Source organism: Coregonus lavaretus, assembly GCF_964263955.1.
Source record: "Coregonus lavaretus genome assembly, chromosome: 25".
NCBI classification, from domain to species: Eukaryota; Metazoa; Chordata; class Actinopteri; order Salmoniformes; family Salmonidae; genus Coregonus; species Coregonus lavaretus.
The window spans coordinates 39,233,981-39,440,778 of NC_140012.1; the positions used below are offsets into that span (position 1 = coordinate 39,233,981).

General features: G+C 45.2%; 4 protein-coding genes and 1 long non-coding RNA gene across 12 annotated transcripts; 2 read left to right on the top strand and 3 right to left on the bottom strand.

Moving 5' to 3' along the window:
- Positions 1-3,429: 3,429 nt before the first annotated feature.
- LOC311101225 (suppressor of cytokine signaling 3-like) lies at positions 3,430-11,136 on the bottom strand. Of its 7 annotated transcripts, none has more exons than XR_014609899.1 (4): positions 9,500-11,136; positions 8,661-9,202; positions 7,135-8,406; positions 5,069-7,102 (listed from the first exon to the last, which is right to left on the bottom strand). XR_014609899.1 is itself a non-coding variant. In XM_084142338.1 (3 exons), exons 2-3 carry the CDS (start codon positions 8,787-8,789, stop codon positions 7,798-7,800), a joined length of 738 nt encoding a protein of 245 aa, XP_083998464.1. In that variant the 5' UTR covers positions 8,790-9,202; positions 10,771-11,131; the 3' UTR covers positions 5,069-7,797. The 7 variants fall into 7 exon arrangements, 3 of the variants coding, with proteins under 3 accessions (XP_083998462.1, XP_083998464.1, XP_083998463.1); XR_014609900.1 differs by having other exon boundaries at positions 10,771-11,131; XR_014609901.1 differs by having other exon boundaries at positions 8,661-9,676; positions 10,771-11,131.
- Positions 11,137-17,647: 6,511 nt separating this feature from the next.
- On the top strand, positions 17,648-41,031 carry LOC311100863 (CDP-diacylglycerol--glycerol-3-phosphate 3-phosphatidyltransferase, mitochondrial-like). The gene is made up of 10 exons (XM_084141860.1): positions 17,648-17,827; positions 28,308-28,518; positions 28,733-28,907; positions 28,993-29,182; positions 29,322-29,500; positions 33,227-33,444; positions 33,581-33,872; positions 35,044-35,192; positions 35,735-35,873; positions 39,447-41,031. The coding sequence occupies exons 1-9, from the start codon at positions 17,709-17,711 to the stop codon at positions 35,852-35,854; spliced, it is 1,653 nt and encodes a 550-aa protein (XP_083997986.1). The 5' UTR covers positions 17,648-17,708; the 3' UTR covers positions 35,855-35,873; positions 39,447-41,031.
- On the bottom strand, positions 35,850-177,596 carry LOC311100909 (dynein axonemal heavy chain 17-like; the record flags this gene model as incomplete). The annotated part of the gene is made up of 75 exons (XM_084141893.1): positions 35,850-39,679; positions 41,107-41,332; positions 51,145-51,288; positions 57,227-57,409; positions 57,495-57,677; positions 57,777-57,956; positions 58,365-58,556; positions 59,215-59,442; positions 66,273-66,400; positions 66,511-66,659; positions 66,754-66,947; positions 70,697-70,819; positions 71,062-71,232; positions 71,357-71,497; positions 71,590-71,754; positions 85,754-85,958; positions 86,331-86,453; positions 86,590-86,825; positions 93,078-93,270; positions 93,538-93,653; positions 103,062-103,269; positions 103,426-103,643; positions 104,964-105,224; positions 109,875-110,108; positions 110,244-110,405; positions 119,607-119,873; positions 120,040-120,231; positions 120,409-120,573; positions 120,722-120,883; positions 121,129-121,220; positions 121,429-121,576; positions 121,895-121,997; positions 125,730-126,103; positions 127,345-127,518; positions 127,921-128,203; positions 130,189-130,337; positions 130,526-130,653; positions 133,093-133,225; positions 133,433-133,570; positions 134,064-134,291; positions 134,454-134,592; positions 134,770-134,927; positions 135,061-135,165; positions 135,279-135,435; positions 138,537-138,697; positions 160,565-160,804; positions 161,738-161,863; positions 161,984-162,136; positions 162,235-162,361; positions 162,478-162,794; positions 163,033-163,155; positions 163,290-163,412; positions 163,658-163,906; positions 164,154-164,306; positions 164,395-164,481; positions 166,209-166,325; positions 166,521-166,743; positions 166,922-167,091; positions 167,427-167,681; positions 167,821-168,006; positions 168,101-168,244; positions 168,904-169,041; positions 169,136-169,239; positions 169,321-169,429; positions 169,566-169,712; positions 169,939-170,134; positions 170,348-170,616; positions 170,709-170,825; positions 170,945-171,112; positions 171,281-171,367; positions 171,490-171,642; positions 171,863-171,988; positions 172,068-172,153; positions 172,252-172,351; positions 177,432-177,596. The coding sequence occupies 75 exons, from the start codon at positions 177,594-177,596 to the stop codon at positions 39,432-39,434; spliced, it is 12,825 nt and encodes a 4,274-aa protein (XP_083998019.1). The 3' UTR covers positions 35,850-39,431.
- LOC311100865 lies at positions 106,269-107,990 on the top strand. The gene is made up of 3 exons (XR_014609861.1): positions 106,269-106,599; positions 107,368-107,429; positions 107,627-107,990. It is a non-coding gene; the product is annotated as an uncharacterized lncRNA (long non-coding RNA).
- Positions 177,597-178,981: 1,385 nt separating the features above from the next.
- On the bottom strand, positions 178,982-204,099 carry LOC311100691 (cytohesin-1-like). 2 transcript variants are annotated; one of them, XM_084141646.1, is made up of 13 exons: positions 203,940-204,099; positions 197,706-197,788; positions 193,813-193,877; positions 188,873-188,939; positions 188,657-188,775; positions 188,143-188,223; positions 184,908-185,020; positions 184,672-184,820; positions 182,951-183,062; positions 181,324-181,400; positions 181,133-181,204; positions 180,714-180,868; positions 178,982-180,415 (listed from the first exon to the last, which is right to left on the bottom strand). In XM_084141646.1, the coding sequence occupies exons 1-13, from the start codon at positions 203,953-203,955 to the stop codon at positions 180,337-180,339; spliced, it is 1,188 nt and encodes a 395-aa protein (XP_083997772.1). In that variant the 5' UTR covers positions 203,956-204,099; the 3' UTR covers positions 178,982-180,336. The 2 variants fall into 2 exon arrangements, with proteins under 2 accessions (XP_083997772.1, XP_083997773.1); XM_084141647.1 differs by lacking the exon at positions 203,940-204,099 and adding an exon at positions 203,596-203,908.
- Positions 204,100-206,798: the final 2,699 nt, after the last annotated feature.

Sequence of the window (206,798 nt, forward strand, 5' to 3'; positions counted from 1 at the left end):
TCTCTCTCACGCACACTACAGTTCAGTACAGTACACTGCACATTACCATCCCCGTAGGCCCTCAGTCCGGATGTGTAAAAGCTCACTGCATTCCTTTCCTGTTAGGTACACCCCAGAGCAAGCCTATAGCTTATCGCTGTGTGTGTGTGTTTAGTGGGATGGGCCTGAAACAACTGAATGCATCTGGGAACCCCTCTTTGTTTTTTTGACCTGCCTGTGTTTTGTTGCTTTTGTAGGTGTGTGTCATCTTTCTCTCTCTCTCTCTCTCTCTCTCTCTCTCTCTCTCTCTCTCTCTCTCGCTCTCTTTCGTTCTCTCTTTCTCTCTCTTTCTCCCTCTCTCCCTCTCTCTCTTTCATTCTCTCTCTCTCTCTCTCTGAATATGTCCCTAATGGATATGGAATGTACTTTCAATGCACTTGCACAAGACAATTCAAACAGAGTGTATTTACTGATAGACTGGACCCCACTGACTAGGGACTATGTTATACATATGAGTTATGTTATTCTAAATATCTCCTTGGCAACAATACATTTAGTTATATCTCATTTTTGACATTAGGGCCCAGAGTTTTTCCTAGTCATGTTGTCATGAAAAACATAATGCATTGTCTGCAAGGCTGTTGCTGTCATGTTGTGCTCTGGGTATTGTTATCATGCAGGGCTCTGGGAATTGCCTAACACAGTGCAGTCTTTGTATTTTGTTTGAACCAGGAAGTGGAGAGTCTTCCTGATGGGAGCCAGATAGTAAACATTACTGTAACAGTTTATGGCCCTATTCCCGTCAATGTTGCTGGCCCTGTCAATCAATTATGTAATCAGAGGTTTATGGAGAAGGGGAGGCACTAGCGGTAAAGCTGTGTGTGAAGGTTTGTGTGTGTGTGTGTGTGTGTGTGTGTGTGTGTGTGTGTGTGTGTGTGTGTGTGTGTGTGTGTGCGTGTGTGTGCGTGCGTGCGTGCGCACATCTAAACTGGTTATGTGAATTTGTAAAGTTGTATGAGAGCTCTATAGCAGCTGTACCTTTGAGTTGAAAATCTAGAGGTAGAAACCACAAGTTTAGATATGAAACTGTGTACAAATGCCATATCTTAATTTCATCATCCTGTTGTTGCAGTACTTTTCTTGCATAGCAGGAAAATGCAAACTTGTAGTGTATTCAAGGTTTGAAAAGGCTTCTAAAGCTTGCAATTTCCACTTTACAATTTCAGACTTGATTTTCCCTAACGAAAAATGTATCTATTTCACTTGCTTTGGCAATATAAACATGTTTCCCATGCCAATAAAGCCCTTTGAATTGGGAGAGATAGAGAGAGTTATTCAGTCTATTAAGAAATTCTCCACCCAGACCCTCACATACAGTGGGGAAAAAAAGTATTTAGTCAGCCACCAATTGTGCAAGTTCTCCCACTTAAAAAGATGAGAGAGGCCTGTAATTTTCATCATAGGTACACGTCAACTATGACAGACAAAATGAGGAAAAAAAATCCAGAAAATCACATTGTAGGATTTTTAATGAATTTATTTGCAAATTATGGTGGAAAATAAGTATTTGGTCAATAACAAAAGTTTCTCAATACTTTGTTATATACCCTTTGTTGGCAATGACACAGGTCAAACGTTTTCTGTAAGTCTTCACAAGGTTTTCACACACTGTTGCTGGTATTTTGGCCCATTCCTCCATGCAGATCTCCTCTATAGCAGTGATGTTTTGGGGCTGTCGCTGGGCAACACGGACTTTCAACTCCCTCCAAAGATTTTCTATGGGGTTGAGATCTGGAGACTGGCTAGGCCACTCCAGGACCTTGAAATGCTTCTTACGAAGCCACTCCTTCGTTGCCCGGGCGGTGTGTTTGGGATCATTGTCATGCTGAAAGACCCAGCCACGTTTCATCTTCAATGCCCTTGCTGATGGAAGGAGGTTTTCACTCAAAATCTCACGATACATGGCCCCATTCATTCTTTCCTTTACACGGATCAGTCGTCCTGGTCCCTTTGCAGAAAAACAGCCCCAAAGCATGATGTTTCCACCCCCATGCTTCACAGTAGGTATGGTGTTCTTTGGATGCAACTCAGCATTCTTTGTCCTCCAAACACGACGAGTTGAGTTTTTACCAAAAAGTTATATTTTGGTTTCATCTGACCATATGACATTCTCCCAATCCTCTTCTGGATCATCCAAATGCACTCTAGCAAACTTAAGATGGGCCTGGACATGTACTGGCTTAAGCAGGGGGACACGTCTCGCACTGCAGGATTTGAGTCCCTGGTGGCGTAGTGTGTTACTGATGGTAGGCTTTGTTACTTTGGTCCCAGCTCTCTGCAGGTCATTCACTAGGTCCCCCCATGTGGTTCTGGGATTTTTGCTCACCGTTCTTGTGATCATTTTGACCCCATGGGGTGAGATCTTGCGTGGAGCCCCAGATCGAGGGAGATTATCAGTGGTCTTGTATGTCATTTCCAAATAATTGCTCCCACAGTTGATTTCTTCAAACCAAGCTGCTTACCTATTGCAGATTCAGTCTTCCCAGCCTGGTGCAGGTCTACAATTTTGTTTCTGGTGTCCTTTGACAGCTCTTTGGTCTTGGCAATAGTGGAGTTTGGAGTGTGACTGTTTGAGGTTGTGGACAGGTGTCTTTTATACTGATAACAAGTTCATACAGGTAACGAGTGGAGGACAGCGGAGCCTCTTAAAGAAGAAGTTACAGGTCTGTGAGAGCCAGAAATCTTGTTTGTTTGTAGGTGACCAAATACTTATTTTCCACCATAATTTGCAAATAAATTCATTAAAAATCGTACAATGTGATTTTCTGGATTTTTTTTCCTCAATTTGTCTGTCATAGTTGACGTGTACCTATGATGAAAATTACAGGCCTCTCTCATCTTTTTAAGTGGGAGAACTTGCACAATTGGTGGCTGACTAAATACTTTTTTTCCCCACTGTACACCTTCTACCCACTGTTAACCACAGACCATCATAAATCTCTCCCAAATGGAACCTTTCACCTCTCTGACCTCACATACACTGATTCTCTCTGACCCCCCTCACCTCTTTCTCTCTCTCTCTCTCTCTCTCTCTCACACACACACACACACACACTACAGTTCAGTACACTGCACATGACCAGATAAATGTTTCACGTGTACCCAATACAGCAAATTTGCAAGTGTTAAAATATCGGTGTTGAGGTAAAAAGTGTTGTGAGTGTTATATCTGAGAGTTGATTCTAGTGGGGTTAACACCAGGGGGTTAACACCAGTGGGATTTAAATTGACACCACGTGTGTTAATTGAATTGCACACATAGAACCAGACAGACAGACAGAACAATAGACAGACAGACAGACAGACAGACAGACAGACAGACAGACAGACAGACAGACAGACAGACAGACAGACGTGTACCTACATAAATGAAGGTACAAAGAGAATCGGTTCAATTTGGTAAAAATAGTGCTTTTTAATATAAAGTATTGAAATATCTTAGAAATATAAATATGTGCAAAGTTCCTTTATTCATTTCTTTTGTAATGCTTTTAGTTTTTTTTAGTTCCAGATAGTTGAGCTTGCACTGTCTGCCAGTCTAGTGGCGAGGTTATGAGCAGTCTTTATAAAAGACGAGTACTTCACATGTAGCTGGGCTGTGGAGACACATGTAAACATTATGTTGATAGTAAATGTTAAAAATGACAAATGTTGATCTTCTACTAACTAGACTTCTATCAGGAAGACATGGATTCAGCTTAACACTACATCATCATCAAAATCATTATTATCACGTCTTCGTCAACATCATCATCTTCTTCATCACTATCATCAATATCATCATAATCTTCATCAACAAAATGAAGGGTTTGTCATCGTCTCTGTGGTCTGAAAACAATCTCTAACCTCTCCCCCCTCATCCAGCCTCACCCCTACTTGTCTTCCTCACTCTTCCTCCCCCTCGACGTCTGACTGACTACAGACTATGTTCTGCTTCAGTTGTTGTTGTTTCTGGCTGTGTCTCAAATGGCGCCCTATTTCCTATAGTGAACTACTTTTGACCAGAGTCCACAGGGTCCCAAAGTAATGCACTATAAAGGGAATAGGTTGCTATTTGGGATACACCCGTTGTTGTTTCTGCCTGCCTGCCTGCCCCCTGGGACTATAATAAGATCCACTGTTAGCTTTGGTTGTCTGCCAGGGCTTTTGTCTGATTAACAACGGTCTGCTCAGACTCACTGTCACAACTCCTGTTCTCAGAGAGAGATGTGGGGACAGAGAGAGAGATGTGGGGACAGAGAGAGAGAGAGAGATGTGGGGACAGAGAGAGAGAGAGATGTGGGGACAGAGATGTGGGGACAGAGAGAGAGAGATGTGGGGACAGAGAGAGAGAGAGAGATGTGGGGACAGAGAGAGAGAGAGAGAGAGAGAGAGAGAGAGAGAGAGAGAGACAGAGAGAGAGAGAGATGTGGGGGGGACAGAGAGAGAGAGAGAGGTGGGGGACACACAGAGAGAGAGAGAGAGAGAGATGTGGGGGACACAGAGAGAGAGAGAGAGAGAGAGATGTGGGTGACACACAGAGATAGAGAGATGTGGGGACAGAGAGAGAGATGTGGGGACAGAGAGATGGGGGACAGAGAGAGAGAGAGATGTGGGGACAGAGAGAGAGATGTGGGGGGGGGACAGAGAGAGATGTGGGGGGACAGAGAGAGAGAGAGATGTGGGGGGGACAGAGAGAGAGATGTGGGGGGAACAGAGAGAGAGAGATGTGGGGGGACAGAGAGAGAGAGATGTGGGGGGACAGAGAGAGAGAGAGATGTGGGGGGACAGAGAGAGAGAGAGATGTGGGGGGTACAGAGAGAGAGAGAGATGTGGGGGGACAGAGAGAGAGATGTTGGGGGACAGAGAGAGAGAGATGTGGGGGGGGACAGACAGAGAGAGAGAGAGAGAGAGAGAGAGAGATGTGGGGGGAGACAGAGAGAGAGAGAGATGTGGGGGGGGCAGAGAGAGATGTGGGGGGGACAGAGAGAAAGAGAGAGATGTGGGGTGGGGGACAGAGCGAGAGAGATGTGGGGGGGGGACAGAGAGAGAGAGAGAGATGTGGGGGGGGGGGACAGAGAAAGAGAGAGCGAGAGAGAGAGCGAGAGAGAGCGAGAGAGAGAGACAGGGTCACCTCCATCACATCCTGACAGAAGAGCTACCAAAGCTGCGGTATAGCTGTATGTACAGTTGACATACACACATACATAAAGTTTACATACACCTTCGCTAAATACATTTAAACTCAGTTTTTCACAATTCCTGACATTTAATCCTAGTAAAAATTCCCTGTTTTAGGTCAGTTAGGATCACCACTTTATCTTAAGAATGTGAAATGTTAGAATAATACTAGAGAGAATGATTAATTTAAGATTTTATTACTTTCATCACATTCCCAGTGGGTCAGAAGTTTACATACACTCAATTAGTATTTGGTAGCATTGCCTTTCAATTGTTTAACTTGGGTCAAATGTTTCGGGTAGCCTTCCACAAGCTTCCCACAATAAGTTGGGTGAATTTTGGCCCATTCCTCCTGACAGAGCTGGTGTAACTGCGTGAGGTTTGTAGGCCTCCTTGCTCGCACACGCTTTTTCAGTTCTGCCCACAAATGTTCTATAGGATTGAGGTCAGGGCTTTGTGATGGCCACTCCAATACCTTGACTTTGTTGTCCTTAAGCCATTTTGCCACAACTTTGGAAGTATGCTTGGGGTCATTGTCCATTTGGAAGACCCATTTGCGACCAAGCTTTAACTTCCTGACTGAAGTCTTGAGATGTTGCTTCAATATATCCACATCATTTTCCTTCCTCGTGATGCCATCTATTTTGTGAAGTGCACCAGTACCTCCTGCAGCAAAGCACCCCCACAGCATGATGCTGCCACCCCCATGCTTCACGGTTGGGATGGTGTTCTTCGGCTTGCAAGCGTCCCCCCTTTTCCTCCAAACATAATGATGGTCATTATGGCCAAACAGTTCTATTTTTGTTTCATCAGACCAGAGGACATTTCTCCAAAAAGTACGATCTTTGTCCCCATGTGCAGTTGCAAACCGTAGTCTGGCTTTTTTATGGCTGTTTTGGAGCAGTGGCTTCTTCCTTGCTGAGCGGTCTTTCAGGTTATGTCGATATAGGACTCGTTTTACTGTGGATATAGATACTTTTGTACCGGTTTCCTCCAGCATCTTCACAAGGTCCTTTGCTGTTGTTCTGGGATTGATTTGCACTTTTCGCACCAAAGTACGTTAATCTCTAGGAGACAGAACGCGTCTCCTTCCTGAGCGGTATGACGGCTGCGTGGTCCCATGGTGTTTATACTTGCAAACTATTGTTTGTACAGATGAACGTGGTACCTTTAGGCATTTGGAAATTGCTCCCAAGGATGAACCAGACTTGTGGAGGTCTACCATTTTTTTCCTGAGGTCTTGGCTGATTTATTTTGATTTTCCCATGATGTCAAGCAAATAGGCACTGAGTTTGAAGGTAGGCCTTGAAATTAATCCACAGGTGCACCTCCAATTGACTAAAATAGCCTATCTAAAGCTTCTAAAGTCATGACATAATTTTCTGGAATTTTACAAGCTGTTTAAAGGCACAGTCAACTTAGTGTATGTAAACTTCTGACCCACTGGAATTGTGATACAGTGAATTCTAAGTGAAATAATCAGTCTGTAAACAATTGTTGGAAAAATTACTTGTGTCATGCACAAAGTAGATGTCCTTACCGACTTGCCAAAACTATAGTTTGTTAACAAGAAATGTGTGGAGTGGTTGAAATACGAGTTTTAATGACTCCAACCTAAGTGTATGTAAACTTCAGACTTTTTTTTTTTTTTTGCAGACGACTTACATGAGTAATTAGGGTTAAGTGCCTTGCTTAAGGGCACATCGACAGATTTTTCACCTAGTCGGCTCGGGGATTAGAACCAGCGACCTTTCGGCTACTGTATGAGTGTAAGTCGCTTTGGATAAAAGCGTCTGCTAAATGGCATATTATATTATTATATTATACTGGCACAACACTCTTACCCACTAAGCTACCTGCCGCCACTTCAACTGTATGCCTGTGTGTGTATGTGTGTTTCTGTCTATGTGTGTGAGGCTAGTGGCTGTCTTCAGCCTATGTGTGTGTGTGTGTGTCTTTGTGTATGAGTCTAGTGGCTGTTGTCAGCCATGATCCCTCACACCTTCCTATGAGGCTATGCTAGTTGGCATGCAGCTGTGGAAATGTGTACGACACCATGCACACAAACACATTCACTCTGCTATGGGCCCCTCGTTTGACATTCACTGCCATTCTCCCCTCTCTCTCTCTCTCCCCCTCCCTCTCTCAGTCCAGTGAGCCCATTTTACATGTCAGACAGGAGAAAGAGGAGGAGAGGAAAGCTTCTGCTGATCAATAGAGAGAGCTGTTCCTCAGCCACAGCAGCACAGCAAACCCACAGGCAACCTTCTGACAACACTCCTAAAGCCACTGCTAAAGTGTGTGTGTGTGCACGTTCACTGTCTGCATTATCAACCTTTCATTTTAATATTTTTGACTACCCAATCACAGCTTCTGCTGGGAGAACGACTCACTGTCTGACAGGGCAACAACCTTTGACCCCCAGCGTTTTCCTGACTCCCATTGACAGTCTCTCCAGGAGAGGAGTATCCATGGTTACCTATATGAGGCTCCACTTGATAGGAAAACAGTGGCATCGATCTAGGATCAGCTTACCCTCTCCAAATCCTATCCTCAACTGTTAAGACGGGGAAACCCCCAAACTGAACTGTGTGTGTGTTAGATGGGAGCATCGTACTCCGCCAAGAAGTCTCTGAGTGTGTGAGGGAGCTGGTGTGTGTTGGGGGGGTCCGGGCCCCCCGGGTGTCCGTTCAGGGTCCTTCTACACAGGTGCTGGAGGGAGGACAGGGAGGAGGGGAGGGGTCGACTCAACTCCAACGGAACCTTCTCTCCCCCTGAGTGGATCAGATACAAACTCCCCGTCCCCACAGTCTCCCCCGCAGCCGCAGCCATGCCTCCCCCCGTCCTTACCCCTGCCACGGCCTCCCCCTCTCCTCCTCCTCCTGCTTCTCCTCCTCCTCCTCCACCACCTCCCTCCTTCCCCATGTAGTGTCCAATCAGTTTGAGCACACAGTCGAAACGTGGGGGCGTGTGCGTGCAGCAGGGGTCGGGCTGCAGGTAAAAGCTTCCCCCCTGGCTGTGGATCCGGAGGTTCTTGGTCCCGCGGGACGTCTGGACCGACAGTGTGAAGAAGTAGTGGTGGTCAGAGGAGTCTCGGACCAGGAAGGTCCCGGGGGGCTGGGAGCGGAGCAGAGCACTGGCCTCACGACCACCCACCGCACCCCAGTAGAACCCACTCTCCTGTAACTTACGCACCGCACACAGCACCTGGAACAGGGGGAAGAATAGGTTTTAATATAACAATTTATAACAATTGTTTTATCAATGCTAAGTAGGTACATTAACTATACACACAGCACCTGGCAGAGGAACCATAATATATGATGCTGTAATGATAACAACTAAACACACCACCTGAGACTGGGAGAGGAATATTGATGATGGTTAGCATTTAGTAAGAGGCTAGCTAGTTTGCCTATAGTACACGATGAGCTGTCACATGATGACATTATTGAACTGGCCTGTTGGTAGTGTCCGCGCGAGCTGAAGGGTTTGTAGCGTAGGGAGGGCACGTCTGACTCCTGACCTCTGGCCTCTGGGTGGGTAACGCTGCTCATGGCTGGGGGGTCGTGCCTGCTATGGGTTACCATGGCGCCCTGACCCCCCCGCTCGGCTCGCTGACCGAGGGGTGGGGGGTCCAGAGCAGGGAGGGGGGAGGGAGAGGATGGGGGAGGAGAGGGAAGAAGGGGTGAGGAGGGAGAAGGGGAGGGTGTGAGTTGTGATGGAGGTGGGGAGGAGGGGAGAGGACGTGAGGGGGGAGGGGAGGAGGAAGGGAGGGGACGTGAGGGGGGAAGGGAGGAGGATGGGTGAGGACGTGAGGGGAGGAGAAGGGGAGAGGACGTGAGGAAGGAGGGGAGGAGGAGGGGTGAGGACGTGAGGGGGGGAGGAGGGGAGAGGACGTGAGGGGGGAGGGGAGGAGGAGGGGAGCGGACGTGTTTCCCAGAGTGAACACACTGAGGAGCAGTCCAGCGAGGACCTCAGAGAGACCACCCACTGCAGACAGCTGCAGAGAGAGAGAGTGAGAGAGAGAGTTATTTTGTCTATTGAAAACACTTCTAAAGGTATGAAGTATACTTCACTGTGTTCATTCACAACAAACCGTGTTTATATATACAGTGCATTCGGAAAGTATTCAGACCTCTTCACTTTTCCACATTTTGTTACATTACAGCCTTATTCTAAAATGGATTAAATAATTAAAAATCCTCATCAATCTACACACAATACCCCATAATCACAAAGCAAAAACAGGTTTTTAGAATTTTTTGGATAAATGATTACAAATAAAATACAGAAATACCTTATTTACAGAAATACTCCTCAGTACCCCCCACCCCCCCTCAGAGATCCTGCAGGTGAAGAAGCCTGATGTGGAGGTCCTGGGCTGGCGTGGTTAAACGTGGTCTGGGGTTGTCAGACTGGTTCGACATACTGCCAAATTCTCTAAAAGGACCTTGGCAATTCTCTGACAACAGCTCTGGTGGACATTTCTGCAGTCAGCATTACAATTGCACGCTCCCTCAAAACTTGAAACATCTGTGGTATTGTCTTGTGTGACAAAACTGCACATTTTAAAGTGGCCTTTTATTGTCCCAGCACAAGATGCACCAGTGTAACGATCATGCTGTTTAATCAGCTTCTTGATATGCCACACCTGTCAGGTGGATGGATTATCTTGGCAAAGGAGAAATGCTCACTAACAGGGACTTAAACAAATTTGTGTGTATGGAACATTTCTGGGATTTTATATTTCAGCTCATGAAACATGGGCCCAACACTTTACATGTTGCATTTATATTTTTGTTCAGTGTAGATACATTATAGGCTGTAATAAACAGGTCAAACTCTCTTCTTCTTCTGTCTCTCTCTCTCTCTCCCGTATACAGTCAGATGATTCAATTGCCTTCGATCGCGCGCACCCCCCGGGGGGATTCTCAGTAAACCGGGTTATTATGAATGAGTCCAGGTTCATTCTGAATAAATAACCTCATTCCCATGCAGCCTGCTCGAGCCAGCAGAGCGGCTATGGTTCTCCGGTTTCACGGTAAATAGGCTACCCCGGGTGGGTCTGGTCTGACCGTCTCACTGTGCTGCTGATCGTTGCATTTGGAGCGAGACGGAACGTGCCCGGCACCATAATGGATGGATCTTTATTCTCCAGGACCGGCTCTTGTTGTTACTCGAAGCGGCGCCATAACTGCCCGCTCTGCATCTGCTAAACACGGTCTCCGTCTGAGCCGAGCTTAAGCCCCTTCCAGGCACAGAATAGAAACATGACTTACAACGAAAACGCAGAAATAGACAATGCTATCTGAAATAAGGAGAATGAGTAGTCTATATAGCCTAGTGTGTGTCCCAAATATAGTACTGTTCTGCATTGCGCCATTAAAGCCTGCTGTTCGTGCTGGCTCCCTGGGATGTTTTAGAGAGGCAATTGCTCTAGCCCAAAAAGCTCCCCAATCGCCATTATGATAACGTTTTGCCCAATTGCATAATGCACACATGCAGTAGGCTATTTTACGCACCATGGAGTAACGGTCAAAGCCCTGGGTATGGAGCCTGTTTATTTACCTTGGAGATGGTTCCTGACTCGGGCTCCAGCGTTCCTCTCCGGGGGGAGAAAATATCCAAAGTCCCCGAATGTCTCCGTGTTAAATAATTTATTAACTTGGTCATTAACCCCGGCCTCTTCTAACCGACGGAGGAACGTGTCGGTAGGCTATTGTCTGTTAAGACCTCGGCGTCCTCTTCACCCCCCTTCTCTCTATCTCTCTTTCTTTATTCTCTCTCAATTCAATTCAAAGGGCTTTATTGGCATGGGAAACATGTTTACATTACCAAAGCAAGTGAAATAGATCATAAACACAAGGCAAATAAACAATACTCTCTCTCTCTCTCTCCATTCTCTATCCAGTAAACGGAGGTAGTTGTGTTACAGCGACCAACGACTAGTCTATAGAGCTGATATTCGTAAGGCTCCACCTCCCCAGCTCCGAAGTTCTTCCAGTAAATACACACACACACACACACACACACACACACACACACACACACACACACACACACACACACACACACACACACATAATAATCAGTGTGTTACCTTCTTTTACAGGGCGATTCCCGGATTGGCTGGTGAGTCCTCCCTTTCCCCACTCCGACAAGATGAAACAGATGAAGACGTTTATTTACCCTTGAGGAAAACCATAATTCCTGACTGACAACTAACCTACATTGTACTCATTTAGCAGAAACACTTATCCAGAGCAAGTAGGGTTAAGTGCCTTGCTCAAGGGCACATTTACATAGTTTTGCCTAGATGGCTTGAGGATACGAACCAGCAACCTTTCAGTTACCGGCCCAAAACTCTCAACCACTAGCCTGCTGCTGACTGCACTGATAAACTTACTTGCCAACAGTAGGCCTAGGCCATAATTTAGATAAGGAACCCAACTTAGGGTAGCGTCCCAGCTAGCACATAACGTTCTGAGAACCTTAGAGCTTGGTGAGAGCGTGGTTGACTTATGGTTATTTTGCATACAACCTTCCCACAAGACTCTGGGAATGGTACAGGATAGTTGCTCGGCTTTGAACATTCTCAGGACATTTAAGGAACTTAACAAAAAAACTTTAATTTCTTGGTATTTCATTACTTTAACAGAACATTTCCTAAAAGTTCAAACATGGTTACAGGGCAGCAGTTAGCCTAGCGTTTAAGAGCGTTGGGCCAGTAACCGAAAGGTTGCTGGTTTGAATCCCCGAGCCGACTAGGTGAAAAATCTGTAATTGTGCCCTTGAGCAAAGCACTTAACCCTAATTGTTCCTGTAAGTCGCTCTGTATAAGAGCGTCTGCTAAAATTTTATGTAAATGTTAGTAATGTTCTAGGAACGTTCTCCAACTGGTTTTACATTGGGAATGTTCTCAAATAGTTCAAAGAACATTAAGAAGCAACATTCTGCTGTGGGAATTTCAGTACTTCAGCATAACGTTTCCTACAGGTTTCCTCATGGTTCTATTTAAATGTTCTCAAATTGTTCCTAGAACATTAAGAAAACTTTCCATAAAAACACAAGACAATCTTAGTAACGTTCAGAGAACATTTTAAGAATGTTATTTAAAAACATATATTCTGTTCTCAGAAAGTGAAGAAAATGTTCCATAAAAACACAAGACAACCTTAGTAACGTTCAGATAACATTTTAGAATGTTATTTAAAAACATACATTCTGTTATCAGAAAGTGAAGAAAATGTTTAATAAAAAACAAGAAAACTTTAGTAACATTCAGAGAACGTTCTAATAATGTTATTTAAAAACATACATTCCATTATCAGCATCAAAAAAACTCTCTCTATCCTATATCTTGTTAAGAGTGTTCAGGTGTGTTGGTTAAGAGAACATTAAGAAGCAACATTGTTCTGTGGGAATTTCAGTACTTCAGCATAACGTTTCCTACAGGTTTCCTCATTCCTCATTTGCCCACTAATTGGCCACACCTGATTTTAATGAGTACGTGTTTCTTTTGAAATGGGGTCTGTTTGAATAGACTAAAATGAACAGCTTTGTATGTGAAAAAAACATGGCATGCTACCTCAATCCTGGTGGCACAGTGGACTAATTCCATGGATAGAGAACAGAAGATTATAGCTTCAAATCTCACTAATGCTATGTCACAATAAATGTGTTTGCATGATTAATGCCTAAGGAAATTATTTTCCATGTGTCCTATCTGTGCTTGGAGTTTAAATAGTTAACCCAAAATATGTTAGCAGTGCTATTACACTGAAAAAATATATAAATGCAACATGTGAAGTGTTGGTCCCATGTTTCATGAGCTGAAATAAAATAACCCAGAAATGTTCCATACGCACAAAAAACGTATTTCTCTCAAATTTTTAGGCACACATTTGTTTACATCGCTGTTAGTGAACATTTCCTTTGCCAAGATAATCCATCCACCTGACAGGTGTGGCATATCAAGAAGCTGATTAAACAGCATGATCATTACACAGGTGCACCTTGTGCTGGGGACAATAAAAGGCCACTAAAATGTGCAGTTTTGTCACACAATACAATGCCACAGATGTCTCAAGTTTTGAGGGAGCGCGCAATTGTAATGCTGACTGCAGGAATGTCCACCAGAGCTGTTGCCAGAGAATGTAATGTTAATTTCTCTACCAATGTCGTTTTAAAGAATTTGGCAGTACATCCAACTGGCCTCAACCGCAGACCACGTGTAACCACGCCAGCCCAGGACCTCCACATCCGGCTTCTTTAACTGCAGGATCGTCTGAGACCAGCCACCTGGACAGCTGATGAAACTGTGGGTTTGCACAACCGTAGAATGGTGGTGTTGGGGTTATGGTATGGGCAGGCATAAGCTACGGACAATGAACACAATTTTATTTTATCGATGTTAATTTGAATGCACAGAGATACCGTGACGAGATCCTGAGGCCCATTGTCATACCATTCATCGGCCGCAATCACCTCATGTTTCAGCATGATACTGCACGGCACCATGTCACAAGGATCTGTACACAATTCCTGGAAGCTGAAAATGTCCCAGTTCTTCCATGGCCTGCATACTCATCAGAAATGTCTGGGATGCTCTGGATCGATGACTACGACAGCGTGTTCCAGTTCCCGCCAATATCCAGCAACTTTGCACAGTCATTGAAGAAGAGTGGGACAACATTCCACGGGCCACAATCAACAGCCTGATCAACTCTATGTGAAGGAGATATGTTGCCCTGCATGAGGAAAATGGTGGCCACACCAGATACTGACTGGTTTTCTGATCCAAGGTATCTGTGACCAAGAGATGCATATCTGTATACCCAGTCATGTGAAATCCATAGATTAGGGTCTAATGAATTTATTTCAATTGATTTATATGAACTCTAACTCAATAAAATCTTAGAAATTGTTGCATGTTGCGTTTATATAGTTAAATAAAGTCCACCTGTGTGCAATCTAAGTGTCACATGATCTGTCACATGATCTCAGTATATATACACCTGTTCTGAAAGGCCCCAGAGTCTGCAACACCACTAAGCAAGGGGCACCACCAAGCAAGCGGCACCATGAAGACCAAGGAGCTCTCCAAACAGGTCAGGGACAAAGTTGTGGAGAAGTACAGATCAGGGTTGGGTTATAAAAAAAATCAGAAACTTTGAATATCCCACGGAGCACCATTAAATCCATTATAAAGAAATGGAAAGAATATGGCACCATAACAAACCTGCCAAGAGAGGGCCAGCCACCAAAACTCACGGACCAGGCAAGGAGGGCATTAATCAGAGAGGCAACAAAGAGACCAAAGATAACCCTGAAGGAGCTACAAAGCTCCACAGCGGAGATTGGAGTATCTGTCCATAGGACCACTTTAAGCCGTACACTCCACAGAGCTGGGCTTTACGGAAGAGTGGCCAGAAAAAAAGCCATTGCTTAAAGAAATAAATAAGCAAACATGTTTGGTGTTCACCAAAAGGCATGTGGGAGACTCCCCAAACATATGGAAGAAGGTACTATGGTCAGATGAGACTAAAATTGAGCTTTTTGGCCATCAAGGAAAATGCTATGTCTGGCGCAAACCCAACACCTCTAATCACCGCAGAACACCATCCCCACAGTGAAGCATGGTGGTAGCAGCATCATGCTGTGGGGATGTTTTTCATTGGCAGGGACTGGGAAACTGGTCAGAATTGAAGGAATGATGGATGGCGCTAAATACAGGGAAATTCTTGAGGGAAACCTGTTTCAGTCTTCCAGAGATTTGAGACTGGGACGGAGGTTCACCTTCCAGCAGGACAATGACCCTAAGCATACTGATAAAGCAACACTCAATTGGTTTAAGGGGAAACATTTAAATGAGAAGTGTTGGGTTTGCGCCAGACATAGCGTTTTCCTTGATGGCCAAAAAGCTCAATTTGAGTCTCATCTGACCAGAGTACCTTCTTCCATATGTTTTGGGAGTCTCCCACATGCCTTTTGGCGAACACCAAACGTGTTTGCTTAGTTTTTTCTTTAAGCAATGGCTTTTTTCTGGCCACTCTTCCGTAAAGCCCAACTCTGTGGAGTGTACGGCTTAAAGTGGTCCTATGGACAGATACTCCAATCTCCGTTGTGGAGCTTTGCAGCTCCTTCAGGGTTATCTTTGGTCTCTTTGTTGCCTCTCTGATTAATGCCCTCCTTGCCTGGTCCGTGAGTTTTGGTGGGCGGCCCTCTCTTGGCAGGTTTGTTGTGGTGCCATATTATTTCAATTTTTTAAATAATGGATTTAATGGTGCTCCGTGGGATGTTCAAAGTTTCGGATACATTTTTTTAACCCAACCCTGATTTGTACTTCTCCACAACTTTGTCTCTGACCTGTTTGGAGAGCTCCTTGGTTTTCATGGTGCCCCTTGCTTGGTGGTGCCTTTCAGAACAGGACTCTGGGGCCTTTCAGAACAGATGTATATATACTGATATCATGTGACAGATCATGTGACACTTAGATTGCACACATGTGGACTTTATTTAACTAATTATGTGACTTCTGAAGGTAATTGGTTGCACCAGATCTTATTTAGGGGCTTCATAGCAAAGGGGGTGAATACATATGCATGCACCACTTTTCCGTTGTTAATTTTGTAGATTTTTTTTAAACAAGTTATTTTTTTCATTTCCCTTCACCAATTTGGACTATTTTGTGTATGTCCATTACATGAAATCCAAATAAAAATCAATTTAAATTACAGGTTGTAATGCAACAAAATAGGAAAAACACCAAGGGGAATTAATACTTTTGCAAGGCACTGTAGCCAGGCACGCTCCAACACTCAGACCCAATTTACAAACTAAGCATGTGTTTAGTGAGTCCACTAGATCAGAGGCAGTGACCATTTTCCTGTCCTGCTAATCATTCAAAATGTAACGAGTACTTTTGGGTGTCAGAAAAAATGTATGGAGTAAAAAGTATATCATTTTCTTTAGGAACGTAGTGAAGTAAAAGTTGTCAAAAATATAAATAGTAGAGTAAAGTACAGATAACCAAAAAACGACTTAAGTAGTACTTTCAAGTATTTTTACTTAAGTACTTTACACCACTGGTTACAGGTTTGTGGCATTGATGAATAATTAATTTAATGTTTACTTAAATTCAGATGTTTACATGTTCTGTATAAAAGGGAGTACAGTACCTAGTCAGTTGCACAACTGAATGCATTCAACCGAAATGTGTCTTACACATTTAACCCAATCCATCTGAATCAGAAATGTGCGGGGGGCTGCCTTAATCGAGGTCCACGTCATCGCCACCCGGGGATCAATTGTTTTTGGGGGTAAACTGCCTTGTTCAAGAGCAGTACGGCAGACTATTCCACCTTGGGGATTCGAACCAGCAACCTTTCATTTACTGGCCCAATGCTGTTAACCGCTACTACACTGAACAAAAATATAAACGCAACATGCAACAATTTCAAAGATTCTACTGAGTTACAGTTCATATAAGGAAATAAGTCAATTGAAATAATTCATTAGGTCCTAATCTATGGATTTCACATGACTGGGAAGACAGATATGAATCTGTTGGTCACAGATACCTTTAAAAAATAAGTAGGGGCGTGGATCAGAAAACCAGTCAGTATCTGGTGTGACACCATTTGCCTCATGCAGCACGACACATCTCCTTCACATAGAGGTGATCAGGCTGTTGATTGTGGCCTGTGGAATGTTGTCCCACTCCTCTTCAATGGCTGTGCAAAGTTGCTGGATATTGGTTGGAACTGGAACATGCTGTCGTAAACGTCGATCCAGAGCATCCCAAACATGTTCAATGGGTGACATGTCTGGTGAGTATGCAGGCCATGGAAGAACTGGGACATTTTCAGCTTCCAGGAACTGTTTACAGATCCTTGCGACATGGGGCCGTGCATTATCATGGTGAAACATGAGGTGAAGGCGGTGGATGAATGGCATGGCATCTCTGTGCATTCCAATTGCCATTGATAAAATATAATTGTGTTTGTTGTCTGTAGCTTATGCCTGCCTGCATGCCCATACCATAACCCCACCGCCCCCATGGGGCACTCTGTTCACAACATTGACATCAGCAAACCGCTCGCCCACACGATACAGTCTGTGAAGAGTCCATTTGTAGTATTGCATGATGTCTACTTTGATGCTAATTAGCTTTTTCGAATCTGAGAGTAAATAGAGCCGAATATATTGATAAAAGTCACCTTGTTCTAGAGAGATTTACACGGTTATTAAAAAACGTCACGCCAGTCTAAGCCTACACGAAACACAGCCCTTATTTGAAGTGTTTCTAAAATCCACAATGCATCAAATGAATGGTGAAAAAACGATTGGAACCAATTCTGGGTTTGATCGCTAGGTTTGATGGGTATTATGACTCAAACTGTTGTACTCTGTATGTTGAACATTGTGTGCAGAACATGATGTGCAGTGCGCATGCCCTCGAAGGCAGTGTGTTGATAAAGTTGGGGTTGATAGAAACGGCTGTAATGATGGCGGCTCCCATGTCGTGGAGGAAGCTGGTGTACTGTGTGTACACACCGGCCCTGGCCGGGGTTTTCACCCGAATATCAGACCGATTCTTCCGTACACGGGATCGAAGGCGAGGGTAAGATACGACTGTTGTGGAACTTAAGTGGAGAAGAAAAAGAGAGACAACATTGTTTTTCTTCGTCAGACATAATGACAGCGTTCACATGCCAACCTCTAGCTGGGTATTTCAACTCCACGATGAGGGAAAACTCGGTTAGCCAACCTCTTCTCGTGGCAGTGATGTGTGCGTGCAGCCAGTCTTTACGTACACAATGTTTCCGTGTTCTTTCATAATGTAGGAAAAGGCTATGTTGTCATTTTGATAGCGTGCGTCAGATATTATAGCAACACGTTTTCTGTTGTAATCTGATTGTTGCTTACGAATAGTTTCATAATGTCATTTGATAACATTATGGTCATGGCGAAGGTTACATAATAAACATCAGCGTGCAAGTTAAGTTCAGCCAGCACATGTAAGCGATGTAAAACAAACATCCCCCCTTCCATTTTCTTCCGGTTGCTTAGGCCTACTTTTATCTGTGAATTTCAATTGTCCCCCCATGTGTTGTCAAGTCTCTGTGTAGAGCAGTGCTTCTCAATTATTTTCTGTTACGCCCCCCCTAGGAAGAAGTAAACATTTCGCGCCCCCCAACTCTCCGCCACGACTGTAAATAGTATAATTTGTCTATAAAATTGTTATATGTACACCTCTGCATAACATTGTATCCTTATTAACATTAAAGAAAATAAAAAAGAAAGAAATATAGATCAACTTACAACAAAGAATAACTTTATTAACATTGTAACAGAAAATACTTAAAGTGCATCAATTTGCCTGAAATAAAAAAAAAATGCAACCCTTATTTAAACTGTAAACATTTTTTGACCATTTGATACTGAAAAATAAAATAAAATATAATCAATAAATAACAATACATTCAAATTGATCAGCAACATTAACTCAGGAGCACAATATATGAAACACTTTGACCTATAAAACAAAAATGAATAAAACAATTTGAGCTGATTATTTTTTTTATTTTTATAAAAATGAGGAAGTCAGGATTAATGGCTACAATGAGCACGTTTTGCAGTGCACAGCTTTTCGAAGCAGGGTTTGAAGCATGATACTGCAACTCTCAGCTCCTGCTCAATGTTTAGCTGGGACCTGTACTTGGTCTTCAGTGCAGCAACAGCAGAGAAGCCAGTCTCACAAAGAGAGGCAGTATCCACTCTTAGCCCTCTGCCCTAAGAGTGGATACTGCCTCTCTACACTCAGCCAGAATTCACTCAGTGTCTGTGATGTGAACCTCAGTCTCAATGTGGAGTCAGACGTGATATCAATGAACTGGTCCTCCTCTGCAGAGCTGAAACCAGTTGGAGCTGGTGCATTGAAATGATCTCTCACCCAGTCATATTGGGAACTGTTTTCAGGGAAGTACTTTTTAAAGAATCCCATCAGTGATGAAATATGCTCCTTAATATATGGAATCACTGAGGTGGCATCATAGTCAGTAGTGTCAACAAATTCATGCAGGTTCTCGAATGAATCAGTATTTCCTTCATCAAGTCGCCTGCCCCACATTGCAAGCTTTCGAGTGAAAGAGCTGATCTTGTCTGTGACCTGAGGGAGGTGTTTATCTTTCCCTTGAAGCTGTAGATTTAGTTCATTTAGCTTTCCAAATATGTCACTCAGGTAGGCCAGCTTTGCCAGGAAGTTCTCATCACTACATTTTTCTGCGAGGTCATACTTGTGCTCCTGCTCCGAAAACATTCTTATCTGCTCTCTGAGCTCAAAAACTCGGGACAAGACGTTTCCTCATGACAGCCACCTTGCTTCACTGTGAAACAGCACAGCTTGATGTTCAGCTCCCATCTCCTCACAGATAGCAGAGAAGACTCTTGTTTTTAGTGGTCTGGTCTTTATGAAATTGACTACACCTACAATGTCAGTCATAACCTCACTTAATTCAGAGGAAAGGTGCCTTGATGCCAGTGCTTCTCTGTGTATAACACAGTGTGTCCACTCAGCATTAGGTGAGGCCTTCTTGATGAGTGCCCAAAGTCCTTTTCTCATCCCTGCCATGGTCTGTGCACCATCACTGCAAACACCAATGCAGTTCTCCCACTTTAGCCCATTCTCAGTCAGGAAGTAGTCCAGCATTTTGAATAGCTCTTCAGCTGTGGCTCTGTCTCTGACATATTTACAAAAAAGTAGATCCTCACACAGGGAGTTTGTCATGTCAAAACGTACATAAACGATAAACAGTCTTTGTTGCTGTCAGTTGCTTCATCGAACTGTAAGGCAAAAAGTTTGTCTTTGAGTTTACCAGCTGTTCTTTAAGATCGTTATCAATGTCATCTATACGTCTGGCGACAGTGTCATTGGACAGAGGGATAGTTTTTATTTTTGCAGCACTTGCGTCATCCAGCATGACAGAGACCATGTCTAATACTGCAGGCAGTATCAACTCCTCTGCTATGGAGTGGGGTTTTCTGCACTGAGCAATTTGGTACGCCACCATATATGACGCTGTTTACTGAAGTAGCATTCACAAAGCGGGACGATTGTTGGCAATATTCGGCACGTTTTCGCTGAAAAAACTCAAGAGGCTTAGCAGCGTGATTGGGGTGTAATGTCTTTAAGTGACGCCTTAATTTATTTGGCTTCATGCTGTCCGCTGCCAACATTTTTAGACACAGTAAACATACCGGTCTTTCCTCGTTTCCCACCGTAGTCACAGTGAAGCCAAGCGCTACATACGCTTCGTCATATTTCCTCGTCTTAGTTTTCGGGAGACTTTGTCTCATTATCTCCGTCTTTCTTTTCATCCCTGTTAGATATGTTTCCATGGTGTCTCTTAAGGGTTTGTTATCTGCACTTCATATCTCCTGCTCTGTGCTGTGTGCTCTTGTTCGGTGCAAAAAAAAACTACTCCCTGCGGCAAAAAAAAGCATGTTCCCCGGGGTCACACGCGCCCCCCCTGGCATCGCTCCGAGCCCCCCCAGGGGGGCGCGCCCCACTATTTGAGAAGGACTGGTGTAGAGTAACAGTAACTCAGACATTTTCAGAATGAGGAAATCTCTCCCTGGTCTTTTTGTGGTTTCCTGAAAACCTGAAGTTGCAACAACTGCCAGATGTCTGTCTGTCTGTCAGACAGTCTGTCCACACCTGCATAGAGTCACATGCCTCAGTTTCACATCTTTAGTATCTACCATAGAGCGACACACACACACTGAGCTCGGCGACTGACTCTGGCCTAGGCTTAGCTGTGAGTGCCAAGGTCAGTTCGGCGACTGACTCTGGCCTAGGCTTAGCTGTGAGTGCCAAGGTCAGTTCGGCGACTGACTCTGGCCTAGGCTTAGCTGTGAGTGCCAAGGTCAGTTCGGCGACTGACTCTGGCCTAGGCTTAGCTGTGAGTGCCAAGGTCAGTTCGGCGACTGACTCTGGCCTAGGCTTAGCTGTGAGTGCCAAGGTCAGTTCGGCGACTGACTCTGGCCTAGGCTTAGCTGTGAGTGCCAAGGTCAGTTCTGGAGGTAGCTTTGGGAAAACAATGTAGTCTGTGTTTTGGTTGGACTCCATGAGTTGTGTACCGTTCTGGTGGTCCAACCAATACAGACTACCGACTACTAGTCTGGAGGTTGTCATCCAGAAGGGAGAGATCAACCCCGGACAGTCCAGGCTACTCCTCATCCAGACTAGAGCTGGGTCTCAAATGGCCCCAGTAGTACTCTATAAAGGGAATATGGGGCCATTTGGGACACAACTTTAAGCTTTATCTTCATTCCCATGAGCTGAGGAGGCTATCATCACCTAGAGTAGCTAGGTGATGGGACTAATGGCCGTAGAGACGGAACAGTTTTATCTCAAACATTATCTGTAGATGTAGCTAACTAGCCAGATAGATACACTACATGACCAAAGGTATGTGGACACCTGCTCGTCGAACATCTCATTCCAAAATCATGGGCATTAATATGGAGTTGGTCCACCCTTTGCTGCTATAACAACCTCCACTCTTCTGGGAAGGCTTTCCACTAGATGTTGAAACATTGCTGCGGGGACATTCTTCCATTCAGCCACAAGCAAGAGTGAGGTCTGGCACTGATGTTGGGCGATTAGGCCTGGCTCGCAGTCGGCGTTCCAATTAATCCCAAAGGTGTTCGATGGGGTTGAGGTCAGGGCTCTGTGCAGGCCAGTCAAGTTCTTCCATACCAATCTCGACAAACCATTTCTGTATAGACCTTGTTTTGCGCACGGGGGCATTGTCATGCTGAAACAGGAAAGGGCCTTCCCCAAACTGTTGCCGCAGAGTTGGAAGCACAGAATCATCTAGAATGTCATTGTATGCTGTAGCATTAAGATTTCCCTTCACTGGAACTAAGGGGCCTAGCCCAAACCATGAAAAACAGCCCCAGATCATTATTCCTGCTCCACCAAACTTTACAGTTGGCACTATGCATTGGGGCAGGTAGCGTTCTCCTGGCACCGCCAAACCAAGATTTGTCCGTCGGACTGCCAGATGGTGAAGCGTGATTTGTCACTCCAGAGAACGTGTTTCCACTGCTCCAGAGTCCAATGGCGGCAAGCTTTACACCACTCCAGCCGACTCTTGTTATTGCACATTGTGATCTTAGACTTATGTGCGGCTGCTCGGCCATGGAAACCCATTTCATGAAGCTCCTGACGAACAGTTATTGTGCTGACGTTGCTTCCAGAGGCAGTTTGGAACACTGTAATGAGTGTTGCAACTGAGGACAGACAATTGTTTCCACTTCACAATAACAGCACGTACAGTTGACTGGGGCAGCTCTAGCAGGGCAGAAGTTTGACGAAATGACTTGTTGGAAAGGTGGCATTCTATGATGGTGCCACGTTGAAAGTCACTGAGCACTTCAGTAAGGCCATTCTACTGCCAATGTTTGTCTATGGAGATTGCGTGGCTGTGTGCTCGATTTTATACACCTGTCAGCAACGGGTGTGGCTGAAACAGCCCGAATCTGCTAATTTGAAGGGGTGTCCACATACTTTTGTATATATAGTGTATGTCTTCCCTTCAATTTTCTTCCGGTTGCTTTAGGCCTACTTTTATCTGTGAATTTCCATTTTCCTCCCCTTGTGTTGTCTCTGTGTTGAGTAACAGTAACTCAGAAATTCTCAGAATGAGGACATCTTTTTGTGGTTTCCTGAAAACCTGAAGTTGCAACAACTGCCAGATGTCTGTCTGTCCACACCTGCATATAGTCACGTGCCTCAGTTTCACATCATCTTTAGTAGCTACCGTAGAGCGACTATGAGCTTACAACTTCGAGCTTTATCTTCATCCGAATGTCCTGAGGAGGCTATCATCATCACCTAGACTAGCTAGGTTACATGATCGGACTCATGGCAGTAGAGACAGAACACAGTTTTATCTCAATGGTCATGGCACCTAGAGAGGTTTGGCTACACAGTGTCAGTTCTCCATTTACTTACCTGAGAGACAGAGGAAGGGGAAAGGGTACAGAGGGAGACGCTTGTCTGTATTCAGGGTAATATTCATTATGGCACACCGTACCAAAATGTTTTGAAGTTGAAAATGAGCCTTTTTTATTGGACAAGTTCAGGTAGTCCCTCCCTGTTTGTCTGCTTTCTTCCGTTTGGTGCCTGATAAATACGATGACCCAGATGGGAAATGAAAGACAATGGCCTCCTGACGGTGAGGTAAAGGAGAGTGGGAAGAGAGGAGGATTGTGTTGCCGTAGACTTGGTTGTAATAAGAAACTGTGTGTAAATGGAAGGCACATTATCTAAATTCACCCTCGGGGACTCATACACAAGGCAGCCACATGTTCTCACAAATGAAATAGCTTGCCTTTACTAAGCTGTCACCGGTACATATTGACTATGTGTCCCAATACCTAGACTTGTGTTCTAAGTAGTAGGCATTTTTGGTACACTACCGGTCAAATGTTTTAGAACACCTACTCCTTCAAGGGTTTTTCTTTATTTTGACTATTTTCTACATTGTAGAATAATAGTGAAGACATCAAAACTATGAAATAACAGATATGGAATCATGTACTAACCAAAAAAAGGGTTAAACAAATCAAAATATATTTTATATGAGATTCTTCAAATAGCCACCCTTTGCCTTGATGACAGCTTTGCACACTCTTGGCATTCTCTCAACCAGCTTCATGAGGTAGTCACCTGGAATGCATTTCAGTTAACAGGTGTGCCTTCTTAAAAGTTAATTTGTGGAATTTCTTTCCTTAAAGCGTTTGAGCCAATCTGTTGTGTTGTGACCACAAATTACTTGTTTGCTAAGTTCGCCATATTGTACATTGCTCTCCGTTACTCTTTTGTATCGGCATTAGCACAGTATACATGATCCCAATTCTAGCTCCAAGACGGCGGCAATTTGAAAAAACAAAAATGTAGATTGTGCTGATTTACTGGCACATTGAACCATGTTGCGCGCTGTAGTTTAAGAACCCTGTGGATAGCGCTAAAAACAATGACGTCATATCGGAATTCCTCCATCTTTATGCACCTTTAACTTCAACACTTATTTTTCTTAAAACTGCATTGTTGGTTAAGGGCTTGTAAGCAAGCATTTCACCTGTTGTATTCGACGCAAATACAATTTGATCTGATTAGATGACGCATTCTCAGGATGGATTATATTTGTTGTTTACTGCATTCGTTTTTACTAAACAGCATGTTCTAAATAATATGTAGTACGATTAGTACACAGTATGTAGTTTTAGTAAGTAGTAGACAGATTTCAGACACGGACAGAATCTCAGCTCTCTAAGATATAACATTTTACATTTACATTTACATTTTAGTCATTTAGCAGACGCTCTTATCCAGAGCGACTTACAGTTAGTGAGTGCATACATTTTTTTCTCATACATGTCCCCCCATGGGAATCGTTTGCCGTTGCAAACGCCATGCTCTACCAACTGAGCTACATCCCTGCCGGCCATTCCCTCCCCTACCCTGGACGACGCTGGGCCAATTGTGCGCCGCCCCATGGGTCTCCCGGTCGCGGCCGGCTACGACAGAGCCTGGATTCGAACCAGGATCTCTAGTGGCACAGCTAGCACTGCGATGCAGTGCCTTAGACCACTGCGTCACTCGGGATAACCTTATGATATTCTCACAGTTCAATGAAAAGTGCATCTAGTGTATTATTTTAAAAGACCCTGTAATTCCAGTGTACTGACACCCATCCAACCTTTGCCCGGCAGGAAAACAGGTGTCTAGTGTGCCGCTAGGCTGTTGGCCCACCATAATAAAGATGTTCTACTCTATAAGGAAATCCCTGTAGGCTTATACACTACGTCATTGGTTCAAAGCAGCAGTGGAGCCACAGCGCTCTCTCTGTGAATCTGCTGTCTGATGTTTATGTTGAATGTATTGTCTCCCGTGGTTTTGTGGGTGGAGCCCACATGGTAATTCCCTGCCGTTGTTCCTGACTCTCAACTCTCTGTGTGCATCCCAAATTACACCCTATTCCCTAAATAGTTTAAAGTTTTATTAGTCGTATGTACAGGATACACATGGTATACACCGTCCAACGAAATGCGTACTTGCAGGTACCTTCTTGACAATGCAACAACAATAATAAATAATAAAAGATCAGAATACGAACAGTAAATGGCTCAGTAGAATAGAATAAAGATTTGAGCATAAGTATAATACAGGAAGGCAAAATGTATCGCCCAATATTTAGACGTTTTGGGGAAGGGGGGGGATTGGGGGGCAAGTGTTTAAATTTTGCAGTATATACAGTGAGGGGAAAAAGTATTTGATCCCCTGCTGATTTTGTATGTTTGCCCACTGACAAAGAAATGATCAGTCTATAATTTTAATGGTAGGTTTATTTGAACAGTGAGAGACAGAATAACAACAAAAAAATCCAGAAAAACGCATGTCAGAAATGTTATAAAATGATTTGCATTTTAATGAGGGAAATAAGTATTTGACCCCCTCTCAATCAGAAAGATTTCTGGCTCCCAGGTGTCTTTTATACAGGTAACGAGCTGAGATTAGGAGCACACACTTAAAGGAAGTGCTCCTAATCTCAGCTTGTTACCTGTATAAAAGACACCTGTCCACAGAAGCAATCAATCAGATTCCAAACTCTCCACCATGGCCAAGACCAAAGAGCTCTCCAAGGATGTCAGGGACAAGATTGTAGACCTACACAAGGCTGGAATGGGCTACAAGACCATCGCCAAGCAGCTTGGTGAGAAGGTGACAACAGTTGGTGCGATTATTCGCAAATGGAAGAAACACAAAAGAACTGTCAATCTCCCTCAGCCTGGGGCTCCATCCAAGATCTCACCTCGTGGAGTTGCAATGATCATGAGAACGGTGAGGAATCAGCCCAGAACTACACGGGAGGATCTTGTCAATGATCTCAAGGCAGCTGGGACCATAGTCACCAAGCATACAATTGGTAACACACTACGCAGTGAAGGACTGAAATTCTGCAGCGCCCGCAAGGTCCCCCTGCTCAAGAAAGCACATATACAGGCCCGTCTGAAGTTTGCCAATGAACATCTGAATGATTCAGAGGAGAACTGGGTGAAAGTGTTGTGGTCAGATGAGACCAAAATGGAGCTCTTTGGCATCAACTCAACTCACTGTGTTTGGAGGAGGAGGAATGCTGCCTATGACCCCAAGATCACCATCCCCACCGTCAAACATGGAGGTGGAAACATTATGCTTTGGGGGTGTTTTTCTGCTAAGGGGACAGGACAACTGCACCGCATCAAAGGGACGATGGACAGGGCCATGTACCGTCAAATCTTGGGTGAGAACCTCCTTCCCTAAGCCAGGGCATTGAAAATGGGTCGTTGATGGGTATTCAAGCATAACAATGACCCAAAACACACGACCAAGGCAACAAAGGAGTGGCTCAAGAAGAAGCACATTAAGGTCCTGGAGTGGCCTAGCCAGTCTCCAGACCTTAATCCCATAGTAAATCTGTGGAGGGAGCTGAAGGTTTGAGTTGCCAAACGTCAGCCTCGAAACCTTAATGACTTGGAGAAGATCTGCAAAGAGGAGTGGAACAAAATCCCTCCTGAGATGTGTGCAAACCTGGTGGCCAACTACAAGAAATGTCTGACCTCTGTGATTGCCAGCAAGGGTTTTGCCACCAAGTACTAAGTCATGTTTTGCAGAGGGGTCAAATACTTATTTCCCTCATTATAGCATTTCTGACATGCGTTTTTCTGGATTTTTTTGTAGTTATTCTGTCTCTCACTGTTCAAATAAACCTACCATTAAAATTATAGACTGATAATTTCTTTGTCAGTGGGCAAACGTACAAGATCAGCAGGGGATCAAATACTTTTTTCCCTCACTGTAGCAAAAATAATAAGAGTCTGGTAGCAGTAGTTGTGATTTGTGTAGCGTGTGTGTGTGGATGAGTGTATATCTGAGTGAGTGCATGTGTGCTAAGGTGTGGAGAGTCGGTGCAGGATTTGGCAGCACATCCAACCGGCCTCACAATCGCAGAGCACTTGTAACCACGCCAGCCTAGGACCTCCATATCCGGCTTCTTCCCCTGCGGGATCGTCTGAGACCAGCCACCCGGACAGCTGATGAAACTGTGGGTTTGCACAACCAAAGAATTCCTGTACAAACTGTTAGAAACCGTCTCAGGGAACCTCATCTGCTTGGTCTTGAGCTGACTGCAGCTCACCTTCTGTGGCCACTGGCACACTGGAGAAGTGTGCTCTTCACGGATGAATCCCATTTTCAACTGGCAGACAACGTGTATGGCTCGAGCAGTTTGATGTCACCGTTGTGAACAGAGTGCTCCATGGTGGTGGTGGGGTTATGGTATGGGCAGGCATAAGCTACGGACAACGAACACAATTGCATTTTATCAATGGCCATTTGAATGCACAGAGATGCCGTGACGAGATCCTGAGGCCCATTGTCGTGCCATTCATCCGTCGACATGTTTCTGCATGATAATGCACGGCCCCATGTCGCAAGGATCTGTACACAGTTCCCGGAAGCTGAAAATGTCCCAGTTCTTCCATGGTCTGCATACTCACCAGACATGTCACCCGTTGAGCAGGTTTGGGATGCTCTGGATCTACATGTACGACAGAGTGTTCCAGTTTCCGCCAATATCCAGAAACTTTGCACAGCAATTGAACAGGAGTGGGACAACATTCCACGGGCCACAATCAACAGCCTGATCAACTCTATGTGAAAGAGATGTGTCGCGCTGCATGAGGCAAATGGTGGTCACACCAGATACTGACTGGTTTTCTGATCCACGCCCCAACTTTTTTTTTTTTAAGGTATCTGTTACCAACAGATTATTCCCAGTCATGTGAAATCCATAGATTAGGGCATAATGAATTTATTTCAATTGACTGATTTCCTTATGTGAACTGTAACTAACAGAAATTGTTGCAAGTTGCGTAATGTTTTTTGTTTAGTGTAGGTTGTTTATCTATAGGAGACAATCCCCACTCTGTTTCTATGAAAGTAATTCCTGTCCATTCTCCCTTTCTCTTCCTCTCCACCCCCCCCCAAGGTCGTCTGTGTTGCTCCTAGCCCCTCTCCTAGCGGAGGCAGATCCCTCTCCCCTTCCTCTTTTCAGATCCCCCGGGTCGACTGGAGCTCAGGGCGCTGATGGCCTCCATGCTCGCTTCCTTTGGATGGCAGAACATGTGCCCGCCTTCAGGGTGCCTGGCACACACATCCACATCCTCACCTCCCCTGACCAGTTTTACCAGGCGATGAAGGTAAGATGTGTGTGAGAGAGGTTGTGGAGCTTTCTCTAAATCATGTGATGTACTAAAGATGGTGTACTAAACATTCCCCAATAACAAAAAATGATGAAAGTAAATAATACATATTTTTTTTGGGGGGGGGGGGAGTTAAAGCCCCTGAAGAAGTCCCCTTGTTTGTTTCCTGTAATACCTGATTAAACTGTAATTTCTTGTGATCTGTGTTCAGGCTCGAATAAAGACGGCTAAAAGGCGAGTGGTGATGGCCTCGCTGTATCTGGGTACAGGACCCCTGGAACAGGACCTGGTGGACTGTATGCAGGAAGCTCTGGAGCGTTCACAGGAGGGTGACAACTCCGACCTGCAGGTCTCCATTCTATTAGACTACACACGCGGCTCAAGAGGTAGGAGGGGTTGTTTGTATGTGAGAGAGGGAAAATGCCATGTAATTCTTACCAATCTACGTGTGTCTGTGACCTGTGTGTCTAGGTGAGACTAACTCTAGGACCATGTTGCTGCCGTTGCTGCAGCAGTACAGCAGTCGGATGCGTGTGTCTCTGTACCATTCCCCTGACCTGAGAGGGCTGCTCCGGCTCCTGGTCCCACAGCGCTTCAACGAGACCATTGGGGTACAGCACATCAAAGCCTACCTGTTTGACGATGACCTCATCATCAGCGGGTACACGAACACGAACTCGCTCACACACACACCATTGTTGTAGTTGTTGGTGTTTTTCTCATACAGTAGCTGTTGTTGCTTGGTATCCCTCTTTCAACCTTTTACCTCTCTCTCTTCTATCTCTCCCCTCCCTCCGTAGGGCCAACCTGAGTGACTCGTACTTCACCAACAGACAGGACCGCTACGTGCTCCTGGAGAACTGTTGGGAGGTGGCCGACTTCTTCTCTGATCTGGTGGGCGCCGTGGGAGACGTGTCGTTACAGCTACAGCCTGACAACTCTGTCAGCATGATGGAAAACATGGTGCACCCCTACAGAGGTAGAAAACACGCGGAAAACACACCAATACATACAGTGCATTCTGAAAGTATTCAGACCCCTTCACTTTTTCCACGTTTTGTTACATTACAGTTGTCATGACATGACTTTCATTAATCTGATGACTTATTTATCGAATCAACTATGTTTAATTGTTACCCGATTTTAAATTAATCATGTAACAATTAACTCATTAGGATTTGGGGCACCACGGAATAAGTTGTTTAAAGAGTTACCATCTCCCGAATTAAACTCTAAAGGCTCTAAATCATAACCTCTTATCATATCATCATTCTGAACAGTCATAACCACCTTGGATCTGCAAAAACCCCAGCCTTACTCATTATTCAGTACTACACCAATTGGTTTAATTATTGATTTACTAGCTAACTAAATAATAACACAGAATAAACATACACACTTCATACATGAGAAAAAGTCCCTAGCGGACTAACAACAACATGACTGCTTGTTTACCAAAAGAGGGAGGGGTAGAGAGAGAGAAAGAGACACTTACCGTTGATACATTTGGAAACTACCTTCACAGTAATCATAATACTTTGCACATGAACCACTACCGCCCATTTGGAGTAAGAAATCATGAATGTATTTACGTGTTAATGCCTTCATTCGCCATTTATCTCTGTCAACACCAAGCCTTCTTGGAAAGGGTTTGGCTGTGTCTCCTCGCGTGTAAGGCTATGATTGTCCACAATTTTTGCTAATTTATTACAAATAAAAAACAGATATCACATTTACATAAGGATTCAGACCCTTTACTCAGTACTTTGTTGAAACACCTTTGGCAGCGATTACAGCCTCGAGTCTTCTTGGGTATGACGCTACAAGCTTGGCACACCTGTATTTGGGGAGTTTCTCCCATTCTTCTCTGCAGATCCTCTTAAGTTCTGTCAGGTTGTATGGGGAGCGTCACTGCACAGCTGTTTTCAGGTCTCTCCAGAGGTGTTAGATCGGGTTCAAGTCCGGGCTCAGAGACTTGTCCCGAAGCCACTCCTGCGTTGTCTTGGCTGTGTGCTTAAGGTCGTTGTCCTGTTGGAAGGTGAACCTTCACCCAGGTCTGAGGTCCTGAGCGCTCTGGAGCAGGTTTTCATCAAGGATCTCTCTGTACTTTGCTCCGCTCATCTTTCCCTCGATCCTGACTAGTCTCCCAGTCCCTGCCGCTGGAAAACATCCCCACAGCATGATGCTGCCAACACTATGCTTCACCGTAGGGATGGTATTGGCAAGGTGATGAGCGGTGCCTGGTTTCCTCCACACGTGACGCTTGGCATTCAGGCCAAAGAGTTCAATCTTGGTTTCATCAGACCAGAGATTCTTGTTTCTCATGGTTTGAGAGTCCATTAGGTGCCTTTTGGCAAACTCCAAGCGGGCTGTCATGTGCCTTTTACTGAGGAGTGGCTTCTGTCTGGCCACTCTACCATAAAGGCCTGATTGGTGGAGTTCTGCTGAGATGGTTGTCCTTCTGGAAGGTTCTCCCATCTCCACAAAATAACTCTGGCGCTCTGTCAGAGTGACCATCGGGTTCTTGGTCACCTCCCTGACCAAGGCAAGGCTGTTCTCCCTCGATTGCTCAGTTTGGCCAGGCGGCCAGCTCTAGGAAGAGTCTTGGTGGTTCTAAACTTCTTCCATTTAAAAATGGAGGCCACTGTGTTCTTGGGGACCTTCAATGCTGAAGACATTTTTTGGTACCCTTCCCCAGATCTGTGCCTCGACACAATCCTGTCTCGGAGCTCTACGGACAATTCCTTTGACCTCATGGGTTGGTTTTTGCTTTGACATGCACTGTCAACTGTGGGACCTTATATAGACAGATGGGTGCCTTTCCAAATCATGTCCAATATATTGAATTTACCACAGGTGGACACCAATCAAGTTGTAGAAACATCTCAAGGATGATCAATGGAAACAGGATGCACCTGAGCTAAGGTATTTCTGTTTTTTATTTTTAGTACATTTGCAAAAATGTCTAAAAACCTGTTTTCGCTTTGTCATTATGGGGTATTGTGTGTAGATGGCTGAGAATTGATTTTTATTTAATCCATTTTAGAATAAGGCTGTAATGTAACAAAATGTGGAAAAAGTGAAGGGGTCTGAATATTTTCAGAATGTACTGTACATAACAGAGGTAACACACACACACACACAGTCCCTAGGTGCTTAACTCCTTGCTCAGCTTGGCTTGCAAGTTCTCATAATGTAGTGTAATGCGTTGTTCTTGGAAAGGTCCATGGAATCAGATTAGTTGAAAATGTAGCTTGTTCCAGCTCAGACACACAGTGAAATCAGAGATCTGGCATGTGTGTGAATGAAAGAGAGAGAGAGTCGGGAGAGACGGAGAGGTAGACGGACAGAGAAAAATAGTGTGAGAGAGTGTGTAACCAGAGAACGTTCAGTCAGGATGTTGGGTCGGGTGCTAAATGACATAATGTCTGCAGAACCGGACCACAGTAGTCACGGAAACTAGAAATAGAGCAGTGATGTCACGGAGTTGCTGGTAAACAACAGAGTGGGAACACGCACACACTAATCATTAGTGAATGAAGGTCCCCTGCTGAAAGAGAGCGCAAACATTACAGTAAAAGAACGTCTTTAGAATGAACTCATGCTGAGCCTGCAGGTATCCATCTCTCACTCCTCTTTTCCTCTCTCTCTCTCTCTCTCTCCTCCCTCTCTCTCTCTCTCTCTCCTCCCTCTCTGTCTCTCTCTCTCCTCCCTCTCTGTCTCTCTCTCTCTCTCCCTCTCTCTCCTCCCTCTCTTTCTCTCTCTCTCCTCCCTCTCTGTCTCTCTCACTCCTCTTTTCCTCTCTCTCTCTCTCTCTCTCTCTCTCCTCCCTCTCTCTCTCTCTCCTCCCTCTCTTTCTCTCTCTCTCTCTCTCCTCCCTCTCTGTCTCTCTCACTCCTATTTTCCTCTCTCTCTCTCTCTCCTCCCTCTCTCTCTCTCCTCCCTCTGTCTCTCTCTCTCCTCCCTCTCTGTCTCTCTCTCTCTCCCTCTCTCTCCTCCCTCTCTTTCTCTCTCTCTCTCCTCCCTCTCTGTCTCTCTCACTCCTCTTTTCCTCTCTCTCTCTCTCTCTCTCCTCCCTCTCTCTCTCTCTCTCTCTCCCTCTCCTCCCTCCCTCTCTCTCTCTCTCTGAGTCACGTCGGTGTGTGGCGCCAGCCGCCAGGCGTAGTCCAGATATTGACCCATAGCCGTAATGCCCAGAACTAAATGACCTATGCCCAGAACTAAATGACCTGCTGTACTTTACACACTCACCTGCTCTACTGTACACATACTGTGTGTGTGTGTGAGAGGGAGAGAGAGAGTTTGTGTATGGTTAAAGCTAGAATCGTTAATTGCAAAAATAACAAAGCGGGCACCCCGCCTCTGTTTCATTAAAAAGCTGAGGGATGGGCTTGGAGAAATGTAACCACTCAAATTCACAGACAGAGCTATGGATGCAAGGACTGACCATCCATGATATCAAAATGTATAGTTTTAACCGTGTTTTGAGGCTATACATTGTTTGTTTACATTGTTTACAAACATGGGAGTAAAATAAGCTTATATTTAAGGTTCTGATGGGGTATGGCAGTTGAACTAAGCTCATGAGGCATTTATAAGTTATATTCTTCAAGAATTCTAGAAATGGATGTAGCAACTAAGGATTCTAGCTTTAACCAGGTCGGTCTGTTTTCTCTCTTACATCCCTACATTCTTTTGTCACTAGGTAACAGGGATGATTTCTCGGCGTCGGCCCGGCAACACATCATGGAGGTGGTGAACACGGCTCGAATGCGCCAAGACATCGCCAAATCCGAACATTTGAAGCGGGAGAGCAAGGGAGAAGAAGGGGGAGGGGAGGAGGGAGGGAAGGAGGACACTTGGGTTTTTCCTCTGGTTCAGATGAAACCTCTGGGAATACAGGTGGATGAGCAGATCACACAGGTGGGTACACACACACCAGGACACCACTACACGTGATGCTATCTTGTAAACTTTTATTTGATATTTTTGTGTGTTACTTAAAAATGTGGTGTTTTAGTGAGAGGGCACTACATCTGAACATCTTATTTCCTTGCAGCGTTTGCTGACAGATGCGGGTCCCGGTGCGACTGTGTTTCTGACGTCGGGGTATTTCAACCTGACAAGGGCCTACATGTCGCTGGTTCTGGGGGTGGGCGCCGACTACCGGATTCTCACCGCCTCCCCGGAGGTCAATGGGTTTTTCGGCGCCAAGGGTATTGCCGGGGCGATCCCAGCGGCCTACATCCACATTGCCAGACAGTTCTACAGCAATGTGTGTCAGCTGGGACAGCAGGAGAGAGTTCACCTCCACGAGTACCATAGAGCACACTGGACCTTCCACGCCAAGGGTGGGACACACACACACACACACACACACACACAGAGTACACAAAGTACACACAGAGTGAACACACACACACAATATAATCCTTGGCCTGAGAGCCTAGATTGGTTCTGAATGGTTCTACTCCATTGTGATTAGTTCTGTTTGGCTGTGAGTTCTGACTGGTAGTGAAGTGACGTTCCACGGTCAGACAGTGAGCTGCTGGGAAGCATAGTGTGCATCCTAAACGGCACCCTATTACCTATATCGTGCACTACATTTTTAACAGAGCCCTATCAGCCCAGGTCAAAAGTAGTACACTATGTAGGGATTGGGGAATAGGGTGCCATTTGGAACTCACACATGGTGTCAATTCCACCCTGACAGACAGTGGTACTGTTCTGTGGCTCTGCTGTTCTGTCCCTGTGGTAACCCAGACATGTTGCATGAGAGACAACGTCTTGTCAAGTCATTCACTCTTAGCCCCGAGCCAAGGAAACACACACACACACACACACACACACAGTCACTCCTGGGTTTGGATAGACTTTGGGGGTTTCTGTGTGTGTGCTTCAGTGTTTCCTTTATAGTTGTGGGCATGGCCAACGAGAACTAGAATCCCCATTGAAACATGAAACAATGCTCTAAGGAATTATATCTGAACTATTGCCAACCTGCACTTTCCTTTTGCTGATACATCATTTATAGAATCAAATGGCAATGTGTCCGAAAGAATATTCTAAAGAACTGAAATGTTAGTGATGCATTAGTAGCTAGGTAAATTCTTGTTTTTTCTTCAAAAGACAGATTGAGCCACTGAGAGAGAGAGAGAAGCAGAGAGAGGGAAATGAACACACACAGTGAAGCAGCGTCAGTGGAATGTAATTTCACACGATCGTAGAGGAGTCCCATTTATTAGATAAAGCAGGGCGGGCCGGCCGTTTCCCGTAAGCACAGCACACACTGCAGGAGAGAGAACAGTAGGGGAGAAATTACACACACACACAGCACCCAGCTGGGAGAGAATCAATGACCATTAGAGTAGAGTTGACCCTGACCCCCAGCTGCAGAACAAATCACTGATGTTGGGAAACTGCTCTCCCTTTTTCTCTCTCTCCTCCCTCTTTCCTTCCTCCACCAATCCCCCTCTCCCCACCTTTTCCCTCATCCCTCTCTCTCTCTCTCTCTCTCTGCAGGGCTGTGGTACTACCTGCGGGGGCAGGTGCGGCCGTGCCTGACTCTGATTGGCTCTCCTAACTTTGGCTACCGCTCGGTGCACCGAGACCTGGAGGCCCAGATCGCCATAGTAACAGAGAACCAGGAATTACAGGCCCACTTGCAGGAAGTAGGTCATTCAAACCAACACAACTTTATTTAAACAGACTTGATGGCTACTATGGCTCTGCTTTATACAGCTCTCAACCAAAAGGCCTGTCCACAAAATTCAACTAATCTGATAGTTCCTGCGATCATGAGCTATGTGAAGCTGGAAGTAATATGCAAAGCAGACAGAGCGAGCAAGCAGGGAACCTGGGAAATGTGTACTCACATTCACTCACTCTCTCTCTCACACATACACTCACTCACACACTTTTACTCTCACCTACACTCACTCTCACACACTCACTCTGTCACTCTCACACTCACTCTTTCACTCTCACACACACACTCACTCTCACACACTCTCACTCACGCACTCTCACACACACACACTCACTCTCTCACACACAAACTCACTCTCACTCACTCTCTCTCTCTCACACACACACACACACACACACACACACACACACTCACTCTCTCATACACTCTCTCACACACACAAACTCATTCACTCTCTCTCACTCACACAATTACACCCTCTTTCTCTCGCTCTCTCTGTAACAGGAGCAGGAGATGTTGTACCAGAGGTCTACAGAGGTGTCCAGCTCTACGTTCCAGCAGCCAGATCGCCATGTCAAGCTATGGGTGAAACTGGTCACTCCCCTCATCAAGAACTTCTTCTGAGAGAAACAGCCAAACAAAGGTAACACGCACACACACGCCACTCCCTCTGAACGATTGTCTCCTAGTCTCACACAGAAGTAGATGCTTTTTATAGAACGGCAGAACGTGGTTTCTCCAAAATGTCCCTAGCCACTGCTATGTGTACCAGCCCTCAACCCAAATCCCAAACCCAACCTAGCCCACATCAACCTCAGAAGCTGAACCCAGCTCCCCCTGCTTGAATCCTACTCCCCCTCCCCCTCCCACACCTTTATCCACTTTATTCCCCCCTCCTCCTCAATGTCCCGTTTCTCTGAGAGAAACTGTCTGACCCATCTGGCCTTTGACCCCTCAGCTGAGTGCGTCAACATTCTGCAGTCAGCATCTGGACCCATTCAGCTGTGTGTGTGTGTGTGAGAGAGAGGAATGTGACGGCCTGTTCCCCTCTCCTCCCTCTAGTTAAATCCCTCTCATCATGTCATTGTGGTGATGATTTGACAGATAGTTAAGAGTAGGCAGTGGGGTCAGAGGCGGCTTAGACGGGGGAGGGTGGCTTATTGTGTGTGTTCTAACAGGGATGTAGACTTGCCTAACAGGACGTTTTTTTATTTTTTTATGTTGACTGTTAATGGGAGTTGTCTCGTCACCACAATATGTCACTCAGTGAGACAAATTGCCATTTAAGTGTCAGTGTGATGGATGGGGCCACGCATTCCTCCTCGTACTCTTAAAACTGGCACCACAAGCATCCAAATACATGAACAAAGATGCTATCTATAGTTTGTTTTTGTTACTGTGTAGTTGTGTACCATCAGTTCTGGTAAATGAATTAATTTCGAAATGGAAATTAAAACACACACTTACAGTGCGCACACACACACTCTCACTGAGCATGTGAGGTGGGATCACAAAAGGTAATTGACCGTTGAATGACCTGGTCCGGGAAACAGGGTTATCTATAGATGGACATCCGTCCTCCCTCCCGCCTCTCAGAAACAGCCATGGTATCCACTGGTGTAACGCAGATTCTCTGGACCCCCCCACAAGGTCACTGACTATGGTGATGAAATTGCGACATGTCTATGCGGCTGAATGCCTATCGAGTCAATTCTAGGTTTTCTGGGGTGCCAGGGTGGCAATAATGTCATTACTTATTCAGTCATTAAAGTTGGAAATTCAAACATTGCAGATTGTAAAATTATAAATGTTCATTGCAACAGCATACCATTCAGCTACCAATAGATTTTTGTCCTGTATAGGCTATCTGAATCTGCATGACATGAACCATCCTCGCGCTCTCTCCCAGCTTGGATAGAAAGTTGTATGTAAAACCAGTCTATTAATGCCAAATAATAGTCAGTCCACCTTCAAACACTAGCTTACTAGGGATTGGACTATTTGCACTGATTGGTGGAGTGGTGCAGAGAGAGTTGTCCTTCTGGAAGGTTCTCCCATCTCCACAGAGGAACTCTAGAGCTCTGTCAGAGTGACCATTGGGTTCTTGGTCACCTCCTTGACCAAGCCCCTTCTCCCCCGATTGCTCAGTTTGGCCGAGCGGCCAGCTCTAGGAAAAGTCTGGTTCCAAACTTCTTCCATTTAAGAATGATGGAGGCCACTGTGTTCTTGGGGACCTTCAATGCTGCAGAAATGTTTTGGTACCCTTCCCCAGATCTGTGCCTCGACACAATCCTGTCTTGGAGCTCTACGTTAAATTCCTTTGACCTCATTGGTTGGTTTTTGCTCTGACATGCACTGTCAACAGTGGGACCTAATATAGACAGGTGTGTGCCTTTCCAAATCATGTCCAATCAATTGAATTTACCACAGGTGGACTCCAATCAAGTTGTGTCCTGAAGTCCTCCTTTTCTGTGTGCACATTTATTCACCATGGCCTGTAGGTTCAGGTTGCGGGCAGACTGTTTTCTATACTGAGTATTGATAACCCAGACAGTCTTTCCTGAGACATTGTGCATTATACAGTATGTCCATTGCGCCGTGTACGATTTAAACTTAGTCTTGAATGATGCATGCCAAGATATTCCAGAGATAAGGGACTGTTGATATTGTAACCATACAACTCAAACACCGGTTTGCCAGTATGAACGAAATCGCAAACCGCCCTCAAAAACTGTTGTCTGCTAAAGATCATGTTTGCATCTGCCAATTTATTGGCTGTCCAGTATCCAGACGACCTGTCCGCAGAGCTTCCTATACAGTTAATCTCTTTCCATAACGTGTTGAGGCCGGCAATTATGGAGAATGTGAGGCGCAATTAAAGATGTTACAGAACTGCTGTATTTGAAGCACAACTCCCTTCTGTCTAGTTTCCCTGATGTTGCTATGGCAATCAAGCTGTTTTTACCATCCCTGTAACTGTCTTTTCTGCAGAGAGATCATTTTCTAAACTAAAACTCATAAAGAACTACCTAAGAAACATTAGGCTCTCTGTATTTTGAACACCTGAGTGAGCTCCACTCATTGCACTGGCTGCGGGGGAGTCCGGTACGCCAGCGCTAGTATCAACACCCTCCCAACTCCATGTGGTCTCACAGGTACACACCCTCCAGCTGCACAGTTTCCCAGAATAAATGTGAAACGTGGTTATAGAAGTCGGTTGAAGTAAGTCCTTAGCTGTTATCTGGTGATCTGTCAAAAAAATAAAAATAAAGCTTAGTTCTAACAATAGCTGAGTACACACCCTCCAGCTGCACAGTTTCCCAGAATAAAAGTGAAACGTGGTTATAGAAGTCTGTGGTTGAAGTAAGTACTTAGCTGTTATCTGGCAAAAAAAGAAAGATGGATGTTCTTATCTACAGATGGATGTTCTTATCTACAGATGGATGTTCTTATCTACAGATGGATGTTCTTATCTACAGTACGCCTATTGTTACACTGTACTGACAACAGGCTGGAAGCGCTCCAATACACACCTTACTTTCCCATTCAAAAGGTTATCACTGCGGTTTGTCTGCATGCTTGTATTGTACTGTTCTTTACCTCTGTGTCCTAACCATGCTTGTACAGGCTGCCCCCTAGTGGGCCTTCCTAGGAACACTGGGACGGTGAGAAAGCTGTACTGTGATACAGTGGAGTTGTTTCATTATGAAATGGAACACTAGTCACTTTAATAATGTTTACATATCTTGCACTACTCGTCTCATATGTATATACTGCATTCTATTCTATAATATTATACTGTATCTTAGTCCATGCCGCTCTGTCATTGCTTGTCCATATATGTATATATTCTTAAATTCCATTCCTTACTAGATTTGTGTGTATTGGGTATATGTTGTGAAATTGTTAGATATTACTTGTTAGATATTACTGCACTGTCGGAGCTAGAAGCACAAGCATTTCGCTACACCCTCAATAACATCTGCTAAACACGTGTATGTGACAAATACAATTTTATTTGGGATTTGATTTTGATGCCATTTCCAAGCTCAACACATCTTTCTCCCACCTCACTGATGGCTGTGTTCAGCATCACATTCCTCCAATAGACATGGATGACAGAAATCTGTCATTGTCTTTTTATTATTTAAAAAGGTATTTTGGATGACATTTCTCAGTGTTATTGTGTTTCTCTCGCTTCTTACACGCTGAGCAGGAGGCAGACCGCAGCCAGTACCCACTTGGCAGGCTTCTCCTTGGTCTTGAGGTTGAAGGTCCAGATGAAGGTGGGACCCCTCATGCGGGTCTTGTAGACGGGACACTCGTACATGTTCTTGGTCTCCTGCCGGTCCACTGGTACCGCCTTGATGAAGATCACCGGCATGTTGGGGGTCAGCTCCTTCAGACGAGCGTCCGCTATCACCCCCGTCTGGGTGTCCCAGCGCGCCCCTGCACATACACAACCAGACACATACATACCTACCGTATTGAACTCTAAACATAGAAACATCTGTCATCACTCCAACCCCCATCTCCACATTGAGACTGTATGGTTGTGTATATCTACTGTACAAACGGACCACTTAGTTACCAATGCCTGAGAAATAGCACTGTTTTTGTCACGGAAACTAGTAAGGTGTTTTCCATGAACTACAAACATTAATATGCTGAGTACATGTTGCCAGCAGGAGGAACGTTAGCCAGGATGTTGTGTACATTCCACAACCTCCCCATTAGTTTTGTATTGACAGAGTAGAATCTGGTACATGATGAGAGTAAAGTGTGTGTGTGTGTGTGTGAAGGTAAATAGACAGGCATGCGAACAGGTGTGGGTCTGAAGGTGAATAGACAGGCATGTGAACAGGTGTGGGTCTGAAGGTGAATAGACAGGTCTGTGAACAGGTGTGGGTCTGAAGGTGAATAGACAGGTGTGTGAACAGGTGTGGGTCTGAAGGTGAATAGACAGGTGTGTGAACAGGTGTGGGTCTGAAGGTGAATAGACAGGTGTGGGTCTGAAGGTGAATAGACAGGCATGTGAACAGGTGTGGGTCTGAAGTTGAATAGACAGATGTGTGAACAGGTGTGGGTCTGAAGGTGAATAGACAGGTGTCTGAAGGTGAATAGACAGGTGTGGGTCTGAAGGTGAATAGACAGGTGTCTGAAGGTGAATAGACAGGTGTGGGTCTGAAGGTGAATAGACAGATGTGTGAACAGGTGTGGGTCTGAAGGTGAATAGACAGGTGTCTGAAGGTGAATAGACAGGTGTGGGTCTGAAGGTGAATACACAAACTGTGCGTGTGTGTGAAGGTGACAAGACAGACCGCTGTGTGTGGAGTGTTGAGATCCCTGGAGGAGCCTTAAGGACGGTTGAGAGGAGAACTGATCTAGCAGTGTTTACTACGGTACTCTAAACCAGTGGTTCCCAAACTGTGGGGCGTGCCCCCTAGGGATGTTCCCCAATGCTGGAAGGAGGCCTGAGAGAAAGTTTGGGAAACCCTGCGCTAACCAGCTCATACAGTGAGTCATTCCAGGATCTGAACTGGGCACTCTGTGTGAATGGATGACTATCTTTGTAACCTAAGAGAATTTGATGAGTTTTTTAAAATGATATTAAAGTTTTGACTGCACCTGATGTGTGTTATTGGCGGACTTATTCATCTCCAGAAGATGGTGGCTGATGTTTCATGATGCCATTGCTAATGGCAAAAATTGGCGTAAATGTGTTCTACAGTGTATCACTTTGGAGAAATCCAAAGTAGCCATTTGCCTGACTGAATAAACGTATCTATTTTCTAATCGTGGTCTGGCTTTTTTGTGTTTTACTATATAGGGAATAGGATGCCATTTTAGAATGCAACCGAGATGATAACCCGTACCCTCCATGTAGAGTCCGTAGATGTAGGCCCCCTCCCTGGGTGGACTGGTCATGTCCTCGCGGTTCTTCTTGGTCACCTCTACAGACAGACACATCCTGTCCAGAGGCCACTCGTTCTTCCTGGCCATGGACTGCATGATAGCTGTCAGGAACGACTGGGGGTTGAAGAACCCTGCCAGCCACACCGTGGTGGGGAGAGCGAAGTCTGCCGTCCATGACTCCAACTCCTACACACACAGACAAAAGCGATCAACAGAGTATGTATGGACAGAATATTCAATACGATCGCGTGTTATCGATAATGCGTCTTTGAAATGCAATGTTCCCGCGTTCGCGGAGATCTCATTCTCGGTAAACGCTGCATATGTTGGCTCGATTGGAAATTACCTGGCTTTAAAGGGGGACTGAACTTCCTGATTTTAGCCTTGACTCAATTCTCCTCATTAGGAAATGCGACTGAGAACAAGATTTGGGTTCTGCCTGGAGACAATTGAGACATGGATTATGTATGTGTGCCATTCAGAGGGTGAATGGCCAAGACAAAAAATGTAAGTGCCTTTGAATGGGGTATGGTAGTAGGTGCCAGGCACACCAGTTTTTGTCAAGAACCGCAACGCTACTGGGTTTTTCATTTCTCAACTCAATATTAGGAAGTTGTTCCTAATGTTTTGTACACTCAGTTTATTTAGATGGCTTTCTTTCATTGATCCCTATATTCTGAACCCGTTCTCTCTATGTATTCTAGTGAGTCTGTCGACAAAATTTGAATTAAAGGTACACCATATTTAAATGTATGACTTAAGATAAAGGTACTGAAAACCCTATTGAATAAAGACTCCACAAGGTAATCTGTTGGCCAGCAAGTGGGAGGGTTTTCGGTGGTTTAATTAAATGTATTCAGCACACTGTTAGATTAATTTATATTTTAAGAATAATGACTAAAGGATTTCACCCCAAATACAGTATAAATGTGTGAACGGTGTTAGAGTTATAATGTAGTGGCAACCCACTAACAGAGGGGGGCGGGACTAAACATTCCAGGGTGAAGGGGACTGAGAAAACGGGTTAAAAAAAGCCCCCTACCCACTAACAGAGGGGGGCGGAGCAAAGTGCCTTTGTGTGTCAAGGGGTATAAAACAGGAGTGTATGGGTTTTGGCGCCAGAGCTCTCCATGAATAAAAATACAGATCATTCTTGCTGGTGGTGGACCTTGAATCATTTATGATTAAAACCAGAGCCTTACAACCTCTGGTAATGATTCAAGCTTAGGTTGAATTAGAGATAGAAATTCTTGTGACAAGTGGTCCTTCGAGCGGAGCTTAAATACGTCTTTGTCGTTCTAAGGACACCGAAACCGTGCACGGGCGGGTGATTGCATCCGTGGAGAATAGTCCTGGCCTTCGACGTTAAGGTTATAAACAGGCCGGTGATTACTCTTATGAACGATAAAGACGTTAACGAGTTTGAAAAAGCATTTACATCCAAAATGCAAGGAAAAGGTCAGTAATTTTTATTCATAGATTTTGGTGTAATTATTTGAACTTGTATAAGAATAGTAATTCTTGTGAAGGGCAGAGAATAGTTACCAAAATCTCAAAGGAAATAATTATTATTATAATGGAAGGAAGGGGGGTCCGTAATTGACCCTAGGTAAATAGCTATTACCAAAATAATATAGTTAATATTGAGATTGTACGAGATAGTCTTTACAATATAAACAGGAAGGGGGATAATTTTCGTAGTGTGCGATAGATACATTAAACAGGTCAAAAGTCGCGTAAACGACTGGGGATTTGCTCTAACTCTGTCTATTTCATGAAACTGGAGCAGTTACGACCTCTAGGTTACGGATAGTGTTAGAAATAAATATTTAAATGTTGTATACGTGTGAGACTTAATGATCCATCGAAATACGTGATAATTGTTTCAAGGAGGGACTGAATTAGATTGCGTGAGAAAAAATGGTTATCTGACCCCTTTCATAAAACCGGAGTTTTAAAAAACCCTCTGGGTTACGGGTTAGATAATTTAAATGGTTAATTACAAAAGCAGATCATAACATTGGCTCAAGAGACTCATTTAATAATAACTCCTAGGAAAATAATTCTGGATTGAATTATTACTAAACGGGGGGATTTCTTATTTTTCCACCATGGGAAATAAATATTCTAAAGAGGTCAGAGAATTAACGGGGGACGAAAGATATATGTTAGGAAGAGATCGAAGAAATATGTTTTATGGATCCATTTGGGAGAAGAGGTATGGATTTATTGGGCATCTCGATGTGGAAAAGTTAAAGTTATGATTAAGCAGATGCATGTAAACTGTGGAACGGATTTGAAAAAACAGCGAGGGGAGGGGCTAGAGACAGCGAGGGTATTTTGGAAGCGCGAAGGAGAGAGGAAGTGCTTTAACTGTAACAAAGAGGAATATTTGGCAAGGGAGTGTAAGGCCCCGTGTAAATACTGTAACAGAACAGGTCATAACCATCGTGACTGCAGGGGTAGAGGAAAGGGCAGTGTCGGAGATAGGACAGTCTATTTTTTGGTTCCACGGGTAAAATGTTTGAAGAAATGATTCGTGTCGATTAAGAATTGGCTAAAAACACCACGAAGCGATTATTTGAGAGGTTCCTATAAATTTCCAACGATATATACGTATTAACTTTCTCACCCAAACGTAGACGTACGTCATGAGTGAGAAAGTAGAGAATATTTACATTTGCATTTTTGGTCATTTGGCAGACGCTCTGGTCCGGAGCGACTTGCAGGAGCAGTGGGGGTTGGGTGCCTTGCTCGGGGGCACATCGGCAGATTTTTCGCCTGGTCGGCTCGGGGATTGGAGCCGGCGACCTCTCGGTTTCTGACACGGTGCTCTTGGTTACTGGGCTACCAGCTGGCCGAGATGAGTTTAAGGTTGTGCCGTTGTTTGATTAGGTGATAAGGTTATGTGATAAGGTTTAATGGGTGATCGGACCATAACTAAAGTGGTTATAGAAGTAATGTATAAATAGTAGAGAGCCAATAGAGGGTTCCATTGAACTATTATGTTTTGTTGGGCATTTTAATGGCGATAGAGCTGTGAAAATTGAGTTGAGGACAAAGGAGAATAATTTATGGCTCTGGTCACCATCAGGAAGTGCTTTGATGAATTCAAATGGTTATTACTTTATTGTATACAGTGGGGAAAAAAAAGTATTTAGTCAGCCACCAATTGTGCAAGTTCTCCCACTTAAAAAGATGAGAGAGGCCTGTAATTTTCATCATAGGTACACGTCAACTATGACAGACAAATTGAGAAAAAAGATTCCAGAAAATCGCATTGTAGGATTTTTAATGAATTTATTTGCAAATTATGGTGGAAAATAAGTATTTGGTCACCAACAAACAAGCAAGATTTCTGGCTCTCACAGACCTGTAACTTCTTCTTTAAGAGGCTCCTCTGTCCTCCACTCGTTACCTGTATGAACTTGTTATCAGTATAAAAGACACCTGTCCACAACCTCAAACAGTCACACTCCAAACTCCACTATGGCCAAGACCAAAGAGCTGTCAAAGGACACCAGAAACAAAATTGTAGACCTGCACCAGGCTGGGAAGACTGAATCTGCAATAGGTAAGCAGCTTGGTTTGAAGAAATCAACTGTGGGAGCAATTATTAGGAAATGGAAGACATACAAGACCACTGATAATCTCCCTCGATCTGGGGCTCCACGCAAGATCTCACCCCGTGGGGTCAAAATGATCACAAGAACGGTGAGATCCCAGAACCACACGGGGGGACCTAGTGAATGACCTGCAGAGAGCTGGGACCAAAGTAACAAAGCCTACCATCAGTAACACACTACACCGCCAGGGACTCAAATCCTGCAGTGCCAGACGTGTCCCCCTGCTTAAGCCAGTACATGTCCAGGCCCGTCTGAAGTTTGCTAGAGTGCATTTGGATGATCCAGAAGAGGATTGGGAGAATGTCATATGGTCAGATTAAACCAAAATATAACTTTTTGGTAAAAACTCAACTCGTCGTGTTTGGAGGACAAAGAATGCTGAGTTGCATCCAAAGAACACCATACCTACTGTGAAGCATGGGGGTGGAAACATCATGCTTTGAGGCTGTTTTTCTGCAAAGGGACCAGGACGACTGATCCGTGTAAAGGAAAGAATGAATGGGGCCATGTATCGTGAGATTTTGAGTGAAAACCTCCTTCCATCAGCAAGGGCATTGAAGATGAAACGTGGCTGGGTCTTTCAGCATGACAATGATCCCAAAAACACCGCCCGGGCAACGAAGGAGTGGCTTCGTAAGAAGCATTTCAAGGTCCTGGAGTGGCCTAGCCAGTCTCCAGATCTCAACCCCATAGAAAATCTTTGGAGGGAGTTGAAAGTCTGTGTTGCCCAGCGACAGCCCCAAAACATCACTGCTCTAGAGGAGATCTGCATGGAGGAATGGGCCAAAATACCAGCAACAGTGTGTGAAAACCTTGTGAAGACTTACAGAAAACGTTTGACCTGTGTCATTGCCAACAAAGGGTATATAACAAAGTATTGAGAAACTTTTGTTATTGACCAAATACTTATTTTCCACCATAATTTGCAAATAAATTCATAAAAAATCCTACAATGTGAATTTTGAAAATTACAGGCCTCTCTCATCTTTTTAAGTGGGAGAACTTGCACAATTGGTGGCTGACTAAATACTTTTTTTCCCCACTGTAGGTTGAGTAACACCAGTGGTGGATGAAAATAAATGGTGGATTCAAAAAATAAAAATGTGTTTCGTTACGTGAACAATGGGATATTGTTTTTACTATTAGGATGATGGATTGAAAAAACATTGGTTATAAGTATGAAGTTAAAGGGGAAAATAACTGAGTTGTGTAATAATTTGAGGGAACATTAACATCGACATGCAGACTTCTCCAAAGTACATGAATGTAAACAGGAAGACAGCGAGACCATCAGCCAATACTTAGAGAGACTGAGAAATGTATTTAACGCAAATAGTGGCATACCTGAGCCTCCCCAGGGGCAGGGAAATGATACTCCGTACCATCAGCAGCTAAAAATAGCATTCCTTAGTGGAATGAGACCAGAAATAAGCAGGAATATTAAGAGGACATTAGTGGGATGGGGAACTACTTCGTTGGCCGAGGTCAAGAGATATGCAATCCATCATGAGCAGAATAGTAGACAGGATATAGTAAGAAAAGAACAGAAGGGAGCAGAGTATTTAATGGCCACTCTAGGGGAAATAGCTGGTAGAGGTAGAACTCCAGAATAGAAGGGGAGAGAGATTTTCCTAGGGGGTGGATCAAATAATTGATAATGGATCATTTGAGATGAGATCACATGTAGCAGATTTAGGGTAATCAATTAAATAATCATTGTATACTCGAGGAATTTTGAGTGGTTTTATGGATTAGTTATGAGGAATTAGATTGATACAAACATTATTGATGGGTTAGGACTGGGGATATCTGTATCATGTGTTGTGTGTACTACCATCTTTAGATTACTGATGGTAATTGAAGGTTAACAAAATGTATAACCAGGAGAAAGAGATTAGCTTATCTCATTGGAATATTGCTCAGGGCGAGGGGGAGCAGTAGTGAAGTTAGGCAGTATTTAGGTCATAAAAGTGAGCTACCAAATTAAGTTGAGCCTGGCTATCTTTGATTGTTGTTTTTCAATTGGGTTTTTCAAATAAAAAAACAACACACCCAGCATGATGTTTATAAAGGGTTGTTATGTTGAATTTAGGGGATTTTCAACAGTTCATAGGTGGTGTTTGCTATGCTGTGGGATGGAATGGTTTGTTGGGTGAAATTTGAAACTAAATTGATGCAATGAGCTGCAGTAATCAGAGGAAGGTACAATCTAAGGCGAAACAGCTATTGCATAGATCATTGATTTAGCAATAAGATCAGGAAGATAGGGACTAGATGGAGAAAAACAAAAATAGATGAAGAATGATGAGATTTTTGGTGATGATGGACTGCTGTAAAGCTTGGGTACTCCATTATGTACTGCATACTGGTAAATTAAGTGATCTTATCTATGGGAAGGCAATGGCAGCCCATGGTAAAATCATTTGGAACTCTGAGGAGGAAGAACAGTTTATGTTGTTGCTCTCTTCCCAAACAGTCTTAGCTTTTCATACATATATCAGGGATGTTACCCAAATGGTAGAGAGTAAAGAGGGATATGACATTGGTCGTGATTTAAAGATGATGATGTTTTTTTTTTTTGGTGGGCTATTAGATATAACTGGGTTAATCACGAACATAGAGGTTTTTATTCTTTGTTGCTAGGCAGAAGACTTAGGTGACCTAGGGTCGAAGTGCTTGCTCTTACTTCAATCCATGGCTGTCTTTTGTCTCTCTTCAAACATTGTGAAGGGAGCAGCACCAGGATTAAGCAGAGTTCAGGCTAAAACCTGTCTCTCCTTTGCTATCTTCTTGATTGATTACAGCAGGGGGGGGGTTGTGTTAGGTTTGAAATATTTAAATATGGACTTGTCATGTCCAACAATCAGTCTTCAGGTCAAGCCCGGGAGAGCCGGGGTAGAACAGAGTTTGAACTAAACATACGTGTTTTTACAAAATAAGAGATTGATTGATTGGATTACTAATTGATTCTGAACTGAATGAAAGTCGAATTTAGCCACCATAAAAGACAAAGGAAGTGGGAGGAGCAATACAAAAATAAAAGGCATGGCAATTGGTTGATAAATTACCTAAGTGATTGTTTAGGTAGGTGGTAATATTGACACATGAGCAGAACTATGTGTCAAGAGGGGGGAAGAGGCTAATGGTAGGATTAAATAATATACGAAGGAGAGTACAAAATACTTTTAAAAGAAAGAAAGAAAACATTTTTTTAGATACAGTCTAGAAAGAGAATGCAGTCAGAAATTGTTAGATTAATCTGAACATGTGTGAAGATAGTTTATTAACCACACCCGTATGTCAGAGGTTTTGTGCCCCACCGGTGAACTAAAGGAGAAGGTGACCCACTCTATCTAACCAGGTGACTGGTGAGCATCCAGTCCCTAAAGAAGAAAAACTGGAAGCAGGCCTGTTGGGAAGGGCCCTATCAGGTTATATTGGTCACTGCCTTGGCCATTATAATAGCAGAGAGAGTAACCTGGGTCCATGTTACCCACTGCAAGAGGGTAAGACCACATACAAGCACCACTGAAACACACACAGAGTTGGAGAGAAGAACTGAACCAATAAGGTCTGGGGATCACCTCTGTTAACGAAGATCTCCTACCCCGACCTATCATCACTGTAGTGTGTTCTTAGGGTGTGAGTATGGGGTGGTACCAAGCAGAAGGACTAAAGGCAGGAGAGGGTTGGCGGTTTTTGGGAATATGGGTGACCCTGAGCTGCATCATAGTCTCGGTAATAGTCTTGGTATGTCAAGATCCACCACCACCTCGCACCAATTACGCTATGGCCTTACCATTATTAAGAAATAAAAAGGAAGCAACCCGACATACTGACCGTCAAGGGCGAGTGATCTACAAAATAGGAGTCAGAGAAGGGTGGGGAGTAAGATTCAAAATTAGGATTAGGGATCTTATCAGGGCAAATAAGCAAGCAACGTGGGATTATAAGATCCCGTTGTATTTATGTTCAGCTCCCTCGGTGTATTGTTCCTGGGCTCAGGTATTTAGACATACTGGGGGGGGGGGGCTGGACGTCCAGATGGAGGATAAGAAGGTATAACGACATCCCCACGGAGATGGTAATAACAATAGTAAAGGTCACTAAAGAGGACATGAAAATAATTTACTGGGCTTGCGCGGACGAATACGGACGGGATACTTGTCTAAGATTACATTTGATGGAGTCAAAAGATATGGAGGGCACAGGTACTGTCATTAATCCATTTATAGCAATAGACCGAGTAGATCAGTCAAGGGATGACGGAGTCAATTCGACTAACCCGTCCACTATGAAAGATTTTCTCCTCCAAGAATGGAACCAAGGGGAAGTGGAGGGGGTCCCTGATGAGAATCTCTGGTTAAAGTGGATGAAGTACACCGCTAGGGCCTTGGGGGAGACCAATTGTTATGCATGCTCCATTGGGCGACCGACAATGTTGACCGCCCCCAATGCCAAAGGCAATGTTTCCCTGTGTATTAGACCTGGGGTCCAATCAAAAAGAGCCCAATTGCACAGGGATTGGGCTGGCAAAGTTGACTTACTCGGCCAGCCCACCTAGATTCATTTTAACTCCTGGCGAATACCAGTGTTGCAGACATAGAAATGGCACCCGTAACTTGGGTGATTTTGATGGCTGTAAGGAGAAAATTAATGTGACTGATTTAGATAAGGAAGGGAGGGGAAAAGTATGAACCTTACCATCCCTCTGACTGATGTGTGGTGGGCATGTACTAACAAAGGGAGCATTCGACAGACATTACCAGAAGGATGGGTGGGTACTTGTGCACCAGTATTGTTGGTCCAAACCTGTAAGAATTTCATCAAAGACCAGTGACAGGAAGAATAATCAGGAGGAGGAGAAATATAGGTCAGGAAGGAAATAGCCCAATTTGGATAGATGGTATAGGCATCCCTAGGGGTGTTCCAGACGAATACAAAGCTATGAATCAAATATGGGAGGGTTTTACCACAACATTTTTCTGGTGGGTGACAATAAACAAGAATGTGGATTGGATAAATTATATCTATTACAACCAACAACGATTTATTAACCAGACTAGAGATGCAGTAAAGGGGATCTTCGAGCAATTATCCGCAATCCCGCTCATAACTTAGTAGAGGTTGGTTCTAGATCAGGCAGAAAGGGCCGGTGTCTATAGAATGATAAGCCATTGTTGCACATTTATCCCTAACAACACCACACTGGATGGGACAGTCACCAGAGCTCTTACATAATTAACTGCACTAAGTGAAGAATGAACTGAGAACTCAGAAGTTAGTACATCGTGGATAGGGTGGTTTGATGAAATGTTTGGTAAATGGAAAACCATAGCAGCCACCATCTTAGGAGCGGTCAGTGTTTGTATGGGTATTCTTGTATTATGTGGTTGTTGTCTTGTTCCCTGTGTCCGAGGATTGGTGAGTCAGGCGTTGGTGAAATGCAGTATCTAAACAATGATGAGAGATGGGACTGACTCCGGACTCTGACCAGGGGAATGTGAAAAACGATCCTCCAGGCTTGGTGGATGACGAGGATTTGGACCCTGAAAGACTGCAATTGGATGAAATGTTTATTAGTTCTGACGTGATCTCTGAGATTAATCATGCTTGTAAAATACATTTATCCTGAATGTGAAAACATTTAGTCAAAGGGGTGGATTGTTAGATTAATTTGTATTTTAAGAATAATGACTAAAGGATTTCACCCCAAATACAGTATAAATGTGTGAACGGTGTTAGAGTTATAATGTAGTGGCAACCCACTAACAGAGGGGGGCGGGACTAAACATTCCAGGGTGAAGGGGACTGAGAAAACGGGTTAAAAAAAGCCCCCTACCCACTAACAGAGGGGGGCGGAGCAAAGTGCCTTTGTGTGTCAAGGGGTATAAAACAGGAGTGTATGGGTTTTGGTGCCAGAGCTCTCCATGAATAAAAATACAGATAATTCTTGCTGGTTGTGGACCTTGAATCATTTATGATTAAAACCAGAGCCTTGCAACCTCTGGTAATGATTCAAGCTTAGGTTGAATTAGAGATAGAAATTCTCGTGACACACGCGCAAGGGAACCGTGCCTGCAAAGCCTGTTACGCACCTGCTTAAGGTAAGTCTGAATACCGACTACTGAGAAGTGCGTAGGAAAGGCGTACATTTCCTAAGTCTGAATCGGGCCCTTGCTCTTTAAATTTCAAGTGTGCTACAATGCGCTCTAATTGAATCCCGGCCAAAGTTGTGAATAATACAACATGGGATGAAAATGTAGACAATGACACACACAGATCCTATATAAATGGACATCCCTATCCACAGACATACTGATGGACTCACGGACATGTCTCCCGATCAGAGAGTGTATTATGGTGTTGTACCTTGATCCTGAGCAGCAGGTCTGCATACCAGCCCCCCAGGCCCTGCAGGGAGGGGTAGGCCAGCTTGGTCCAGGACTCTGGCACCGTGTCCAGGAACAGAGCGTTACCCAGCTCCTCCATATCAGTTGTGATTGTCAACTCACCCTACAGAGACAGACAAAGACAGAATTTCACACCCAATGTTCCCTCTAAGCTACGTGCAGTAGTCCCGAGACTGCTGAGCAGCTCCCCTGGACTGCCTTGTAGAAATATCAGCCCACAGAGAGAAGCAGGAGATTGAACGTCACTCAACTTTCTAGAGCAGTGGTCACCAACCGGTCGATTGGTCTCCTAGGCATTCCTAGTTGATCGCCAAACATTTCTGTAAAGAAAGCCTTGTTCCTATTATTATTTTTTTATATGTCTCGGGCTGTTGGCGGTAGGTACCTCATTTAGCTGCCCTGCATGCCGTGTAGGCAAACTGTTGCCATTATGAACCATTTCATGTGTCTGAAGGTACTGTGAGATTTACAAACATTTAAAACCATGACTAGAGAGAGACTATCAACGAATACAGCAAAAAGCTGTTTTTATGAGTTCATGTTTAAGTTCTTACTCAGCACTGTCAACACTTTGTATTCAACACTTTTATAAGCCATAAAATGTGCGTTCTTCCTATTTCCACTCAGCGCTACAACAAGCACTGTAGCAGTAATGAATGAGTAGGAAAGTGTATCTATAGGCTTGCATTGTTGTTATTAGCGGTTTGGGTCTTTTTTAATATTGAGGAATATTTAACTTTCTCTGTTCATAGGAGTAACAACATCAATTTGTGCATGAGGCAGAAATAATGCTGTGCGACTCGAGTTTCGCCATCAGCTGGAAGACGGTGTCCCTTTTTGGTCAGTGTCAGTGGAGGAAAGGGTGAGCGGAGGGATGTTGAGAGGCGGACCATCAGTCTGCTGCTCTCTCCCTCTGCTGAGACTGACCATCAGATGCAGGCACCATCAGCCCAATAAAATAAAAAGCAAATTATTTAAATGTATGCTCACTCAGCTGTGCTTAGCTGTGCTTCACAAGTAATACAACAACGGCTCTATTACCAGTGTGATCATATAGCCTACCTCAAATTTTGAAATATATATATTTTTAAATGGCCCGAACAACAATGCATTGGCAGGGCAATTCAAGCAAAGCCAATATGCAGTGATCATGTATTGGGCCTATTGCTTACTGCACAAACCTCATTGCTACAGTACTGTTTTTAACTGGTTACTGTTGCATAGGTTTATGTTTTTTTAAGTCATGTTAAAAAAAAATCTGAGCAGAAGATCTTACCTTGCATTTTGACTCAGAAAGTGATCTTGACTCAGTAAAGGTTGGTGACCACTGTTCTAGAGTTTTCCCTGTTAACACTATCAACGTTTCCCTTCACTGTGGCAATTGTGATCAAATCAACGCAATATTAGCCACTATCAATGCAACATACCGAAACAAAACGAACAATGCAAGAGATTTTGTAGGCAGAACGCATCAGTGTAGAATTCTATTGCATTGACACACTACTTAGCCCCTACTCTACACAGACCAGTGCACCATAACCAATCAGAGCTGCAGTAGGCCTATATGCAAATAAACCATTGCCATATATGGATCTGTGGAAAACAGAAAGGAAAACGCCACACACTGCTGCTCACGCTCCCAGGTGATATGTATTTATAACAACGTTTCCACCCTTAGGTCTTCATCAGGCATCCTAAGGGTGGAAACGTTGTTATAAATACATGAGCAGCAGTGTGCGGCGTTTTCCTTTCTGTTTTCCATCAGTTTGTCTACAACTCCAGAACCTGGGAAAGCACCTGGATGTGCCTATGTTCTTCAGCTTTTGTACACACAGTACCAGTCAAAAGTTTGGACACACCTACTCATTCAAGGGTTTTTCTTTATTTTTACTATTTTTTACATTGTAGAATTATAGTGAAGACATCAAAACTATGAAATAACACATATGGAATCATGTAGGAACCAAAGAAGTGTTAAAAAAATCCAAATATATTTTATATTTGAGATTCTTCAAATAGCCACCCTTTGCCTTAATGACAGCTTTGCACACTCTTGGCATTCTCTCAACCAGCTTCACCTGAAATGCTTTTCCAACAGTCTTGAAGGAGTTCCCACATATGCTGAGCACTTGTTGGCTGCTTTTCCTTTACTCTGCCTTCCGACTCATCCCAAACCATCTCAATTGGGTTGAAGTCTGGTCCCCTGTAACTCAGTTGGTAGAGCATGGTGCTTGCAACGCAAGGGTTGTGGGTTCGTTTCCCACGGGGGGCCAGTATGAAAAATGTATGCACTCACTAACTGTAAGTCGCTATGGATAAGAGCGTCTGCTAAATGACTAAAATGTCAAATGTAAAAAAAAGTTGGGGGATTGTGGAGGCCAGGTCATTTGATGCAGCACTCCATCACTCTCCTTCTTGGTAAAATAGCCCTTACACAGCCTGGAGGTGTGTTGGGTCATTGTCCTGTTGAAAAACAAATGATAGTCCCGCTAAGCCCAAACTAGATGGGATGGCGTATCGCTGCAGAATGCTGTGGTAGCCATGCTGGTTAAGTGTGCCTTGAATTCTAAATAAAATCACAGACAGTGTCACCAGCAAAGCACCCCCACATCATAACACCTCCTCCATGCTTTACGGTGAGAACTACACATGCGGAGATAATCCGTTCACCCACACCGCGTCTCACAAAGACACGGCGGTTTTAACCAAAAATCTCAAATTTCCACTCCAGACCAAAGGACAAATTTCCACCAGTCTAATGTCCATTGCTCGTGTTTCTTGGCCCAAGCAGGTCTCTTCTTTTTGGTGTCCTTTAGAAGTGGATTCTTTGCAGCAATTCGACCATGAAGATGTTGAGATGTGTCTGTTACTTTAACTCTTTGAAGCATTTATTTGGGCTGCAATTTCTGAGGCTGGTAACTCTAATGAACTTATCCTCTGCAGCAGAGGTAACTCTGGGTCTTCCATTCCTGTGGTGGTCCTCATGAGAGCCAGTTTCATCATAGCGCTTTATGGTTTTTGCGACTGCACTTGAAGAAACTTTCAAAGTTCTTGTAATGTTCCATATTGACTGACCATCCCATGTCTTAAAGTAATGATGGACTGTCGTTTCTCTTTGCTTATTTGAGCTGTTCTTGCCATAATATGGACTTGGTCGTTTACCAAATAGGACTAACTTCTGTATACCCCCCCTACCTTGTAACAACACAACTGATTGGCTCAAACACATTAAGAAGGAAAGAAATTCCACAAATTAACTTTTAAGAAGGCACACCTGTTAATTGAAATGCATTCCAGGTGACTACCTCATGAAGCTGATTGAGAGAATGCCAAGAGTGTTCAAAGCTGTCATCAAGGCAAAGGGTGGCTATTTGAAGAATCTCAAATATAAAATATATTTTGATTTGTTTAACACTTTTTTGGTTACTACATGATTCCATATGTGTTATTTCATAGTTTTGATGTCTTCACTATTATTCTACAATGTAATTGAATGAGTAGGTGTGTCCAAACTTTTGACTGGTATTGTATATGGATCTGTGCCATTTACTTTGAACTGAACTTTATTTACAGCATAAGTGGTCGTAAGTAGATGCCCTTGTTTTGAGATCAAAGCGAGAGCTTCATGTAGCCACGTGCACATTTTGTTCATATCCTTTGCTAGTTAGTGAGTTATAGGCCCAGTAATACAGTGGGGGAAAAAAGTATTTAGTCAGCCACCAATTGTGCAAGTTCTCCCACTTAAAAAGATGAGAGAGGCCTGTAATTTTCATCATAGGTACACGTCAACTATGACAGACAAAATGAGAAAAAAAAATCCAGAAAATCACATTGTAGGATTTTTTATGAATTTATTTGCAAATTATGGTGGAAAATAAGTATTTGGTCAATAACAAAAGTTTCTCAATACTTTGTTATATACCCTTTGTTGGCAATGACACAGGTCAAACGTTTTCTGTAAGTCTTCACAAGGTTTTCACACACTGTTGCTGGTATTTTGGCCCATTCCTCCATGCAGATCTCCTCTAGAGCAGTGATGTTTTGGGGCTGTCGCTGGGCAACACGGACTTTCAACTCCCTCCAAAGATTTTCTATGGGGTTGAGATCTGGAGACTGGCTAGGCCACTCCAGGACCTTGAAATGCTTCTTACGAAGCCACTCCTTCGTTGCCCGAGCGGTGTGTTTGGGATCATTGTCATGCTGAAAGACCCAGCCACGTTTCATCTTCAATGCCCTTGCTGATGGAAGGAGGTTTTCACTCAAAATCTCACGATACATGGCCCCATTCATTCTTTCCTTTACACGGATCAGTCGTCCTGGTCCCTTTGCAGAAAAACAGCCCCAAAGCATGATGTTTCCACCCCCATGCTTCACAGTAGGTATGGTGTTCTTTGGATGCAACTCAGCATTCTTTGTCCTCCAAACACGACAAGTTGAGTTTTTACCAAAAAGTTCTATTTTGGTTTCATCTGACCATATGACATTCTCCCAATCCTCTTCTGGATCATCCAAATGCACTCTAGCAAACTTCAGACGGGCCTGGACATGTACTGGCTTAAGCAGGGGGACACATCTGGCACTGCAGGATTTGAGTCCCTGGCGGCGTAGTGTGTTACTGATGGTAGGCTTTGTTACTTTGGTCCCAGCTCTCTGCAGGTCATTCACTAGGTCCCCCCGTGTGGTTCTGGGATTTTTGCTCACCGTTCTTGTGATCATTTTGACCCCACGGGGTGAGATCTTGCGTGGAGCCCCAGATCGAGGGAGATTATCAGTGGTCTTGTATGTCTTCCATTTCCTAATAATTGCTCCCACAGTTGATTTCTTCAAACCAAGCTGCTTACCTATTGCAGATTCAGTCTTCCCAGCCTGGTGCAGGTCTACAATTTTGTTTCTGGTGTCCTTTGACAGCTCTTTGGTCTTGGCCATAGTGGAGTTTGGAGTGTGACTGTTTGAGGTTGTGGACAGGTGTCTTTTATACTGATAACAAGTTCAAACAGTTGCCATTAATACAGGTAACGAGTGGAGGACAGAGGAGCCTCTTAAAGAAGAAGTTACAGGTCTGTGAGAGCCAGAAATCTTGCTTGTTTGTAGGTGACCAAATACTTATTTTCCACCATAATTTGCAAATAAATTCATAAAAAATCCTACAATGTCATTTGCTGGATTTTTTTTCCTCAATTTGTCTGTCATAGTTGACGTGTACCTATGATGAAAATTACAGGCCTCTCTCATCTTTTTAAGTGGGAGAACTTGCACAATTGGTGGCTGACTAAATACTTTTTTCCCCCACTGTAGATCATTTGAAGTCAGCAATAGGGGAGTGATTGCTTCCTACAAGAGCACAAAATGTGTATATTTCTAGACACTTTTGAAAAGCGAGTCAGGTAAAGAGCTTTTTTGTTGTTGTAAAGAGTGTTGTATTTTGAGACAGGCTTGAATAAGCTAAGTAGCCAAAAGGCAGAGGGTAGCATAATTTGTCTGATTCTCTGTCATAATGGTATGAGAATAATAATGCTATAATAAAGTTATTTCTTGCATCAAACAACACAACAGCATTTTCAGTCACCACCTTGTCTGAAGGACAAGTGGATAAACAGGTTAATGTCAAGCCCTGCATGTTTTTTTCAAAAGTCTCATGGAATGTAGGCCTACATTGAACACCACACATTGGCTGCTACTGTAGGCTGAATGCTATTTCCATGTTAAAATGTTATGGGATGCATTTTCTCCATTGTTTTTGATGGTAGGCCACTTTGGTAGGCCTACATTATGATCAAATAGCCACAGTAGTCTACATGGCCACTGTTAAAACTGTAACTTAAAGCAGGTACAGCCTCAGTGTTCACAGTAAACGTGCGCTGGAAGTTACACAGAATTTTCACAATGTTCAAGTTTGCGCTCAGCAGACCTGAAATTTGCTCAGTGCTGGAAAAAATTAGCTGGAACAGTGGTCACACCATTCGCTGTGTACTCTTTTCAGAATGACTACAGACAACCACTGTGATGTCATGTCACACACATACACACTGTCTCTCTCGTACCTTGAGTCCAAGGTTGAGCTCTTTGAGAGAGCGCGTGATCTCCTTGGTGAGGAAGTTCATCCTCTCACACTCCTGGAAGGCCACGATGATGTAGGGAGTTCTCTCCTCCACCTTGGCCATGATCTCTATCATGTTGAAACCATCCGGCAGCTTCTCCAGGATCTCATCCAGGATGCCCTTCACCTATAGGGGAAAACACACACACAGGTCAGGACTCTAGTGGGGGCTCATTAAAGGCTCTGAGGTGTAGTGATAGTGGCTTTCATACCTTCTCCTCTCTGGACACCCCTCCTCCCCCGGCTGCGTCTGACTCTTTGGGCTGCATCTCCAGCACAGTGCGGAACAGCTTCTCTGAGGTGATGGTGAGGAAGCCGATCTCAGCATTGGGGTGGAGGCCGTACAGGTAGGGGCTCTCTGGAGGCAGCACCTCATCTATGTACATGTGGTAGCCCTGGACACACACACTGAGGGTTACTGAGGTAACAATATTTGTAGTTTTCAAGGGTGATGTCTTGTGTTGTGAAAGAGTGTGTGTGTGTGTGTTCCAAACCTTGTAGTCAGAATTGGGTGGTACAGGGAAGCTGGGTGCAAGGTACAGCTCTCCCTCCAGCATCTCAGGTCTGACGTACTCCTCCAGATAGGTACGACACAACTTCCTGTCCCAGTCGTCTGTGATGTGGCCGCCGTACATGATCTCCCCAAACAGATAGCGCAAGTCGTCCCACGGCACCTGGAGAGAGGGGGTGGGGAGAGAGAATGGAGGGAGAGAGAAATGGAGAAAGACGAAGGGGGAGAGAGAGAGTGGGGTCAGACACACACTACACACGTCACCACCAATGTGCCGTTCTACCTGCTACACAGAAACAAACCAAAATCAACTTATTTCTCATTATTTCAATTCACAAGATAGAATGAACGCGCACGTCAGCCATCGAGCATTGAACCTCAGCGATTCTTGAGCTTGGACGCTGACATTGGACACGATGCAACGCGAACAGTACAGCAGCTTTCATTGATTTCAAAGGAAGCAGTCCCTCAATGGCTGATGGCAATACCGGACGCTCGATGGCTGTAGTGTAGCAGGGCCATAAAGCTCTAGGCTGATTGAGAGATGGTGAGGTCAGTCACACACACTCACCTTGGAGTTGGCCTCCAGGTAGTTGTAGAGCACGTTGACGGAGATGGTGAGGTCTCCGTTGTTGAAGGGGTAAGATCTGTTCCAGCCCTGAGCTCCAAACTTCCTCCTCTCAGCCACCACGGCGTGGAAGTAGCATAACGCAAACAGGATCACCTTGAACTCTGACTCTTTAGAGCACATCTCCAGAGTGTCCTAACACACACACACACACACACACACACACACACACACACACACACACACACACACACACACACACACACACACACACACACACACACACACACACACACACAGAGAGATAGGGAAGAGATTACATTAAACTCAAATTCAATGTTTAAGTGTGGGCATGTACTGTACACTGAGTACACCAAACATTAAGAACACCTTCCTAATATTGAGTTGCACCCCCCTAGGGATGCTGGCCCATGTTGACTCCAATGCTTCCCACAGTTGTGTCAAGTTGGCTGGATGTCCTTTGGGTGGTGGACCATTCTTGATACACACAAGAAACTGGTGAAAAACCCAGCAGCGTTGCAGTTCTTGACACAAACTGGTGCGCCTGGCACCTACTACCATACCCCATTCAAAGGCACTAAAATATTTTGTCTTGGCCATTCACCCTCTGAATGGCACACATACACAATCCATGTCTCAATTGTCTCCAGGCTTAAAAATCCTTCTTTAACCTGTCTCTTCTCCTTCATCTACACTGATATATGTGGATTTAACAGGTTACATCAATAAGGGATCATAGATTTCACCAGGTCAGTCTCATGGAAAGAGCAGTTCTTAATGTTTTGTAAAGTCAGTGTTTGTGTGTGTGTGTGAGCGTACGTGTGTGTGTTACCTGGTTGAAGAGATACAGGGCCTTGTGCAGGTTAGCTTGCATGCCGGTGGGTGGTTCGTTGGTGATCTTAATGCCGTTCTCCAGCAGGCCCTGGGGGATGTAGTGCGACTCTGGCGTGGGCGAAGGCTCAGCTGACATGTACACGCGATAGTCGTCATGGCTACCCATGCTGTAGCGCTCCACTAGTTTATCCAGGCTGCCCAGCCACTTGGCCACCAGGTGGATGTTCTACAAAGAAGAGTATTTATTATTTAATACATGGCGAGTAGTCTATATACACTGAACAAAAATATAAACGCAATTTCAAAGATTTTACTGAGTTACAGTTCATATAAGGAAATCAGTCAATTCAAATAAATTCATTAGAACCTAATCTATGGATTTCACATGACTGGGAATAGAGTGTTGCACATTTTAGAGTGGCCTTTTATTGTCCCCAGACCATGTAATGATCATGCTGTTTAATCAGCTTCTTGATATACCACACCTGTCAGGTGGATGGATTATCTTGGCAAAGGAGAAATGCTCACTAACAGGGATGTAAACTAATTTGTGGGCAAAATTTGAGAGAAATACACTTTTTGTGCGTATGGACAATTTCAGGTATCTTTTATTTCATTTCATGAAACATTGGACCAACACTATATATGTTGCATTTATATTTTTGTTCATTGTAGTTAGTCTATAACTAGTCTATATAAGGTTACAATTGACGTTTAATAACAACCAGAGCCATATAAAGCATTAGGCAAAAATAGAATTCATGTTGGAACAAAATATTCTGTGACAATGGCTGCGTCCCAACTCTATCAAATCTGCACTGCGGAGAACGCAGACAAAATCACGGAATCCAGACATTAAAATGGAATTCAACAATATTCAAAAATGTATTGAACAGTAGAAAATCAACTAAATGTATTGAACTGATTAGAAAATGTATGAATTTGTCCAGATTATCATAAGAGATGAACAAAATGCATTAGTGATTCCTATTTTCCTTAAACTTTCTGAAGAGGCAATGCCACTCTGTCTGTGTGTGCCAGTTTGCCTACTTTATGTAGCCGTTAGCCAGCAGATACGACCCGCTTGCTTACAGCTGCACTAAGATCGGACAGGCTTTCTGTCTAGATTAAGACACCGCGGAGCAGGCACAAGATATGGCTCGGAAAACGTACCTCAATCCAGGGGTGAGAAATGCGTTGTATTTCAAATTGTCCAATTATCCCAACTGTTCCACCGAGAAGATTGAATGACTGCTAGTTTTAAAGTAAACTGAGGTGTCTTAATCTACACAGGAAGCCTGCCAACCCTAGTGCAGCTGTAAGCAAGCGGGTCAGATCTGCTGGCTAGTAGCCCTTAGCGATGATGCCAATGATAACTATCAACAATTAAATGTTAACTACAAAGTAGCCTATGTGTACCTGACAGAATGATATCATGATTATTTGCATTAATCCAGTGGTGATGTCACGGTTTCGGCCGAGGCTGCTCCTCCTCCTTGTTCGGGCAGGTTTCGGCGGTCGTCGTCCCCGGAGTACTAGCTGCCACCGATCTATGTTTCATGTTCGTTTGGTTTTGTCTGGATGTTGTACACCTGTGTCTAGTTAGTCCTCATTAGTGTCCTATTTAGTTCTCGTTGTGTGTGTATGGTGTTGTGTGTGATTGCTCCTCTGTTTGGTGTTCGGAGCTACGTATTCTTCCCTCCGTGTTTGGAGAGGTTTTCGCACATGTTTGTGCGCCCTTTTGTTTGACGCCTGTGTGCGCCGTTATTTCGCCTCCGGGCTTAGTGTTCTCGTGTACTACGTGAATAACTCACTAAAGTCTTTTGACTTAGCTTCTGCGTCCTGCGCTTGATTCCTGCACCACACCCACCTTCAGCACCCCATGACAGAATCACACACCACTTGAATGGAATCAGCAGGAGCAACCGTCACGCCTGAGTCGCTGGAGGAGCATGTCCGCGGCCAGGATGACCAGATACGACAACTGGGGACCGCTCTTCAGGACGTCATCAACACCCTGCACCGATGGGAGTCCAGAGGGGTACCCACACCTCCACCTACCCTGCCACCCCCATCGGCCGGTCCACCAGTCCCAGGTCCGGAACCCAGTGGGATTCGGCTCTCGCTCCCGAGGGCGTATGACGGAACAGCTGCCGGGTGTCAGGGGTTCCTCCTGCAGGTGGAGCTCTACCTGGCCACTGTACACCCGGTGCCCTCGGGACACGAGAGCGTTTCCGCCCTCATCTCCTGTCTCACGGGCAAGGCGTTGGAATGGGCCAACGCCGAGTGGAGGAGGATGGACGCCACCACCATCTCCTACGCTGAGTTCTCCCGTCGCTTCAAGGCCGTGTTCGACCATCCACCTGAGGGCAAAGCGGCGGGGGAGCGTCTAGTCCACCTGAGACAGGGGAGGAGGAGCGCACAGGAGTTCGCGCTGGAGTTCCGGACTCTAGCGGCAGACGCAGGGTGGAATGAACGGGCCCTCATCGACCATTTTCGATGTAGCCTACGGGAGGACGTTCAACGTGAGTTGGCCTGCAGGGACACCAATTTCACCTTCGACCAGTTGGTCGATATGTCCATCCGTCTGGACACCCTGCTGGCCACCCGTGGACGTCCCGAGTGGGGTCCGTCCATTCCACCCTCCGGCACCTCCGAGCCGAGCCCTATGGAGCTCGGGGGTGCTGGCGCTAGAGGAAGGAGGAGGAGGAGCCCGAGGGGGCCTGTCCCCTGCACCAAGTGCGGTCGTGGAGGGCACACTGCGGCCAGGTGCTGGGGAGGGTTCCCCGAGGGAGGAGACAACAGGCCACGCACTGGGGAGGCTTCCCAGGTGAGTAGACGCCCCACTTACCCAGAGCTCTCTGTTGCGCACTTTTGTATACCTGTTTGTTTTCCACAGGTTGCACCTCATTCCCAGCATAAGGCGCTAGTAGATTCAGGCGCAGCTGGGAATTTTGTTGATCGGAAGTTTTGTTTAGATTTAGGGATCCCTCTCCTACCTGTTGACAAGCCTTTTCCCGTTCATGCTTTAGATAGCCGCCCGTTGGGGTCGGGGTTGATTAGTCACAGCGCCACTTAGGATGTGTGCGCAGGGGGGTCATGAGGAGACTATACAGTTGTATCTGATCGACTCTCCTGCGTACCCGGTGGTGCTGGGAATTCCCTGGTTAAGCACCCATAACCCTGCTATTTCGTGGCAACAGAGGGCTCTCGATGGGTGGTCTGCTCAGTGTGAGGGGCGATGTCTGGGTGTTTCCGTAGGGGCGACTTCGGTGGAAAGTCCAAACCAAGTGCCCGCACTGCACATTCCGCCTGAATATGGGGATTTAGCTCTCGTGTTTAGTAAAGCTAGGGCGACGCAGTTGCCTCCTCATAGACAGGGGGATTGTGCGATTGATCTCCAGGCAGGAGCAGCGCTCCCACGGAGCCACGTGTATCCTTTGTCTCAAGAGGAGAGAAAAGCTATGGAAACTTACATAGACTAATCTTTGAGACAAGGATACATACGGCCCTCCACTTCTCCCACCTCCTCAAGCTTCTTTTTTGTGAAGAAAAAAGATGGAGGGTTGCGCCCGTGCATCGATTACCGTGGTCTCAATCAGATTACTGTGAAATACAGTTATCCACTCCCTCTGATTGCGACCATGACGGCGTCATTGCATGGAGCGCGGTTTTTCACAAAACTGGATCTCAGGAGCGCGTATAACTTGGTGCGCATTAGGGAGGGCGACGAATGGAAAACAGCGTTTAGTACCACGTCAGGTCATTTCGAGTATCTCGTCATGCCATATGGGTTGATGAATGCTCCATCAGTCTTCCAATCCTTCGTAGATGACATTTTCCGGGATATGCAGGGGCAAGGGGTGGTCGTGTACATTGATGACATTCTAGTGTACTCGTCTACCCGAGCCGAGCATATAGCCCTGGTGCGTCGTGTATTGAGGAGGCTGTTGGAGCACAACCTATATGTCAAGGCAGAGAAATGTCTGTTTTTCCAGGAGTCGGTCTCCTTTTTGGGTTATCGGTTGTCCGCGTCAGGGGTGAGAATGGAGGTGGATCGTGTGTCAGCTGTGCGTAATTGGCAAACCCCAACCACTGTCAAAGAGGTGCAGCAGTTCTTGGGCTTTGCGAATTACTACCGGAGGTTTATCCGGGGTTTTGGACAGGTGGCAGCTCCCATCACGTCCCTTCTGAAAGGGGGTCCGGTGCGCCTGCAGTGGTCAGCTGATGCGGACAGGGCCTTTAAGAGACTGAAGGACCTGTTTACGTCGGCTCCGGTGCTGGCGCATCCGGACCCTGCATTACCCTTTCAGGTAGAGGTGGACGCGTCTGAAGCCGGTATAGGGGCCGTGCTCTCTCAACGGTCCGGCACGCCACCTAAACTCCGCCCCTGTGCTTTTTACTCAAAAAAGCTCAGCCCGGCGGAGCGAAATTATGACGTCGGGGACAGGGAGCTGTTAGCTGTAGTTCAGGCCCTTAAGGTGTGGAGGCATTGGCTTGAGGGGGCTCAACACCCTTTCCTCATTTTGACTGACCATCGGAACCTGGAGTACATCCGGGCAGCGAGGAGACTGAACCCTCGCCAGGCTCGATGGAGTATGTTTCTCGCCAGGTTCGTATTTAAAATCACGTACATCCCTGGGTCCCAGAATGGTAAGGCAGATGCGCTGTCCCGGCGGTATGACACGGAGGAGAGGTCCGTTGAGCCTACTCCCATACTACCGGAGTCTTGTCTTGTGGCACCGGTGGTGTGGGAGGTCGATGCCGAAATCGAGCGGGCGTTGCGTACCGACCCCAGCCCTCCACAGTGTCCTGAGGGTCGGAAGTACGTTCCGCTCGAGATTCGGGATCGACTCATTTACTGGGCTCACACGTCACCCTCCTCTGGACATCCGGGTATTGGCCGGACAGTGCATTGTCTTAGCACTAAATACTGGTGGCCCACGTTAGCCAGGGATGTGAGGGTTTATGTCTCCTCCTGCTCGGTGTGCGCCCAGTGTAAGGCGCCCAGACACCTGCCCAGGGGTAAGTTACAACCCCTGCCCGTTCCACAACGACCATGGTCCCACCTCTCAGTGGATTTTGTGACAGACCTTCCCCTCTCTCAGGGGAATACCACCATCCTGGTCGTTGTGGACCGGTTCTCTAAGGCCTGTTGTCTTCTCCCTATGTCGGGTCTTCCTACTGCCCTACAAACCGCAGAGGCCCTATTTACCCACGTCTTCCGGCATTACGGGGTACCCGAGGATATAGTGTCTGATCGAGGCCCCCAGTTTACCTCCCGAGTATGGAGAGCGTTCATGGAACGTTTGGGGGTCTTGGTGAGCCTTACCTCAGGGTACCACCCGGAGAGTAACGGGCAGGTAGAACGAGTCAACCAGGATGTGGGGAGGTTTCTGAGGTCGTATTGCCAGGACCGGCCTGAGGAGTGGGCTCGGTACATTCCCTGGGCCGAGATGGCCCAGAACTCTCTCCGCCACTCCTCTACCAACCTAACCCCCTTCCAATGTGTGTTAGGTTACCAGCCGGTTCTGGCACCTTGGCAGCAGAGCCAGATCGAGGCCCCTGCGGTGGATGATTGGATGAGGCGCTCGGAGGAGACGTGGAACGCTGCACACGTCCATCTGCAGCGGGCCATCCGTCGTCACAAGGCGAGCGCCGATCTCCACTGCAGTGAGGGGCCGGTGTACGCACCCGGAGATCGAGTCTGGCTCTCTACCAGAAACCTACCCCTCCGCCTGCCCTGCCGGAAGCTGGGTCGGTGCTTTGTGGGGCCTTTTAAAGTCCTGAGAAGATTGAACGAGGTGTGTTATAGGTTACATCTGCCTGTTGAATATAAGAATATTAACCCCTCGTTCCATGTGTCTCTTCTCAGGCCGGTGGTAGCTGGTCCACTCCAGGAAGGTGAGATAGGAGAGACTCCTCCGCCCCCACTGGACATCGAGGGGGCTCCGGCGTACACCGTTCGGTCCATCTTGGACTCAAGACGCCGGATGGGGGGTCTCCAGTATCTCGTGGAGTGGGAGGGGTACGGCCCGGAGGAGCGGTGCTGGGTGCCGCGGAGGGACATCCTAGACCCATCTCTCCTGTCGGAGTTCCACCGGGACCATCCCGCGCGCCCTGCTCCGCGCCCTCCTGGTCGTCCCCGAGGCCGGGGTCGGCACACGGCTGGGGCCGCGCGTCAAGGGGGGGGGGGTACTGTCACGGTTTCGGCCGAGGCTGCTCCTCCTCCTTGTTCGGGCAGGTTTCGGCGGTCGTCGTCCCCGGAGTACTAGCTGCCACCGATCTATGTTTCATGTTCGTTTGGTTTTGTCTGGATGTTGTACACCTGTGTCTAGTTAGTCCTCATTAGTGTCCTATTTAGTTCTCGTTGTGTGTGTATGGTGTTGTGTGTGATTGCTCCTCTGTTTGGTGTTCGGAGCTACGTATTCTTCCCTCCGTGTTTGGAGAGGTTTTCGCACATGTTTGTGCGCCCTTTTGTTTGACGCCTGTGTGCGCCGTTATTTCGCCTCCGGGCTTAGTGTTCTCAAGTACTACGTGAATAACTCACTAAAGTCTTTTGGACTTAGCTTCTGCGTCCTGCGCTTGATTCCTGCACCACACCCACCCTCAGCACCCCATGACAGGTGATTTGATTAGCAAACTCTGCAATCAAATGTGCACTACAGAAACACCACTAACCAAACAAGTATCTTGCTGGTGCACACTTGAATTAAAGGGTATCTACACCCAAAAATGAAAATTTCTTAGATTTTTCCCAAACGTCAAAAGAGGTCTCCTGATGTGGTTTAAGTATCGTTGTGGACGTAAAATGGTGATTCTGAGAGTGAAAACCTGAAGAAACTGACAAATCAGAAACCTGGAAAAACTAAATGGAGAAAACTGAATTTGGGAAAGATATATATGGAATTAGGCAAAAAATTAAACCGATTTTTATAAGACCCTAGTCTTCCCTATATAGTGGAATAGGGTGCCATTTGAGACGAAGCCAATAACGTGCATGCTGTTCAAACTCCAGCCTGTGAGTAAAGAGTAAGTGGTGCCCATACAGTGTACCTGCAGTATAACCCAGTGTCCTTCTCTAGCTGCCACGTTCAGAGCAGCCTCGGCCACCACCTCCTGGCCCTGACCCAGAGACACGTTGTGGAACTTCCCGTTGTCAAAGGTGAAGCCCATCTTCTTACCTGGACCAAATGACAGGATGGCAGGTTAGACATGAAACAGATAGGGTTCAAGGTACTATAGCAAGAATGTGTGTATTCGTGTGTGTGTGTTCGTGTGTGCGTGTACAGACCTAGGGCTTCCACATCTTTGAGGGGGTCGACTCCCGGGGAGAGGATGAAGAACATGGGAGTAGACGAGCTGCTCTCCTCAAATGACACGGCGAATTCCACGCTCCTCCCCTCCACGTACTTTGTACCCATCTTCTCCTCCACAAAGGTACTACAACACACAGAACAAACACTCAACATTACCGGAACAAACACCTAACTGCTTCCTTTACATGGGTATATGTGTGTGCATACGTGTCTCGTACCTGACTGCGTAGGACATGCGGTCCGGTCTCATACACCTCATCATGCACAGTTTTTGGAGGCCCGTCTTGTTCTTCCACTCTTGAGGAAACTTTTCCTTCTCCGGAGCCTCCGACTCCACAAACTTCTTCCAGCGCTTCGCAGATCCCTCCATGTCCCGGTCCAGGTTCTTAAACTCATCAAACTCCGACAGGGCCTGACACACACACACACACACACACACACACACACACACACACCTATATTACTCAGCTATGCAGGTCGATAGTGTGTGTGTGTCGGTACGCTCTCAGAAATAAAGGTTTAGATTTGTTCTTAAAGGTGTACAAACGCTTGTCACTGTAGTGGTACGTAAGTTATACCTTTAGTTATAGGTACATAATTGTACCCTTGCAGTTTGTACCTTAATAGAGCCAATAGTGTACCTTATGGGACAAGATAGTACCGGTACAAAAGCATACCTTTAGAAAAGGCACAATTTTGCCTTTTTCGGGTACCACCACATTGACAAGGTCGTTCGTTCCTTTTAAGTGGCAAAAATATACCTCTAAAAAGGTTTTGGGGTGTTGTTTTAACACTGTAGAGTGTAAAGCCTTTTTGCATATATCCCAGGGTCTTTGGAGTAATTTAGTGTTACCAGTACCACCCATGACTGTGTTTGCTAGTGACAGAGACATGGTTGTGGCTTTCAATGGCTTTCAGTTCTGTAGCCTTCACCAAGTGAGTGCCTAAGTGAATATTTTATCATTGAAATTAAAGTCTTTATGACAACACATTACATACAGGTAACTGCCAAAATAATGAAAACACTTGAGTAAATGAGGGACACAAAGTATATTGAAAGCAGGTGCTTCACACAGGTGTGGTTCCTGAGTTAATTAAGCAATTAGCATCCCAACATCCCAAATGAAAAAATACTACAGTTTACTATAGAATTCTATAGTAAACTGTAGTATACTGTAGAATACTCTAGTAAATACTACAGTATTATCCACAAAAACACTAGTCTGCAAAACATGACACTTTTTTAACTATAGTAAATGCTACAGTATTTAATTAGCATATACCCTGTCCATTCCCCTCCCCCATATCACAATTTGTGCCACCTGTAAGTGAGAAACCTAAATGCCAAGTATAAACCATATATTGTGTTCCCTAAAGGTTATAGAAAAGAGCAGAAGCTCTGAACTATCTGTTCAGACCCCAGACCTACCTACAGGCTATGGAAAATATGCTATTTTTGTATTTCTCCAGTAGGTTTCCTGAAGGAGAAAGCCCACTTCTATGTCAAAGATAATAAAACAAAAACACTATAATAAATACTACGGTAATGTCTGCAAAAACACTACAGTATACTACAATCCGCATAAACACTACATTAATTACTATAGTATATACTACAGTTATCTTACTACAGTATTTATACTATAATTAACTGCAAATACTATAGTATACTACAGTAAATACTACAGTATTCAAAAACTATACAGTGAATACTGCAGTAAATTCCACAAAAACACTACAGTGAATACTATAGCATTAATACCATAGTATACTATATATTTTTTCATTTGGGATGCTTAGGGTCATGTACATAAATGCTAGGCAGGCCATTATTTTGGCTACCATGGCTATGCCCCCATAGGATGACAATGTCCCCATCCACAGGGCACGAGTAGTCACTGACAGGTTGATTGCGCCATGCTTGATTGTTCATCTTGATAATAACAGATACATCAAGTATATGGTTTGGTTACGTGTATTAATCTTCACGCAGCCAGAGACAGTAGCAGCAGCATCACCCTTGCAAAAAAAACTGCAACAGATTGGCTAGTGAAACGCACACTCTGCACTCTGATTGGACCACAAACTGTCAGTCAACACAGGTCGGGTGAGCTAGCGAACAGATTGTTGATTTAAAGTACAGCTATAGGTTCCGGTGCAGCGCAAACGGCAAATTGTAGTGAGAGAGGATTACCATAATAAATAAATATGCAGCTCCAAAAATTGTTTGGTGATCAAGAATATTAACTGTTTACTTTGCAAGCTCACCAGCAATGGGGCAACAATTACTAGCATAGGTCTACTGGTATTTTGGTATGTAACAATTGCTTGATATTGATAATTTAGTTATGAAGCTTGTATTTGGAATTTGTTGTTAAAAATCTAATATTACTGTGGCAAAGATGCACCATAGGCACTGCTCTTCACTTGCAGTCTCCAAACTCCTGCCAGTGGAGAGTGCTTTTTTTCTCTTGTTGAAATAAAATATTAGCTGTTGCTTTCACACGTTTAAATGCATAAGCCCTATGTGGTAAATCTATATTCCATCTAATACTACAATAATTGCTAGCGTTTCATAATTCCATTAATGTTTATTGCAACACGTAGACATTTCTGTTTCATGTTTGATAGGCCTACGATACATTTTCATTTTATAGCCAACCATTTCTTACCCTGCTCTGAGTGGGCGCGATGTTTATTGTGCACATGAACATTCGCAAGACACATGAGGTAGACGTTATGTTTATTTAATTCAATGTAAGTTTCCTTTGTTCATATTTCCCGGGTTATGTCGGAGTTGCGTGTGTCTGTGTCCTATGTCTCTGTCATTTTTGTTGTTCGTAATAGGAGCACACATGCCTTAGTGCCCATAGAAATAGGCTACGTGGCCTGCGTCCATGCTTTGGAGTCAGAGGGTTGAATAAGATAAAATTATTGTTTAATGTATGCTTGGTGTTGGAATATCATTAATAATCATTAAGTCTGATTAAGACCAATGTACCAATGTAACAATGGATGTGGAAATTGCCTTTTACATTGTAGAACCAGTTTATTGGTTGTGGCCCCGTGTAGCTCAGTTGGTAGAGCATGGCATTTGCAACACCAGGGTTGTGGGTTCAATTCCCACGGGGGGCCAGTATGAAAATGTATGCACTCGCTAACTGTAAGTCGCTCTGAATAAGAGCACCTGCTACATGACTAAAATGTTGTAATTGTATGGTCCTGACGACCAATTGCTTATTATGTAGGCCTACCTGTTTGAGTTCCTGTTAGACAGATTGGATTTGGTTTCTCAGATAGGACAGGTTAAGCCTGATACAGAGGCTATTGCCTGTGTATATTTGGTAAAGCTACTTGTATATTTTGTATGATATGGCGCTTTCACCATTGGATCACTAAGACCTGTAAATAAATCTGCACGTCAACCTGCCTTGCCTTCTGCTGATTTCATGCCCTTCTGACTGCTACATGGTCCATATTTTAATAAACATATGTTGTAGACAAAATAATGAAAAGGGCTGTCCTGTAGCCTCGAGAAATAGACAATGATTTGTAGTTGAACAAGTCGTTGCATCTATCGATTTTATTTTACTTGACTTGAGACTTGACTTAAACTTGTGACTCAACTTGACTTGCTCTTAGAATGCACGACTTTGACTCGAGTCTTGACCCATTCTACTTGGGACTCAACTTGAGACTAGGACCTTGTGACTTGAGACTTGCTTGTGATTAGAATAATACTGACTTGATCCCACCTCTGGTAATAAGTCCAACTTCTAACAGTTTGGATTAGTTTAGAAAAATGTATGCTATTTATCTTTGTGTAGCATAAGATCAATCAATGTGCATGCAAAAACACACATATTGAAACAAACAATTCTAAAAATCAACTTTCATGCTGGGAAATATGATAATGACGGGCAAGGCTTTTGAGAGTGTGTGATGATTGTACCTTTATATTCAAAATATTGGGTACAAAAATGTACCATTTAACTAGATTATCCGCACATGTACCTAAAAGGTACCGCACAGTACCATGTGAGATTATATGTGTACTTCTGAAGGGAAATTTTATTAAACCACTGGTTACAATACTGTACCCTAACCGTACCCTTTCTTCTGAGAGTGTAGAGTGTGTGTGTGTGTTTGGGCTGTGCCCACCTTGATGCCGCCCCAGCCCTGGTTGGCAAGGAAGTCGACAGGAGAGCCCAGGCCAGCTTTGTATGGGAACCTCAGGAGGAAGTCCAGCTCCGTAGGATTGATCTCCTTCTTCATCAGCAAGATCTACTCACACACACACACATATAGATATGAACAGTATTCTCATCCACCAAGCAGAAATGTTCTATGTAAGTATATGGGCCTATGTGTGTCACCAAATGTCACTTTGATTCTGTAAGTTCCTATTCTGTTAAAAGTCATATTCTGTGTGCGTCCCAAACGGTACCTATTCCCTATTTAGTGCTTTACTTTTGACCAGGGCTCATAGGCCTATTCAGTACAGCCTATCTGCTGTGTTTTCTGACCTGGAATGCGACCTGAGCGATGAAGGTAAGCTTGTCCCTCTCAAACAGGCTACGGTTGGTGTACATGAACACAGAGTAGGTGATCTGGTCAATCAGGTTGTTCACTCTCTGTTTCACCTCGTCCGCCGGCTCTGTAAGCATGATGGCCACCTCAAAGACAACACTGAAGGCCTACACACACAGACAGACACACACACCAAACCAAGTTTTCATTAAAGATTATTGAAGTTCTGAGGTTGATAATAAAGTCATGAGTATTGAGAGTGTGTGATTCTAGAGTCCTGTGGAGTGTCACTTTGAGGGAGAACTGGTAGATGGGGTTGATTTTGTTCAGGTCGTTGAGGATAAAGTAGAGCAGAGCAGCTCGTATCGACGCAGGTCTGTAGTTCTCTCTGGCCTCGTTGATCTTAACCTCTGTTATCTTCGCTTCGCGCACCTGAGGGCCACAAACCCAAACACTCTCCGCTCACCTTCACACCATAATAGACCATAATTTGAGAAAGTGTGTTTGTGTGTGTGTGCGTCTACCTTCTCCTCGATCTCGGTGGCGGTTGCCTTGGTGATCTCCAGGTTCTCTACGAGGGCGGTGTCTCCCAGGAAGTTGCCGGAGGCGGCCGAGAGTCGAGCCAGCAGAGAGTCCTCCAGCTGCTTCAGCACAATCTTAAAGTTGTTTTGCTGCTTGGTCAGCTCAGCCTATATACACAGCGCAGAGCAACAGGGGGACGGGTTAGTCAAACCATCCGGAGTAGAGTAAAGGTGCCCCTAGATGCTGATCTTGGGTCCGTTTTGCATTTTCTCCACTAATGGTTAAAAGGTGGGGAATGTAGAAGCTGATCCTAGATCAGGTGGTGTGGCTCCCAACACTTCACCCCGGAGCCACACCACCTACCACTCACCTACCACTTGAAGACTGAGGAACTGACTTTATTTTGTCACAAACCGGATATATTATATTGGATATAAATGTTCATTGCTTGATTTGGCTTGCCCTCTCTCTACACACACAAAAATGGTTCTACAGTGCCAAATAAGGGTTATTTGGCTTGTAACCATAGCAGATCCCTTTTGGGGTGGTGTAAGAACCCTTTATTGAAGGCACTATAAAGAACCTTTATGGTGCTATAAAGAACCCTTTCCTAAGCTACAAAGAATCATTAAAAAAAGGTTATATACAGCACCAAAGCATTCACCTATGGTTATACCCCTTGTTAATGGTTCTTTATAGAACCTTTATGGAAAATTGTTCTATAAAGAACCTTTCTCAATCTCAAGGTTCTACAAATAACCTTTTGAAGAACCATACAGTGTTTTTTTAAATTTTGGATAGCCATAGCCAGCTAGCTAACATAGCATCCCTCTCTGTTTGAGCCGGGTGTTTGAGTAGGTTAAACTAGCTAGCTGCATTCGCTAGCTAAGTGAAAGTGAAAAAAATACGACATATTTCTCTCTCTCTCTCGATTCTCCTTAATTTTTAAAGAAATTAATTTGTTCAACTATTGCCTTTCTCTCTCTTTGAGTCAACTACTCACCACATTTTATGCACTGCAGTGCTAGCTATCTGTAGCTTATGCGTTCAGTACTAGATTCATTCTCTGCTCCTTTGATTGGGTGGACAACATGTCAGTTCATGCTGCAAGAGCTCTGATAGGTTGGAGAAAGTCCTCCAGAAATTTTCATAATTAATGTGTAAGTTTATGGAAGGGAGTGAGAACCATGAGCCTCCTAGGTTTTGTATTGAAGTCAATGTACCCAGAGGAGGCCGGAAACTAGCTGTCCTCCAGCTACACCATGCAGTTGAGGCTACTGTAGACCTGCATGGCAAAACAGTGTGTTTTAATAAATTATTTGGTGACGTGAATATATTTAGCATAGTTTTATCTAAAAAAAAATAACTTTTTTAACGTTTCACTATTTTTATTTTTATGACATTCACTGAGGAGTATGGTCCTCCCCTTCCGCCTCTGAGGAGCTTCCACTCAGGCCTTCATATTTAGATTTCCCTATGCACCACTAGTTTGTCCCTTTAGTTAGAATGGCTGACAGCTCATCAGTCAATCACCCCAGAGACATTCTATTTAGCCTGCTCGTTGTATGTCCTGCCTCCAGTCAGTTGCAGCATGTTTAAAGGGGAATGGAAACACTTTAGGAAGTAAATCTAAGCAAAGAGATGTATTCAATCCACTAATACTACATGTGCATTTAACATAAAAACATCTCTATATTTAGTATTTTGATCATCGACAAGGTTTATTTGAGCTATGGTCAGCGCCATTTTAAATTGCCATAGTAACGACTGACGCCAGTGCGTCACTGGCAGGAATCAGCAAATTGTCTGTGGTATTGAGTTTTCGCGTGGAGAGTGCATCGAAGAGAGTGAGGTTAGGTGCGGACAACAAGATGGCAACAACAAGTAGTAATTCAAACATTAACTGTATAGAGCCAGGCTGTATGAATTGGGTCTAAAAATCCCTCTGTAAGCTACCAAAGGCTGCCCAAGGACCCACAGCTTTTGAAGAAGTGGCTCCATGTCCTGAAGAGGAAGGATGTGCCAGCTCGAGCTAGCAGGATCTGCAGACAGCACGATGAAGGGCACTTTTGATGCGGCAACCGGGAGTTTCCGAATGGAAAGGAGTCATAGGCCTACGTTGAAGCCCTCTGCCCTCTTCCATTTTAAATTCCGAGGGTTATGGTTTAGGGGTTACCGACCGACCATCATCAACATTGCTGACTTCGGAGTCAAGCAAAAGCGAGTGAACGGAGGAGGCGACGCGAGTCAATGCAATGGAGCCAGAGGTAACGTTAACCGGTCATGACTTGTTGACTAGGCTAGCGTTAGACACTGGACAACTTTGTTGCAACTCTAGTTGAAGGTAACCAGTGTTTTGTGTAACACACCCCCCAACAAATAATGTTAGCAAGCAACTCAACTGCAACTAAAATTGCAACACAGTTTCTCTGTGTACCCCTGTTATTAGGTAGTTACTGTAGCTAGCTTCCACCTCAGATAGTCAAGTACTGTAATACATTTTGTTGACAGATTTGTTTTTGGAATGTTTTGTTAGCTCCACCTCATTTAGCTAGACTGAAGTTGACATAGCTAATGTTTGCTGATAAATAAATGTCCCTGTATTTGCTTTGTTTGTGGTGTGTGATTTGTGTGTGTGTGTGTTGACAAAGCATACAAGACAGGTAGCTTGTTAATGCCAACTGATATATTTGGGTTCAGTTGTCTTAACAAAACGTTTGTTTGTTTTCAGGATGACATCTTCATCCCTGAAAAGGTTTTCATCCTGGAGGAGACTGTGCAGGAGGCAGAGGAGGTACATACAAATCCATGTTATTTCTAAGGCTATTGTTTATTTCAAGACACAATCTGTCGTCCCTGAGGCCATTTTGGATATAAAATGGACAATATACACTATATGTAGTGATTCTTGAATATAACTATAGTTTAATAGATGCCTTAATTGTTTTCTACCAACAGGAAAGAACGGTTAGTACAGCATGCCAAACTGACCCCTGGGTGCCAGAGTGTTCCTGTGCTGCGGTGGAGAAGAGGTCCACCAGGACCATCACTAAAGAGCTCGGGGCCCAGCTAGATTGCGCTCACGACCATCAGTATACAACCGAATCCTGCCCCTATACGCCACAGATGGAGCTGATGGAGAGTGAGATCAGTGAAGACCATAACTCGCTGTATGAACCTGAGAGCTCAGAATCACAATCATCACAGTGCGAGCCAAGATATACTATCGATCACTTTCGGGGAGCGTGCTGGTGTTCCGAAAATGTAGAAGGAGCAGGCCATTCAACTGCAAATTCAAAGATACACCCATCCATAAAGTGGAATTGTTTTTCCACTGATTTTTTTTACCCGTTTCAACGGATGTTCTACCTTGTCCCGGTCCTGCTGTTTCGACTCTCTCTCAACCTATGAATGCTCAGCTATGAAAAGCCAACTGACATTTGCTCCTGAGGTGTTGAACTGTTGCACCCTCTATAACCACTGTGGTTATTATTTTGATGTAAAAAGGGCTTTTGTAAAATAAATTTGATTTATTGTTTGCTGTGCTGGATGCTGTGTATTCACTAACTGTCTGAGTGATGGGACATTTTTATAGTATCTGTAACACATTTTGGTGTGTATTTAATCTGCATCTTAACTTCTTAAAGTGGCATTCAGCAGTAGAAACAATAACAAAGTGTCTCCCTGCTCCTCTTTTGGTAAAAAGCTGAGGGATGGGGCTGGATAAATTAATAGACAGAGCTATTGATGCAAGGACTGACCATCCATGATATCAAAATTGGAATCCTGTTTCTATGATCTGTTTCCACTACCCATGTACCCAGTTCTCTTTGGATAAAGGCGTTTACTAAATGGCATATATTATTTAAGTCTACTTTGACTCTGCCAACTAGCTGCCCAGTGTAGTTACCATTCCTTTCCAATAGATGGCAGCCAAAGCTAGTTGAAGTCACTACTCTAGTGACGGGGCCACGGGATTAGTGCGCGTTGAAAGTAGTTTTAAATACAAAGCAAGTTTATCTGGTTATGCTTGAACCTGTTGTTATAGTGGACAAGCTAACTAATACTATTTTTACATAAGGTGCAGGCATTAGGTCTAGATTTACTAAATGAACTGGTTTTATTCAAACTCAAACCCTATGTAAATGCCTTTGCTTATGAATATGCGCGCTTTATGGAAGAAACGGCACACGCAGGGATGAGACGCCGTACACCTCGTCCAATTCTCCCTTGTGCCCATAGGGTGAACTGGCGATAAACTGACAGCCTGTATGCTCTGCAAACCAAATCATAAGAAAAGTTAGTCCATTATTGGTTAGAATGACATTTCATGAATCATAATGCTGTCTGCGATTCGAACTCTGGTCGTCTGATCAAAAGGTTAATGTGTTCCCATCGCGCCAAACAGCACTGGTGATAAACATCGTTATAGGATACTGCTTATATATATTTCGCACCTACCCACTACTGATATTAACCTTAATCAATTTATAATCAAGCAAAATTTCAGCAATTATTTAACTGGCAAATCGGCTGCTGACTGGTCGAGTAACCTCTTCTGCCAGGAAGTCCTTCATAAGGATTAGTGACACGTCCAATAAATACATCGCCATCCAGACAGACTGACAGGAACCTCTGACTGGATGTAATACAGCCACCATCCGCTGGGATTTTGTGCTGTATCGCCACCATCTCTCTACAACACACACACTCATATAATAATAATGATAATATGCCATTTAGCAGACGCTTTTATCCAAAGCGACTTACAGTCATGCGTGCATACATTTTTGTGTATGGGTGGTCCCGGGGATCGAACCCACTACCTTGGCGTTGCAAGCGCCGTGCTCTACCAGCTGAGCTACAGAGGACAACAATTTTGGAACTCCCAAAAATGGCTGAATTTACCGAGTAGCTCAGTCTGAGAATTAGTTTATTACAGAGAATGAATTAATGTTAGTTAGGGAGCCAATACTCTCTAGCCATTATCTGGCAGCATCCGCACTCACACCAGTTTGTGTTTGGCAACGCCAACCCTCTAGCTGAGGTGTTTCAGGCGGCATGTCTGTGTTGTTACTGCAACGAGAACTAACTCTTTGATCTGGGGCAACGATCGGTTCAAACATGAACGGCTTCAGTAGGTTTATTGGCTCCCTAACTAACATTAATTCATTCTCTGTAATAAACTAATTCTCAGACTGAGCTACTCGGTAAATTCAGCCATTTTTGGGAGTTCCAAAATTGTCTCTCCTTCCAGTGACGCAACAATGCCAATATGGTGATTTACAGTTACAGTTAGCTGGCGTTCTAAATCCTAGTGTTTCCATTCTCCTTTAACTGTATTTGTGTGTGCACCTAAAAGTGAGTAGTAATACTGTATGTTATGTTTGCCATATGCTGTTGGGGGGATAAAGTAATTTGGGGGGTTATATTGAGTTGTAAGTTGCTTATGCTTATTACTAGCTAGCCTGGCTAACTATTTTCTATGCGTCATGCCCACGGTGCATTGCAGTTATGTGTCTTTACTTTAGGTAGGCCTATAAGAATATTTGTTATTATTGCATTTATTCTATGCAGAGTTCATTACATTGTCCAGCCTGCTTGCAACTGCGGCAGTTTATTATAGATAGCAGGTTTAAGTTCTGTTAGTGAGCGCTCTCGCTCTGTCCACTATTTTCTTGGTCACATTGTGAGAGAAAAATTACGTATTTACCTGATTTGTTTGATTTTAATAGTTAAATTATATACTTAACAAATAGTAAGACATTTCTGTTCTACTAATGCTGTGTTTTTGAAAGGGACGGTCTCCACTCTAACTCCCTGCAGCTAATCTGGGCGTATGGTCACTAGAGATAGCTTGAGCTGACAATTGATTTACAGCCTGCATTCCACAGATAATATGTGGTGTGTGTGACCCGAGATAGAGATAGCCTGGAGGAGTAGAACAAACATTTCATTGTTTGTTCTCATCCTTGCATCTGGGAAACTAAGCCAGGAGGAGTAAAATAACACTCCGTGTAGATAACCACCAGATGAACCCAAGGTGCCATATATACATTCATGCTAAACACACATCACAACTGCCGTCTACCAGACTCTTATTATGACTGCTAAATACTGCACAAGCACTTGCCCAACCCCCCCCCCCCCCCCCCCCTTCCCCAAAACACGTGTACATATTGGTCTATAAATGGTACACTTCAACTGTGAGAGACGGAATCTAAAACAAAAATCCAGAAAATCACATTCTATGATTTTTAAGTAATTCATTTGTATTTTATTGCATGACAGTAGTATTTGATACATCAGAAAGGCAGAACTTAATATTTGGTACAGAAACCTTTGTTTGCAATTACAGAGATCATACGTTTCCTGTAGTTCTTGACCAGGTTTGCACACACTGCAGCAGGGATTTTGGCCCACTCCTCCATACAGACCTTCTCCAGATCCTTCAGGTTTCGGGGCTGTCGTTGGGCAATACGGACTTTCAGCTCCCTCCAAAGATTTTCTATTGGGTTCAGGTCTGGAGACTGGCTAGGCCACTCCAGGACCTTGAGATGCTTCTTACGGAGCCACTCCTTAGTTGCCCTGGCTGTGTGTTTCGGGTCGTTGTCATGCTGGAAGACCCAGCCACGACCCATCTTCAATGCTCTTACTGAGGGAAGGAGGTTGTTGGCCAAGATCTCGCGATACATGGCCCCATCCATCCTCCCCTCAATACAGTGCAGTCGTCCTGTCCCCTTTGCAGAAAAGCATCCCCAAAGAATTATGTTTCCACCTCCATGCTTCACAGTTGGGATGGTGTTCTTGGGGTTGTACTTATCCTTCTTCTTCCTCCAAACACGGCGAGTGGAGTTTAGACCAAAAAGCTCTATTTTTGTCTCATCAGACCACATGACCTTCTCCCATTCCTCCTCTGGATCATCCAGATGGTCATTGGCAAACTTCAGACGGGCCTGGACATGCGCTGGCTTGAGCAGGGGGACCTTGCGTGCGCTGCAGGATTTTAATCCATGACGGCGTAGTGTGTTACTAATGGTTTTCTTTGAGACTGTGGTCCCAGCTCTCTTCAGGTCATTGACCAGGTCCTACCGTGTAGTTCTGGGCAGATCCCTCACCTTCCACATGATCATTGATGCCCCACGAGGTGAGATCTTGCATGGAACCCCAGACCGAGGGTGATTGACCGTCATCTTGAACTTCTTCCATTTTCTAATAATTGCGCCAACATTTGTTGCCTTCTCACCAAGCTTGCCTATTGTCCTGTAGCCCATCCCAGCCTTGTGCAGGTCTACAATTTTATCCCTGATGTCCTTACACAGCTCTCTGGTCTTGGCCATTGTGGAGAGGTTGGAGTCTGTTTGATTGAGTGTGTGGACAGGTGTCTTTTATACAGGTAATGAGTTCAAATAGGTGCAGTTAATACAGGTAAAGAGTGGAGAACAGGAGGGCTTCTTAAAGAAAAACTAACAGGTCTGTGAGAGCCGGAATTCTTACTGGTTGGTAGGTGATCAAATACTTATGTCATGCAATAAAATGCAAATTAATTACTTAAAAATCATACAATGTGAATTACAGACCTCTACATGCTTTGTAAGTAGGAAAACCTGCAAAATCGGCAGTGTATCAAATACTTGTTCTCCCCACTGTATGTGTTTTGCCCAATGTCTAGCCCGCATTTTCCATACTTGATGCACATGTGCTTTGCTTTTCAACTAGCTAAACGCTAGCTACTTGGAGTCTGTGTGTGTACTTCCGTTTGTGCCACTGCACTGTAAAGCAACGCACAGGAGTTGAAAGTATTGAACGCATGCGGTACACAGAACACACCGCAGCCTAGTGCCGCACCCCCAATGTAGCGTTGTGGACTGTTCCATTGACAATTAATTACTTCTGCCGGAACGCAAAGAGTTTGATGCATTTGGTGGACATGAGGCGTAATAAAAACATGAGTACGCAGTTATTGCACCTTGCAGTTGTCACGTGTCCTTGCGGGCCACTTTATAGTTTACCGTCTATGTTTGCATACTAGAACTGTATTGTGTAGCAGTGTAGAGACTGCAGCTGTATTCACTGAGGCAACACTTGGGGGAGAGACAATTATCAGAATTCAATGGCTACAGCCCTACAATCGATGAAAACATACAGTGGGGAAAAAAAGTATTTAGTCAGCCACCAATTGAGAGAGGCCTGTAATTTTCATCATAGGTACACGTCAACTATGACAAAAAATTGAGAAAAAAAATCCAGAAAATCACATTGTAGGATTTTTTATGAATTTATTTGCAAATTATGGTGGAAAATAAGTATTTGGTCACCTACAAACAAGCAAGATTTCTGGCTCTCACAGACCTGTAACGTCTTCTTTAAGAGGCTCCTCTGTCCTCCACTCGTTACCTGTATTAATGGCACCTGTTTGAACTTGTTATCAGTATAAAAAACACCTGTCCACAACCTCAAACAGTCACACTCCAAACTCCACTATGGCCAAGACCAAAGAGCTGTCAAAGGACACCAGAAACAAAATTGTAGACCTGCACCAGGCTGGGAAGACTGAATCTGCAATCGGTAAGCAGCTTGGTTTGAAGAAATCAACTGTGGGAGCAATTATTAGGAAATGGAAGACATACAAGACCACTGATAATCTCCCTCGATCTGGGGCTCCACGCAAGATCTCACCCCGTGGGGTCAAAATGATCACAAGAACGGTGAGCAAAAATCCCAGAACCACACGGGGGGACCTAGTGAATGACCTGCAGAGAGCTGGGACCAAAGTAACAAAGCCTACCATCAGTAACACACTACGCCGCCAGGGACTCAAATCCTGCAGTGCCAGACGTGTCCCCCTGCTTAAGCCAGTACATGTCCAGGCCCGTCTGAAGTTTGCTAGAGTGCATTTGGATGATCCAGAAGAGGATTGGGAGAATGTCATATGGTCAGATGAAACCAAAATAGAACTTTTTGGTAAAAACTCAACTCGTCGTGTTTGAAGGACAAAGAATGCTGAGTTGCATCCAAAGAACACCATACCTACTGTGAAGTATGGGGGTGGAAACATCATGCTTTGGGGCTGTTTTTCTGCAAAGGGACCAGGACGACTGATCCGTGTAAAGGAAAGAATGAATGGGGCCATGTATCGTGAGATTTTGAGTGAAAACCTCCTTCCATCAGCAAGGGCATTGAAGATGAAACGTGGCTGGGTCTTTCAGCATGACAATGATCCCAAACACACCGCCCGGGCAACGAAGGAGTGGCTTCGTAAGAAGCATTTCAAGGTCCTGGAGTGGCCTAGCCAGTCTCCAGATCTCAACCCCATAGAACATCTTTGGAGGGAGTTGAAAGTCTGTGTTGCCCAGCGACAGCCCCAAAACATCACTGCTCTAGAGGAGATCTGCATGGAGGAATGGGCCAAAATACCAGCAACAGTGTGTGAAAACCTTGTGAAGACTTACAGAAAACGTTTGACCTGTGTCATTGCCAACAAAGGGTATATAACAAAGTATTGAGAAACTTTTGTTATTGACCAAATACTTATTTTCCACCATAATTTGCAAATAAATTTATAAAAAATCCTACAATGTGATTTTCTGGATTTTATTTTCTCATTTTGTCTGTCATAGTTGACGTGTACCTATGATGAAAATTACAGGCCTCTCTCATCTTTTTAAGTGGGAGAACTTGCACAATTGGTGGCTGACTAAATACTTTTTTTCCCCACTGTAGCTAAATACCAATACATTGAAAATGTGTCCTATGTCGTTGTTTTCCAGCTGGCTAGCATAAGGCAGCTCATTCTTCAGCGACTTGGCAGATTTTTTGCTGGAATCAGTGCAGTTTATCCTCCTTTCACTAGAGTAAGACAGTTTGTCCACTAAAAAATGTCATTTTTCTGGTGCTCCTAAATTGTATGTGGTACTTACATGAATGTTCTTTCCTCAAATTTAAGAAATCAGCTTTCTGAGTATCTTTGTAGGGCTGTTTTAAGCACAATTATTTCCACTCTAAAATCGGAATTGGATCAAAAAATCCCATATCGGTCGGGCTCTATGAGAATGCATTGACTGCATATGTAATAGAGGTGGTACATTTCTGTAGGCACTCGGGCAGTAGGGCGAGTTCATTAATAAGTGCATTGTACAGTACACAGGGTTTCTGCAGGATCCATCAAGTTGAATTGAAGACTTTTTTAATGCCACTTGAAATGCCATTTAATAACAATTTTGAGGTCTGCGTGCGCCACAAACCTGCTAATATTCACATATTTCTTCACGGTCACCAATAGAAAAAATGAGTAGGTTAATCATCTTCTAATGGCATTCACAGTGATTTAATAAAGAAGTGAAATAGACTACTGAGATGGTATTCAAATAACTTGTTTCATCTAAGCAGGAATGCATGATTCAAGATATTTTGATGTGCACTGCAACCTAATCCAGTGATTGTCATGAATTTTGGGTTGACAATTAGGCCATTGTTATATTTTACTGTTAAAATAGGACTCAATATTTGTAGTTAAATAGAGATTAATTTGCCTACATCTTTATGTGCACCTGGCTACCACTAACCCGGCCACCAACTCTGCACCCTCTGCTGCAACTTGCCCATGCCCCCCCCGCTTCTCCTTCACACAAATTCAGACAGCTGATGTTTTGAAAGCGCTGCAAAATCTGGACCCCTACAAATCAGCTGGGCTAGACAATCTGGACCCTTTCTTCCTAAAACTAGCCGCCGAAATTGTCGCAACCCCTATTACTAGTCTGTTCAACCTCTCTTTCATAACGTCTGAGATCCCCAGAGATTGGAAAGCTGCCGCGGTCATCCCCCTCTTCAAAGGGGGTGACACTCTAGATCCAAACTGCTACAGACCTATATCCATCCTGCCCTGCCTTTCGAAAGTATTCGAAAGCCAAGTTAATAAACAGATCATCGACCATTTCGAATACCACCGTACCTTCTCCGCTATGCAATCCGGTTTCCGAGCTGGTCACGGGTGCACTTCAGCCACGCTCAAGGTCCTAAACGATATTATAACCGCGATTGATAATAGACAGTACTGTGCAGCCGTCTTCATCGACCTGGCCAAGGCTTTCGACTCTGTCAACCACCGCATTCTTATTGGCAGACTAAATAGCCTTGGTTTCTCAAATGACTGCCTCGCCTGGTTCACCAACTACTTCTCAGATAGAGTTCAGTGTGTCAAATCGGAGGGCCTGTTGTCTGGACCTATGGCAGTCTCTATGGGGGTGCCACAGGGTTCAATTCTTGGGCCGACACTTTTCTCCGTGTATATCAATGATGTCGCTCTTGCTGCTGGTGACTCTCAGATCCACCTCTACGCAGACGACACCATTTTGTATACATCTGGCCCTTCATTGGACACTGTGTTAACAAACCTCCAAACGAGCTTCAATGCCATACAACAATCCTTCAGTAGCCTTCAACTGCTCTTAAACACTAGTAAAACTAAATGCATGCTTTTCAATCGAACGCTGCTAGCACCCGCCCACCCGACTAGAATCACCACTCTCGACGGGTCTGACCTAGAGTATGTGGACAACTACAAATATCTAGGTGTCTGGTTAGACTGTAAACTCAACTTCCAGACTCACATAAAGAATCTCCAATCCAAAGTTAAATCTAGAATCGGCTTCCTATTTCGCAACAAAGCCTCCTTCACTCATGCTGCCAAACATGCCCTCGTAAAACTGACTATCCTACCGATCCTTGACTTCGGCGATGTCATTTATAAAATAGCCTCCAACACTCTACTCAGCAAATTGGATGTAGTCTATCACAGTGCCATCCGTTTTGTCTCCAAAGCCCCATACACTACCCACCACTGTGACCTGTACGCTCTTGTTGGCTGGTCCTCACTACATGTTCGTCGTCAAATCCACTGGCTCCAGGCCATCTATAAATTACTGCTAGGCAAATCCCCGCCTTATCTTAGCTCATTGGTCACCATAGCAGCACCCACCCGTAGTCTGCGCTCCAGCAGGTATATCTCACTGGTCATTCCCAAAGCCAACATCTCCTTTGGCCGCCATTCCTTCCAGTTCTCTGCTGCCAATGACTGGAACGAATTGCAAAAATCTCTGAAGCTGGAGACTCTTATCTCCCTCAATAACTTTAAGCATCAGTTGTCAGAGCACCTTACCGATCACTGCACCTGTACACAGCCCATCTGAAATTAGCCCACCCAACTACCTCATCCCTATATTGTTATTTAATTTGCTCTTTTGCACCCCAGTATCTCTATTTGCACATAATCTCTTGCACATCTAGCATTCCAGTGTTAATACTATTGTAATTATTCTGCACTATAGCCTATTTATTGCCTTACCTCCATAACTTGCTACATTTGCACACACTGTATATATATTTTCTGTTGTATTTCTGACTTTATGTTTTTTTTTTTACCCCATATGTAACTCTGTGTTGTTTTTGTTGCACTACTTTGCTTTGTCTTGGCCAGGTCGCAGTTGTAAATGAGAACCTGTTCTCAACTGGCTTACCTGGTTAAATAAAGGTGAAATAAAAAATAAATAAAAAAATAGCAAAGACTAATATATTTGGTGCTAATTCACCAGCCGGGTAAGTGGAAACTCAAAACACATTAGCTAAATCACTAACTCTAAATATAATTTTGACTGGAAGTAGCCGTGTTTTAATCTAACAGTAAAGTAATTATTAATGTCCTAAAAAAACTTTGCTGTCATAGCCTAATACCCAATGAGGCAGATATGCTCGCAGAGGCCGATGCGCTCACAATTGCCAATGCTCACTCGGCGTGCTCCGTATCTCAAATCCATATCAATATCTTGGTTGTAAAATATACAGCTGAGAAATACAGAAATATACCTGCACAAAGCTGAGAACATCCTCTCTTCAACTGTGACAAGTATTATTACACAGGATAGCTGTGTTTTTCATATGGCTAGAATCAGAAGGAAAAAAAATATACAGGAGCGCAGTGGGAAAGGCAGTAAAAAGTGGCTTGCTCATTATCACTGCAGCAGGCCCCAGTGAAACAGACACATGGGCAAGGCAGACACATTTCATTAGAGGAATTATGAAGATAATGCTCTTTACTGTTTGACCAAGTGAGCTAACTACCCAAGCTACAAGCAATGTTTCGAATTGGCTATCTATTTTGTAGCCTACCTTACTCGCTGTGCTCTCTCATCTGGCAACAGCCGACAACTAAGGTTGTTTAGTATTTTTACAAGGCGTCCAACCGTTCTTTTTTTTTTTTCTCACTCGCCTCAATATATATATATTTTTAATCCGTTATACAGTAAATCTAATTTGAATGGCCTAAAAAGATGAACTAACCTTTTTTCTAAACTGCAAAGAACCATTGATGGGCTCAAGGGGTTGTTTGAGTCATAATGCTTCCACATAGAACCATCACCCTTACCAAAGAACCCTTGAGGAACACTCTTTTAGATATTTATCGGACAGAAAGAAGCCTGTTCCAGTGTAATAGCATAACCCAAAGGTGAGGGGATGGGATGGCCCCTGCCATGTCCAAATGCGTTCCAAATGACACCCTATTCTCTATTTAGTGCACTACTTTTGACCAATAGGGTTCCATTTGGGACACACAATGTGATTGTCTCTTCGTGTCCCAAGCCCCGTTTATACCTGGTTCTAACATGCGTCCTTTGTCCTGATCTTGTCCACATTCTGATTATGCCCACATTTTTAGACAGGTGTAGACGATTAAAAGACATTGTGATCGGATTGTGATTAGATCTTCCTGACCACATCTGGAAGTAGTCAGACAGGCATTGTGAGATATCTTAGGCTGCATTTACACAGGCAGCCAAATATAAAAAAAGATCACTAATTGGTCTTTTGACCAATCAGATCTGAAAAATATCTGATGTTAAAAGATCTGATGCGATTGGTCAAAAGACCAATTAGTGTAAAAAATATCAGAATTGGGCTGCCCGTGTAAACGCAGCCTTACAAGTGTGGAAGAATGTCTGTAAAATAATTTGCATACAGGGAGGGACCTGGATATCCGGTCACAATGCGGACACAGTGGACGGATAAGAGACACATTTTACTACCACGTATGCAACGGCTACAATCAGAATGTAGATAAGATCAGGACAAAGGACGAATGTTAGCCCTAGGTATAAACAAGGCCTCTGTCACCTTGAGCTCCTCTAGGTCGGGCCGTTCCTTAGCGACCACGGCGGCTAGCAGCTGGTCCTCCAGCCCATCTCTGGTAACCAGGAAGTTGATGAGCGTACACTGAGCCTGCATCTCAGGCTTGTAGTGAGGGTTGAAGTACTTAGTGTGGAGGATGAGACGGAAGCTAGGGCTGTACTCCACCTCCTTGTCTCCTATCCGGATGTACCTGGCAGACAGAATGCATGAGAGAGACTGAAGGACTGTTATTTTTACGGCAAATAAATATAATACATTTTAAGTGTGGCCCTCCGGACCTCGGTTAAGACCGAATGCGGTCCGCAGGGAAAATGAGTTTGACATCCCTGCCCTATGTGGAGTCATTGTGTGTGTCCCAAATGGCACCGTATTCCCTAAGTAGTGGACTACTTTTGACTGTTCAAAATAATATAGAGTGCACTACTACCTGGTAAAAAGTAGTGCACTAAATAGGGAATAGGGTGCCATTTGGGATGCATCCATTGTGAGGAGTCATAGTGGCCCAGGGAGCGGTGAGAGGGGGCTGTAGGTGGTATATAGAGGTGATGATGTGGTGACTTACTTGCCCTTCTTGATGGTGTTCCTGCCCAGTAAAGGGTCCAGGACAGGTTCTACATTCTCACTGATGTTCTCTATCAGCAGAGGGTCTCCGTTAGACACAGCGCTCTCGATGCTGTCCAGGTACCTACACACACACACACACACACACACACACACACACACACACACACACACAGGTAGATAGTATGTCAATGCCTGGACACCAAGACCACACACTGGCTACTCTATCCGAACTGTGTGTGAGAAGGACAGCGACTGACCCTTTCTGTCCCAACCGGATGACTTTGAGGTTGTCTCCGTATTTCCTTTTGATCCACTTGATTCCCTGGAGCTGGGCGTCCACGATGAGCGGCCAGCGCTCCGTATTGCACAGGATGGTGGCGTTCTCAATGGACATGCGGTCACTAGGCAAGCCCTGGTTGCTCCAGGCAGCGATGTCTGCATCATCTGTAAGCAACATCAGAGGGTCCAGCCCCTCTGTGATCGGGATGGGGACCTGGGAGAGGGAGGGGGGGAACAGGAGATTACTACAGTATACTACATCTGCATCACTTTGTTGGTTAGCAAATGTTTAATTGAGAACACAATCATGCAAGCCAATCTCCTTTCAGATGATTAAGTAATGTTGAACTGATTTATCCAAGATGGCGTAGCAGTGCGGTCGTGTATTCTGTTGTGTCCTCGTGTAAATAGCCTGTTTTTTTGTAGTTTTTTTCGTATATACTTCTCTATCTCACTTTTCCATCCTTTAACTAAATATATTTTCCTGGAACCAGCCTCACCCAATGTGGAACGGATTCTATTATTTCTTTATACCTTTTATCAAGAACCTCTGACTGAAACTAGCCAGCTAGCCAGTTAGCCAGCTAACTAGCTACTTGCTATTAGCCACCGTTAGCGGTCTTCACCACTGTCCGTGGCCTGCACTACCTACCAGCCAGCTCTAGCTTGGACAATTATCGGCCAGTCTGCACAGCGTGCTATCGACCCAGAGCATATCGGATTTTCTGCCGGAATCACTGAATCACTGGACCTTAACACCGGATCATCGCAACTAGCTAGCTGCAACCGAATGGCTGTTGTTGTTGTTGGCTAATCACCACTGTCTGAAGCACGTACCAGTTAGCCTTGAGCTAGCCTCGAGCCAGGCCCATCTCCCGGCTATCTACCTCTCTGTCAACCGGACGGGACCTCCTAGTGTTGACACGGAGCCCCGCCGATCCATCACGACTGGTCTGCCGACGTAATCGTCTAATGTGGTTTCAACAGGCTTCCCGTTGTGAAGACCACGAAGATCCATCTGCTAGCCCCGGCCCGCTAGCACACGCAATCAACAGCCATGCCTCCTGCTCACCTGTAATGTAGCAGCCTACGAACTGCTCCCGGACTCACCTATTGCTGTTCACTGGACCTTATGATCACTCAGCTACACAGCTGATGCCTGCTGGACTGTTCCTTTAAACGGTAACCCATCCTGTTTATCTGTTTAGCCTCAGCCCAAACTTTCGTCGCCATTACCAGTTGTTGTCTTAGCTCTCTCGAATAACACCTATGATTGCGTTATCCCTCTCTCCCATGTCAATATGCCTTGCCTATTGCTGTTTGACTTAGTTCTTATTGTACTATTTCACTGTAGAGTCCCCAGTCCCGCTCAACCTGCCTCAGATAGCTCCTTTGTCCCACCCCCCATACACGCGGAGACCGGCTCAATCGGTGCCTCCAGTGATGCTATCTCTTTCATTGTTACCCAATGCTTAGGTTTACCTCCACTGTACTCATATCCTTCCATAACCTTGTCTGTACATAATGCCCTGAATCTATTCTAAAACACCCGGAAATCTGCCCCTTTTATTCTCTGTACCCAACGCACTAGAAGACCAGTTCTTAAAGCCTTTAGCCGTATCCTTATTCTATTCCTCCTCTGTTCCTCTGGTGATGTAGAGGTTAACCCAGGCCCTGTAGCCCCCATTATCACTCCTACTCCCCAGGCGCTATCATTTGTTGACTTCTGTAACCGTAAACTCTCAGATCCACCTCTACGCAGACGACACCATTTTGTATACATCTGGCCCTTCATTGGACACTGTGTTAACAAACCTCCAAACGAGCTTCAATGCCATACAACAATCCTTCAGTAGCCTCCAACTGCTCTTAAACACTAGTAAAACTAAATGCATGCTTTTCAATCGAACGCTGCTGGCACCCGCCCACCCGACTAGAATCACCACTCTCGACGGGTCTGACCTAGAGTATGTGGACAACTACAAATACCTAGGTGTCTGGTTAGACTGTAAACTCAACTTCCAGACTCACATAAAGAATCTCCAATCCAAAGTTAAATCTAGAATCGGCTTCCTATTTCGCAACAAAGCCTCCTTCACTCATGCTGCCAAACATGCCCTCGTAAAACTGACTATCCTACCGATCCTTGACTTCGGCGATGTCATTTACAAAATAGCCTCCAACACTCTACTCAGCAAATTGGATGTAGTCTATCACAGTGCCATCCGTTTTGTCTCCAAAGCCCCATACACTACCCACCACTGTGACCTGTACGCTCTTGTTGGCTGGTCCTCACTACATGTTCGTCGTCAAACCCACTGGCTCCAGGCCATCTATAAATCACTGCTAGGCAAATCCCCGCCTTATCTTAGCTCATTGGTCACCATAGCAGCACCCACCCGTAGTCTGCGCTCCAGCAGGTATATCACACTGGTCATTCCCAAAGCCAACACCTCCTTTGGCCGCCATTCCTTCCAGTTCTCTGCTGCCAATGACTGGAACGAATTGCAAAAGTCTCTGAAGCTGGAGACTCTTATCTCCCTCAATAACTTTAAGCATCAGTTGTCAGAGCACCTTACCGATCACTGCACCTGTACACAGCCCATCTGAAATTAGCCCACCCAACTACCTCATCCCTATATTGTTATTTATTTTGCTCTTTTGCACCCCAGTATCTCTATTTGCACATAATTTCTTGCACATCTAGCATTCCAGTGTTAATACTATTGTAATTATTTTGCACTATAGCCTATTTATTGCCTTACCTCCATAACTTGCTACATTTGCACACACTGTATATATATTTTCTGTTGTATTTTTGACTTTATGTTTTTTACCCCATATGTAACTCTGTGTTGTTTTTATTGCACTGCTTTGCTTTATCTTGGCCAGGTCGCAGTTGTAAATGAGAACCTGTTTTCAACTGGCTTACCTGGTTAAATAAAGGTGAAATAAAAATAAAAAATAAAAATAAAAAAAGCCTTGGTTTCTTGCATGTTAACATCAGAAGCCTCCTCCCTAAGTTTGAGTTATTCACTGCGTTAGCACACTCTGCCAACCCTGATGTTCTAGCAGTGTCTGAATCCTGGCTTAGGAAGGCCACCAAAAATTCTGAAATTTCCATCCCGAACTACAACATTTTCCATCTAGATAGAACTGCCAAAGGGGGCGGAGTTGCAATCTACTGTATAGATAGCCTGCAGAGCTCTATCATACTATACAGGTCTGTGCCCAAACAGTTTGAGCTTCTACTTCTAAAAATCCACCTTTCCAGAAATAAGTCTCTCACTGTTGCCGCATGCTACAGACCCCCCTCAGCCCCCAGTTGTACCATGGAAATCATATGTGAATTGCTTGCCCCCCATCTATCCTCAGAGTTCGTACTACTTGGTGACCTAAACTGGGATATGTTTAACACCCCGGCCGTCCTACAATCTAAACTAGATGCCCTCAATCTCACACAAATTATCAAGGAACCTACCAGGTACAACCCTAAATCCGTAAACATGGGCACCCTCATAGATATCATCCTGACTAATTTACCCTCTAAATACACCTCCGCTGTCTACAACCAGGATCTCAGCGATCACTGCCTCATTGCCTGTGTCCATAATGGGTCCGCGGTCAAACGACCACCCCTCATCACTGTCAAACGCTCCCTAAAACACTTCAGTGAGCAGGCCTTTCTAATTCACCTGGCCCGGGTATCCTGGATGGATATTGACCTCATTCCGTCAGTAGAGGATGCCTGGATGTTCTTTAAAAGTGCTTTCCTCTCCATCTTAAATAAGCATGCCCCATTCAAAAAATTCAGAACTATGAACAGATATAGCCCCTGGTTCACCCCAGACTTGACTGCCCTTGACCAGCACAAAAACATCCTGTGGCGTACTGCATTAGCATCGAACAGCCCCGCGATATGCAACTTTTCAGGGAAGTCAGGAACCAATATACACAATCAGTTAGGAAAGCAAAGTCTAGAAATGTGTATCCTGTAGCACTAACTCCAAAAAGTTTTGGGACACTGTAAAGTCCATTGAGAATAAGAGCACCTCCTCCCAGCTACCCACTGCACTGAGGCTAGGAAACACTGTCACCACCGATAAATCAAGCATTTTGCTACGGCTGGCCATGCTTTTCACCTGGCTACCACTACACCGGCCAACAGCTCTGCACCCTCTGCTGCAACTTGCCCATGCCACCCCCCCCGCTTCTCCTTCACCCAAATTCAGATAGCTGATGTCCTGAAAGAGCTGCAAAATCTGGACCCCTACAAATCAGCTGGGCTAGTCAATCTGGACCCTTTCTTTCTAAAATTTGCCGCCGAAATTGTCGCAACCCCTATTACTAGCCTGTTCAACCTCTCTTTCGTATCGTCTGAGATCCCCAGAGATTGGAAAGCTGCCGCGATCATCCCCCTCTTCAAAGGGGGTGACACTCTAGATCCAAACTGTTACATACCTATATCCATCCTGCCCTGCCTTTTGAAAGTATTTGAAAGGCAAGATAACAAACAGATCACCGACCATTTCGAATCCCACCGTACCTTCTCCGCTATGCAATCTGGTTTACGAGCTGGTCATGGGTGCACCTCAGCCACGCTCAAGGTCCTAAACGATATAATAACCATGATCGATAAAAGACAGTACTGTGCAGCCGTCTTCATCGACCTGGCCAAGGCTTTTGACTCTGTCAACCACCGCATTCTTATTGGCAGACTACATAGCCTTGGTTTCTCAAATGACTGCCTCGCCTGGTTCACCAACTACTTCTCAGATAGAGTTCAATGTGTCAAATCAGAGGGCCTGTTGTCTGGACCTCTGGCAGTCTCTATGAGGGTGCCACAGGGTTCAATTCTCGGGCCGACTCTATTCTCTGTGTATATCAATGACGTCGCTCTTGCTGCTGGTGACTCTCAGATCCACCTCTACGCAGACGACACCATTTTGTATACATCTGGCTCTTTTGTATACATCTGGCTCATTGGACACTGTGTTAACAAACCTCCAAACGAGCTTCAATGCCATACAACACTCCTTCCGTAGCCTCCAACTGCTCTTAAACGCTAGTAAAACTAAATGCATGATCTTCAATCGAACGCTGCTTGCACCCGCCCGCCCGACTAGAATCACTACTCTCGGCGGGTCTGACTTAGAATATGTGGACAACTACAAATACCTAGGTGTCTGGTTAGACCGTAAACTCTCCTTCCAGACTCACATTAAGCATCTCCAATCCAAAGTTCAATCTAGAATCGGCTTCCTATTTCACAACAAAGCCTCCTTCACTCATGCTGCTAAACATGCCCTCGTAAAACGGACTATCCTACCGATCCTTGACTTCGGCGATGTCATTTACAAAATAGCTTCCAACACTCTACTCAGCAAATTGGATGTAGTCTATCACAGTGCCATCTGTTTTGTCACCAAAGCCCCATATACTACCCACCATTGTGACCTGTACGCTCTCGTTGGCTGGTCCTCACTACATATTCATCGCCAAACCCACTGGCTCCAGGTTATCTTAGCTCATTGGTCACCATAGCAACACCCACTCGTAGTATGCGCTCCAGCAGGTACTCACTGGTCATCCCCAAAGCCAACACCTCCTTTGGCCGCCATTCCTTCCAGTTCTCTGCTGCAAATGACTGGAACGAACTGCAAAAATCTCTGAAGCTGGAGACTCTTATCTCCCTCACTAACTTTAAGCATCAGTTGTCAGAGCAGCTTACCGATCACTGCACCTGTACACAGCCCATCTGTAATTAGTCCACCCAACTACCTCATCCCCATATTGTTATTTATTTTGCTCATTTGCACCCCAGTTTCTCTATTTGCGCATCATCTTCTACACATCTATCACTCCAGTGTTAATACTAAATTGTAATTATTTTTCACTATGGCCTATTTATTGCCTTACCTCCATAACTTACTACATTTGCACACACTGTATATAGATTTTCTATTGTGTTTTTGACTGTATGTTTTGTTTATTCCATATGTAACTCTGTGTTGTTGTTGTTTTTATCGCACTGCTTTGCTTTATCTTGGCCAGGTCGTAAATGAGAACTTGTTCTCAACTGGCTTCCCCGGTTAAATAAAGGTGAAATAAAAAATAAAAATAAAATTATATTCATTCAGTGACCCGGGTCTGATTGTGATGTTTCCATTAATGACGTATGGTTTGTGTGCTGAGCCAGGAGTGTGTGATGTACTTTGAGCTCTTTGAGGTAGGGTTAGGAGTGTGTGGTGTACCTTGAGCTCTTTGAGGTAGGGTTAGGACTGTGTGGTGTACCTTGAGCTCTTTGAGGTAGGGTTAGGAGTGTGTGTTGTACCTGGAGCTCTTTGAGGTAGGGCTAGGGTTAGTGTTAGGAGTGTGTGGTGTACCTTGACCTCTCTGAGGTAGGGTTAGGACTGTGTGGTGTACCTTGACCTCTCTGAGGTAGGGTTAGGACTGTGTGGTGTACCTTGAGCTCTTTGAGGTAGGGCAGCCAGTACTTGTCCATGAGTTCTATGCGGTACTTCTTGGTGAAGTAGCCCACGTAGGAGACGAAGGCAGAGATGAGCATGACGTCACCACTCAGAGTCTTTTCCTGGATCTTAAACTGGCCCACCGACTCTGACCAACGCACCTTCTCTGAGGCCAGACCGCCCACCAGCCTGCCAGAGAGAGAGACAGTCACACCACACGCGTCAATATGACAGTTATCAAAGATGGTAGACTAAATGTTATTAAATCAGAGATCTAATTTCAAATTCTAAAAATCTTAAAATATCATCTCTATACTAAAATTAGATCAAATGTTCAAAGACACAGTTTGAATTTGAGCCAGGAAGGCACAGGCAGTGAGTGTCATCCCATGTCTGTGGTTGTGTTTTGTTGTGCTGTGCTGTGTTGTACTGTACTGTACTATAGCTGCATGTCACCTGTTGGCCAGGGAGATGGTCTGATTGGTGGCGTCTGCTTCCTGCTGACACCTCAGCTTGTCCGATGTGGCCTTCTCAAACTCCGATGTTAGTTTGGCCAGGTTAGCATTCAGTTGCTAAATACAAGACAACAACATCCCTCTTTCATGGATAATAAGACCGGAAGGGTGAGAATAAAAATACAGCAACAAGACACATTTCTGTTTCACAATGGAATTATTCTATTCTACACTGTAAATTGAGTCAACTTGAGTCAAATCAAGGAAACCAGCTGCATTATGATGTCTAGTTCACTTAACTTTGGGGCAAAAAAGTTCGCTAATATACAGTGAGGGAAAAAAGTATTTGATCCCCTGCTGATTTTGTACGTTTGCCCACTGACAAAGAAATGATTAGTCTATAATTTTAATGGTAGGTTTATTTGAACAGTGAGAGACAGAATAACAACAACAAAAATCCAGAAAAACGCATGTCAAAAATGTTATAAATTGATTTGCATTTTAATGAGGGAAATACGTATTTGACCCCCTCTCAATCAGAAAGATTTCTGGCTCCCAGGTGTCTTTTATACAGGTAACGAGGTGAGATTAGGAGCACACTCTTAAAGGGAGCAATCAATCAAAGGAAGCAATCAATCAATCAGATTCCAAACTCTCCACCATGGCCAAGACCAAAGAGCTCTCCAAGGATGTCAGGGACAAGATTGTAGACCTACACAAGGCTGGAATGGGCTACAAGACCATCGCCAAGCAGCTTGGTGAGAAGGTGACAACAGTTGGTGCGATTATTCGCAAATGGAAGAAACACAAAAGAACTGTCAATCTCCCTCGGCCTGGGGCTCCATGCAAGATCTCACCTCGTGGAGTTGCAATGATCATGAGAACGGTGAGGAATCAGCCCAGAACTACACAAGAGGATCTTGTCAATGATCTCAAGGCAGCTGGGACCATAGTCACCAAGAAAACAATTGGTAACACACTATGCCGTGAAGGACTGAAATCCTGCAGCGCCCGCAAGGTCCCCCTGCTCAAGAAAGCACATATACAGGCCCGTCTGAAGTTTGCCAATGAACATCTGAATGATTCAGAGGAGAACTGGGTGAAAGTGTTGTGGTCAGATGAGACCAAAATCGAGCTCTTTGGCATCAACTCAAATCGCCGTGTTTGGAGGAGGAGGAATGCTGCATATGACCCCAAGAACACCATCCCCACCGTCAAACATGGAGGTGGAAACATTATGCTTTGGGGGTGTTTTCCTGCTAAGGGGACAGGACAACTTCACCGCATCAAAGGGACGATGGACGGGGCCATGTACCGTCAAATCTTGGGTGAGAACTCCTTCCCTCAGCCAGGGAATTGAAAATGGGTCGTGGATGGGTATTCCAGCATGACAATGACCCAAAACACACGTCCAAGGCAACAAAGGAGTGACTCAAGAAGAAGCACATTAAGGTCCTGGAGCGGCCTAGCCAGTCTCCAGATCTTAATCCCATAGAAAATCTGTGGAGGGAGCTGAAGGTTCGAGTTGTCAAACGTCAGCCTCGAAACCTTAATGACTTGGAGAAGATCTGCAAAGAGGAGTGGGACAAAATCCCCCCTGAGATGTGTGCAAACCTGGTGGCCAACTACAAGAAACGTCTGACCTCTGTGATTGCCAACAAGGGTTTTGCCACCAAGTACTAAGTCATGTTTTGCAGAGGGGTCAAATACTTATTTCCCTCATTGTCACGCCCTGGCTCTGGGGACTATGTTATGTTGAGCCAGGGTGTGTAAGTCTATGTTTAATTTTCTATGTTGGTCTGAGTGACTCCCAATCAGAGGCAACGAGTGTCAGCTGGGTGTCTCTGATTGGGAGCCATATTTAACTGTTTGTCTTGCACTTTGTGTTTTGTGGTCTCTTGTTCCTTTTGGTTTGTATATCGAAGGACTTCACGTTTCGTTCTTTGTTTTGATCGTGTGATCTAGTCAATAAATATAAATATGTTCACCCGCAACGCTGCGCCTTGGTCCTCCTCCTTAAGCGATCGTGACAGAAGAAACCACCTTAACCAGACCAAGCAGCGTGTTCAGGAGCCATCGCTGGCAGATCTCCGTGGCAACCTCGACTGGATCAAGCAGCGTGACGAGGAGAGAGGATGGACGTGGGAGGAGATGATTGCGAGTCTGGCAAGAGGAGAGACCCCCAGGAAATTTTTAGGGGGGGGCTCACGACGTCGGGGCAGCAGGTGTACGGGTTAGAGCGGTGCAAAGCGTTGGCAGAGAAGGCCGCCAGGTTAGGGGGGCCACTGGGCACAGAGGAGAGGGAAAGTGTGGAGGCACGGCGAGAGGTACTGGGGTGTGTTACCAGTCCGGTCCGGCCCGTTCCTGATCCCTGCGTGGGGCCAGTGGTGTGTGTCCCCAGTACGGTCCGGCCTGTTCCTGCCATTCCCACCAAGTCAGTGGTGCGCGTCGTCAGCCCAGCCCGGCCTGTTCCTGCCATTCCCACCAAGTCAGTGGTGCGCGTCGTCAGCCCGGCCCGGCCTGTTCCTGCCATTCCCACCAAGTCAGTGGTGCGCGTCGTCAGCCCAGCCCGGCCTGTTCCTGCCATTCCCACCAAGTCAGTGGTGTGCGTCGACAGCCCAGCCCGGCCTGTCCCTGCTCCACGCACAAAGCCTACGGTGTGCGTCGCCAGCCCAGCCCGGTCTATTCCTGCTCCCCGCACCAAACCTACGGTGTGCGTCGACAGCCCAGCCCGGCCCGTTCCTGCTCTCCGCACCAAGTCTGTGGTGCGCGTCGCCAGCCCAGTCCGGCCCATCCAAGCTTCCCGCACCAAGCCAGTGGTGTGCGTCGTCAGTCCGGCACGGCCCGTGCCTGCTCTCCGCACCAAGTCTATGGTGCGTTTCGTCAGCCCTGTCCGGCCCGTTCCTGCTCTCCGCACCAAGTCTGTGGTGCGCGTCGCCAGCCCGGTCCGGCCCGTCCAAACTCCCCGCACCGGGTCAGTGGTGCGCGTTGTCAGCCCGGTCCGGCTCATTCCTGCTCCCCGCACCAAGTCAGGGGTGCGCTTCGTCAGCCCGGTCCGGCCTGTTCCTCCTCCACGCAGCAAGCCAGGGGTGTGCGTCGTCAGTCCAGCACAACCCGTGCCTGGGTCATGTCCGGAGCCGGATCCGCCGCCGAGGCGGAGTGCCCACCCGGTCCCTCCCCTGTTGTGGTTGTTTGGCGCGGCCGGAGTCCGCGCCTTTGGGGGGGGGGGTACTGTCACGCCCTGGCTCTGGGGACTATGTTATGTTGAGCCAGGGTGTGTAAGTCTATGTTTAATTTTCTATGTTGGTCTGAGTGACTCCCAATCAGAGGCAACGAGTGTCAGCTGGGTGTCTCTGATTGGGAGCCATATTTAACTGTTTGTCTTGCACTTTGTGTTTTGTGGTTTCTTGTTCCTTTTGGTTTGTATATCGAAGGACTTCACGTTTCGTTCTTTGTTTTGATCGTGTGATCTAGTCAATAAATATAAATATGTTCACCCGCAACGCTGCGCCTTGGTCCTCCTCCTTAAGCGATCGTGACACTCATTAAAATGCAAATCAATTTATAAAATTTTTAACATGCGTTCTTCTGGATTTTTTTGTTGTTATTCTGTCTCTCACTGTTCAAATAAACCTACCATTAAAATGATAGACTGATCAATCAGCAGGGGATCAAATACTTTTTCCTGAGTTGTCTCAACACATTTGCCAAAGTTGAGTAAACTAGAAATCGTATTGCAGCTGGTTGCCTTGATTTTTTAAGATGACTCAACTTTGGATGTCTAGTCCTCTCAACTTAACGATGCAAGGATATCATCAGCTGAACTATTTAAGCTCCATGGACCAATGTAGCAAATTAGGTGGGTAGCCCTGACCGGGTCCTGCAACTGTCAACCCAACCTTAGACATTATGCCAAGAGATCTGAAGTTGGATGAACTATAATAAATATTTTTCTGTTGCGGGTTTCAGCAAACTAAACTCTCTTGTGGGATCATCTCAGCTATTTGTGTTGCAAAGGATTTCAAATTCAACTCACATTGAGCAAAACGTCATAGGGTTAGTGGAGTATTCCATGTCATCTCAACAATTTCCCAATTTAAAGTCCAGCCAACTTGAATATTTAAGCTACATGGACTTTTATAAGTAGATAATATTTTTTTTTACATTGTGTTCTGCTATGTAGTAGGTTGTTCAGTGTTAGCACACAGGCAACACATTCTACCAGGATAGACTTCCACACTCCATCCCCCAGGTGGCAGCACCAACTATGTCCAAGTGCTGTGCTAGAAGGAAGTCTTGATAAGCACATCAGGTGCTGCCAATTAAGGTGATCATCAGTAAGATGCCTTTTTGTATTTTTCCCTTTTTTTTTTACATATTTATTTAGTCACCATATGAACAAATAATAATCCACTTGGACTGGCCAACCACTAGGTCAAAACGGAGCTGGCCCTGGACTTAAAGAGCAACTCCGCCACTTTTCAACCTCATATTCATTATCTCCAGCACCAAACCAGTGTTTATGTATGTGAAAATGGTGCATTTCTACATATTGTAGAAAAAATATAACGTAAAAAAGTTATTCCCAATGACATCATCAAAAGTTAAAAAAAGTTAAAAACAGTGATTTTCAAACACTATGACATTCGCAGTGACGTGGGGAGCAAGAAAATACCCTCACTCTGGCTAGAAACTCTTTGCAGGTTTTGAAAATCACTGTTTTTCATACTTTTAATCCTACCCTGTGATGTCACAGATAATACTTTTTTTTTTACTTTTCTTCTTATCTTTTTAACCACAGATCATAGAAACGCGCCGTTTTCACATGTGGCCCGTTTCAGAAAGCTGGTTGTATGACGGAAATCACTACTTCACAGGAGAGGCATTTGAACGTAAAATTAAATCATTACATGTACATTTATTTTTGGGGCACAAATGCCTTCTTGAACATGTGAACTTTCATGTGCCTTAATAACAAACTTGTGTGTCATCTATAAATACGAATAAAATATTTAAATTAAGAGCCTAATTGGTTTAGCCACAAAAAAAGACGGGAACCTTCCTGCTAGCCATGATTGGCTGAGATAATGGCTGGGCTGGACATGCCGAGAGATGAGTTCTGATTTGTCTGCCATGTTGCAGGCTTCTGTCTATAACATGAGCTGCTCAGATAATCCTTGCTACCGCAGGTTTTTTGAAAGATATAGCCACGGAGAACTGCAAAAGTGTTGCTACTGCTCTCAACAACATTGCTGCCCTGAATTTAGCAGGTGCTTTCGACAAACATCAAAGGATAAAAGTTGTGATGGACTACTTTTTAGACGATCGTGCCATGCTGACACTCTCTGACTCTGAAAATGAATCAGACAATGAGGAAATCCCTGATTTTGGTAAAAACATTTTCACTGAAATATACAGTACACTGTAGTCTTCTGATGACAGTGACAGAAGATAAACGTAGATCAACAGTGTTGTTGTCACGGAAGAGGTTTAATGATTTTTGAAATCAGTGGAATGCCCGGTGGAAGCGGAGTATGAGAAGGAGAAAATTCTGACTTTTGATTGCAAATGCGGAGGGAGTCAAAAAGGGAACACAGAAGGCTGTTGCATAAAACACCTGTCTCCGGATTACATTTTCAAACTAAGGGCAACCATGGCCGTGAAGCATTCATCCATGTATACGGGTAAGTCTAGCTACATTTTCAGATATTATACATTTCTAATTTTGTCAGAAAGTCATTTTCATTGCAAGTTAAAGCATACTGTTAGCTAGCTAGCTACAATGCCTTCAGAAAGTATTCACACCCCTCAACTTTTTCCACATTTTGTTGTGTTACAGCCTGAATTTAAAATTGATTAAATTGAGATTTTTTGTCACTGGCCTACCCACAATAACCCATAATGTCGAAATTTTTACAAATTAATTAAAAATGAAAAGCTGAAATGTCTTGAGTCAATAAGTATTCAACCCCTTTGTTATTGCAAGCCTAAAGTTCAGAAGTAAAAATGTGCTTAACAAGTCACACAATAAGTTGCATGGACTCACTCTGTGTGCAATAAGTGTTTAACATGATTTTTGAATTACTACCTCATCTCTGTACCCGACACATACAATTATCTGTAAGGACCCTCAGTCGAGCAGTGAATTTGAAGCTGTTGGATTCGATCTTCTAACTTTAAATATCTTACACTATTAGAACTGAGTGGATGGAATCTACTGTGTGAGAAAGGGGAGGGCAGAAAGTTTACATTCTGTCAGAACATGTTATTGTTCAATCTCAGGTATCCTATGGAGAGGAGAAGGGCAATGGTCTGGTTTCAGTCACAGATAAGGTAGGACAGCCATGTGTTGGGGAGGAGTGAGGAATTTGGGCCGAGGTCAGGTCAAACGAAGGGAGAAAGAACAGTCACCACAAAAGTCCTGTCTAGCAACAGAGATGTATTGGCTGTACAGATGTGCAAGGACGAGACTCAGCATAGGGGGAAGGTATAAATATATATGCTTGTGTACACGTCTTTGTCTTTTCAGCTGTTTGACCCAGTGGGTGAATAAACTTGGTTTGAGCTTTTCCTAGTCATCCGTGAGTTATACTCTGTTTATTTAGAACCTAACAAAGCACAGATTCAACCATAAAGACCAGGGAGGTTTTGCAATGCCTCGCAAAGAAAGGTACATATTGGTAGATGGGTAAAAAAAAAAGACATTGAATATCCCTTTGAGCATGGTGAAGTTATTAATTACACTTTGGATGGTGTATCAATAAACCCAATCACTATCCAGATAAAGGCGTCCTTCCTAACTCAGTTGCTGGAGAGGAAAGAAACCACTCAGGGATTTCACCATGAGGCCAATGGTGACTTTAAAACAGTTACAGAGTTTAATGGCTTTGATAGGAGAAAACTGAGGATGGATCAACAACATTGTAGTTACTCCACAATACTAACCTAATTGACAGAGTGAAAAGAAGGAAACATGTACAGATTAAAAATATTCCAAAACATGCATCCTGTTTGTAACAAGGCACTAAAGTAATACTGCAAAAAATGTGGAAAAGCAATTTCCTTTTTGTGCTGAATACAAAGTGTTATGTTTGGGGCAAATCCAATACATTACTGAGTACCACTCTCCATATTTTCAAGCATAGTGTTGGCTGCATCCTGTTATGGATATGCTTGTAATTGTTAAGGACTCGGGAGTTTTACAGGATAAAAAAGAAACAGAATGGAGCTAAGCACAGGCAAAATCCTAGAGGTAAACTTGGTTCAGTTTGCTTTCCACCAGACACTGGGAGATGAATTCACCTTTCAGCAGGACAATAACCTAAAACACAAGGCCAAATCTACACCGGAGTTGCTAACCAATAAGAAAGGCAATGTTCCTAAGTGGCTGAATTACAGTTTTGACTTAAATCTGCTTGAAAATCTATAAAAAATACCTGAAAATGGTTGTCTAGCAATGATCAACAACCAATTTGACCGAGCTTGAAGAATTTTGAAAGTAATAATGGGCAAAAGCTTTAAAAGCATAGCTAGATGTGGCTGGTGGGTGGTTATAGCCTCTCTTTCACATGGCCCATCAATTTAGACAAGTACGTCTGGGTAAGCCTCATCTAATCATGATAAAATATTTGTCTCTTGAATTTGTCTTTCAGCATCAGCAGAACACGCCTGACTCTCCTTCACCAATCATTCAAGGAGAATGGTCTTATGCCTCCCATCAAAAAGAGTGCCGGCCCAAGCAAGCACAGGTTACACCAGAAGCATGAGGACTTGCAGCAAGTTGTGAACTTCAACCACTATGCAGAGGACAATGCAATAGTATTACCAGGACACGACCCAGGACACAAAAACATTGGTGCAAAGCTGCTGCCATTTCATGTGACAAAAGCAGCGGTGTGACGACTGTACAAGGTATCGATGACAACACTTCGTATGTAAAGCAAAAAACAAACATATTTTGATTATTTCATTTACCACCAACATGATTAGCACTACTTTTATTGATCTTACATTCTTTATAAAGTGTATTTTTATCTGGAATTTTCCTTATTGTAGGCTACTACTTTCACCACTTTTAGTCTTGAAATCTTTGGTTGTTTACTAGACTACCTTACTCACTGTTTAACACATGGCCTCACATGTGAATCCTTAAAGAGATGGATGGGGCTAAGGCTTAAGACGGTGTGAACCATGCTGAATGGGTGTGAACAAAGAAGTGTAAAAACTGAATCCAAACTTTTCAAGGGCCATTTCTCAAAGGTAGGGTTACAATTTGATCAACTTTCAAAGCAGCATTACTTTCACATTGTTGCAGTGTATGATATACAATTTTGAAGCTTTGAGTCTGTACTTTTATGCAATGCTGGAGATAATGAATATGAGGTTGAAAAGTGGCGGAGTTGCCCTTTAAGGTAAGGTAGCTGTCTCCTGGGTACATACATTCAACACCTAGACACATAAGCTTATTTCTCACATACAGTGAGCTCCAAAATAATTGGCACAGTGAACATTTTTTGGTTGTTTTGGCTCTGTACTCCAGCACTTTGGATTTAAAATGATCCAATGACTATGAGGTTAAAGTGCAGACTGTCAGCTTTAATTTGAGGATATTATTATCCATTTCAGGTGAACCTGAATGAATCATGAATAATGATGTGAGAAAGTTCCAGACACACAAATATCATACCACCAAGACATGCACTGCTAACCTCTCACTATTACAATAACAGGGGATGTTAGCATTTTTTGGGGGTATGATATTAGTGCATCTGTAAGTTTCTCACTCATCATTATTCACGATTCATTCAGGACTATCCATAATCATAGTAGCATCCACATAAGTGTTTAGAAACATACTATGTTCTTATTTACAATAAAAGTGACTCCAAAATGACACAATACATTATTTACCATTAATTTCTATTGGGCACAAAATAATCTGAAACACAACCAAAACAAACAGCAAATGCATCCAAAAAGTTTGTAGAATCACAAGCTTGATGTAATCATTGCGTGCTTGGAATATGGGACCAAATACTAAACTTTTGACTACTTTAATACACATATAAGTGAATTTGCCCAATACTTTTGGTCCCCTAAAATGGGGGGACTATGTCCAAAAAGTGCTTTAATTTCTAAACGGTTGACCCGATAACGATGAAAATACCCTCAAATTAAAGCTAACAGTCTGCACTCTAACCTTTTAGTCATTGTATCATTTCAAATCCAAAGTGCAGGAGTACAGAGCCCCCCAAAAAATTTCACGATGAAAATACCCTCAAATTAAAGCTGACAGTCTGCACTCTAACCTTTTAGTCATTGTATCATTTCAAATCCAAAGTGCAGGAGTACAGAGCCCCCAAAAAATGTTCACTGTCCCAATACTTTTGGAGCTCACTGTAGATGCACATCTTAAATCAGGTTACAGACCATTTAACTAGGCCTAAGACCCCAAGATTTCGCGAGTGCAACTATATTAGAAGGCTTGTTAATCGGTTTTGTAACAATTCTATTGTATTCTCTCACATTGATCTTAGACTTGATGACGGAGAGTTTGTCCAAGGCAGCGGCCAGCTCAGCATTGGCCTGGGCCAGAGTCTGGCGTTTGGGCTCCACATCACAGTACACCTCGTAGAACATCACAATGTTGATGCACCACGAACACAGACCTGCAGCAGCAAGTGACTTCGAGCGGATGTATTCTGGCTCGAACGTGGGGTCGTTCTTAAACGGTCTGCACAGGGAATAAAAAGAAGATACACACAACACCTATCATCAACAAGAGATAAAAGAAAATCAGGGGAAAAGGGGCTGAAATCTTCAGAGAAATAAGGATTTCATGATGAATCAGCCAAAGTGTTTGGATGTCAGCTAGGTTTGTGTTTCTCACTGGAAGGCCTTGATGCAGGTGTCAGGGATGTTCTCCTTGTTGTAGTTGATCAGGGCGTCCAGGAAGGCGTCCACCTTGGCCATGGTGTTCTTGGCAGCCTTCCAGCTCTTGTCTTTGGGCACCTTCCCTCCTGGGGCCATCAGGATCATCACAGCACCCATCACGTTCACCACCGCCTCCGGGGGAGAGCCAAACGACTTCAACTCTGTCAGGTTGTTCTGCAGTGCAGGGGGAACAGACAGCTTATATGACCACAGAGTCACTTAACTCACTGGACAACACACACACTCTTCAGCATTTTAGGCTCACTACAGTAGTTTCAATGCTCGATTCCTACTAATCTTGTTAACTATCCTATAGACATAGACTAGAAATCACTGGCCACTTTAAGAAATGGAACACTAGCCACTTTAATAATGTTTACATATTTTACATTACTCATCTCATATGTATATACTGTATTCTATACTATCCTACTGTGTCTTAGTCCATGCCGCTCTGACATCGCTCGTCCGTATATGTACAGTACCAGTCAAAAGTTTGGACACACCTACTTATTCAAGGGTTTTTCTTTATTTTTACTATTTTCTACATTGTAGAATAATAGTGAAGACATCAAAACTATGAAATAACACATATAGAATCATGTAGTAACCAATAAAGTGTTAAACAAATCAAAATATATTTTATAATTGAGATTCTTCAAATAGCCACCCTTTGCCTTGATGACAGCTTTGCACACTCTTGCCATTCTCTCAACCAGTTTCATGAGGTAGTCACCTGGAATGCATTTCAATTAACAGGTGTGCCTTCTTAAAATTAATTTGTGGAATTTCTTTCCTTCTTAATGCGTTTGAGCCAATCAGTTGTGTTGTGACAAGGTAGCGGGGGTATACAGAAGATAGCACTATTTGGTAAAAGACCAAGTCCATATTATGGCAAGAACAGCTCAAATAAGCAAAGAGAAACAACAGTCCATCATTACTTTAAAAATAGTAAAAACCCTTGAATGAGTAGGACTGGTAGTGTATATATTCTTAATTCATTCCTTACTTAGATTTGTGTGTACTGGGTATATGTTGTGAAATTGTTAGATATTACTTGTTAGATATTATTGCACTGTCAGAGCTAGAAGCACAAGCTTCACCCGCAATAACATCTGCTAAACACGTGTATGTGACCAATAAAATGTGATTTGATTTGATTTTTAGAGTGTGTTTAAAGCTCTATACATACTGACACACACACACATACATGTTATGTTCTTCCCCTCGTGGGGACCTAAAATGAATTTCCATTCAAATTCCCTAATCCTTACCATAACCCTAACCTTAACCCTAACCCATAACCCCAACCCCTTACCCCAACCCTAATTCTAACCCTAACCCCTAAGCTTAAAATAGCCTTTGTCCTCATGGGGATGAGGGAAATGTCCCCACGAGGGAGAATGTTCCTTATTTTATCCTTGTGGGGACATTTGGGGACTTTAGGTCCACACAAGGATAGAATAACCCACACACACACACACACATCCAGACCTTGTTGAGAGTGTTGAGAGCCTCCTGGGCAGCCAACAGGGCAGGTTCTGCTTTAGCCAAGTCCTCTTCACAAGACCTCTGTTTCTCTCCCACATTCTTGGCGATTACTTGCACTTTGAGCTCCTCATCGTTGGCTATGACCTTCTCCTTGGACACTTTCTCTGTTTCCACACCGACCACCTCGATGAGCTTGTCAGCATCCTCGTTCTTCTGCTTGAGCTCCACCTCCTGCACGGCCAGCTTGGCCTTCAGATCATCCACCTGGTGCAGGGAACACACACACATCAGAAACAGAACACAACAACACGCACATCAGAGACAGAAGACAACGCTGTGCAACTCTTCTGCAGGTTGTTCATCATTGGTGTAAAGGAGAATGTGTTCTTAGTCAACTTCGTTGGTAAAATAAAGTTTGATAAAGGCAATCAATGTATCAACGCCTAATACAGTAATTACTAATGGTGGGCACCAATATCGATAATATCGATTTAGTTTGATATCGATATGACGTAGGCATGTCGTGATATCGTTTAATACTTATTTTACCCGCTTTCTACACTCTTATGTAAAAATAAATAAACGCACCAGCATTTGCTGCCGCACTCGGTGTGTAGCTAGCAGAGCAAAGACATAGCATGGGTTCACCCATGGGACCAGCTCGCTAACTTTAATCAAACAAAAATGTTGTAAAAACTTGGAAGATAAAAGTATTATGGCCACAATGTATTTCATGTTTCATCCATCCATTTATTTGCTTCTTCACGAGTCAACCACCCTCACCTTATAGCAAACAGTGGTGATGGAACAAAGTAGCAGGCAACAAACAACTGCTGGTGGAAAACATTTTCACTAGCTAGCATGCTAGCACATTGTAAGAAAGCTCATAGTTGTTGTGCCATACATGTATTCTTTACATTATTTAGTTAATACTTGTACAACCTTCATCTGGTTTAAACAAACATGTTTGTAGCTAGACAACTGGCTATTTTTGCTTTAGTTAACCCCACTCAGCTAAATGCTAGCTAGCCAGCAAGCCAAGTAAGAGCGTCTGCTAAATGATGTAAATGTAAAATTATAATATTAACAACATTACGTTTTTGTCATAAACATCCAAACCACAAGCTAGAACAAGCACATTTTCATTTCACTGGTAGAATTGGGAAGTTTCGACTTCCTGTGTATTCGTCTGCTCATAGTGAACCACAAACTCCGGCATTCATAGCAAATGCAGATACAGCCCCGTTAGGTAGATGGGGTGTGCCCACAAACTTGGTTGATCGCATTGTTTACTTCGAACCACCAACACACAGTAATCTCAGAACTTCTCTAGGCAATTATGTATTTAAACGTTTGTTTTTCGCTAACGTTTGTCATCATGCCCATGTGGTGTTCTGTCTGGCTGTGCTAATCACAACAAGTGTGAAAATGAGTTATCTTTCACTGCTCTACCTACCAGAGATTTACCCCGATGCTGCCAGTGGTTTGTGGCTATCAAGAATGATGCTTACGGTGACCAAAGATTATCAGAGGGCTATTCAGGCTGAACGGATGGGGAATCCATTTCGACAACAGCTGACAAGTGATGCGATACAATCATTGTTTTCTTCACAAGAAAACAGAAGATTCTCGATTAGAGGTAACGTAGTGTTAGCTAGCTTGCTAGCCTAGCTGGACTAGGTAAGTTAGCTAGCTATCTTTTGGATACACACTGTCAATCAATTTCGCCTATTCCATGGTAGTCACTGCTAGACTGGTAGCTACCTTCAGCAGACTAAACATGTTTGTTTGTTCGTTCTATGTTTGACTAACGTTAGCTAACATAAGCTTGTTAAATAAGAGTAACCCTGGTAGCCATCTATTCCACCCTTGTCTGCAAAACACTCCGTTACTAAAAATAGAATTGCTGATATAGCTTAACTCACTCTTGGTGTGTTGGTAGTAATTTTGAATGTGTATAAATCGTATATGGTTGGTTAGTTAGTTCTCAGCTGTAGTGTCACTTCTTCCAGTGTGAAGTACAGTATATGATACACTACATGACCAAAAGTATGTGGACACCTAACGTTAGCTAACATAAGCTTGTTAAATAAGAGTAACCCTGGTAGTCATCTATTCCACCCTTGTCTGCAAAACACTCCGTTACTAAAAATAGAATTGCCGATATAGCTTAACTCACTCTTGGTGTGTTGGTAGTAATTTTGAATGTGTATAAATCGTCTATGGTTGGTTAGTTAGTTCTCAGCTGGCTAGCAATCTTGCTGCCAATTTAGTGACGCTAACTAGCTAACAGCAAGCTCACAATATTGAAATGTCCATGTTAGGTGTGCTAAGCTAGCCAGTCTAATAGACATCAATGCAATTAGTGGGGGGGTTAAATTGTGTATTGTTGTGTGTTTTGTTGTAGGTGGCACATCATCTGATTCCACCAGCATGTGCTTCCAACCCCTAGCTCTGCACAAGGTGAAGGTAAATTGGCAAAAATATTTACAAGCTGACGGCTAAGATAGCTCAATTTACAATAAGCATGGCATAAACATGAATTAGGTAGTGTTTGTATGGGTTTGTGTTATGCGGTTACAGGTGGTTAGATGTACCTTCCAGACCATGTAATCAATTTAGTCTACCCCTTTTCTTTTTTTACCTTTTCTCTTTGTAAAACTCAGGTTATCTGGAGTCCTTCCACAGGCCCTGCTGAAAAATAACCCCAAGTGGCGGCATTTTGGGTACATGAGCTAGCTACCTAACTGGATATTTTCCCCATCTGTTTTAGTGAACGTTAGCTAGCTAGTAGCTAGCTCAAAACTCTCTTACAGATCTGTGGAGGGTGAAGTTTTTAGCTAATCGGACAGCAGTGTTGGGGAGTAGTGAACTACATGTAGTTCAACTAGTAATGTAACTACATTTTGCAGTAGCTTGGTGGTACTTTAATTATATTCAAATCTTGGTAGTGTTTTCAGTAGTTCATTACTTTTTTGCCATGTAGCGGTGTAGCTAACTACTGGAACTACACACTACTTTTTTGCAAAAATAAAATAAAATATGGGTGAAGTAGGCAAGAATTTGATTTCTTTTTCAGCATCAGACCAGCCTAATTCTCAATTGAAACATTGTTTTTGTTTTTAATAGGCTAAATTACACATTCTCTTAACATCTGACTCCAGAGTGATCTTTCTTGCAATTTGCAGTCTGACATTTCAGATTTAGATATGATAATTTATCATAAAGTAGTTTGGATGTAGTTAAGTAAACTGTATTTTTCTTAAAGGGTAGCTTTAGTGTAGTGTCACTTCTTCCAGTCTGAAGTATAGTATATGATACACTACATGACCAAAAGTATGTGAACATCTCATTCCAAAATCATGGGCATTAATATGTAGTTGGTCCCCCCTTTTGCTGCTATAACAGCCTCCACTCTTCTGGGATGGCTTTCCACTAGATGTTGGAACATTGCTGCTGGGATTTGCTTCAAATCAGCATTAGAGTATTAGTGAGGTCGGGCACTGTTGGGCGATTAGACCTGGCTCGCAGTCGGCGTTCCAATTCATCCCAAAGGTGTTCGATGGGATTCAGGTCAGGGCTCTGTGCAGACCAGTCAAGTTATTCCACACCAATCTCGACAAACCATTTCTGTATGGACCTCGCTTTGTGCACGGGGGCATTGTCATGCTGAAACAGGAAAGGGCCATCCCCAAACTGTTGCCTCAATGTTGGAAGCACAGAATTGTCTAGAATGTCATTGTATGCTGTTAAGATTTCCCTTCCACTGGAACTTAGGGGCCTAGCCCGAACCATGAAAAACAGCCCCAGACCATTATTCCTCCTCCACCAAACGTTACAGTTGGCACTATGCATTGGGGCAGGTAGCGTTTTCCTGGTATTCATCTGTCGGACTGCCAGATGGTGAAGTGTGATTCCACTGCTCCAGAGTCCAATGGCGGTGAGTTTTCCACCACTCCAGCCGTGGCATTGTGCATGGTGATCTTCAAATCAAATCAAATTTTATTGGTCACATGCGCCGAATACAACAGGTGCAGACATTACAGTGAAATGCTTACTTACAGCCCTTAACCAACAGTGCATTTATTTTAAACAAAAAAGTAAGAATAAAACAACAACAAAAAAAGTGTTGAGAAAAAAAGAGCAGAAGTAAAATAAAGTGACAGTAGGGAGGCTATATATACAGTAAAATAAAGTGACAGTAGGGAGGCAATCTTAGGCTTGTGTGCGGCTGCTCTGCCATGGAAACCCATCATGAAGCTCCTGACGAACAGTTATTGTGCTGACATTGCTTCCAGAGGCAGTTTGGAACTCGGTAGTGAGTGTTGCAACCGAGGACAGACGATTTTTACGCGCTTTAGCACTCGTGGTCCCGTTCTGTGAGCTTGTGTGGCCTACCACTTCGCGACTGAGCCATTGTTGCTCTTAGACGTTTCCACTTCACAATAATAGCACTTACAGTTGACCGGGGCAGCTCTAGCAGGGCAGAAATTTGACAAACTGACTTGTTGGAAAGGTGGCATCCTATGACGGTGCCACATTGAAAGTCACTGAGCTCTTCAGTAAGGCCATTCTACTGCCAATGTTTGTCTATGGAGATTGCATGGCTGTGTGCTCGATTTTATACAGTCCACCTGTCAGCAACGGGTGTGGCTGAAATAGCCGAATCCACTTATTTGAAGGGGTATCCACATACTTTTGTATATATAGTGTAGCTTGGTAAACTATATTTTCAGAGTAGCTTCCCCAACACTGTCGGATAGAGACGGAACGGGCACAAATTATATAGAAATCTTAAAATTACGATATGATATTGATACAGTATCAAATGTAATAGCCAGTTTGTGTTAAGTTTAGTGCAGGTGGATAACTAACTCCCAGACCGTGTGTGTGGTGGTATACTGTATATCTGACCTGAGCAGAGGTGTTCTCCAGTTTGGTTAATCCATTCTCCAGGCGCTCCATCTTGGACAGCAGCTCGCTCCTCTTGACGGCCAGGAGGTTCTGGTAGAGTTTGATCTGCTCCAGGAAGGTCTTGGGCGTGGTGTAGTTGTAGCGACGGTCTGACAGCAGGTAGGACTTGGACATCTCATTCACTGTCTTATGGACGAAGGCCATGAACTGGCTCAGAGATTCCTTCACCTCGGGCTGGGGGGGGAGAGAGAAAATCGGACACACAGGAATACAGTAAAAGCTAGATGAGGGGTCTACATGAGGCAACTCAGGGAAGGGGCTAGGGATTGTTTTGGGATGGGGTCGAGGGGTGTGACGTGTCTTCTTCACCATGATGCCCTCTGTCTCGGAGAGGAAGCGAGCGCTGACAGACACTAGCGCCTCCTCTGGCCATTCGTGGAACCAGTCGATGGAGGTGCAGTTGACCACGGCAGGGAACTTCCTGGCTCGCACCCTTAGAGTGGAGCCCACCGGAGAGAAGCACAGGATCACCTACAGGACAACACACATGCACACACACACATTACCCAGCTAGCATATTTGGTTCCTTGGAAGTTGTGGGAATGTATGTTTTTGGTTTCACATTGGTTGTGGGAACAAAGCCATACGTTTTCTGACTGGTAAAACTGAAGGGTTTTTTAAACGTTCTGAGAACAGAAGTGAAAATTTAGCCTGTTCTGGGAATGTACATTTTTAGGTTGCAGGGAGGTTCTGAGAACGTTTTCCTCTGGTTCCCAGAATCTTTTCCTGGGAGGTTTTATTAACACTCTAATTAAATAACATTGTGCAAACATTCTCGAAATGTTGTGAAAGTTTTATGGTTATTATTGAAAGTTTTCTTAACACTCTAAGAATGGAATGTGAAGGTTATTTGGAGGTTTTTAGCTAACTTCCTTAAAACTTTCACTTAATGTTTCAATAAGACTTTTTGAACTCCAAACACAGATAGGACACATGGAAAATAATTTGCTCAGGCATTAACCATGCATTTTTATTGTGACACGGCATCGTGAAAATCGAACCTATGATCTTCTGTTATCTATCCATGATATTAGTCAAATCAAATCACATTTTATTAGTCACATACACATATTTAACAGATGTTATTGCGGGTGTAGCGAAATGCTTGTGTTCCTAGCTCCAACAGTGCAGTAGTATCTAACAATTCACAACAATACACACAAATCTAAAAGTAAAAGAATGGAATTCAGAAATACATAAATATTAGGACGAGCAATGTCTGAGTGGGATTGACTAAAATACAGTAGAATACAGTATATACATATGAAATGAGTAAAACAGTATGTAAACATTATTAAAGTGACTAGTGTTCCATATAAAGTGACCAGTGATTCCATGTCTATGTACATTTACATTTACGTCATTTAGCAGGCGCTCTTATCCAGAGCGACTTACAAATTGGTGCATTCACCTTATAGCCAGTGGGATAACCACTTTACAATATGTTTCTTTTTTTTCATTTTTTTTTGGGGGGGTGGGGTAAGGGGGGGATAGAAGGATTACTTTATCCTATCCCAGGTATTCCTTAAAGAGGTGGGGTTTCAAATGTCTCCGGAAGGTGGTGAGTGACTCCGCTGTCCTGGCGTCGAGAGGGAGCTTGTTCCACCATTGGGGTGCCAGAGAAGCGAACAGTTTTGACTGGGCTGAGCGGGAACTGTGCTTCCGCAGAGCAGCCTCTAAGGTACAGGGTTGAGTACCGGGTGGTAGCCGAATAGTGATGGCTATTTAACAGTCTGATGGCCTTGAGATAGAAGCTGTTTTTTGTCTCTTGGTCCCAGCTTTGATGTACCTGTACTGACCTCGCCTTCTGGATGATAGCGGGGTGAACAGGCTGTGGCTTGGGTGGTTAATGTCCTTGATGATCTTTTTGGCCTTCCTGTGACATTGGATGCTGTAGGTGTCCTGGAGGGCAGGCAGTGTGCCCCCAGTGATGCGTTGGGCAGACCGCACCACCCATCTGGAGAGCCCTGCGGTTGCGGGTGGTGCAGTTGCCGTACCAGGCGGTGATACAGCCCGACAGGATGCTCTCAATTGTACATCTGTAAAACTTTGTGAGGGTCTTAAGGGCAAGCCACATTTCTTCAGCCTCCTGAGGTTGAAGAGGCGCTGTTGCGCCTTCTTCACCACACTGTCAGTGTCAGTGGACCATTTCAGATTGTCAGTGATGTGTACACCGAGGAATTTGAAGCTTTTCACCTTCTCCACTGCGGTCTCGTCAATGTGAATACGGGCGTGCTCTCTCTGTTGTCTCCTGAAGTCCACGATCAGCTCCTTTGTTTTGTTCACGTTGAGGGAGAGGTTATTTTCCTGGCACCACTTGCCAAGATAATCCAGCCAGGGCCCCCACCTCCTACTACTGTTGTGTCGTCTGCAAACTTGATGATTGAGTTGGAGGCAAGGACAAGGAGTACAGAAGGGGGCTGAGCACGCATCCTTGTGGGGCCCCTGTGTTGAGGATCAGCGTAGTGGAGGTGTTGTTTCCTACCTTCACCACCTGGGGTTGGCCGGTCAGGAAGTCCAGGACCCAGTTGCACAGGGCGGGGTTCAGACCCAGGGCCCCCTGAGCTTAATGATGAGCTTGGAGTGTACTATGGTGTTGAAGGCTGAGCTATAGTCAATGAACAGCATTCTTACATAGGTATTCCTCTTGTCCAGATGGGATAGGGCAGTGTGCAGTGTAATGGCGATTGCATTATCTGTGGATCTATTGGGGCGGTATGCAAATTGAAGTGGGTCTAGGGTGTCAGGTAAGGTGGAGGTGATATGATCCTTAACTAGCCTCTCAAAGCACTTCATGATGACAGAAGTGAGTGCTAAATAGTCATTTAGTTCAGTTACCTTTGCTTTCTTGGGTACAGGAACAATGGTGGACATCTTGAAGCAAGTGGGGACAGCAGACTGGGATAGACAGAGATTGAATATGTCCGTAAACACTCCAGCCAGCTGGTATGCACGTGCTCTGAAGACGGCGCTAGGGATACCGTCTGGACTGGCAGAGTTGCTTAGGAGTTAGAAGTAGAGCTGCCATGTCTGTCGGCGCCATCTTTACATAGTCCACTGCACAACCAGGATGGAACTATCATGTCATGTTTTTTTACGCATACAAAGCTGATCAATTTAGTCTATCCAAACAGACCCAATTTCAAAGGAAACAACCACTCATTAAGATTATGTGTGGACAATTAGTTGGTGGGGCCACCACACCTGAACACACATAACAAGCTAGAGGATAGAGAGAGTTTTGTGGACGCTGAGAATGGAATGTATATGTTTTTAAATAACATTATTAGAACTTCCTTTGAACGTTATTAAAGTTTTATTTTCTTCATGTTCTGAGAATGGAATTTAGAGCTTATTGATGTTCATGTGTGGAATTCCAATTTTATGAACATTCCCAGAACATTGACAAGAACTGATATAAAAGAGAACCTGAACGTTCTGAGAACATCGCTTAAGTCATACAATTTTTGAGAACGTTCCCAAAATGTAGTAAAAACATTACATTAAATAGAACCACATGGGAACTTGTGTAGAATGTTCTGTGGAGTGGAAGTACTGAAATTCCCACAGAAAAACGTTTGAGAACATGGCTTTAAATGGAACCATGAGGAAACCTGTAGGAAACGTTATGCTGGAGTACAAAAATTCCCACAGAAGAACGTTGTTTCTTAATATTCTCTGAACTATTTGAGAACATTCCCAATGTCATACCATTTGGAGAACGTTCTTAGAACATTACCAAAAATGTAATTAAATGTAACCATGTTTGAACTTTTAAGAAGCGATCTCAGTGTTTTCCACTAGCGCGGCTATCGGCTATACAGCCGATTAAAGGCTACTTTTCAGCCGGCTACTTTTCCATTTAAATTAACTAGAATACTTTTCCATTCGCTAGTCAGAAAAAAGTCAGCTGAGCCCTCTTCCGCTAGAATGAACGATATGCATCTACTAGCAATCTATTGATAGTACAGGCGCTGTCAGTAACAAAGTGTGCGATGACAGGGAAACACTGCTGGTTTGACAGTCTGCTGTCTGTCCCGCCTCCCGGTACCTGGGTGTGTGTGAAGTGTGCGCTGTTGTTGCAGTCAGAGATGAAGAGGCGAAGCGAGAGGATTTACTCCCCCAAAAATCTGTCCGCGTGAGATAAGCCCTTTTTTCTATGGTCTATGAGGGAGTGTCAAATTACGTGAGGCTTATTTGATCAAATAGAAGTTTCGTAATGTTTAGGCTGTTACAAATGTACTGATATAAATGGATAGACGTGGCTTTCCGGCAACTTTGAGAAAAACAACTTAATTGTGCCTATTGTTCACGCGCGTATCTGACCTCTCATTAGCTAGAATGGTCCCAGCTGATCTCGCCTGCCTTCAATTGTTGAGTGGTCACTCGAATACCTTATCAATATAATACACAGTTTCCCAACTGGACATACACTACATAACCAAAAGTATGTGGACACCTGCTTGTCGAACATCTCATTCCAAAATCATGGCCATTAATATGGAGTTGGTCTCCCATTTTGCTGCTATAACAGCCTCCACTCTTCTGGGAAGGCTTTCCACTAGATGTTGGAACATTGCTGCAGGGACTTGCTTCCATTCAGCCACAAGAGCATTAGTGAGGTCGGGCACTGATGTTGGGCGATTAGGCTTGGCTCGCAGTCAGCGTTCCAATTCAGGTGTTCGATGGGATTCAGGTCAGAGCTCAGTGCAGACCAGTCAAGTTCTTCCATACCGATCTCGACAAACCATTTCTGTATGGACCTCGCTTTGTGCACAGGGGCATTGTCATGCTGAAACAGGAAAGGGCCTTCCCCAAACTGTTGCCACAAAGTTGGAAGCACAGAATTATCTAGAATGTCATTGTATGCTGTAGCGTTAAGATTTCCCTTCACTGGAACTAAGCGTTCTCCTGGCATCCGCCAAACCCAGATTTGTCCGTTGGATTGCCAGATGGTGAAGCGTGATTCATCACTCCAGAGAACACGTTTCCACTGCTCCAGAGTCCAATGGCGGCAAGCTTTACACCACTCCAGACAACGCTTGGCATTGCACATTGTGATCTTAGGCTTGTGTGCGGCTGCTCGGCCATGGAAACCCATTTCATGAAGCTCCGGACGAACAGTTCTTGTGCTGACGTTGCTTCCAGAGGCAGTTTGGAACTCGGTAGTGAGTGTTGCAACCGAGGACAAATGATTTTTATGCGCTACTCGGTTCAGCACGACACGGTCCCGTTCTGTGAGCTTGTGTGGTCTACCACTTCGCAGCTAAGCCGTTGTTGGTCCTAGACATTTCCACTACACAATAACAGCACTTACAGTTGACCGGGGCCGTTCTAGCAGTGCAGAAATTTGACCAACTGACTTGTTGGAAAGGTGGCATCCTATGACGGTGCCACGTTGAAAGTCACTGAACTCTTCAGTAAGGCCATTCTACTGCCAATGTTTGTCTATGGACATTGCATGGCTGTGTGCTCGATTGTATACACCTGTCAGCAACGGGTGTGGCTGAAATAGCCAAATCCACTAATTTGAAGGGTTGTCCACATACTTTTGTATACAGTGGGGGAAAAAAGTATTTAGTCAGCCACCAATTGTGCAAGTTCTCCCACTTGAAAAGATGAGAGAGGCCTGAAATTGTCATCATAGGTACACGTCAACTATGACAGACAAAATGAGAAAAAAAAAACAGAAAATCACATTGTAGGATTTTTTATGAATTTATTTGCAAATTATGGTGGAAAATAAGTATTTGGTCAATAACAAAAGTTTCTCAATACTTTGTTATATACCCTTTCTTGGCAATGACATAGGTCAAACGTTTTCTGTAAGTCTTCACAAGGTTTTCACACACTGTTGCTGGTATTTTGGCCCATTCATCCATGCAGATCTCTTCTAGAGCAGTGATGTTTTGGGGCTGTCGCTGGGCAACACAGACTTTCAACTCCCTCCAAAGATTTTCTATGGGGTTGAGATCTGGAGACTGGCTAGGCCACTCCAGGACCTTGAAATGCTTCTTACGAAGCCACTCCTTCGTTGCCCGGGCGGTGTGTTTGGGATCATTGTCATGCTGAAAGACCCAGCCACGTTTCATCTTCAATGCCCTTGCTGATGGAAGGAGGTTTTCACTCAAAATCTCACGATACATGGCCCCATTCATTCTTTCCTTTACAGGAATCAGTCGTCCTGGTCCTTTTGCAGAAAAACAGCCCCAAAGCATGATGTTTCCACCCCCATGCTTCACAGTAGGTATGGTGTTCTTTGGCTGCAACTCAGCATTCTTTGTCCTCCAAACACGACGAGTTGAGTTTTTACCAAAAAGTTATATTTTGGTTTCATCTGACCATATGACATTCTCCCAATCCTCTTCTGGATCATCCAAATACACTCTAGCAAACTTCACGGGCCTGGACATGTACTGGCTTAAGCAGGGGGACACGTCTTGCACTGCAGGATTTGAGTCCCTGGCGGCGTAGTGTGTTACTGATGGTAGGCTTTGTTACTTTGGTCCCAGCTCTCTGCAGGTCATTCACTAGGTCCCCCCATGTGGTTCTGGGATTTTTGCTCACCGTTCTTGTGATCATTTTGACCCCACGGGGTGAGATCTTGCATGGAGCCCCAGATCGAGGGAGTTTATCAGTGGTCTTGTATGTTTTCCATTTCGTAATAATTGCTCCCACAGTTGATTTCTTCAAACCAAGCTGCTTACCTATTGCAGATTCAGTCTTCCCAGCCTGGTGCAGGTCTACAATTTTGTTTCTGGTGTCTTTTGACAGCTCTTTGGTATTGGCCATAGTGGAGTTTGGAGTGTGACTGTTTGAGGTTGTGGACAGGTGTCTTTTATACTGATAACAAGTTCAAACAGGTGTCATTAATACAGGTAACGAGTGGAGGACAGAGGAGCCTCTTAAAGAAGAAGTTACAGGTCTGTGAGAGCCAGAAATCTTGCTTGTTTGTAGGTGACCAAATACTTATTTTCCACCATAATTTGCAAATAAATTCATTACAAATCCTACAATGTGATTTTCTGGATTTTTTTTCTCAATTTGTCTGTCATAGTTGACGTGTACGTATGATGAAAATTACAGGCCTCTCTCATCTTTTTAAGTGGGAGAACTTGCACAATTGGTGGCTGACTAAATACTTTTTTCCCCCACTGTATATAGTGTATTTCTTATTTCTCGTGTTTATTTTGTAGTATTACATTGTTATTGATTATTGATACTTGGAAACAGATTTCTTAAATTAAAATCACTTGGAGCTTTTGTTTTTCCTGGTGTTTTTTACAGTCTTGACAAAAAGTTGTTTTTTTGCTCAGAAAACTTGGGGGGCCAATTAAAAGCACGCGGGACGCCAGTTGGGGAACCCTGGCGTAGATGGTGTAGGGATATTGTTATCCACGTCAGTACCAACAATGTTAGGATGAAACAGTCAGAGGTCACCAAGCGCAACATAACTTGAGTGTGTAACTTAGCTAGAAAGATGTGTTGGCATCGAATAATTGTCTCTGGCCCCTTCCCAGTTAGGGGGAGTGATGAGGTTTACAGCAGACTCACACAACTCGCTGGTTGAAAACAGTTTTTAGAATTTGTGGATAACTGGTCCTCTTTCTGGCACTCACCAACAAACAGGACCAAGCTTGGCCTGCTGAGGAGTGACAGACTCCATCCCAGCTGGAGGGGTGCTCTCATCTTATCTATCAACATAGACAGGGCTCTAACTCCTCTAGCTTCACAATGAGATGGGGTGCAGGCAGCAGGCTGTAAGCCAGCCTGCCAGCTTAGTAGAGTCTGCCCCTAGCACAGTCAGTGTAGTCAGCTCAGTTTTCCCCATTGAGACCGTGTCTGTGCCTCGATCTAGGTTGGGCAAAACTTAACATGGCGGTGTTCCCCTTAGCAATCTCACTAGAATAAAGACCTCCTCCATTCCTGTCATTACTGAAAGAGGTTGTGATAATACATCACATCTCAAAATAGGACTACTTAATGTTAGATCCCTCACTGATCATAAACTTGATGTGATTGACCTGACTGAAACATGGCTCAAGCCTGATGAATTTACTGTGTTAAATGAGGCCTCTCCTCCTGGTTACACTAATGACCATATCCCCCACGCATCCCGCAAAGGCAGAGGTGTTGCTAACATTTATGACAGAAAATTTCAATTTACAAGAAAAAAAAGTCATGAAATCTATGCAGCCTACTCAATCACTTTTTATAGCTAATGTTTACAGGCCTCCTGGGCTGTATACAACGTTCCCTGCCGAGTTCCCTGAATTCCTACCGCACCTTGTAGTCATTGCATATAATATTAAAACGTTTGGTGACTTCAATATTCACATGGAGAAGTCCACAGACCCATTCCAAAAGGCTATCGCAGCCATCATCGACTCAGTGGAATTTGTCCAACATGTCTCCGGACCTACGCATTGCCACAATCATACCCTGGATCTAGTTTTGTCCCGTGGAATAGATATTGTGGATCTAAATGTTTTTCCTCATAATCCTGGACCATCAGACCACCATCTTATTACATTTGCAAGTCTTTACTGAATACAAATTTATTCAGTAGGTCCTATGATTGAGTGTAGTCTGGACCAGGTGTGCGAAGGTGAACGACAAGGCACTGGAATGACGAACCACCCTTGCTGTCTCTGCCTGGCCGGCTCCCCTCTCTCCACTGGGATTCTCTGCCCCTATTACGGGGCCTGAGTCACTGGCTTGCTGGTGCCATCCTATGCCGTCCCTAGGAGGGGTGCATCACGTCATGCAAAGCTCTTTTTTCCGCTATACTCAACTTGAGTGGGTTGAGTCACTGATGTGATCTTCCTGTCCGGTTTTGCGCCCCCTCGGGACCGTGCGGTGGGGGAGATCTTTGTGGCCTATACTCTGTCTTGTCTCAGGGTAGTAAGTTGGTGGTCTGTTGATATCCCTCTGGTGGTGTGGGGGCTGTGCTTTGGCAAAGTGGCAAAGCCCTAGGACCATGCCTCAGGACTACCTGGCCTGACGACTCCTGGCTTACCCCATCTCCAGTCCACCTGGTCATGCTGCTGATCCTGTTTCTGCTGTTTTGCCTGCGGCTATGGAACTCCTGACCTGTTCACCGGACGTGCTACCTTGTCCCGGACCTGCTGTTTCGACCCTCTCTCTATCGACCTCTGAATGCTCGGCTATGAAAAGCCAACTGACATTTACTCCTTAGGTGCTGACCTGTTGCACCCTCTATAACCACTGTGATTATTATTTGACCCTGCTGGTCATCTATGAACGTTTGAACATATTAAAGAACGATCTGGCCTTAATGGCCATTTACTCTTATAATCTCCACCGGGCACAACCAGAAAAGGACTGGCCACCCCTCAGAGCCTGGTTCCTCTCTAGGTTTCTTCCTAGGTTTCTGCCTTTCTAGGGAGTTTTTCCTAGCCACTGTGCTTCTACATCTGCATTGCTTGCTCTTTGGGGTTTTAGACTGGGTTTCTGTAAGCTGATGTAAAAAGGGCTTTATAAATACATTTCATTGATTGACAACCACGCTTTAACCAAGCTCTAAGAAACATATGGTTCTCAGAACATTATGTGCTAGTTGGATAACCCCTCTGTAACGCTGCTGAACATACAGACCAAAACCCTCAACAACCCCCAATGACAAGCCAGACTGGCCACACTGAGTATCACCTTGAGCTGTTTGCGGACTCTGTCGATGAAGAACTTCCAGCAGTTTTCACGTGAGTCTGGCAGGCCCACAGCCTTGACCTCGTTCCTCATGGCAACGATGATGTTCTCCACCTCATCGTCTTGGAATAGACCGGGGATCTCGCCCGACGCCAGCAGGTCATTGATCAGCACCAGGAACTCCTCCTCGGCCACCTGGCTGTCGGTCATCAGGAACACCGTCCCTATGTTCTTCACCCCAGCCTTCATGTACTGGGCGGCCACGTCCAACTACCAAGAGACAGGGAGGGGGGAGGGAAAGGAGGGTGGGGAGAGGGGGAGGAGAGAGGAGGGCGGGGGAAGAGTGGGGCGAGGGAAAGGAAGGATGATGAGGATGATGATAGATGTCTCAGCATCTTTACAGAGGTTAACAGTTGGCCAGAGCATAGCATCACACCTTGAGGTCGGGGATGCCGTAGCCTTTCCTCAGGGTGATCTGGAACACCTCCAGGTTTGCGATGCTGGCAGCGAGGCGAGACAGAGACTGCTTGCCGCTGCCGCCCACCCCGACCAGCAGGGCGTTACCACGAGGAGACTCCAGGATACGGTTGATCCGGCAGATATGGGACATGGCGTCCTCAAACAGCACCTGGAGACCACACACGCATGCACGCGCACACACACACACACAAACAGGGTCACAACAGGAAGGTCTAGGACTCTCTCTTCATCTCAATCAGGTTTTTAGCTACTCTGGTTACTCTCCAGTGAAGACGCGATACCAACACCAGGTATTTGCTTTTGTAGTGTGTCGTGGTGGACTCACCAGGTTCATGACAGCGTTGACTTCGTTGTAGCTGTCCAGGCCCTCCAGTAGCAGCTTGTTCAGAACCACCCAGTCTGGAATAGGGAAGTATTTGGGCTCGCCAATGCCTTGGGCAAAGTGGCAGAAGATGTTGGGCTTCTCAAAGAGGAAACCTGCATCTATTTCCTGCAGACAGAGGAAAATACACACCGATATGGACAATGAGAAATCTGCTGTTAATATTGAATTACTTTATTCACCATTAGTTCACCATTAGTTTTGAGTTTTTTCTCAATGTCAGACAATGAGTGCATGTGTGTGTGTTAAGTCGTACCTCGAAGCACTTCTTGCAGATCTCTCCCTTGATCTTGGCAAACAGCACCATGTCCTTCTCATCCACTAGCTTGTCTCCGTACACACGGTCACACTCATGAAGCCACAGTCTCACCAGCTCAGCAGGAGCCTTCACACACTCTGGCATGGAGAACAGAAGACCCTGGCAGCAGACAGGAGAGACACAGAGGGACGAATTGAACATCTCACACACATGCACTAACATGATGATGATCTCTCATCACATTTACACACACACACACACACACACAGCAAGATACCTCCCTCCTCTCCACAGTAATTCATAACAAACATGAGCCAGTGGGTCATTCCAGTGTCTCAAACCAACTTTACAATGTATGATCAAGATGCCCATCATATAGATAGCTGTAAGGGAGAAGGGTTTACCTGGAAGATGTTGGACAAGTCTCTGAGGTTAAAGACATAGTGGAACTTGACTGCCGTGGGAAGGAAGGAAGTGGAGATCCTCTGGTGGAACACTGGAGAAGAAAATACACACACAGACAGGTAAGAACATGGAGACAGGGCAAATACTGTAGGCCTATATACTGCATTGGTTTCCCCCATCTCTGACACTAGTTCAATGTCATAAAATGAGAAGTTAAATCGGATGAGATGTTGAATTAAGTCATTACATTTTCAGTTTGACATGACGATTATCTAAGTGTTTCTCTGTAGTGTTCTTACTGATTGCAGAGGTGACCAGCGTGGAGCAGAACTTCTTGACGGCGGGGAGAAAGCCATTCATGTCCAGATGTTGGGAGAAGATGGAGTTATAGATGCTTTGGAGTGCGTCCTGGCCCGGGAAACCCACCGCAAAGACACAGAAGTGCCTCTGAGAGAGAGAGAGAGAGAGAGAGAGAGAGAGAGAGAGAGAGAGAGAGAGAGAGAGAGAGAGAGAGAGAGAGAGAGAGAGAGAGAGAGAGAGAGAGAGAGAGAGAGAGAGAGAGAGAGAGAGAGAGAGAGAGAGAGAGAGAGAGAGAGAGAGAGAGAGAGAGAGAGAGAGAGAGAGAGAGCAGGGTTACAGTATCTTACCATACATAAGGCAACTATGGGATGCAGAGGGTTAAGAGCAGTCTAAAACAGAATGACTAGAGAGGTTTCTAATACGCTTCTTCTCCAACCTTGTATTTAGCGTTAGTCTGGTGAGTACCTGCAGTCGGGGGTCGATGGTGAAGCTGCCAGCTGTAGGGTTCATACAGGCCACGTACTGGCAGTTATGGATGTCCTTCAGAGTCAGCTTGGCTCTGTCATACCTGAGAAGGGAGGCAGGGAGAGGGGGATGATAGGTAGGGAGAGAGGAGGAGAGGGGAGAGAGGTAGAGAGGGTGAGAGAGATACAGTGAGGGAAAAAAGTATTTGATCCCCTGCTGATTTTGTACGTTTGCCCACTGACAAATCAATCAATCAATTGTATTTTATATAGCCCTTCTTACATCAGCTAATATCTCGAAGTGCTGTACAGAAACCCAGCCTAAAACCCCAAACAGCTAGTAATGCAGGTGTAGAAGCACGGTGGCTAGGAAAAACTCCCTAGAAAGGCCAAAACCTAGGAAGAAACCTAGAGAGGAACCAGGCTATGAGGGGTGGCCAGTCCTCTTCTGGCTGTGCCGGGTGGAGATTATAACAGAACCATGCCAAGATGTTCAAAAATGTTCATAAGTGATAAGCATGGTCAAATAATAATCAGGAATAAATCTCAGTTGGCTTTTCATAGCCGATCATTAAGAGTTGAAAACAGCAGGTCTGGGACAGGTAGGGGTTCCATAACCGCAGGCAGAACAGTTGAAACTGGAATAGCAGCAAGGCCAGGCGGACTGGGGACAGCAAGGAGTCACCACGGCCGGTAGTCCCGACGTATGGTCCTAGGGCTCAGGTCTCTCAGTTGGCTTTTCATAGCCGATCATTAAGAGTTGAAAACAGCAGGTCTGGGACAGGTAGGGGTTTCGTAACCGCAGGCAGAACAGTTGAAACTGGAATAGCAGCAAGGCCAGGCGGACTGGGGACAGCAAGGTGTCATCATGCCCGGTAGTCCTGACGTATGGTCCTAGGGCTCAGGTTCTCAGAGAGAAAGAGAGAACGAGAGAATTAGAGAGAGCATACTTAAATTCACACAGGACACTGGATAAGACAGGAGAAGTACTCCAGGTATAACCAACTAACCCCAGCCCCCCGACACATAAACTACTGCAGCATAAATACTGGAGGCTGAGACAGGAGCGGTCCGGAGACACTGTGGCCCCATCCGAAGAAACCCCCGGACAGGGCCAAACAGGAAGGATATAACCCCACCCACTCTGCCAAAGCACAGCCCCCGCACCACTAGAGGGATATCCTCAACCACCAACTTACAATCCTGAGACAAGGCCGAGTATAGCCCACAGAGGTCTCCACCACAGCACAAACCAAGGGGGGGCGCCAACCCAGACAGGAAGATCACGTCAGTAACTCAACCCACTCAAGTGACGCACCCCTCCTAGGGACGGCATGAAAGAGCACCAGCAAGCCAGTGACTCAGCCCCTGTAACAGGGTTAGAGGCAGAGAACCCCAGTGGAGAGAGGGGAACCGGCCTGGCAGAGACAGCAAGGGCTGTTCGTTGCTCCAGAGCCTTTCCGTTCACCTTCACACTCCTGGGCCAGACTACACTCAATCATATGACCTACTGAAGAGATAAGTCTTCAGTAAAGACTTAAAGGTTGAGACCGAGTCTGCGTCTCTCACATGGGTAGGCAGACTGTTCCATAAAAATGGAGATCTATAGGAGAAAGCCCTGCCTCCCGCTGTTTGCTTAGAAATTCTAGGGACAATTAGGAGGCCTGCGTCTTGTGACCGTAGCGTACGTATTGGTATGTACGGCAGGACCAACTCGGAAAGATAGGTAGGAGCAAGCCCATGTAACGCTTTATAGGTTAACAGTAAAACCTTGAAATCAGCCCTTGCCTTAACAGGAAGCCAGTGTAGGGAAGCTAGCACTGGAGTAATATGATCAAATTTATTGATTCTAGTCAGGATTCTAGCAGCCGTATTTAGCACTAACTGAAGTTTATTTAGTGCTTTATCCGGGTAGCCGGAAAGTAGAGCATTGCAGTAGTCTAACCTAGAAGTAACAAATGCATGGATTAATTTTTCTGCATCATTTTTGGACAGAAAATTTCTGATTTTTGCAATGTTACGTAGATGGAAAAAAGCTGTCCTTGAAACAGTCTTGATATGTTCGTCAAAAGAGAGATCAGGGTCAAGAGTAACGCCGAGGTCCTTCACAGTTTTATTTGAGACGACTTTACAACCATCAAGATGAATTGTCAGATTTAACAGAAGATCTCTTTGTTTCTTGGGACCTAGAGCAAGCATCTCTGTTTTGTCCGAGTTTAAAAGTAGAAAGTTTTCAGCCATCCACTTCCTTATGTCTGAAACACAGGCTTCTAGCGAGGGCAATTTTGGGGCTTCACCATGTTTCATTGAAATGTACAGCTGTGTGTCATCCGCATAGCAGTGAAAGTTAACATTATGTTTTAATAAATAAATTATCAGTCTAATTTGAATCGTAGGTTTATTTGAACAGTGAGAGACAGAATAACAACAACAAAATCCAGAAAAACGCATGTCAAAAATGTTTTAAATTAATTTGCATTTTAATGAGGGAAATAAATATTTGACCCCCTCTCAATCAGAAAGATTTCTGGCTCCCAGGTGTCTTTTATACAAGAAACGAGCTGAGATTAGGAGCACACTCTTAAAGGGAGTGCTCCTAATCTCAGCTTGTTACCTGTATAAAAGACACCTGTCCACAGAAGCAATCAATCAATCAGATTCCAAACTCTCCACCATGGCCAAGACCAAAGAGCTCTCCAAGGATGTCAGGGACAAGATTGTAGACCTACACAAGGATGGAATGGGCTACAAGACCATCGGCAAGCAGCTTGGTGAGAAGGTGACAACAGTTGGTGCGATTATTCGCAAATGGAAGAAACTATCAATCTCCCTCGGCCTGGGGCTCCATGCAAGATCTCACCTCGTGGAGTTGCAATGATCATGAGAACGGTGAGGAATCAGCCCAGAACTACACGGGAGGATCTTGTCAATGATCTCAAGGCAGCTGGGACCATAGTCACAAAGAAAACAACTGGTAACACACTACGCCGTGAAGGACTGAAATCCTGCAGCGCCCGTAAGGTCCCCCTGCTCAAGAAAGCACATATACAGCCCCGTCTGAAGTTTGCCAATGAACATCTGAATGATTCAGAGGAGAACTGGGTGAAAGTGTTGTGGTCGGATGAGACCAAAATCGAGCTCTTTGGCATCAACTCAACTCGCCGTGTTTGGAGGAGGAGGAATGCTGCCTATGATCCCAAGAACACCATCCCCACCGTCAAACATGGAGGTGGAAACATTATGCTTTGGGGGTATTTTTCTGCTAAGGGGACAGGACAACTTCACCGTATCAAAGGGACGATGGACGGGGCCGTGTACCGTCAAATCTTGGGTGAGAACCTCCTTCCCTCAGCCAGGGCATTGAAAATGGGTTGTGGATGGGTATTCCAGCATGACAATGACCCAAAACACACGTCAGGCTCGAAACCTTAATGACTTGGAGAAGATCTGCAAAGAGGAGTGGGACAAAATCCCTGAGATGTGTGCAAACCTGGTGGCCAACTACAAGAAACGTCTGACCTCTGTGATTGCCAACAAGGGTTTTGCCACAAAGTACTAAGTCATGTTTTGCAGAGGGGTCAAATACTTATTTCCCTCATTAAAATGCAAATCCATTTATACAATTTTTGACATGCGTTTTTCATTTTTTGTTTGTTATTCTGTCTCTCACTGTTCAAATAAACCTACCATTAAAATTATAGACTGATCATGTCTTTGTCAGTGGGCAAACATACAAAATCAGCAGGGGATCAAAAACTTTTTTCCCTCACTGTAGTAGGATCAAAATAGTGATTGTAGTTATGTTGTGGTTGACTAGTCAGTGGTTGTGATCGTACCAGTGTCCGTGGTCCATGTGCTGGCGGATGAGTGTGTGCGGAGCCACAGTGAAGTACTTGTCGACCTCAGGCATGTTCATGTCGTCTATGAAGTAGATGAGACTCTTGCTGCCGGGGGGGCCATAGTTCCGGCCTGCCTTCTTCTCCAGGGGTTTCTCAAGGATGGCCTGCAGCATGGCCGAGGTTGTGTAGAAGTTGAAGGGGACAGACTGGACCACATAGTAATCAGTGCTGAGGCCGCGGAGCTTGTCTCCCATCAGGACTGACTTGCCACTGCCCGCGTTGCCCACCAACATCACAGGACACTTCCTCTCCATCAGTTTGTCCATGAAGTAGCGGATACGGATGGTCTCAGCCGTGTGAACCAGAGACGCCTGAGAGGAACAGGAGACAGAGGGTAAAGGTCAGCAGAATAACTCTCCAAAATCTGGTGCTTAGTAATCATCTTAAGCTGACAGTCCCCGAAATCGGGCACTAGAATTCCTTTAAAAAATATGTATATGTTTACATGACTTATTTGATTGATTTCTCACTGTTTTATAAGTCAGAAGACAGCCATCCAGACCTTACTAGGACCATGTAAACATCCTCTGTCGAATAAACTTGTATTTGCCTCCCTCTGGTGGTCGGCTGCATCATTACATTGATTTATATCACTTCACTGCAACATTACATCAAAGCAGCTCGACTGCTTTTTTTTTATTATTTTTTTTTTTTTGTCATTTAGCAGACACTCTTATCCAGAGCGACTTACAGCAGCAATTAGGGTTAAGTGCCTTGCTCAAGGGCACATCGACAGATTTTTCACCTAGTCGGCTCGGGGATTAGAACCAGCGACCTTTCGGTTACTGGCACAACGCTCTTACCCACTAAGCTACCTGCCGACTGCTTCATGGCACAGACATGGCAAAGCAATCGCAGAATTTGTCTCAAGCAGGCGGATCGAAATACATAACTGTTATAGATCTACGATAAAGAATGCGACCTACACACTTTCTTAAACCTAAAATAAGTAAAGAAGTAATTTTGTGTGGAAGTCAAACATTTGTTTTACGTCGGAGGCAGACACATTGCATATGCTCAGAACGAAAAAATCAATCCCTTTACATAGCCCTTCTCCCCTTGTCTGTAGGCGGGACACATGCTGTTTAAATGGCCCAAATGTTAGACATCCAGAAATTTAACTGATTTTGACTAAAGTATGAAAAGGCTTATTCATTCACAAGTTTTATTTATTTAATCATATCTGTATATGTTCTATTATACTTTTATTGTGTACTAGATCATATGGGTTGAAAAGTGTGTTTTATTCAGACATAAATAAACTATTCCAGGTGAAAGCCAAAGGTCATAGCTTTCTGGGGGGTGGGGGACACACACACACTACTACATTCATAAAATATTGCCCTCTTGCTAGATTGATGACTAAAGCCATAGCTAAACATTGCAAAACGGCTGTCAGCTCAATTAACTCTCCAAAATCTCAATTTATTGTTGCAGAGCACCTCATAGCAAAGACAAACTACAATGTCCTAAGAGTCCTAGGAGCTAAGAGTTACTCCACGTGTCATTCATTAATTGGGTGAGTTGCCAGGTAGACAGACAGGACTCTGACCTGCAGTGGGAGGTCTGGATCCAGCTGGAACTTGGGGACTAACTCTGTCCAGGGCTGGAACTTCTTGGAGACTCTGTCAATGTAGTAGTCAAACACAGTCCCTGCAGACGGGAACTTGATGGTCTTAAACTCATTCACCCACCACTTACTGAACTCCACACGGTAGTCTGTCAGCTACGGACCAAACACACACAGAGACAGAGACAGAGAGAGAGAGAGAGAGAAGTTAGGTTAGACAGAACTCTTGAGTGTCACTTTCCTTCACTTGTTCATGGAGAGTCTGCATTTTGCACTGTAAAAATGTTACCCTGGCTGCATCTGAAATTGCATGTTATTCCCTATACAGTGCACTACATTTGACGAGGGCCCTAGAGGGGTGCAGTGACCCCCTTTGGACTCAGAGATTTTTGTGTTCTTGAACACCTGTAACTGCCATTTCCTGCAATCTTTTTACTTTATTTTTTATTTTACATAGTGGCGCAGCCAGTCCACAAGGTGGCGCAGCACTCCTCTTACATTATTTGGGGAGAACCCTGCACCCCTTGAGAATGAACGTAGTCCTGAGTGGGTAGCTACCTGGTCCTGGCACATGGCCCCTCCAAAGGCCCAGACGCAGGCGAACACAAAGTAGAGCTCGTAGAGTTCTTTGTTGGAGTCGGGCGGGGTGTTCTCAGGCACCAGTAGAAACTCCATGAAGTGGAGCAGGGTTTGGACCAGTGTGACCTCTGGGATAGGAGTGATCTTCTTGAAGCCGAACTTGAGCTTCTCCAGACAGGTAGGCAAGTACTTGTCAAACAGGATGAACAGGTTGGCTTTCTCCGACTGGACCTCTCGCTTCTCGATCCAGCTGGTCACCACCCTGAAGGAACACACAGACAGACAGGACACAAGGTCACTCAGGTCAATAAATGTGTTGCAGGTTTAGGGTTAATTCCACAAATTAATGGATTCTAATTCAATTCCCTCTCCCTGTAAATTCCATTAAATTCAATTCAAATTCCAGGTCAGACTTTGAATTCAGAGATAATTCAATTCTTCTGAATTCCAATGTTAGGTAAATTCCAATAATTCAATTCCCAATGAAATATTATCCCCAACAATTCCACAAATTCCAATTAGAATTAAATTCCCTCAGGCTTTTAGGCTGATCATGTCACTGTTCACACAGCATAGGTATCCTGGAACTATAGAAATACAAATTGCACTCCATTTCTTATACTAAATGCATTAATTCCATCAACTGGGAAATGTACAAATATTGAATTCTAATTCAAATCAATTCCCCTTTCTTTTTTTCTTTTGTGCAATTCCAATTCAAACAGTCTAATTCCAATTCCATAACTTGAAGATTGTTGAAATTCGAATGGAATTCAACATACATTTTCAACTTTATGTGTGAATTCAAGAATTGAATTGGAATTTCAAATTAAATTGTAATTGACCCCAACCCTGATGTGTTATATAACGACAATATGACTTGAGGACTGCATCCCAAATGGCACCCTATTCCCCATGTAGTGAACTACTTTTGACCAGAGCCCTATTGTCCCTGTTCAAAAGTAGTACACTATATAGGGAACAGGGTGTCATTTGGGACACCAACCAAGGTGTTCAATTTAATGTACACTACATTACCAAAAGTATGTGGACACCTGCCTCTCGAACATCTCATGCCAAAATCATGGGGATTAATATGGAGTTGGTCCCCCCTTTGCTGCTATAACAGCCTCCACTCTTCTGGGAAGGCTTTCCACTAGATGTTGGAACATTGCTGCAGGGACTTGCTTCCATTCAGCCACAAGAGCATTAGTGAGGTCGGGCACTGATGTTGGGCGATTAGGCCTGGCTCACAGTCGGCGTTCCAATTCATTCCAAAGGTGTTCGATGGGGTTGAGGTCAGGGCTCTGTGCATGCCAGTCAAGTTCTTCCACACCTATCTTGACAAACCATTACTGTATGGATGTCACTTTGTGCACGAGAGCATTGTCATGCTGAAACAGGAATGGGCCTTCCCCAAACTGTTGCCACAAAGTTGGAAGCATAGAATCGTCTAGAATGTAATTGTATGCTGTAGCATTAAGATTTCCCTTCACTGAAACTAAGGGGCCTATCCCAAACCATGAAAAACAGCCCCAGACCATTATTATCCCTCCACCAAATGTTATAGTTGGCACTATGCATTGGGGAAGTTAGAGTTCTCCTGGCATCCGCCAAACCCAGATTCGTCCGTCGGACTGCCAGATGGTGAAGCATGATTCATCACTCCAGAGAACGCATGTCCACTGCTCCTGAGTCCAATGCCGACGCTTGGCATTGCGCATGGTGATCTTAGGCTTGTGTGCGGCTGCTCGGCCATGGAAACCCATTTCATGACGCTCCCGACGAACAGTTCTTGTGCTGACGTTGCTTCCAGAGGCAGTTTGGAACTTGGTAGTGAGTGTTGCAACCGAGGACAGAAACATTTTACGCGCTTCAGCACTCGGTGGTCCCGTTCTGTTAACTTGTGTGGCCTACCACTTCGCGGGTGTGCCATTGTTGCTCCTAGACATTTCCACTTCACAATAACAGCACTTACAGTTGACCGGGGCAGCTCTAGCATGATAGACATTTGATGAACTGACTTGTTGGAAAGGTGGCATCCAATGACGGTGACACGTTGAAAGTCATTGAGCTCTTCAGTAAGGCCATTCTACTGCCAATTTTTGTCTATGGAGATTGCATGGCTATGTGCTCGATTTCATACACCTGTCAGCAACGGGTGTGGCTGAAATAGCAGAATCCACTAATTTGAAGGGGTGTCCACATACTTTTGTATATATAGTGTATGTGTAGGGAGGTACTGACGGGCTCCATCCCAGGTCAGCAGAGTTGATGAAGAGGATTCCTGCACGGGACACGGTGGCTGGAGTGGCCGTCCGCAGGTCCTTAATCTCAAACACCAGACGCATGGTGGAGTTAAGAGGGATGCGCTCATTACTGGCCAGAGTCAATACCTACACAGACACACACACGGGGTTAGGACCATATGACCTGAATACACCACACAAACACACACACACACACACACAAGCAGTCTCGCCTCGCTGCCAAAATCCCCAACCTGGAGGTGTTCCAGATCACCCTGAGGAAAGGACACGGCATCCCAAAACCTCAAGGTACACACATACACACACAGACAGACCTTGTTGTCGTCCATGACAGTGTTGAGGGATTCGATCCACATAGGGTCGATGTCTCCGTCCAGTACGATCCACTTGGGCCCATCATGGCTGATGAGGGCCAGATCTCTCATCACACAGGAGAAAAGACCTGAAACCAGCGTGGCACACAACATTAGACAACAACCAGACAGACTCCAAAATAGGCTTGTCACGATACCAACATTTTACAAACGATATGATACCAGGGCAAGTATCACGATACCAAGTAGTATCACGATACCACGGTGGGGGAAAAATCTGTGGCCTAGCATCCTGTTCGCCCCGTCACATTTTCTAAACATTCTCCAAAAACTGAAATTCACACTTCTACTCAATACAACACATTGAATTTAACTTCCCACTGTTCAGTGTATAATTGAATACTGCATAGAACTGTTATGTGGGCAGCTTGTCTCTCCCTTTTCTGTTTCCCTTCCTCCTTGTTTTGTCCCCTATTTGTCTGTTGTATCTGTATGTGGGTTTGTCCCCATTATGTTGGTGCGTCTGCCGGTGTGTGTCTGGAGTGGATCGGGGGGCGTGCTTAGGATCTGCTTCTCCTGTGCAGCTGCGGGTTGTTTCCAGTGATTCCTGCCTACGCAGCTGCATCCTATTCTCTCATCAACCTGCACTACTAATTCCTGGGCATGGCTCTCCACCGGCGCCAGATCGTTGTTCTTACTAGAGCGGTAACTTAGCTCACCAGTAGAGTTTAATTGTCTTTGTCTTCAGCCTGGCTCTTTACTCTCCTTAACCTGTCGTTTGTGTTGTCTTCAGTTCAGACATACCTCCCTGCCTGCCTGCCTGCCTCAGCCTCTCCTTCCTCCGGAGCCGACTAGCCCACTCTGTTCCTTTTCTTCAGTTGTTTTTTGGACTAAGACAAATTGAATTTTTATTAAAAGCATTTTTGTTTCTTCCACTCCCTTAGTCGTGTTTTGTTTCTCTGAGTGCTGGGTTTAACCATAGCCTAACAAGAACGCTGATTTGCTCATATTTGCAAAGGCCTACCTGTGATTTGGCTAGAGGAATGGGAGGAAGGAATAAACAGTACATCAGTGGAGGCTGCTGAAGGGAGGACGGCGCAAATGGCTGGAACGGCGCAAATGGAATGGCATCAAATACCTAGAAACCATGTTTGATACCATTCCACCTATTCCGCTCCAGCCATTACCACGAGCCCGTCCTCCCAAATTAAGGTGCCACCAACTTCCTGTGATATACATGCATGATCTTGATATACATGCATGATCTGCATGTCATTGTGTCAGTCAGGGGAAAACACTGCATGAAACCATGTTTACTCTTCAGTTAACATAGACACACTCTCTCTGTCTCCCTCACTCTCATAAACACACCACTCTCCCTCTCCCACAAACACACACACACTGCTCCCTACTTTTAAAACGTTAGGCACTAAACAGAATTTAAGGTGCACCAGAAATAAATAGATTTTTGATGTAGTTTAGGATTACATTAGGCCTATATGAATCCTATCTTTTGAAGCACATCTCATGGGTAGCAGACCCATTTCATTTCTTCCTGTGCCAATCAAATTTACCTAAACCTACTGTCAAGTTACCAGGATGTTAGCTAGCTAGGTAACATGAATGAACAACATTGTTGGTTATCAAACCAATAATTAGCGACCCGGGATTAGTTTAAAACGGCCTGCGACATGGTTTGTGTGCGATTCCAGATAGAAATTAAAAAAGGCATATCCGGTAATATGGGTCATATTGAACCGTTTAGGCTAGAGACAAGCAATTTTCTTTGCTGTAAAGCTGCAAGCATGCCTGTTGCAGTGCTCCATTTTCCCTCTCTGACACTCAGAGGCTGCATGACAGTGAACTTGCAAAGTCTACTTAGACTGGTCTGTCCTCTTGGTTATAACAGGTGATTAAATTATACAATGTATCAACATTGCTCGCTTTGCACGCTGCTCCAATGTAACAAATCTAACAACAAAAGACTTATCAGGGTCTGGGTCTGCATCCCGGCTAAATGATATATATTTTTAACTGACGGAGGAATAGACGTGCGTGAAGAGCGGACGGAGAGAAGCAGGTGAGTGAGGGCTGGTATGGGATGCAGCTGGCTGATTACAGCTGCTACACGTGATATGTGCATGAAAGTGAAGTGGATATTATTGGACCTGCCCATACAAGAGACTAGTGGCTGTTGCTTAAATTCAACTGAATTCATAAACCAAACTGACTTTAGAAACATTATATAACAGGCGCCAGCAGGTTCTTTAGAATGGTAGGGATGAAAAAGTCGGTAGTATCATATGAAACGGTACTACGGTAGTCTAAAATGTTGGTATCATAAGTATCATGACGTTTTGGTACCGTGATATTACCGTGGTACTGGTATACCGTGCAACACTACTCAAAAACACTTCAACACTATTAACTCAGGTTGTACAGATGGGGCCGTGTGCCTAGAACTAGAGAGAGAAGTCCAGATGCAAAGCTTCTTTACTTAGTGTGTTGTTAGGGCTTCATTGACTACACATTTCAACTATATTATAGCCTCACTAGTTCCATCGTACCGTCCTTCCACTCTCGGGTGGCAGGGTTGATGATGCCAAACAGCTCGTCACAGGTGACAGCCTTGGGGTCCAGATCCACGATCACCGGCTTCCTCTTCATGTTCTGATAGGTCTTATTCAGCGAGCGCATCACCTGGAGACACAACACAACAGTGTTGGCTTCTAACCGAACAGAATATTTGGCTCCATCCCACCCTTTTCCCTATTTAGTGCACTACTTCTGACCAGGGCCCATAGGGTGGCATTTGAAATGCACACTCTTTCCAGACAATTGGAGTCAGAAAAATATAGAAAAAGAGTGGTGCACAATAGAGGTTAGAGGGATGAGGGTTTATGGTACCTTGGACTTGCCGGTGCCGGCGTTGCCGATGATGAAGACGGAATGTCGGACGGCCAGCAGCTCTTCCAGCTGAACCACCTTCAGGATAAAACTGTCCTCCGCCTGCAGATTCAGGTCCAGCACTGACTGCTTCACTACCTGATACACACCCACACAACGACTATCTCAGTTACAGATGTAGGATCTTTATTTGAGCCAGTTTGCTACAGCAGGAAAATAATCCTGAAGCAACAGGAAATGTGAATTATTATGTGGATTATAATGAATGGAAATTTTTTGTAGGGGTTGATATATTTAAGGGAAAATCAAGTCTGACATTTAGTGGAAATTACAAATTTCAGAAGCCTTTTTAAACCACAAATACACTACAATTTTTTCTGCATTGCAGAAACGTTATCCTGCAACAGGGTGATCAAATTCTGATCCTACATCTGTAGCATCAGAAACAACTTTTTTAACATAGACAACTGTAAAAAAGTATTTTTTTGCTACAGATGATACACAGATACTGTATAAACACAGGTGTACATTTATATGAATGCTCATGTTATTTCTGCCCTTCCCACCTCTGTCATGTGCTCTGTCTAGCTAAGGAGAGGCAAGTGTGTGTGTGTGTTTGTGCGTGTCCGACCTTCTCAAAGTCCATGTCTCTCTTCCTGGGGACGTCCAGAGCAGGGAACAGGTCTCCGATCAGTCCCAGGAACACAGGTGAGTCGTCCATCGCGATCTTGGGGACGTTGAAGTCTCTTAGAGCTCTCATCAGGACCTGGTCTTCCGGGCGACCCGGGTCTCCTCTCTTCAAAGAGCCGGCCACCACTAGCACGGACTTAATGGCACGCAGACCCCAGTCATAGTGGTCCTGTACACAAACAAACACACACACCACAAAGGAAACTATGAAGATGTTTTAAAGAGATGGTGAGGATGTAAAATCTCTGTGTTGTGAGCAGACAGCAAGGCGAATGAAGGGTGAGCAGGATGAGAGTGACAGTGTATTAAAGCAGTGAGGTAGCTACTGTACCTGTTTGGAGAGCAGCTCTTTGCAGAGGGTGTAGAGGGTGATGAACTTCCTGGCCAGGACTCTGGCGTCGATGAAGCCTTCAGCCACCAACATGATCTCACAGATTAACTCAAAGTCCGGCACCACCATGGCACATGGCCTACAGGAGAGAGACACTCAGGTATGAAGACAAGTAAGGGCAAGAGATAAATATTTGGTGAAAGAGTGACTGAGAAAGAAACAGTCTGCGAGAAAGAGAGGAAGAAAGAAGATAAAGAGAGAAAGAGAGTTTGCGAGATAGAGAGGCAGAGAGAGAGATCCACTATGTGTATGGTACCTGAACAGAGCCTTGAGGTTCTCCGGTAGCTCTGCACGGCCGGCGTAGCCCGGGTTCATGGTGATGAAGGCTCCCACGGTGGGGATCAGCTTGATGGTCTCACCCAGGAAGTTAAAGATTATCTTCTTATCTCTGATAGCGTCCTGAACAGACTTCACCTGGAGGGGGGTCAGTGTCACCATGAGAGAGAGAGATAGATAGAGGAGGGAGAGAGATAGGGGGAAAGAAAGAGAGGAGGGGGCGAGAACTAGAGAAGTATCTTAGGGGGCGAGAACTAGAGAAGTATCTTACCTGCACAGCGATGACAGACAACACCTCCACTGAGATTCGGTTGAACTCATCAAAGCAGCCCCAGGCCCCAGTCTGAGCCAGACCCTTATAGATGTCTCCACAAGACTGGCAAGACAGGACAACATAAGGCCCAATTAAAAAACCACAGCAGAATCTATTGTATGCTTGAATAAGATTACATTTTTTGGCAATATAAGAAGTCTGAGCAACAGATTCACCTTGTAATCCATCTGCTCAGAGCAGTTGAATACATAGACCATGATGCCGAGGGCTCGGCCCAGATCCTTGGTGGTCTCTGTCTTCCCGGTACCGGCAGGACCGGCCGGAGCCCCACCCATGATGAGATGGAGAGACTGGGTCAGAGTGATGTAACACCTGGGAGAGAGACAGAAACTCTTTACATGATCACTCACACAACAGAACTGAACATTCCACGATGCTGGCCAGCTTGGGGGAAGCGATGGATCGGGTTCTTCAGGTCGTCCAACGCCTAGAGAGGAGAGGACCCGATCTGTCGAGATCAGCTGGCCAACCGGATCCAGCCACCCACACCCCAGCACCCGGAGGGATCCAGATATCCTGACCACGGGAGTTCGACGGGATGGCAGCGCTCTGCCAAGGATTCCTCCTCCAACTGGAGGTCTACTTCTCCAGCATCAGGTCGGCCCCATCGGAGTGGGAAAAGGTGTCCGCCCTCGTTTCCTGCCTCTCGGGGAAAGCCCTGTAGTGGGCCAACGCGGTTTGGAACGAAGGAGGAGCCGCGTTGGAGAACTACGGGGAGTTCGCTCTCCTCTTTCGGGATGTCTTTGATCACCCGCCCAAAGGTCGAGTGGCGGGCGAGCGGCTGGTCCACCTGAGGCAGGGGACGAGGACCGCGCAGGACTAGTTTCGGAATCTTGCTGTGGAGTCCGGGTGGAACGAGCGGGCCCTGATCGACCACTTCCGGTGCCATCTTCGGGAGGACGTCCGATGGGAGCTAGCCTGCCGGGACACCATGTTGTCCTTCACGCAACTGGTGGACATGATCATCCGTTTGGACAACCTGCTGGCAGCCAGAGGACGTCCTGGAAGGGGTCTGCCCGTTCCCACCCCGGCCGACTCGGATCCCGAGCTGATGGAGCTGGGTGGAACCGCGATCCGAGAGAGCGGAGGACGACAGCGAGAGTGTCACTTCGGTGGCACGAAGGGACTGTACACCACACGTGGTCGTCAACGCTCTTTTGGGTCTGGAGGCGGCAGGCAGGGCACTCTCGCATCACCTCAAGTATCAAACACTACCCTCTGCTGCGCACTGTACCCTACCCATCTACTTTCCCGATCACATGGTAGTTCCCCAGTGTAAGGCGCTAGTCGATTAAGATGTAGTTTGGAACTTTATGGACAGGGCATTCTCACGCCGTCTAGGAATTTCATTGGTTCCCCTATCCATTCCACTCCCCATCAGAGCACTTGATAGTCGACCATTAGGGTCCGGGTTTGTTCAGGAAGTTACTGCACCAGTCACCATGATTACCCAGGAGACTCATTGTGAGCAGATCACTTTCCACTTCACCCGCCTCCTCGAGTTTCTTCTTTGTGAAGGCAGACGCATTGCCACGGCTGTATGACACAGAGGAGAGGCCCAGAGACAACACCCCCATACTCCCAGCCTCCTGCATTGTGGCGCCGGTAGTATGGGTGATGGACGCGGATATAGAGCAGGCATTACGCACAGATCCATCTCCACCTCAGTGTCCAGCTGGGCTGCGGTACGTGCCTGCTCTTATCCGTGATTGTCTGATCTACTGGGCACACTCGTCACCCTCCTCTGGTCACCCAGGTATCGGTCGTACAGTGCGCTGCCTGACCGGAAAGTACTGGTGGCCAACCTTGGCTAAGGACGTGAGGGTGTATGTCTCCTCCCGCCCAGAGTAAGGCACCTAGGCACCTACCAGCGGGTAAGTTACAACCTTTACCAGTTCCACAACGACCATGGTCTCACCTAAGTGTTGATTTCCTGACTGATCTTCCCCTCTCCCAAGGTAACACCACCATTCTGGTCGATGTGGAATGCTTTTCCAAGGCCTGCCGCCTCCTTCCTCTGTCCGGTCTCCCCACGGCTCTGCAAACTGCGGAGGCCCTGTTTACACACGTCTTCTGGCACTACGGGGTACCAGAGGATATAGTGTCTGACTGAGGTCCCCAGGTCTGGAAGGCGTTCATGGAACGTCTGGGGGTCTCGGTCAGCCTGAGTCTAATGGGCAGGTGGAACGTGTAAATCAGGATGTGGGTAGGTTCCTGCGGTCCTACTGCCAGGACTGGCCGGGGGAGTGGTCAGTGTTCTTGCCATGGGCAGAATATGCCCAGAACTCTCTCCGCCACTCCTCTACTAACCTAACGCCATTCCAATGTGTTTTAGGTTACCAACCAGTTCTGGCACCGTGGCCCCTCCGCCTGCCCTGCCGGAAGCTGAGCCCGCGGTTTGTGGGGCTGTTCAAAGTCCTGAGGAGAATCAACGAGGTCACCTATAGGTTATTACTTCCCCCTGATTACCGTATTAACCCCTCGTTTCACGTGTCTCTCCTCAGGCCGGTGGTGGCTGGTCCACTCCAGGAGTCTGAGGTGCGGGAGGTCCCTCCACCTCCTCTGGACATCGAGGGGGCCCCGGCGTACTATGTCCGTTCCATCCTGGATTCGAGGCGTCGGGTGGGGGGCCTTCAGTACCTTGTGGAGTGGGAGGGGTACGGTCCGGAGGAACGGTGCTGTGTCCCGGTGAGGTATATCCTCGATCCCTCCCTGTTGCGGGAGTTCCACCGTCGCCATCCGGCTCGCCCTGCTCCAAGTCCTCTTGGCCGTCGCGCTGGTGGAGCTGTGCGTCAAGGGGGGGGGGGTGGGGGGTACTGTCACGACTTCCGCCGAGGCTGCCTCCCCTCCTTGTTCGGGCAGGCTTCAGCGTTCGTCGTCACCGGCTTACTAGCCACTGCCGCTCCATATATCATCATTCCATTTGTCTTGTCTTGTCAATTACACACACCTGGTTATATCCCCTCATTAGTCCGTGTATAAGTGTTCCCTCTGCCCCCTTGTCCTTGTGGGTGATTGTTTTATGTGAGTTGAGTGTAGCTCGGTGGAGCTACTCGTACCTTGTATTGCCGGGGTAGATTATTCTCCTGTGCCTGTATTATGTTGGAGCTACCCGTACCTTGTTGTCGCTCTCCAGCGCAACTGTGTACGACGAAATAAACTCTGTATTCGGTGATTTACCCTCCTGCACCTGACTCCTTCTAATCACACTCATCACAGCGGCAGTGGCTAGAAGGCCGGTGACGACGAACGCCGAAGCCTGCCTGAACAAGGAGAGGTGGCAGCTTCAGAGGAAGTCGTGACACAAACTGAGTATTGAAGAGGAAACATCCTGTCAAGATAAAATGTGAAAATATATATTTTGATGGATTAGATAGAATTCATATGAGCTGAGCTGTGATTGGTCTGTGCACCTGTCAGTCAGCGGGGTGATGACCAATCGCGGGGTGTTTCCCAGGTACTCGTAGGAGTATCTGAACAGGGCATCACAGATGTTGGCGAAGCAGTGCTTGTTATGGTCATCCCAGCGATGCCTCAGCTGAGACTGCCACATGAACGCCCCGACGTTATCAATCTAGAACAAAAAGACAGAGACAGAGCATATAGTCAAACACCAGAGACCCTAGTCAAAACACCAGAGACCCTAGTCAAAACACCAGAAACCCTAGTCAAAACACCAGAGATCCTGGTCAAAACGTTGAGTGGCAAACGAGTTGAGCCCCTCCCCTCATCATCAGGAGCCACTCGAGCATGCTGGTCATTCTCGAGCATTGTCAATGATGATGTAGGTGGGTGTGGTGGTGGAATCAGGCGCAGGACGCAGAACGTTAGTCCAACAGACTTTAGTAGATGCACACAAAAACAAGCACGAATAAATGCCCTGAGGCAAAACTCCGCACGTAGGCGAAAATAACGGGCGCACTAACAGGTGCGACAAAACCCTCCAAACAATATGGAGAAATAGCTCAACCGAGCAAACAGTAGAATAACAGCCTACCGGCACGACAGTCAAACAATCACACACAACACTAGACAAACACAACGAGACCTTATAGGACACTAATACACTAAACGATAACAGGTGTAACAACAATCAGACAAAAGCAAACGAACATAGAAACATGCAACGGTGGCAGCTAGTATTCCAGAGACGACGAACGCCGAAGCCTGCCCGAGCAAGGAAGAGAGGCAGCCTCGGCCGAAACCGTGACAGTACCCCCCCCTTGACGCGCGGCTCCAGACGTGCGCCGACTCCGGCCTCGGGGACGACCAGGAGGACGCGGAGCAGGATGCGTCGGGTGCCCACGATGGAATTCCGTCAGGAGAGACGGGTCCAAAATGTCTCTCCTCGGCACCCAGCACCGCTCCTCCGGGCCGTACCCCTCCCACTCCACTAGATATTGGAGACCCCCCATCCGACGTCTCGAATCCAAGATGGACCGCACGGAGTACGCCGGTGCCCCCTCGATGTCCAATGGGGGCGGAGGAGTCTCCCTGATCTCACTTTCTTGGAGTGGGCCAGCTACCACCGGCCTGAGAAGAGACACATGGAACGAGGGGTTAATACTTTTATACTCAACAGGTAGTTGTAATTTGTAACACACCTCATTCAACCTTCTCAGGACTTTAAATGGCCCTACAAACCGCCGACCCAGTTTCCGACAGGGCAGGCGGAGGGGCAGGTTTCTGGTAGAGAGCCAGACTCGATCACCAGGTGCGTACACCGGTCCCTCACTGCGGTGGAGATCGGCGCTCGCCTTATGACGACGGAGGGCCCGCTGCAGGTGGACGTGTGCAGCGTTCCATGTCTCCTCCGAGCGCCGCACCCACTCATCCACCGCAGGAGCCTCGATCTGGCTCTGCTGCCAAGGTGCCAGAACCGGCTGGTAACCTAACACACATTGGAAAGGGGTTAGGTTAGTGGAGGAATGGCGTAGGGAATTCTGGGCCATTTCGGCCCAGGGAACGTACCTTGCCCACTCCTCCGGCCGGTCCTGGCAGTATGTTCTAAGAAACCTACCCACATCCTGGTTCACACGTTCCACCTGCCCATTACTCTCCGGGTGGTAACCCGAGGTGAGGCTCACCGAGACCCCCAACCGCTCCATAAAAGCTCTCCAGACTCTGGAGGTAAATTGGGGACCTCGATCAGACACAATATCCTCGGGTACCCCGTAGTGCCGGAACACATGGGTGAATAGTGCTTCGGCGGTTTGCAGGGCAGTAGGAAGGCCCGGCATAGGGAGCAAACGACAGGCCTTAGAAAACCGGTCCACAACGACCAGTATAGTGGTATTCCCCTGTGAAGGAGGAAGGTCAGTGAGGAAATCCACCGAGAGGTGAGACCATGGTCGTTGTGGAACGGGCAGGGGTAATAACTTACCCCTAGGCAGATGTCTAGGCGCCTTACACTGGGCGCACACCGAGCAGGAGGAAACATAAACCCTCACATCCCTCGCCAACGTGGGCCACCAGTACTTGGCACTAAGACAGTGCACTGTCCGGCCGATACCAGGGTGTCCAGAGGAGGGTGACGTGTGAGCCCAATAAATCAATCGATCCCGAACCTCGAGTGGAACGTACTTCCGACCCTCCGGGCATTGAGGTGGACTAGGGTCGGTGCGTAACGCCCGCTCGAGTTCAGCATCGACCTCCCACACTACCGGTGCCACCAGACAAGACTCCGGCAGTATGGGAGTGGGCTCCACGGACCTCTCCTCCGTGTCATACCGCCGAGACAGTGCGTCTGCCTTACCATTCTGTGACCCAGGGATGTACGTGATCTTAAATGTGAACCGGGTCAAAAACATATTCCACCTCGCCTGGCGAGGGTTCAGCCTCCTCGCTGCCCGGATGTACTCCAGGTTACGGTGGTCCGTCAAAATGAGGAAAGGGTGTTGAGCCCCCTCAAGCCAGTGCCTCCACACCTTTAGGGCCTGTACCACGGCTAACAGCTCCCTGTCCCCTACGTCATAGTTTTTCGCTCCGCCGGACTGAGCTTCTTGGAATAAAAAGCACAGGGGCGGAGTTTAGGTGGCGCGCCGGACCGTTGCGAAAGCACGGCTCCTATACCGGCCTCTGACGCGTCCACCTCTACCTGAAATGGCAAAGAGGGATCCGGATGCGCCAGCACCGGGGCCGAGATAAACAGGTCCTTCAGCCTCCCAAACGCCCTGTCCGCCTCGGCTGACCACTGCAGACGCACCGGACCCCCTTCAAAAGAGACGTTATGGGAGCTGCCACCTGTCCAAAACCCCGGATAAACCTCCGGTAGTAATTCGCAAACCCCAAAAACTGCTGCACCTCCTTCACAGTGGTTGGCGTTTGCCAATTACGCACGGCTGACACCCGGTCTACCTCCATCTTCACCCCTGACGCAGACAACTGATAACCCAAAAAGGAAACCGACTCCTGGAAAAACAGACACTTCTCTGCCTTGACATACAGGTCGTGCTCCAACAGCCTCCGCAACACTCGGCGCACCAGGGCCACATGCTCGACTCGGGTAGGCGAGTACACGAGAATGTAATCTATGTACACGACCACCCCCTGCCCCTGCATGTCCCTGAAGATCTCATCCACGAATAATTGGAAAACTGAAGGAGCGTTCATCAACCCGTATGGCATGACAAGATACTCGTAATGGCCCGAGGTGGTACTAAAGGCTGTCTTCCATTCATCGCCCCCCCTAATGCGCACCAAGTTGTACGCGCTCCTGAGATCTAATTTAGTGAAGAAACGCGCCCCGTGCAATGACTCCGTCATGGTCGCAATCAGCGGGAGTGGATAACTGTACTTCACCGTGATCTGATTGAGACCACGGTAATCAATGCACGGGCGTAACCCACCATCCTTTTTCTTCACAAAAAAGAAACTCGAGGACGCAGGGGAAGTGGAAGGCCGTATGTATCCTTGTCTCAGAGATTCGTCTATGTAAGTCTCCATAGCTCTCTTCTCCTCCTGAGACAGAGGATACACAAGGCTCCGTGGGAGCGCAGCTCCTGCCTGGAGGTCTATCGCACAATCTCCCTGCCTATGGGGAGGCAACTGCGTCGCCCTCGACTTACTGAACACAATAGCCAAATCCCCATACTCAGGGGGAACGTGCAATGCGGGCACCTGGTTTGGACTCTCCACCGAGGTAGCCCCTACGGAAACGCCTAAACATCGACCCACACACTGGGCAGACCACTCCATCAGAGCCCTCTCCTGCCACGAAATAGATGGGTTATGGGTACTCAACCAGGGCATGCCCAGCACCACCGGATACGCAGGCGAGTCGATCAGAAATAGCTGGATCATCTCCTGATGACCCCCCTGCGCACACATCCTAAGTGGCGCCGTGACCTCCCTGATCAAGCCCGCACCCAACGGACGGCTATCTAGGGCATGAACGGGGAAGGGGACGTCAACAGGGAGAAGGGGAATCCCTAAGGCTAAATAAAATTCCTTATCAACAAAATTCCCAGCCGCGCCTGAATCTACCAGCGCCTTATGCTGGGAATGAGGTGCTACCTGTGGAAAACGCACAGGTATACAGAAGTGTGCAACAGAGAGCTCTGGGTGAGTGGGGCGCCTACTCACCTGGAAGGACTCCCCAGTGCGGGACCTGTCGTCTTCTCCCCTAGGAGGCCATCCCCAGCACCTAGCCGCGGTGTGTCCTCCCCGACCACAGTTGGTGCAGGAGATGGACCCCCTCATAATCCGACCCCTCCTCTCTCTAGGGCCAGCGCCACCGAGCTCCATGGGGCACGGCTCGGAGGCGCTGGAGGGTGAAATGGACGGACCCCCCTCGGGACGCCCGCGGGTAGCTAGCAGGGTATCCAGCCTGATGGACATGTCGACCAACTGGTCGAACGAGAGGCTGGTGTCCCTACAGGCCAGCTCCCTACGGACGTCCTCACGTAGACTACATCGATAGTGATCGATGAGGGCCCGCTCATTCCACCCTGCATCCGCCGCTAGAGTACGGAATTCCAAGGCGAACTCCTGGGCACTCCTCTTCCCCTGCCGGAGGCAGAACAGACGCTCCCCCGCCGCTTTCCCCTCCGGGGGATGGTCAAACACCGCCCTGAAGCGGCGGGAGAACTCGTCGTAGGTGATGGTGGTAGCGTCTATTCTCCTCCACTCTGCGTTGGCCCATTCCAACGCCTTACCGGAAAGGCAGGAGATCAGGGCGGACACGCTCTCGTGTCCCGAGGGCGCCGGGTGCACGGTGGCCAGGTAAAGCTCCACCTGGAGAAGGAATCCCTGACACCCGGCAGCGGTCCCATCGTAGGCCCTCGGGAGCGAGAGTCGAACTCCTCTGGGTTCCGGAGCGGGAATGGGCTGACTTGCCGATGGTGCGGGCAAGGAAGATGGTGGTGGAGGTGTCCCTCGGGTCTCCCAGCCTCGGATGGTGGTGATCACCTCCTGCAGTGCGGACCCCATCCGCAGGATCTGGTCATTCTGCTCGCGGACCCTGTCCTCCAGCGTCGCCTGTGCTGCTGCGGCTCCTGCTGATTCCATTCGAGCGGGTGTGTGATTCTGTCAATGATGATGTAGGTGGGTGTGGTGGTGGAATCAGGCGCAGGACGCAGAACGTTAGTCCAACAGACTTTAGTAGATGCACACAAATACAAGCACGAATAAATGCCCTGAGCAAAACTCCGCACGTAGGCGAAAATAACGGCCGCACTAACAGGTGCGACAAAACCCTCCAAACAATATGGAGAAATAGCTCAACCGAGCAAACAGTAGAATAACAGCCTACCGGCACGACAGTCAAACAATCACACACAACACTAGACAAACACAACGAGACCTTATAGGACACTAATACACTAAACGATAACAGGTGTAACAACAATCAGACAAAAGCAAACGAACATAGAAACATGCAACGGTGGCAGCTAGTATTCCGGAGACGACGAACGCCGAAGCCTGCCCGAGCAAGGAAGAGAGGCAGCCTCGGCCGAAACCGTGACAAGCATGCCGAACTTCCTCACACTCTTGCAAGTAGGGGAATGCAGTGAGATATCTCACTCATAATATCAGAGAACCGGGGTTATGCAAATAACCTTAAGTTATCTTTCAATTATTAGTTTCGATATCTCACATGTGGGACATGGCCAACTCCCATATCGCAAATGTGCTCTCTTTCCGAAGCCAGGTAGTCTCAACGTATCAACCATCAGAGGCCCCAACACTGAGGACAGTATGTACCAAAGAACGCGCAGTGACGTCTTGCCGGTAGAACCTCATAAAAGTATGAGGGGATGCCCAACAAGCCGCATTGCAAATCTCCTGCAAGGAGATGCCCTTGAACAGTGCCCTAGATGTAGCCATACCTCTGGTGCAGTGAGCACTCATGCCTTTTGGAGGCTGTAACCCCTTGATATTATAGGCCAATATAATAGCTTCCACAATCCAATGTGATAACCAGTCGTAGTGTCGGTTCTGATCAAGATGTGACAATTCCGAAGGGAGGGTAGAAAGTGTCTCAGAGAAAGAAACACTGTCAGCAATTCAAGGTAATTTATGTGAGCAATGCGGAGTTGTGGGGTCCACACTCTGTTTATTGCATTCCCCTCGTGAACTGCGCCTCAGCCCATGAGTGACGCATCTGTCGTCACCACTACCATTAGGGGAGTGCCAGAAACGAAGATCGAGGGGCTCTTCCAGTGACTGAGAGCCGAGAGACATGTGGAGGTCACCTTTATCTGACGATTGAGGTGACGCCATGTACACAGATGTTGGGCAAACATGTTGGGCAAACACATTGGGCAAACACCCAGCGTTTCTCATCCGCTCTCATCCTCAGTAGACCAAGAGGAACTACTGAGATGGTCGACGCCGGGGGTAGAGTCAAACGCATGAGAATGGGAAGGGTTCAAGGAGCAAGGCCAGTCCAGACCGGACCAAATATGAACCAATCATAGACTTATTTTGTTGGGTCAAATTAAGGCCACTACGGACTGGACCAAATCTGAACCAATCATAGACGTCTATGTTTCCCAAGTTTGAACAGCACAGTATAGCATAGCACAGTACAGTAGCAGGGCTCGACATTAAGGCTTGTCCGGGCCAAGTAAAAAAATTGTCGGACAACCAGAATATAGATTTCAGTTGTTACTCAGATCAGAATTGCATCAGGCATCGGCGCTGCCGCAGCGCACAGCAGGGCAGTGCATGGTTGACATTCTGAGTAAATTGCCTATATTCCTATTTGCTATAGCCTATTTCAATAAATATGTTATATTTACACAAAGCAAAAGAACAACGTAGACAGAGCTAAGAGTCTTACCAAAGCAGCGCAAAATATCTGGTCAGAAAATCTGTTGTGGGTTTTTTTCTCTCTCGAATGTCGGATGATCTGGGCCAATAGCCAAAGTCTATTTTTATCACGGACACTCCAGTGTGTTATTGTTTTTTTGGGGGAGGGGGCAAGTGACTTCAGCTTTCGGACAAGTAAAAAATCTGTCCTACTTGTCCAAAGGACAAGTGGCTAAAAAAGTTAATGTCAAGCCCTGAGTAGAGTGCGGTACAGTATCATACAGTACCGTACTGTACCATACAGTACAGTTTAGTCTAGTAAAGTTAAATATTTTGTCTTGCCCATTCACCCTCTGAATGGCACACATACACAATCCATGTCTCAATAGTCTCAAGGCTTAAACATTATTCTTTAACCTCTCCTCCTCTTCATCTACATTGATTGAAGTGGATTTAACAAGTTACATCAATAACGGATCATAGCTTTCACCTGGATTCACCTGGATTCACCTGGTCAGTCTATTGGTAGGTTTACATCCAATTTGCGACAGATTTACATGCGAATATTCTAAAATTCGCATTTTCCCACCAGATATGTGTTTCCATCAAATTGACTTGTTGCAGATAAAAGGCTGTGCGTGATGACGTAGTGCACATAAAAATACCTTTAAATTCCCTTGTACCAAATAAAAAATACAAGTTAAATGGGTTTCCATCACATTTTCAACTCTACTGATGGTTTTCTCACAATAAATGTTGCGTTATATAGCGAGTGTGCCCACTCTGGTATTGGCACGTGCAGATACAGTCTGCTCGCTGTTGGCTAGAGCGCACGTATAGCCTACATGATGAGATTATTATGGACAAAAGAGCGAGATTATTTGTATTTGTCAAACGGCAGCCAAGCATTGATGATCATGCATTTTCACCACCCTGTGAAAATAAAAATAACAAATGCTTTCCCGACGAGTCGTACTGGGAGGACCACACAACATGTCATCGCGTGACTCCAAGTTTAGTTTAATGTGATGGTTATTATATCAATATTTGCACATAAAAGCATTTCCACCGACATTTCTAGCATAATTCATTTTACAGACACAAAAAGATTCCACCTTGTCTAGCATATTTTGTTTAATTGACTGATATAGAAATTAAAATATATACAGGTTAAAAAATAATGACTAAATGTTCCACCCTTAAATATAGTTGTGAAATGTTCTTGTTTTAAGTATGATTAGTACTTTCTTAGTAGTGACTAATTATTATACTCCGACACTGTGTGAGATGTGTTAGAATCTACTACCTGGTAATGTGTGAGTGTAGGACCAGTAAAGACTATGACATTGAGCTACTATTTAGCAATGTGGGTAAGAGTTAGACCAGACAGCAAAGGACAAGGAGAACTGTCTACAGGCAACTGAGAAACCAAGATAACTGAGGAATTTATGGAGGAGAGAAACTGTTAGGCTTGGAAGTGTGTATGTATGTGTGTGTGTATGTATGTGTGTATGTGTGTGTGTGTGTGAACTGATGGTCAGGAGAGCAGTTTTAAAGTGGAAAACTACAGCCCGCCTACAGAGAGGAGGGAGTTTTGTATGACGTATGAGTATAAAAGATGGACTCTGAAATTGTGATGGCAGAATTCTCAATGAATAAACATCTCTGACTATGCAGACCAGGACTCTGTCCGTTTCTTGATTTTGGGAGACGCACAGAGACACTGAAATAGTTTGTTGAATAATTCACGTAACAGCTTGGTCCTTCGAGAGCCGGAATCCAATACCTGCCTCTGTCATTCCAGGTAACTCTGAAAACCATCGACGGGCGAATGATACATTCGTAAATAGAAAGTCCTGCCCTTTGACATTAAGGGTTAAGACAGGCCAGAGGACACCTGATTAATGACAGAGACGGTGACGGAATCCAAACCTACATTGAATCTCGGCTGCAAGGATAAGGTCAGTAGTCTTTATTCATTACTTGGTGAAATTGATTTGAGAACTTGCTAAAATATTGACTGAGGGTAACGTCATAATTTAAAGTAGCAAATTGAAGCATGGTGAAGCCCCAAAATTGCCCTCGCTAGAAGCCTGTGTTTCAGACATAAGGAAGTGGATGGCTGAAAACGTTTTACTTTTAAACTCGGACAAAACAGAGATGCTTGTTCTAGGTCCCAAGAAACAAAGAGATCTTCTGTTAAATCTGACAATTCATCTTGATGGTTGTAAAGTCGTCTCAAATAAAACTGTGAAGGACCTAGGCGTTACTCTTGACCCTGATCTCTCTTTTGACGAACATATCAAGACTGTTTCAAGGACAGCTTTTTTCCATCTACGTAACATTGCAAAAATCAGAAATGTTCTGTCCAAAAATGATGCAGAAAAATTAATCCATGCATTTGTTACTTCTAGGTTAGACTACTGCAATGCTCTATTTTCCGGCTACCCGGATAAAGCACTAAATAAACTTCAGTTAGTGCTAAATACGGCTGCTAGAATCCTGACTAGAACCAAGAAATTTGATCATATTACTCCAGTGCTAGCTTCCCTACACTGGCTTCCTGTTAAGGCAAGGGCTGATTTCAAGGTTTTACTGTTAACCTATAAAGCGTTACATGGGCTTGCTCCTACCTATCTTTCCAAGTTGGTCCTGCCGTACATACCAATACGTACGCTACGGTCACAAGACGCAGGCCTCCTAATTGTCCCTAGAATTTCTAAGCAAACAGCGGGAGGCAGGGCTTTCTCCTATAGATCTCCATTTTTATGGAACAGTCTGCCTACCCATGTGAGAGACGCAGACTCGGTCTCAACCTTTAAGTCTTTACTGAAGACTTATCTCTTCAGTAGGTCATATGATTGAGTGTAGTCTGGCCCAGGAGTGTGAAGGTGAACGGAAAGGCTGGAGCAACGAACAGCCCTTGCTGTCTCTGCCAGGCCGGTTCCCCTCTCCACTGGGGTTCTCTGCCTCTAACCCTGTTGCAGGGGCTGAGTCACTGGCTTGCTGGTGCTCTTTCATGCCGTCCCTGGGAGGGGTGCGTCACTTGAGTGGGTTGAGTTACTGACGTGATCTTCCTGTCTGGGTTGGCGCCCCCCCCTTGGTTTGTGCTGTGGTGGAGACCTCTGTGGGCTATACTCGGCCTTGTCTCAGGATTGTAAGTTGGTGGTTGGGGATATCCCTCTAGTGGTGCGGGGGCTGTGCTTTGGCGGAGTGGGTGGGGTTATATCCTTCCTGTTTGGCCCTGTCCGGGGGTTTCTTCGGATGGGGCCACAGTGTCTCCGGACCGCTCCTGTCTCAGCCTCCAGTATTTATGCTGCAGTAGTTTATGTGTCGGGGGGCTGGGGTTAGTTGGTTATACCTGGAGTACTTCTCCTGTCTTATCCAGTGTCCTGTGTGAATTTAAGTATGCTCTCTCTAATTCTCTCGTTCTCTCTTTCTCTCTGAGAACCTGAGCCCTAGGACCATACGTCAGGACTACCGGGCATGATGACACCTTGCTGTCCCCAGTCCGCCTGGCCTTGCTGCTATTCCAGTTTCAACTGTTCTGCCTGCGGCTACGAAACCCCTACCTGTCCCAGACCTGCTGTTTTCAACTCTAAATGATCGGCTATGAAAAGCCAACTGAGAGACCTGAGCCCTAGGACCATACGTCGGGACTACCGGCCGTGGTGACTCCTTGCTGTCCCCAGTCCGCCTGGCCTTGCTGCTATTCCAGTTTAAACTGTTCTGCCTGCGGTTATGGAACCCCTACCTGTCCCAGACCTGCTGTTTTAAACTCTAATGATCGGCTATGAAAAGCCAACTGAGATTTATTCCTGATTATTATTTGACCATGCTTGTCACTTATGAACATTTTTGAACATCTTGGCATGGTTCTGTTATAATCTCCACCCGGCACAGCCAGAAGAGGACTGGCCACCCCTCATAGCCTGGTTCCTCTCTAGGTTTCTTCCTAGGTTTTGCCTTTCTAGGGAGTTTTTCCTAGCCACCGTGCTTCTACACCTGCATTACTAGCTGTTTGGGGTTTTAGGCTGGGTTTCTGTACAGCACTTCGAGATATTAGCTGATGTAAGAAGGGCTATATAAAATAAAATTGATTGATTGATTGATTGATCAACTCATAGCCATTTTAAGGTAGCCAAATTAAGGCTGTAGCCGGTAGCCGATTTAAGGTTGTAGCCAATTTAAGGTTGGTGGGTCCGTAACGACTCACGGTAATAGGCAAATTACCAAAAGAAACTACCCGGTGTTGAAATAGAAGGAACTATTAAAAGTACACCTAAGGGATGTAACCTGTAAGAGATTATAGAACAGTCAACAAATAATCTGGGTTAAACAAATACAAAATGTACACCAGAAGGAATTAAAATTGCATGTGTGAGAAATAGAATATTAGTAAAGTCAAAAGTCACAAACAACTGTAGATTTTGACGTAACTCTATCCGTTTCATGAAACTGGAGCCTTACAAACTCCGGGTTACCGATAGTGTTAACCAATAATCATGTAAGGTTGTATACGTGTGAGACCTTTGCTCAAAAGTCACATCTATGAATAATTCCAGGTGGTTGTATAGAGAAGAGGGAGAACCCATTCCTGTTGTATGAGACTGTCAGGAATTATCAAGATTACATTGTGGGGATAAATTCCTCTGTAGAGTATGAGATAATTCTGGGGGACTAGTCAAGACTACATATACAGGAAGGGGTGGTTCCAGGTGGTTGTATAGAGAAGAGGGAGAACCCATTCCTGTTGTATGGGGCTGTCAGGAATTATCAAGATTACATTGCGGGGATAAATTCCTCCGTAGAGTAGGAGATAATTCTGGGGGACTAGTACCTATACAGGAAGGGGTGATTCCAGGTGTGGTGTGAAACTGTTTTAACTAACTTGTTATAAAGAAGAGGTGGCTAGAGGAGGGAGAACCCATTCCTGTTGTATGAGACTGTCAGGAATTATCAAGATTACACTGTGGGGATGAATTCCTAAGTAGAGTAGGAGATAATTCTGGGGGACTAGTACCTACACAGGAAGGGGTGATTCCAATTGTTGTGTGAAACTTTTTTGAATAACTTGTTATATAGAAGAGGTGGCTAAGGGATTTTTAACAGTACAAACAATGGGAGGCAAATCCTCACAAGAGGTCGCAGAATTTACTGAGGACGAGAAATATATGGAAATTAGAGACAAACTGTCACGATCGTTGGTTAGAGATGAGGACCAAGGCGCAGCGTTGAAGGTGAACATATCCTTTATTTACTGATCACACGATCAAAACAATAAACGATAACGTGACGTCTACAGTTTAACACAAACCGAAATGAACAAGAAACCACAAACACAAAGTGAAAGACAGACAGTTAAATATGGCTCCCAATCAGAGACACCCAGCTGACACTCGTTGCCTCTGATTGGGAGTCACTCAGCCCAACATAGAAAAACAAACATAGAATTACACACCCTGGCTCAACATAACATAGTCCCCAGAGCCAGGGCGTGACAGTACCCCCCCCAAAGGCGCGGACTCCGGCCGCGCCAAACAACCACACCAGGGGAGGGACCGGGTGGGCACTCCGCCTCGGCGGCGGATCCGGCTCCGGACATGACCCAGGCACGGGTTGTGCTGGACTGACGACGCACACCCCTGGCTTGATGCGTGGAGGAGGAACGGGCCGGACCGGGCTGACGAAGCGCACCCCTGACTTGGTGCGGGGAGCAGGAATGAGCCGGACCGGGCTGACGACGCGCACCACTGACCCGGTGCGGGGAGCTTGGACGGGCCGGACCAGGCTGGCGACGCGCACCACAGACTTGGTGCGGAGAGCAGGAACGGGCCGGACAGGGCTGACGAAACGCACCATAGACTTGGTGCGGAGAGCCGGCACGGGCCGTGCCGGACTGACGACGCACACCACTGGCTTGGTGCGGGAAGCTTGGATGGGCCGGACTGGGCTGGCGACGCGCACCACAGACTTGGTGCGGAGAGCAGGAACGGGCCGGACAGGGCTGACGAAACGCACCATAGACTTGGTGCGGAGAGCAGGCACGGGCCGTGCCGGACTGACGACGCACACCACTGGCTTGGTGCGGGAAGCTTGGATGGGCCGGACTGGGCTGGCGACGCGCACCACAGACTTGGTGCGGAGCGCAGGAACGGGCCGGGCTGGGCTGTCGACGCACACCGTAGGTTTGGTGCGGGGAGCAGGAATAGACCGGACCGTACTGGGGACACACACCACTGGCTCTACACCGGGATCTGGAACGGGCCGGACCGGACTGGCAACACACGCCAGTACCTCTCGCCGTGCCTCTACACCCTCCATCCCCTCTTCTACCAGTGGCCCCCGTAACCTGGCGGCCTCCTCTGCAACCCCGCTGGACCGCTCCATAGCGGCCTCCTGCTGCCCCGACGTCGTGAGCCCCCCCCTAAACATTTTCTGGGGGTCTCTCCTCCCCGTGGGCCAGGCCTCCATCATTCTCGCCAGACTCTCACCCCACTGCTCCAAACTCCAACCTTTCTCCTCTTCTCTTGGCTTGGCCCAGTCGAGACTCCTACTCAACTGCTCCCAAGTCCATCCTCTCTCTTCTTCATGCTGCTTGGTCCTGTTATGGTGGTTTCTTCTGTCACGATCGTTGGTTAGAGATGAGGACCAAGGCGCAGCGTTGAAGGTGAACATATCCTTTATTTACTGATCACACGATCAAAACAATAAACGATAACGTGACGTCTACAGTTTAACACAAACCGAAATGAACAAGAAACCACAAACACAAAGTGAAAGACAGACAGTTAAATATGGCTCCCAATCAGAGACACCCAGCTGACACTCGTTGCCTCTGATTGGGAGTCACTCAGCCCAACATAGAAAAACAAACATAGAATTACACACCCTGGCTCAACATAACATAGTCCCCAGAGCCAGGGCGTGACACAAACGAAATGTGTATTATTTACCAAATTGGAAAAAAATAAAAATAATGGGTTTACTGGGCGACTTGATGTAATTAAACTGGAATCCATGATTAAACAAATGCATGTAAATTGTGGTACTGATCTAAATTAAACAGAAAAGAGAGTAATTAAACTAGAGTCCATGATTAAACAAATGCATGTAAATTGTGGTAATGATCTAAAGAAACAGAAAAGAGAGGAACAGGAGGATTCAGAGCTAAGCTCAGGAGGGAGTCAGTATGAGTCAGGAGATGAGAGAGTAGGAGGGGGCTAGTACCCACTGATAGCCTTACCTAATCTATTGGCGGGGAATGAAAGGGGCCCCAGCAACTTCAGATGTATACAGGACATGAACACAGAGGAACGTGGCCAGAGCGGTAGAAGGAATGACGTACCCCAAAACAGGAATAGTAAGGATTGGGCTGCCGTTAGAGGGCAGTGGGTTTCAGGGGATGCCCAGAGGGCACTTTTGCCATGGGCCGACCACGGAGAGTATGTTGGGAAAATAACTGAATTGTGTAATAGCCTCAGAGAACATTACCATCATCATGCAGACTTCTCTAAAGTACATGAGTGTAAACAAGAGGATAGTGAGACTGTCAGCCAGTACTTAGAGAGGGTTAAAGATGTGTTTAACGCAAACAGTGGCATACCCGAGCCAGACCAGAGACAGGGGAATGATACGCCCTACCATCAGCAATTAAAAATATAGTGTTCCTCAGTGGAATGGGACCAGAGATAAGCAGGACCATTACAAATACTTTGGAGGCCAGAAACAAAGGGGCAGTGTCCTGGAAATCACAGTCTGTTTTTTGTTTTTTTTTCAGTTCTGCTGGGAGTATATTTGATGATGGGGATTTGTGTTGAATGAGAGGCTAGAGACTTCATAAAATAATAATTGGAAGAATAATTATATATTGACTTGCTCACCCAAACATAGATATACGTCATGGGTGAGAAAAAAGATTGTCCTAGCAACACATAGCTGTTAGTATAACAGATTAGTTTAAGTTGCAGCTCTGGGAACAGATGTTTTGTTTGTTTTGACTAAAAGTTAAAAAATAATGTGGTTATAGAAGTAATGTATAATATACTAGAAAGCAACTATAGGGTTCCATTGAACTATTATGGTTTATTGGGCATTTCAATGGCATAAGGTGAAATCAGTATGTATGAGTGGAATTCAACGGCTGGTATGGGTGGTAACCGGATACTACTGAGTATTTGGTTTGGTGATGTTGAATGGAAGATTTGTAGCGTGGTTTGGGTTAAATAGAAAGACTCACTTATTCAACAGGAATAGGTGCGGGGAGAGATAGTTTTTGTGTTGCTGAATGAGGTGAGTGCTAGTGCGGTTTTCATTTGGTGACGTCACTTGCTCTATGAACTGGAAGTAGTTGCTTTGAAAGGATCGCAGATTTTGTGGAGTGACTGGCAATGTATGTAGAGGGTCCCTGGTTCGAACCCAGGTAGGGACAGTGGGTAAAGCTTTCGCATTGGGGCTATGGACCTAGATTACTAGGTGGATTGGGAAATGTGAAAGGTTGAATTAGATAGCTTAAGTAGATGAGTATTCTAGAAAGGTCTATGAAAATATGTTATTAAGTAGTAATGGGTTGTGGATACAAGGACTAATGACATGATTTCGTAAGAAGGAAGATGATTAGGGGAGGTCCCCGCGCCTCCCCCGTTGTGTAGGAAGGCTCGGGGAGGGGGGGGGGGTATTTGTTTTATTAATTAGGGCCTAATCAGAGAGAACAGTTAAAGAAATTGAATAGCGAACTGAAAATTGCTATAGGGTTGGGACAATTATTTGAATTGAGAACAAAGGAAAATAATTTATGGTTCTAGTTCGCGGGTAAAAGAGTTGTACTTGCTTGACTGTATCGAGCAGAAGTTTGAATAGTTGAATGAAAAGCATTTCTTTGACAAATTCCAATGGTTATTACTTTATTGTATAGGTTGGGTAACACCAGTGGTGTATGAAAATAATTGGTAATTTCTAAAACGATAATCTGTTTATGGTACGTTGAACAATGGGATATAGTTGTGACTATTAGGATGATGGATTGAATAAACATTGGTTATAAGTATGAAGTTATTAAACAATAGGTTTATATTTTAAAAACATCAATGCAACAGGTTGCGATGATTAAATTAATAGAAAGGGGTTATAGGTTTATATTAGAAGGTGTAGTGAACTTAATGAAACGTGGTATTATATAGTGTCTTCCAGGATTGATGGAAGTCTCCTATAGCATTATGTTAAGGGGATGCCTGGGATAAAATATAATGTCTTACTTACACGGAGTATGTGATTGTATTGGCTAATGAATGAAATATGACATTTACAGGGGCGACAGGAACAATAGAAGGGGAGACAGATTTTCCTATGGTGTTGATCAAATAATTGATAATGGATAATTTGAGATGAGATCACATGGAGCAGATTTAGGGGTTCAATAATCATTGTGAGATTTAAAGAGGATATGATCTGAAGGGTAATCAATTAAACATAATCATTGTATACTCAAGGAATTTTGAGTGGTTTTTTGGATTAGTTATGAGGAATTAGATTGATACAAACGATTATTGATGAGTTAGGACTGGGGATATCTGTATCATGTGTTGTGTGTACTTACCATCTTTAGATTACTGATGGTAATTGAAGGTTAACAAAATGAATAATTTCTCTTCCAGGAGAAAGAGATTCGCTTATCTCATTGGAATGTTGCCCAGGGATAGGGGGAGCCGTTTAGTGGAGTTAGGCAGTATTTAGGTCGTAAAAGTGAGCTACCAAATTAAGTGGGGCCTGGCTATTTTTGGTTGTTGTTTTTCAATTGGGTTTTTCAAATAAAAAACAACACACCTAGTATGATGTTTATAAAGGGTTGTTATTTCAATTTTAGGGGGTTTTCAACAGGTCAAAGGTGATAAGTCTTAAAGGAGCACACACAGTGAATTTTATGGAGTTCTTCTGTTTTGACTGAGTTTAGGGTATATATGATTTCTTATGAGAATAAATGTCATGAGGACTTAATGAACACTTGGGATAAGTAACATTTATGAAATATTTAGAATAATGGTAATGTTTAGTATACTATGGGATGGAACAGTTCGTTGAATGATTTCAATTGCCTCTGAACTCTGTTTTGACTTTCTGGTGTTAATTACTCATCCACACTGGTAATTCTAAAGGCACGAGAGGAGGACTTTAAGATAGTTTATTTTACCAAGTTGAGGGTAATTTGAGTGGAAAGTGTATAGATTATACTGTGAAAAAGTGTGAAGATTATAATTTGGTAATAATATATGATTTGAACCATAAAATAACAGAAGAGAGAGAGAGCTTTCCCTGAATGAGGGATACCTGTTGTTAGTCAATTGTACTAATCTTGGATTACGTTTACGGGATAGAAGTAAGTTGAGGTATTATCAAATGTTGTCATTTAAATTTCATTTTTATTATGCTTTAATAAACAACAAGTTGGTATTTGAAACTAAATTAATGCAATGAGCTGCAGTAATCAGAGGAAGGCACAATCTAATGCGAAACAGCTATTACCTAGATCATTTATTTAGTAATGAGATCAGGAAGATAGGAGCAATAAAGAAGCAAGGGACAGTTTCAAAAATAAATAAGGGATGGCAATTGGATGATAAATTACCAATATTACCTAAGTGATTGTTTAGGTAGGTGGTAATATTGACACATGGGCAGTGACATGTGTCAAGAGGGGGGATGATGGTAGATGGTAGGATTAAAGATAAATAGACGAAGTAAAGATTAAAAACTTTTTTTTAAACTTTTTTTTTTTAGATACAGTCTAGAAAGAGAATACTAATGTGAACAGTATGATTAGAGAGGGGTTAAGGAAAACACACAGGAGAACAGGAAGAAATGGGGTACAATGTCTACCGGTAGTATTAACTACAATCAGGAGAACTCCAGATAAAGAAGGGTTATTGCCATTGGAGAAGGGATTTGGTAGACCATACAGAATGCCCGAGTTAGGAGGACCGGAGCAGGCAGAAATAGAAATTGAGAGCACCCTAGTAGAACACATGAGAAGGTAGTTTATTAACCACACCTGTATGTCAGAGGTTTTGTGCCCCACAGGTGAACTAAAGGAGAAGGTGACCCACTCTATCTAACCAGGTGACTGGGTGTGGATCCAATCCTTAAAGAAGAAAAACTAGAAGCAGCCCCGTTGGGAAGGTCCATATCAGGTCCTGTTGGTGACGGCCTTCGCTGTAAGAATTGCGGAAAGATCCACCTGGGTGCATGTCACACACTGTAAAAAGGTAAACCCAGCTACACCTGACGAACAAACACAGAGTTAGGAGAAAGAACCGATCACCACTAGGGCTCGGGGGTTGGCTCCTTAACGAAGATTCCTTTACCCTGTCTGATCATCCCTGTGTGAGTTCAATAGAAGGTAAAGCAATGGGTTGGCCTCTGGCGTCTGACATGTTCTCAGGGCGAGGGTGGGGATTCACAGGTCTCCTGGCGGTAGGTAGCTGTCTGATTGTGAGGGCCATATTCCTAACACACTCAAACCCTCCTGATCAGCCAGAAGTAGTAGTTAACCTAACACAAGTTGATAAAATAATACCAGAGCACAGTCTACGTAGGCATAGGAGACAGCTAGACGTAGGGAAAGGGGAAGTACTAGGGACTGTAGGAAAGGACATCAACTTTGAGGTCTTTGCGGACCAGTTGGGGACTTGGGGACTACTGGCTGGTAGTATCGTAAAGGATGGGAGATATATATGTATGTCACCATGTACATCCTGGGACCATGTAGTTGCTCATACCGAGAGGGGGGGATATGTCAATCTCCATACACAGTTTAAGGACAGGTGCAGTATTGTGAAAGTAGGGAATTACCAGAAATGGCAGTGCGACCCATATAAGGGTAGGTACTGTCTGAAAGTCCGAATTACGCTAAAACAGGTAAAGGCTACGGATGAGGGAATGTGGTACATAGGATTTGACCCCAAATGTTGTGAAGACCCATTAGTGGCTTTCTGGGTAGTAATCAACCCAGCAGATGGTACAGACCTGACAAGTGAGATATCCTCTTCAATTGGGGCATATAGAGTACACCTCTCTGAGGGAGGTAGGGAGACCGAGGCTGTGGTGAAGATAGTGCAAACTATAGACCTGAAGGAAGTAGTACAGGTGGAGACTGGGTATAGGGATCCTAACCTGTGGTTGGGTTGGAATGGATTCAGTATACGGCAAGAACTATGTCTAAAGAGGACTGTTATGCCTGTGGGACAGCCAAACCAAGGTTAACAAGTACTCCGTTCCCCTTGACAGGCTTTAACACTCCGTCAGGTTTATCCTGCATGATTAAATTGTTCAAGCCACCTGGGAATGTGGTGAAGGAGTCTTGTAGTAACTTGTACTATCTGTATCCCCGATAACAAAGTCACCCCGACCTAGGTTACCTCTGTTTGAAGTCTCAGGGGATTATTATTATTGTTTTTCTAGGACTAATAAGATAGGATACAGGGTAGGGCATCTTAGCTCCTGCTCCCACACAGAGAATGTCACAACTAAAGAGACCATGACTAATCTCTCCTCTTTGTTGCAGCCAGAGGATTTTAGGAACCAAAACCAGGCCCGTGCTGACATCTGGTGGTTGAGTGGTGATAACAGATTGTGGCCTCACCTACATAGACTGGTGAGTTGTCTCGTAGAAAGCGGGACCTCCTCCCGTGATCCTTTGATGAAAGGATATATATATATTGATGGGATAGGAGTACCTCTAGGGGTTCCAGAAGAATTCAAAGCTAAGAATCAGATCGCAGCTGGGTTTTTCTGGTGGTCAACAATTAATAAAAACGTAGATTGGATAAATTATATTTACTATAACCAGCAAAGATTTATAAACCACACTCGTGATGCAATAAAGGTATTGGCTGAGCAGACAGCGGCAACTAGCTTAATGGCATGGCAGAATAGAATAGCTTTAGATATGCTTTTGGCTGAGCAGGGCGGAGTTTGTGTTCTGTTTGGATCTATGTGCTGTACTTTCATCCCCAACAATACAGCACCGGACGGGTCTGTGAACAAAGCTCTTCAGGGACTCACCACGCTGGCGAACGAACTGGCCGAGAACTCTGGTATTGATAGCTCCCTAAACGGTTGGTTTGATAACATGTTTGGTAAATGGAAAACTATTGTTGTAACTATTCTGGGTGCAGCTATAGCTTCTATGGGTATACTTGTTCTTTGTGGATGTTGTCTTATTCGCTGTGTCCGAGGGTTGGTGATCAAGGCGTTGGAGCATGCAGTATAACAGCAGATGGTGAGATACGGCCCAATCCTGTACTCCGACTAACCGAATGAAGAATATGACCCACCAGGCTTGGTGGAGGACGACGACGATTCAGATAGTTTGAGACTGGATGTTTTCCTATAACTATAAATCTCTAGTTTAAAAGTAATTGTAATGATTTTCTGTGTATTAAAGTGTGGATAATTTAGTCAAAGGGTGGATTGATATAGAAATAAAAATATATACAGGTAAAAAAATTATGACTAAATGTTCCACCCTTAAATATAGTTGTGAAATGTTCTTGTTTTAAGTATGATTAGTACTTTCTTAGTAGTGACTAATTATTATACTCCGAAACTGTGTGAGATGTGTTAGAATCTACTACCTGGTAATGTGTGAGTGTAGGACCAGTAAAGACTATGACATTGAGCTACTATTTAGCAATGTGGGTAAGAGTTAGACCAGACAACAAAGGACAAGGAGAACTGTCTACAGGCAACTGAGAAACCAAGATAACTGAGGAATTTAGGGAGGAGAGAAACTGTTAGGCTTAGAAGTGTGTATGTGTGTGTGTGTGTGTGTGTGTGTGTGTGTGTGTGTGTGTGTGTGTGTGTGTGTGTGTGTGTGTGTGTGTGTGTGTGTGAACTGATGGTCAGGAGAGCAGTTTTAAAGTGGAAAACTACATCCCGCCTACAGAGAGGAGGGATTTTTGTATGACGTATGAGTATAAAATATGGACTCTGACGAGAGACTGGGGTTGAGGTGGTTGGCCAGTGATGGCTCGACAACCGGTGGCTTGCTGAGGCCCAGCTCCTCCATGTCCTTGACATTCATGTTGGCAAAAAGTCAGGTTTGGACTTTGCCAATCAAGGGTATGTCCCAATTACGTTTGGCTTCCGCCACACAAGCTGGGATAGCTGGGAGGAGTTGCTTGCCTGGGACGGTGCGAGAGGGGAGTGGACACATGACTGGGGGTCGTCGAACGTTGCTTGCGCGTGTTCGAGACCCAGGCAGACAACATACAGGGTGTGCGTGTCTTTGCCTGATATGGTGACCCACATGGACACCGATTTGCCGGTGCTGGGGCAGGGGCTTTGCTCGGTACTCCTTGGGCCAAGATAGCAGGCTCCATGGCTCCAGAAAACACCTAAGAACACCGAGAACAAAGTGAAACATAGCTAGCGTTTGCCTCGCGGGCAAGTAGCCTAGCTAGTTAGCACAATGTTAGCCAAAGGAAGCTAGCGCTTTGTTGGTCTTGCAACGAACAAAAGTGTGGCTCTCGACCAATAAGCAGTGAAGCTAGGATGGTCGATCTAGTCACTGCGGCACGGTAGTGGGTTGAGCTAAACGAGAGAGCAAGCTATTCATTTTACCCTTCCAGGTAGAAAGCTAGTCGGTAGGATAGCAAGCCTTGTGGCGAGCTAGCCAGGTTAGCTAAGCCTTGCAGCTAAGCTAGCCAAGTCTCAGTTGCTAGCCGTGTGGCGCTAGCTAGCAAAGGAGACAAAGGTAAGAAAAAGCATAAAAGCTCATTCTTGCCTGAAGCGAAAACATTCGTTTCGGTAAAGTCAACCAACACAGAAGACGAGAGCTGAAAAACGTGTGCTCGGCGTCGTAACCTCGTGGCACACCTGTGAACAGTTTAACATGAAAACAGATCAAGTCGTGCTAAGGAGCACTTAGAGTAGAGGTGAGAATGACCAGAGGGCGGGCGAGTGGCTCCTTATGATGAGGGGAGGGGCTCACCACGTTCGCCACTCGACCTGTCTGTCTCTGACAGACGTGTGTGATTGGTTCTTCGAGCTTCTGAGATTCTGGAGAATCCCACATGTGAGATATGAAAACGAATAATAAACAAAATAACTCTAATCCTTGACCAGTTTTGTTTTTGTTTTGTTTGTTAGTTCAGTGGTTCCCGACAGTACATGGAGAGAGGGTTAGGCTTACCTTGGTGCTGATGAGTTTGGAGACTACGTCTCGAGCGTGGACGTCGATGGTACAGATGGTCATGATCTTCTGACGGTCTCCTCTGGACAGCTCTCCAATCAGCAGCGTGATCAGAGTGTTCAGCTGGGTCACCTGTTTCTTGAAGTAGTCCTTGAGTGCATTCTCATAGCCCTCTTCCAGCCTGGCGAATGCTATGCCCACCTCTGTGGTCCACCAGATTTGAGTGGTGGCCAGGGCAATCTGGAACACAACACAACACAGGTTGAGATATGCACTCGTAACTCAAATTTCCGTGATGATTTTAGTTATGTGCACGCAAATCAAGATGGCGCTGCAGTGGATAACAGCCATTTTATGGGCTCCTAAGTTGTGTGATTTTTACACTGATCTTAACTTTTGTTGTACGTGTCTTCTCCATCATTTGAAAACAGTCGGTCATAGGAACATCAGAACAGCGATCACGAAACTCGATTTGGATGATAATTTCTACGTGTCGACAGCTCTGGACATTCTGCTCACTCCGGACCAAGCCCTAATCCCTGGGACTCGAAAGAGGAAGCAACGGTGCAGGAGAGGTAAACGCCATATTTAAGAGAGGCCACTCTCCATATTTTCAAGCATAGTGGTGGTTGCATCATGTTATGGGTATGCTTCTACTCGTTAAGGACTGCGGAGTTTGTCAGGATAAAAAATAAATGGAAAGGAGGCAAAATCCTAGAGGAAAACCTGGTTCAGTCTGTTTTCAACCGGACACTGGGAGATGAATTCACCTTTCAGCAGGACAATAACCTAAAACACAAGGCCAAATCTACACTGGAGTTGCTTACCAAGAAGACAGTGTGGCCAAGTTACAGTTTTGACTTACATCTACTTGAAAATCTATGGCAAAACCTGAAAATGGTTGTCTAGCAATGATCAACATCCAATTTGACAGAGATTAAAGAATTTAGAAAATAATAATGGGCAAATGTTGCACAATCCAGGTGTGGAAAGTTCTTAGAGACTTACCCAGAAAGGCTCACAGCTGTAATTGCTGCCAAAGGTACTACTACAAAGTATTGACTCAGGGGTGTGAATAATTATGTAAATGAGATATTTCTGTATTTTATTTTCAATAAGTGTGCAAACATTTCTAAAATCATGTTTAAGCAAGAGATAAGTGAGAGTACAGACCTGGGCTGGGTAGTCAAACAGCCACTGTTCTCTGGGTTTCTCCTCGTAGGCCTGGACAGCCTCTCCAAACTCCACTCTCAGAGTGGCACACATCCTCTCCAGCACACGGTTCAGCCACATCTCCACCTGCACACAAACACAGAAGGAACATCTAAAAAATATTGCATAGCATTGACTGCAGTATGCAGAGCCCTAATGTAAGAGTTACACACTTAGTTATACAGTAGTATATGATTGTTTCCACACCTGTCCTGAGCAGTCACAGTCCTTGTCAAAGGTGACATACTCAATCTCTTCACTCCACATTCCCAGGGCCACCTTGATGGGCTTGCCACTCTCGTCCAGCTGGAACTTGAGGTTGGACAGGCTATCAAACAGCTTGGACAGGTGCTTGCTGACCTGCAGATGTGAACACAGGCAGTCACACACTGGAGATATGGGATAATATGTGGTCCGTTGCTGTGCTCTGTAGATGTACTGGCTGCCTGGAAGCGTACCTCCACAGGGTCGTTTCCATTGGACAGGATGTCCAGCAGGTCAGCAGAGGAGACAAAGTAGAACCTGGGGAAGGCCAGACGCTTGGTCTCCAGGTACTCAGCCAGAGCCTTCTCACACATAGCCAGTCTGAGGGGCAACACACAGGGAGATAACCATTAGAGTCAATGATTGGCATGATCAAACCAGGGCAACATTGGAATCTTATATAATGTAGCTATATCTGTTCTAAGCCGTTGTTTTACCCTGTCTCCAAACCCTCCAGTTTCTCCAGAAGCCCTTTCTTATTGGTGGACTCCACCACGTTGGTAACCTTCACTGCCTCAGCCATGATTTCCTTGAAGTCCGTGTCGATGCCGTCAAAGCGTTTGGAGTCTTCGGGCAGTTGGCAGCGGATGTCCTCGGAGCCAACGAAGATGCTCTCCAGATGGGTCCAGGTGCGCTGCACGGTGAACCAGATGGAGATGACGGAGTCTGCAGTGGACAGCCTATGCTGCCAGCCAGACACCTCCTCCAGGAAGTGAGCGATGTACTTGGAAGTCATCAGAGTCTGCAGCTGCACCTGAGGTCACCAGAGAAGAAGAACAGGGGTTAGTCACTGATGTCATACATCTCCATAGTCATCAGGAAGTACATCTGCACAGGGAGCCAAATGATGGAAGTCCCAGTGAATGGAACTCAATGGACAGATCTCAAATGACACTCTACAGTACACTACTGGTACTGCATGAAATGAGTGTGGTGAATGCCTATCTAATCCTGTTTGATGTGGTTGTGGGTGTGTGTTGTGTGTTGTGTACCTGGTTGTCCTCCAGAGTCTCCACCAGCTCCTCGTTGGGTTTGAGCAGCATGGTGCCTGTCCGGCCGTGAGGCTCGTGTTCAAACACCATGGAGCTCCACGTGCTGTCCAGCTCGGCCAGAGTCTGAGGGGAAGGGAGGAGACCACAGGGCAGGGGTTAGCAGGGGGAGAGAGACTAAAAGGCCTGTTCACAATAATCACTAACCACTAGCCTATAATCACTAGCCTAACCACTACAGTTTCTATATGTGTCCTCACCTTCTCCATGCCAGACTCCTTGACGGCCTTGTCCACGATGCTGCGCACCTCGTCCTCAAACTGGTGCAGGTTGAGCTTCAGCAGGTCCTCAAAGGTGGTCTTCTCAGACATATCAAACTTCACCTTGGGGTGGACATGGATTACAGGTTCAGTAAAAGCTTTATAACCTAGCTCTTAGCTCTAGGATAAGGTATCAGCTCCTTATGACACATCATCAGTCCCGAATGCAATAAGGAAATGTAGAGAAGTATTTTCCAAAGTCATTGGTGCATCCCAAATGGCATCCTACTCCCTATTTAGTCCTATAAAGGAATAGGGTGCCATTTGGGACACAGCCATTGGTGCCGTTGACTGAAGCTGACTTGTACCTTGGTGGCCATCATGAGCTGCAGCCAGTGGCGGTCCCTGATGGCCGAGTTCTGCAGGTCTCCCACGGCACGCAGTGATGTCATCATGTTCTTCACCATGCTGTCCAATCCGGTAAAGGTGTCCCAGGCCCTCATCTCCTTGTCCAGCCCCTTGATGTCCTTGGCGTACTTCTTGGTGTCCATATCCATCCCCTCCACGTTGATGTCCTTCCACAGGGTGGTCTTCCAGTCATCCATGTTCCCGCGCACCTGCAGCCACAACCAGCACACTGTCACTCACTGTCACTCACTGTCTGTCAATCTATTGAATCAGTCTCACTGATTATCTAACCATTGACACAGGCCAGCATAAGACCAGAGTAGAGAAAGCTCCATACAAGATGAATCGCAAATCTATCAAACAGAGTGACACTATTGCATGCATCCAGATTTTTCTCCACATAATGTTATGCTTTTTTTCAAAACACCAGTATGCCTTTGAGCTGTGGCGTCTTACCAGCAGGATCATGTCCCAGAGTTCTTTAAGCAGGACGATCTCCTTGCGGCAGGTTTTGAGCTGTTTGTAGTCGGGAACATTCACCTCAAACAGACCGGCTGAGTCAGACAGGCCCTCCATCTCTTCCTCCAAGCCCATGATGTCCATCTGAATCTGTGGTTACACACCGGATTGGAAGGTTTAGAGTTTATACTCAACACAGAGTTGAAATTAGATCCACAAAAGATTTTGAACTACTCACATCATCGAGAGCCCCGTGTGGGTCTTCAAAAGAGAATTGGAAGAAGGGCTGCTGTCTGAACTTCTCTCTAAACTCATACTGTTTGATCTGTGGGGATATGCAAGGACACAAAGCTTCACACCATGCCCATACAGTATCTCTCTACTTGTCTGTCGTCTCTATGTGATTTACATAGATGTAGCTACATATACCTACAGTGAGGGAAAAAAATATTTGATCCCCTGCTGATTTTGTACGTTTGCCCACTGACAAAGAAATTATCAGTCTATAATTTTAATGGTAGGTTTATTTGAACAGTGAGAGACAGAATAACAACAAAAAAATCCAGAAAAACGCATGTCAAAATTGTTATAAATTGATTTGCATTTTAATGAGGGAAATAAGTATTTCACCCCCTCTCAATCAGAAAGATTTCTGGCTCCTAGGTGTCTTTCATTCAGGTAACGAGCTGAGATTAGGAGCACACTCTTAAAGGGAGTGCTCCTAATCTCAGTTTGTTACCTGTATAAAAGACACCTGTCCACAGAAGCAATCAATCAATCAGATTCCAAACTCTCCACCATGGCCAAGACCAAAGAGCTCTCCAAGGATGTCAGGGACAAGATTGTAGACCTACACAATGCTGGAATGGGCTACAAAACCGGCAAGCAGCTTGGTGAGAAGGTGACAACAGTTGGTGCGATTATTCGCAAATGGAAGAAACACAAAATAACTGTCAATCTCCCTCGGCCTGGGGCTCCATGCAAGATCTCACCTTGTGGAGTTGCAATGATCATGAGAACGGTGAGGAATCAGCCCAGAACTACACGGGAGGATCTTGTCAATGATCTCAAGGCAGCTGGGACCATAGTCACCAAGAAAACAATTGGTAACACACTACGCCATGAAGGACTGAAATCCTGCAGCGCCCGCAAGGTCCCCCTGCTCAAGAAAGCACATATACAGGGCTGTCTGAAGTTTGCCAATGAACATCTGAATGATTCAAAGGAGAACTGGGTGAAAGTGTTGTGGTCAGATGAGACCAAAATCGAGTTCTTTGGCATCAACTTAACTCGCCGTGTTTGGAGGAGGAGGAATGCTGCCTATGACCCCAAGAACACCATCCCCACTGTCAAACATGAAGGTGGAAACATTATGCTTTGGGGGTGTTTTTCTGCTAAGGGGACAGGACAACTTCACCGCATCAAAGGGACGATGGACGGGGCCATGTACCGTCAAATCTTGGGTGAGAACCTCCTTCCCTCAGCCAGGGCATTGAAAATAGGTTGTGGATGGGTATTACAGCATGAGAATGACCCAAAACACACGGCCAAGGCAACAAAGGAGTGGCTCAAGAAGAAGCACATTAAGGTCCTGGAGTGGCCTAGCCAGTCTCCAGACCTTAATCCCATAGAAAATCTGTGGAGGGAGCTGAATGTTTGAGTTGCCAAACGTCAGCCTCGAAACCTTAATGACTTGGAGAAGATCTGCAAAGAGGAGTGGGACAAAATCCCTCCTGAGATGTGTGCAAACCTGGTGGCCAACTACAAGAAACGTCTGACCTCTGTGATTGCCAACAAGGGTTTTGCCACCAAGTACTAAGTCATGTTTTGCAGAGGGGTCAAATACTTATTTCCCTCATTAAAATGCAAATCAATTTATAACATTTTTCACATGCGTTTTTCTGGATTTTTTTGTTGTTATTCTGTCTCTCACGGTTCAAATAAACCTACCATTAAAATTATAGACTGATCATGTCTTTGTCAGTGGGAAAACGTACAAAATCAGCAGGGGATCAAATACTTTTTTCCCTCACTGTATGTGTTAAAAATTACCTCAAATTGCTGGCATTTCCTTCGGACGATGTTGACTTCATGTGCTTGCAGTGGAGCCAAGTTCTGTTTGACTTGGAGGGACATCTTTTTCACGTTATTCCAGTGCTCTGGAAGATCCTAAACCAAGACACATTGTTTCATGTTTAAAGGCTAAATAAAGATCAGCTCCTTGTTTTGTTATTAAGCAATGGAAACCCATGCGGTAAAGAGGTTCTGCCCTTGCTGAGAGAGCTATAAAACAATATCTCTAGTGATCCTAGATCTGTAGTAAGGTGCCACTTTTACCTGGAGTCAGATCTGTGTGTCGCTTACCTGTAGCTGAGCGTGGACCTCGTCAGGCAACTCCTCTCCAAAGTCTTTGAGGAACTGGATGGTTTCCTTGAGAGGGGAGAACATGGTGTCTGTGGCCGCCTGTCTGTCTTTCATCCTCATCAGGTGACCCATGACCCCCACCAGGCCTTGGTAATCCCCTTCCTCCACCGTCTTGGTCAGCCCATCCTTCACCTCCTTGATGAAGCCGTCCAGGTCCCTCAGGCTTGGGGAACACAAACACACACACAAACACACGCAGACAAAGACGCGCACACACACACACACACAGCAGCAGACAATTAACAGTTGGAGAAAGTCTTCATCCAACCAATGAGTCCCATTCTGAAGGTCTTTAACGCAACACCCACCAGTACTAGTGTTCTGTATCTGTGGGTCTGTACCTGTTGGTGACTCGGTCTATGAGGAACTGTTTGAACATGAGGCTCCAACGTTTGATGGTGTTGAGCAGGGCGTGTTTGAAGGGACGGATGTCGATCTGGAGCCAGTGCTGCAGCACCTGGAAGTGCTCCAATTTGCTCACCTCCCTGTACAGTTTCTCATACATATCAATCTGTAGGGGGACACACACAGCAAACTCACTGGGACCAACCCTGGAGAACCTAACACTCCTACATCATTGTAGGCTGCTGAGGGGAGAACGGCTCATGTGTTTGATGTATTTGATACCATTCCACCTATTCCGCTCCAGCCATTACCACGAGCCGTCCTCCCCAATTAAGGTGCCACCAACCTCCTGTGTCCTACATTGGCTGTTAGAGTCCCTACTGTGTTTTAGGGGGTGCATCCCAAACGGCACACTATTCCCTAAAGACTGCACTACTTTTGACCAGAGTCCTATGGGAATAGGGTGTCATTTGGGACGCAGCCAGGGACTTCTTTCTGTACCTCTTCCTTGAAATCTTTGAGCGTGGGGGGTTTTTTGGGCACGCTGTCCTCTCCGTTCAACTCAATCTCCTCTGGGGTAAGAACTTTGCCATAGAGGAGGAACTGCTCCATGAACTCGTCCCTGTCATCCTGCCACAGGTAGGCGTATTTATAGAGCACGTCCCGGTACTCCTGGGCCTCTTTCATGGCCCCAACCACCTGGTTCAACACATTCTCACGCATGTCTGACAGCTCTGAAATCTCATCCAACTCCAGCTTAAGGGAGGGACACACGGGAGAAACACACAAACACACACACCATAGTTTACACAGGGTACGATGGTTCAAAATGGGACACACACACAAGTAACATTCAATCTCACACACACACACTCACACACAGGGATGTACTCACCTTGTAGCAAGTTTTGTTGGTCATTGATATCCGAGGAACTAGTTCAGCAGCTTTGTACACATCATGGATGAGACACTCGACCAGGTCGTAGAAGCCATCAGATATGCCATAGACCAAAGATGGGTAGAACGACGTGTCTCCATCATCCAACTCAAAACGCACCTCAAACAGCGGGTTTATACTCGCCTGCAAGTCAACACAACACACCAGTTAGTAGCACATAAAGGAATTTAACACATGACTGATATCTGTGAGGGTTTGTCTCCGGGACGAATTATACCTTGGCGAGCATGTTACTAGCAAGGAACTCGAGAGACACATGGACGACTTTAAAGAATCCGTCCAGGACTTTGTCATCGATGTAGTCGACATAGGCCATCCACGAGTCATTGCTCTCATCTGCTCTAAACAGCTTCTTATTCTCCTACAGACACCAGATACACAGACTCTTCAGCATGGCACACATATCACATACACTGATTGTACAAAACATTAAGAACACCTGCTCTTTCCATGACAGACTGACCAGGTGAATCCAGGTGAAAGCTATGATCCCTTATTGATGTCACCTGTTAAATCCACTTCAATCAGTGTAGATGAAGGGGAGGAGACAGGTTAAAGAAGGATTTTTAAGCCTAGAGACAATTGAGATATGGATTGTGTATGTGTGCCATTCAGAGGGTGAATGGGCAAGACAAAATATTTAAATGCCTTTAAACGGGGTATGGTAGTAGGTGCCAGGCACACAGATTTGTGTCAAGAACTGCAACGCTGCTGAGTTTTACGCTGAGCAGTTTCCCGTGTGTATCAAGAATGGTCCACCACCCAATGGACATCCAGCCAACTTGACACAACTGTGGGAAGCATTGAAGTCAACTTGGGCCAGCATCCCTGTGGAATGCTTTGGACACCTTGTAGAGTCCATGCCCCGACGAACTGAGGCTGTTCTGAGGGCAAAAGGGGGGGTGCAACTCAATATTAGGAAGGTGTTCTTAATGTTTTGTACACTCAGTGTACTGTAGTCTCCCATAGTGTACTTATTCACTGTTTGTTACATACTGTAAGTAGTAGTTGTTTCTTTACCTGTGTCAGTTGGTGGAGTTTCTCGCCAGACTCTTTGATGGCGGTGTACTTCTTGTTGAGGGCTGCTTGTCTTCCATCCAGGTCCAGCAGAGAGTCCTTATTGTCCTTCCTCTCAAACATGGGGCTCACAGACCACTCCTGTCAGTCACATCACAATACAACCATCACACCTCCCCTCCAGTGGTACAGAAGGGAAAGCAGGGGTGTGTTCTATCAGATAGACAGTCCTTACCTCCATGATTAGGTGCATGGCCTCCACGTTGGTCTTAGCCTTGTTGATTCTGCTCTCAAAGTCATGCAAGTTGTCTCTCATCTGCTGGATGTACTCCCACACACCTGGCACACACATAAGTGACAATTATGACCTGTTATGAATATGACTAGTAATGTTGTGATCATCACCCTTCAGTCCAGTACCTTCCCCGTGCCAGCTCAGAGTGCTCTCAGCCAGGGCCAGTTTCTCATCGATGCCCTTCAGCTCCTCCTCAAGCAGTGGAAACTCCACTGGCAGGACTGTGGCTAGGATCTGTGGATGACAGATACCACCTCAGAAAGTTTTTACATTGAGTTTGTGTCTTCAGTTGCAGTTTTAGAATAAAAACCAAACATACATGTATTCATCCATCTGTCTATGCCCCCCCTCCCAGTGTCCTGTCCTGTACCTGGTTGTACCAGGAGACGATGAGGTCCAGGTTGCCCACGTATTTCCTGAAGGTCTCACTCTGGGCAAAGACTTCAGCAGCGCTGGGAGGCATGTCCTGCTGGCCCTGGATGGTCAGATACTTCACCTCCCTCAGAACGGCCACCAGCTGCAGAGAGATAAACATGTTACTCCTTTCAAACCTCACACCACAGACCAGACAAACAGAGATATGGCTAACTCTTGCGTAGTCTGTTTAGTCTATAGAAAGTGTCAAGACAAAGTGTGTGTGTTTGGAGAGAGAGTGTGTGTGTGGGCTGTGTGTGTGTGTGTGTGTGTATGTGTGTGTGTGTGTGCGTGTGTGTGTGTATTTGGAGGGTGTTTCCCAGCCAGACCTGCTTGTTGAAGTTGACACTGAGGACATTGTTCTTGGTGTTGCGTAGAAGCAGAGGCTGCTCCAGGTTGAACTGGCAGTCAGTACCGACCCGGGACGTCCACTCTGTGTACACGCTCACACAGTACTGGTGCAGCAGCTCCATCATCTCTTCATACTTCTGGAACACCAGCCTGGCCTCATCCGTGTCCATACAACTGGACACAACACAACACACAGGACTGTTAGCCTCCACTATACACTGACCGCAACTGTCTTCAAGGCCATTTCAATGCATTTCATTTTAACATGCGTAGTCATAGTAAAAAAGTGAAAGGTGAGGAGTCTCAGATGCTTTTTGCATGGTTAACCAGCACACTGAGAGTAGTGTATACGAGAGTACGAGTGATGGACCATACTACAGCACGTACGGGTGGTGGATAGCCTTGAAGTGCTTCATGGGGATCTGGATGCGGTCTTGTACCTCCCGGGCCCAATTGAGTTGCCCGGCGACGTGGGGCATGTTTTTGGCAATGGGCGGGATGCCTTTACATGCCTCCACGGCTGCCATCTGGGCGTCGTACACCAGCTTGGTGCGGTCCAGCTCTGAGCTGAACATTTCCACCAGCTCCTTGTACTTAGACGAGATCTGGTTCTGGATGTGAGGGCGCTCCAGGATGAAGCCAAACATGTCCAACATCTACATGCAGGAGGAAATGGGAGGAGGTTTTGAAGAGTGACTTTCACTCCTGTACATACTTTAGGTATCAGAACACCTTACATTAGACTGACCTTGACAGCAGACTCTGTGGAGGCACAGTCATCAAAAGCCTGGCACAGGATGGTGCCTAACCGTCTCTCAAAGTCTAAGATCTGGTCCTGGAACTTCCTGAAGTTCTCATCAAAGCTCTGAGTGAGAGGGAAAGAGGAGAAACTCTGAACAACACAGCTGGCTCTGGCTCAGCATGTGACATTACACCATATTCCCTAGTAGTGCACTACTTTCGGCCAGAGCCAAGGTTGGTTACCTTGTTGCCTGTGTCAATGGCGTCGTATTTGCACTCGGCGAATATCTTGATGAGATTAAGGAACTCCTCGTAGATGTTGAAGACCATGTTTCCCAGGGCGCTGCCTCTGACCCCCTGGATGTCCACCTTCTCCAGCTTTAGCAGCTCCACTGACACCGCATACACCTCCTACCAGACACAGGTCAGCCTAGTGTGTGTGTGTGTGTGTGTGTGTGTGTGTGTGTGTGTGTGTGTGTGTGTGTGTGTGTGTGTGTGTGTGTGTGTGTGTGTGTGTGTGTGTGTGTGTGTGTGTGTGTGTGTGTGTGTGTGTGTGTGTGTGTGTGTGTGTGTGTGTACCTCTATGGTCTGTAGACGCTGCAGGAAGGCATCCAGCCTGGTAAACACCAGGTGTGAAGGGAAATCCCAGTTCTTTGAGTTTCCATTCTAGAAGACACAACAGTACCAACATATTTTACTTTAGTCATAGAGTTGTAACACTTGAAGGTTTGATTAAATGTTGTCTTGAGTGATGGAAAATAGGTGAGAGTGTAAGAATGTCTACTGACTTTGAAGTATTTGTCCATGTCAACTTTGCACTGGTCGTAAGTCTCTCTGAGGGTCACCAAGGTGACAATGCTCATCCTGAATTTTCCCAGAATCTCGACGATCTCCCCCATAAGGCCCTTCATCACCTCCTCTGGACCCAGGAAGTTCCTCGTCTGCAGCACACAGGAGGACAGTCTTCAAATTATGAATGTATGTAGCTGTTTTATTTTGACTTTGACAGTGTCTAGGTGAAATGTGTTTGTGTAGTAGGGGCTAGGTCTGAGAAGTGTCTAGGGGAGGGGACTAGGGGGTAAGAGCTAGTATATTCTGATTGGAGTTATTGAAAAGACATTGAAAAGACATGCACTTTAAAAAAACATCACTGCCAAGTACCATATCAATGAAGAGGTTGCAGATCTCTTGGAGGATGACAATGATCCTGGCAGGGTGGCTGTAGTGCTCAGAGTTAGCCCAGGTCAGACACACCGTGTGCATCACAGCTCCCACGTAGGTTGGCAGCTGCAAATAGGACAGAGGGAAAAGGTGTAAAGTAAAGGTTGAAAAGGTTAATAGGATGGACACATGAAGCTGTTTTCACCTGTGAGTACTCCAACTGGTCAATCTCATCAAGTATCTTCTGCAGTGGCTTCAGATAAAGCACAATATCCCGTGCTTCCGTCCGACCTACAGTGGAGGAGGGTGGCATAACATAAAATGCATGCAGGTCAACAACCATTTGTGTTCAGAGAGAGAAATCTGAGTTAGTGAAAACTTTGTTTTACCTTCATTGATATCCTTGTAGATACTCTTCAGTGCTGGCCAGTAGGTACTTGATGCATTTTCAACAATTTCTGCCATCTTGCGCACTTTTGGATCCATCAACTACAGAAGAAAGAAAGGACCATGACCAGTTGACCTATCGGTATTCACACTCCTGATACCTGCAGCGCAGCTCGAGTTAGGGCTTCATTCAATCAGACTGACATCCGCATAGCGTTGTTTTGGCGGTGTCGGAGGTGGAACTGCATTAGAGCTGTCAAATCCACAAGCGGCTCGTTGCGTTACCTTACCTTATCGCAGACACTGCCATTGGATACAACTAAACCACACAGACTATAATCCGACAAAGCCCATGCAGCCGCGTTAGAGGTTCATGCAGCCGCGTTACAAATTCAAACACTCGAATTAGACTGATAGGCATAAATCCTCCATCAATAGTTTGACATTCGAGAGTCATTATTGCTAACATCGATACAGCCTGCTATTTCTACTAGCACCGTTTAGAACTTCTAACGCAGTAGGTATAATAAGGAAGGGAGTAGTTTGTGACACACAAGAGCAGCCGCTCACCGATATGTCAGCTCATACCTAGCCCAGGATGTACTCTTAAAGGAGCCTAATCGGCCCTTCTCTATCGGCTTTGCCGATAGTCCCTCTACATAGCAAAACTGCTGCTATGCCAGCCGCCACTCACCACCTGGGCCACGAGCACTGCACAATGCCGAGGAATGTCTAGCTGGAAAAATCAGCAGCAGCAAGCTAGCTCATTCTACAACAGAAAGGTGCAGTATTGAGAATTAGATGAATTGACACAGTGACCAAAATCAACCATCCGCAATCGTATCTGTAAATTGACAATTGATAGTTGGATTAGATGATTGTCGTAATAGGGAAAGAATAAAGTGTTTTAAAATGCCTAAATAAAGGTTGGCAATAGGTTTAGCTACCTAAGAATCTTCCTGCATGTTTATGGACCATGAAAGCTATAGATCAGTGTGCGTGTGTGCGTTCTCACTTCTCAAACTATGGGCAGATTTGAGTCATTCAGACAGAACGTGCGTCATTGTTTTATAATTTTTCCTCCCCTCGCTCTCCTTGTTAAATATTATGCACATTTATGGCTTTACACCATTGAGCTAATTCTCATAGTAGCAGTAAACAGCAGTAAGTGATATGAGCAGCAAGTGATATGAGCGATGGGAAGATGTGAAAGGGAGCGGAGTTACAGCCTCGCTCTATCCAATCGTAGCAGTAGGATCAAGTTACAACCCGCCCATTTCTTGACAGATAGCTGAACTAGCCAATTTTGTTGTTTCACATTTCGAGAGTCCCGCCCAGTCCCGCCCTGTTCAGCTCCCTCGCCCATGCTCGTGTCGCTCAACGGTTCCCCCGCCCACTCTCGCTTTCCTTCCATTGAAAGTGAATGACACCACCAAAACATCTGCTATGTAGTGGTGGGGAGTCAACTCCAAAATAATCAATTCCTCGACTCCTTGCCCGCCGACTCCCGTTGTCGACTCCCATTTGTGGGTGTCAGCGGAATCGACTCCTCGACTCATAAGATTCAGTATTTCTGCAATGGAGGAAACTATTTGCCATAGTCTACATCCGAGAACACAAACTCTTGCATCTTTACCAGCAAAGCACAAGCTAGCGAGGGAGGGAGAGAGAGGGAGGGGCACAGCCATAGGTAGGCATGACAGCCACCAGGCACAGTCAGAACCGTGCATCGGTAATCAAAAGATGTATAGGCTATCGCAATGTCGAACTATCGCAATGTCTCGCGCAAGTTCACTAAAGTGGGGGCTATCAATGAGTAGGCTGAGCGATTCTTCACACAACAGACCGAAGACGAAACACACACTATCGTTTTTGATTGCAAAGAGAAAGAGCAGGCGAGCCAGCGAGGGAGAGAGGATCGGGGCAGGCAGACACAGTCGGAACCGTGCACATAGGCTATATCTTGGTAATCTGTATCTCGCAACGTCTTGTCTTGCAATGCCTCGTAAATTGACTAAAAGTACAGTACCAGTCAAAAGTTTGGACACACCTACTCATTCAAGGGTTTTTCTTTATTTTTTACTATTTTCTACATTGTAGAATAATAGTGAAGACATCAAAACTATGAAATAACACATATAGAATCATGTAGTAACCAAAAAAGTGTTAAACAAATCAAAATATATTTTATATTTGAGATTCTTCAAATAGCCACCCTTTGCCTTGATGACAGCTTTGCACACTCTTGGCATTCTCTCAACCAGCTTCACCTGGAATGCTTTTCCAACAGTCTTGAAGGAGTTCCCACATATGCTTAGCACTTGTTGGCTGCTTTTCCTTCACTCTGCCGTCCGACTCATCCCAAACCATCTCAATTGGGTTGAGGTCGGGGGATTGTGGAGGCCAGGTCATCTGATGCAGCACTCCATCATTCTCCTTCTTGGTAAAATAGCCCTTACACAGCCTGGAGGTGTGTTGGGTCATTGTCTTGTTGAAAAACAAATGATAGTCCAACTAAGCCCAAACCAGATGGGATGGCGTATCACTGCAGAATGCTGTGGTAGCCATGCTGGTTAAGTGTGCCTTGAATTCTAAATACATCACAGACAGTGTCACCAGCAAAGCACCCCCACACCATAACACCTCCTCCATGCTTTACGGTGGGAACTACACATGCAGAGATCATCTGTTCACCCACACCGCGTCTCACAAAGACACGGCGGTTGGAACCAAAAATGTTTTATCCAATTTGGACTGCAGACCAAAGGACAAATTTCCACCGGCCTAATGTCCATTGCTCGTGTTTCTTGGCCCAAGCAAGTCTCTTCTTATTATTGGTGTCCTTTAGTAGTGGTTTCTTTGCAGCAATTCGACCATGAAGGCCTGATTCACACAGTCCCCTCTGAACAGTTGATGTTGAGATGTGTCTCTTACTTGAACTCTGTGAAGTTTCTCTCTGAAGTCGTTTCTCTTTGCTTATTTGAGCTGTTCTTGCCGTAATATGGACTTGGTATTTTACCAAATAGGGCCATCTTCTGTATACCTCCCCTACCTTGTCACAACACAACTGATTGGCTCAAACGCATTAAGGAAATAAATTCCACAAATTAACTTTTAAGAAGGCACACCTGTTAATTGAAATGCATTCTAGATGACTACCTCATGAAGCTGGTTGAGAGAATGCCAAGAGTGTGCAAAGCTGTCAGTAAGGCAAAGGGTGGGTACTTTGAAGAATCTCAAATATAAAATATATTTTGATTTGTTTAACACCTTTTTGGTTACTACATGATTCCATATGTGGTATTTCATAGTTTTGATGTCTTCACTATTATTCTACAATGTAAAAAATTGTAAGAAATAAAGAAAAACCCTTGAATGAGTAGGTGTGTCCAAACTCTTGACTGCTAGTGTATATTAAAGTATATATTAGGCTATCAATGAGTATGGCTAAGCTATTCTTCATAGTGCCAGTGAATTGAAGTTGAACATCACCAAATGCATCAGTTTAATTAGGCCTAAATGTGCAATAAAAAGTATTGTGCCTAAAGCTTATTTAATGAAACCCTGGCTGGCTGTTGATGTCCTAGGTCAGGGTTCTCAAACCCTGTTCCTGGAGAGTTACCTTCCTGTAGGTTTTCGCTCCAACTCCAGTTGTAACTAACTTGATGCAGCTTATCAACAAGCTAATTATTGGATCATATGCGCTAGATTAGGGTGGGAGTGAAAACCTACAGGAATGTAGCGCTCCATGAACAGGGTTGGAGAGCCCTGTCCTAGGCAATAGATCGCAAAGCAGGGCATTCCCGCTAAAGTTTTTGGAAATGACAAGTTCACTTTCTCATCTATAAACACATCTCAAGTGCAAATGCGCTTCAGCAGCTCAAATCAGCAGGATGGGGGCATTGTTAGTAGGAAGGACATCTACCATGGATCGCTAAAATAATGATTATGATCACACTTCATCAATTTAAATATTATGGGGACACCTATACATTTGGCAGCCAAGCACGAGTTATCAGTGTAGACTATTAACGTCTACACATGATGTTGAAATATCTTCACCCCTAAAATAAAAACCTCCAGGCTTCTGTCATAAGAGTCAATTAAATTGAAAAAAATAAAGAATTACAGGGGGCAATTAGGAAAACATTATCCTGTGTGAATCGTCCTCTGGATACGGCTATAACATGGCAAATAATAGGCTTATCAGTGTAGAGTGCACCCATGGGATCCTGCGCACAGCAGAAATATCTCTGAAATATTCTAGTTCCTAGACATCACCTTCTATATTCAAACAAAATAGGCATTTTATAGGCTAAGTTGATGAGCAAATGGGCAGCATCATGCTCATGTCAGTCCTCTATAACGCAAATGTTGTCTTCCTAGTCGGACTCTGCAATAATGAGGTGGTGTGTACATGTGTGCGCATCCGTTTCAGCATGTTTTGGTAGTCGAGCAAGAGTCGACTCCTTCAACTCCGACCACAGGAGTCGGAGTCGAGCAAGAGTCGACTCCTTCAACTCCAACCACAGGAGTCGGAGTCAACTCCAAAAATCCTGGAGTCGTGCACCACTACTGCTATGCAGCTGTCGGCCAACGCTGGTTAACACTGGTTATTACTGGCTATCCAGACTCCTTGCTCCGGCCAAACACTACGCTACACCCACGGATGTTAGTTTCTTCTCCACAATGAGTCTCGATCTGAGTACCTACCCAACCCTTCACCAAATGCGAGCACATTCGGGGCCATCTGATTGGTCCAGAAAATAATGGGTTGGGCCAGAGCCAGAACACACGTGGGTAAAGCGGCGGTTTGAAAATGTGTCATTGGCTTTGATACTCTGATTGGTTAGAGCTGATCCAATCGCTTATGACGTTGTTTTGTTCAACGCCTCTCCTCATCACAAACGACTTCAATGATGGCAGTCTCAGACTAAAGTATGTAGAGAACGACAGATCAGCGGAATAATTTAGTGTGAGTCATCAGGCTTGGTTAAGGCTTGATCTGATTGAATCCAGGCCTTAGTTAGCTAATGCAGGTCCCCTTTCGCTGTCCATTCAGCACCACCCATTGTTGGACTAACCCAATCAGAACCATGGACAGCTCCTAGCACTGACAGCACACAAAGACACATGTTTCAAACAACAACAATATCATCTTTCATATTGTAAAATAGGGTACCTGTGCATAAATACACTCCAGGTTCATGAGTCTGTTGTTCCAGAAATCAAACTCCACTCTGGGCAGTGGGTTCAGACCGTCCAGGATCGGCTGGGCAGAGTCTTTACTAAGAACCTCTGTCACCTGGTGAGTCCAGTCGATTATCACCGTCTCAAAGGCATGCATCAACTTACTGTCAATGGAATGAGAGAGCCTGCATTGGGGGAAAGGAGATAATGCACTGTTTATTTTCAACGGTCAATGTTTTATGCGATTTGAGTCTTTAGGGGAGGTGACAGTCTAATACCGGTAGGTGCATTCTGAATCTCCAAGAGCATCTGCGTTTGCTGGTAATGGCAGGAATGTTCTGCCTTTGATTTGACCTCCAACGACGAACACTTCATTCTTCAGTTTGTGTGCATGGCGAGACACATCATCTGAAACCACCCTGGGCCAGCATCTGGTGTTGTCTTTGTTGGTGTGTAGAGGGTAAGCAATCTAGAGAAACACTTGTTTAATTTATGAGCGACCGTTTAATTTATCAATAGCTACAACCAGTGCTTGACTTGGGTAGGCGCTCACTGCAGCCGAGTACCAGCACCTCAAATGTTCTAACTACTGCTTGAGCTGCTGTTCCTCTTGTAGCTAGAATATTAGCTCAAAAGTATTGTGGAGCTCCTGCACCTAAATATAAACAGTACCGGCACCTATTTCAGTCCAAGTCAAGCATTGGCTTGTGGACTGTAGTTGACATTTGCCTAGCTAGGCGGCCTGGCCTAACATTACTCACCCCCTCAATTGCGCCGATTGTAGCGTCCACTGGGGAATTCGCGACGTCTCCAATAAATACATTCTTTATATTGTCTTTTGTAATAACCTCTTTATCCTTCTTGATAAAATATACAGCTTTGTTTTTAATTGTTTGCGGAAACTCAAGGCTGCAAACAAGTTGGGATGCAGCATTTAGAGAAATAACAAGGCTATTGATGTCGGATTTTTCAATGAAGTTGCCGATCAAAGTTCGGGTTTCCTCCCCAGCAAAAAACTTCTGCCATTTGTCCGGCTTCAACTTTAGTGTCTTTAAAGTCACGTTCTGTAAAAATGCAATCCTCTTATCTTCTCCCTCCATGTTATCCTACAGATTTTTGACAGCCACCGTCAGCTATTTGCTAGCTACCGTTAACTAGCTACGTTAGCTAGCTATTCCTAAATGTTCAGTGTATGTCAATCTTACCAGCTAACGTTAGCTAGCTAGCTAAACTACTAAACTTCAACTGACAAAACGTTGGAAATCAAATTTGAAATACATTCCTCGTGCTCAGAATGTTCACCCATTCCTAACGGTTTTTGTTCGGACTGTCAATCAGCGCTAAAGGCTCGAGCTATGGAATGTGGACCATATCACTGCTGTGTCCATAGTATTAGGTGGATCTCTATGGCTGTCTCTATTTGTGTCTCCTATGGCTGTCTCTATTTGTGTCTAGTGTGGTTAAACCCAATGGCAAAATCTCTAAAGTTCTGTGTTAACTTCACCTGTCAAGTCAAATATTAAACAAAGAAAGCAAATATGAGACTAGCATGAGATTTATTTCTGATAATCTGAAATCAAATAAACCAAAATATGATGACATAAACAAGCACAAACCTTTATGATACAAAACAAAACTTTACAATAAATTATATGCATTATTGATAAATAAACGAATCTAATTCAAGCTTGATTTACATTTAATAATTGCTGATTAATTTATCTGCCAATGAAAAACAAAAACACAGCCCTCCAAAGGGCACATTGATGACAGAAATGCATCTCTCTGATAACACATTTGTAACAGACAGCATACAACTGTATAATAACACTGTAATAAGGTCTTAATAAAAAAGAATCCTTCCCTGCAAACTTACTGCTGCTTCTGCAAAAGTACTTTTGTCACAGTATCAGAATAAGACACTGAATATTTCAACCTGAGCAAAGTGATATATTACGATCCTTTATGTTTCCCTCTCTTCTTCTTCATTTATTTATCCCCCTCCCTCCATGCCTCCTTCTTCCACATGGCTGTGCAGTTGTAGTAACAGAGGTATCAAAACAAACAACATTTTTTTTAAACGATTGAGCTGACTCAGCTCCCATATCTCACCCCTGGATCACTGACACAGCCCAATGACCCGGAAACATTTAACAAACACGGAAACAAACAACAAAGTATCATCTAGTATCATAAGGGGTGAGAAAGAGAGAGAGAGAGAGAGAGAGAGAGAGAGAGAGAGAGAGACAGTGAGAGAGAGACAGTGAGAGAGAGACAGTGAGAGAGAGAGACGATGAGAGAGAGAGAGTGAGAGCGAGACAGTGAGAGAGAGAGCGAGAGACAGCGAGAGAGAGAGAGACAGTGCGAGAGAGAGAGAGACAGTGAGAGAGAGAGAGAAACACAGTGAGAGAGAGAGAGACAGCGAGAGAGAGAGAGAGAGAGAGAGAGAGAGAGAGAGAGAGAGAGGAAACAGTGGTGGTTCGTTATGGGAACCATTCAGAAAGAGATTATGCTCTGTAGTAACGACAGCACTATGAGAAGAAGAGGTTTGTGTAAAAAGAGGTTAATGTCGCCTTCCTCTGTTCATTTTATCCCAAAGCAAAATATTGCATTATGTAACTTCCTGTAGAGGGCGCTGAAGGAGGAGGTCCAATCCTCTCTGCATCCTGATCTCCATCCCAAACCCGTGCCCCTTCAAAATCCTTCCCCTCCAGTGTTTGTGAATCTGAAGAAAGCAACATGTAATCAATATGATGACAGCTTCCACCTTTCAGACTGCTTTCTTATGTACACAGTTCCATGGGTCCTTTAGTTCAGGTCCATTGTCCATAGACACTGGGCTATAGAGTAGAGTGAGGCCTGCTTCTCCTGCTGAAGTGCTGGAGCATGGGTCTTTCCTACAGGCTAGTCAGAGCCGACACCTTCTTCTTCCGGGCTGCCAGCATCTCGTAGAAGGGGTCCCTGCTGATTGCTTTTCTACAGGGGAGAGAGGGAAGAGCAATATTGATTTCACATTTGGCTTGGGACTAGAGCAGGATTGTACATTTCAAGGATAGGACATGACGGAAGTAAGAGATAAGGGTTGTGTCCCAAAAATCTCTCCTTTCTCCCAAAGTGTGCACTTGTTCACTTTCCTTCATGGATATGAAAGGAAATGACTGGTATAAGTCCCCCTTGCCCTACACCAATCCAATGCTTTTACATTTGTGGGGAGTAGTGAATGTGTGTACACTTCAGAAAGACGGAGAGGTTATTGGGACAGCCAAGATCTCACTTGATGCTGGTGATCCATTCCTCCTTCTCCTCGGCTGTGGGGGCGGAGATTCGATAGAAGGTGTGGTTGCCCTGGACAACGCGTCCGTCCGCCTCGGTCTTACACGCCTTGATCACCTGATCCTTGTGGTCCGGGATGAACAGCTCAAAACAGTTCTGAGAGAGAGCGAGAGAAAGAGAGAATGGGGGAGAGAGAGAGAGAGAGAGGTGTGACTCAGGGGCTTCTAAAATGAAACTGGCAGGAGAAAGAGCACAGGAAAAGAGAAAGAGAGAGAGAGAGAGAGAGAGAGAGACGGAGAGAGAGAGAGAGAGGGGGAGAGAGAGAGACAGATAGAGAGAGAGAGAAAGAGAGAGAGAGAGAGGGGTGGAGAGAGAGAGAGAGAGAGAGACAGAGAGAGAGAGAGAGAGAGAGTAACTTACTGGTTTCTTAGAGTCGTCCACCTCTCTAATACTAAGATTCTCCAGAGGGATGATACCCCTAGGCTCCTTATCCTGGAGGGAGAGGGGGAGAGTAGAGAAGGTTACAGCTCATAATTGGTATATTGAAAGCAATGGAGAAAAAGCATGACAGAAAAAGAGCGAGGAATAGAAAGAGAGAAAGAGCAACTCACAGTAGTGTACTCAAAGTAGTACAGGCAGTTGTCTGTGAGGATGAACCATCGTCTCTTCCACGTCTTCACACGCCCTCCTGAGGGGGTTAAAGGTCAGAGTTAAATCAGGATTCATAAGATCACAGGGTTAGAAGAAGCTAAATGCACAGATTAAAGTTGCCCCTAGACACTCCAGACAGACGGTAGCACAGACATTAGCCAGTACCAGGCAGGAGCATATGGGCGTGTTCCAGGTCATCTTTAATGCAATCATGCTTCTCAGAAGGCACATCATGACGGCAACAAAGTCGACCATGAACGCAATGCATTAGATGAGATGTTGATTGGATGGTAGGGTTAGGTTTAAAGGTTGTTTGCGTTTAGAGGTTGATACCCTTAGACCTCACAGCATGAGCAAAACAGAGCAGATAAAATAGCATCTTGCCAACAATTAAACACCATTTCATTCTTTATAATGAAATCATAGTTAACAGTAGGTTTTAATTGGACAGAGCGGTGGGTAGTATGGCAGAGTTTAGGGAAGCAGCGCCATGAAGCCAAGGACATACACGCTGGGGAGGGTAAAGCTTCCAATCCAGACATATATTACATACCTCCTGGAGACCAAAATCACCCAAACAAAACAAATGAAGAAAAAAGACAAAAGAAACTACATTAAGCCATAAATCATTTTACTCATTTTATACCATAATTAGGCTATATTCTATACTGAACAAAAATAGAAACGCAACATGCAACAATTTCAACAATTTTACTGAGTTACAGTTCATATAATGAAATCAGTCAATTTAAATAAATGTATTAGGCCCTAATCTATGGATTTCACATGACTGGGCAGGGGCGCAGCCCTGGGTGGACCTGGGAGGGCATAGGCCCACCCACTGGGGAGCCAGGCCCAGCAAAAAGGGCTTTATTACAAACAGAAATATTCCTCAGTTTCATCAGCTGTCCGGGTGGCTGGTCTCAGACAATCGTGCAGGTGAAGAAGCCGGATGTGGAGGTCCTGGGCTGGCGTGGTTACACTTGGTCTGCAGTTGTGAGGCTGGTTGGACGTACTGCCAAATTCTCTAAAATGACGTTGGAGGCGGCTTATGATAGAGAAATAACATTACATTCTCTGGCAACAGCTCTGGTGGACATTCCTGCAGTCAGCATGCCAATTGCACGCTCCCTCAAAACTTGAGACATCTGTGGCATTGTGTTGTGTGACAAAACTGCACATTTTACAGCGGCCTTTTATTGTCTCCAGCACAAGGTGCACCTGTGTAATGATCATGCTGTTTAATCAGCTTCTTGATATGCCACATATGTCAAGTGGATGGATTATCTTGGCAAAGGAGAAATGCTCACTAACAGGGATATAAGCAAATTTGTGCACAACATTTTAGAGAAATAAGCTTTTTGTGCATATGGAACATTTCTGGGATTTTTTATTTCAGCTCTTGAAACATGGGACCAACACTTTACATGTTGCATTTATATTTTGGTTCAGTATGTATGACTGAGAAGACCAAACTGGAGAGTGTAGGTATGTATCTGTCCACCAGGGGGAGCAGTTGCAGCATCAATAAAACTGGCTGTCCTGTTCTCTACTGGATTTACTGTAAACTGCTAAATTGACTCTCACCTAGTTTGAGCAGCCAGCCCTCCCGGTCGGGGTTGAAAAAAGTGTGTGTGAGGTCGTTCCCATCATCCTCTGGGATCTTAAAGGGTTCATTCTTTATACTCTCATACAGGTTCTACAGAGAGAGAAAGGAATGGAAGGAAAGAAGGAGAGAGAGAGAGAGAGAGAGAGAGAGAGAGAGAGAGAGAGAGAGAGAGAGAGAGAGAGAGAGAGAGAGACAGAGAGAGAGAGGGAGAGAGACAGACAGAGACAGAGACAGAGACAGAGACAGAGAGAGAGAGAGAGAGAGAGAGACAGAGAGAGAGAGACAGACAGAAACAGAGACAGAGACAGAGAGAGAGAGAGAGAGAGAGACAACAAGAGAAAGAGCAAGAGAGACATCATTAGACGTTTGATGCAAACACAGGATGGTGGTATACTACAATTGAAGCTAGATCTACTCAGGGTTTTCTAAAGCTAACCAGCTTCACATTTCAGCTCAGGCTTCATCCGTACTACGACGTTGGATATTGCTCGTCCACCTGCCGCTAACTCTAGCAGGCTTGTAACTGTGCATGCATGTCTCACGTGGCTAGTGGAACGCTAAACTCTCATTGAGATAATGCTGAAACATCAATCAATGGGTGAGTCAGTGTCACATTTTCATTTGTGCCAAAATCAAAATGAAAGAAAAGTTATCTAGCAAATTTAGCAGGCTATGGTGTGAAATAGGCTTGTTGAAGTGCAGTCTTTCTTTTATTACGTACCGTTAATGCTGTCTTTGGTGTGCTTATCATGAGCACCTTTTTTTATGAAATAAAATTATTAAAAGAGATTCTCCGGTACTTTTGTATACTTTTTAGCCAGTAGTTCTGTAAGTAGCACCAAAAGTGGTCTCCGAAAATGTGAGGGGCTGAAGCTCATTGGCTAGAACTCTAATTGCTAGGGGGCCAGCCCACGTGGGGGGAAATGTAGGGAAAATGGTACGGCACAGCTTCAAGAAAACAGTCACTTTCAAACTAGGGATTTCGTGGCTAATTGGGGTAAGACAGTAATTCTGCTAATAGATGACGCATGGATGAACCACACATTGACACATCCAGCCCAAAGCGGGAGGTTTAAAAAATACTTTCTTAGTCGCCAATGTATCGGATGTCTTTAAGTTATGAACAAGTTTTTACTGTGCCTGAAGTTTCAAATGCATTCTGTCATTACTAAATGTGTAATGTGACAGGCATTTTAACATTACTATTTTTTAACACACAAAAAAACATTTAATTAATAACATATTCAAATGAAGGGGATGATGATGCAATCTTTGCGAGAGGGAGGGAATCTGATTTCATTGGTCCTCAACTCGCAGCACACACACTTCATTCAGCATAAATTAAGTTAGCCATGAGTTAGCCCGCTTGGGAGCAGGTTAGTTCTGAAGGATTCGTTGCCATAGAAATTGACCTGGCTAAAAGGTGAGCCACTTTCATGGTACTGGTTATCCCGAGTTGAACTCAGAACTGACCAAAGTTACCTCGCTAACTCCTCAAACCACGTACGTAGTATAGGGCTCAGGTGCTCAGCCGATCCTAGTATACTATAGATGGAGGGACGAAGAAACAGGCATAGAAAAAGGAAAAGGGAGAGAGAGAGAGAGAGAGAGAGAGAGAGAGAGAGAGAGAGCTTGGTAGAAGGATAGAGGGATGGAGAGAGTGATGGGGGGAGATGGAGAGATACAGAGCGATAATTACCCTGAGTAGGTCCTCAGGTAAGTCTCCGCCATCGTTGATTCCTCTGTTCATGGCAGTGAATCTCTGGTGGGAGGGTTTGTCCTTCACATTGGGGTTATGGAGACTGGTGTTCAGCATGATCACAGCAAACGACAACACATAACACGTATCTGGAACACAGAGAGGGACGGGAAGGTCAGTGTGAGTGTGAGCGTGCGTGCGTACGTGCGTGTGTGTGTGTGGTGGCCTTTCTATACCGCTGTGCTGGAAGACTCCAGGGTTACAGTGACAGTATCGCTGGGCGAACGCCTCCATCATGCGGTCGATCTTCTGGGCTTCACCTGGCAACCGGAAACTCCACAGGAACTGCCTGGGGGAGAGGACACGCAAACATAAGAGTGTGTGGTTGTGTGTGGTAAGTGTGTGTGTGTGTGTGGACCAGAAGTCCCCACAAGAATAGTAAACAAACAAAAATGTGACGAACTGGGGACATTTTGTTGGTCCCCACAAGGTCAAATGCTATTTCTAGGGGGGTTAGGGTTAGGGTTAAGGTTAGGAGCTAGGGTTAGTTTTAGTGTTAGGGTTAGGAGCTAGGGTTAGGTTTTTGGGTTAAGGTTAGGGTAAGAGTACGGGTTAGGGTTAGGGAAAATAGGATTTTGAATGGGACTGAATTGCGTGTCCCCACAAGGTTAGCTGTACAAGACTGTGTGTGTGTGTGTGTATATATATATATATAGTGGGGGAAAAAAGTATTTAGTCAGCCACTAATTGTGCAAGTTCTCCCACTTAAAAAGATGAGAGAGGCCTGTAATTTTCATCATAGGTACACGTCAACTATGACAGACAAAATGAGAGAAGAAAATCCAGAAAATCACATTGTAGGATTTTTTATGAATTTATTTGCAAATTATGGTGGAAAATAAGTATTTGGTCAATAACAAAAGTTTCTCAATACTTTGTTATATACCCTTTGTTGGCAATGACACAGGTCAAACGTTTTCTGTAAGTCTTCACAAGGTTTTCACACACTGTTGCTGGTATTTTGGCCCATTCCTCCATGCAGATCTCCTCTAGAGCAGTGACGTTTTGGGGCTGTCGCTGGGCAACACGGATTTTCAACTCCCTCCAAAGATTTTCTATGGGGTTGAGATCTCGAGACTGGCTAGGCCACTCCAGGACCTTGAAATGCTTCTTACGAAGCCACTCCTTCGTTGCCCGGGCGGTGTGTTTGGGATCATTGTCATGCTGAAAGACCCAGCCACGTTTCATCTTCAATGCCCTTGCTGATGGAAGGATGTTTTCACTCAAAATCTCACGATACATGGCCCCATTCATTCTTTCCTTTACACGGATCAGTCGTCCTGGTCACTTTGCAGAAAAACAGCCCCAAAGCATGATGTTTCCACCCCCATGCTTCACAGTAGGTATGGTGTTCTTTGGATGCAACTCAGCATTCTTTGTCCTCCAAACACGACGAGTTGAGTTTTTACCAAAACGTTCTATTTTGGTTTCATCTGACCGTATGACATTCTCCCAATCCTCTTCTGGATCATCCAAATGCACTCTAGCAAACTTCAGACGGGCCTGGATATGTACTGGCTTAAGCAGGGGGACACGTCTGGCACTGCAGGATTTGAGTCCCTGGCAGCGTAGTGTGTTACTGATGGTAGGCTTTGTTACTTTGGTCCCAGCTCTCTGCAAGTCATTCACTAGGTCCCTCCGTGTGGTTCTGGGATTTTTGCTCACCGTTCTTGTGATCATTTTGATCCCACGGGGTGAGATCTTGCGTGGAGCCCCAGATCGAGGGAGATTATCAGTGGTCTTGTATGTCTTCCATTTCCTAATAATTGCTCCCACAGTTGATTTCTTCAAACCAAACTGCTTACCTATTGCAGATTCAGTCTTCCCAGCCTGGTGCAGGTCTACAATTTTGTTTCTGGTGTCCTTTGACAGCTCTTTGGTCTTGGCCATAGTGGAGTTTGGAGTGTGACTGTTTGAGGTTGTGGACAGGTGTCTTTTATACTGATAACAAGTTCAAACAGGTGCCATTAATACAGGTAACGAGTGGAGGACAGAGGAGCCTCTTAAAGAAGAAGTTACAGGTCTGTGAGAGCCAGAAATCTTGCTTGTTTGTAGGTGACCAAATACTTATTTTCCACCATAATTTGCAAATAAATTCATTAAAAATTCTACAATGTGATTTTCTGGAAAAAAAAATCTCAATTTGTCTGTCATAGTTGACGTGTAGCTATGATGAAAATTACAGGCCTCTCATCTTTTTAAGTGGGAGAACTTGCACAATTGGTGGCTGACTAAATACTTTTTTCCCCCACTGTATATATTCCCTTCACAGAACAGCACAAACTGGCTCTAACCAGAATAGAAAGAGGAGTGGGAGGCCCCGGTGCACAACTGAGCAAGAGCACAAATATATTAGTGTCTAGTTTGAGAAAAAGACACCTCACAGGTCCTCAACTGGCAGCTTCATTAAATAGTACCTGCAAAATACCAGTGTCAACGTCAACAGTGAAGAGGCGACTCCGGGATGCTGACCTTCTAGGCAGAGTTGCAAAGAAAAAGCAATTTCTCAGACTGGCCAATAAAAATAAAAGATTAAGATGGGCAGTCTGAGATATGGCTTTTTCTTTACAACTCTGCCTAGAAGGTCAGCATCCCGGAGTCGCCTCTTCACTGTTGACGTTGAGACTGGTGTTTTGCAGATACTATTTAATGAAGCTGCCAGTTGAGGACCTGTGAGGTGTCTGTTTCTCAAACTAGACACTAATGTATTTGTGCACTTGCTCAGTTATGCACCGGGGCCTCCCACTCCTCTTTCTATTCTGGTTAGAGCCAGTTTGCGCTGTTCTGTGAAGGGAGTAGTACACAGCGTTGTACGAAATCTTCAGTTTCTTGGCAATTTCTTGCATGGAATAGCCTTCATTTCTCAGAACAAGAATAGAATGACGAGTTTCAGAAGAAAGTTATTTGTTTCTGGCCATTTTGAGCCTGTAATCGAACCCACAATTGCTGATGCTCCAGATACTCAACTAGTCTCAAGAAGGCCAGTTTTATTGCTTCTTTAAAATCAGCACAACAGTTTTCAGCTGTGCTAACATAATTGCAAAAGGGTTTTCTAATGATCAATTAGCCTTTTAAAATGATAAACTTGGATTAGCAAACACAACGTGCCACAGGACCGATGGTTGCTGATAATGGGCCTCTGTACGCCTATGTAGATATTCCATAAAAAAATCAGCCGTTTCCAGCTACAATAGCCATTTACAACATTAACAATGTCTACACTGTATTTCTGATCAATTTGATGTTATTTTAATGAACAAAAAATTTGCTTTTCTTTCGAAAACAAGGACATTTCTAAGTGACCCCAAACTTTTGAACGGTGGTGTATATATTTATATATATATATATATATATATATATATATATATATATATATATATATATATATATATGTGTGTGTGTGTGTGTTACCTGAGGGCCTGGACCAGGTTAAGGTCATTAAACTCATGCAGCTCCACAAAGGCTTGTAGAACCTCAAGATTGAAATCCTCTCTACAGAAACACATACAGACAAACAGTATTTAGGTGTATAGCCATAAAAGCAAATAGATCAGGGTCGCGTTCAGTAGGGAATACTGTAGCTAAATGTTTTGAAACTGAAAAGTAGTGTTTCTTATTGGACAAGTTCACGCAGTTTCTTCGTGTTTCATTCCATATCAGAATGTTTCTTGCCAACTGAACAGGACCCAGGTTAGTTAAGGAGATTTATCAGAGAACAGCTCTGCAACCAGAAACATACCCAAATATAATCTAATAGATTAAATCTATAAACTCCTAATCCTTGCCTCCTCTCTGTGGCCAGCACATGTGTGTCCCCAGACAGAATGGGTCAAATCAATATCACTGAGTTGAGAATGCATTAACCCAGGGTTTCCCAACCCCCCCCCCCTCCCCGCTCACACACACACACACACACGTTTCTCACCTCTCCCCCAGATAGTCTCCGATGGCAGTCTTGTTTAGCCCCTCCCCTTTATAGAGGAACTGGGCAATGACGTCGCTGGTGTTCTTCAGCAGACCGCTGTCAATCAAAAACCGGATCCCCTGATTGATGGTACACACAGCCAATCAGAACACAGAACCACAGCACCAATCACAGCACAGAGTGGGGGATAGAGGCTGGTTTACGATTGGGTTTCACCTTCTTGGGGTCCATGTTGAACTTCTTGCACCCCATGGACACCTGCTTGTTTCTCTGCATGCTTTTCCTACAGATATGACAGTCATTAAAGCGGAACTGACAGCGTTTTAGCAACATGAAATCTTATTAAAATCTGTTCATATACACCCCCAGGTAGAATATGACACCTTTTTTTTACATTTTCTGACAAGCGAGCGCTTAAATATAGTCATTTTCACATTCTCATAAATGTTTAGAATGTTTGGTAATGATGTACAGTAAGGCATTTGTGAAAATTCTATATCAATATAGATTGGGAAAGAGGCCGTTGGTTGGACAATTAATATAGACACTGCAGTTAATAAAACCTAATGAAAACATCTGTCTTGTCCAGGACCGGAGTCTATGCAGACCGGTGTGCCATAGCCAATCAGAGCTACCGTAGGCCTTTTTGCAAACAAGCCATTTGCCACATGGGCCTGCCATCATTCACTTTGACCTGGACTGTGTGTTTACAGGCAGTAGCAACAGCACGACTTTAGATCATTAGAAAGCATTCGCCAAAAGCCACAAAATACACCTGAATGGATTTCTGCAAATATGTACACTGAACAAAAATATAAAACGCAACATGTAAAGTGTTGGTCCCATGTTTCATTAGCTGAAATAAAAGATCCCAGAAATTGTTCACGCACAAAAAAGCTTATTTCTCTAAAATTGTCCACAAATTTGATTACATCCCTGTTAGTGAGCATTTCTCCTTTGTCCAGATAATCCATCCACCTGACAGGTGTGACATATAAAGAAGCTGATTAAACAGCATGTTCATTACACAGGTGCACCTTGTGCTGGGACAATAATAGGCCACTAAAAAGGCCACTACCATAAACTGCCTCCAATGTCGTTTTAGAGAATTTGGCGGTACGTCCAACCAGCATCACAACTGCAAACCACGTGTAACCATGCCAGCCCAGAACCTCCACTTTCAGCTTTTTCACCTGCAGGACCGAGTTTGGGAAACCCTGGATTAGCATTCTCAACTCAGTGATATTGATTTGGCCCATTCTGTCTGGACACACACATGTGCTGGCCACAGAGAGGAGGCAAGGATTAGGAGATTATAGATTTAAACACAGCTGATGAAACTGTTGGTTTGCACAACCAAATCATTTCTGTACAAACTGTCAGAAACCGTCTCAGGGAAGCTCATCTGCGTGCTCGTCATCCTCACCAGGGTCTTGACCTGACTGCAGCTCGGCGTCGTAACTGACTTCAGTGGGCAAATGCTCACCTTCGATGGCAACTGGCACATTGGAAAAGTGTGCTCGTCACAGATTAAACCCGGTTTCCACTGTACGGGGCAGATGGCAGACACAATTCCTGGAAGCTGAAAATGTCCCAGTTCTTCCATGGCCTGCATACTCACCAGATGTCACCCATTGAGCTTGTTTGGGATGCTCTGTATCGACGTGTATGACAGCTTGTTCCAGTTCCCGCCATAATCCAGTAACTTCGCACAGGAGTGGGACAACAATTCCTGATCAATTCTATGCAAAGGAGATGTGTCGCGCTGCATGAGGCAAATGGTCACACCAGATACTGACTGACTGTTTTCTGATCCACGTCTCTACTTTGTTTTTAAGGTATCTGTGATCAACAGATGTATCTCTGTATTCCCAATCATGTGAATTCCAAAAATTAGGGCCTAATTTATTTATTTCAATAGACAGATTTTTCTTATATGAACTGTAACTCAGTAAAATCTTTGAAATTGTTGCATGTTGCATTTATATTTTTGTTTGTGTAAATATCACAGGAGTCCTCTAACATTTGGGAACTTTACAGTCCTATTGATCAAACAACCATGAAAAGGTAGGCTCTCTCTCTCCCTCAGTTATGCCCATTAACAAGATCAACAACTAATGATAGCCAGAGCGAGGGCTACCAGAGCGAGAGCCAGCATTCAACACACATAATGCATAGCGAATTTAATGTTTAATAAAATTATCGAAACCGAAATTGAAAATCGTGATTATTTTTAAATAATCGAACCGAAACGACTTCAAAAATAACTAATCGCTCAGCACTAGGCCTTTAGAACACTATAACGCCTTTGTAAACCATTCATAAAGCTTTTATACACACTTTATAGATAGTCCTTTTGTACATTTTATAGGGCACAAACATTAAGGACACCTTCCTAATATTGAGTCGTCCCCCCCCTTTTTTGCCCTCAACTCGTCGGGGCATGGACTCTACAAGGTGTCGAAAGCTTTCCACAGAGATGCTGGTCCATGATGATTCCAATGCTTCCGACAGTTGTGTCAAGTTGGCTGGATGTCCTTTGGGTGATGGACCATTCTTGATACACATGGGAAACTGTTGAGCATGAAAAACCCAGCAGCGTTGCAGTTCTTGACACACTCAAACCGGTGCGCCTGGCACCTACCACCATACCCCGTTCAAAGGCACTTTGACTCTTTTGTCTTGCCCATTCACCCTCTGAATGGCACACATACACAATCCATGTCTCAATTGTCTCGAGGCTTAAAAATCGTTATTTAATTTATAGAGTCATATTATGAGCTCTAAAGACGTCATACATGTTATTAACACCATCACTCAATTAACAGCCCCATTCACCCATTTAGGTGTCTGTAGCCTTGGGGCGACCACTGTCCCAGACCCATCAATGTCTTCGAGGAGAGACACACACACACACACACATTATTACCAATACTATGGGTCAGTGGGTGGGGAGGTCAGGGACACTTCACTAAGGATGATTCTACTCCCTCCCCCAACACCCACAGCCATCACCCCGGTGTCTACTCCCTCCCCCAACACCCACAGCCATCACCCCGGTGTCTACTCCCTCCCCCAACACCCACACCCATCACCACGGTGTCTACTCCCTCCCCCAACACCCATCACCACTGTGTCTACTCCCTCCCCCAACACCCACACCCATCACCACGGTGTCTACTCCCTCCCCCAACACCCATCACCACGGTGTCTACTCCCTCCCCCAACACCCATCACCACGGTGTCTACTCCCTCCCCCAACACCCACACCCATCACCACTGTGTCTACTCCCTCCCCCAACACCCATCACCACGGTGTCTACTCCCTCCCCCAACACCCATCACCACTGTGTCTACTCCCTCCCCCAACACCCACACCCATCACCACGGTGTCTACTCCCTCCCCCAACACCCACACCCATCACCACTGTGTCTACTCCCTCCCCCAACACTATCACATCTACTCCCTCCCCCAACACCCACACCCATCACCACGGTGTCTACTCCCTCCCCCAACACCCATCACCACGGTGTCTACTCCCTCCCCCAACACCCATCACCACTGTGTCTACTCCCTCCCCCAACACCCATCACCACGGTGTCTACTCCCTCCCCCAACACCCACACCCATCACCACTGTGTCTACTCCCTCCCCCAACACCCATCACCACGGTGTCTACTCCCTCCCCCAACACTATCACATCTACTCCCTCCCCCAACACCCACACCCATCACCACTGTGTCTACTCCCTCCCCCAACACTATCACATCTACTCCCTCCCCCAACACCCATCACCACGGTGTCTACTCCCTCCCCCAACACCCATCACCACGGTGTCTACTCCCTCCCCCAACACCCATCACCACGGTGTCTACTCCCTCCCCCAACACCCACAGCCATCACCACAGTGTCTACTCCCTCCCCCACGGTGTCTACTCCCTCCCCCAACACCCACAGCCATCACCACTGTGTCTACTCCCTCCCCCAACACCCACACCCATCACCACGGTGTCTACTCCCTCCCCCAACACCCATCACCACGGTGTCTACTCCCTCCCCCAACACCCACACCCATCACCACGGTGTCTACTCCCTCCCCCAACACCCATCACCACGGTGTCTACTCCCTCCCCCAACACCCATCACCACGGTGTCTACTCCCTCCCCCAACACCCACACCCATCACCACGGTGTCTACTCCCTCCCCCAACACCCATCACCATGGTGTCTACTCCCTCCCCCAACACCCATCACCATGGTGTCTACTCCCTCCCCCAACACCCATCACCACGGTGTCTACTCCCTCCCCCAACACCCATCACCACGGTGTCTACTCCCTCCCCCAACACCCATCACCACGGTGTCTACTCCCTCCCCCAACACCCACACCCATCACCACGGTGTCTACTCCCTCCCCCAACACCCACACCCATCACCACGGTGTCTACTCCCTCCCCCAACACCCACACCCATCACCATGGTGTCTACTCCCTCCCCCAACACCCATCACCATGGTGTCTACTCCCTTCCCCAACACCCATCACCACGGTGTCTACTCCCTCCCCCAACACCCATCACCACGGTGTCTACTCCCTCCCCCAACACCCACACCCATCACCACGGTGTCTACTCCCTTCCCCAACACCCATCACCACGGTGTCTACTCCCTCCCCCAACACCCATCACCACGGTGTCTACTCCCTCCCCCAACACCCACACCCATCACCACGGTGTCTACTCCCTTCCCCAACACCCATCACCACGGTGTCTACTCCCTCCCCCAACACCCATCACCACGGTGTCTACTCCCTCCCCCAACACCCATCACCACGGTGTCTACTCCCTCCCCCAACACCCACACCCATCACCACGGTGTCTACTCCCTCCCCCAACACCCACACCCATCACCACTGTGTCTACTCCCTTCCCCAACACCCATCACCACGGTGTCTACTCCCTCCCCCAACACTATCACATCTACTCCCTTCCCCAACACCCATCACCACGGTGTCTACTCCCTCCCCCAACACCCACACCCATCACCACACAAAGGGTACAACACACACAGTACATACAGTCCATTACTCAGTAGAGTTGCACACAATTACACACAAACACAAAGGCAATAACAGGACATGGAAACACACACACACACCTCTCTTTGGTAATGCCCAGGTTGTCAATTTCATTCGGCACTTCTGCTATCTCATCCTTCAGCCTCTAGATGGAGGGAGAGAGAGAGAGATATTGAGAGAGCGAGAGAGAGAGAGAGAGACGGAGAAATAGAGAGAGCGAGACAGAGAGAGAGAAAGGGAGAGAGGATGAGTGTATGGTACAGTTAGATCTCTTTGATCTATCAGTCACTCAATCACAAACACACCAGAGAAATTTGACCCTCCCTCAATCCCACAGAGCAGCTTTGATCCATCTTCAGATAATACTAATACCCAAGGCACTAAAAGGGAGGGGGGGAGGAATAAAGGCGAGAGCGAGAGAGAAGAGAAGAGAAAGAGAGAGAAGTTTGTGTAATTGGCGTATGGATGGAGTGTCTTTATAAGAAGTAAACCAACTGTGAAATATCTGCTTCTGAACAAGAGGTTTCCAGGGTTCTGACAGGAGACATACATGTACTATATATGTTGTGTAAGAGATTATAAGTGTAGGTAGTCCTCTGGGTTGTGTGCAGAGTGAGTAAATCTTCTACAGATGGTCCCCCACAGGGAACTGGTGCACCTTCTGCTAGCTGGGGTCAAACCAGACCAACCCTCCCTCCTCCAGCCCTCCCTCCCTCCATACCTACACCCCTCCATCCACCCCTCTCTTCACCTGACCCAGAGCTACAATCCCCTGCTTTCTTTGCCCTTTACACCAGTTTAACACATTTGTTCCTCTCTCTAAGTCATATGCACTCTCGCTTTCCCTTTCACACACAAACACACCGTCCCGTTCAGGGTCAGGTTAGAGGGGCAGGTCAAAATCTAAACCCCTGATCGGCTAATCAGAGCCACTAAGATCAAAGACACATAAACAGAGAGATGAAACAAAGAGAAGGGGGGAGGCAGGACAAAAGAAAGGGATATGGAAGAAGAGAGATGAATGTAGAGAGGAGGAGGAGAGGGTATAGCGCTACACTACATGGCCAGAAGTATGTGGACACTCCTTCAAATTAGTGGATTCGGCTATTTCAGCCACACCCGTTGCTGACAGGTATATAAAAATCGGCAGTAGAAAGGCCTTACTGAAGAGCTCAGTGATTTTCAACGTGGCACCGTCATAGGATGCCACCTTTCCAACAAGTCAAATTACTGCCCTGCTAGAGCTGCCCCGGTCAACTGTAAGTGCTGTTATTGTGAAGTGGAAATGTCTAGGAGCAACAATGGCTCAGCCGCGAAGTGGCAGGCCACACAAGCTCACAGAACGGGACCACCAAGTGCTGAAGTGCGTAGCGCGTAAAAATGGTCTGTCCTCAGTTGCAACCCTCACTACCCAGTTCCAAACTGCCTATGGAAGCAACGTCAGCACAATAACTATTCGTCGGGAGCTTCATGAAATGGGTTTCCATGGCCGAGCAGCCGCACACACATGCCTAAGATCACCATGCGCAATGCCAAGTGTCGGTTGGAGTAGTGTAAAGCTCACCGCCATTGGAAACGGTTCTCTGGAGTGATCAATCACGCTTCACCATCTGGCAGTCCGGCGGACGAATCTGGGTTTGGGGGATGCAGGAGAACGCTACCTGCCCCAAAGCATACTGTAAAGTTTGGTGGAGGACGAATAATGGTCTGGGGCTGTTTTTCATGGTTCGGGCTAGGCCCCTTAGTTCCAGTGAAGGGAAATCTTAACGCTACAGCATACAATGACATTCTAGACGATTCTGTGCTTTCAACTTTGTGGCAACAGTTTGTGAAAGGCCCTTTCCTGTTTCAGCATGGCAATGCCACCGTGCTCAAAGCGAGGTCCATACAGAAATGGTTTGGGGGGGGAGTAGAAGTCAAACCCACTAATGAACTCAATGTCTTTACACAGCAGCACTGGGCAGAGGGCCTCAGAGCCGTGTAAGGGCAGAGAGCAGCACACACTCTTGCATTCAGATCCAGACATATACATACATACGTACGTACATATGCCCTCCCAGGCCCACCAATGGCTGCGCCCCTGCCCAGTCATGTGAAATCCATAGATTAGTGCCTAAATAATTTATTTCAATTGACTGATTTCCTTATATGAACTGTAACTCATGTATGTGCGGAGGAGTATTTCTGTCTTTAATAAACCCCTTTTGTGGGGAAAAACTCATTCTGATTGGCTGGGCCTGGCTCCGCAGTGGGTCAAACTAGCTCCCAAGTAGGTGGGCCTATGCCCTCCCAGGCCCACCCATGGCTGCGCCCCTGCCCAGTCATGTAAAATCTATAGATTAGGGCTTCATTTATTTATTTCAATTGATTGATTTCCTTATATGAACTGTAATTCAGCAAAATCTTCGAAATTGTTGCATGATGCGTTTCTTAAATGGAAGAAGTTTGGAACTACCAACACCAAGACTCTTCCTAGAACTGGCCGTCCGGCCAAACTGAGCAATCGGGGGAGAAGGGCCTTGGTCAGGGAGGTGACAAAGAACCCGCTGGTCACTCTGACAGAGCTCCAGAGTTCCTCTGTGGAGATGGGAGAACCTTCCAGAAGGACAACCATCTCTGCAGCACTCCACCAATCAGGCCTTTATGGTAGAGTGGCCAGACGGAAGCCACTCCTCAGTAAAAGGCACATGACAGCCAGCTTGGAGTTTGCCAAAAGGCACCTAAAGGACTCTCAGACCATGAGAAACAAGATTCTCTATGATGAAATCAAGATTGAACTCTTTGGCCTGAATGCCAAGCGTCACGTGTGGAAGAAACCTGGCACCATCCCTACGGTGAAGCATGGTGGTGGCAGCATCATGCTGTGGGGATGTTTTTCAGCAGCAGGGACTGGGAGACTAGTCAGGATCGAGGGAAAGATGAACAGAGCAAAGTACAGAGAGATCCTTGATGAAAACCTGCTCCTGAGTGCTCAGGACCTCAGACTGGGGCGAAGGTTCACCTTCCAACAGGACAATGACCCTAAGCACACAGCCAAGACAATGCAGGAGTCTCTGAATGTCCTTGAATGGCCCAGCCAGAGCCCGGACTTGAACCCGATCAAACATGGAGAGACCTGAAAATAGCTGTGCAGCGACGCTCCCCATCCATCCTGACAGAGCTTGAGAGGTTCTGCAGAGAAGAATGGGAGGAACTCCCCAAATACAGGTGTGCCAAGCTTGTAGAGTCATACCCAAGAAGACTTCAGGCTGTAATCACTGCCAAAGGTGCTTCAACCAAGTACTGAGTAAAGGGTCTGAATACTTATGTAAATGTGATATTGACGTTTTTTATTCGAAAAAAATTTGTAAACATTTCAAATAACCTGTTTTTGCTTTGTCATTATGAGGTATTGTGTGTAGATTGATGAGGGGGAAAAAACAATTTAGTCCATTTTAGAATAAGGTTGTAACGTAACAAAATGTGGAAAAAGTCAAGGGGTCTGAATACTTTCCGAATGCACTGTATATACATACACATATATATATATATATATATATATATATATATATATACACACACACACACACACATATTCTACACACACACTATCCCATCGTAAGATCAAATTCTTCCAGGTCAGAAGGTAAACGCTGGGTATGGGAGAACTACAGTACACAAACACAGCCCTAGACAGAGCCTCATCTATCATGAAAGACATAATGCATTCTCTTCCTTCCCTCTCTCCCTTTATCTCCCTCTCTCATGACTGGTTAGTGAAAAGGGCATACTGTGCACTCAGAAATCAGGGGCCGGTGGTTGGTTAGGAGGAGGTCCTAATTCTTAGGACATGCAGTTCTTGGATGACACAATTCATTAAGCAATTGAAACGGCAGAGAGAGAGAAAGTTGACATTCCATAACATAATCAGCTGCTTTGCATTTGGCAGTAATGGTTTGAAAGTTCCAGCGGTTCACTACTCTGTGTATGTGACCTGTATGTCCTGCAGTAGTTCTTGTTTCCTGCGGCGGATGCTCTCCAACTCCTGTTTCTCCTCGGGACTCAGATCATCAGGTACTAAGAGGGAGGGAGAGAGAGAGAGAGAGAGAGAGAGAGAGAGGGGGGGGGGGGGGGGAGTGCAATATATTTGAGAGGAGAGAGAGAGATGGGGTGAAAATGAAGAGTGAGAGAGAGAGAGAGAGAGAGAGAGAGAGAGGGTGAAGGCAAGAGTGAGAATAACAGTGCTCTGGGTCACCATGGCAACACAGCCTACATCCATCAAAATAATACCACCCCAAACCCACCACCCTCCTAGCCACCGACTGGGGTGACACACACACACACCTTACAAACCAGCCCCATCCCCCTCTCCCTCTCCCCATCCCTCAAGCAACACACCAAGCACTCACAAGACCAACCCAACCCTCCCAGACACACACTCGGGCCTGAACAATATATGATAAGAGAAAGAGAGACCCACATGTCCATCAGGGAGGGAGAAAAGACACACCTGTTACACCATAGGGCAGCTGAAGTAGGCTGGAGCAGGAGACCAAAATATCAGCTCCCATTTTAAAACATTAGAGCCGAGAATAACATCTCACTTGTGCGAGCGTGCACACACACTCCCAAAACCCAGGTGATATTGCATCAAGGGAGGACAACAGGATAAAAATACAAGCTTCTTTTTTTTGTTTTTTTGTTTTTTCCCCCCTCTCTTCCTCCCTCTCCCCTCTCTCCCTTCCCTCCCTCTCTCTCTCCCTCCCTCCCCTCTCTCCTTCCCTCCCTCCCTCCCTCTCTAGTCCAGAGGTCAGTGTGTGTAATAGGACACCCTTTCATAGCTCTACTGGCTGTGTGGTTGCTGCACCTTCAACAACAAACACACTGTAGGCCTACCTCTGCCTGTTTACTGTCCTTACACACACACACACACACACACACAGTGGAGAAATATCCACAAAATGTAGAACCACAAGGTGGTAATTTAGGCTACTAAACATTAGTTGCAGACTTCTCCCGGTCTTATACAACATTGATTGAAGTGAACTGCTAAAGTTAGGCTATCTGATCAAATGTTCTCCATTTCATCTAAGGGTGCTTGCCTTGAGTTGCTAAATGTCCATTGGAGACTGGTGTGACGCGTCTTTTGTACACTTAGGCCTAGAACCCAACTAAGATGTGTGTGCATTATTTCTGACGAGGCATCGTATCAGAATAAGAGGTGCTGTAGCTCTGCTTGTGTTGCTGTTCTGTCCGGGGCATAGGCTCAGGAAGAGAACTGAGGGGTCAGAGAGTGAAAGTAAAGGGGGAGAGAGCAGAGTGAGTGAAGTTCAGATAGATAACCGAAGAACTGAAGCTACAGAGACGACCCACAACCAGCCCTGACATCTGGACTGAGCTGAAGGAGCTGAGAGACATGGTTCACAACATGGGAGCCATCGTGGTGGAGCAGCGAGTGGAGCTGAGGAACATGGAGGCCACAACGAGGGACAGTATTTCAGACTTAAATACCAGATTGACAGCCAGTGAGGTACAGGTGACAGATCGTAGAGTGGAGCTGAGTGTCACTAAGACTGAACTACTCTTCCATAAAGACAAGGTGTAGGAATTGGAGAAAGAAAACACAGGTAATACATTGTATATATTAAAAGTGTTCCAGAATGGCCTCCCGAGTGGCGCAGCGGTCTAAAGCACTGCATCTCAGTCCTGGAGGCGTCACTACAGACCAGGGTTCGATCCCAGGCTGTGTCACAACCGGCCGTGACCAGGAGTCCCGTAGGACGGCGCATGATTGTCCTTGTGGCGGGCCGGGCACCTGCAGGCTGACTTCGGTTGTCAGTTGAACGGCGTTTCCTCCAACACATTGGTGCAGCTGGCTTCCGGGTTAAGCGGGCGGGTGTTAAGGAGCGCGGTTTGGTGGGTCATGTTTCAGAGGATGCATGACTTGACCTTTGTCTCTCCCGAGCCCGTTGGGGAGTTGCAGCGATGAGACAAGATTGTAATTGAGAGAAAAAAGGGGGTAAAAAAATCAAATAAAAAAGTGTTCCAAAATAAATTATCATCTGGCTTATGTGAGCATTAAAACATTTCCATAATTTCAGCCCAAGCAGCTGAACTGTCAACCATGGGGGCTCACTGTTGCCCCTAGTGGCAGGTTTCCACGTCGTCAGACATGGATGGATGTCGAATACTGACTTGTATCACAGGTGACCTGCCTGAAATAATAGGCCTACACTTTAGTGATAGATTAGCAAACAAATAGATGACCTATACCAACTCCACTTATTTGCCCAGCCAGAGAATTAACCAACTATACAGAAAGAGGTTCAATGAAACAAAACCACATTGATTGATTAAGACAAGTCAAAGACTTTTGGTCGGGAGTAGATCTAGCCTACTAAGCGACTGCGAGTGAAAAGCAAAATAATCCACTTGTTAAGCTACATAACATCCTGGCTAAATGTTCTGATCAGTGCTAATAAATGAGCCAACTAGACAAGATGATCATGAGCAGCACTCAACTTAGCTAATATTACCACAGCCTAATTCTGTAATGAATGGGTTAATAGGATAACTAATGCTGTAATGAATGGGTTAATAGGATAACTAATGCTGTAATTAATGGGTTAATAGGATAACTAATACTGTGATGAATGGGTTAATAGGGTAACTAATACTGTGATGAATGGGTTAATAGGGTAACTAATGCTGTAATGAATGGGTTAATAGGGTAACTAATGCTGTAATGAATGGGTTAATAGGGTAACTAATACTGTGATGAATGGGTTAATAGGGTAACTAATGCTGTAATGAATGGGTTAATAGGGTAACTAATGCTGTAATGAATGGGTTAATAGGGTAACTAATACTGTGATGAATGGGTTAATAGGGTAACTAATACTGTGATGAATGGGTTAATAGGGTAACTAATGCTGTAATGAATGGGTTAATAGGGTAACTAATGCTGTAATGAATGGGTTAATAGGGTAACTAATACTGTGATGAATGGGTTAATAGGGTAACTAATACTGTGATGAATGGGTTAATAGGATAACTAATGCTGTAATGAATGGGTTAATAGGGTAACTAATGCTGTAATGAATGGGTTAATAGGGTAACTAATGCTGTAATGAATGGGTTAATAGGATAAATAATGCTGTAATGAATGGGTTAATAGGATAAATAATGCTGTAATGAATGGGTTAATAGGATAAATAATGCTGTAATTAATGGGTTAATAGGGTAACTAATGCTGTAATGAATGGGTTAATAGGATAAATAATGCTGTAATGAATGGGTTAATAGGATAAATAATGCTGTAATGAATGGGTTAATAGGATAAATAATGCTGTAATGAATGGGTTAATAGGGTAACTAATGCTGTAATGAATGGGTTAATAGGATAACTAATGCTGTAATGAATGGGTTAATAGGGTAAATAATGCTGTAATGAATGGGTTAATAGGATAACTAATGATGTAATGAATGGGTTAATAGGATAAATAATGCTGTAATGAATGGGTTAATAGGATAAATAATGCTGTAATGAATGGGTTAATAGGATAAATAATGCTGTAATGAATGGGTTAATAGGATAACTAATGCTGTAATGAATGGGTTAATAGGGTAACTAATTATGTAATGAATGGGTTAGTAGGGTAAATAATGCTGTAATGAATGGGTTAATAGGATAACTAATGCTGCAATGAATGGGTTAATAGGGTAAATAATGCTGTAATGAATGGGTTAATAGGATAAATAATGCTGTAATGAATGGGTTAATAGGGTAACTAATACTGTGATGAATGGGTTAATAGGGTAACTAATGCTGTAATGAATGGGTTAATAGGGTAACTAATGCTGTAATGAATGGGTTAATAGGGTAACTAATGCTGCAATGAATGGGTTAATAGGGTAAATAATGCTGTAATGGTAAAGAGTCTGTATGTTAAGGCCACTTGAAGTCTAAATTTGCCTATTCCCCCTCAGGACGCCGAAAAGATTTGGCATGGGTCCTCTGATCCTCAAAAAGTTATACAGCTGCACCATCGAGAGCATCCTGACTGGTTGCATCACTGCCTGGTATGGCAACTGCTCGGCCTCCGACCGCAAGGCACTACAGAGGGTAGTGCGTACGGCCCAGTACATCACTGGGGCCAAGCTTCCTGCCATCCAGGACCTCTACACCAGGCGGTGTCAGAGGAAGGCCCTAAAAATTGTCAATGACTCCAGCCACCCTAGTCATAGACTGTTCTCTCTGCTACCGCACGGCAAGCGGTACCGGAGCGCCAAGTCTAGGTCCAAAAGGCTTCTTAACAGCTTCTACCCCCAAGCCATAAGACTCCTGAACAGCTAATCAAATGGCTACCCGGACTATTTGCATTGTTCCCCCCCACCCCCTTTTTTACGCTGCTGCTACTCTCTGTTTATTATCTATGCATAGTCACTTTAACTCTACCTACAAGTACATATTACCTCAATTACCTCGACTAACCTGTGCCCCCGCACATTGACTCTATACCGGTACCCCCTGTATATAGCCTCGCTACTGTTATTTTACTGCTGCTGTTTAATTATTTTTTAGTTATCTATTTTTTACTTAACACTTATTTTTCTTAAAACTGCATTGTTGGTTAAGGGCTTGTAAGCAAGCATTTCACTGTAAGGTCTACACCTGTTGTATTCAGCGCATGTGACAAATAACATTTGATTTGATTTAAATGGATCCTCTTACTTCTATCAATAAACTTTTTTTTTTTTTTTTATAGAAGAATCATCTATTGTATTGTTGATATTTTACAATCAGCATTGACCTGATCAATTTGTTAAACTAGCTACTAGTATTTCACAGCAGTTCAATGTTTCTGGTGGGTATTGAGAAGGCTTGGGAGGGATAGTTTGGTTATATTGTGTAGTCTTGTCCATCCAGACACACACACGCAAGCATGCACACACTGTTCTGCCCACGCACTGATAAGAGCATACAGTTACTGTTGCATCTCTCAATCAGACCTTAACACACACACACACACCATAATGCGTTATCAGCTGATACAGTATGTACTATATTTTTGCTGGGTGTTTCCTGATGTCAAGAGGTGGCTGTTTCCTAGCAGTGTGAAGATAATATGAGCGGGAATAGGGGTCCAGACACTGTTACCAGTATAACACAGGTCCAGACATGGGTCTCTCCCAGTCCTCCCACTGTTACCAGTATAACACAGGTCCAGACATGGGTCTCTCCCAGTCCTCCCACTGTTACCAGTATAACACAGGTCCAGACATGGGTCTCTCCCAGTCCTCCCACTGTTAACAGTATAACATAGGTCCAGACATGGGTCTCTCCCAGTCCTCCCACTGTTACCAGTATAACACAGGTCCAGACATGGGTCTCTCCCAGTCCTCCCACTGTTACCAGTATAACAAAGGTCCAGACGCAGGTCTCTCACTCTTTATCCCGTCTACCAGTATCCACAGACCCCACTCACACACAGTCTCCACAGACCCCACTCACACACACAGTCTCCACAGACCCCACTCACACACAGTCTCCACAGACCCCACTCACACACAGTCTCCACAGACCCCACTCACACACAGTCTCCACAGACCCCACTCACACACAGTCTCCACAGACCCCACTCACACACACAGTCTCCACAGACCCCACTCACACACAGTCTCCACAGACCCCACTCACACACAGTCTCCACAGACCCCACTCACACACAGTCTCCACAGACCCCACTCACACACAGTCTCCACAGACCCCACTCACACACAGTCTCCACAGACCCCACTCACACACAGTCTCCACAGACCCCACTCACACACAGTCTCCACAGACCCCACTCACACACAGTCTCCAGTCTTGTCTACTTTACCAGTCGAATGACCTTCCCAGGTCCAGTCCCAGTAGCAGACACTTCTCAGTCCAGTCTAGTCCAGTCCTTGTCTAATCCAGTCTCGCAGTAGTAGTACTCTCTCAATAATAGTATAGTCCAGACTTCTCTCCCAGTACAGCAGACCGGTGTTAGCCTGGTTCTTCTGTCCCAGTGTAACCCACCAGTATCTCAGTCCAGCCCTGCAGTATAACCCAGACAATCCCAGTCCCTCTGATCCCTCCAGCACTCCTCTGGCCCTCCAATCCCGTGGTGCGATACTTAAATAACCAACACGGCCCCCCTCTCCCCTGCGACCAGGCAGACTGTCCTTAACCCTTAATTACCTGCCAAGCATACCATCTGTCTGTCACGTCACCACACTACCACAGGCTTGTAATCAGAGAGAGAGAGAGAGAGAGAGAGAGAGAGAGAGAGAGAGAGAGAGAGAGAGAGAGAGAGAGAGAGAGAGAGAGAGAGAGAGAGAGAGAGAGAGAGTGAGCGAGAGAGAGAGTGAGCGAGAGAGAGAGCAAGTGTGTGTGAGTGTGAGTGTGAACCAGAGGAGTGCTCAGCTCAATCGCTCTACCATTTGTTGAGAGATCACTGACAGTACAGGGGGGAAACCCTCCCTTCTCCCTCCCCGCTCTTCCTTCCCCTCAACTCCTCCCTCTTTCCCTCCAAGCATTATACACAGTCTCCAGTGTGTGTGTGTGTGTGTGTGTGTGTGTGTGTGTGTGTGTGTGTGTGTGTGTGTGTGTGTGTGTGTGTGTGTGTGTGTGTGTGTGTGTGTGCGTGCGTGCGTACTCATGACTGTCGGACTGTACACCAATGACCTCCAGCTCTGAATATGATCTCCGACTTAATGATAAACAAACCACTATGCAACAAGGGGAAATCTGTTCAATTATTTCACTTATTTTTTTATCAAGCAACATGAACAACTTGTCCACTAAGAGATGCTACAGTACATAAACCTCAGTGAGTCTATTACTCAATGTGTGGTTGCAGGTTGGACTGCTGCGAGTCTATTAGCTACAGTTTCAGTTACTGATATTAAGTTAATGCAAAGAACCTCTGGACAGACCTGATCCCGGTTTCCCAAGAGCATCTTAAGGTTAAGTTCATCGTTAGAACCTTCATAGGAGCATCGTTAAATCTCAGAGCTGTTTCCCAAAACCATCGTTACTAGAATCGCACTTGAAAACGCTCATTATTTACCGTCTGCCTTTACCGTCTCTTTACACACAGCAGATCTCTGCTAAACACATAATCTCTCTGTGACCACCGATAACTTCAGAAAGAAGTTGACTACAAATACAAAGTTACCAATGTCTTTGTTACAGAGGATAAAAATATGTTTCAAATTAAAACCGAGATGACTGCATTCAAATATAAATACAGTAGGCTTATAGGCTACATGCCTATATATTTCAATCATATTGAAATCAATTTCATGTTAATTCATTTGAGTACTATTTTGCTAATTGTAGGCTAATGTCTGAAAATGTTGCCTCTATATTTCATGTGTAACAACATGTGCGCAATGACATGCCAAATCTTGGTTTACTGCATTTTATAGGGTAATTATAGTGTAATGCCATTAGTGATGGAAAGTTTGGCTCTTTTTACTGACTCAGATCTTTTCCACTCGTTTAGTCAAAATAATGAATATTTTGACTAATTTTGTTCATTTGAGTCAGTTATGCCCAGGGCACATAGGACCCCCTACCGGCGAACGATGACTCAAAATAGTCATGATTCTACAAGCCTCTCGTTCACATGTAGTTCACCATAAGGTGCTTATTAGAGCTGTCATTTGTGACAGACTTGTAAAAGCTTGCTTGACATTTTTTGGGGATTTCTAGGCATAAAAATAAGATTATTTCTTGGTACTTTGAAACGAGATCTAGTTGTGGCCGCACTCGGATTAGATTGTGAACGACTCTTTTGGCGGAATGCATTGCTTGACTGCCGTGAGAGTGATGAGCACAATATCGTTCGCGAACTGCAGCACACCAAACAATTCGCTCTCGAGCTCGAGTTTGTTGAGCAGAGGCTGTGTATGTTTTGTTTCTACAAAGCTGTGTTCATCATAACATTCAATTAATTGCATTCATTCTTGCACCATGCGATCAATTATCAGTTTTAAACATGTATCTTTCTTCTCTATGCTGCCTGCAGCATGATCTATTTTGCCTGCGCGCATATACTGTATGTCATGCAATAAAATGCAAATGAATTACTTAAAAATCATACAATGTGATTTTCTGGATTTGAAGTGTACCTATGATAAAAATTACAGACCTCTACATGCTTTGTAAGTAGGAAAACCTGCAAAATCGGCAGTGTATCAAATACTTGTTCTCCCCACTGTATGACAGACAGTTGTTGGTCGGAGCACGTCTCCATAGTCACCAGAGGAGTGCGTATTAATCCTGCTGTGGAATTCGTTGCGGCCAGCAGGTCAACGAACGACTAAAATCAATGAGTCACTCAGAAAAACGAATTTTGACTCTCGAGTCAGTAAAGAAAGTCGTTCAAAAATAACAAATCGTTTACAAACTGCACATCACTTATAAGCATTAGAATAAGCCATCTCAATATTTTCAGCCAAAGGTGATTATATATCTCTAGAAGCTGATCCATATCAGTATTGTGGAATAAATCTAAGGTTAAAGGGGGGCTGAACTTCCTGATTTAGCCTCGGTTTCAATTCTCCTCATTAGGAAATGCGACAGAACGAGATTTGGATCTTGGAGGTATGCTTACGGCTGTGGCAGTCATGAGATTTTGTCAGCCTGTGATTGTCAAGCAAATAACTGCCGGTCTCCTGGCTTCCACGCATAGCCTACAAGCCACTGATGCAGACCTTTAGAACATCTACATTTGAAAAAGTCTAATAAATCCATGTAATATAGCCTACACCATCACAATAAATCTATTATTTATTTTAGACAGGTCTAAAGAAACATGATATGAAGAAAATTTAGTCTATTTCAGAAGAACAGAATAGCATACTCTGAGTTGTCCTTATGTTAGACCCTGATCTGGCTATATCGTATGGCTGTGGGCTACACTAGTTAATTTAGCAGACAAGATTTGCTTAGAATTCCGTGGCATTATTTTATATTATTTTATAGTATGAAGAATACAATTGAACATAGCTGAATAAAATAGAAAGGATATTTTCTCCAAACGATTTGAGG

Excerpts from the sequence above, each read along its gene's own strand:
- LOC311100691 (XM_084141646.1), bottom strand. Across the intron at positions 184,821-184,907 it reads TGGAGTCTTCCAGCACAGCG|ATACGTGTTATGTGTTGTCG; the intron begins GTATAGAAAGGC and ends TCTGTGTTCCAG. Across the intron at positions 181,205-181,323 it reads ACTACTTTGAGTACACTACT|GATAAGGAGCCTAGGGGTAT; the intron begins GTGAGTTGCTCT and ends CTCTCCCTCCAG.
- LOC311101225 (XM_084142336.1), bottom strand. The coding sequence starts at position 5,158 with ATGGAGGTGACCCTGTCTCTCTCTCTCGCTCTCTCTCGCTCTCTCTCT.
- LOC311100863 (XM_084141860.1), top strand. The coding sequence starts at position 17,709 with ATGATGGCGGCTCCCATGTCGTGGAGGAAGCTGGTGTACTGTGTGTAC. Across the intron at positions 17,828-28,307 it reads ACACGGGATCGAAGGCGAGG|GTCGTCTGTGTTGCTCCTAG; the intron begins GTAAGATACGAC and ends CCCCCCCCCAAG. Across the intron at positions 28,519-28,732 it reads AGTTTTACCAGGCGATGAAG|GCTCGAATAAAGACGGCTAA; the intron begins GTAAGATGTGTG and ends ATCTGTGTTCAG.